The sequence below is a fragment of the Scardinius erythrophthalmus genome (assembly GCF_964197995.2).
Source record: "Scardinius erythrophthalmus genome assembly, chromosome: 1".
NCBI classification, from domain to species: Eukaryota; Metazoa; Chordata; class Actinopteri; order Cypriniformes; family Leuciscidae; genus Scardinius; species Scardinius erythrophthalmus.
The window spans coordinates 22,135,437-22,423,794 of record NC_138221.1 but is presented as its reverse complement, the minus strand read 5'-3'; the positions used below and the strand labels follow the sequence as shown (position 1 = coordinate 22,423,794).

Below are 288,358 nucleotides of genomic sequence, written 5' to 3'. Positions count from 1 at the left end.
TTTGTTTGTCTGCTGTTATTGATTTATAACAGTCAGATGAACAAAGAAAAATGTGATCGGATGGAGTTGGTTATGTTTTGACATAATCATGTTGTGATCCGTAAAACAAAACTTATTGAGATGGCTTAACTTGTCAATTACAGCAGCTCAGGGATTCTACAGCACATGATTATCAGTATTTTTCAAATAATACAAAAATACTTCGTAACATTGTTCTGATCAAAAAACGTTCAAATAAATTTATTTAAAACACAGACATCAATAATCAGCCTGTGAATCTCAACAATGGTGACAATAATAAAGCATGTTGCAGTGGCTGCCACCAATCACAACTCATTAATGGCTCCCATCATGCATTGCGGTATGAATAAATTATGATCTGAATTGTCTACACTGTTAGACCTTACCGGGGTTTTTTACAGTAAAATACTGGCAACACTGTTGCCAGTAATTTACTGTTAATTGTACAGTATGTTACTGTAAAAATGCACTAAAACTCGAGTTAACTAATTTCACTTGCAGAAACCGACTGTCATTTAAAAGTATTAACTAAAATTTATAATGCATTAATAAAGTGAGCAAAGTATTACTGTGAACTTATTTCATTTGAAACCACAAAAAAATTTTGGTAAATAAAGAGATTTCCACTGGACCAGCAACTACACAGTCACTGCCTTTTAAATAAAGCAACATGCAGCGTATCATCAATGTCTCTAGATCTTCTCCTGGACTGAAGCACAGGCTCTACTCTTCAGCACAATGGTGACCCAAAAAACTAGATTTTACAGTAAACTACTGGCAACAGTGTTGCCAGTATAAACCTGTTTCATAACTTACAGTTTATTACTGTTAAAATACATGTTGTGGGTGTGTCTTTTTATCTTACACTGTTAACCCTTTCAACCCCACAGGGAAATCCACACTACAAAGAGTAAAAAGTAACACTGACGCAGTGTTGCAGTGAGATAATTAAGTGAATATGTAAGTGATTGTTGAGCATTAGTGATGAACACCTGCTGTTAGAACAGAAAATAGAGAAACACAAGAACTTCAACTGACTTCCAGCCATTACACATTATTACACTTATTATTATGACTTTATTTCTGTCATACATCTACAGAAGTTGTTGTTGAGATGTTTAATTGAAAATGTTTGGTTTGAAGTTACCATTATAGAGATCAGTGCTTGCTTTAGTTGGGATGCTGATGCAAAAACATTAGTGTTTCTTTTGCTGCTTGAGCTGTTTTTGTGCAAGTCACACTTGTGCACACACACAGTTTATGAATGATTGTGGTTATGTTGATTATGGTGATAAAATCATCATAGCCTGTTCATTCACTAAGGAATTCATTCCTACTCATTCAGAGTTTAATCCTCAATCAAAAGTGTTACATTATCACCACTGTGAAACCACAGCAATACATTACAATGACTCATTTTTTTTTAACACATCATGCATAAACCAAAAAAAAAATAAAACCCCAAAAAACAGAGCTATGCTGTATTTTAGAAACACAGAGATATCACAATTTAGCACATGAATCTCAACAATGGTGGCAATATTTTTTTATTATTCATGCAGCAGTGCATGCTGGGAGTTTTATATTATCCTGGAACCCAGCATGCATTGCGACATGAAACTTTTGATTGTCACCATTGTTGAGATTCATGTGCTGATTGTTGGTGTCTGTGTGTGTCTGAGGCAAGCAGAAATTAAAAAATGTTTTAATGCACTCTATGATTAAAATATTGTTCAGAAGACATGATTACAGAGATATTGATTTCATGTTGTAGATTCACAGATAAATATGAAATACCCATAAATTCAAAGAATATATACAGGAAAGATCTGAAAATCAGACATGTCCAGGATGAATGTTAAATCATCACAACAGCCAAAAACAACTAATCATCTTCCTCTTGACTTTTTCTTGCCATATCAAATGTGCTTTATAAACTCACTGATACAGCAGTCAGAGAGAGATGAAAGGTAAGAAGTCCAGGGACAAGAGCCCAACTAAAGCAAATACTGATCTCCATCATGGTGACAACAAACTTTATTATTAACGCAATCTCTGTTAATTCTCAACAAGAACTTTTGTACATGTATGAAAGAAATAATCATAAACTGGTTTGTAAACTGGTTTCACACTCAGTGTTACTGGAAGTCAGTTGTAGTTTCTGTGTTTCTCTTTTTTCTGTTCTTGATTCTCTGTCCTTCAGTGATTCTGCTTATCAGTGTTCATCAGTTTCTCAATTCACTCACTTCTTTTCATTCAAGTGGACTATATTAGTGAACTAATGTAGGGAATAGTGAATGAGGGCATAGGGTGTGATTGTGAAAACAGCCTCTGAGTGTCGACTTTGAGCACTATTAATTCACAGTATATTCCTGTAGGCTAGTTTTATTTTCTACGGTATATTACTGTTTTAATGGAAAATGGTATGATATTGTCAGAATTTGGCCTTTTTTTACAGCAAGGGTTAACAGTGTATGTAATTTACTTTTCCTAATTGAATATTCTGCTCCTCACCATTGTTGAGATGCATAGACTGAATCTTGAGGTCTGTGTGTGCCGAAAAGAATGAATTTTTTTTTCAAAACAACGTTTAAGAAATCCTTTGTATTATATCAAACATTCTGGATATTTATGCAGATTCACAGTTATGCTGTAATCAACAACATACATCTAAGTCAGAAATAACGATCTTAATGAGTTCAGTGATCAAGTTCAAATGATGATTGTCATAATATAACCAACACCATCAGATCACTTTTTTTTCTTTGTTCATCTGGCATTTATAAGATACAACAGCCAAACAAAATCTAAAGTAAATATATAATGGTCTAGAGCCCAACTAAAGCAAACAGCCATCAGCATAGCGGTGGCTTACAATTTGTGATTTTCTCCTTCAGTGATTCTGCTTGTTAACATCAGGTGTCTTCAATAATGCTCAATCATCACTAAATTAATCACTTAATTATCTCATTAACTTTAACACTCTTGAGTGTTCATTTAACACTCATATTTTAACACTTTACACTTTCGAGAGTGGACTCATATACACTCCCAGGAGTGTTAATTTAACACTGGAGTTTTTGCTGTGTGATGCTGATAAACACACTCCTCTCCAGTATATAAAGATAAACCAGGGCTCCGCTCCACAACGCAATATCCAGACGTTGATATTGACCTACTGGACTGGTTCGTGTCACAAAAATACAAAACTTTGTAGGGATGGGCGATATATCGCATGCGATTGTTATGCGCATCTCATCAGTAAAGCCGGTTCCTTGATTAGTAGTAAATCGCCTTCACCTGCTTTCAGATGGAGCGGCATTTACTACAAAGAGCCGTAGTTAACTGACAAGCTGAGCCAAATCACATCAATATCGCGGACGTATCGGCAGCAATAATTAATGCGATATGGCTCAGCTTGTCAGTTAACTACGGCTCTTTGTACACAGCAAAAACTCCAGTAAATTAACACTGCTGGGAGTGTATGAGTCCACACTCAAGAGTGTTAAAGTTAATGAGATAATTAAGTGATTAATTTAGTGATGATTGAACATTATTGAAGACACCTGATGTTAACAAGCAGAATCACTGAAGGAGAAAATCTCAAATTGTAAGTTACCATTGTGGTGATTGGTGTTTGCTTTAGTTGGGCTCTAGACCATTATGTGTGTACTTTAGATTTTGTTTGGCTGTTGTATCTGAATTGTAACTGCCAGTTGAACAAAGAAAAAAGTGATCTGTTGTTGTTGGTTACATTATAACATTTATCATTTGAACTTGATCACTGAACTCATTAAGATCCTTCATTCTGACTTCGATTTATGTTGTTGGTTAGAGAATCTGCATAAATGGCCAGAATTTTTGATATAATATGAAGGATTTCTTAAAAGTTGTTTTTAAAAAAAATCTTTCTTTTAGGCACACACAGATGTCAAGATTCAGTCTATGCATCTCAACAATGGTGACGAGCAGAATATTCAATTAGGAAAAGTAAATTACATAGACAATTCAGATCATAATTTATTCATACCGCAATGCATGATGGGAGCCATTAATGAGTTGTGATTGGTGGCAGCCACTGCAACATGCTTTATTATTGTCACCATTGTTGAGATTCACAGGCTGATTATTGATGTCTGTGTTTTAAATGAATTTATCTAAATGTCTTTTGATCAGAACAATGTTTATTAAATATTTTGAATTATAAGTAAAGTACTGATAATCATAGGCTGAAGAATCACTAATTTGCTGCTAACAAGTTAAACCAAACTATCTCAATAAGTTCCTTTTTCAGATCACAGCATGATTATGTCAACACATAACCAACACTATAAGATAACATTTTACTTTGTTCATTTAACTGTTATAAATCAATAACAGCAGACAAACAACAGTAAATATTAAAGTAAACATATAATGGTCTAGAGCCCAACTAAAGCAAACACCCATCACCTTAATGGTAACTTACAATTTGTGATTTTCTCCTTCAGTGATTCTGCTTGTTAACAGGTGTCTTCAATAATGCTCAATAATCACTTAATTAATTACTTAATTATCTCATTAACTTTAACACTCTTGAGTGTGGACTCATATACACTCCCAGCCCCAGGAGTGTTAATTTAACACCGCTCCATCTGAAAGCAGGTGAAGGTGATTTACTACTAATCAAGGAACCGGCTTTACTGACGAGATGCGCATAACAATCGCATGCGATATATCGCCCATCCCTAAAACTTTGTAATAATTAATTCTGAATATTTCTGTTTCAGTATTCGTTGAGAAACAATGGCGGTCTGGACTGTCTACCTGTCTCTCTGTCTTCTCATGGCTTTGAGAGCTTCAGGTAAGAGCATTATTCAATGTTTCACATCATTACTGTTATTTTAACATGAATTGTAGCACACTTGGGACTCTGTAATAACTAATCAGAAGAATGATCTAATACAGTATGTGCACTAAAGTAAACCTGAGTTTTTTCTTAATTATTATGATAACATTTAGACAATAAAACAACGACAATTATATCAGCTAAGTTATTGATTCATATTAATGTATTGTATTATGTTTATTGTTGACAATAAAATACAACAACAAATATGCATGTTAAATCTGTAGTATATTATAAGTATTAATAGTATAGCAGTATATATTTTGGAATATATGCAAATATTTGAAATTGGCCCAATAAATATATTTCACACTTAACATCATATATTTTTGTTATATCTCAGAATATATTTCAATGTATTTGGAATACATGCCACATATATTTTGACACTTTTGGGGACCCATACAGAAAAAAATACATTATTACCATCATTAACTCTGTCAAGTCTCTGCGCAGAAATGGCAAGACTGCCTCGTCAGTCTGATATTTCTTCAAGAATGGACAAAAGGTTCTGGATAACGCCATGAAAAACTGAAGTTTGGCTGAGATCAGGGGATCTTTATTTGCTGCTTGTGTACCGTGTGCAGTCCACAGCTCGCACCCGAAATTAGCTGCCGACCTCCATGTAGTTCAACATGTTCTTGCTGGAGATTACTGAGGATCTTAAAGTTCACGTTGGTTGGGGCCATCAATACTAGTAGAAATTAGATGTTTCAGGTTTAGTAGCTGCACACATTTCTGAGAACAGAAATAAATAAATGAGACACCAACAAAAAATGCTGAAAAGATGTTACAGACACACTCAAAAAAAAATTGTGTCTAAAAATAAGATTTATGTATTTGAATTGCATAACAAATTCCCATGCATTTGGTTTACATAGTTTTAACATAAACCAATCAATACTCCTGAATGTGATTCATATGTTTAAGTCATACATAAATGAAACAGATAAGATTTATGTAATTGTATTAATAAACTGAATGTGATTTATATTTCTCAGTCATATGTAAATGAAACAGGTAAGATTTATGTAATAGTACACAGAAAAACACCCATGTTAAATTAACACTGCTCAGTGTTCATATGTGTGCACACTACCGAGTTAAAGCGGTGTTGAAGTTAATGAGATAATTAAGTGATGATTTAGCATTAATGATGAACACCTGCTGTTAACAAGCAGAATCACTGAAGGAAAGAGAAACACAAGAACTACAACTGACTTCAGACACAGCCTTAGATGAAATCAACTGAAGAGAAAAGAAGACATTAAATCTGTGAAGATCTCAGCAGAGGAGGATTAAGCAACTCCACAAACAGCATTACCAGCTTCACTTGTTACTAACCAGGGGTGCGTTTCCCGAAAGCATCGTTGGCCAACTATGGTCGCAAGTTCATCGCAATGTCCATTGAACTCTATTGGTAACGACGGAACTTGCGACCATAGTTGGCCAACGATGCTTTCGGGAAACGCACCCCAGACTGACTTTATTTCATTTCCGTTTGAATGAAATCAATAGTTGTATTTTAAAGTCACCATGATGGTGGTCAGCGTTTGCTTTAGTTGGGCTCTTGACCATTGACTCTTTAATATAAAATTTTCTCTCACTGCTATAATTATGTGTTTATAAAACACGTTTGTTGCAGCAAAAAAAGCCAAGAGAAAAAGAGATCAAGTGATATTGGCTGTTTATTGATGATGATGATGATGATGATGATGATGACAAAGTCATCATGTAATTGCCTGATTCACTGATCTTGTTCAGTGTCTAATGCCTTTTAATATTGTTTTATTCACAACAGAAGCCTTTTGATTTTACAGCATGAAATCTAACCGTGCTGTTTATCAAACAATATACTTTTTTTTTTTAATAGTTAGTGCACAAAAACCTTTCATCTATGGCACTAATTCGACTCACACAGACATCAAGAAACAGCATATGAATCTCAAGAATGGTGACAAAAGATACAAAAAATCCTGATGCATAATTTATTAATGCCGCAATGCATGCTGGGAGATATGGGTGAGTTTTGCTTGGTGGTACCCAGCATGCACTGCAGTATGAAGCATTTCATTGATTGTCACCATTGTTGAGAGTCATACACTGATTCTTGATGTCTAAGTAATAATGTAGAAGAGAAAGTTTAATGCACTAAATGTTTTTAAAATTCTTTATATTATTTGATTAACTGTTGGATCTAATGCTGTCAGGTCACACAGCTACTATAATAAATAAAACAAAATCACATAACCCCAATAATCAAAGCATTAGACACTGAAAAAGATAAGTGATTCAGGCCACAATATGATGATTACACTTTCATCAATAAACAGCCAATATCACTTGATCTCTTTTTTTCTTGGCTTTTTCGCTGCAACAAACGTGTTTTTTAAACACATAATTATAGCAGCCAAAGAAAATGTTATATTACAGAGTCAATGGTCAAGAGCCCAACTAAAGCAAACGCTAACCACCATCATGGTGACTTTAAAATACAACTATTGATTTCATTCAAACGGAAATGAAATAAAGTCAGTCTGGTTAGTAATAAGTGAAGCTGGTAATGCTGTTTGTGGAGTTGCTTAATCCTCCTCTGCTGAGATCTTCACAGATTTCATGTCTTCTTTTCTCTTCAGTTGATTTCATCTAAGGCTGTGTCTGAAGTCAGTTGTAGTTCTTGTGTTTCTCTTTCCTTCAGTGATTCTGCCTGTTAACAGCAGGTGTTCATCATTAATGCTAAATCATCACTTAATTATCTCATTAACTTCAACACCGCTTTACCTCTGTAGTGTGCACACATATGAACACTGAGCAGTGTTAATTTAACATGGGCGTTTTTCTGTGTACTATTACATAAATCTTACATGTTTCATTTACATATGACTGACAAATATAAATCACATTCAGTTTATTAATACAATTACATAAATCTTATCTGTTTCATTTAGATATGACTTAAAAATATGAATCACATTCAGATTATTGATTGGTTTATGTTAAAACTATGTAATCCAAATGCATGGGAATTTGTTATGCAATTCAAATACATAAATCTTATTTTTAGACACATTTTTTTTTTTTAGTCCATGTTTGGTAATTGCAAATTTGCTTTAATAAAATATATATATTTTAAAAACATCAACAAGAAATAGGAATTACTGAAGAATAGGGGTGCAATGGATGAGATAATACAGTTTGTGAGTCACGGATCAGATTCTTTTGGATCGCAAAAACAACAACTTAGCTTTCCATTTATTACTTGGACAACACTTAAAAAAAATACAACAAAAACAACTAGCCTGACTAATATAAATTTCAAACATAATTAGAGACAAGAAATAGTCAGTAATAATATAAGCAAAAATAAATGTAAAAAACTGAACAAAAATGCAAAAAAAGAAAATAAATAATAAATCTTCTAGGTCTTATAGGTTTGGAATGACAGGGTGAGTAACGACTCACTTTGGGTGAACTAACCCTAAACACTTTTTTACATATGGAGAACAAGTTATTCTGAGGAAACCTGCTAAATTTAAAGAATGTCTGATGCTCTGTGGCCTAACAGCAAATTATAAACCATCAGACAACTGACAAAATGAAGACTGCAATACTAAGGTTGTCCACTAGACGGAGGCTTAGGATAGGAAGCCTAATCTTTTTCCTTTTAATTTTCTAATCAGTTAAAATGACATAAATGCATGAACATGAGAACAACTATACTTACTTTGAAATGGTGCAGAAAGAGTGAGCATCTACTGCAGTGCAAAATCAAACATGGACATAATTGTTTATTTTTTGTTGAGTATTACCACATGGCCACTAACGGGCTGCAACCATGTCTTAAAATGTTCGTTTTCCAGCCACTTTGGCTGAAATTTGCACTTTCCCATTTTTCCTAGGTTCAGACCTGTCCACCGCTGTACAAAATGCCCGCTTCACCTCCACATCACGGCAATTTTGCTCCGGCTGGAAGCAATTACCAAACTGGTTCTGCGTGTTTATCACACACTAACATACATATTTTGCAACAACAAAAAAATATTATTAATTATGAAGGTTATAGCCTATTCAAATAAATTTATATAAAATTCTCTTCAAAACTATCAACATTTTTAATGCCTCCATAAAATTTACAGCATCAATTGTATTGCTTTGAAATGCCATTTAAGGCCTTAATTTTCAAAAAAAACCAATTAATGACTTTTAATGCGTTTTAATGCCCCACAGAAATTGGAGACATGGGGAACTTGATGAAAAGTGCTGTCTGTCGTGTCATTCGCAGTTTACTTGGCACTCAAGCAATCTTTAAGGTTTTTTGTGGCATTTCCAAGTCACTTAAGATCCAAGGTTGTAAAGCAGGTTTTTTTTGTTTGTTTTTTTGCCAACGCAGGTAATAGCCTATTATAATGTTTAATGAAGATCATGCAATCATGATCATGCCGATTATGACAGAGAGGCACCTTATATTTGGGTAAAGGTGGATTAAGATCCTCATCTTCTTCCCTTGTGAATGTCTTCTGGCTCCGTGTCCTGCAGTAGAAAATAAATCATCTTAAAATTAGGGATTCAAATTTTCTTTTATTTAATTACGTTAGGCCACAGATTGTTCCTAAAGATGTGCTCATGTAACTTCACTTGAAAAGTAAAGGTGGTCATGTTTTTAAGCTTGTTCAAATTCAGCCATAGAACTAAAACTGATAAATGGAAAACATTTCCCAAGCCCAAACAATGGCATATCAGGATTGACGTGATTGCCTTAATGCTTTTTATTTTAGTTGACCCAAAATCGTATAAAGGACTACTGGCACAAAAGAGCAAAGATGGACTTGGTAAGGGCTGTGAGCAGTTCTGTGCTGATGTGAAAGGCCTGTACAGTGCATGTCTGGAGTATCTGGAGAAGTGGATGACTCCCGTGGAAGAGTTCTCAACATGGATCCGAGTGAGCCACCAAACTGGAATGATGTGGATGTATCCTGCATCAAGTATCTTGGAGAGAAGGGGGTGGCAAGTTGATGATGTTAAGTGTTTCGACCACACTGTAAAATGTAATAAGTTGACTTAAAATTTCCAAGTAGTGTATTAATTTTTAGTTGGCACAACTTAATAACATTTGTATAGAAAACGTGTTAATCAAGTATACTCAAGTACTCTTGAATCAAAATCATTAGTTGTGTTAACTTCTCATTAGAGTTCACATTACTAGGAAAATATCAGGAAACCGATTGCCTTAAAAAAAGCAAGTAAAGTGAAATAGGAATAGTGGTACTGACAAATGCTTAGTTAGTATAGTTCACTTACACAAGAGTTCTAGTAGCTAGAGTACTTGATAATTTACTTTAAATTAAATGTAATTGTTACCGTTATATTTTGCAGGCTGAATGATGAAGTCTGTGTGACTCAAGCATGATCAGTTACAAGATTGTCACAAATATAGAGGGATTATATAAACCAAATTAACTGTTTCACAAGGTGTTTAGGACATAAGTGTTAGCAACAAAATTATAGAAGATCATTAATTGACACGAGTTATGTTATACATCATTCATTCTCTCTCTCTCTCTCTCTCACACACACACACACACATTATATATATATATATATATATATATATATATATATATATATATATATATATATATATATATATATATATATATATATACAGGGTGGGCCATTTATATGGATACACCGTAATAACATGGGAATGGTTGGTGATATTAAAGTCCTGTTTGTGGCACATTAGTATATGTGAGGGGGCAAACTCGTCAAGATGGGTGGTGACCATGGTGGCCATTTAGAAGTCGGCCATCTTGGATACAATATCACCAACCATTCCCATGTTATTACGGTGTATCCATATAAATGGCAATGTCGTGGGACTATTTTACATTCGTTGGATTATTGCTTGTATCTGCCTGCGTTCTCTGGAGGACCCTGGAGCCTTATCGCAGGAGTTTACCCTGTGGCCTTACTTTGAACTTTCGCTGCCTTGGGACTGTTGCGATCCTGGATCAACGAAGCATGGCTCTAAGGTACACTGCACACCAGTTGCTGAACTTAAAACAAAACTACTATTTACAAAAAGATGCTTCTGAACTCTGTCGTAACGCTGGCCTGCTGAAACAAAGAAGGTACATACATCGGAGTTTTGGCAGCAGATATGGCCTCTCTTCCTCTAACAACATCTGCGTGCCTATGTGTCAATGTTTAAAAAATCATTCATGCTATACCTGGTTCCTCTTCTGTACTTTGCTTGCCTAGTTTCTCTGGCACATCCTTTAATGCCTTTTCTGAAGTTGACTCTGAGCTGCTCACAAGCGTGGTATCATGTATGAAAGTTACCACTTGCTTACTTGATCCCCTCCCTACAAGCTTGTTTAAATCTTGTTTTGACTCACTGTGCCCAGCTGTTCTTGGCATTGTTAATGAATCTTTGCGTACTGGTGTTGTCCCAGCAGCATTGAAAACTGCTGCTGTAACGCCTGTTCCGAAGAAGCATGATGCAGATTTGGATAACTTAAATAATTATCGCCCTATATCAAATCTTCCATTTGTGGCAAAAATTTTGGAACGTGTTGTGGCTTTGCAGCTACACAGTCATCTCACAGTAAATAATCTTTTTGAGCCCCTTCAGTCTGGTTTTCGGAAATTTCATAGTACTGAGACAGCCTTGGTCAAGGTCACCAATGATCTTTTAATAGCCTCATATTCTGGTTCTCTTTCTATTCTTATCCTCCTTGATCTTAGTGCCGCTTTTGATACTGTCAATCACAATCTTCTACTCAACCATCTGGAAACTGTCTTTTGTGTTTCTGAGATTGTTTTAACCTGGTTTAGATCTTACCTCTCTGATCGTAAACAGTTTGTCTGTATGAGTGGTTTTCGGTCTGAGATCGGCTCTGTCCGTACGGGTGTTCCTCAAGGTTCAATTCTAGGCCTGTTACTTTTTAGCATTTACATATTTCCACTTGGACTGCTACTAAGATCACGTGGGCTTAATTATCACTTTTATGCAGATGACACTCAGATTTATATTCACTCTAAGCCTGGTCAAAATCTGAATGTGCCTTTTTTAACACATTATATTTCTGAGATAAAAACATTAATGTCCCAAAATTTCTTGTGTCTCAATAGTGATAAGACTGGGGTCTTGCTTATTGGCACCCCTCATCAGCTTCGTAAGGCTGGTTCACTTATTTTAAACACAGATGGCTCTGATTTGGAGGCACAGACTAAATTAAAAAAACTTGGGAGTTATATTTGATTCTAGTCTGTCTTTTGACTCTCATGTGCGGTACATTGTTAAGAACTCTTTTCATCTCAGAAACATTGCTAGACTCCACTCTATGTTATCCCTCTCGGTGACTGAAAGGCTTATTAATACCTTTGTTTTTTCTCGTATTGACTATTGCAATGCACTTCTTGTTGGGGTTCCTAAAACCACACTTAACAAATTACAATGTGTACAAAATTCTGCTGCTAGGATTTTGTCACCTCAGTATCTGTCTGCGCTTTTAACTTTATAAACACCCAAGCGTCATTTACACTCTTCACAAGCTGGTCTATTGGCAGTCCCACAGACTCGAGTGCGTACTGTGGGGGACAGGGCTTTCTCATCCTATGCTCCTAGGCTTTGGAATGCTCTCCCTCCAAATATCAGAGATGCACAGTCTCTAAGTAATTTCAAATCTCTTTTAAAAAAGCATTTTTTTAGGTTAGCTTTAACTTTTTTTTTTGAGAAGCTGCTTTAAAGGCGCTATATAAGAATAAAGTTATTATTATTATTATTATTATTGTTCCCCAATATCTCGCAATACATGGCCCCGGTCATCCTCTCCTTAATACAGTGCAGTCGCCCTGTCCCATGTGCAGAAAAACACCCCCAAAGCATGATGCTACCACCCCCATGCTTCACAGTAGGGATGGTGTTCTTAGGATGGTACTCATCATTCTTCTTCCTTCAAACACGTTTAGTGGAATTATGACCAAAAAGTTCTATTTTGGTCTCATCTGACCACATGACTTTCTCCCATGACTCCTCTGGATCATCCAAATGGTCATTGGCAAACTTAAGACGGCCCTTGACATGTGCTGGTTTAAGCAGGGGAACCTTCCGTGCCATGCATGATTTCAAACCATGATGTCTTAGTGTATTACCAACAGTAACCTTGGAAACGGTGGTCCCAGCTCTTTTCAGGTCATTGGCCAGCTCCTCCCGTGTAGTTTTGGGCTGATTTCTCACCTTTCTTAGGATCATTGAGATCCCACGAGGTGAGATTTTTCATGGAGCCCCAGTCCGAGGGAGATTGACAGTCATGTTTAGCTTCTTCCATTTTCTAATGATTGCTCAGTGGACCTTTTTCACCAAGCTGCTTGGCAATTTCCCCGTAGCCCTTTCCAGCCTTGTGGAGGTGTACAATTTTGTCTCTAGTGTCTTTGGACAGCTCTTTGGTCTTGGCCATGTTAGTAGTTGGATTCTTACTGATTGTATGGGGTGGACAGGTGTCTTTATGCAGCTAACGACCTCAAACAGGTGCATCTAATTTAGGATAATAAATGGAGTGGAGGTGGACATTTTAAAGGCAGACTAACAGGTCTTTGAGGGTCAGAATTCTAGCTGATAGACAGGTGTTCAAATACTTATTTGCAGCTGTATCATACAAATAAATAGTTAAAAAATCATATATTGTGATTTCTGGATTTTTTTTTTTAGATTATGGACATGCACCTACGATGACAATTTCAGACCCCTCCATGATTTCCAAGTGGGAGAACTTGCAAAATAGCAGGGTGTTCAAATACTTATTTCCCTCACTGTATATATACATACACACACACACACACACATACATACATAAATATATATATATATATATATATATATATATATATATATATATATATATATATATATATATATATATATATATATATATATATATATGCAATAAAATGCAAATTAATTATTTAAAAATCATACAATGTGATTTTCTGGATTTTTGTTTTAGATTCCGTCTCTCACATTTGAAGTGTACCAATGATAACAATTACAGACCTCTACATGCTTTGTAAGTAGGAAAACCTGCAAAATCGGCAGTGTATCAAATACTTGTTCTCCCCACGGTAGATATATATATATATATATATATATATATATATATATATATATATATATATATATATATATATATATATATATATATATATATATATATATATATATATATATATACAGGGTTTTTCCTGCATAGAGAATTATGAGGTGGCCGCATCCGTCAAATTTCGTGCCGCGTCCGGCTCTCGACAAAACTTGGACAATAAAAATAGATCCAAGTGAACAACAGCCTTTAAAATGACTTAAAATACAAATATAGGTAACACTTTACAATAAGGTTCATTAGTTAACATTAGTTAACTACCTTAGTTTACATGAACTAAGAATGAACAATAGACGATGGTGTTACTTTATTGTTATTTATCTGCCCTTAGACACAACACTGATTATATGTAATAATTTGACATAATAAATTATGCATAGGTTACACAAATAGGTAAGACAAAATTGCCCCTATAAAAGGTAAAAATGCAGATAAAAGGTAGAAAAAACTTTTTAATCTATTTGAAAACTTATGTCTGTCACTACTGTCAATCACTCCCATAATCAGTGGAGTTGCACATCTCTTGCTGATTGCAAGAATGTTCAAAGCAGTGTGTGAGATTACAATGAAAATACAGATAGCCCTTTATAAGTAAACAAAGTTTCAAACATATAGGCCTAACTAAAATTGAAAGTAAAGTGAATAATCTAACTTGTATTCATCAAAAATAATCGGCACTTCAAACATTTTCCAGTTTTAAGACCTTTGACTGATGCAATAAAATTACAGATAGCGCCTTATATGATATAAGTAAACAGAGTTTCAAACAAGCCTAACCAAAATTGAAAGTAAAGTGATTAATCTTTAACTGATATTCATAAAAAACAGCATTTTTCAGTTTTAAGATCTTTGACTGATGCAATAAACATACAGATAGCGCTTTATAGGATATAAGTAAACAGAGTTTCAAACATATAAGCCTAACTAAAATTGAAAGTAAAGTGAATTATCTTTAATTCATCAAAAATAATCGGCACTTCACACATTTTCCAGTTTTAAGACGTTTGACTGATGCAGTTAAACACTGATAGTGCTCTATAGGGCAAGGGTAGTTATAGTAGACTCAGCAATCCTGAAGACATTGATGAACGGGTTGATCAGGATTAAAGCTAATGTTGATAGGACATGGAGGTCATGTAGCCTGGTAATACCAAACTCTGCTACTTCACTTTGCTTCGTAGACAGAGTCTGGAATGGCATAATAGAGAAGTGCTTTCTCTCTCGCGGGGGGCTCTTGTCTGAAGTTTAAAATCATTGGTTACCCGTAAGCCAATCACATAACGTTTGGTTATGGCGTGTGTTATGCGCATGCGCAGCCGCATGTAACTTCCACTGTAAACACATGTATGATGCGAAAACAAAACCATCGTGCGAAATACTGGAGTAAACATGGCTGTGCGCGACTTTTGCAGATTATGTGAAGTAAAAATCTACACATCCACGGTACAATCAGTGTCTACGTCACGGCTCTCAGCCCGCCCTCTGTTCGTTGATTGGCCCGGCTGTTTTCAGGCCGGAGGAAAACGGAAAGCTATTACGCTGTCTCAGACTGACTACAGAAGCGAAATGAAATTGAACGGAAGTAAGAAGTCTGACGTAGTCAGGCTAGAGGTCATGTGTAGTTATAGTAAATATAGGGGTTAAGTGTTATTTTATGTGTTTTGTGCTCAGGCTGTGGGCACTCAGTGATCTAATATTGTTTGAACTGATACCTAATTGTTCTTACTTGTTCATTCTGGACATTGTGTGTAATAAGATCAAAACTGCTTGTTTGAACATAACAAAGTAAAGTAATCCAAAAGTTAATTTGTTCAAACCAACTAAATTGTGTTCAATCCAACTATACCGATTCATTTTGGATTTACTAAGGCCACATCCACATGAAGCCAGAGCTTTCCCTATCCAATGTTTTTTTCCCCCGTTCAAAAAAAAAAATAATTCTGTAAACACAGCGTCGTCTCAAGAAATATCTGCATACACACGAAACCATTAAAGGGTAACTAAACCCTAAACCAACTTTTTTTAGCTAATGCTCTGTAAGAATGGGGCTTTATTAGTGCTGTTCACTGATTCAAGTAATTTTTTTGACATTTGTGTTTAAAGAGTTTTAATTTTACAAAATATGGTGTAAAAACGTCTGAGTGCTGCCCTCTTCAGGTTGAACAGTGGCTACTGCAGTTGAATTTTCCTATTGGAAGTTGTGGTACACTCTGACGTCAGAGGGTACCAGCTAACCAAGCCCTGGCCTGCAGAGAGATACGTCTCAGATGCACGCCCCCTCTTCACTGGGCTCTGCCTACTTTTCCAGCATTTTTCAAATATTTCCAGTGGGTGGAGTCAAGCTCTGACCAGGGGTTTAGTTACCCTTTAAAACCGACTCAAAACAATGTAGTATACATGCCAGACCAGTATGTGTCGCTGTAATTCTGTCACAGAGATAGATAATTCTGTCACACTAAACCCAGAGAAGAAGACTTGGAGCATGCACATAACCATACGCGCTGTATACGAACAACTCGACAGAAGATAGAAGAAGAAGAAGAAGAAGAAGAAGAAGAAGATGGCGAATGCAACAACATCAAGAGCAAGAGTGGAGTCGTTCGTATGGACTGACGACGAAGTGGAACTTCTATTCAGAGTTACAATCGACACTCGACTCTAAATAAGTCCACTAAACTCAAGTTGACTGGGAGTCGTGTCACTCCAAATATTCTGACATAATGGACACATTTCATGCGCAGTATCTGAGGGAGCTAACCAAGAAGATTTCCCTCACAATGCTAGCATGGTCTCAAAATCCCAAGTCACTGCAAAGTTAAAAAATATATGCAGCAAATACAGGCATGCGGTGGACACAGGGCGTTGAAGAGGCTAAATACAGATAGTGCTCTGATTTTATGAGCTTTGCGAGGAGATCTGGGGTGGGTCGCCTGCTACACGGTCCATCGACGCCGGCATCGAGACTGGTGACCTGGAAGAGTCGTCTATATCAGGGGTTCCCAAACTTTTTAGCCCGCGACCCCCATGATAAATGCGCTGCTGCCCCGCGACCCCCATACCCCCCCCTACCCACACCCGCCCGACTGGTAGCCTACTGAAAAAAATCCACCAGCCAAGCATATTTTTTACCAGCCAAAATAATAAACAGCCTTTTTTTGTCACATATACATTCATTTCAGTACTTTTAATTGAGATAATAAGGTAGGCCTATTATGTTGAATACAAATAGCTTATAAAAAAAATGACCCCCAGGGGGTCGCGACCCCCACTTTGGGAACCACTGGTCTATATCGACATTGGATCTGTCTTCCGATTCTCCAAAATCCACTGAATTTCTCGACTGTCTTCCATCTGCAGTTGTAAAGCAGTGCCGGGATTTGCTCCAGGTTTATAATTTCAAGCTTAGCGAGTTAGACATATGGTACAGTACCGTTTGATGTGGGCATAGTTAGGACAGATGCATGTTCTTTGTGTAGGTGTGTTGATTTAGTGCATTATTCATAACATAGCTTTGGTCTTAACTTATTCTGGGTAATAATTATGGCTGAAGAGAAAGGTTCAGGCCGATCCGGCAGAGGAGGACCTAAAAATAAAGAGGAGGATGTTGGTGTTGATGGAGGACTCCGCTAGACGCAACTCTGACAACATGCTGTAGATCAATACAAACATTGTGAATGTAGTAGGTTGAAAAATGTAAGTATATATGTTAAAATAAAAGAGGGAAAAAAGGACACCCCTTTAAAATTTTGTATTGTTCATAAATGCATGTGCCTTCAACATTCGTCTATTGATGGGTAAATTCATCGTTACATTCTTTGTTGTGGGTAAAGAAAATGTTGCTGTTATTATTGTCTCCTGTAGAGGGCGTTTAGCGCTGTTGAACTAAGGTACTGCACTGGGTTCTTCAGAGTTAATTAAACTTTGCCGGAGCTTACAGCCAGTACTCCTGTCTCACAGCGTTTTATTTATTAGGGTGACCATACGTCCTGTTTAACCAGGACATGTCTGGCCAGGATTTCGAGATCAAGCAAAATGTCTGGGATTCGGCTTTTGCTTTCTACAGTCACCAATTATTATGTTTACATTATTACATTATTTGACACTTGACACGTACGTGCCAGCTTTGCAGGTCATGCATTCTGCTTCACATTGATCCCGATCGAGACGAAAACACAGGAATTTTCTTAGCAATGCTAAAACGCACATTAACCGATCACTTGTTTAGCGTTCATAAACACTACATTCAGATTCACCAATCGGAATTAATTCAGTCCTATTGAATCAAAAGGTGTGCATGTAAACAAAATGAATGGTGACAAGAAAGCAAAAGCCGAATCCCGGATATTTTGGGCGATCTCGAAATCCCTGCCGGACATGTCCTGGAAAAAGAGGACGTATGGTCACCCTATTCTACAGGTGAGAAAAAACGATTGAAAAACTGGTCGAAACTGATGTTAAAAACTGTGTTTCAAACATGTATATGTTGAAGTTACTGAGAAAGACTGTTAGTTTTGTTAATATGCATGCAGTAGTAATGAGTCAAATATCAGATTACACGACATGAGTGACAAATATGTGAATTTGAAGTGAAATGAGAGAAAATACTCATGTGAAAAGAGTTTAGGAATGTTTCTAAATTGTTTGATATGTTGATTGTAACTGGATGATAAAGTTTAAGCGAGTTAAATGTACATTTGCTACTGGAGTTATCTCGAGCCAAAATGGCAGTGCATGTATGTGTGAACTGGAGCCAAAATGGCGGCTTGCATGTAAAACATGAGGTTAGTGTGAAGCCAAATGCGAGATTCATTTATGTGACAGTGTGAAAATGGATTTAGTATTCATGAGGATGTGAAAACATGCGAAATCAGTAGCAGGTCAATGTACTGTGATTGATTATAATGTGTTGCAGAACAAGTCAAGTGTAGACAAAAGTAATTTCAGAAAAGCCTTTATTGAAAAGTTGCTTTCTTTAATGGAATGTGTTGTGTTACATTGTTGTTCTGTAAAGTGAAATATGTTAATGTTGTGAATACATTGAGAGCAAAGAAAAATGAGAGAGTTAATCAAGCTTTGCAGGAGCTTAGCCAGTACTCCTGTATCACAGCGTTTCATTTATCATTCTACAGAGTCGGGGAAAGTGGTTAATTCACCTCACCCATTTAGGCTTCCCAGCCCTGATGCGGGTAACACAAACATAACCAGTACCATTCAGGAGAGTTTTTCCTTCATGAGGGAATTGTTGTTCCAACGCCAATTTACACCCCCACACAGCAGCAGTGGACAATTCCAAGGGCACACACCATCATTCATGCACACAACACCACACTTCCTGCACACACCTCGGCCCAATGAACCAGCAAACCAACCTGGACAATACCGCCCCGAACGCTACACACCTACACCATCATGTCACCCCACATCAGCAAACGTAATTTTCATACAGACGTGCACTGCTGCAAGATGACACAAAGTGACTGCACTGTTGCACTAGATTATTTTACCTGTTGTATATGGTTTGTGTTTATGTTGCCTGCACTGTGCGTGCACTGTTGCACTTTATACAGTTTGACATTTTTTGTATAATTATTATTTTACCTGTTGTAGTTGACATGTTGTATAGTTATTGTGTATATGTCTGTTGCACTTTATACAATATTACCTGTTTTATAAAATGGATCTTTGACCTAAAGCTTTTTTTCCAATAAAATAAGTTCTGGAATTGTTTAGTCATTTGTTTATTTTCACTGGACACACATTCCACACAACACTTCCAAAATAAGCATTATACAATTTACCTTTGCAGATTTTACTAAATACTTAAAAAACCTGAACAAAGCAGAAAAAAAATTGTTGGCCCGTTAAGGGTCAAGGTACTTTGTGAGTAGGCCTCCTCACTCTCTTTCCCTCTCCCTCATTACAGTCTGTGAGGTAGTTGTTGCATTGTGTAGGGGGCTGTAAGTCTTTATCACATTGCATCGTTCTCAGCACAGAGTGTTCAGCCACAGTCTCCTTACTGCCCTCACAAATATTGTGGAGAACAAAGCAGGCATAAATGATATGGGGTAGGTCCAGCAAGTTGATGTCCATAGGCCTTTTCAGTGCAGCAAATCTGTCTTTGAGGCGACCAAAAGCACACTCAATGACTCAACATAGTCCAAAGTACTGTTCTTGAAGTGTGGAGCCACCGTTTGCATATTCCTTCATCAAGTAAGGCAGCAGAGGGTAGGTTGGGTCACCAAGAAGAAAAATTGGTATGGCCTCCTCGTTGGCAACAATCTGTTTTTTCAGAGCAGGGATCTTGCCAGTCTTAAAGTACAAATTGAGCTTTAAATGACCAAAAACCTGTGCATCGTGTACAATCCCAGGCCACCTTATCACAACATCAATAAATCTGTACTTATAATCGTGTCAATGACGTGACGGATATTTTTTTTGTCCTAAGGCCTTCATAATAATAAAAAACAAACAAATATATAACATCCAAAGTATGTAAGGTAGTACAACTTGATCTCTTTTACTGAATCCAAAAGGTTTTAATTATATTTTACTACATATAAAGGTATTTTAAAGATTTTGAAGTGTCAAAAAGTAATTCGGTAAAACCGATATAGTAAATATTTAAATGGAATAATATTGTTTTTAATAACTAAAGGAACTACAATAATACAAATATAAAGCAGATAAGGCTCTTTTTTTTACATTTCCCCTTTTCTCCTTTCCCTGTGCAATGTTTTACTTGAATATGTTGGAGTGTTTAGAGTAGTCCAATAAATGATTACATTTATGAGATCAGTGATAATTTTTTTTTTATATTTCTTCTGTGGTACACACTATATACTATCTCAACATCAATGTCAAATCAGTTTTTAACTTTCAAATCTGTGGTTAAACCGAATGACTTTTTTGGTGACATTTTTTCCATCTTGTAAAAAATGACAAAAAACAGTGTTAATTAATTGTACAAACCAAAAAATCTTATTGTTAACACCTAGGTAAACTAAAAAAAATGGTTTCAAATATAGTTATGTCTCCATTCTATTTTTTTACACTTTTAAAAACCTTATTCGCAACCTTTTTAAACGTCTCAATTGGTGCCCTCATGTTTGTTGTTTGCCCTTCGATATACAGACTAAGTTCTTCGCTCAGGGCGACGAGAGATGCTTTGGACATGTGAAAATTCTCCCTTCATTCGTCTTCCACAACAACGCCATTGACAAAGTTGTCCCACCAACTGCTGGTTCTACCAGGTCTTACCCAAAATATTTTCTCCTGGTTGTCCTCCGCGGTGGACTTAAGAGCATGTGGCGTATGGTGTCGTCCATAATCACTTGTTGCTCACCATAATAGCATAAGAGCAGAAGATTTTGCTTTAGTAAAGCTAATAGGCTCAGTAGGTTCTGCAGCACGAACACAAGCATATAGTCCGCCATTGTTGTTGCTGTTGCGTGTGACGTAGCGGTGTCACATGGTGTGATGACATCATCGTTTCACAAAATGTACGGATTGGCTGTACACACGAAAACGCAAGGGTGGCGTTTTCAGATTTATCCACCTTGGGACCCGGTTTCAAAAAATAGCGGTTTCAGTCTCCGAAACGCCGGATCCATCTGGACAAAACGCCAATACGATACAAAATTTGTACATATACAGCTAAACGCATCTCTGTGTGGACAGGGCCTAAATCAAATAGTGTGTAAAGACTTTAAGTTAAGGTTTAAAGAAATCATTTTAATCATTTAAAGAAATATCTTGGTCGCACATTTCAATAAAAGACTCACTTATATTTTTTTTATATTGTATTGTATTGTACACTTATATTGTCATCTTAAATAGAATCTAAGAATGACTGTGCATTACTCAATTTGTTATCATAAGAATACAATTTCTCATAAAATTCAGCCACATATCTTGATTTTTTTTTCGAATTTTCTGTTAACTGTCCATTAATATTCAGTTTGACCATAGATGTAAGTCCTTTTTTCCATGTTAAAAAAAGTATTTTGTATGTTTTTCTCCTTCCTCTAACCATTTCTTTCTTGATCTTATGAAGGCACCCTTTGCTTTATATTCATATATGTTATCTAATTCTAATTGTAGTTGTAGTAATTTCTTTTTCTTTTCTTGATCTATATTAAAATTCCCAGAAAGGCTTATAATTTCTTGTATAATTTTCTCCGTTTTCTCTTCTATATTTGGCTATTTCCTTTCCTCTCCTTACGGCTAAAGTTCTAATTTTATATTTCATTAATTCCCAATTTACCCGCCAAAAATTTGTTACATTTGCCTCCTTCCAGCAATCTATGATAACCTCTTTATCTCTGCTTTATCTCTAAACTGCACATCTGTCAATATATTCTGGTTCATTTTCCAGTATGTATTTTTTTTTATCATCTTTGGATTTAGTTGTATTTAATGAGAGAAAAATAGCTTTGTGATCTGTAAGAACAGACGGCTCTATAGAGACCTCACTAACACAATTCATTACATTCCTGGAAATTAACCAATAGTCTATACGTGACTGTTGAGAAAGGTTTCCTTTACACCATGTAAACAGTTTTTTTTTTTTTTTCTCTCGATATGTCTCCATATATCAATCAGGCCCAGAGTAGAACATAAATTATTCAATTCTGGAAGAACAGACCTGTTACTCAGACGAGGTGGAAAACAATCCTTTTCAGAATCCCATATTGTATTGAAATCCCCTCCAAGAACTAATTTGCACTGCTATATTGTTCCACTGTTTTTTCAATCTGGTCTTCAAAATTCCAAAATAAAGTTTTGTTTTGTGTGGTAAAATGAACACACCCCCCCCCCCCCCCCCCCCGTTAATATTTCGATTAACAAAGATCCATTCTGCCCGTAAACTGAAAGAAATATTCTGCTGTAAATGTCACAAAAAAATCTGATTATGACTGCACTTGTCACCGTCCTAGTATATAACTCATGCAGAATCATGTCCGTGTGCAGCTCTTTATCAAGAATTATACGCGTATAATCATATTCAATCTTTAGGGAGGTATTTCCTTTCCGTCAACGAAGGCTCGTACGCAGACAAAGTAAGCCTTCTTCCCTACATGCCGAGCAGCCTCCACCTTTGGCCACAGTTGCCTGCGTATGGCTTTGTTTTTTTGTTTTTTTATAACTAAAGTTATGATTACAAACGCCTTTGTTTGAATGTATTTTAATCCGCCGAGATGATAGAATTGACATCATTATGTGAGGATGTAAAAGAACTGGTGAACCATAATTTTGAACCAGTTCACGGAAAAGAACCGAACTTCCCATCACTATACTGAACTGACCGCCACTGTCACTAAAAGAGAAGAACGAGATACACTGGTACTGGATTTACTTAACTTTATTAAAACATTTATTTTTATTAATTATGAAGACTGAATTGCCCACAGCCTGAGCACAAGCGCTACTCTTCAACACAATGGTAACCACAACATTCATTAACAGAAACTCCTCTAAATATCCAACATATCTGTATATTTATCATTAACATAAACTACCAACATCTTTCCCCATAATGGAAAACACATAAAATAACACTTAATGCCTATATTTACTCTCAATATTTATTTATTTCTCTCAGTCCCTTGCAAAGCATGCTGGGAACTACACATGACCCGCATGTCCTGTCAACATTAGCTTTAATCCTGATCAACCCGTTCATCAATGTCTTCAGGATTGCTGACTTTACTAACGACAGGCAAGTGCGTGTGCTTGATCTAAACTCTGCAGGACCCTTGCCCTAGGGCACTATCAGTGTTTACAGTTTTTCTCCATTGGTTTGGCTCACTGCATCAGTCAAAGGTCTTAAAGGGGTCATATAATGGTACATGCACTTTTACAAGTTGATTGTACTGAAATGTGTGTTGGCAGTGCCTGTACACAACCATCATAAAATGATAAAAATCCATCCAGTGTTTTTTTTTTATCTCCTTATGTTTGACACTCTCTGAAATCACGATGAATGCGGGCTGTTTACACTCGGTGCATTACGGCATGTTTTCTATGTACGACGTTCTCAATATAATTCATAATCCCATGTTTATAATGAACACCGCGTTATGGTTATTGTGTTATTGTGTTAGAAACGGTGTACGCACAGAACAGAGGGGCGGGGGGAGCAAAGCTCATTATCATTTAAAGACACATGCACTGAAATGGCGTGCTGAAAACAGAGCTGTTTTTGACCAGGTAAAATGAGTGTTTTCTTACAATACTAATGAGAATTTTTAATTAAAGTATATTACAAACTTTTAATTTAGACTTAATTTAGAAATCCCGTAACTACTGAGCCCTGCTTTAAATTAACATCGCTCTGTGTTTATATGTGAACCACTAGCAAGGTGTTAAAAGTAACACTGAAGCAGTGTTAGAGTTAATGAGATAATTGAGTGATTAATTGAGTGATGATTGTTCAATTATTGAAGACACCTGATGTTAACAAGCAGAATCACTGAAGAAAAGGGAAACACAAGAACTACAACTGACTTCAAGACACAGCCTTAGATGAAATCAACTGAAAAGACATAAAATCGCTCTTATTAAAAACCAGTTTGACAGTTGTTGTCTTTGTAACAGTGTTTACCAAAACACATAATTTGTTGCAAATGAAACCATAAAAATAAATAAGGTGATATATTTTTCATCATAATTAAAAACGTTTGACAAATGTCACCACTGACCATTGTATAATTCATAATTCAGATTGTCTTTTCTGTGACAATAAATTATTATTAGTGAAAGATAATATATTAATAACAAATAACAATTTTTGATTAGTAAGATTAGATTATAATTATAATCATCATTGGAACATCTCTGCTAAGTTAACATTGCATACGTCTAAGCAAAATATTACTCCACCAGCCCTCTGCTCTGCACACATGCACAAGTCTGACTTCACAAAAAACATGTACAACCCATGTAGTTACCTTATTTTACCCAGTACTTTCATGTACTTTTTCATGTATACATTAACTTACCTAAGAAAATACTGGGTGCACAAAAAATGGTTTCATGGCACTGTTTTTTTTACTCAAATATTTTTTTTGTTAAAGTAACACACATATATTTATTTTACCTCCAAAACACTATTGTATTGCGTTTAATTAACTTAACCTGTATAATTTTCCACTATACTTAATTATCAACCGTTAAACTAATGTAAAGGGTTTAATTTCGCGATTAAAATAACCCTGATGTGACGATTTCTAATGTACTGGATGAAGACGGCGCGCAAAGAAGGTGGCTGCGCTAGAAGTATCAGCCAGGTAAGAAAATATAAAGTTAATCTAAAAGCAAAGTCTTTCATTTCTGTTAGTATTTCGGAAAGTCTGTTCTGGGATGCTTTTAATATAATAAACTAAAGCATTTTTACTAAACCGGTTTAAGTTACAGGGAAGCAATTCCATTGATTTGGTTGGACATTACAATTTCACTGTCACTATTTTTACTTTGTCACAACACAAGGAGCTTACATAGATTCAAAAAAATTCCATTAATGTTAATAAAGAATAATTTGCTTGTGTGGAACCACGGTCCATACATGAATTAATTTAGTTTAAAGAATTTTTTTTTTTTGAGTGCGCAACCAAAGTCCTAAAATTCAGTTCTCAATATTTGTTGGATGAACTTCAAAGTACTCGAGGAAGGAGGTTAATTGAGGGCATTTCTTTAAGTTTCTTTTCATTTTCACTTTCTTAAAGAGAACAATGAGAACGATTTTACTGTCTTGTGTAATAAAAGGTCATTTCTAATCATACAACACACACACACATTGTCCCAGAATATGCACACATACGTTAGTTGCCATATAAAAAGCCAACCTCCCCATGTATAGTTAGAAGAGTTGTATGGCTGACTTGCTCTTGAGCACCTGAGAAATAACAAAAAGAAAACGCAAAAAGAGACAACAATATTCTGAGGTAAGGTTATAAAAAGGTATGTATTTGTCACGTCCCTGTATTGTGTGTGTGTGTGTTTTTTTTTTCTCTCTCCCCGCTTCTCTTGTTTACTTTCATTTATTAGGCACCCGTGATTGGTCCGGAAATCTGTCAATCATCATCATCAGCGCTGACGTCATCAATCATCTCTGTCGCCAATGGGAAAAGACCACATCGGATAAAAGAGAACGCCAGACGTTTCTTTCCCACGCACGGCTTTCAGTTGATATCTTGCACAAATTACCTTGCTGTTATTTCTGTAACCCTTTTGTTTCTGTGTTGCTTGATTTTAGTGTATGCGTCAATTCTTCTTGTATTCGTTTCTTGGTTTTATGTAACTTGAGTATACAGTTCCCACTGTATGTTACTAGTCCTGAAAGAGGCGGACAGGTAAGAATGTCACGTGACATACACTGCAACACGTAGGGTTTTGAGTTGTCTAGTACACTAGGTTAAATTACTTTAACTCATTTTTTAAAAAAGATAAATTTAAACTTTTTTCTAAGTTAATATAATAAATATAATTTAAGTTGAAATGACTTGCACTGCAAAGTTGATTATAATTAAAAATTAGGCACCAGCTGAACTTTAGTTTTTAAGTTGAAATAGGTGGATTTGTACAGTGCATATTATTATTATTATTATTATTATTATTATTATTGTCTTTTTGTATTGTCCAACAAGGTGGAACATTGTCTTTGGCTCACCAGCACATAAAATAACTATCCAGGCAGTAGTTAAAAAACACAGACAAAAAACAGACAGATTCACATACAAAATACAGTGAACATCACATGGATTTTGTATGTGTGAAACCCGGTTGTTTCTTGTCTGCGCTTCACAATAGCTTCACTAGATCTACTGGATCATCTGAGGGATTCGACTGAATCAAGATGCTGTTGATCATTGAAGCTCTTCTTCTCATTTCAGCTGTTCTACAGGTGAGCTTGTGTTTGAGTATGAATATTACAGACATGAATACTGATGACTGATCATTATGATTCCTCTCACTGCAGGATCACAGACATGCTGCTGAAGGACTTCGACTGGATATGGCAGAGGATTCAGTTGATGACAAATTTGACAAGTGTACAAAGAAGATGGAGCATCGAGTGCAGACAGAATTTCTGAAGAAGGAAATGTCATCTAACTCTGAATTTAAAAAAGCTTGGACAGATGCTGAAAAGAATCCGAATCGCAAACCACCAGGAGATAATTTGTCAAAGAATCATTCAGTTGCCATTTATGCGTACACTAACTCAGATATCGATTTTAATCTATATCCGGAATTCAATAAAAATGTTAGTAATGGTAAACAAATATATAAAGCCGGGACATATTTATGGTATTCACTTCACTTTTGGTTAACAGAAGCGATACAGATTCTGAAGAAAACACAAACTAAATGCTACGATACTTACCGTGGTACTAAAGTTGAATTTGATAAGAATGTTAAGGGCAAAGAAGTTCGTTTTGGCCGGTTTGCTTCATCCTCTCTTGATCGTAGTATAGCAGCATCAGACAAGTTTGGAAAGATATCTTGTTTTGAAATCTACACTTGTTCAGGTGCTGAGCTGACAAAATATTCAGCGATTCCTAAACAGAAAGAGGTGCTGATTCCTCCATATGAGACATTTACAGTCATTGATGTGAAGCAGAATGATCCCTGGTGTGAAACTGTGTACATTTTGAAAAGCTATAAAAAAAGAAGCTTCCTGAACTGTGCAGCAAGCGGTGGAAACCAAGTTGCTTTTTTAAATGTTTTATTAATTTTAATAGTTTTTTGCTCTGTGTTTAGCTACTAATCAGATACACACTGCATGTTTCTTGTTATTAAACAACAACTTAATTGTCATGCTTTATTGAATCAAATATTCATGTGCTGGTCAGCAGTGGGAAAAGTCAAAGGAGCTGATTTAATATAGAAGAATCAATCAAAATCCTAATCAAAGTGTGTTGTGATAGTCATCTAAGAGAAAGTATTGGCATAATTGTCTATTTTAAATGTTTTGTATTGTATGTAATTGTATGTTGGTTGTTTTCTCTCTAATGGACCTTGAGTCTGGAAATAAAGTTGAATATGAAATATATTGGAACACTGAGATTTGAATATTTGCAAAATATGCAGATAATAAAACTTTAAAAATAAATTAATTATATTGTATCAACCAAATTTAAATCATTTATAATATGTGCAATAAACTTGTAATTTGTAAGGGTTACAGAGATAACCTGAACACAATGAGCACAAAACTCAAGATCAAGAAAGAGTGTGATGTTCATTGATCTATCCACAGCAATCATGTTTACAAGATTGACATCAGGTGTTAATAAGAGCAATGTGTTTTCTGTCAAATAAATATATCTGTTATTAATCAGAACATTTCTGTTTCTCTCATCATTCTCTTCGATAAAGAAAGCATTTTGTGATTGATTAATGAAACAAAAAATCACTCACAATAAAATTGCACGTGTTAATTGAACACTGCTCGGTGTTCATATGAAAACTACTCGAGAGTTAGAATTAACACTGCTACTGTCACGGGTGGTTGCAGGAAGACAGAAGAAGATGAAGGTATATTTTCAACATGAAGGTTTAATGATAATTATATACAGGACAGCAGATTTACACTATTTACAACGGAGATGAACAAAGACTGACTGAACAGACGGAAGTAAAAGATGGCAATGATTGACTAAACACAGGTGATACAGCTGAACTGATGACAGTGAGGATGACACGTGACGTGTATACAAGCAGACAAGTCCAAATGAAAACAAACTGACCCAAACACCACAGTGACAGCAGAAGTGTTGATCTACTCTTTGCGTACCGGTTTACAAACTTGTAGTGAGCCTTGACGCTTGAATCTTGGCCCTCCGACCCCCTTTAATCGTTGGGAAAAAAAGTAAACTCAGCCTAAAATCAGCCTAGCTTACAGTAAAGTATGACCATTTCATAATGACATAAGTGACAGTATGTGTTGTTTTTACAGTTTATTACTATAAAATAATTGTCTTGTGATATATCTGTAAAATGCTGGCAGCACAGTTGCACTAAATTAAAACTAAATTAAAGTTAATTCACTTTATTGAAAGAAACTGACTGCCATAAAATAGGGTGACCAAACGTCCTCTTTTGCCCGGACATGCCCACTTTTTACGTACTGTCCGGGGCGTCCGGGTTTTATTTATAAATTCATGAAAATGTTTTTTCTGGTTTTCACTGTTTTTCGTGGGACCATTAAGCGTGTACTTTAAATTGATCTGGCTTTCGAAGACTTTGGAGAGACAGGGCAAGATGGATATTGGTATAGAGTTGGGGTCCAGTGTGTCACCCCCTTTAAAGAGGGGGATGACTGATGCTGTTTTCCAATCTTTAGGGATCTCTGAGGATACGATGGAAAGGTTGAACAGACTACACAGCAAAAAGTCCAGTGTTAAATTAACTCTCCTGGGAGTTTATATGGCTCCAGAGTCAGTGTTAAAATATGAGTGTTAAATTAACACTCAAGAGTGTTAAAGTTAATGAGCTCATTAAGTGATTCATTGAGTGATGATTGAGCATTATTGAAGACACCTGATGTTAACAAGCAGAATCACTGAAGGAGGAAATTTAATTTTTTAAGACACCGTTATGGAGACCAGTGTTTGCTTGAGTTGGGCTCTTGGCCCTTAAACTGTTAACATTAGATTTTCTTTCGCTGTTGTATGTGAGTTATAACTGCCAGATGAACAAAGAGAAAGTTGATCAGGTTTTGTTGGTTATGTTTTGACATAATCATAATTTCACCTGAATCACTGAACTCATTTAGAGTCTAATCTCTGACTTAAATGTATATTGTTGATTACAGCATCACTGTGATTCTACAGCATAAGATCTTTTTTTCTAATTAGTGTAAAGGATTTCTTAATAGTTGTTCTGATAAAACAAAATCTTTCTTTTAGGCATACACAGACATCAAGAATCAGTGTATGAATCTCAACTATGGTGACAAACAGAATATTCAATTAGGAAAAGGGAATTAGTAAGACAATTCAGATCATAATTTATTCATACCGCAATGCATGATGGGAGCCATGAATGAGTTTTGATTGGTGGCACCCAGAATGCACTGCAACATGCTTTATTATTGTCACCATTGTTGAGATTCACAGGCTGATTATTGATGTCAGTGTGTCTAAATAAAGTAATTTTTTAAGTATTTTTATCAGAACAATTTTTAAGAAATATTTTGGACTATATTGGTAATGCTACAAATCATTTGCTGTAGAATCACAGGCTGCTGTAATCAACAAGGTAAATCTGACTCTCTAAATGATAGTTGATATTCAGGTCAAATTATGATTATCAAATCATAACCAACACCACCTGATCACCTTTTCTCTTTGTTCAGCTGAGAGTTATAATTCAGATACAACAGCCAAACAAAATTTAAAGTTAATGCTTTATGGGTCAAGAGCCCAACTAAAACAAACACTGATCACCATAACGGTGTCTTAAAAAATTCGATTTTCTCCTTTGGTGATTCTGCTTGCTAACATCAGGTGTCTTCAATATTGGTCAATTATCACTCAATGAATCACTTAATGAGCTCATTACCTTTAACACTCTTGAGTGTTAATTTAACACTCAAATTTTAACACTGACTCTGGAGCCATATAAACTCCCAGGAGAGTTAATTTAACACTGGACTTTTTGCTGTGTAGTATTAGGAGTTGCAGTGATTGCTGCTGAGAGTTTCAGGAAGGTTGGATCCAGTTTATCTATTCCAGCTGATTTATAAGGGTCAAGCATTTGCAAATCTTTCATGACATCTGCTGGTTGAATTTGTGTGAAGGAAAAATTAGAGGTACTAAGGCAAGATGATGCGCGGGGGGGGGGGGGGGGGGTGGTGGTGGTGAAGAGCTTATGGCCATATGGGTAGCGAAATTGAACACATGGCCAGCCATATGCAAAATGCTTATTGAGATGTTCATTTATAGCATTTTTGACAGTGGTGATGGTGTTGTCTAGCCGCAGTGCAATAGGCAGTTGGAAGGAGGTGTTCTTGGTATGGACTTGGTAAGGGTGTCTGGAGTATCTGAAGAAGTGGATGACTCCCTTGGAAGAGTTATCAACATTCATGTGGATGGATCTGAGTGAGCCACCAAACTGGAATGATGTGGATGTATCCTGCATCAAGTCTCTTGGAGAGAAGGGGGTGCAGTTGAAGATGTCAAGTGTTTTGACCAGGTCACCAATCTGAAGAAATTCTCAGAAAGGTGCAACAGTGACGAGAAGTTCAGTGGCCTGCTGGTGCATCAGAAGTGGACCAAATATTTTGAGAAGTTAAAAACCATTGCTTGCTCACAGCTACTGAAGATTGCACAGTTTGTCTTTGCACTTCCCTCTCACAGTGCAAATGTTGAGAGGGTTTTCTCACTGATGCAGAGCCAGTGGACCAAGGAGAGGAACCAGCTGTCTGTTGAGTCACTGAAGGGGATTCTATTAGTGCAATACAATTTCAAAGACACTTCTTGCAAAGACTTTTGTGCTTATTTCTTGAGCAACCGAAAACTGCTGGGAAAGATCAGCTCTACAGCAAAATATGAATGTAGAAGAAAAGCAGGATGAAGAAGACAACTAAAGATTAAAAGTTAAGATCATTTTTGTTTGTTTAGTTAGTATCTTTGTGAGACCTTTAAGTCTAGAAACTAATATAGTGTGCTAATAATGTGCATGAACTTATTTCATTTCAATTGTAAATTGTTCAATTGAAACAAAGAAAATTTGTGAACCAAATACAAAAAAAAAAAAAATCATTAAAAAGACTCCAATTTAACTAATTAAATAGCAAACAGCGTATCACTGCATCAGCAAATACACAGTTACTGCTTTTAAAGGGTCATGAAACCCCCCTATTTCAGCGCAAGTCTAGCTCACACTGTTTTTGAAAAATGCAACTGAAATGGGCGTGGATGGCTGTGAGAAGGGGAGGGGAGTGTGGGTGTGTTATTGCACGGCAGGGATAACTGTTATTGCATATCATTACAAATGTGTCGTAAAACGTAAGCAAAAAAAGCTTTTTAAAAGCTGGCAATACACTGACACTATTTCTGTCATTTCAAAAGTAACTGAACGCCCTGTCATCAAATTCTATCGAATAAAACATATTAAATGTAGCCTACATATTAATTATAATGTCATTATAAACAACTATATACTTTATATACACACTATAAATGAATATATTTGCAAATAATAGATTTCCGGTAAAAAAAAAATTCTGTGCATAGCCTAGATCGACGCGCCACCTGAACAACAATAGTAAAGATGGACAGCGACATAGAAATATACAGTGACGGCAGCGCGCAGGGTTCTGTGGAGGTGGAGGACTTCTCTCCTCCTGCATCACCAGGGCAAAATAGCGAGATAATCGATGGCGGTGCAGGTCCTCTGCCCTATTTATTTGAACCATTAGCCCCTCCCGTGACTGTGGAGGAAAACATGGGCGAACCGGAGGGTTAGAAAAGTCATCGGGACTTGGTACCGCATTGCTTGAAAGACGCAAGGTGGATTTGTCGTCAACAAGGCCGAAGTCCAACATTCTCCAGTTCGCGAAGCTCTCTCGAGAAAAATGTTTGCTGCATATATATAAATTAGATGTGTCCGTTGTGGATGGCCAACCAGCCGCACGGAGCCAGACTCTAGCCCTGGCAGCATCGCGGGGAAAGCTATGCAATGCACTTGAACTTTTGCACCACGCATACAAACACTTGCGTCCCATGATCGCCTCTCTCATCGACTATGCAATATCACAGTTTGTTTGACAGGTCTATCATTGGAAAGATCCACGTGGTATCATGATTAATTCAGTGAAATGTCTTCTCATTGGATATGAAGGCTCAGCCTCATTAATAATTATGAGAGAACGATGAGTCATCACTGTACGATCCGTACAGAAAAACGTCACATCCTGTGACGTGGACTTGATGAAGATTTCAAACCCGGAAGACGAAAATAGCCGATACAAACTCAAATTTAACCATTTATATCCTATTATTAAATTTTACAGATTATAACATTGTCTTCTATGGTGTTAAACACACCTACCTCTGTTAAAATCTCAGAAAATTTGGTTTAGGGTTTCATGACCCTTTAAATAAAGAAACATGCAGCATATTAATGTTTTGTGGTCTTCTGCTGGGCTGAAGCACATGCTCCTGTGTGTGTGTGTGTGTGTGTGTGTGTGTGTGTGTGTGTGTGTGTGTGTGTCTGTGTGTGTGTGCGTTTGGTTTATTACATTGTGGGAACCAAATGTCCCCACAAGGATATAAAACCTGAGATCAGCCAGCGGTCCCCATGAGGGAAATGGGTTAATAAACTAAATTATATTTTTTTGAAAATGTAAAAATGCAGAAAGTTTTCTGTGATGGGTAGGTTTAGGGGTAGGGTTAGTGTAAGGAGACAGAATAAACAGTTTGTACAGTATAAAAACCATTATGTCTATGGAGAGTCCCCACAAAGTGCACTAACAACATGAGAGGATGTTAGAAAAACACGAGAGGAATCAAGATCCCTTCACTCACTCATTCTGACCGAGGATCCGCTATCAGGTAAGAAACAGTCTCAACAGTGGCAGCTCCTGCAAAATCTCTTAGGGGGGTTGTTTGGATGATTGATAGGGATAAGGTCCACCCATGCAATGGATAAATTAACAGCTTAAGCATGTAAAGGCAACTTCACTACTTTAATATTAATGAAAAATAAACTCCTTTTGACTCTTACAATAAATCTCCTTGTTTGTTTCTATATGAGTATTAACAATTCAGCAGCAAGTCCAAATCAATTCAAACGAAGCCCAGCCAGGATGCGAATTTCCAAAAACGTTTACTCCAATTTCAATTTAATAAGAAACAACTGAAATCACATAACTCTATTTATGCTAACGTTACTTGCTCTGGCCAGCGTAGCGCAAATCGCTTTGAATCTGAAGGGCAACATTTTATTTCTCCATTTAATAAACGAACTATTCCGTCAGATAAATATTTGTTGTGACAGAAAGTTACATTTTCAAGCATTTTATCCAAAATTTAAGCACTTTTCAAACCTTAAACACATCCAAATTCAAGCACTTTCAAGGATTTCAAGCACCCGTATGAACCCTGCACATTACTCACTATTTACACTATTCACTATTTGATGTACCTTTAAAGACTGTGGCAGTTTTCAAGTGCTCCTCAAACACCTCGTCTAGCGATGCTGAACCAATTTATCGACGGCTTGAATGGTATTTCTTTTAATGACATGATAGAATTAACTGCGTTTGCCATGACGTTGTTCAAGTTCAACTGGCCTCAACTCGCGAGATGTCCAACAGTCTCTCTCGCTCTCGCTCTTTTTTCTTTTTCTTTTTTTAATCACATTTGATAAAGATATTAAAGTAGTGTTTAATTTTTTCTTGTTGTTAAAATTCAAAATTGTTTTCAAATATTATTTGTCACTTAATCGTAAAGATTTGTTTGTTCCCACCAATCGCTGCACAAGTTAAGGATACGTATGATGACATAAGCACGTTAGTGCGAGCCCTCCCGGAACTCATAGAGAATGCATTGCAGTGCCTGCAGTTCGAATGTAAGTCTATGGGAACACTCTGGGCGATTCAGTGAACATGCACTTTGATTCTCTAATCTAAACAGACGTAGTAGTTTTCATTTTTGCAAATCATACATTATTACAAGGAAAAATATTAACACACGAGGGAAATCATTGTGGTGTCCATGAAGATGTGAAAAAATAGGCATAAATCTAGCTTACACATTTACCCAAATTATTATACACCTGTTTAACCGAAGCTAATTTGGGTTTCTCCATCCCCATACAATTTAACTTCTCTGTCTTTTACGGCCCTGACGAGACCGTCGGTCTCCTCGGCTGTGAACCGCTTCTGGCGCGCGCCTGCAAACCCGCCGTTATAATAGCAATCCACCATGGAACAAGTGCACTTGCTCTGTTCGACTTATCTGAGATCCTTTACTCTTCCCTGCAGATGACATGTGACCTACTTTCTGTAAGATCTGAATTTTCTGCGGTTTGAATTTTAGAAAACTGAATTTGAAGTTCTGAATTTTTTCTTCATTTTGAAAACTTGAATCTGTATTTTTTTAACCCCTTAAGTGTCACCGTCCCGCTAGCAGGACATTTAAGTTTACTTCACTATAATACAATTAAATCCTAATTTAATCATGACAAACTATATACCGTTGGAAAGGTCTGAGACTCCTAAATAGATATTTTAGGACTGTTTTTTTGTTACAAATTATGTAGGAACAGAAATAGATGAATTTATGACAAGAGAGCACCTCAAAAAAGAGTTCTGACCTTTGTCACAAAAAGTGGCCATTTACAGTTACATTTACATTAAAACAAAATTTATATTAAAACATTTTTCAAAATGCATGAAGATAGATGTGTTTTTATAATTTCTTTGTATTTTTTTTTTTTTTTTTTTTGGTCCTTCGAATAGTTAGTTTAGCGTTCGTGGCTAGGGCTGGGCGATTTAAATCGCGATATTGTCATGCGCATCTCGTCAGTAAAGCCGGTTCCTTGATTAGTAGTAAATCACCATCACCTGCTTTCAGATGGAGCGGCATTTAGGGCTGAGGAGATAATTAAGTGATTAATTTAGTGATGATGATTGAGCATTATTGAAGACACCTGATGTTAACAAGCAGAATCACTGAAGAAGAAAATCACAAATTGTAAGTTACCATTAAGGTGATGGGTGTTTGCTTTAGTTGGGCTCTAGACCATTATAAGTTTACTTTACTATTTGCTGTTGTTCGTCTGCTGCTGTTATTGGTTTTATAACAGTTAACTGAACAAAGTAAAATGTTATCTCATAGTGTTGGTTATGTTTTGACATAATCATGCTGTGATCCGAAAAATGAAACATATTGAGATAGTTTGGTTTAACTTGTTAGCAGCAGTTTAGTGATTCTTCAGCCTACGATTATCAGTACTTTACTTATAATTCAAAATATTTAATAACCATTGTTCTGATATAAAAGACATTCAGACATATCCATTTAAAACACAGACATCAATAATCAGCCTGTGAATCTCAACAATGGTGACAATAATAAAGCATGTTGCAGTGGCTGCCACCAATCACAACTCATTAATGGCTCCCATCATGCATTGCGGTATGAATAAATTATGATCTGAATTGTCTATGTAATTTACTTTTCCTCATTGAATATTCTGCTCCTCACCATTGTTGAGATGCATAGACTGAATCTTGATATCAGTGTGTGCCTAAAATAATGGTTTTTTTTTTTGTAATCAACTTTAAAGAAATCCTTTATATTACATCAAAAATACTGGGCATGTATTCAGATTCACAGTTATGCTGTAAGCAACAACATAAATCGAAGTCCGAAAGAAGAATTTTAATGAGTTCAGTGATCAAGTTCAAATGATGATTGTCATAATATAACCAACACCATCAGATCACTTTTTAGTCTTTGTTCAACTGGCAGTTTTAACTCAGATACAACAGCCAAATAAAATCTAAAGTACACATAAACGGGTCAGAGCCCAACTAAGCAACTACCCATCACAATAATGGTAACTTACAATTCGCAATTTTCTCCTTCAGCGATTCTACTTGTTAACATCAGGTGTCTTCAATAATGTTCATCATCACTAAATTAATCACTTAGTTATCTCATTAACTTAAACACTCTAGGTTTTAACACTGGAGGTTTTGCTGTTTACAAAGAGCCGTAGTTAACTGACAAGCTGAGCCATATCGCATTAAATATCGCTGGCGATACATCCGCGATATTGATGTGATTTGGCTCAGCTTGTCAGTTAACTACGGCTCTTTGTAGTAAATGCCGCTCCATCTGAAAGCAGGTGATGGTGATTTACTACTAATCAAGGAACCGGCTTTACTGATGAGATACGCATAACAATATCGCGATTACAACTACAGTAGTTGAGACTGTTTTCCAAGATGACGCCTGCCTGTAAACACGTAATGTACTGTCTTAATAAAGTATCTTCTTATTAAACTGTCTGTACACTTATAAAGTTCTCCATGGTTCATTTTGCATGTCCCTCATTATGCTACCGTGTTAGTGTGAGGCTATTTTGAGCCTTGTTAGTGCACTGTTAGACCTTACCGGGTTTTTTTTACAGTAAAATACTGGAAACACTGTTGCCAGTAATTTACTGTTAATTGTGCAGTTCTTTACTGTAATCTACAGTATGTTACTGTAAAATGCACTAAAACTCAAGTTAACTAATTTCACTTGCAGAAACCTTAAATTGACCAACTGTAATTTAAATGTATTAAATTAAAAAGTATTTAAAGTATTACTGTGAACTTATTTCATTTGAAACCACAACAAAACTTTTGTAAATAAAGAGATTTCCACTGGACCAGCAACTACACAGTCACCGCCTGTTAAATAAAGCAACATGCAGTATATCATCAATGTATCTAGATCTTCTCCTGGACTGAAGCACAGGCTCTACTCTTCTGCACAATGGTGACCCAAAAAACAAGATTTTACAGTAAATTACTGGCAACAGTGTTGCCAGTATAAACCTGTTTTATAACTTACAGTTTATTACTGTTAAAATACATTTTGTGGGTGTGTCTTTTTATCTTACACTGTTAACCCTTTCAACCCTACAGGGAAATCCACACTACAAATAGCAAAAAGTAACATTGATGTGTCATATAATACAAAATAAGTAGAGCAGTGTGATTGATTGATATAGCAATTCTGTCTTTTTCATATTTGTTTGCTGTGGACTAATTTATTATATTGTTTGAGGTGGATTCACTTTTATATTGTTTGCTGTGGTTTTCCTTGTTTGCTGTGATTTTGCTGGACCATTGGTGGTACTGTTTTTCCTCCTTCACAAACTGCAACAACAACAAACACTAATTGACACACCTGTAGAACCCCAATCACATCAGCGATCTAATTTGCCAGCTGATCAGATCACTCCCAATAAAAAGGACGTTAGATCTCTTACCGGGGTGAGAACGCTCTGGACAGATTGAACGAGCTGTGTGCTGAAGTGGACTTTTTGCTGATCTTTTCCCTCGGTGTTGCTGCTGGCTGGATTTTCTGTGCCTGGTGGAGCCGAATCCCAGACTCTGCAGTGTCAACGCTCACAAAACACCGACTAAAGGGAAGTGGTTCTTTTTTTTCCCACGCTGATGCGCGTGTGTGTTTTTAACATCTGAGTTAGAAGGCGTTCTTAGATGTCCATTTCTTCTAAGTGACAGATCCAGGAGCTGACGGCGGAGCAGCAGACACGATAACATTCTTGATGAGCTCACTTGAAGTAGGAAAGGAAAGTTGTCTTTTTAGTCATCTAAGTTTTAAGTTGCCGGGCTACGTGCAAGCTGCCCATTGATTTCACGATCTCTCCACTGACAGACGCAGAGCGGCGCCGCGGAAATCCTGGTCCGGGATTTTTTTTTCGGGATTTGGAATCAGCTATTTGAGGTCTCGCTGAAACAGACATTCTTTGCCGGTGGCAGGGGAAACACGGAGCTAAAATCCGGATTTGACTGGATTTAACTGGATTTGGGTATTGTTTCTCCCTGGGACAGAATATTGGACCTGTTATAAACATATAAACATATTCATGTTTTTTTATTGTCTCCCCTGGTTATTGAGGATGAAATTGATTATGCTGCCCTTTTAAATCTAACTTTTAAAGAAATAATAAAATACTGTTTTGGTATTTCTTTTGTCTTTCTCTCTGTGTTGGTGTGGCTGGGAATTTAGATTTATTTAAATTTAACAGACTTCTAATCTGTTACAGAGACAGTGTTGCAGTGAGATAATTAAGAGAATATGTAAGTGATTGTTGAGCATTAGTGATGAACACCTGCTGTTAGCAAGCAGAATCACTGAAGAAAAGAGAAACACAAGAACAGAAAATAGAGAAACACAATAACTACGACTGACTTCCAGCCATTACACATTATTGCACTTATTATTTACCAGTATGACTTTATTTCTGTCATACAGAAGTTTTTAATTGAAAATGTTTGTTTGAAGTTACCATTATAGAGATCAGTGCTTGCTTTAGTTGGGATGCTGATGCTAAAACATTAGTTTTTCCGTTGCTGCTTGAGCTGTGTTTTTGCAAGTCACACTTGTGCGCACACACGGTTTATTAATGATTGCGGTTGTAATACTTATGACAAAATCATCATATTGCCTGTTCATTCACTTAGGAATTAATTCTTATTCATTCAGAGTTTTATCCTCGATCAAAAGTGTTACATTAGCACTACTGTGAAACTACAGCAATAAATTACTATGACTCATTTTTTATAACACATCATGCATAAACCAAAAAAAAAAAAAAAACAGAGCTACACTGTTTTAGAAACACAGAGATATCACAATTTAGCACATTAATCTCAACAATGGTGGCAATATTTCTTTTTATTATTATTATTCATGCAGCAGTGCATGCTGGGAGTTTTATATTATCCTGGAACCCAGCATGCATTGCGACATGAAACTTTTCACCATTGTTGAGGATCATATGCTGATTGTTGATATCTGTGTGTGTCTGAACCAAGCAGGAGTAAAGTAAAATTGAATGCACTATATGATTGTTATTTTTCAGAAGACCTGATTACAGAAATATATATTTCATTTTGTATACACAGATTTATGCTAAATATGACACACCCATAATTTCAATAACTATATACAGGAAAAATCTGAAAATCAGACATGTCCAGGATGATTGTGACATCATCACAAAAGAACAAAAACACCTGATCAACTTCCTCTTGACTCTTTCTTGCCATAACAAATGTGTCTTATAAATTCACTGTTACAGCAGTCAGAGAGAGATGAATGGTAAGAAGTCAAGGGACAAGAGCCCAACTAAAGCAAATACTTATCTCCATCATGGTGACAACAAATTTTATTATTAACTCAATCTCTGTTAATTCTCAACAAGAACTTTTGTACATGTATGAAATAAATAATCGTAATTTGTTGTAGTTCTTGTGTTTCTCTTTTTTCTGTTCTTGATTCTCTGTCCTTCAGTGATTCTGCTTATCAGGTGTTCATCAGTGTCTCTATTCACTCACTTCTTTTCATTCACTCTGTCAAGTGGACTATATTAGTGAACTAATGTAGGGAATAGTGAATGAATGAGGGTATAGGGTGTGATTGGGAAAACAGCCTCTGAGTGTCGATTTTGAGCACTGTTCATTTACAGTATATTCCTGTAGGCTAGTTTTATTTTCTACGGTATATTACTGTTTTAATGGAAAATGGTATGATACTGTCTGAATTATGCCTTTTTTTACAGCAAGGGCTAACAGTGTAGTAAATATTTAGAGGGCATGCAGAGGAAACGTGACCCTGGACCACAAAACCAGTCTTATGTGTAATTTTTTTTAAATTGAGATTTATACATCATCTGAAAGCTGAATACATAATCTTTCCATTGATGTATGGTTTGTTAGGATAGGACAATATTTGGCCAAGATACAACTATCTGAAAATCTGGAATCTGAGGGTACAGAAAAATCGAAACATTGAGAAAATCGCCTTTAAAGTTGTCATTTTCTATTGGCGATAGTGCTGCATCCATTCACAAAAATAAATGTTTTATATATTTAAGGTGGTAAATTTACAAAATATCTTCATGGAACATGATCTTTATTTAATATCCTAATGATTTTTGGCATAAAAGAAAAATCTGTAATTTTGACCCATACAATGTTTTGTTGGCTATTGCCACAATTATACCCGTGCAACATAAGACTGGTTTTGTGATCCAGGGTCACTATTTACTATAACTACACATGACCCCCATGTCCTATCAACATTAGCTTTAATCCTGATCAACCCGTTCATCAATGTCTTCAGGATTGCTGACTCTAACGACCCTTGCCCTATAGAGCACTATCAGTGTTTAACTGCATCAGTCAAACGTCTTAAAGGTGGAAAATGTGTGAAGTGCCGATTATTTTTGATGAATTAAAGATAATTCACTTTACTTTCAATTTTAGTTAGTAGTCAGGGGGCCAATTCTGAAAAGGGCTTCCGTTAAGACTTTTGCGGACATGTTTTGGTACAAGCTGTCACCCTATTTTTTTAGTTAGAAGACACCCATAGGTAAGATATTAGGATGGTTGTCAAGCTGAATTTTTTTTTTTTTTTTTTTGACTTGTACAAGCAATTTCAGGCTAATTTTTTGGTTTCCTGCTCAACACGACATGCCAACAGTAAATGTTGAATATCTCCACAACCAAAAGGCCCATATTCATAAAAATGGTATCAAATGAAAGCCAACACTCATGGGATGTCTGCTGACATAACATAACCTAGTATCCCAAAACCTCTAGTGTTGTTTATGTATTGAACATGAAAAGCACATTAAGGTCATTGATTTTGGCTGTCACAACAATATACTTTTCTTTCTTTAACTGAAACAGAAGCTAGACAGAAGTCTGAACAGATATTTTGTTATTTTCGCTGCCAAGCTAAACAACAACAACATAAAATAGCCTATCTTAGAGATGATTTTCATGTTTCTCTGAAATACGGACTGGATGATGCTTTGTTCAAGCTTTATGTATCTCGCAAATGAAAAACTACTGTTATATTAATCATTGGTGCTCATTTCACTCATTTTTTTTCAGTTAACTTGAATAATAAAAATAAAAAAAACCACCCTACCTATGTCATTCTTTATAGCTGACATTAGGTTTCAGATTTCAATACAACTTTAATGTGTAGATAAATGTGGGAAAATTAAATCAAGATGGGATGTTAAAGCAACATTTAGGTTGAGGTGGGGGTTCACCGCTTTTTTTTATTCCCCACTGAAAATGTTTGTTACAAATAAATTACCAAATGGTAAAATTGAATAATGTATATGAACAAAAATATACATTGCTTTTTACAATCCAAAGCAACTTCCTACTTCCCGTGCCGCTGAATTAACAAGGACAAGATTATGATGCTTTTGTCACATTCTTACTGTTCCTTCTGTTCTCCACCAGAGGACACTATTACAACACTAACACAACCACAAATTTCAGCTTTTGTGAATCCAACAGAATAGCCACATCATCCATTAACATGAACGTCAAAGTAGCCTAACCATTATTAACACACACTGTATTTTATAAAGTCATATTAATGCACCTTAAGTAAAAAAATTAATTAGTAGACATCTGTGCTGCACCGGCGACTCCTTTTTTCTGTCTATGAGTTGGTTACGTCCGTGGATTCTTATAGGTTACGTCCGTGGATCACGGCTGAACGCGTCTTCTCCGCACTCATTTACAAACAAACATTTTTTCGCCTATCGTGCGTCTACTCCACACCCGTACCACTAAAAAGACGGAATATATCCAAGACACTGGCACTGCCAACAGACATTTCAGTGAAATCAACTTGTAAAAGTGCATGTATATGACCCCTTTAAGAACTACGCCCACTGGAACGCGATATTGCATACTGTGAAAATGCTACAGCTTAGCTTACACTTAATATAATATAGAAAACTGACATTTGGATATTTGACTTACCAGTGACAAAATGTTTACTACACACATAGACACACTGGGTCTCATTCATGAAACATTCGTAAATATACGAGTAAATATGTGAGTGATTTGCGCGTAAAGAGACATTCCCGAAAACTCTTCTCCTGATTCACAAATACTTCGTAAACGTCAGATTTGATAGTGAAATGTGTGTGTGGGTTAATGAATTCCAATCAGTCGTAAATGGGACGCGCTGCACGCTAATTCGCAATTACCATAAATCCCGCCCATTAAAACCGACTGACAACTATATATGGGCATCATATTATGACACGAAACGAAGGATTTCAACATGTCTTCTCAAAAGCAAATGAAGAAGAGAAATTTCTCAGATGCAGAAATCGAAGTTTTATTATCAGAAGTTCATTCAAAAAGCCACATTTTATTTTCAAGCGTACACCCAGCTAACAATTTAACGTTCTGGGAACGTTCTGGGAACGTTAGTTTTTGGTTCCCAGAACGTTCCCAGAACGTTCCCAAGAACGTTCCCTATTGGTTAGCCAGGAAAGTTTTCTTTACGTTAATAGAACGTTCCCTATAGGTTAGGGGAACGTTCCCGGAACGTTCCCGAAAGGTTCCCAGAACGTTCCCGAAAGGTTCCCGCAAGGTTCTCGTAACGTTCCCGGAAGGTTAGGGGAACGTTCCCGGAACGTTGCCGAAAGGTTCCCAGAACGTTCCCGGAACGTTCTCCTAACGTCTACACATCCTGATATGCCTGTACACAAATTGTAGGTCTACAAACAACATATTCTACATTGTTTATTGTTCAAACACTTAAGAATCCTATGAATATATTATTACAATAAATTGAATTTACAGAAACTATCACTAATAAGTAAATCAATCAGTTTGTATTAAATAAATAAATCAGCACACAATCCATGTTTTTGTTTATTCATTGTTTAATTATCAACCTAAAATAAGTCATTAAAAACAGCGTTAGCAAAATGTATTCAGGAACAGTAATTTACATTTAATATTTCAAACATGAAAATATTTCAAATAAAACTGCACAAACATTTTAATTAAAACGATCTTTTTGCAAACTGTAGCCTATAACTTTGGCTATAAAGTTGAAAAAGTATTCATTTATATACAATATACATGAATGTGCCAATCTTCACTCCGCTCAAAACATTTAAACTCCCAACACCATCTGCAAATTTAACAAGAAAATAAAAAGACAACGCGTTACATGGACACACAATCCCATGCCAAAATTCAAGCCCTGTAATGGCATTAATATTCATCTGGAGCAAATGAAAAGAGTGAGGTGGGATTGTGGATCACAATTGGGATCACAAGCTGTAGGAGATATGAGCACGAGCGCTGCTGGTATCATGTATTTATTCAGATATTTCAGCATCAATGTGTATAGAAAAATTTATATATTTCAAAACAATACATTGCATTTATTTATATTGCACTATTTATTATTTCAGACTACAAATCAAAAAAGGAATGTTTTATATAGGGGTAAGGATACCCATATTAAGCCTCTCTCTCTGAAGTCAAATAAAAAACAGAGAAAATAATATTTAAGTCTAGTGAACTCTGACCTGCGAATTCGCTCTACCTTTTATGTATAAGTCTCACCTCCAATGAAGAATTTGAAAACCTGTAACTGCTGTGTTGTTTATGAGAAAGAAAGTGAAAAAAAGTTTGAAACTGCTATCAATTTTTTTTTTTTAATCTCTGTGACTTTACACCTACAAATTCCACTGTCACAGGTGCTCAGTTTTGCTATAATGAAACCCTCACAGAACATGGTAATAATCAGCCATCCATGCAAAAGCAAAGGTCGGTGTAGTTTACAGGTGCATCTGTCCAGGCCAACATCTGATGCCTTGATGCCTTCCGCTGGGATCCCAGAAAACCTGAAATAAAAAAATAGTACAGTTCAAAATCTATCATACATACATCTCATCTGGTATCACAAATTATCATTCCAGGTTCACTTTAAGATATGCTCAATATTAGTGCTGCACAATATTGAAAAATTTAGAGTTTATTTAGAGATATCAGCCGTATGGTTTAGTGCATGCGCTAACGGCTCCAGGTTTGTATCTGGTAAATTACCCCACTAATAATGCCCAGAATGGTACCAAACTACTACAGTAGTACAAATAGGTTCTGTACTCATTAAACGAGGCATTGGAAAGTTTGTAAGTACATCAGGAGTTTATTTAAATAACACTTGCCTGACGGCGAATGCTACTGCTGATGTTGACGTCACTTTATGAGTACAGAACCTATTTGTACTACTCATTTTCCCCGACATAGAGCAGACCGGCACACAACAAAAACTGCTGTTCGGATGTTCCCTTTTCTGATATTTTAGCCTTCGTGACATTTTAATTAAAACAGAAGTAAGAATTTTAGTGTAATAAGCAAAAATTAACAGTAAACTCAGAGATCACCTACCGCTGCAGATGTGTACGGAAGTGAAAAGCGGAAATGCTTAGACCTCTTTCCGGTTCAACCGCTGGGCGCTCCGCATAACCTCTATTGGGGGGATTTTGTAGAGGAGTGAACCTGCATAGAAAATTACAATAGATAACAAGCATAGATAAATACAATAGAAGAAAAACACAGTTGAAATAAGCAGTGCATTATGTTTTTCAGTTAAATCTAACTTATCAGGTACAGAAATTGATTTATCAAAATGTAAAATAAGTCTTCAGTGTAAAAATAAAATAACTATAAAATTAATGTATCTTTGCTAAAGCTACAAGTCATTCTCTCTTTTGATGTTTGATCACCATTGGCGACACAAGCAGCTGCGGGTACGTTAGGCTGCTGTCCCTTTAAGACGAATGCGCAGAACTAATATAAATGACACGCATCCGTTTTCTTTCTGTTTAAAACACAAGACAAGAGGAAACTCGCCATTTTGACTTCATTTTGCGTGCACGTGTCTGTTTAAGCTAAAAAAAAAAAGTGAAAGAGAACTGAATTCGGCTAAACTCACCTTCTTCATCTACTGACTGTGGATGGCATCAAGGTCTTGTCCTGAAGAATACAGGGCCAAACAATAGGGATTTTATCTCATCTGGTAACAAGAGCAAAGCCATAACTTTAAGAACTCTAATGATATATTTACCCCCTGATATTGCATTGGGGATATCAATTCAAACATTTTTAAAGGCTAAGAGTATGAGCCACAGCTGCCCAAGATATCTAGGGGTTGCAAATTAGTCATGGCTATAAACCTGTATGCATGGCATCTACTTTGTATTTTTTATAAAGCAATGTTCTATGCATTTGTCCCTGTCAAATAAACATTAAATAAATAAATCTGTGAAAAATAACTGCCTAAAGTTGTCGACCCCCTGAACCGCATTTAAAAGTACAAAGAATTTCAGTATTGATCAATAAAAAAAAATAAAAAAATACATAAATACCTTTGAGTTGGACAGTATGTTGTCAGTCTCATTGGCCAACATAATTCAAAACAGACATAAAGAAATAAAATAAAATATAGTAATCATCAGGATATCATGTTATCATAATAGTTAAATGAATTATTATAACTATGACCATTATAATATTGTATTAGTCGCCTATTATTTAGCTGATTATTTAGCTTACAGGCTTCTCAAGGACAATCTCACTGAAAAAACTTGGGGTTAATGATTTTAAAATGTGAGACTTATTTCAAAAGCATAAATCTTACAGACCCCAAACCTTTGGACAGCAGTGCACTGCATGTTTGAGGTGGTTTTGCTTACTAGTCATATGGTTCATAGAGATTTTCTTGGACAGGGAGTGCAGCAGGCCATCACAGCATGATGATCTAGGAACATAACATGCTGTTTGTCACAGAGCCAAAAATATTACATGTGATAGGTTTATTACAAGGAACCAAGCTAGAACAGAGGTGAAATGCATAAAAGATAAATATATACAAATCTTAAGATAATATATTGTGAAATAAATGCATATGGAATTATCATCATGATTAAACAATAACTCACCCCTTGTTGTAGAGTTTTATTTTTTCTCTCGCTATTCTGAAATCACATTTTAGCAATATTGGTAAGTAACGTCACTGATTAAGTTAACAATACAGTGCATTCTTTTTGGTTAGCCTAAATAAATTAGCTTACTTCCCATTGACAAATTACCAGCAAAACTATCAAAAACTGTTATCTACACTAAATATGTGTTTAAAAACCCAAACTTTCATAAATAAGACCTCAACTTAACGTAACTTAGGCCTAACGTTGTCTTTTGAAACCGGTTAGCTAGCGTAGATGCTAACGGACTTTTTCAAAGACATAAAATCATTTCTTTAAAATAAATATTTAACAGAAGCGTGTCAATTACACGTAAGAAATGTGTCAGGGGCGTTTGTGTGTATTATTTGTGAGATTTTGTTGTCTAAACTTACCTGAAAGCAGTGAAACCAACAGCGAGAGACGGGAGTTTTGTTGTTTGTCAGTTGTCGATGACGTTTCCATCTGCTCTCGAGCAGCGCACGTGCTCCAGTGTTTGATCACGCGCATGCGCATTAAAACACTTCAAAGTCATGCAGCATTTAAATAAACATATAGAATTAAAATATAACATAATTTAAAATATCATTAATAAAAAGTTATTGCGAATAGATCTGAACGTTGTTGGTTATCTTATAACCTTAGGGGACCGTACTGACGACGTTGTCAGTTGCCCAGACAGCAAACTGACTACGAAACGCATCCGCCGCGGAGGTACAGTGAACTCCGGAACGGATCCAGAAAGCGGATCCGAAACTGCGTCCACTTGCACACCGCGCCGGATCCGCCGCGGTGGCGGCTCGCGGATCCGGTCTGACACCGCTGCGGTCCCTTTGCGTATCCGTACATAAATGGGTACATCCGCCCCGGCTTCGCTTTGGATCCGCGAATGAGCCGCATATCCGCTCCGGGTCCGTTTTGGACCCAGTCATATGCCCGGCCCGGGTCCGTTTTGGACCCGTTCATAAAATTCCGTCTACAATGCCACTTTTTCCCCACACTTGATTATCTGGCCAAAACTATAGCTACAGATATATTTAAAATCTAATGGTGGACGAACATTAGATAGACTGGACTGCTCTATAAAAGCTTGAATAGTTATTAATGTATGTGCCTTTGAATAAAACATGAATCATTAAACATTAATAATTTTTAGCCAACTAACAATAACAAAATAGGTTATTACAGACTATAAATGTATTTACTAATTTTTTAAATAGTTTTATTCATGTATACATTGAATAGACATTACAGAAAAAAATGAAATCAACCATGAATTGTACCAAGAACATCATTTTATTTAGTGAAAAACATTACACTAAAATGATAAAGTATTTTTTTTCACTACTGTTGGGTCAAGGTTTGCTGACAGGGGCTCCGGCTCCTTGAGCTTCCCCTATCTGATGCCAGGTTGAACCACCGGATTACATGTTTTGTAATGTCGTCATCGGTGGCGGCACAGGAGACATGGCTCTTTCTCACAGCACCTGTAATACATAAGCAGATTTTCATTACATGTCATGAAATCACATTGAAGCTACCAGGTTGTTGTTTTTTAGAGGATAGACATAATTCCTTTTTTAACTTAAAATAATGTCAAGTCGTAACAGGGTGAAAGGCACTTCAGCCTCCGCTTTGCGGTCCTTTATCTGCTATAACCACGCTATGTAAGATTGCCAGATCGGGTCGCGTTTCTGTAGTTCTAATGAGACATAAGAAAACTACAGACTTTAATAGACTCCCTAAAGAATTTGGCACAAACACAAACAGAAGTTCAACTAAAATGACTAAGTGATTATAATTTTAACCATTATACAGCGTGACAAAAAAAAAAAAGTTTTCCTTGAATAAAACTTGAATGCCCATAAGTTTAGTTGACTAAAAAAAGAACTAAACAAAAACAGGATAAGGTTGACTAAATATGATAAAAGTTAAATAGTAAATTTGACACAGGACTAAGCATGCATAAAAATAAAAAAGCTGACAAAATATACTCTATTTGAGTCTTGTATCTAATGAGGTATTGCTCACCAGAGCAGGCAATACTGTCTGATCCACATCTTCCCCCCCGCCAGGTAGGTCTGTAGACCCTGCTTGCAGAAGGGGTTTGCTCTTCTGCTGGTCTCTGTGAACAGTGAGGTGGAGAAATGGGTGGAGGTGGAGCAGCTGTGCCGCTACTTAGGATAAAAGGTGGTGGTGCAAAAACAGGAGCTGATGGTTGTGTTAAAAGTTTGCCTCTTTTTATGAGCATCTTCCTCCTCGCTCTCATCAGAGTCTCCCAAGAAATGACTATAAATTAGGGTGGAAAAAAACAAGCAGTTAACATCTTATTAATTACTCTTATTAATAATAATAATAAATGTAAAGCCTTCCTGTAGTTCAAACAGTAGAGTGTTGGCGCTTGCAATGCTAAGGTCATGGGTTCAATTCCCAGGGGAAGCAAGAACTGATAAGAATGTAAATGTGTACCTTAAAATGCAATGTAAGTTGCTTTGGATAAAAACGTCTGCCAAATGCATAAATGTAAATGTAATTACATAAACATTTTCACTGGCCTAAGAACTTAAATTGTAAATCAATGTAATTGGTTGAGAATGGTTTCTCTGAGAAACCATTTATCTATATTTCAGCTGGCTTTACGTGTGGTGGTTGTCGGGTTCATCATATCCTAAACACTAAATTATGTTTTTGAGAAAATATAGAGGCCAAAAAGTTAATGTAAAATATAAAGGATAATATACGTATACTAACATCGGCTTTGGCCTTCTTTTTGGCCGAATCTCCTCCTCTTCCTCTTCAGACTGTAGATCTGATGTGTTGCAATTTAGAGCTTTCTTCAAGAGTTGTTGTGCCACAAAGTAGTCATCTATAAAATAAATAGCCTACATGTTAAACTTCAGTAGACCTTCAAATTAATAGAGTAGAACTATAGACAACAGAACAATATGAGAATGTAATTAAAAGGATTTTCTTCCCATATAACATATTGGCAAAATACTTTGATATTTGCTTACAAAAGCCATTTAGATTATTTAAAAAGAAAATAGCATACCACATGACTCTGGCATCATATTTTTTCCAGTCAGGTCCAGGTTCCTTAGAATTTTTCACTGCCCCGTTCACTCTCTCATCATTTTTGTAGTTTGGCCAATAGGTAACTCCATCACTGTACCAATTTTGTGGCACCAAACATCCTTAAACGAGAAGGAAGTAACAAACAGCACCAGATAAATTTAACTTCCTGTTTCAAGAACAGGTCAGTATGTCTACCTTGGGTTATTTCACCAAGTGTATGGTGTAATTGCATATGGGTCACTTTTAAATTAAAAAAGCTGGTCCAAAAATATAAAAGAAATTCAGATATGGTCAACAAATCAGAATTGGGCATCAAGACCTGCAGTATAAATGTGGCCTTACTGAACTCAATTGAATCAACAATGAACTGTCAACTTACAGTGAAGTTGCTGAAGAACTTACTGTCTTAAGGTGGAGCTGGAGACAGGTACAGTTTTTCTATTCATTTTATCTAAAAGAAACGTAACAGAAACACAAAATACACATTTCAACTAGTGAGTTGTGGAAAATAACCAAAATTTTGAGTGTTTTCAAAAATAATTATACAGCAGGGCTCGACAATAAGGACTGCCTGATGGCCCGGGGCCAGCGTGAAAGACACTTGGGCCAGTTGCAGGAACTTTCACCTGCCCCATTGGGCCAGTGCTGCATCTTCAAGTTGATAATTTGCAATTTTTTAAGCCTTGACAATTGAAATGCTGTAGTGTGGACCAGTGTCAGTATTTGACAACATATCTGGCTAAATCAAGTTAGAACAGTATTAAATCTTACTTTACTCTGATGTCAGGAAAAGATGAAACTCCAAAATAAGACTGGTGGCACTTGAACAAACTGTGAACTGTAAGCTGCAACAGAACACACACACACACACACACACACACACACACACACACACACACACACACACACACACACACACACACACAAACACACACACACAATCTTAATATGATATGAAATAATTATCTGAAACAACATTACATGGGGAGGTGGTGGAGAATATATTTGTCATGATGTAAACAAAAATGGACTCAAACTAACCAAACCAGTACAGTATTAAATGCTGTAGTGTGGACCAGTGTCAGTATTTGACAACAAATCCAGTTGGAACAGTATTAAATCTTACTTACTCTGATGTCAGGAAAAGATGAAACTCCAAAATAAGACTGGTGGCACTTGAACAAACTGTAAGCTGCAACAGAACACACACACACACACACACACACACACACACACACACACACACACACACACACACAGTATCATATAATATTAATTATTTTTTTGAAACAACATTACATGGGGAGGTGGAACTGTCAAAATGTAAACAAAAATGGACATGTTATACCAGAAATTCAGTGAAAAACGTAAGTTGGGTAACGTTAGGCCTAACATGATAATATTGCCTGACATTTTAACGTTACTGGAGGGGAGAAAATACGCGATCAGGGTGTGATAAAAATCCGGACAGCTAACGTTAATTAAATCACCTAACCTCCCAGACAGAAAGAATATACCATCCAAATAGCTTTTTACTCAAAGTTATTAATTATCAAATACATTTTTACTCAAATCTACGCTAATGACAATTTGCTAACTTCGTTTGCCACAATCATTTCAGAAATAAAATCATCGGTATGTTGAACGGTATGAACGGTAATGTTTTACAGCTAAGTAACTGTACAAATAAAGCATATTTGAACCATTCTTACCGTGTTCCGTGCTTGTCGACCTGCCGGTTAGCTTTTCCACAGAGCGGAGAATGATTCTGTGACGATGGCGACAGTTGAAATTAGGCGCGTTTGGTCAGCGGGTCCGCCCAGCGTCTGTAGCGAGTCCGCGAGGTGACAGTGCGTTAGGGGGCGGGGCACATGTTAAGGCGCGTCCGAAGTGCGGATCCGTATGTGATCCGTTCTGGGTCCGCCGATTAAAACCGCAGGCTGGGCCGATCCTGGAGGCGGGGCTGATCCTGTTAGCGCAGCGAAAACGAATCTGACAGTCAGGCGGATCTGGCGGCTTGAGGGCGGGTCCGCCACGGACTCCTTTGCTGTGTGGGTGGTAATCTGCCTGTTAATAGTAGGCTAAGTGATATTAAAATAATAACCTGCAGAGAACGTTCCCAGAACGTTCTCTTTAGGTTATACAAATAAAACCTAAAACCTGCAAGGAAACGTTCTGGGAAGGTTCTCTTTAGGTTATAAAAATTAAACCTAAAAATAACCTGCAGGGAACGTTCTGGAAAGGTTCTCTTTAGGTTATTAAATAACAACCTGCAGGGAACGTTCCCAGAACGTTCTCTTTAGGTTATAAATTTAAACCTAAAAATAACCTACAGGGAACGTTCTGGGAACGTTCCCTTAAAGTTATAAAAATAGATCCTAAAAATAACCTACAGGGAATGTTCCCAGAACGTTCTCTTTAGGTTATAAATTTAAACCTAAAAATAACCTACAGGGAACGTTCTGGGAACGTTCCCTTAAAGTTATAAAAATATATCCAAAAAATAACCTACAGGGAATGTTCCCAGAACGTTCTCTTTAGGTTATAAATTTAAACCTAAAAATAACCTACAGGGAACGTTCTGGGAACGTTCCCTTAATGTTATAAACAAAGATCCTAAAAATAACCTACAGGGAACGTTCCCAGAACGTTCTTGTTTGGTTCCCAAAAAAATAACCAAATGGGAACCAAACGGGAACGTTAGGGGAACGTTCTGTGTTTGCTGGGCATAGTGGAGTATCAGGCCCTAAAAAAAAATTTTTTTTTAGTAATTCCTAAATGCTTTAGGTAAAAATGCTTGGCAGCATATTACAGATGCAGTTAATACTAATCTAAACTAATCTGCATATAAACTAATCTGTTAATCGAACAGTCCCAGAAGTGAAAAGAAAATGTTTCGACATGAAGCTTGACTGCAACACTTGTGACTTGCGGACTTGTGTTCCGTTTGCAGATGCTATTACTGGCTCTCGTAATAAAAGTAAAAAGAAAAACCGTATGTAATTAATATATAATTTTTTTTCAAAACGCTGTGTAAATATGTACCCGATTACGGTGAATTAAAAGGCAGCCTTATTAATGAGCAAAACGTTCGGATGTTCAACGCACTTTTTACGCGTGGCTGGGAGCAGGTGTAGATTTCTTTCGTACCAACTAACATTTGGAAAATACGAACATTTTAATGAATCCGAAAATTTACGCCAGAACCACTTTACACACGATTTACACAAAAATTCGTTCTGCTCGTGTTTCATGAATGAGACCCACTGAGTGTCAGGATCCCACAATTTACCCATTCTTCCTGCTGATGCTTCACGTCTTATTGCCCGTATCCAATTTTGTCTCCTAAAAGGCTGGCTTTTACGGTTCAGGTGCAATATAAAAGTTTATTTCTGGGTAGGGCTGGGCGATATGGCCAAAAAAAAAATCACGATAATTTTTTTTTATATCAGTCGATATAGATAATTATCACGATAAAAGTCAAATCTTTGTTTCTTTCAAGTTTAAAGGCATATTTTTGCTCCTAAGTGAAAGTTGTAGAAACCAGAGCGTTAACTGTGGTTTTAAACTACTCTTTATTGTCAGAACATATCATGACAAACACTTGCCAAACAGGTGAACATTTCACAAATCTGAGGTTGAACATTCAAACATTTGTCATTTTTTCTTAACAAAATAAATATCTTTATTGGACAATTTCTTAATTTCTGCATGTGCAAATTTTTATTTTTTGGTAAAATGTAATATTCTGACTGTTTGAGATTTATTAAACTTAACTATTGGTCATCCAGTATCATGCATTTAGATCATGACAACCACAGATGAAACCAGGCATAGCCTACGGCACCTCACTATCATGGCAAAATGTAACTTTATGGTTTCTATGGTATTTGTATGAAAAACAGTAGCCTAAATACACTATTAAATACTGTAATTATATTCCATTAGTCCATTAATACTTTGTCTACATTAATAATATAATACAAATCAATATGTATATCCCAGATTTCATGGTGCAGTTAATATTACTAGGCTAACATTACAGTAAATCCATGGTAAATGATGGGGATTAGCGGAAAAGCCTTCTGACTGTATCGCTGCGCACAGAGTTTCTCCTGTTTGTCAGCGCTGTTTCATCTGCCTTTAAACTGGTATAAATCACGCAGACATTTGTGTTCTTCGCTGAATTGAAGCGCTTCTAACTGGGTCTTGTGACCGAGACCGATCAGTAAACGCGTGTGCTCTAGTCTCAGCCTCAGACGTCACGCCCACGGAACGTTGGCTAAACGTCTGATGCATATGGCACACTTTTCTGGAAACACTTCAGGAGTTTCGAAGTCGCGACCTGATTGGTTGAATTCTACAGGATGTCCGCGAGACGTGTGTGTCGTTTTCTTTAACGGTCCGTCTGGAAACAAATGCCGTGACGCCAAAACCCCTCGTGGAAGAACAAAGCCGTTGTGTTTACAACTGAGACAAATGAGCGCTTACCAGGATCAACTAAACGCTGGATTTTCAAAAGTATGTGAAGTTTGCGGCTCCATTGTTGCAGTAAACTTGCACAACGTTCTTGAATGAATAATTTATTAAATGCACGCCGGTCTGTTGTTATTGTAGGGACATCGACATTATACTGGCACGCCCCTAAACATGACGCGGAACAAAACGAATTGTGATTGGTTGCGTTATATGTCAAACGTCCTCTTGGCCAAGAAAAGCTGCGATAGAGTCCAGACCTTCTGCCGTCAGTCTGAAGGTCTGGCTACGCGAGACTACGGCTGAGTCCCAATTCGCCTACTTATACTACGACCTAAAAGTATGTACTTTTTTTGTGATGAAAAAGTACATACTTTTGAGTGTGTAGCAAAAAGTATGCACGTTCTGGGACATACTTCGATGACATCATGCAACGTGAACTTGAACGTGGTTGCCTAGTTACGCACACCGCGACTGTTAACAAAACATTTAACATTTCATTCATTCTTATATATCCAATATAATTTTATTTGCTATTCCCATCTTTTTTTCCACAATACATTTACAATGTGTTTACCAAATTGAGGAGTGAAGCAGGGCGTCGTCGTAGATCAACCAAACGCAGGTCGTTTGTGAGGCGGCTCTGACGTTTATGTGCAAATGTGTGTAACGAAAGCTAGCGCTACTTATTTTCTGAGTTAAAATATTTAAAGTTTATAGTGTAACTATTGTTTAACGTATTTTATACTTCATCTTATACTTATGTATAATACTTAAAAATACCCCGATGAAAATGAACCATGCTTTTACTATAGTAAAAGTGTAGTAACCATGTTTCTTTGGTTGGACTGATAAAGTTAACATATGTACAGCCACAGTATTACTACAAATAAGTCAGACAGAAACATCAAAAGAAATACATAAACAAAGACACTTGCATGACACTACTAGAGCCTTTTTATTTATTGTTTTGTAGACTGCAATGAGGCGCTCGGTATCTTCATCGGACCCTACAAGATAAACACGGTACTTTTTTGGCACAACATAAACCCATTAATATTACGAGACAATAAAATATAACTTTAATTAGGGTTAAACATTTGAATTCTTACACTTAAAAACTGAGGGCGCATCTCCGTTGCTGCATCCGACTGCCAGGATTACATCACCACCATCACCGCAAAGCTCCTCCCTCCCGAACGCAATGGGTTGTGGGCAATATTAGCCGTTAGAGTGTGCATTGATCTGCACTTCGAATTCTAACCGGAAATAGTAAACCATCCGGGTATCTTTGGAATACTTATTTCAACATGCTATGATTTGGGACGTACTAATTCTAGTTTCGCATACTATTTAGGACGGATAGTATGCGAATTGGGACTCAGCATACGTGTGCTCTAGTGAACTCGCGCTGCGCTGCGGTTTGGACTTTGAGCCGAGCGGATAAACGGTCCGTGTGGCGCGCGGTTCAAATGTGTTTCGTTCCGCTTTTGGCGCATAAACATTATCGGACATTTATCGACCTCTTGATATCGTTTTATCGAGAAGAATTATATCGTGATAATTATAGTTAGCGTTTTATCGCCCAGCCCTATTCTGTTTTTTTTGTTGTTTTTTTTAGCTTGTTTGCTGTACACCTTGTCACACAGCAGCTTTTAGTCATTTTTTCTCTTTTGTTATAAGTCATAAAAGACAAGGAGGCAACCTCTCGCAATGCCAAGTCAATGGAGACAGTTGGAATGAACACAATGGCCGGGCTCAAGTCATGTCTTTGTTTTAAAGTTTTAAATAGCGATGTAAACGAGGATTTATGTAGCGTAAATACAATACATAGCTACACACTCATATTACATCTCGTTAAATATGATTATGACCATTCATAATTGATAGACACCGATAAACACTGCATGCTGACAAACAGCAAATCAATTAACATTAGGCTATTTAAAGGTGGTATCAGCGATTTCAGGCCCAAACATAAATGTTCACATTCATCTAATCTTTCCTAACGATCCGCTAGCTGCCGTCCCATAAGCATGCCGTCAAAAAAACGCGTCTCTGTAGGCAGCCTAGGCTCTGAGATCTGCACACAAAAAAATATTTGACTGAAATATTAACTTTTGTTTCTTTTTCTCCCCTTTCCATGCGTGTAATCAGATAATTGGTACAGCTCTGTGTACTGTTGTATTATAGAAGTATTCTGTTGGAATCGCTGTCTGACACATTCTCAGTTTTTACATTGTAGATTTGTCATAGACATTTACAAAAACTTTCTCTGCACCATATAAATGTGTATATTCATAAACATTTAACTTGTGTTATGTTAATATTTTGGGGATACATTTTTTTTTTAAATGAGATGTTCCTCACCCCCTGAACAAATACTGTATTTGAAATGTTTGTCCTCTCTCTTTTCAGTATTTCTTGCCATCTAATCCTGATTGCAGAATTGAGCTCCAACCCCAGTTAAGCAGACCTGAACCAGTTGATCGAGGTCTTCAGGATCCGCAGACAGTACTGACAGGCTGAGCTAAACTCCTCCATGACCAGGACTGGACACCACTGCTGTAAGTGATCGATCTAGTCATGTTCAAATCATTTTGCAGTGGATCTCAGCTCTGGCCATTGAGGACCACTGTCCTGCAGACTTTAGCACCAACCCAGGCCCAGCACACCAGAACAAGCTAATCGAGCTCTTTTGGTTAAAAGAGCAAGTGAGATTGATCAGGTCTGGACATAAACTGCAAGACACTTTGAGGACCAGAGTTGAGAACTCCTGACATATTAATTAGTCAATAATCCATACCTGTCAAGTATCCCGTTTTGGCCGGGAAAGTCCCGTATTTTACCCTTCTTTCCCGCCATCCTCCCGTATTAGTATTTTCCCGTAAATCTCCCGTATTTTAACCTGCGTTATTAAAAAATAATAATACCCCGGGCGGAGTAAAAAAAACAAAACAAAATCCCAATCTGAGCTCTGTAACTAGCCTCGCGCGACAACTGCCACCTGCAGTAGCCTACTACAGGTACTGTCGGTGGTAGTTGTCGCGAGGTTAGTGTGCGAGGTCAGATGATGAGTGACAACACGGGAAAAAACAAAACAGACGGATGATGGACGCTACGAAAGAGACGGAAGGCACTCCTGCCAAAAAAACAAAACCCTCATGTAAATACCGCGAATGCAAAGTCTGCAACAAATTTGTACAATAACTCACTAAAAGAGTAAAGTTATGTGAAATGAAAAGAAAAACTGTAAAAGAAAAGCAATATGAAATGAAAAGAATGTGTGGAATGAAAATAATATGTAAATGTAAAGACAAGCGATGTTAAATGAACAGAAAATATGCAAATAAGCCTTTAAATAAATGCTCTTCATACCCTTTTGTGTTTTCATTTAGGCTAAAATGAATGTTTACAGCATGTCAATGTCAACAAAGGTAGGCCTATCATTGGCTTTATGCACAGCTGCACTAGGCTACTTCCTGAACTTCAGTCCATTATTGGACAAACTGATTAATCCAGGTGACCTCAGTAGTCACAACCATAGATATCATATAAAGGCTAGATGTCTTAAGGCGGAGTCACTTCCGGCATCACCGGCGGCCATCTTACCACAGGGAAGCTGTGCATTAAGGTGAGTGATCAGCACGCACACAAATCCTCTTATCTCGCTGAAATCTTGACGGATTTACAAACGGTTTGGTTTCTTACAAACGTCATTAATGTGGCTATAATTCTTTCATATTGACGTCCATTTGTATAATTATTCATATGTATGCAGTTTCATAGCTACATCTCTGACGTTTATAACAAACCAAACCGTTTGAAAATCGGTAGAAAATTGAGCAAGTTACAGTTATTTAAAAGTACATGCCCTAAAACAAATACAGAGAATGTGTCTGAGAGTCAAAAATGTACTTGCACAGAAAAAGTGTGACCTGTGCCTGAGTGGCTCTTTTGGGATTATTTGGCTGTTTGACACACATCACAATTAAGGAAAAAGAGAGAAGACAACTGAATATTAGTCAAATATTACATAAATCTATACAAATAAAAATTAGTCTTTTTTCATCAGTGATTATTGCATACCTGTCAAATTTTGGATTTGAAAATAAGGGAAATTTTCCGGCACCCACCGCGAGCAGTCCCACCACCAACCAAGCAAGCTCCAGTATCCCTTACATTTTAAGACAGGTGTACAAGAAAGCTAAAATCACCATTGTCAACCACTTATAAACTACAATTGGCTTTATGCACAGCTGCACTACTTCCTGAACTTCAGCCAGCTCCTTTGTTTCCTGTCTGCCATTATTGGACAAACTGATTAATCCAGGTGTGTCTGATTATTGTTGTTGTGACCATAGATATCATATAAAGGCTAGATGTCTCGTGCGCGCTGCTGGCCAATGGAGGTCGACGTCCGCACACAGCGGCCATCTTACCACAGGGTGCTCGCTCACTCGTAACATGGTGCATGTACTTTTAAATAACCATAACTTGCTCAATTTTCTACCGATTTTCCTTCGCAGGTCTTAATCTTCCTCTCAACATCAGCACTCATCTTTGGCCAATAAAAGCGAGAACAGACAAGGTCGAGGGTGCGATCTACTCCCATGTGCATAGCTGTCAACCCTCCGTTTTTTCCGGGTTTCTCACGTATTTTAGCTCTTTTCCCGCTGTCTTCCCGTTTTAGTATTTTCCCGTAAAATATCCCGTATTTTTACGCTCTGATAGTGTTAACTCAGAACCGAACACGCAACTATCTGTGTCTGTGAAGTGGCTTGCACTTGGGATGCCAAACCTCCAGTAAAGCAGGTGGCAGTATACAGACAGTAGCTTAGGCTACTATCGAAGAAGAAGAAGACAGTTGCAGCGGCGCCGGCGGGAGGAGGGAAAAAGTAGCGGGAAGTGAACTTCAAGGAGAGTAGAGTAGATGAGTGTGATGTGCAATGATGGATCAGGACGCCGACGGCCAAAATCACCGAATTAACCACCAACCAAAACCGAGGACATTATGCCGATATTTGAGTAGCCTAAATGGGAGACCACCTTCCACTACCTTAGCCATGTCCAAATTATGCCTACTGCAAAAGTTGTCGTTGTTGGGGAGCGCGGGGCACAACGTAACACAGGGCTAGTTGTAACACACTTTAAATACTTCCACACATGCTAGGATGATGAAACTTGGTGTGTTTACTAGTTGCCATATCAACACTATATAGAGAAGATATTTTTTGGAAGATATCCATAGACATTTATTAAACCATAGCAAAAGTACATTTCTTAAGTTAATGTTTAATGTTTCATCTTTTTTGTGTTTATTTAAAATTAGACAAATCTGATATTATTTTAATCTCCAAATATGTTATTTAACAGTTGAGATAGTTCTTTAATGCTTCGCTAACTAGCAGAAGACACTAGCAGGGTTTAAATCCCAGTTGTATAGGTGGAGCATGTTGTCACACTGCGTTACAATGTGCCCCTATTAGAAATATGCTATTATATTCTATAGTTTTATTAATTTTATTGAGAAAACGTGAGAAAAAGGTGAATAAAGACTGAGAGTCAATGTTCAGAAATTACTAATTATTTATTTGTTTTGAACTATGTTGTATAGCTGTGTTTTCCTGTGTTCGTAGTCAAAACTCAAAAATTGAGTCAATTTAATTATTAAAAATTGCCATTATTTTATATGAAAACGTTTTTTTAATTGTATTTTATTTAGAACATATTTTAGTTAATGCATATAGTCTTGTATATTTTTTTTATTAGATCAGATAACATTTTAAGCTGTCATATGACATGTTACAATGTAGGCTACCCCACCTATGGGGCATGTTGTCACATTTCACTTCCATTCTTTCGGGGTATATCAAGAAAAAAGTATATACTGTATTAATAAAAAAAAAAAAAAAACATGATATGTGGGAAATTAATGTAGGGAAAAATAAATACTCTGAACCATGAGTAGATTTACACAAACTGAGAAAGTAAAAAAGCGTTACTTTGTGCCCCACTCTCCCCAAATTTCAGTGTTATACATATCCATTGGTCTGTCATTCTTTAATATATATTGTGTAGTTATAAATTCTTTAGACTGTTAATGTTTAGTGCTTTTTAAAAAAAAGTTTGTGGGTAAGAATCGTGTAAAAAAAAATCCCTTATTTTGGGGATGGATTCCGGGGAATCTCCCTTATCTTCAATGTTCAATGTTGACAGCTATGCATGTGGCCCATCTGATCGTGCAGGCTTTCCAGCACCATAGCACAAAACTTGACAGGTAACACCAATGTACTTGTGTTATGTACATGTAATGTACTACTCAAATGTTGACAATTGTAAAATTGGACAGTTCACTAAATCACATTCAAAAATAACTCATTGGAATTGAACCAAATGCATAAACAAACAGTTCAGAAGAAAACAGTTCAAGAAATCAGTTCAAAAGACTCATTGAACTGTTCAGTCCAAAAAGTTCAGTTCAAGTTCGTTTGAAATATTTGATTCAAAAGATTCAATTCAAAAGATTTGATTCAAACGATTCATTTTAGAGAATCCAAAGTTCCTTAGAATCGTGGAAACGAGCGGTTTTTGTGAGAAAACGAACAGTATTTATATCGTTGTTATCTCTTGAAAACAGCACACGTCTAAATGATCTGACGGCGAGGGTGGGTATAGATGTATCCTACATAGATGTCGCCTTGGCTACGGTTTCGTTCCAATGAACTGCAGTAGCGAAGGCGACATCTAGTGTATACATCTATACCCGCCCGCGCCGTCAGATCATTTGGACGTGTGCTGTTTCCAAGAGATAACAACGATATAAATACTGTTCGTTTTCTCACACAAACCGCTCGTTTCGTGTCTTAGGCCATAAATGTGTACTTATGATGGGAATTGTTTCATTTGGACGATGGGGAATTGTTTTAATTTGGACTCTGTGCTTGTGTTTTGAAACAGTGACCATCGACCTGCATTATATGACTGACAGACAAGAACGGTTTGACCTAAAAATATCAAAATTTAAACTACTGCGGAAACAAAGACACCTACATCTTGGATGCCCTTGAGGTAAGCTAAAACATATCAAAAAATTATTTCAAAGTGAACTATCCCTTTAAGTGTTGTGAAATATCAAAACTGATTTCTACTTAAAAAATGTCAGTTAATTACAATAACTAGCCGAAATATCTATTGCTAAAAATAGAAAAAAGGCTTGGGACTTGACTTGGCCTTTAGGGACTTGTGAACATGTCGGCTGCATATCAAGGGTGAAACTGTTAATAATGTAGACAGACAGCAATCTCATTCAGTGTCAGTCATGTGTGTGGTAAAATATAAATTAGGCATTTAAAAGCTATATTGGTAAAAATGTAAATTAACAATGAGCCATTGATGAAATGAGTAATACGTTTAATCAATCATTTTTTGAAGCAAATACAAACACTGAGTAAAAGTGAATGAGACATATCTCTCTCTTTACTGACTGATAGGAGCCAAACATCTTAAGAGAAGAAGAGAAGAGAAGTGTCCAGTTTCAAAGGTACATGAGAGTATATCTTGCATTTGCTTGGAAGAGTAGAAGTGGGAGACAAACTGAGTGATACAAATTCATTTAGAATACAAATCTGTTTCTCTCCTTTCATGCATTTCTGACAGACTGAATCTCTTGTTGCAGGGTTGTAATATTATGAATTAATCTTCTCCATTGCTATTTCAGAGCGAAAGCCTGAGCCGCTTCTTCCCAGTGTGAACTCTCATGTGAATCTTCAGACTTGATTTTCATGTGAAGAGTTTTTTACACCAAGTGCAGGAGACCTGAAGCGGTGATAGATTTTTTGGCTTCTGTTTTCCTTTCTTGTTCTCGTCCATCAGGTCTAAAAGAAACATTAAATCAAGTGAGATTTCAAATGAGAAACAAATGTGAAATGAAATGTGAAGCCCAAAGTCAAGATCACTGATGAGTTCAATAGTCATTTTAATCCCATCAAATCTGGTCATCAACTGCTGTGCACAATTATGATCTATTTTAATATCATTAAAATAATTTGTGTTATAAATCACTAGTATGGTCATGAAACTCTAGATGGTGCATGCTTGACATGTAAACTGTTAGCAATCACATCATTTCCAACAGCTTTCTAACATTAACAGGAATAATCTGGAAGCTTCTCGTCTCTGTATTCTTGATAAGCACCAGAGCAAATACAGTAACATGAACTGCTGTTAGAAAACATAAAAAAAAATACTATTTTACCTTTTATCTTCACCATAATAAGTAATGTCAGAAAGAGAAAGTTGCACAGTGCTGCTTATATTGCTTTGTTGCTGCTTGTTTTGACATGAGCGCCACCTACTGTCAGAGAGTGATTTTGCATTGCTCTGAACGTTCCGGGTTACTTGACTGTAACCCTGTTCTCTGAAAAAAGCACAACAAGATGCTGCACTGCTTAGCGCATTGGGAACGTCTTTAATCGTGATCAGCTGTGAATATTGTGTGTAACACGTCAATAGAATTGACCCGGAGGTAATATAGTCGCGGTCAATGACGTCATTGGCGCACACCCGCAACGCGAGCTATAAATAGATGAGCTGCAGGTGCATCGTCAGGATATTTTGTCTGAAGAGCAGTCCCGGGACATCTTCAGCACGGCAATGCAGCGCAGCTTCTCATTCCGCTTTTTCAGGGAACAGGGTTACAGTCAAGTAACCCGGTACGTTCCCTTTCAAAAGCTACAATCGATGCTGCGCTGCTTAGGGCATTGGGGACGAGAATACCCACGCAGCCGTGCTTGAAAGTGTCTGGACCCCTTGTGTAGGTGTGCTCACAAGAACGCAAGAAGGCCTCAGACATTAGCTTGTGACGTTGACTCAAGGACATGAGAGCCCGGAGTGGCATGAACATCCAAACTATAAAATCTTATGAATGTGTGCGGAGAGGACCAGCCTGCCGCATTACAAACAAATTGTAAGGGGGCACCCCTTGCCAGAGCATTAGAGGAAGCGACCCCTCTGGTGGAGTGAGCCCTTATACCCGTTGGCGAAGCTTAAAGGGTTAGTTCACTCAAAAATGAAAATTGTGTCATCACTTACTCAACCTCGTGTTGTTCTAAACCTGTATGGGTTTCTCTGTTCTGCTGAACACAAAAGATGATGTTTTGAAGAATGTCGGTAACCAAACAGTTGACGTGTCCATTGACTTCCATAGTAGGAAAAAAAAATACTATGGAAGTCAATGGACACATCAACTGTTTGGTTACCGACATTCTTCAAAACATCATCTTTTGTGTTCAACAGAACAGAGAAACCCATACAGGTTTAGAAAAACACGAGGTTGAGTAAGTGATGACACAATTTTCATTTTTGAGTGAACTAACCCTTTAACCGCATGCCTCATAGGCAAGAGCAATAACATCCCTGACCCAATGTGACAAGGTCTGCTTGGTGGTGGCCGCTTTGTTACGGCCCCCATAACAGACGAACAGTTGCTCTGACTTACTGGACGTAGGTCTGAAGAGCACGGACTGGACACAGTCTGTGAGATCTCTCCTGCTCCGGCTTTGTGAATGGCGGAGGGCAGAAGGTCTCAAGAGTGACCGGATGTACAGTCGAGAAAGGAACCTTAGGCAGGAAGTCAGGATGGGGATGCAAAATCACTTTCACCATTCCTGGTACAAAGTCTAAGCAGGATGGCGAGACCAACAGAGCCTGCATACCCGATTCTTTTTAAAGAAGTTATAGCCATGAGAAAAAACATCTTTAGGGTCAGTGCCCGGTTGCATAAAGCACCTTAAGTGTAATTTTCCCTTAAGTTCGCCCTTATGTTTCCCTTAAACCTAAGGGTGTTGCAGAAAAAAACCCTTAAGTGTTACTTAAGGGTTTTTTTAAGTGAAACGTCATAAACACTTAGAATTTCCCTTAAATGCTGTTTTTTCACTTAAAAAGTGAAATCCCTTAAAAAGCGTCAAGTGTTGCATAAAACCCCTTAACGGCCATTTCCCTAAGTATAACTTAAGGTTTGGAAATCGTAACCTTAAGAGTAACGCGGACAAAAATAAGACGACATGGCTGAATTTATGGAACCAGCTGAAGATCATTATGTGGCAAGAAGAATTTTTAGGGATAGGGAGAACCCTTTGGACCATTTTAGCGATGAAAAATTGTTGCAAGAATACCGATTTGATCGACGCGCAATATTTGCGCAATACATCGCTAACAAACTAGAGAGCGACCTTGACCATGTCACACATCGCAACCACTCTTTACCTGCGGTGTTACAACTGCTTATAGCACTGCGTTTTTTTGCAACTGGGAGTTTTCAGTAGTGGGATATGTTTTACACGCAGCATAAATCAGCTACTATTCAATAAATGTAGGCTACAATTAGTGTGTATCGGATTTTCAGGTGATATTCTCAATTCATTCAGTAAACGGACGCTCTGAGGTAAAGTGTTCAGACTGCAGACTTATAGCAACGATTATATTTAATTGTACAGTACAGTCATAACATAACGGACAGACATTATCTTAAATCCATAATGTCCTTAAACATAACAATATTGCTGGTCATAAACTGAGAAAGTGCGCGTCTGGTGTGTGATACAGTTGTCCTAGACGCGACGCGGCGTGTTAGTGTTTTGCGTATCTATGGCAACAACAGACTTTTATAACGTGAATCCAGGATCGCTGTCGTGAAACACTTAAATGTTTCCCCTACCTAAGAGAACCGTTTAAAGGGATACTTCACCTCTGGGAAGATGAATGTGTATTTAAAATAGGTCATTTAAGTAGAAGAAATGTGAAGAAATTTTTGAATTTGGAGCTTTCTAGACTGAGAAAAGCCAGAAAATGTATTTTTGGCTTATGTGGATGAAAGACAACAACTCCCAGAATGCACTTGCTTCGCTGCCTTAGGAGGCCACGCCTACCGGTAAGAGTGCGCAGTTTAAAACAACAAAGCTAGCCTACGTGATGAGTTTGCGAGGGATTAGAGATCGTCCAAAATGTCCGGGATTCGGCTTTTGCGTTCTACAGTGGCCATTCATCATGTTTACTGTGGCGAGCAGGACGAGGCTGACGGCCGCGGGAGAACAGCGTGAGGCCGGTGGCATGATTACTGAGACGCGCCGGGTCTCCCATCTCTCACGGAGGAGCGGGAATTTTTCTTAGCAATGGTAAAACGCACATCAACCGATCACTTGTTTAGCGTTCATGTAAACACTACATTCAAATTCACCAATCGGAATGAATTCAGTTAGATTGAAAGGTGTGCATGTAAAGTTAAACAATGAATGGCGACCGCAGAAAGCAAAAGCTGAATCCCGGACATTTTGAACGATCTATCCCGTCGGACAAGTCCGGGAAAAGGAGGATGGTTACTTACTCAGCTTTCTCCTACTATTCAGCTTTCTCCACAGAACAAGAGCCTGCTAGCTTAGCTTCCAAAGAAAGACGGCTGACACTGTGTACATTCTGTGAGTGAGATCCCACCCTCTATGGGCGGGCTGAAAACATGCGGAACAACGCCATCTACTGGCTGTAGTCTTTAGCCTCTGTCCAGAAAATCCTCCGATGACGCAAAATGACGATTTTTGCGTCATCGGAGGATTTTTTTCAAGACAAAAAATACATAAATCTCTTGTCTCAGGGGGATATGAGGGTGGAAAGCATGGTAATTCGAAAATACTACAGGTTTTCTACTAATACAAAGCTTAATGCTAAATCCTGAAGTAACCCTTTAAGAGATTATATGCAACACCCTTAAGTTATTCTCTTAGGTAAGGGGAAATCGCCCCTTAAGTATCATACTTAAGGGAAAAACTTAAGGTGCTTTATGCAACCGGGCACAGAAGTTTGTCAGACGCTAATTCTAGAGCTTCAAAGGGGGGTCTTCAACCAGACCCTCTAGGACTATAGCTAAACCCCATGAAGGGATCTTGGTTCTTGCAGGAGGCCTCAGTCGTCTGGCCCCATCGAATGAAATGAGCGAGCAGAGGATGTCTCCCGAGTGGCACCCCATCAATCAAGGTGTGGCAAGCTGAAAGCGGAGCCACATAAATCCTGAGACTGGCGGGACATGTGCCTGTTGATAATATTTCCTGCAGACAGTCCAGAACTGAAGCAATCTAGCAGTTGACCGGATCTAAATTATGTACAACACATCACCTTTCAAAGACACCCCATTTGTTGGCATAACTCTTTCTAGTGGAAGGGAGCCCTAGCACTTAGATTGGTCTCAATAACATCAGGCGAAAGCCCAGTGTTCCTCAGTTGGTACCCATCAGGGGCCAAATATGAAGGTTCCACATGTTGGGCCTGGAATGTAATACCGTGCCCTCCAACTGAGACAGAAGGCCCCTCCTCTCCGGAATCGCCCATGGCGAGCCGTCGAGGAGAGATATTATCTCCAAGAACCATTATTCTGTTTGGCCAATGCGGCGAGAGCACACAATATTCACAGCTGGTCACGATTAAAGACATCCCCAATGCGCTAAGCAGCGCAACATCCTTTGTAGCTTTTTAAAGGGAACAGACAAATCACATGTCAAAAACAGACTTTTTTTTTTTATATCACACATTTATGGTGGGTTGAACAAGTTAATAGAGACCAATCAAACCAAAAAATGTCAGTTTCTCATTGTGGCTGTTAAAAAATAATTAATGATTGAGGCATTTATATAGCGCTACTATTTATTACTATACACACCAATTTACTTTACAATCACATCAGGTGTCGGCCTCATTCACAACCTGGACGATTCAACAGCAGCCACTCAATCATAGGTGGAGATAATTTGACTGCGACTAACTTAGAAGAGATTTTGTTACCGTGATCTCAGACTGTGGTGATGTGGTTTCTCCACTGCATGGATCTTCATGTGTATCTTCAGGCGACTTTTAAAAGAGAAACTCGTTCCACACTGATCACACGTGTGCAGCTTCTCTCCAGTGTGGATCCTCTCATGTGTTTTCAAAGATGATGAATCACTGAATCTCTTGTCACAGTGTGAGCACTTGTAAGGTTTTTCTCCAGTGTGGATCCTCTCATGTAATTTCAGATTTGATGACTGACTGAATCTCTTGTCACAGTGTGAACACTTGTAAGGTTTTTCTCCAGTGTGGATCCTCTCATGTAATTTCAGATTTGATGACTGACTGAATCTCTTGTCACAGTGTGAACACTTGTAAGGTTTTTCTCCAGTGTGGATCCTCTCATGTAATTTCAGACGTGTTGACTGACTGAATCTTTTGCCACAGTGTGAACACGTGTAAGGTTTTTCTCCAGAGTGGATCCTCTCATGTGTTTTCAGACTTGTTAAATAACTGAATCTCTTGTCACAGTGTGAGCACTTGTAAGGTTTTTCTCCAGTGTGGATCATCTCATGTGTTTTCAGAGATGATGAATAACTGAATCTCTTGTCGCAGTGTGAACACTTGTAAGGTTTTTCTCCAGTGTGAATTCTCTGGTGCAGTTTTAAATATATCGCTGTAGTAAAAGTCTTCTGACACTCAAAGCACATGTACTCTCTTACCAGAGTACCAGTATTATGAGTTTTCTGATGTCCTTGTATCGATTTCAGCAGTGAAAAACTCTTTCCACATTGATTACATGAGTATGGCTTCTCTCCGGTGTGAACTCTCATGTGTATCTCCCGATTTTGTTTGCATGTGAAACTCTTTCCACACTGATCACATGTGAACGGCTTCTCTCCAGTGTGAACTCTCATGTGTATCTCCCGATTTTGTTTGGTTGTGAAACTCTTTCCACATTGATTACATGAGAATGGCTTATCTCCAGTGTGAACTCTCATATGACGCTCAAGATTTCGTTTTTTTGAGAAACTCTTTCCACACTGATTACATGAGAACAGCTTCTCTCCGGTGTGGATCCTCATGTGAATCTCAAGACTAGGTTTGGCTGTGAAACTCTTTCCACACTGATTACATGAGAACAGCTTCTCTCCGGTGTGGATCCTCTTGTGCATCTCAAGACTATATTTGGCTGTGAAACTCTTTCCACACTGATCACATGTGAACGGCTTCTCTCCAGTGTGAACTCTCATGTGTATCTCCCGATTTTGTTTGCATGTGAAACTCTTTCCACACTGATCACATGTGAACGGCTTCTCTCCAGTGTGAACTCTCATGTGTATCTCCCGATTTTGTTTGGTTGTGAAACTCTTTCCACATTGATTACATGAGAATGGCTTCTCTCCAGTGTGAACTCTCATATGACGCTCAAGATTTTGTTTTTTTGAGAAACTCTTTCCACACTGATTACATGAGAACAGCTTCTCTCCGGTGTGGATCCTCATGTGAATCTCAAGACTAGGTTTGGCTGTGAAACTCTTTCCACACTGATCACATGTGAACGGCTTCTCTCCAGTGTGAACTCTCATGTGTATCTCCCGATTTTGTTTGCATGTGAAACTCTTTCCACACTGATCACACGAGAACAGCTTCTCTCCAGTGTGAACTCTCATGTGAATCTCTCCATTTTGTTTGGTTGTGAAACTCTTTCCACATTGATTACATGCGAATGGCTTCTCTCCGGTGTGAACTCTCATATGACGCTCAAGATTTAGTTTTTTTGAGAAACTCTTTCCACATTGATGACATGAGAACAGCTTCTCTCCGGTGTGGATCCTCATGTGAATCTCAAGACTAGGTTTGGCTGTGAAACTCTTTCCACACTGATCACATGTGAACGGCTTCTCTCCAGTGTGAACTCTCATGTGAATCTCCCGATTTTTTCTGGTTGTGTAACTCTTTCCACATTGATCACAAGTGAATGGCTTCTCTCCGGTGTGAACTCTCATGTGACACTCAAGACCTTGTTTGGTTGTGAAACTCTTTCCACACTGAGTGCAGGTGAAAGATTTCTTGGCTCCGGTTTTCTTTAAAAATGTATTTTTAGTCTTAGAGCGACTCAAAGGTTTTTCTCCAGGTTTGATATGATGATCCTCCTTCAGTTCACTCAGTTCTTCACTCTCCTCCTTCAGTTCACTCAGTTCTTCACTCTCCTCCTTCACTTCAATCAGGTCTGAAATGAAAGAAAAAAGTTTAATTGCATTTTCAGTACATCAAAATTCAAAGAGAAATATGATTATAAAGTGAAAGGACATAAAGTGAGCCCTAAAATATTCCCATCATTTTGATGCGTTTTTATAAATGAATTATGCATGTCCTAGAAATTCTTCATGAATGAGGAACATAGATCTTCCAATTATTACTTTTAAAACATTATAGGCACAATCCCATGATTCTGTCAAGAGAACTATTTAATTATTTGATCAATGACACACTTATCTAATGTACAACCCCAAATCAGAAAAAGTTGGGACACTGTACAAATTGTGAGTAAAAAAGGAATGGAATAATTTACAAATCTCATAAACTTATATTTTATTCACAGTAGAATATAGATAACCTATCAAATGTTGAAAGTGAGACATTTTGAAATGTCATTTTGGATTTCATGAGAGCTACACATTAAAAAAAAAGTTGGGACAGGTAGCAATAAGAGGCCGGAAAAGTTAAATATAAGGAACAGCTGGAGGACAGATTTGCAACTTATTAGGTCAATTGACAACATGATTGGGTATAAAAAGAGCCTCTCAGAGTGGCAGTGTCTCTCAGAAGTCAAGATGGGCAGAGGATCACCAATTCCCCCAATTCTGCGGCGAAAAATAGGTGGAGCAATATCAGAAAGGAGTTTCTCAGAGAAAAATTGCAAAGAGTTTGAAGTTATCATCATCTACAGTGCATAATATCATCCAAAGATTCAGAGAATCTGGAACAATCTCTGTGCGTAAGGGTCAAGGCCGGAGAACCATACTGGATGCCTGTGATCTTCGGGTCCTTAGACGGCACTGCATCACATACAGGAATGCTACTGTAATGGAAATCACAACATGGGCTCTGGAATACTTCCAGAAAACATTGTCGGTGAACACAATCCACCGTGCCATTCGCCGTTGCCGGCTAAAACTCTATAGGTCAAAAAAGAAGCCGTATCTAAACAGGATCTAGAAGCGCATCTAGAAGTTTTCTCTGGGCCAAGTCTCATTAAAAATGGACTGTGGCAAAGTAGAAAACTGTTCTGTGGTCAGTTGAATCAAAATTTGAAGTTCTTTTTGGAAAACTGGGACGCCATGTCATCCAGACTAAAGAGGACAAGGACAACCCAAGCTGTTATCAGCGCTCAGTTCAGAAGCCTGCATCTCTGATGGTATGGGGTTGCATGAGTGTGTGTGGCATGGGCAGCTTACACATCTGGAAAGGCACCATCAATGCTGAAAGGTATATCCAAGTTCTAGAACAACATATGCTCCCATCCAGACGTCGTCTCTTTCAGGGAAGACCTTGCATTTTCCAACATGACAATGCCAGACCATATACTGCATCAATTACAATATCATGGCTGTGTAGAAGAAGGATCCGGGTACTGAAATGGCCAGCCTGCAGTCCAGATCTTTCACCCATAGAAACATTTGTTGCATCATAGTTGAGCAACTATAAGCCTTTATTAGACAAGAATGGGACAATATTCCTATTCCTGAACTTGAGCAACTTGTCTCCTCAGTCCCCAGACGTTTGCGGACTGTTATAAAAAGAAGAGGGGATGCCACACAGAGGTAAACATGGCCTTGTCCCAACTTTTCTGGAATGTGTAGCTCTCATGAAATCCAAAATGAGCTAATATTTGGCATGACATTTCAAAATGTCTCACTTTCAACATTTGATATGTTATCTATATTCTATTGTGAATAAAATTGAATTTTTATGAGATTTGTAAATTATTCCATTCCTTTTTTACTCACAATTTGTACAGTGTCCCAACTTTTTCTGATTTGGGGTTGTAATAAACACATTAAACATATATACAACAGTGCCATAACATTTTCAATTCAAGAACTGTAGCCTATTTCTTTTTCATCTTAACTGTTGTTTATTATAAAAGATGGCATCATAAACAGCATGAGATTTAATAGGCTACATACAAAATAATCTATTTTGAAATGAACAATGATTTGTACTGTATGTACAAAAAAAAAGTAAAAAAAATAAGAGAATGAAAAAGTTGTTAAAAATTGTGTTTATTGTTATGAAAACTGCACATAAATAAAAAAAATGAAATATTTTTTGGATGAAATATGGGTAACACAAGTATAGGGTGGCCATACGTCCGGATTTAGGCCGGACAGTCCGGATTTTAATGCTGCGTTCACACCAAACGCGAAAATGCGTCTGGCGCGAGTGATTTCAATGTTAAGTCAATGGTAAGACGCGTTTACGCGCGTCTGGAGGTCTTGCGGCGCGAATGAGGCGTTTAGCGCGGCGCGGTAGATGCGAATTCGCCTCATTCGCGCGTCTAGCGAATTGAGCGTCTGGCGCGTTTCGCACGTCTAGCGCGAATTGTGCTTTTTGTGCATCACGCGTCTGACGCGAATTCGCGTCTGCCGCCCGAGTTGAAAAATCTGAACTTCTGCGTCAATTCGCGCCGCGTTAACCAATCAGGAGCCTGCCTGCTTGCTACTGTCACGTGGTGAACTGACAATTTATAATGTTATTTTATGTTTGGCCTCAATACATTATTTAGTAATATGACTAAAATGCACAACAAAGCAAATCTTTCACATAAAAACTCGATTTCAATATGAGAGATAGCCTACTCATTTGTATTGAATGCTATTTATTCTATATCTATTCTAGATTAGCCTATATTAAACTTTATTAATCTAATGTAAAGACACCAAACACAATTAAGTGTATAAAAACTTTTCAAAAAAATCACAGGACAGGTTTCACTTTTGGAGGCTGGCTCTATTTATTATCAAAACAAAAATAAATGACAGATTAGGTGTAGGAGAGGGTGAACCTCACGCCGGGCTGTACAGCGCGGGCTCGTCATGCAGAGACCACTCGAGGCCGAGGCTTTATACGGCCTACGCTGTCCTCGTCAGCGTCCTCACCGTTAGGTCCACCAAACCTACCTCCTGAAGCAAATTGTGAAACTCCTGAAACCCTCCGGAGGGTTTGGTGGACCCGAGTACTGCGACGATGTCCCCTACGCTGCTGTTTCTGCTCTCCAGAGCATATACGAGCGGTGACTCTCTCGATTAATGCTATTGCTAATACTCGATAAACATCTAAAAAAGATGGCCGCCAACAGGTTTCAAAACTTTTGCCCCCGGACTTCGCCTTTGACGTGCGTGACGCGCGTTAATTTCGCTACAAACTTTAGATTTTACGCACGTCAATTTCGCTCTTGACGCGCGAATGCACACAAAGTGGTCACGCGTATAACTAGACGCGGCAGGCGCGAATTTTGACGCATTTTCGCGTTTGGTGTGAACGCAGCATAAGCCCCCTGTCCGGCATCTGGCGCAGCCTCAAGTCGGACACTCATTTGTCCTCCTTTTTTGAGTTGCGCTGTATCGCTCTAGAATCTTTATTGGGACACAGCAGTATAGCGTCTAATGCTGGTCAAACAAATGATTGGCTGAAAGCAGTGTCAAATAAATATCTGATAAATCATTGGTTAAAAAAGTAAACAAGCCTCCATGACGTGTCCACGTGCTGGCTATGTCATATCATAACGTTAACATGCCGATGCCTCATTTAATCCGGAATGGACAAAAGAGCACAAATTTGGCCATGATGACACTAGAGGAGCTGGTGTCGCCCGAACTGCTGCAGAGGGTGCACTTCTTTGTTAAGAACTGAAATGTGTATTTATTTATTTTTCGCGTTCATTATTTGTTTATTTATGCATTTCCATAGGCGTAATTTGCGGGTGGGACATGTCCCCACCACTTTTTGCTAAGGTTGATATTATCCCCACCACTTTTGAAACATCTCATGGCTTGACAAATAAATAAAACATCTCCAGTTAACTAGCAGAGCATTCATTTAGTTTGTTTATTTAATAAGAGGCATTCTATCGCTGAAATGTGTTGTGCTCATTGCCACTGTGCCACTCGTTGCTCGTTGCCGCGGATAAGGTGTTCTCTTGTGGCTCGCACACAGTCTTCACTCAGTTGTGGAGACGCGTGCTTCAATCCGTTGTGGAGACTCTATATTTGTTCCGATGAAATTACAAAACAAAATGCACACAAACGTGTCCCTGCTGATATACTGTTTTAATGAGAAAAAAATAAACTATACGATTGCGGATTAGAACCCAGAACCCCTGACACACTTAGCAAAAGTTTTACCACTGGATCATTTAAATATACGCTTAAAATTGGGGATCGACCGACTTGAATTTTTTTGTGCCGATGCCGATTTTTTTTCCCATCAGCCTTAGCCGATGACCGAGATGGGCTGCCAATTTTCTTGGGCCGATATTTGAAGCCGATACTGCTTTATTTCTGAGACTGAATTAATTCGTTTTAAACGTGTTTGAATTAATGATTACAATTTTTTTTTTTTTTTATTCACATAAAAAAATAAAATGTGATGAAAATGTTAATTCTCATGTTTTTTATTCAACATGTTATTTGGTGTAGGCTAGTTGTCTGATATATGTAATCGTGATCTCCATTTTAAACAAAATAAAAAAGGATTTTAAACCAAATAGATTCTCAGTTTATTATGACTGTTCACATATCGCGTCTAAAAACGTGTGAAAAGCACGGCCACGCCGCTTTGTCCTTTCTACAAGCGCTTGTGCTCCCGTGGCGTCTGTCATTGCTATGCAATCATGAACTGCGCTCTCCTTGATGACGAGCAAGTAAGGATTAATTTATATCTAGCCCTTTATGACTACATATTTATGGAGATGAGAAATAAAAGCCCGCCCTGTCCAGCTATGATCAGCTGTTCAGCCGAGCTTTCAATGTTGTCAGGCAAAGGTCAGTTGTTTTTTGTCACATGACCTGCGTGCGCTTGCAGCATTCTGAAAAGTTTAACGTCAAATGTTTTCATCTCACCACAGCATAGAAGCGCCTGGAACGAGCGCACTGCATCGCATGCATGTCACAACCGTGTCGCTTCTTTTTGATGAGCACACGTCCAAACCTCAGCCAGGTGGTCGCTGAATAAAACTCCCACAAATATCACGGTATACCGACAGCATTTTTTAATCCTATGACCAGTGTAAGTGTTCGTAACAGCTGCCGTAAGCATCTGGATAGTCTCAAACTTAGCTATTTGCAGCTCCCTAAATACAATGAAAAGCAGTTTTATAGATGAGGCATTAGCGTTTTCCATTTGGACCACAAACTTGCTTAGCTATAGTTGCACGCACATAGAGCAACGTGTTTCCACTTTCAAAGTGTATGGCAATATTTCTCAGCTAAGTCCAACAGTTTAAAGAATCTTTGAAAGTTTAAACTTGCCGTTGTCTTGAAGAGGCTTCCAGCACTCTGCTAGTGTGGGAGCGGCAGTACATGGGCTGCATGTGAACTGCAGCGTCTCAAGCAACACAGAGCTGTCTGCGGACGCCTGTCTGTAAATAATGCAGGGAAAAAAAATATATATCGGGGAACGCAGCAGCCGCAACCCGCAAATATATCGGCCCGATTTATCGGCCATATAATGACAAATTAAACCCAATGTATGTACGATTTAAATCGATTGCTGGACATCGTAATGCTATAGTACATACTAGTCCCGAGGTAAATACAGATTGTCAGCTCCAGTTTGTATCCAGCCTCCCATGGAAACTACAGATGCCCCAACACCCGTGCAGAGACGACTCGAAGCCTGTGAAGAGACGACTCGACGCTGGCGATATGTTTATGCCCTAAATTATTGCATGTTGAACTAACTGTATTTTTCTATGTACATTTCTATGTCTTTTTCTATGTACAATTATGCCCTAAATTAATGCATGTTTAACTAACTATTTTTTTTTTTTATATGTACATTTCTGAAATGCACTTTCTGTAAAGCTGCTTTGAAACAATATGTATTGTGAAAAGCGCTATACAAATAAATTTGAATTGAATTGAATTGAATTACATACATCTGATTTATGATTTAGCATAGGCCATCAAGCTTTCTTTCAAAATATTCAGCCGGTTTGCCTTGTGCGTCCTCACTAGAAATCTCTCCATTTTTGTTTGGTTTTGAAATAATTTGAATGTGGATTAGTTGTGTTTTCAATCAAGTTTAGGCTATGATGCAACGATGTGTGTGGCTATGTTGAGAGACTAGTATCGGGGGCTAATCAGTCGGAGCTTAGGCACTATCTTTAATACAACGAACAAAATGACGATTTTGCAGGCAATGCAGATTTTATTTTAAGACTTAACGATTGTAGTCCTTTGTTAGTGAGTGAATGAGAGAGTGTGTGTGTGTCACGGCAGCCCCCGCTGCTCATTGAGCACAGTAACTGCAGAGTGATACGTGCTTTCGAGTCTCCAAACACCACAAAAGTCTCCAATAAAAGTTGCTAGATTTGTCACTAGTCGCTTTTGACAAAAAAATTCGCCAGGAGGATGATTTGTTTGTCTGTTATAATAGTCCAACCACTTGCATTTCAACATGGAGGGAATTTAGGTGGATTGAAGACGCCTTGTATTTCATCAAACTTGAAAAAAAAATAGACTTTCTCTTCACCAGCCCAGTGCATGATTCTCTACAATTTGGAAGCACATTTTAGCATACGTACAGACTCTGCCATCTTTAATATGTCTGATTAACCCTTTCCATTCCAGCTAGTACTATGTAATTTTACATTGATGTTTAGAATTGAGTTTTAAGTGCACTTAAAGGGCACCTATTATGGAATTTTGAAAATTACCTTTTCATGTAGTGTGTAACATAGATCTAAGTGAACAAAAACATCCTGCAAAGTTTTATATATGAAAGTTCCCCGTAAAAAAAGTTATTGTCTCTCAAAAGTAGGAGTCGACTCTGAATCTATTTAATGAGTCATTTTCCTTTTTGTTGTGACGTCAAGACGAAAATGATCAAATTGGCCGCGCCCACTCATTGCGTGCGCATTGAAAACAAACATTGTCGAAAACAAGATGCTTATGTTCTGAAGTGCGAATCAAAAGCAACCTTTTTTTCACTGCCCAGGGACGAGCATGTGGAGAATCAGTGGCTAGAGTTTATATTTACAACTATACCACACAAGTAAAGCCCGAACCTTGTGCTGTGTTCGCGTCATTTTAATGACGATTGCTTTACAAACATAAATGCTTACAAGTGTGGATTTGCGAGCCGGCTGCTACTGAAGGAAGGTTCAGTACCAAGTTTATTTGGATCAGCTTCCTCCTCCGAATCACAACCTGCAAATATTATTAATAATTGTTGCTTTTATGTGTTCTGTAGCATGCTCAATAAGTATTTTTGTGTGGTGTGTACGATCAGCGCAGCTTCTTGGTCTCCAATGTCAATTTTTTAAAAATGTTTGTCATTGTTATTGGAGTTGTCATAAAGAATAGAGCAATACCTTGTAGTACTGCAGTGCTTTATCAATATGTTTATGCGTTGGGCTAGTGCAAACAATAACTGGGTTCAGATGGGTCATCTGACCAATCACGGCAGATTAGCGTCACGCAAAGGAGGGGTTTGGAAAAATGAGTCGTTGAACGAATCATTTGGGAGTCGGTGAGCAAATCAGGTAAAAATAAATGCATATTATAAGACAACAAAAGTGTTTTTTGTCATTGCATGCATGTAAAACTGTTGTTGGGGACTCCCAAAGCAATATTAGGAACATGTTAAATGCCATAATAGGTGCCATTTAATACTTTGTAGGTCTGTCTTAGTATTTCTCAGTTTTCCATTGTTATCTGATGATGAGAATGTATTTATATTTATTTTACTACTTTCTTTTTTTTTTCTTTACCTTTTTTGTTATTATTATAACTTATTTATACCGGTTTATTTATTTGTTTGGTTGTTTACTTATTTTCTTTAAACACTGTATCATTAAAAAATGTACCATATTCAGTGACCATAACTTAGTTAGCTATAAAGTGAATTTTAGAGAGGAGCATTTTGATAAATATATGCACCACATTCCATATGCATTAAAAAATATATATGTTCAATATTTAATGCATGTTTGAATAAATCAGTAAAGTTTTTATGACAGTCACAATTTAAATGTGTATATTTAAAGGTAGAAAAATATGATTATGTAATTGCAAGTTAGTATAACTTTATTATTATAAAAAACATCCTTGAATCTAATGCATCCTTGAATTTTATACAAATCAGTAAATTGTAATCTTCAATATTATAGTAATGTAGTACCAACTGATTCCTATGTGTAGTTTACAGCATTATTTGGGAGATTTTCTTTCCTTGAGAACATTTGCCATGTAATTGATCTGATAAACAGTATATCCAACACCATCAATATCGAATCACAAGCTTGTGCATAGAAATCTAATCGAAAATTGAGAAATGTCAAAACAACATGGTTGCAAAAATATGTGAGCCAGTTATAATTGTAGAATAAAACAGCTAAAATATTTAGTTGGACTTGATATTGACAATCAATATAACAGTTTATCAAACCTCCCTTTACTGACCATTTGTTGTTGTAAACAAACAAGAACACTTTGAACCATTTCATAGTTTAACTGTTTATCTAAATGTAAGAAGTGCTTGAATGTTTCTAACATGAATGTTCTTCAGCATCATGAATGAATGAAGAATAAACACCAACCTCTTTGTTCTTCAGGATCTTCAGTGTGTTTCATTCTGCAGGGTTCTGGATCACTCATGTTCTCACTTTCCTCTTTAATAAACTCAGTCTTTACAGATTTCAGCTCTTCCTGATGCATTGTGCTCGTCTTCACTTGTAGCTGATGGAAATATTCCAGCATTTATTGGAGAATTACAGTGGGAGGAGCTTCACTGATGATGTGATTGATGTGGGAGGAGCTTCACTGATGATGTGCTTGCTGTGGGAGGAGCTGATCTGCAGAAACCAAAGTTTTTAGTTACTGAGTTTGTTTTAATACTAAATTACACATCTAAGCATTTATCTTTATCTCTATATTGAAACCAACAATTACTCTCTATTAACACCAATGAAATGAGCTTTAAGTGTCGATGTACAGGAGATCTGAAGACATCAGCATAATAAATGAGGTGAAAACAGGAACTATTGTCATGAAATAAAGAGTGTTTTCAGCAGATCTGTTAATATTGATGAGCCTCAGACTATCAACACTCATTCAACAAGCCATTCAAGATCATCAGCAGATCATCTCACTTTATTCTGAGTGTTTGCTGTTAGAAACACATTAGGCTATTTGATAAGTCTATAAAACTGCTCTATTGAAAGATGATACTGTTATTTCTCTCAATATGACATGGATAAAACATCAATAATACAAAGACAAACACTAATGGCACTCATCTTCACTACAGCAACTATAAACTGAAACATGGTTTGATTTTATGATAACTACATCTCTAACATGTAGGCCTAACAGTTTTTAAGTGCAGAAACTGACAATCATCATGATTTATCAAGTGGCGAGAAAACTTTTTTGTACCCAAAAAAATAAGCAGCGCTTCTGTGTTGTACGTCACGCAATGACCAGCGTCGGCCAATAGTGAGCTCACGTTCTGACATACAACTCAGAAGCGCTGTGCTGTTACACCACGTGAACTCACTCAGAGAAACACAGAAGAAAATCAATAATTGAATGAAGTCGTTTTTTTCACACAAAAAGTATTCTCATTGCTTGATTAACTTAAGGTTGAGCCACTGTAGTCACTTGTCTTGGACTATTTTAAACATTGTGGGACGGCAAATTTCAATTACAAAGAAGCCTATGGAGGAGTGACACAGCTCTCAGATTTATTTAAAAATAACAACACAAGGGTGAGTAATAATACTGACAGAATTTTCATTTTTGGGTGAACTAACCTTTTAATTGTTCAGTTGAGGTTTATTTGTGTACTCTATTACTCAAATCTCTTATTTCACTACACTGTGGCTATAGAGCTTTAAAGGACTACTTAGATTGAGTATAAGTTACTTTTGTACTTTTCGGCTAAATAATATAATATTACTGTGAAATGTATGTCAGATAATTTTATCAATGGATAAGTCTGAAACACGACATAAAATATTTATATCATGGCTACAGGTAACGTAACGTTACATTAAACATGGTTCTGTGTAAACATTTTCTTTACTGTGCTAAACCATGGTTAATCTCGTAATGTGCTCATAGTTCTGGACAGATATTTGGCTACATTTGTTTTGTAGAGTGTGTGTGTGCGTGCGTGAGTGAGTGAGTGAGTGAGTGAGTGAGTGAGTGAGAGAGAGAGAGAGAGAGAGAGAGAGAGAGAGAGAGAGAGAGAGAGAGAGAGAGAGAGAGTTGATTTAAAAAAAAAACTCAATATACTGTTAAAAGTCAAAATATTATAGATTATACTACAAAGAACCCCTTTTATAAACCATCTTGGTTCAAACATCATTAGATTATTTGTTGCATTATAATAGCAAAAATCTATTTGGATTCTTGATTTCAACAACTTTGACAAGAGCAACACTACATCTGCATCAGAATCTGTTTCAATTTTGCTTCTTCTGCTTACATAAATTGCCATTTTTGCTGATACTTAAAACCACAGATAAAAAATCTCCAAAGAGAATACTTCAAACAGTTTAAATAGATCTTGTAAAAAAGTAAACAAGGGCTCTAATCTTATACAATGCATTAAAGGTATGAAACACAGATTCCCTTTGTGAACAGAAAGGACATTCCTGAGTAACTTCATGATTTATCACAGAAACAAACGCATTAACGGCTATAGCCCTATGCAGAGCCATAGAGAGAAAGAGTTGCGACACTCTTTGATGTCGCCGCTATGGCTGTCACGTGGTTCATGTAAGCCCCAATAGTTCTAAAACATACGCTGGCTGTCATGTTCTTCTATGGGACAGACAGCAGCGATTGCATTATTGAACGGTAAATATAAAATAAAACACACCTCAAGTACTTTTGCTGTTATTGCATTTTGTTAATGTCAGTTTTGCATTTGGAGACAAGTTTTAGGCTATATTTTTGGAGGGAAAAGCTCAGTGTTCATGTTCGCATGGGTAGTAGCACTGGCTTTAGCGGCTCTAACTTAACTTTTCCATACCATTCATCTGATGATGGACGTCTCATGATATTCATTTTAGCACAACTGGGCTGTATTAGGCTATTGATTCCCGTGATTTTGCTTATAAATTTTGATTCAGCCATTAGCCTACCTTCGTGATCACGCAAAGAGGTCTGCCGTGGCGGTCCGTTCAGAGTTCGCTTAAGCTAGCTCACTTCTTCTGATGAAAGTGGCCACCCCAGGACCACAACGTGAAACATTATCATGTTAAGACTAAGAATATTATTTTAATATTAAGCCATACACATTATCAAAACTATAACAGATTAAAAACGAATTTAAGCATTGCTAATACAAATGAAGGTTTTCAAATAAACAATTTTTATTAAACAATGACAGACAACAAAAATGTGTGCTTGTGTGAACAAGAAAAGCAAAAATCAGGGGCAGGTGATCCATGATACAGACAGGACTGATGATGGCCATAACAATCCTAGAGGTCCAGCATTGTTCTCACAAGCCGCTTCACTCAAGACAATAAAACATAATGAAAAGTTAGTATATCCCAAAAAATTAAATAAAATAAAAGTTGCTATAAAGGTCGCAGCGATTCATTACCGAACTCTTAACTGACGAAGTCGCGCTAGCTAACTAGCTAAGTTAGCAGGCAGTGCTTGAAAATTGGTTGAAACAACTAACATAAAATATAAATAATTACGCTGTGCATGTACAAATGAAGACCAGTATAAGCATCGCAAAGGGCCTCTGATACAAAATAGACAGTTGACAATTCAAAAGAGGTCGATATTTCAACAACTTAACTCTGGAACAACTCGACGCGCAGCAATGTAAGTGAATGGGGTCCAACGCCAAAATGACAGTGTTTAGAACTATCCCGCTCTTCAAATCCCGGAAGTGGGCGGTTAAAAGCGCCGCCATTATTTACAACGGAGGTCTATGGGAGTGTCGCAACTCTTTCTCTTTATGGCTCTGGCCCTATGCAAAACTCTAAAATGCAAATCCCCCGTTTTCTTAGGCAATGGTGACTTATAAAGTGCCCCCCAATTCGGTCTTGTATTCTCGCTTAAATGTAAAACATTGCGCCATGGTGCATCAAGACTCTTCTTGTTGAACGCTTTAACACAACACTCATACATAACTTTGCTAGATGCTTTCTCTTTCCTCAACAAACTTAAATTATTAGACTTTATAAAAAAACCGTCACACATTTCAAAAACAGCAGCTAAAGACAAATTCGGAAAAGGATCGTCATCCCTTGGCTGAATCCACCCTTCTTCAAAGTCCTTTATCGTTATTAACTCTTCTTTGGTGATGACTTCTTTCCACTTAGACAATAGCCGAGTTACCACCTGTGTCGACCTGATTTCTGAAGGACCATAAGACACCAAAGACTGGAGTAATGATGCTGAAAATTCAGCTTTGCATCACAAAAATAAATTACATTTTAAAATATATTAAAAAAGAGAACCATTATTTTAAATTGTAATAATATTTCATAATATTATTACTGTTTTTTTTTTCATTAAACACACGCCACAGTGCCACCCAGTGCATTTAATTATAACTGCGAGTTAGTGCTTGGGATTTATCAGGGATTCACTGCATTTACGACCCGCAAAGAATTTACGGCTTCATAAATTCGATAAAATTCGAAGAGTATTTTATTTTTCGAATAATAATTACATATCAAATATTCGAAAATTCGAATGTTCGTGCACATCCCTACTTTAAATGATAATAAGCTTTGCTCACCCCGCCCCTCTGTTCTGCGCGTACACCATTTGTAACACAATAACAAAATAACTATAACGCCTTTATTATAAACATTGGGATTATGAATTATATTGAGAACGTCATACATAGAAAACATGCCATAATGTACCTGAGTGTAAAAATAGCCGCATTCATCGTGAAGCGTGCAAGCGATTTGCAAAGATTAATATAAAGATTAAAGGTTAATAAAACGTTACACTCAAGTTTCAGTTCTTCTGGAGGTGCAGCAGGAACACGAATAGTTGGTACCAATCCTTTTTTCTGGAGCAGCTTCTTAGCAAAACCAGCTCTATACTGACCCTCGTTTGTAAAGCAGTCTGGTGAAATGATTCGCGCAAACATGAAAGCATTGACGTTGATCGCGGGGAATTCCCTTCGAAAACAAACTCAGCCACTGCGTCTTCAGCGGTTCGGATTTAGGAACATCAAAATGACTGCTGTGTTCCTTATTACACCCAAGAACACCACAATCGAGACCATTCTACTCAGTGCTCCAGCTATCAGCAATGAACGCACCGGTTGCGCGGGCTATGATTGACAGCTCGCTCACTAGGGCGCGAGGGCGGGTCTGTGGTGAAACGCTGCTGTCAATCAACCATTGTGGGAGGGGCGTCGATTTTGTGACGGCTTGATTCAGGAGAGGGGGAAACATATAAGAAGATTAAAAAAAACACTGGATGGATTTACAATCAACTTGTAAAAGTGCATGTACCATTATATGACCCCTTTAAATCTGCTCTAAATTTCCGTAACAAGGGTTCAATTGTTAAGCTATATAGCACACCGGAAAGAGCACAACCTTGCCTGATACCTCTAAAAACATTAAAGGGGGCACATAAGCCACCATTTACCTTCAACAGACTTTCAACATCACAATATAAAACTTTCAACTTATCAATAAAATTTGTACTAAAACCAAAAGCTTCTAAAACCTCCCATAAATGACTATGTTCGATCCTGTCGAACGCTTTCTCTTGGTCTAATGAAACCAAACCAAAATCCACATCAAAGAGCTTACTGATGTCAAACATATCTTTAACAAGAGAAATATTATCAAAAATTTGCCTTCCTGGCACACAATAGGTCTGATCAGTGTGAATGACTTCCTCTAAGACCACACTCAATCGATTTGCTAATGCTTTGGATAGAATTTTATATTCGCTGCACAACAATGACACAGGCCTCCAATTTTTTATTTCACTCAGGTCTCTCTTTTTAGGCAGTAAAGTCAACACTGCTTTACGGCATTCCTGATTGTCGAGCGTACTGCGCCGACTCAAACTGAGCTTGACGATGTAGATGTGACATGAGCAACCGGTCTGTCTTCTAGTAGCTGTGCCAAGAGAAATCTGAATCAGCTCAGTGGTAACCTTCCACTGTTTAGACTTTCTTTGATGACTGCATGCAGATCAGCACCAATCTCAGGCCAAAACGACTTATTGATACTTTGCAGTCACGTGACTACCACGGATACCTGGCGGGCAACAAACGGGTATTTTCAACGTAGAGTCCAGTAGTTCCAGGACTTTCTAGTAGCTATCAAGTCTGTTAGCGAGCTAGCTGCATAACTATAGACTAGGATTAACTCCAAGGTAGCTAAATTGTGTAAAGCAGACTATTTTTTTTTTAAGATTATCGAGCAGTAATAATTCCTCTGTAAATAATCTAGCTCTACTGTTGGGTCATCTCTGGTTCTCATTGAAAATCATAGATATCGCAAACCTCAAAACAACCTATCACACACTTCTGTTTTTGTTAGCAAAAGACGACAGCTGTTACTGTGCGTTCACACCGCCACCGGCGAGAGCGTCAAAGTGCCCGGAAATCATTCATTTTCAATGAATTTTGCCGCTCTCGCCGGCGGTGGTGTGAACGTACAGTTAGCCTAGCTTAGACTCATAACACAAACAACTGACCATCGCCGAACCAGCTGGTGATGAATACTGGTGGTGTTGATTGACAAAACTACAGTAACTTAAAGACACAATTAATTAGGCTACATGATCATACACCCATTGTATTCAAACAAATGTTGAAATTACCTTTGATGGTAATATGCAATAGGGCTTGCATAGACTAGTCGAGTAGTCGATAGATCGACTACTTCAACCACTAGTCGACGCTGTCGGAAACAATCGAATACTCGAGCGTCCGTTAACCATAAATGAATTAAAAATGGCGAACGTCACCAACAGACACCACACGTCAGATGTGTGGAAGTATTTCATCAAGGATGACAAAAATATTGTATTTGGCCAACTCTGCAAGAGGCCGTTCACATATTGCGTCTAAAAACGTGTGGAAAGCGCGGCCGGGCGCCGCTGTCTCCTACAAGTGCGTGCGCTCCCATGGCGTCTGTCATTGCTATGCAACCGTGAACTGCGCTCTCCATGATGACTACGACGAAGAAGTATCAGCAAAGGATTAATTGATTTCTAGCCCTTGCATTAGCTTTACTACTAGATATATTTCTGGAGATGAGAAGGAAAAACCCGCCTGGAAAAAATAGCGCACCACGTTGCTTCCATTATGAGCGCGCTCGCTGCGCGCCTACGACCTTGAGCGCGAAAAAGACGCGATATGTGAACGGCCCCTAGAAGCAGACGTCTGAAATGAAAGGCAAGAACGGCTATTTATTTGGCTTTAGACTGTTACATGAAAATTTAAAAATGAAACGTCATAATTATAATGTTTTGAGAGTTTACTCATGTAATTGTTGCATTAGGCTATGAATTAATAATGTTTATTGATAAGATCTAGCTAGGCTATTTCATGTCTTTTCATTTACAGTAGCATGAACCACGAGTAGTCGAGTAACTCGAGTATTGTTTTGATAAGAAATCGACTAGCAGAAATCAGTAGTCGTGCAACCCCTAATATGCACAGACGTGTGTATACTGTGAAGGTTGCTCATCTCATCTGCGGTTAGTGCATCCAATTGCACAACTACTATCTGGCATGTCGTTTACACCTCAAAACACCAACTTTTGTATAGTAAAACTGGCGACCCTTGATTAGTTTACTGGGTTTCGTTGCTGGAGAAGACGTTCTTGCCCGCCAGCCAGTATTTGTGACGTCACGTGCAAAGTATCAATTGAAGTCTACAGATAGGCCATCTACTCCCGGTGCTCTGCCACATTCCATGCCTTGAAGAGCTTTCCTCAACTCTTCCAGTGTTATCTCTCTACAGAGATCGACATTTGCCTCTTCAGTCACCTGAGGAAGATCCTCAATAAACACTAGTGGTCGACCGATATATCGGTGAAGTGAGTGAATGCGAACAGAAGATCAGCTTCACAGGAGACGCGATCGAAAAACTTTAAATCCTTCATTTTTTAAAATATGCTGATATAACCAGTTGCCAACTGTGTCATATTCATATCGTTTTCTCTGTGTGCTGTATGTAATATTAGCGTTACCCTGTCTTTATTTGAAAAAATATGATTACCAGCACGAAATTACCAGATTACTGAGTGCCCTGTTAGTGTTTAGCCTACATTATTTTTATTCACATATTCATATATTTCTAAACAATTACTTTGTGAAAAATACTGTAATAGGATTGCAGATTCAAGGAGTATAAAAGCATGTTTATTTTAAAGACTAGTTTTCTAATTTATTTATAATTTATTAAATATTGATAAAATAAATATATATAAAAATATCGGCCATCGGCCACCCTGCTCTCTAAGATATCGGCATCGGCCATCAAAAAAACAATATCGGTCGACCACTAATAAACACATTAGTGTTTGGCCTGTGTATAAGTTCACTGCTATACAGTTCTTTATAAAATTCTACCGCTCTCTTATGGATATCTGCATGATCCGACAAGAGCGCACCCTCCTTGGAACGCAAAACATGTATACATCTCTTTTGGCCATTTTTTTTTTTCCAAATCAAAAAAAGAAAAACCTGGGAAGATACATCCATCCACTCTATGTTCACTCTATGTTTTATGGAACCTAAAGTAAAAAAAAACTGTACTAAACTATGATCCGAAAAGCTAACTGGAATGATAGAACAATCTCTAAAAAGATTGAGTTGATGACTTAAACCATAAAATCTGTCCAATCGTGCGAAAGACAACCTATTATTATAAGAATGAACCCATGTTGTCTCTGTCTTGTGAAAATTACGCCAAATATCTACAAGATCATGTGTTTCTAGAAATTGAATCAACCTTTTTCGAGAAGCCATATGAGGCTCAACATGATTTCTATCTGAAGCAACTTCCGTGCAATTAAAATCTCCTCTGATTAAGAACAAATCTTCAGTATTCCAATCACTTACTGCTTTACATAATGTAATTAGAAAAAACATTCTTTCAACTGCATTGGTGGGAGCATAAACACAACCAAAACAAATTGAGCCCTTACTTTTAAAAATCTGCCTTTTACAACAACTTCTACTTCATAAGAAATTGTAATGGAGTTTTTAGAGAATAAGATAGCAACACCACCACTTAAAGATGAACTATGACTCAAAATGCTTAACCCATCAAATTCCCTTGCCCAATCATCCTCATTGGTAATATCACTATGAGTTTCTTTTGCAAACAAAATGTCTATTTTCTTTATTCTCATTAACTCATACAATTCAAACCTTTTCTTCCCTTCTCGTGCCCCGTTTAAATTCAGGGAAGCAAAATGAAAATCTTTCATAAAAGAGAAGAAAAGGATAAACAAGACACAAAAAAATTTCATCTCATAAATATAATTTTAAACCTTCTCAACATTAATTGCTAATTGAAAATGTACTTTTGTGAGAATTTTCCTCAGTCTGTATACCTCTTGATCAGAAAAAAGACCCTCACAGTAACAAAGAATGTAGACTTTGCTTTCTCTACAAATTGCTCCAAATCAGGAAAGTACTCAGTAATGCGCACATTTCTTGCATTCTTTGTTACTCTCAAAAAGAGCTTCACGTCATCTACACTGTAAGACCGCTCTGAAGGCTCATCATGTGTATGATCAAAAGTAACACTACATTCTGAAATGTCTGAGTCACTTTCGGTATCAGTTTGACAATTCCCTGGCTTTCTAGATTTACTAGAGTGGCTCTGTATCATTCTCCTCTTTTGTGGGGTTTTAAAAACACATTCATCCTCTCCCCCAGAAACCTGACTCCCATCCATCTCCATAACTTGACTACTTCCTGAACTCTGCATATCTAAACCACCAGTTAACTGACACCTTTCATCAGAGACAGAAGCTCCTTCTATAACTGCCACTGCCTCGATCCCCTTTTGCTCCAAAACTGCAGCATCACCTGATGAACCCGCTAAGCCTGCATCTACAACAGAATGCTGTACATTGTTTAACCAACCAAAACCAATGGAATTTCACTATTTGATTTAGCATCCTTTTTTTGGGCGGTGTAGGCAACGGTAACACTGGAACAAAAACATTGTCAATAACAACTCCAGTTTCAACCAACATGTTCGCTAACTCAATGGTTTTCAAAAACACAACAACCGCGTTGTTCATCCTTGATGCCGACAGAATGTTTTCACAGCCAACCACCTCCCCAACAGCTAAACTGCACTCTTCCACAGTAGCATTCAGACTAATTTTCACAGCGTGACACCGTGTGAGGAAATCTAACGTCCTCGCGGCCGAAGTCATCCTGCCAGTTATATGAAGGTAAAACAGTAGCAAAACTCGAAAGCTTGCTAATTTGAATGTGAGAACTTGTAAAATTAATATTTGTATTTGTAAGTTGAAATTTATACTTGCAGCTCTGATGTGAAAAGCTGCATCTATCGATTTGCACACACAGACAATACTCAGAACACCTGTGTTTTGAATTCGAAGTTGCAGATTAATAGTTACAAATGTGTAAAGTGTCATTTACATAAACAAAATGACAGGCACAATTGTGTACTACACATTTATCTTTGTGCTTTAGTTCAGTTTCGTTGTACAACCACAAGTCGGCACTCACAACCTCTCATATCTGGCAGTACAGCTTCAAATCCTAGCGCTTTGACTTTTGCTACTCTTTTTGCGATATGCCTGTAGCAAAACTCACTCGTGCACTTGTAAATGCAGACTTGAGAGAGCAGAGTCGGGGGCGGGGCTGGGGTCGGAATGAAGTCATTTTATTGGTCGATGCCTCACCAATGAACAACGCCAGCCACAATGAAAACATTTATGCTTATGTATCAGCTATTTTTTAAAACGCTTGGAAAATATTTTTATGAAATATCATTAGTTTTACTGGAATAGTTTTATAGAATATGAACGCAACGCGTTTAATTGAGACAGTGGTATTAAAAGACCAAACTCAGGAAACACCATAAAGCATACAGAAAAAAAATGAGCACAGAATATGAACGCAACGCGTTTAATTGTACGTTTTCCTCGAACCCAAGAAAACACTTAATGAGGCTTAATGGACCAACAGTTATAAAATAAAAATTAAAAACAATAAAAAAACACATAATTTGTTCCTTTATTAATAAAACACAGGCAGCGAGTTTATTTGCACTGAACACACATTTGCTTATATATATGCCAATTCCAATGAAAATGCACCTAAATTATCTGATAAGAATGTAAAATGTATACCTTGAAATGCAATGCAAGTCGCTTTGGAAAAATGTATTGTAAATGTTTTAAATATTCACCCTAGCCTAACTGTTGGACACACAAAAACAAACAAAACATAAATAAATTATATATATACGTACGTACGTGTGTGTGTCTTTTAGCCTACAGTCTATGGTATATATATATACCAGATATGGCAAATATATATGGCATACGTCATATGTTTTACGTCATATTCTGTGCTCATCTGCTTTTCTGTAGTATGCATTATAAGCATTGTGTCTACTGAGTTTGATAATATCGTTTATTTATTTTAATATCAGTCTAATGCATTAAGCCATGTTAGTGTTTCAGTGCACGCGGGTTTCGTGACATCATCGAACTCCCATTTCATTGGCTAGGTGCCAACCAATAAAACGTCTCCTTTGACCCCCCCTCCTCCCGCCCCCCTTTCTCTCTCACCGCCTCTGAGTTTCAAGTGCACAAGTTAGTTTTGCACCTGATATATCGCGAAAAGAGTAGCAAAAGTCAAGGCGCGAAATTTGAAATTGCAGTGACAGATTTGAGAAGTTGCAAGTGCCTAATTGAGGTAGTACCGCGAATGTGAACGTAAGATTAAACGCAAAATATATATTACAAGTTTGTGCCTGTCGTTGTATTTCTGTGAATGGCATTTTACACATTTGTGTCTACTCGTCTGCAGCTTCAGATTCAGAATACAGGTTTGTGACTATTATCTGCGAGTGCAAATTTCAAAATTCAACTTCAGATTTTTATTTTACAGGTTTTCACATTGGGGCTGTGAGTGTAAATGTTCATGTACAAGTACGAATATTTATTGTACAAGTTCTCAAATTCACATTTACATGCTCTCGAGTTTTGCTACTGTTTTACCTTCATACAGTTATAAAGAACTGGCAGAGAGACAACAAACCACTATCTTAATACTTTTAAACCAGTATACCACAAGTAAAAAAAAAAGTCAAAGATAGAGGCCTCAAAGAAAGAGTCCACTCACCACGCGTCTCACTCGCTCTCACAACAAAACGCTCGCGCTTGCGCACAGAGAGAGAGAGAGAGAGAGAGAGAGAGAGAGAGAGATCCCAAGTACACCTGGCTGCAGCCTGCAGATTTGGGCGGGGGTGCACCTGGGGCGGGGCTGCACGGGCATCTCCGCCCACAATGCTTCTCATTGGTTACTGGCAAGTGAAGACGTCGATCGAGGCGGGGCCGCACCTGGGGCGGGGCTGCACGTCTCTTCTTGCCAACATCTCTTCTCATTGGTTAGTGGCGTGAAGTAACGACGTAGATTCTAGCATGTTTTCATTTCTGATGATCATCGCTGCATGGTGAGTACACTACAGCCAGGCAAGCTACTCTTTTTTTTGTTCTAATTTTATTTACATTTTATTTTACCATTTTTAATTCTGAAGTGATGTTTAGTGTGATGTTAAAATTAAGTGGTGTAAAAATGAGATCGTGTAGCTTTACTCATCATATCACACAAATAACTAGGACAGCGTAGGTCTAGTGTGTGTGTGTAGTGTGTGTGTAGTGTGTAGTGTGTGTGTGTGTGTGTGTGTGTGTGGTTTTGGTGGAATTAGGATAAAGTTTTAAAACCATAGGATAAAAAAAACCATAGACTGTAAAAAAGGTTAAAGGGGTGGTAAAACACGATTTCACTTTTCTAACTTTAGTTAGTGTGTGATGTTGCTGTTTGAGCATAAACAACATCTGCAAAGTTACAACGTTCAAAGTTTAAAGCAAAGGGAGATATTTGCTTTTAAAGAAATCAATTTCTAAGAACTACAGAAACGGCTGAGAAGGACTACACGACATTCCTGTGGGCTTGCTGACATCACTAAGCCCAACATTTACATAAACCCCTCCTCTGGGAACACAATACATAGAGGGGGCGAGGCCATTTTATGTTGCTTTGGAGAAGAGTTGTTGTGGTAGTAGAGAGTCTTTGCCGCTATGCCGTCGAAACGCTGTTATTTTCACCCAGATTGCAGGTCCACTTTGTTCAGTCTTCCTAAGGACGGTTACAATTTATTTTTAACTCGGTCCCTCATAATTATAATCCAAATGTCGCTCTCTGTGCTGCACATTTTCCGGAGGAAAGCTTCCTCAATCTACGAGTTACAATGCAGGATTCACACAACGGCTTGTCCTGAAAGATCGAGCAGTTCCAACTTTAAAAACAGAAGCTGTTGTTTACGAGCCACAACATGTAAGTATTATTTTTTCGTTGATGAGTTTTCCTGTAATAGTTCGTATTGTTAATTGTACATTGTAGTGAGGAAGTAAACGAAGGACAACGCTGTTTGTCTCCACAAACCAGTTTGTTAAATGCTAACGTTAATTCATACTTATCCGACAAACACATAGCCTACAAACTTGTGTTTAATATCACCAGCGCAGCGAACTTTGAATGTTCGTGGTTGTTGTCGTTTATGTGATCACTGTAAATTATTCTTTGATTATAGCTTTTATGTATTGTTTATCTACAGGCATGCTAAACATGGTTTGTGTTTGATTTGGCTACTGTTGTAAAGCCGATGTTTAGTGTTCGTATTGGGTTAATAGTTCTGCGACAGATATTTAGCTACAATCGTTTTAAATATACAAAAGTAACAGCTTCATATAGCGATCACAATAGATCTGCAGTCTTAAAAAAAAAACATACCTTTCTGAAACGTCCTTTAACAGCCGTTCTTGAACAGGTTCTGCTCGATCCTCTCCACTAACATTCTCTGGGTCTGATTCGGGCTCAAACTGGTATAGGAATATTAACGCCGTTGTTTACTGAAGCACAAACTACCGGTGAGGGTAAGGGGCGTTTCCGAAACAACGTGAACTTGGCGGTTAGCGAATCACAACACACTGGGCCAGCTAACCAATCTGAGCCCATTACGTATTTTTGAGGGCGGGGCTTCTTAGAACCAGGAAATCATCCGACCGTTTTTACAAGGAGGGACAGAGCAGTGTGGAATAATGGTTAAATATGTGAAAAATAATGCGAATTTTAAAAAACGAAGCATGAACACATGTTACAGTGCACCCCACAAACACAATCAAGCCTTCGAAAAAAGGTGTTTTACCACCCCTTTAAAACAAGACCCTTAAAAAGAAATACAGTGGCAAAACTGAACCAGGAGAAGAAATATAGGATTTAAGAGTTAATAGTCAGTGGCGGATTTAGCAAATTGGGGGCCCAAGGCGAAGGTATATATGGGGCCCCCCATTCGATCTTTAAAATAGAACGAAAAAAATATTGTACCGACTGAATGGTAGGTAAAGAATAGGCAGGTAAAGCTAATCTACGGGGAAGTAAAGGTTGGAGAGGTGAAAAAAAACCTTCCCCTTTAAACCCTGCATACACTTATTTATACCAAAATGAAGATGGAAAGCAGAGAACACACAGACAGTAGCACTACACAAACTAATAGTTACGATGGAACCCAACAGAGAATAAGGTTTCAGATATCACCTGAAAAATCTTGCATCACAATAAGTTTTGTGATTGTCAAAACATTTTAGTAACTAAACAGAAACATGTTACAATGTTCACATGGTACAATTTCTGCTAAGCTAAATTTTTTTATTATTATTGCTTGACACAAATTTCACGATTTCAATTCAATTCTTGTGATTTGATTCAATATTGACTCATTTGGATAAATATTAGGTACACAAGATAGGCGTTAATTTCTCTCAAGAAAAAAAAACTCACATAATGCTGTAAACATACAGAGAGCCCTATCAGCTGGTAGTATTATTATTTAAGGTTAAAAATATCTCAAATTAAACATATCATTAAAGTTTTTATTGTAATAAAAATGCATTATAAGTAAAAATATATTAAATATGTATAGTACACATATTTAGCAAAATACTCTATATAGCTCTTTTTTTCTAGCCAACAAACCTGCTATAGCCTATATTATGGTCATTAATTGGCTTTCCTGAGGTAAATGTTATGTGACAATTGTTCTCCAGCTGTTTTATTGACCCCTTTCCGCTGTTGAAAAACACTGATTGATCAATATTATGTATGAGGAATTTCGCTAAGTTGAACTGTATCTTTCAACATTGTTCATTCGTTTTTATTTACTATTAGCTAGTTGAGATGATCGGGTCACGTCACATTTACAAGCGCCAAAACAGTATTTATAGTAACTTAAGTGAGTGAGAGGGGGTAAGAGGGACGAACTGGGGAGAAGTGCACTGCATTTGGATCTAAGCAAATCCACGTATATCCATGTGAGTGTGTTAACGTTATCCTCACCTAGAGCCACTTCACAGCTAGCAGCATGTTCATCGCTTTGGACATTGTTCTTCCTGTCTGTATCCCCAACAGTAGCCGTAAAAAAGTTTGTAATCTTTAGGCAGCGTTGCCAAATACTTATCAGTGTCTTTTCGCTTTTTTTTTTATTTGAGCCGCTTGGGAAACTTTTCATTTTCACGTTTAGACCTATGGTTTAGACTCATCTTGCTTCGTCTCTGTTTTTGTACTTCCCAGTCCTCCTGTCACACTGCGTGTTTATCTTTCGCGCCGCGCACAATTACGGGCTAGTCCATTTCATTGTGAAAGTAGGGGGTGTATGTGTAGGTACAGATGACCATTAACTGGAAATTTTAACAACTACTTCAACGTTTCAACGTATTTCTTAAGAATATTAATAAAATGTACCATGCTTTTGAAGCGTTCATGATGATAAGGGGCTTTTTCTTTTCTTTTTTTCTTTTCTTTTTTTGAGGTTGGTTGGGGGCCCCCCTACTACGACCGCTGGTAGGGGGCCCCAAGCAGCCGCCTACCTATGCCTCTATGTTAAGACCGCCACTGTTAATAGTAATATACAAAGTTATATTTTAGGATATTTTTTTCTATGAATAAATTGATTAAATGTATTTTGATATTATTGTTATATATATATATATATAAAAGAAGAGTCAAAGGAGGGCATTTAAAGGGATAGTGCGTTAAAAATGAAAGTTGGCTATTCACTCGCCCTCAAGTTGTTCCAAACCTTTATGAATTTATTTGTTCTGCTGAACACAAAAGAAGATATTTTGAAGAATGTCGGTAATCAAACAGTGGGGCACCATTGACTTCCATAGTATATATATATATATATATATATATATATATATATATATATATATATATATATATATATATATATATATATATATATAAGCACGTGGTATTAAAGTGAACTCGCACAATGGGTTCAAGGAAAGTAATTTACATTTAATTTAGTTCGATGCAGCTCGGTATACGCAACAACTGAGGATATTAGAAGACATGTTTGTCGTAAGTTTTATTGTAAAAATATAGGATATAAACATAATTATGTAGTTGTTTGTATTTTTAGCTTCATTGCAAGTGTATGACATTTGATATAAACAATGGTAATTAAGTGCTTTTCCTAAAAATGAGAAAGAAAATACAGGGTATTAAAACAGTATGAACTACAGATAAAGTCAGTATGTGAGGCTAAATAGATGTGTTTTAGTCTGAATTAGGTAAGATGTGTGCTTCCATTTCAGTTTCAGCAATCCCTTCACTCGATTGAGATGTTCTCTTTTGTTCTGGGCGGCAAGTGCAGTAACTGTAACATCGGGCATATTTTGTAGTATTAAACACATATTTATACCGACTTCATCAGGCTCAGAAAATTCTTTACAAAGAACACAAAGAATGGCCTTCTCAGCTGCCATAGTTGCAACTCTTGCGTCATCAGAACAGTGTGTTCAACGCATCACCGTTTCTGTTTAAAAAACGTTGTGCAACGTTTTGTCGGGGCTGAACGCAGCCCTGGCGTGAACTAGGCGGTTAGCGAATCACAACACACTGGGCCAAGCTGACCAATCAGAGTCCATCGTGTATTTCTGAGGGAGAGGCTTCTTGTAACCAGGAAATCATCATTCATTTTGAACCAATAATAGGATCAAAAAGCAGTTGAAGGAGAATGATCATTTAGTTATCTGACTCCAATATAAGTAATCTGACCCCTTTAAAGTATTGTTTTGTTTTTTTTAACCTCAAGGTAATTAAGGCTTTCTTGGATCTGAGAGTAAAACATAAAATGTAACCAGAATTAAGCAAGTTAAAATCACTTTAACATTATCCTTATATAGTAATAAGGGTGGATATTCAATGCCTTTAATTAAAGCAGGCAAAGTTGTTTATTACGTCATGTTTAAATAGACAGACAGCACAATGGAACAAAATACTAAATAGAAAAACTGACTTTTCTTCTTATACCCTGAGCAAGGCGTTGTTAAACATGAGTGGAACAACAACACCAAAACCAACTGGTAGGGAACCAGAAGACCATAAACCTGAAGACAAATAGCTGGTGATTAAGCGAGCGAGAAATACTTTAACATATGTTTCAGTATCAAGATTGTACATTAGGATTAATATCTCAATTAAGTTCAGCACAATTATGTTCAGTTTATAAGCTGTCAGATGAGACAAAGCATGTTAGAACACACTAGTATATCAGTAGCATGTAGTGGGAATAAGTGTGTGTGTGTAGCAAATGGCACAGATGTGTGTTAGAGGTGGAAGAGACTCACTCGTCAGTCCTCAATCTGCATAATGACGATTCCCTGCATACATTAGCATACTGAGATGATGAGGCCATTGTCCCACATTTAATTCACATGAATACTTCTAAACTGATAACTGTTGAACTAGAGCAGTAAATAGTTCTACCCATTTCACATCAATAGTTCCTGTTTTCACCTCATTTATTATGCTGATGTCTTCAGATCTCCTGTACATTGACACTTAAAGCTCATTTCACTGCTCTAAAGCCTGGAACACACCAAGCTGACGCCGACGAACTAGCGCTGATGAAAGCCGACTGTGTTGTCGCCTCTCGTCGGGGTAAAAAGTGCACTTGAACACACCGAGAGAACTCCTGCCGACTGTCAGCTAGAAAGCGGGTTCTGCGCCTGCGTGTAAGTGAGACAACTGTCTATTTTTGCAGATATATTTGTCTTTATTCGTTATTCAAAAAGGGAAACGGACGCTGCCGGCTGCAAAAACACAAACGTAAACAAAGCAGTGCGTGCTTACCGTTTTGAATATCACACCTGCTAAACACTTTCTTTATTCCACTCCGCTCGTGTTAATATTGAAATAATCGCCAAGGAACACTCAGGTAAGATGCGTAACATTAGAACAGCCTTCTATCTGTACCATTTTGACTTTGCTTGCTGTTTTGCTATTATTCTCGTGCACTGCCTCCTTCACTAAGCTGATCAGCCAATCAGAGTTCCCTCTTTCACCGACGGCCCGACGCCGATTCAACATGTCGAATCGGCCGTTACAAAGCCGACGAGGACCAATTTCAGCCGACGGAGGGGAACACACCGAGAAGATTTAGTCGGCCGACGCACAGAAACTACCCGACGGCCGACCGTCGGCTTGGTGTGTTCCAGGCTTAAGACTAAGGGTATCTGTTGGTGACAAATATGTGGCTACGTTTTTCTGTGCAAAATCCTGTGCAATCAAGCCCGCAAATGTCCTTGTAATTTGCTTCAACCTTTCCAACCTTCATGAAAGATTATTTTATGGAAGGTTCGAGTGGTGTGTGTTTGTGTGTGTGTGAGTGAGTGAGTTTGTGGTTAAAAACTAAGTTCATAATCGATCCAGAATAGTTGGAGAGAAAATCGCGATGCATCCGAGTATCAATTTTTTCCCCACCCTTAATTTTAATGAGGAAGCAGGATAATGTTCAGGTTAGTAATAAAATAAGTTGTGAATTAGCATCAGTTACTTTACAATAGACAGACAAACCGGCATAAATGCTTAGATGTGATATTTTGTACAAAAACAAACTCAGTCAGATCAGCTCCTCTGACATTGGATTTCATCATCAGTGAAGCTCCTCCCACTGTAATTCTCCAATAAATGCTGGAATATTCCCATCAGCTACAAGTGAAGACGAGCACAGAGCATCAGGAAGAGCTGAAATCTGCAAAGACTGAGTTTATTAAAGAGGACAGTGAGAACATAAGTGATCCAGAACCCTGCAGAATGAAACACACTGAAGATCCTGAAGAACAAAGAGGTTGGTGTTTATTCTTCATTTATTCATGATGCTGAAGAACATTCATGTTAGAAACATTCAAGCCCTTCTTCACATTTAGACAAACAGGTAAACTATGAAATGGTACCAAATGTTTATTAGCCATAGATTTCATTAGTCATCTTTCATGTCATCTTTCGTATTCATGTCCGTATGGTTTTATTCATTTTGATTATCATCTGCTTTAAGAGTGTTACTACTAGGTTGAATGAAGGAAAATTATTTAGATGTAAAATAACTAATGGGGTGATAACTTGATGATATACGCAATAATTCAAAAAAAAAAAAAAAATAATAATAATAATATAAAGAATTTCTTTTTTGCCACCCTAGGCAGCTGTAGTTTGCCTATAGGCATGCGCCAGAAAAATGTACAACCTACTCAACTGCACTTTTAATTTAGCTGAAATATCTGGGCGATTCCACAGTTTGGGGCCAACTGCAAGGACAACAGCCTGCAAAAATCAATCTTCATGGAGAAAGCCATTGTCCTCAGGTTAACATCCTGAGAAAACCTGGGGTACATCTGTGTGAAAGGCAGGATAAATTTGGCAATGGTAAACTAGTAAACTTTGATCAAAGTTGAGCTTATTTCAAATTTAACGTATGTAACGTGGACGGAAAAACAATGTAAGTTCAAGCAAAAAGTGTACTTAATCTAATTCAGTTTAATAAAATTCTGGTTGAATCCCAGTTCATGTTTTACTTTGTTCCTAATTTGGTATAGTTATGAGTCATGCATTGTGTATGGTTCACAAAACTGGTAATAGGAATTCCATGCAGGCAGGGTGGCCATCTAATATTATCTGTTCTATAAACTTAAAGGTGCATTTTTGAGTCTGGTATGTTCATAAACTGAAAGCCAGCAAAATACTAACTAATACCACAGGTATATTTGTCAAATTTATTTGCCAAATGTAGAAGACAAAGGAATTCCTACAAGTGTGTTAAGTTATAACGTGTGTAACGTGGACGGAAAAAAATAAACAATCCTGCAAGATTGCCTCTGTAACACAAAATAATACCATTTCATGAAAACTGGCAAAGAACAGAACAAGTTAATAACACATTAAAATAACCTGTCATCATACTGTCAAATTTAAAGATCTTACCGATTGTGTTAACGCACTATTAACGTGTTAACTTCGTCAGCCTAAGCTATATTCTTACGAACATTGGACAGAAAAAAAAAAAAAAAAAAAAAAAATGTCATTGACGATGTTGACTTTCATGAACAGCTTATTGAGTCAAAAATACGCAGAAAACAACGTTGGAAGTTGGACAGACTGAAAATTTTCGTCTAATTTACGAACAAGATGGGCAAAATCCGTCAAAATGTATAAAACCACCATTCATGCATGCACTTTCACGATGAACGACGCTCTCGGTCCGAAACCACTCGCAATCATCCGACTTGCACACTCTTTTATCCTTTCTCACCACAATAATCCTATTTAATGTTTACTTAACCAAAGTTTACCACGTTCGTATCATTTTAACGTTCGTAACCTTTTGGACAGAATCCACAAACTTACCCACAGTCGTCGAAATCCGTGAAATCCTTTTAACTCTTCCTCCCGCGCAGAGCGACCGTGACCTAGACAATCTTATTTCTTTGATGAGAACCGTTGAGACATTAGGAGATGGGAATTCAGCGTCAGAATAAAATGTTCGAGCGTTATGACTTTTGGACAGAAAATCTCTGCCCCTGTTTATCCCGATTTATTAACTATTTATCATGTGGCAGAGAATATGAGAATTTAACCCACACAAGATGGTTTTATCGTTATGCTACTGATAGAATTACATGGAAAAATTATATCTCCGCTTCCTTTAGAATCATAGTTTAACGTGCGTAACTGCTTGGACAGAAAGTGTAACGAACGTTAGTAAATGTTTCCATTGCATCGTGGTGGATTAAGGGAATTCTACTTTCAGTTTTAGTAGTAGTATTTTGTAGAAGACACACCAAAATAAATGTTATGCGCCAAAATTCAGGATTTTATTAAAGGAAATGAAAGAAATGACTTAGGAAAAACCAGATGCACTGAATGTCCTACCCTGACACCCGCAATTTCTGGGGACGGAAATAAAATAAAGTCTCATTACACGATAATGCCAAGGCTTAGTGGGATAAAAGTAACTTTATTATTTCTTACATCTATCTTTAACAAAATAGTGAACTAAAAATAAAAAAATTACAACAACTGGGTATTATTCAATCTATATTGTTCATTACACCCCTTGTGGACCGAAACTGTGGAATCGCCCATCTATGTTCTGTTGGTCAAATGTGATGTGAATTCGACAAATTTCCCAAAATTCACTCAGGCTTGTGTTTCCAGTGTCCCACATTCACATGCTTATGAATGAAGTGAGAAGTCTGGTGTGACTGGCCTTTAATAATGAAAGTTTTTAGTAAAATAAATGAAATATCAGTGTAAAAGTTGGTGTCAGAATTATGGCACTATTGTATATCAGGGTAGCCGCGGGGTCTTAAAAGTCTTAAAAAAGTCTTAAATGTCATGTTCCTAAATTAAGGCCTTAAAAAGTCTTAAATTCCGTTGTCCAAGTCTTAATTTTTTAAACGAAGGTCTTAAATTTCATAATACTAGCCTATTTATTCAAAAGTCAACCAGACTGCAACGCAAGGTGAAATGGGGGAAAAAACAACAATGTAAAATTCAACAGTGTTTAGCGTAACGTCAGAGAACTTCTAATTTCTAGTATGCGCAAACAATAGTTTGGGTTTTCGCGCCGGCGGCAATGGATCAACATTCTAATCCATCAGTTGAGAGGAGACTGAGACATCGGGAAGTGTCGTTCGGTTCGGTGTACGCATTTTGGACCATTTTTCCTGACGACCAAAATTTAATTATTTCAAATGTAGGCGCGTGGCAAGCGCGCTCATAATGTAAGAGACGCCGGCGCGACCACAACATTGTCCAACATCAAATGTGCAAACGTAACTGGGCTACTCATTATTGTGTGGTTGAAGGACCGTTTATCAGTTTGGACCAGTGCAGCGCGAGCCGATCTTGATCAAGCGACACTGTTACACAGCGGTAATAAGAGATCCAGTAAATACATCATTTGAATTAGCCACAGAAGTAATATCATCGCTGTGAGATCTAGTGAGAAACATTCACATTTCTCTGTTATTAACGGATCAAACAGCGCTGACGTGGAAGCCAGGAAGAAACATTGTGCCATGAATGAACTATTAAACATTCACCATGGATTTACTGTAGTAACACTAACTGCAACCATGGAAGTTTGGCAGGGATAGTAGGCTATAATGCTTTCAAGTAACATTACATTGGTTTTGTTTTGACATTATGAATACAATTGCTGCCCTCAAATGTTAATCTGAAATAAAAATAGACCTTTGTTTATAACTACTACAATAGGCTATTTAATTTTTTCCAAGGAGCTGTATTGTTTATGCTCCTATAGCTCCATCATTGGTCAAAGTAAAAAAAAAAAAATATATATATATATATATCATAGCCTACTTTATTATGTTAGTTTTAATTAAAAAAAATAAAATAATTCTCTGGCATTTCTTTCTTTTTGCTGTATCGAAAACGTACCGGACCGTGACACAAGTGTATCGTATTGAACCGAACCGTGAATTTTGTGAACTTTTACACCCCTACTATCTATATCTCTCTTACCTATCTGTCTACCCCTCTGAAGCAATGGTTGAAGCAATTTGAATGCTGAGAAACTTTACTTTGACGATTTGAAAAGTTAGTTTATCTGTTTATTGTTATGAATGTTTGATATTTACCAAAAACATCACTTTGCAGTGTGTTGTTGAATGAGTTTTTTTTTTATAATAATGTATTTTTAATTAAAACATTTGTTAGTAATAGTCATTATTGGGACTTGATCTGGTGTTTTACGACTGCATAATGGGTGCGATGTAGGTCTTAATTTTCATTAAAGTGGTCTTAAAAAGGTCTTAAAAAAGTCTTAAATTTGGGGTGATCAAACCTGGGGAAACCCTGTATATTTTTATGGTAAAATTAGGTTAGACAATAGTAATAGTTATAATATGTAATAGTTCTCACTACAGTAACATGGTATTTGTGCGTATAATGCTTTCAAAAATAATAATTGGAATATCATTGAACCACAATCGAAAAGTTTCAGGGATGTATAATTGATTTATAAAAAGGCAAAAAAAAATGGTTGTAATATTTTATAGCAGTTGTTTACTTTCTGCTATTAAACCAGGGCTCACTTTAATTTCCTTTCACTTGATTTTTCTCTCTTTGAATTATTGTGTCCTAAAAAATAAATGAATTATTTTTTATATATTTCAGCGCTGATGGAAGTGAAGGAGGAGAGAGAAGAACTGAGTGAAGTGAAGGAGGAGAGTGAAGAACTGAGTGAAGTGAAGGAGGAGATTGAAGAACTGAGTGAAGTGAAGGAGGAGAGTGAAGAACTGAGTGAAGTGAAGGAGGAGATTGAAGAACTGAGTGAAGTGAAGGAGGAGTGTGAAGAACTGAGTGAAGTGAAGGAGGAGAGTGAAGAACTGAGTGAAGTGAAGGAGGAGTGTGAAGAACTGAGTGAAGTGAAGGAGGAGAGTGAAGAACTGAGTAAAGTGAAGGAGGAGAGTGAAGAACTGAGTGAAGTGGAGGAGGAACATCATGTCAAACCTGGAGAAAAACCTTTGAGTCGCTCAAAGACTAAAAATACATTTTTAAAGAAAAGAAGAGCCAATAAATATTTCACCTGCACTCAGTGTGGAAAGAGTTTTACAAAGAAAAGTATCCTTGAGTGTCACATGAGGATCCACACCGGAGAGAAGCCGCATGCATGTGATCAATGTGGGAAAAGCTTCAGACGAAAAACAAATCTTAAGGAACACATGAAGATCCACACCGGACAGAAGCCGTATGCGTGCCAACAGTGTGGAAAGACTTTAATAACCAAACGTAATCTTGAGCTTCACATGATGATCCACACTGGAGAGAAGCCGTTCATATGTGATCAGTGTGGAAAAAGATTTCTCAGGGCATCAAACCTGAAGGCACACCTGACAGTTCATACAAAGGAGAAGCCACATTCATGTTCTGTGTGTGGAAAGAGTTTTTCAGTGCGGCAATCTTTACATACCCATCAGAAAACTCATACTGGTGTGAGAGAGTACATGTGCTTTGAGTGTGGGAAGACTTTTATTACAGCGAAATGTTTAAAACTGCACCAGATAATTCACACTGGAGAAAAACCTTACAAGTGTTCACACTGTGACAAGCGATTCAGTCAGTCACAACATCTGAAAAGACATGAGAGGATCCACACTGGAGAAAAACCTTACAAGTGTTCACACTGTGACAAGAGATTCAGTGATTCATCATCTTTGAAATCACATGAGAGGATCCACACTGGAGAAAAACCTTACAAGTGTTCACACTGTGACAAGAGATTCAGTCAGTTATCATCTCTGAAAACACATGAGAGGATCCACACTGGAGAGAAGCCGCACACGTGTGATCAGTGTGGAAAGAGTTTCTCTTTTAAAAGTCAGCTGAAGAGACACATGAAGATCCATACAGTGGAGAAACTACATCACCACAGTCTGATATCATGATAAGTAGTTAATCTTTATATGCTTAATTATGCTGTTTAATTAATATTAAAGAGGTGTGTGAACTTGCAAGTACGATGTCAAGGACTGTCATTTGCTCTGACCCCCTTCCTGTTCGCAGGAGTCATGAGATAGTTAGAAGATTATGTTCGCTTAACGGTTGGCTGTCTCGGTGGTGTCCGCTTAATAATATAGAATTCATAGACAATTGGAAAAGTTTTTGGGTTTTTCGCTTTAAGAAGATTAAAAAAAATAGTCCAATGCCGTGGTACAACGAGCACACTCGGGCCCTTAAGAGAGCAGCCAGAAAAATGGAGTACAACTGGAAGAAAACAAAACTAGAGGTATTTCGCATTTCATGGAAAGAGAGCTCAATTACTTACAGAGAGGCTTTAAAAGCTGCTAGATCTGCTTATTTTTCAACCCTATTAGAAGAAAATAAACATAATCCTAGGTATTTATTTGAAACGGTGGCTAAACTAACGAAAAATAAAGCTTCAAGCACCGAAGTTTCCAAGCAACACAGCAGTAATGACTTTATGAACTTCTTCACTTATAAGATTGATAATATCAGGGACAAAATTATAACTATGCAACCGTCTACTACAGTATCACATCAGGCAGTGCATTGTAGTCTCCCTGAGGAAAAATTTGATTCATTCGTTGCTATAAGAGAGGAAGAATTTACTAAACTCATTAAATCATCTAAATCTACAACATGTATGTTAGACCCTATACCGACTAAGCTACTGAAAGAAATACTTCCAGAGGTCATAGATCCTCTTCTGAATATCATTAATTCGTCTTTGTCTCTAGGATACGTACCAAAAAACTTTAAGCTGGCTATGATTAAACCACTTGTTAAAAAAACGCAACTTGATCCTTCAGAATTAGTCAATTACAGGCCGATCTCGAATCTACCTTTTCTGTCAAAGATATTAGAAAAGGCAGTATCCTCACAACTGTGTTCCTTTCTTGAAAGAAATGATATCTGCGAGGATTTCCAGTCAGGATTTAGACCGTACCATAGTACCGAAACAGCTCTCGTTAGAGTCACAAATGATTTGCTCTTATCATCCGATCGTGGTTGTATCTCTCTATTAGTGTTACTCGATCTTAGTGCTGCATTTGACACCATCGACCACAACATTCTTTTAAATAGATTAGAACATTATGTTGGCATTACGGGAAATGCACTAGCATGGTTTAAATCATACTTATCTGACCGTTATCAGTTTGTAGCAGTAAATGAAGAGATGTCTCATCGATCACAATTTCAGTATGGCGTACCACAAGGCTCAGTACTAGGACCGCTGCTGTTCACTCTGTACATGCTACCCTTTGGAGATATCATTAGGAAACATGGCATTAGCTTTCACTGTTATGCCGATGATACTCAGCTCTATATTTCTTCAAAACCTAACGAAACTTATCAATTCACAAAATTAACGGAATGCATAGCGGATATAAAAAATTGGATGACTTGTAATTTCCTACTTCTAAATTCTGAAAAAACAGAGTTTCTAATTATTGGACAAAAAACTTCCTCACGTAATAATCAAGAATACTGTCTAACACTCGATGGCTGCTCTGTTAAGTCTTCGTCGTCGGTTAGGAACCTGGGTGTGCTCTTTGATACCAATCTTTCATTTGAAAGTCACGTGTCTAGTATCTGTAAAACTGCATTTTTCCATCTTAAAAATATATCTAAATTACGCCATATGCTCTCATTGACAAATGCGGAACAATTAGTTCATGCGTTCATGACCTCAAGGCTAGATTATTGTAATGCTCTACTGGGTGGTTGCCCTGCACGCTTAATAAACAAACTACAGCTGGTTCAAAACGCAGCAGCTCGAGTTCTTACCAGAACCAGGAAGTATGACCATATTAGCCCAGTTCTGTCAAAACTGCATTGGCTCCCTATTAAACATCGCATCAATTTTAAAATATTGCTGATTACTTACAAAGCACTAAATGGTTTAGCTCCGCAGTACTTGAGCGAGCTCTTAACGCATTATAGTCCGTCACGTCTATTACGATCTCAAAATTCCGGCCAGTTGATAATACCTAGAATATCAAAATCGACTGCTGGCGGTAGATCCTTCTCCTATTTAGCACCAAAACTCTGGAACAGTCTTCCTAACATTGTCCGGGAAGCAGACACACTCTGTCAGTTCAAAGCCAGATTAAAGACACATCTCTTTGACCTAGCTTTCACATAATACATTATAGACTTCTATAATTTAATGTTAGGCTGCATATAGTAGGTCAGCCGGAACCGGGAACACTTCCCAAAAATCCTGATGTACTCGTTACATCATGAGAAGAATGGCATCTACGCTAATTTTAGTGTCTGTGTTTATCCCGAGGTTTTTCCTGCAGCCTGCCGGATCCAGGCCGTATCCAGATCTGACGAAGGACCTTCACCTGGACCGATGACAACGCAGTGCTGAAGTGCCAACTAGTCTCTCCCTATGGAGGATCCCACTACCACTCTACAGATAAGGCGTTGTCGGGAAAATTCGTCTCGCGGTCCTTCCCCAAAGCAACAAATAAAATAAAATTCCTTATCAAAATTAATAAGGAAAGACAAGTATTTTGTTTAGGCTTGGCTTGTAGGGAATTCCAAACCTGTGTATATTCAAACGCACATAACTATAGAACCCATTCTAAATGCGCATGTGAACGCCATCAGCGTTTCTCACAGGTTCGCGTTTAAAGTCTGTGTAGAGGGAATGGTGTCGTCTTAGCGGCCCCTAATTTAATAACAAATGGAAATAACTTAACTCTGCTGTAAAGCCGAAACAATCTCTGTTACCTTAAATTCTACGCTTATCTCTGTAAAGCTGCTTTGAGACAATCTACATTGTTAAAAGCGCTATATAAATGAAGATGACTTGACTTTGACTTGCTGAGAAACAAAAGCTGTGTCCCAATTCAGGGGCTGCATCGATGGCCGCATTTGACGCATTCAGTCTGTGAAGGGACCAGTTCAGGACACGCAGGTCCAAGATGGGTCATAACCCACCGCCTTTCTTGGGTACAATGAAGTACGGGTTGTAGAAGCCGGTCTTCATATCGGCAGGAGGGACCGGCTCATCGCGTCCTTCACCAGTAGGTCTGCAATCTTTGTTTCTTTTCGGACATATTTTCACCTATATTTTGACAGGTAAACTATGAAATAGAATAACATTTTTGCGAAGGTTGTCTTTGATCTTTATCCTGTGTGAATCGACAATGTCTGTAATTTGTAATGTAAAAATTCCCCCGCAAATGACCTACCATGTTTCGCCGGACACCGATGTCTTGTGATAATTTTAGTACCGTGTGAATCGGCATCTCTGTGATTTTGTTTCCTGTGTGCCTTTTTATAACTCTTTCACGAAGAATGGAGGCTGCGTTGGAGTGATAGTAGCAAAAACAAAACGAATGCTGCATGCGATTGTCACTAGCCGCGTTTCCATTAAAGATTCGCGCAAAACTTTTGCGATTTTTTTTTTTTCAAAATATCGATAAAAAACTATTGCGAAATGACGGCGTTTCCATTAACCGATGTTATGCGACTAAAACGTCATTTTTTCCTCTCGCGATAAGTCATTCCAAAAATCATGGCAACGGACATTGGTAAGTTTATATATAAATCACAGCCATGTACCGCACTAGACGTTATTATTATTAATGGAAGGAAACGTAGGCGTGTTATCCAAGCATTAATGGCAAGGAAAGACCTTATACTGTGTCTGTGAGCGGCACATATGAAGTGTTTCTGGGTTTTTCTCACTCATTTCTGGCATTTCTTTGATGTTTAGAATCCAGTATTTCTGTCATTATTTTGTCTTTTATGAATTAAATAAAGAACTCCGTCTCGTATTCTGTCCAAACACACCGCGCCTTCTAAGTCAGGTGACCTGTAAATGCGCAAAAACTGTTTCCATTGCAGTTTTGCGAAATATTTCTTTTTCGAATTGCCTGAAAAACCACCTCATGCGAGCGCAAAAACTTTTTTGCGATAAAAGCGAGTTTTTGCGAAATTGACGTGTTTCCATTGAGCGCATTTTCAATTCGCAATTTCAATTTGCGCAATTTGAAGGGTAATGGAAACGCGGCTACTGTTGCATTCCTCACATGTGTTTCCCTGTCTGTGTTTCCCACCACTGATCTGTCACCATGGACACTAATCACTTTCATTACAGCTGCTAGTCATTTGTTAATCATCACTGTGTATTTAAGTTCCTGCCTGTGTTCTGTCTGGTGTCCGTTATTGTTTGTGTTACCTGGTGTGTGCGTGATCCTTCATCGTCTGGACTCTGGAAAAAACCTTTATTTGTTTGGATCTCTTCGTCTCAGTGAACTCTTTTGTATTTGCCTTACGCATCGCCGTGGCAGCGGTAAAGAACATTATTATGTGTATGATATATCATACAGCTAAACATATAACAACAAGACATTACTAAGCAATAGCCTTTTGACATCGTATCCGGGAGATAAGTCAGTAAATTAGAGTAAAATCACAGGCTTCGCTTATCCCATGTGAATGCGCCACATGAAATTCAGATGTGGGGGGGTAATTCAGGGTTGCCAACCCTCACGCGTCTGGCATGACACTCGCGCTTTCAGCATCATTCTCATGCTCTCATGCACACGCAAGAAACGTCACGCCAAAATCCATTTTTCTCCCCTCTCAATTTTCTGTTGATGGCTAGACTAGACCACAGCGTATTAATGACAGGAGAGGCAGAGCCGGTTCTAGACATTAGGAGGCCCTAGGCAAAATTCATGTTGGAGGCCCCCCACCCCCAATAAAAAAACACTTGAAACAAATATGATTCCTAACCTTTTTATTTATACAACATTTAATTTTAAAAGCAGTATATTTTTACTTACACAGTACATAAGTTTGGACACATTACTATTTTTAATGTTTTTGAAAGAAGTCTCTTATGCTCATCAAGCCTGGATTTATTTGATCAAAAAAACAGAAAAATAATAAAGTGAAATATTATTAAAATTTAAAATAATGGTTTTCTATTTTACTATACTTTATATTTCTGTGATGCAAAGCTGAATTTAGTGCCACGTGATCATTCTGATTTATTATCAAATGTTAGAAATGGTGCTTAATATTTATTTTATAACCTGTGATACTTTTTTTCAGGATTTTTGATTATTAAAGAGTTGTTTTAAAAAAGTCTTCACTATCACTTTTTATATATTTAACACATATATTTTTTTTTCTGTATTTTTGATCAAATAAATGCAGGCTTGTAGAGCATAATAATAAACTTCTTTCAAAAACATTAAAAATAGTAATGGGTCCAGACTTTTACCGGTACTGTACATATTAATCAAACTTTATCTACGGTAATCTCTTTTTTGTTTAATGAAGATGTTATTGTTGTTGTTGTTATTTTGCTGTTTTATTCAATTTATTCACAGTTCCAGAATCCCACTTCAGTAGATGAGCATAAGTGCTTTTATATTGCATTGCTACCTTAAATATGCTATACACAAATCAAGTGGAAGAGAAAGACACGATCGCTACTGAGCAGAAAAAAATATATAAAGTGAAATTATTGGCGTAATGTCAGGAATCTAATCATCAGCAGAATTTAGAAGATAGACCCATATATATGAGATCCTTTAGACTATTTGAAACATTTAAAAATGTTGTAGTGTGTTGGCTTTTTAACTTAGAATACAGACGTCTTGTCTTTTAATTTTGTAGCTTTTTTACTAGTCAGCTCCCGACGCGATGTTATTCATTGTACGCGCAAATTCAAAGCGTCGCGTCTGGGCACGTTAATGACGCTCGCGCTCTTTTAAACTCGTAATAAAGCGGTGAATGATTTTTCTAGAAATGACGCTGATCTACAGTACAAGTTTATATTTAGAATACATTGCAATCACTCCAAAATAGATGACGACAACTCTCACACCTGCATTATGAGCTGTGCTTCTTTGTGTGCTTATTAGGCTTTAGCCTCGCAGCATCTGATGGATGCGTTCGTTACACATACTTTCAGATGCCGGCACACATTAATTGGTTTAACTGCAGTAATGTAACAGTCTATGGTTAAGATAAACATCGTCACTATTTATAGTGAATTAATAAATATTGAAATAAATTGTAGATAGGACATTTGTACTTTTTTTTTTTTTTTTTTGTCCCTCTGTCTGGGCCCCATCCCGCCAATCGGGCCCTAGGCACGTGCCTAGTTTGCCTTTGCGTTAATCCGGCTCTGAGGAGAGGAGCCCACAGCTGTAACATCTGCCTACAACGTTCTCACTGCAGTATTCTCTGATCGTTGATTCGCTGAAACCCTTGCACCTGATACGTCAGTTGCGTGTGAGAATTTCAGAGAGAGTTCAGAGTCTGAGCTCACCGATGCACGTTTTTAAAGTTTGAATGACAATCAAGGTAAGCAGATAATAAAATGGTGTGCGTTGTCAGTTGTCACTAAAAAGGTAGCCTTGCCCAGAGCCATAGAGAGAAAGAGTTGCGACACTCTTTGATGTCGCCGCTATGGCTGTCACGTGGTTGACGTAAGCCCCAATAGTTCCGAAACATACGCTGGCTGTCATGTTCTTCTATGGGACAGACAGCAATAATTGCATAATTGAACGGTAAATATAAAATAAAACACACACCCAAGTACTTTTTCAGCTGTTATTGCATTTTGTTAATGTCAGTTTTGCATTTGGAGAGGCAGGATGACAACGAAAAACTGTATATTAGGCTACTTAGATAAGTTTTAGGCTACATTTTTGGAGGGGAAAGCTTAGTGTTCATATTCGCATGGGTAGTAGCACTGGCTTTAGCTGCTTTAACTTAACTTTTCCATATCATTCATCTGATGATGGACGTCTCATGATATTCATTTTAGCACAACTGGGCTGTATTAGGCTATTGATTCCCGTGATTTTGCTTATAAATTCCGATTCAGCCATTAGCCTACCTTCGTGATCACGCAAAGAGGTCTGCTGTGGCGGTCCGTTCAGAAAAGTGAGCTAGCTTCTAGGCGAATTCTGAACGGACCGCCACAGCAGACCTCTTTGCGTTATCACGAAGGTAGGCTAATCTGATGATTCTTCTGATGAAAGTGGCCACCCCCAGGACCACAACGTGAAACATGATCATGTTAAGACTAAGAATATAATTTTAAGATTAAGCCATGCACATATTATCAAAACTATAACAAATAAAAAACGAATTTACGCTTCTATAGATAAGCCCAGGTGAAAAAAAAAGTTCACTAAAATACATTTTATTTTAAGTGCACTTAGTACACTTCCATAATGTACTTAAAGTGCTCTATTTTCGCACATTTTGTGTGTAGTTGCTGATGCAGTGACGTATAGTCACAGCAAATCATGCATGTAGTTAACTGCATATGTTGTAGTAAAAAAATTCAGAAAATAAATCTGAAATAACTGTGTGTTTGTTAAAAACGATTAATGAAGATTTCGGTAAAAGTGTTTTGCACTTATTTAAATTAGGATATTTGACATTAATTTTATGGTTGCTGACAGTCATTGACCGTTTTCTTTTATGGGATTTTTTTTTTACAGTGAAGGTGTTTGATCGTAATAATTCAGGAAATATTTGTAAAATATTTTTTTTATAACTGTTTTTCTGTAAAACATTTAAGGAAAATTTCTGTAAAAGTTTTTTGCCTTCAGGACTTGGTCATGGCGCCACCAGTAGCGACCCTCGCCCAGGGCCTTCAAACCCCTCTTCAGGCAGAGGTTGCAGGCTGGTGACTCCACCAATCCCCAGCTGAACAGGTTGCATGTGCTCGGTAGTACATCGTAGACAGCCTGGATCAGGAACCGTATTCGATGAGGGTCTGCTTTCCACAGCTCTGCCCATGAGACTCTGCGGTCCACTGCATGCTCCCATTTTGCCCAGGCTCCCTGCTGACACATTCCAACCATCCTGCTGGTCCCTTGAACAATGACCCCATTTTGTTTTGAAGTTTTTGATATGTTTAGAGAATTTATAACAATAAAATGTTCATTGTGATCTTGTAGTTTTGCTTTCTTTCTAGAGCAAATTTTGATGTGTAGGGAGACAGGCACGGGTTATAGACATCTAGTAGAAATCAGGAAAATGTTTGCAATACTGCAGATGTTTGCAGTATGTCAATTATATGAAAAATGGTACCAACTGGTGGAAAACAGTAAAAAGTAAATATTTTACCCCAATGCTTTGTAATGACACAGTATTTGAATAGAAATTATGATTTTATGATATTATGACAGTGGGTTCAAAAATGGATATTTTAATGGGTTTAAACTGGAACAAATTTCTCCTTAACACGCTACGTGTGATTTTTTTATTTTTTTAAATGGTCACTTCACCCATTTGCATTAAGCTTTGTATAGTTAGAAACACAGTCATATTTTTGAATGGTCATGCATTATTCCCTAATATTTCCCTGTGATGGGAGAAATAAGGATTTCAGTTTTGCAGTTCCTGCTTACAATGATGTAAAAATCGTCATTTTGCGTCATTGTAAGCTGGAAGTCAAATATCTGAATAGGGGTTGAGACTACAAACACTCGTCCTCATTATTCCAGGGGGTGGGACCCACTCACCCTAAAGACTATTACAGATCAGTGGGTGGGACTTCACTTGCAGAAACTAAAAGCAATATCCACCATCTTGTTTGGAAGCTAAGCTAACAGGCGCTGTTGAGACAGATGTAAAGTTATGACAATGGCGGAAGGTACTCAATATGATATGAAAGAAGAGGATTTTGAAAGTCTGATGCTTGACTCGGATGTGTGTGGCTACTTTTATGAGCCGCAATATAGCAAAGAGCAGCTGAACAGGAGGCGGCTGCTGCGGCTTCTTTAGGCTAGGGTCGCGGACGAGGAGCTCGCGGCTCGAGCTAGGGGGGACTGCTGGTGCCTGTGCGCCTACGGCCACAGAGATAGAGTCCGTCTGCTCAAAGAATTTCATCGATGCCAATTTCTCCTGGACGAAATCTCTGAATCAGACGAGGACACGGACATTTGTTTTGTGAACCATTTCTCCCCGCATATGATGGAGAAAGCGGCGCGGGCGCACGCATATGGTGGTATTCTGGATTAGTGGGAGTTGTTGTCTTTTATACAAATGCGCACTAAAGTTACTTTCTGTGTTTTCTCGGTCCAGGAGGCACCAAATTCGAAATTTTTGTTACATTTCGACTACACATATGTAGTCCACTTTCAATAAAGATTAATGTTCCCACGGGTGAAATGCCCCTTTAAATCTGACGTAGCACAAAACAATGCACCAAAAATAATGTTGCTGCTAATCTTTGACATATTCAAGACTGTGATAATCCAAAGCCAAGGTTTTCACTTTGCATTTAGTACATGGATAATAATTAAATTTTTGTGTTTTTTCCTCTTATACAAATTGATGGTATCTTCACCAAAACTGGAATTTAGAGGGTTAAAATCCTGAAATTAAATAATCATTTGGTAGTTATGATGAGGACTGATGCTGGTTAAAAGATTTAACTCAGTGAAAGTGGAAAAAAATATTAATATAAAATAGTTTTATGCCAGTGTTTAGAGTGGACATTTTTGTCCCTTAATGCACTCAACGTCATAAAATATATAATGCAGCACAAGGGTTAAAACTTCATGAACTTATTCGCTCATGGCACAATGTTTCTCCTGGCTTCCAAGTCAGTGCTGTTTGATCTGATATACAGTATATGGTTAATAACAGATAATTCTGTGTTGTGTTGTTAAAACTGCACTGAATTCAAATGCTTTCTCACTAGATCTCGCTGTAATGTTTTTAAAACTGAATTAAAGGTATATTTTACCCCAAAATTTAAATTAGCCCATGATTTACTCTGAAGTCATCTGACGTGTATTTTACATTCTTCTCAAAAGGCCTGTATTAACCCCCCGGAGACGTGTGGAGCACTTTTATCATGGATAAATGCACTTTTATGGATTTCAAAACAGAAACTGCAATTCACTGCATTATAAAGCTTGGAAGAGCCAGTACATTTTTTTTTTTAAAGGAGTCATAACCTGCAATTTTCACTTTTCCACGAGAATCAATGTATGTTATGATTGCATAATGATTATACACTGGCCGGGAAGCCGATATTTAAAAGTGAAGCGTTTGTTTACCTCAGGGTTTGTAAAATAGCCCACGTCTTGACGTCAAGACGGGGCAGGATATACCATATATGGACACCGCAGCAGGAAGCCCGCCCTTCCCCTCTCCCCCTCATATTCAGTCGCGAAAGATGCAGAAACTAGTGCACACGTGAGTTGCTCTGTCAGAATCAACATTTAAAGGAGAACTTGGTAACTTTTTTAACTTAATAAAACTGTCTAGAAATAATTTGGATGGTTAAACAACCTGTTCTGGTGATATTGGTGACTTTCCCCGCTCCCCCCAGCGTTCCCAGGCGGAAAACCAACCTTGCAACTTGGGGACTACCGTCCCGGCAAGATAGAAATTGGAAGTCTCGTGAGAAGCGAGAACTAGAACGAGAACGAGCGCGAAACACAAATTGCTTTACGGCAATTCGACATAAACACACACACGCATGTATGATGCATTACCAGATTACCCACCTCGGTAGACATAGCTCCACACGATACAGTTGGCTTGCTCCGATCAAAACAAATGCACATGAGCAGCGGTAGAGAGGGGGAGGAGGCCGCCGCAAGTGAGTTTTTTACGACTGTGTTGTGAAATATACACCCTCCCACAGCTGTAGGGGGAGCTCGTGGGGAAAACATGCGACAACTAAAGGGAAAATCAGCGAAGAAGTGACTAGAGTTCGCTAGAGTTACCGAGTTCTCCTTTAAATGTGTTTTCTCTACCAAGAACGGACCTAGCTATCAGGGACCAGTGGATTAAATTCATTTTTAATGACGCGGTTCCTTCAACCCTTCCCACTGGCTTATCGTTAGGTGTTTGTGCTGTGCTAAACATTGTACGCCGGAATCCTTCACAAATTTGGGGCAATATCAGGTGAAGTTTTCATCGAAGCTCGGGAAAAGCGCCATTCCAACAAAATTGCCTGCAATTGAAACGGTAAGACTGTTTTTATTGCTCTACTGTGTGTTACAAACTGCAGCTAACTGCTAATGCGGCTATTGTATGCTATTGCGTCTGTCACTAGACAAATAAACGAAAGACTCGAGGTGAAGTAATTATTTATGTTCCCTGTAAACGATTTTTGACTGCATTATAATGATTTCTTAATTCAGAATATGATCAAGATTGCGTAGGTTGATGTGTTCGGGGAATTTGCCAGTTAATAGTAACATTTAAAGCCCCTTAAATGAACGAAATGACTCGAAAAAAGATTTGTTCATTTTGATGAACGAGATCACAAGAGAGTCAATGGACACTGGTGGCTGGTGTTGCCAGATTGGGTGTTTTTCCGGTACATATTAAGGCCGGTTTACGGTGTGTTTTAGGTGGGTTTTCGCCTGGAAGGCTTTATAGAAATCCGGCATCCTACTGAACGAAGTTAAACTGAGAGAGCGTGTCGTTCAGACACCAGAATGAATGAGTTCACAGTAACGTTCATCAGGCAGTAATGCGTTCAGTTCACGTTCGCCCAAAATATGAACGTGTTCAGGCACAACACTGGCGGGAGTATTAGCTTCGAGGTAAACATGTTGAATGGCTGCTAATATACTTTGCAAAAAACAAATGACTGAGATCATCATGTACTCGGCTATTGATTGCCTTACGCTTATGCACTGGCCGGGAAGCCGGTCGCGGCCAGGTCAGGTTCATTCACAACTTGCGCCATGATGTAATTATGGAATGATATGCTAAAGCATTACCTGCGGTGTCAACCCCCCTCCTTCCTGCAACCAATCAACGCGCCCCTCATTTGCATTATTAAAATGACCGTCCACGACAGCCAAAACATCGCATCAGATCTCGCGAGACAATAATGCCTTCAGAAATAAGGGTCTGAGGAGCTCTGTGTTTATTTTTTTTCCACTTTTCTTTTTTAGAAGGGCCTGAAAGACTATAATACAGCAGTAGGTATCCAAGGTAATACTAGGTTATGACTCCTTTAATATAACTTTTGATTGTATTCATCTGATAGAAGAATGCCATATACACCTAGGATGATGTCACAAACTGCTCAGACTGATCTCATGAAATGGCGTATACATGACACGCCAATTCGTATTTCCATTTATCAACACGCATAATCGCTTTTCAGCGTGTTTATCAACGCCGTTGATTTACGTTACATTACTGTATATAAATATATATGACCTACCCCAACCGCGTCCCTAAACCTACCCATCACTCGGGTTAATACCATTTATGAGTGTTCCCCTACCATCCTAGGAAAAAAAAATATTGCTCCCCAGATGTAGATATACATTTTCCTCCGTTTCGCTCGGACATTTAACGGCGTACACATACACACGGAATCACTCTGACGTTTAACGGCGTGGACATACACGTGGAAAGCTCAAAATGCATATAATAACACGCCACTTGACTTGAAAGTTGCGTGTTATTTATACGCAAAGTCATGATGTCATGTTGAACTGCTCCAAGACACGAAGGTGGAGAATCCAAACACAGCTTTATTATGGGCAATCCAAAGTACAGGCAATGGGTCAAAACACAGGCAGGCAGTCCGTACAAACAAACAAACAAACAAACACAGGAAGGGGGCAGAGGCAAAAGAGTAATCCAGGGAACAGGGCAAGAAATCCAAAACCAAGAGACAAGAAAACCAGGAGAATGCTCGGAATTGCAGTGAGTGAATGAGTGAACATGGTATAAATAGGCTGAGACTAACAGGGTGATGAGACACAGGTGAATGCAATCAGTGATGATGAGTCCAGGCAGTGAGTTATGGGAAATGTAGTTTGTGAGGGATTGATAATAGTCTGATGTGGAGTGTCCTCTGGTGGCTCTCAAGGGCACTCCAGCTGGTGACCGTTACAGATGACTTGAGGGTGGGTAAATCATGTGCTATTTTTCCTTTTTAGGTGAAATGCTTTTTCAATGGATCTGCCAGCGCTGTGTAGTAACGTTGTTTTGTGATCGAGATTGGCCCACGAGTAAACCTCTGTCTAGAATTGCTTCGAGCTGATATAATTGTTTGCAATGCGCAGCTCAAACGAGTAGCGCGGTTCTATTCTGCTTTTGTTTGCCGTGTGATGTTTCTCATATGCAGCAGAAATGGCTGCTCTCGCACCGGCAGAAAAAAAAAGTCGCAAAATATGACCATTTAGTTGCAGTCTAGAGCCCAGTATAGGCTTTTACATGAGCGCCACCTACTGTCAGAGAGCGAATTTGTTTTGTTTTTTTGCATAGATCTGAACTGACAAATAACAGATTCCTGTTGGTTGAACACAAGTTAATAGATATCAATCAATCAACAAAGTGTCCTGTGCTCACCACACACCGGCTATAGGTGGAGAGGAGAGATTTGGCTATAGGGTGATGTGTGACTAACTTGAACAGAAGAGACTTCATGTTGCTCAGCACATGAAAATAAACGACTGTGGTCATGTGGTTTCTCCACTGTATGGATCTTCATGTGTATCTTCAGGTGACTTTTAACAGCGAAACTTGTTCCACACTAATCACACATGTGCGGCTTCTCTCTGCTGTGAATCCTCTCGTGTCTTTTATGATCTGCCGATCGACTGAATCTCTTGTCACAATGTGAACACTTGTAAGGTTTCTCTCCACTGTGGATCATCTCATGTGTTTTCAGATTTGTTGACCGACTGAATCTCTTGTCACAGTGTGAACACTTGTAAGGTTTTTCTCCAGTGTGGATCCTCTCATGTTTTTTCAGATTTGTTGACACACTGAATCTCTTGTCACAGTGTGAACACTTGTAAGGTTTTTCTCCAGTGTGAATTCTCTGGTGCTGTTTTAAACAGTTTGCTTTAGTAAAAGTCTTCCCACACTCAAAGCACATGTACTCTCTCACACCAGTGTGTATTTTTTGGTGTACTTGTAAACTAAACAACAGTGAAAAACTCTTTCCACACACAAAACATGAATGTGGCTTCTCCTTCGTATGAACTGTCAGGTGTCTCTTCAGTGCTGATACACAGATAAATGTTTTGCCGCATTGATCACATGTAAATGGCTTCTCTCCGGTGTGGATCTTCATGTGTTCTTTAAGGTGTGAAGAATGACTGAAACTTTTCCCACATTGATCACATGTGAATGGCTTCTCTCCGGTGTGAACTCTCATGTGACAGTCAAGAGTATGTTTGTATGTGAAATTGTTTCCACATTGATGGCATTCATGCGGCTTCTCTCCAGTGTGGATCATCTCATGTGTTTTCAGATATGATGACTGACTGAATCTCTTGTCACAGTGTGAACACTTGTAAGGTTTTTCTCCAGTGTGGATCATCTCATGTGTTTTCAGAGATGATGAATGACTGAATCTCTTGTCACAGTGTGAACACTTGTAAGGTTTTTCTCCAGTGTGAATTCTCTCATGTGTTTTCAGATTGGCCAACTGACTGAATCTCTTGTCACAGTGTGAACACTTGTAGGGTTTTTCTCCACTGTGGATCTTCTCATGTGTTTTCAGAGAAGATGAATCACTGAATCTCTTGTCACAGTGTGAACACTTGTAAGGTTTTTCTCCAGTGTGGATCCTCTCATGTGTTTTCAGATATGATGACTGACTGAATCTCTTGTCACAGTGTGAACACTTGTAAGGTTTTTCTCCAGTGTGAATCCTCTGGTGCAGTTTTAAACATTTCGCTGTCATAAAAGTCTTCTCACACTCAAAGCACATGTACTCTCTCACACCAGTGTGAATTTTTTGATGTACTTTTAAATGTTGCCGCAGTGAAAAACTCTTTCCACACACAGAACATGAATGTGGCTTCTCCTTCGTATGAACTGTCAGGTGTGTCTTCAGGTCTGATGCCCTAATAAATGTTTTGCTGCATTGATCACATGAGAACGGCTTCTCTCCGGTGTGGATCATCATGTGACAAGCAAGATTTCGTTTGTTTGTGAAACTCTTTCCACATTGATCACATGAGAACGGCTTCTCTCCTGTGTGGATTCTCATGTGTAATTTAAGCTTTTCTGATCGTATGAAACTCTTCCCACATTGATGGCATACATGCGGCTTCTCTCCAGTGTGGATCATCATGTGAAGCGCAAGATTTCGTTTGCATGAGAATCTCTTTCCACACTGATCACATGAGAACGGCTTCTCTCCAGTGTGAACTCTCATGTGACGCTCAAGACTACATTTTCTTGTGAAACTCTTTCCACACTGAGTGCAGGTGAAAGATTTCTTGGCTCTTCTTTTCTTTAAAAATGTTTTTTTAGTCTTTGTGCGACTCAAAGGTTTTTCTCCAGGTTTGACATGATGTTCCTCCTCCACTTCACTCAGTTCTTCACTCTCATCGCTCTCTTCCATCAGGTCTGACATGAAAGAAAAAATTAATAAATAAAATTTTCAGTACATCAAAATAAATCAATGAGAGATATATAAAGTTAAAATGACATGAAATTGAGCCCTGATGTAATAGTAGAAAGTAGACAAATGTTATAAAATATTATGATAATTTGATGCCTTTTTCAAATTGATTGAGGTAAATGAATGAGGTAAAATTATCTTCCAATTATTTTAAAAACATTATAGGTCCGAATCCCATGTTTCTTTAGCAAGAACTATTACATATATTTGATCAATGACACAATTATCTAACATGATATTAAAGGGGTGATGAACTGAGAAATAAAATTTTCCTTGAGCTTTTGACATATAAGAGGTCATCGTATTATAAGAATATCCTATAAGTTTCAGAACTGACAACTTCCTTGTTAGTCCAATAAAAGCTTTTATTGACACCAGGCAAACCGACGACAGGTATTTAAAAGTGGGGATCTATGACGTCAAAGGGTGTCAAACACCGCCTCCGCAGAAGATTATCAACGCCTACTTCAACACTGCCTGTTTAGCCCCACCCACCGATTCACGCATTACATGAAACTTATTATAATATGCAAAACTGTTATCCAATCATAGCAGTGGGCGTTTACTTCCAAGTCTTTAATGCGGCACGCCCATAAAAACCGAGCGTTCAGGAGCTAGGCTCAAAACCAGGGTAGGAAATAGACTATGACTAATATTTTGATGTTGTTGAATGTAAAAACTAAGCGAACGTCATAAGTTGACCTCAGTCAACAATATAAAAACATTTAAAAAGTCAGCATTAAAATATACAATATTGCCATATTTTGACACCAACTTTGAGATTAATATTTATTTTACTAAAAATGTTTGAATTACAGGTATTAATGGCCGTTCACATTAGACTTTTCCTTCATTGACTTCTATTCATATACCTGTTAAAGTGGGACACCAGAAACACAAGCTCAAGTGAATAACCCTGTGAGAAATAACACAAGCGTTTAGCATTCAAGTGGAGTGGATTATTAGTTATTTGTAGAATTTATGTTTGTAAAAAAGCTGCCGCAGAATGTGATGTCATTTCACGACCACTGCAGTTGTCTGTAGAAATTGTAGAGCGGCCGTGGCTTTAACTAGTTTTAAATTGAAAAATTGTATTAGCTTTATCTGTGTCCTACTTGTTTCACTCAACCCTGTAACTCCTGACATGATTTTCCTTCTTTTGAAAACAGAGCATTTCTTAAAATTGTGACACTCAGGAAGAGCCATCATCTGGGCTCGTTCTACTGCATGATTGGTGGACAAGAAAATAATCTAAATCCATTGTCTCTGTTTTACACAAACTGTACAGTGTTGATTAATCAACCCTGTTACCAAAGTTATGTAAGAAGAATCTCTATAACTATGAATAACTTGTATGATATTTGACAAATACAACTTTATCAGTAACTTGGTGTTTACTGATTATTCCTAAAAAAATATGTAATTTTGTAAACAATGTTGAAAATGACTAAAATTCATGTAACTTTGTTGCAAATTGGGAACCAGATATAAAAGAGTTGTAATATAAAAGTTAAAATAGTATTTAGCTTGATCTGATGTTGACAATCAATATAAAAATGTCTCAAACCTCCCATTACTGACCATTTGTTGAAAAAAAACCAAGAACATTCTGTACCATTTCATAGTTTAACTGTTTATCTAAATGTGAAGAAGTGCTTGAATGTCTCTAACATGAATGTTCTTCAGCATCATGAATGAATGAAGAATAAACACCAACCTCTTTGTTCTTTAGGATCTTCAGTGTGTTTCATTCTGCAGGGTTCTGGATCACTCATGTTCTCACTGTCCTCTTTAATAAACTCAGTCTTTGCAGATTTCAGCTCTTCCTGATGCTCTGATGCTCGTCTTCACTTGTAGCTGATGGGAATTTACAGCATTTATTGCCGAACTGCTGTGGGAGGAGCTTAATTGATGATGTAATTGGTGTAGGAGGAGCAGATCTGCCCAAAATCAAAAACATATCAATTAGCCTACTGAGAGTGTTATTATTAATGACACTTCTATGCAACATATAAATATCACTTCTAAAATATTATGATCATTTGCAGAATGCCTTTTTATAAATTGATTATATGTCCTTGAAACTTTCAATGAGGTAAATCTATCTTCCAATTATTATTATTTTTAAACATTATGCACAAATCCCATGTTTCTTAAGCAAACACTTTTAAATATATTTGATTTGATAAATTACTCAATTATCTAACATGATATTAAAATTAAAATGTACAATACTGCCATATGTTGACACCAACTTTGAGATTTATATTTATTTTACTAAAACGTTTAAATGATTAATGGGCATTCACACTAGACTTTTCCTTCATTGACTTCTATTCATGCGAATGTGAAAGTGGGACACCAGAAACACAAGCTCAAATGAATAACCCTGTGATAAATAACACAAGTGTTTAGCATTCAAGTGGAGTGGGTTGTTTATTTTATTATTATTTATTATATGTTGAACTTATGTTTGTATATATGCCTTTATGTCTGTCTATATATTCATCCTACAGTAACTGATGCCAATCCATTCATTGTTTGTATGGCTAATCCTAACATTATTCTGTTTCATCATTAAAAGACAGGTATCTAGAATTAAAGAAAATAATCTAAATAATTTAAATTCTTCCAAATATAAAAATAATGGTAAAAACAGTTAAAATCATAAACACAGAAATAAAGGTACAGTATAGTTACCAACAATTACCCTCAGTCTATTGACACCAATGAAATGAGCTTTAAGTGTCCATTTACAGGAGATCTGAAGACATCAGCATAATACATGAGGTGAAAACAGGAACTATTGTCATGAAATAAAGAGTGTTTTCAGCAGATCTGTTAATATTGATGAGCCTCAGACTATCAACACTCATTCAACAAGCCATTCAAGATCATCAGCAGATCATCTCACTTTATTCTGAGTGTTTGCTGTTAGAAACACATTATTTGAGTCAGATAGATGACAAAAGACTATAAAACTGCTCAATTGAAAGATTACTGTTATTTCTCACACTATGGCATGGATAAAACATCACCATGACACTTATCTTCTTCAACCACTACAGAAAAATAATTACAGCAACATAATATGTCCAAATTAATTATATTTGATCTTATGATAACTACATTCGCAATATAGTAGTTAGATCATTTGTTCCAAATATTCCAAGAATAAAACGCTATTCATATTTATTAGTATTAATTCAATGCCTCACGTGGCTTATAGGCTCAATGTAAAGCATTTAGCAGTCTATGTTCCAGTATGACCCTTGATTTTTGATTGATTTGATTATCACTTAATTTATTTGAGATCGATTCCCATCAATTCCCCTCACTGATCTCAAACTTTGACTTTTGATTTGACGAGACAATCACACAAACGAGCACAAAATCGCTCAGGTCTGAATGAACTCGACATATTCTCCTCATGCTCGCTGCTGCTGCACTAAATGTTTATTTCAGTAGGAAGGAAGGAAGACGCCAGAAAAGACGCACAAGTATCGCGCTGATCGATGCAAACAATACAGAAATGAGCTCGTCGCTTAATCAAACTGTATTTAATTGTGTTTGATGGTTTTGTAAATGTGAGAAATACCGTGAACTGCTCTTACCTCAGAAAACTTCGACATTTGAGTAAAGTTGGCAGTAAATTCACAGATTCGAACTTCCCGGGTCAATAACTCGTGAGCTAAACGTTGTTACTGCACAAATAACACCTCTTTTTATTCGTAGTAATGTAGACAAGCAGCTACAACTTAATTTTCCTCCAAACGAGCTTTCCCTCGCAGTGGACAAAATACATTGATCTCTATGCGCAGGCGGCACAGAGACAGATCCGAAGGGACCGTCTGCAAAGTGCTAAACCCGAAAAGCGTTACTACGAAAACAGTCTATAACTTCACTGTCACACACTAGTGTCAGTGTCACTGTCATCAAATTCAGTTCACACATCACTGCCGTCCTGATGGTTATACTACTGTAACACTTATTTTTAGAAATACCAGTAGCCTACATCTGTCCTTGAATTGCTACAGTGAATAAAGTAATTTCTTCCAAAAATTTCTAAAACTGGCTCATAGTCGATTTCTGTGAGTTGTTCTGTAAAGGAATATGTCATTCATTATAGGTTCTCAGATATTTTTTTCTTTAGTCACCCAGAGAAAAGAAAATGGCTTCCTCCATACAGCAACTATGTGGTGGGGGGCGGGACTTCGACATAAACTTCACGTAATTGGGCAATAAAATGTCAGTCATCTCACTGACATGCACTTCTTTTTGGTTTTATAATTCCTTACACTCTTTACTAATTTCTGGTTATTTTATTATTTTAACAACTCTTTAATTAATTCCTTTTTGTAATTCCTTTTTATTTTAAAGGAGTCATGACCTGTAATTTTCACTTTTCCACTAGAAAAAATGTATGTTATGATTGCCTAACGATTATACACTGGCCGGGAAGCCGATATTTAAAACTGCGTTTGTTTACCCCTGGGTTCATCAACCAGCCCACGTGCACGCGCACTCAAATACGTGATGTTAATTGTCAAGTCGGCGCAGGATATACCATATATGGACACCGCAGACCTATGCTGCAGGAAGCCCGCCCTGCCCCTCTCCCCCTCATATTCAGTCGAGCGCCGCCATTACTGAATTCCGATTCGAAGTACGCACTCGACCGTGAAAGATGCAGAAACGTGGTGCACATGTGAGTTGCTCTGTTGTTGACTGCCAGAATCAACATGGAAATGTTTTTGTCTCTCCCAAGATGGTCGCAGCCAGGTCGGGTTCATTCACAACTTGCGCCATGATGTCATTCGGGGCGGCGGTGGCTCAGTGGTTCATGTAGATTGTCTACAAACCGGAAGATTGGTGGTTCAATCCCTGGTTCCACCTGACCAAGTGCCCAGCAAACACATTTACGTTGTGGCAACGTCTCTGGCACGTTGCATTTCTTATATGGCAACGTCGCTGTCTACGTGCTCGCAACATTGTAACAACGTAGAATTGTAAGACGTGACAGGGCTGTAGCAACGTTGTTGCGCGACATTCAGCAACTGAGAGACGACGTTCTGACAATATTTTTATATGGTGCATTTTGTTAGATAATTATATACTTTTATCGTTTATTGTTTATCTATATTTTAATTTAATAGGGCTATCAACACCTGCAAGTGTAGCCTACACTTTGAAGAGTAAAAATGACAGAAGGTTTCGTTAATTCAACTTTATTAAAACTGCATTTAATCAAATTGCACTTCCAAAAGTCATACATTTGTAAAAAAAAAAAAAAAAAAAATACAAATTAAGTATAATAAATAAAACATAAAAAGCAAAGGCAGATCAGAACATCTAATGAACAAAACCGGGTCTGTATGGCGGACAGTAGCCGAAAGCAGGTGTCACCGGGGAAACATCCACAAATCCAGAGGAGCAAAGAAACGAATGAGACTAAATAGAGGAAAAATCAAATGACAAACTAAACAGTGCGAGCGATGCTACATTAATCACATTAGAAATTAAAGTTGTAGGTTGTGTTTGATAGCTGAGGTAGGATAAATTAAACGCAATACTCACGTATCCTTGCTCGGTGATGAATGAGAACACAATGAGCCCAGCAACAGGTGGTTGGAATTAAAAAGTCTGATTTTCGCGCTTCAGGGCAGTGACGAGTACATTATGTAGTCCAGTGGTTGTCCTGACACCCTAGGCACAACCTTAAGCAATGGCCCTGAATGATGGTTTAATGTCAACATTGTGACAACGCTGTAACAACCTTCACTACACAACATAGTTATAGCAACCTTTTGGCCATGTCGTTAAAACGTTGTTAGAAGGTTGGCTACGTTGCGCCAACATTCTGTGTTTGCTGGGTGTTGAGGTGTCCTTGAGCAAGACACCTAACCCCAGCTGCTCATCGCCTTGCATGGCTGACACCGCCGTTGGTGTATGAATGAGTGAGTGAATGGGTGAATGTAAGGCAATATTGTAAAGTGCTTTGGTGGCCATTGGGTCTGTGAAAGCGCTATATAAATGCAGTCCATTTACCATTTTTGGAATGATATGCTGAAGCGTTACCTGCGGTGTCAACCCCCCTCCTTCCTGCCACCAATCAATGCGCCCCTCATTTGCATTATTGCAATGATCGTCCACAACAGCCAAAATATCGCATCAGATCTCACGAGACAATAATGCCTTTAGAAATAAGGGACAGAGGAGCTCTGTTTATTTATTTTTTTACTTTTTTTCAACTTTGCGAGATATAAAGTCAGAATTGCGTGAAATAAAGTCACAATTGCGTGTTTTAAAGTCAGAATTGCGAGATATAAAGTCACAATTGTGTGTTATAAAGTCATAATTCTGAGATATAAAGTCAGAATTGCGAGATATAAAGTCAGAATTGTGAGATATAAACTATTCTGTAAAAAAAAAAAAAAAAAAAGTCCGTCTTTTTTTTCCCCTTAGAATTGGACTTTATCTCACAATTCCGAGAAAAGATGACAGGATTGCGAGATATAAACTCGCAATTATGTGTTATAAAGTCAGAATTGCGTGATATAAAGTCAGAATTCTGAGATATAAAGTCAGAATTGCGTGATATATAGTCGCAATTGCGAGAAAAAAAGTCAGAATTCTGACTTTATATCTCAGAATTCTGACTTTATATCTCAGAATTCTGACTTTATTTCACGCAATTCTGAGAAATAAAGTCAGAATTGTGAGATGTAAACTCGCAATTGTGAGATAAAAAGGTCGCAATTATCTTTTAAAATGTTTTATTCAGTGGCGGAAACAAGCTTCCATAGTTTTAGTGCCTACACAACTGAATAAAGTTATTTTGTACTTAATTGTAATTGAGATAGTAGTGAATTAGGAATCATGGAATACATTAGTGATTTTTTTATTTTTATTATTACCCACCACCTCATGTTAAAATTAATTAAATAGTAATAAAAGGGCACACACTATAGCTAAAGTTCAGCTTGCTCAGTTAGCTTGGTTCTGGTTCTCAAAATCTCTAATACTTGTTCTACATTGTTGCATCTTCATGGATGAGATAACATGCAGATAACTACTGTAGTCCAAATATTATTCAACCTTCAATACGTTTTATATAATCAATGAACTCTTCAAACAATTCTGAGTTTGTCAAAAAAAAGTTTAACTTTCTATATTAGTTGTCAAAATAAATAATTGCAACAGTTCTATCATACCTAAATTAAAAAGGAAAACAAAAGTTCTCTTTTGAATCCCCATGTGCAAGAATGTGAACAAGGCGGAAGTCAACAGCACATAATGTAAAATGTTATGTTTTTCATAATGTAATGTTGCCAGAATGTAAAATTACGTTTTTTTATGGATTTAAAAATTATCCATTTTTGTTTGTCCTTTACAAATTAACGCAAAATGAATGCCTATCGCACAGTGCTCACATTTATTTGGACATTAAAACATTACATATCTGTGCCATATATTGTGATCTCACATAGCAGAATATTTTAATCCAGACAAATGTGACACATGCATAACAAATACATGCAGTTTTGACCGCTTTAATCGCCGTTTTGATTCTTACATGAGTTAATTGACGACAGAACTACGGCTACAGCGCGCCACATTTGGCAACATATGTTCACATTCATGGCACAATTCAAACGGGACCAGAAAATAATTATTTTCTCCCATTCACCTGCATTGACGATTTTTCAACTTTGAGGTCCAGCGGGGTTTTACGGAAGGGGCGGGACTTACCAGCTCTATAGCGGCGGTCATAATAATTATATCAATTCAATCACTCAGGGCTAGTACTATACAGCTGTATTACAGACACACACCCAAGTTGAGAAGAGGAAGAGTTGCATTAGAGTCACAACGTGGATCTAATGCCTCGTTTCCACTGAGCGGTACGGTACGGTACGGAACGGTACGCATTTATTTGCGTTTCCACTATCAAAAGTTGTGAATGGTACCAAAATGCCGAACCGTACCGTACCACTTTTTAGGTACCCTTCCATTGGGGTACCTAGCACAGTGGAACGGTACTAAAAGGTGGAGCTAGACTCACTGCAGGACGTTGATTGGTTGACAGAGAATCGTCACTTGCGCGTGCTAAAAGGGGAATGACAACATAAGAAGCGCCATTTTTTAATATAAAGTTTAATATAATACCAGGGCCGGAGTGGGGCCACTTTTCAGCCCTGGAGTTCATGCCCAAGACCGGCCCACTTTTTCCACGGTGGAATTCCAAATTAGCACTTTTTCCAATTTGGATAAATGAAGCAACAGTTCAGTTGTTACTATTGTGTAGTTGGTATTAATACCATAGTTCAACAAATAATGTAAAGGTTAAATAATAATTCACTTAGACTTTCTAAGAAGCAATTGCGATTTTATATCACACAATTCAGACTATATCTCGCAATTCTGTATTTCTGACTTTAAAAAGAAGCAATTGCAACTTTATTTCACGCAGTTCTGACTTTATATCTTGCAATTTCTGACTATAAGAAGCAATCGACTTTAATTCACACAATACTGACTTTATAACACGCAATTGCGACTTTATATCTCACAATTTTGACCATCTCGCAATGCTGACTTTATAACACGCAATTGCAACTTTATTTCAGGCAATTCTGACAGTTATATCTCGCAATTCTGACAATTGAGACTTAATATCACGCAATTCTGACCATCTCGCAATGCTGACTTTAACATGCAATTGCAACTTTATTTCAGGCAATTCTGACTTTATAACACGCAATTGAGACTTTATTTCACGCAATTCTGATGTATTCCGAAATGTAAACTCGCAAGTGTGAGATAAAAAGTCGCAATTATCTTTTAAAACGTTTTATTCTGTGACGCAAACAAGCTTCCATACCTCCTGGCCTCTTCCTCCCAGCCATCCTCCCTGACGCGTACCGTTACGGTAGGGCCGGCCAGGCACGGTAGGCGCCGGCGATGCCGCGGACCCGCGGCCGCAGTTGCCTACCTAAAACGTTTTGGAAAAGACTGGCTGTGGACCCAACCAACTCTATAGTAGGGGAGGGGAGAACTCCCTCACATGGTACAACCCATGCAGAGGCTGCGCGCTGCAGTGTCAAAAGGCGGAACGTGTAATGTTACTAACGTGACATTGAAATGTAAAAAAAAAAAAAAAAAAAAATCCTCGACCGGCCCAAAAGTGAAGCGGCCCACCGGGAATTCTCCCGATTCTCCCGATTACCCAATCCGGGCCTGTATAATACTACTGTTACTGTATCACGAAATGTAATTTTAAGAGTTTTTCAGGCGAGAATGTAGTTGTTTAAAGCTCAAATCTGTGGTTTATTTATAAAGATGATTATTTTTTTCCCCGGTTGTGAGATCCATGCGTTCAGCGGGCGCTCGGCGCTCATGTTTCCCGGCTGGATGAGCCTTTCCTCGGCTAGTCCTCGGCGTTCGTCGCTGACTCCGACGGTAGTGGTTAAACATAAGATATAATTCGTTTTGTGTAGACCTAACGGGCGATCTTTGGTCCCGTGAATATATAATGAGTTCCCTGTCAATCGTTTTGGCTGAGGGCTAAGTTTAGTTAACGTTATTTGTGTTTAACTTTACTTGTAATGTAGACTATAGAGCGCTGCATTTGGATATTTGACTGAATTGTTTGCTTTATTTCTTATTGTATAGCTTCTTGTACTTTACTTAAACTTTTATATAGGCTATTATTGATAAAACTGAAATTTTACAAAAATAAATATGGTTTCTTGTCATTTTTATTACAAGATTATCACTGACATTTATTGCAACATTTGTACAAATGCATATATTGCCTGGAATATGTGTAATTTTTTTTTTATTTAAACGAAAAGAGGTAACGTTAGGGTTGTGTTTTAAATTTCGTTTTGTTATAAATAGAATAACGTATAACGTGCAGTGAATAATCAATATGCGTTGCGCATGAACCACATGTGTCCCTATAATGTTTAATTTATTTAAATGAAAACGAAAAGAGGCAGAGTGGTGTTTTATAACATATTTCGTTTTATTGTTGCTTAAAATGTACATACAGAGTAAGTTAACAGAGATAACCGGAGTAGCGAGCTGAGTGACGCTTTTAAGAACGCGCTGTACCATGTAGGAGTCGCACATGGCAAGTACAAACTTTGCGTACTTGATATTGAGAAAAGCCTAATGTCGGCGCTTGTCTTCTTGTGACAAACATGTTGAGAAGCAAGAACAAGATCTGCTGTATGTCATCCATTGTAGTTTACTATGTTCTTCTTCGCGCGAAAATGACGTCGATCGAAACACCACGCCTATCAAGTAAGGGTACTGTTGGCAGTGGAAACGCTAGCCAGATCATGGTTAACAGACCCGAACCGTATACCGTACCGTAGCCTACTGCTCAGTGGAAACGAGGCATAAGCGAGTTCACACCGGATTCACAAAAAAAGTTTGTCCTGAAAGATGGAGCAGTTCCCACTTTAAAAGAAGATGATGTATGAACCACAACAGTCATGCAAGTACGTTTTATGCTTTACCTTTGTTGATGTGTTTTCCATCGCTAGTTTCTGTCGGTTTATTTATGTTGTAGCAACGCTGTTTCAAACACATACAATCTTTATTTTAATACCACCAGCGAACTTTGAATGTTGGTGTTTATTAGAGCTTTTATGTAGAGTTTACTCACATGCTTGCTTGACTACAGGAACGTTATAATGTAAACGTTTTCTTTACTGTGGTAGAACCATGCTAGACTCATGCTCTCATAGTTCTGGACAAGATAACGTTATTTGTCTACAGTTTTGTAGAGAGAGAGAGAAAGAGAGAGAGAGTGAGTGTGTGTGTGTGTGTGTGTGTGTGTGTGTGTGTGTGTTAGTGCTGATCAAATAATCCCTTCGAGGATTGTAATATTATGAGGTAGAACGATTGTATGAAATGCATGGACTTTTTTGCGTGTTTTAACATAGCATTTACAAATAACCGCGCATAGAAAAAGTATGAGACATCTTCCAAAAAAAAAAAACCATACCTTTCTGAAACGTCCTGTAACAGCCGTTCGTGCACAAGTTCTGCTCGATTCCTCTCCACTAATATTCTCTGAGTCTGATTCGGGCTCAAATTGGTAAGGCAATATTGACGCCTATGTTTATAATACCGGAGCACGTGCAACTAGTAGTAACCAGACCGCCTCCCCTCCGCTTCCGGTGTCGTGCCGAATTTCTACCCCCGCCAAATTATTACCCCCCTAGTATTGGTAGGTTTAGATTAGTTGTGGGGGAGGGGTTAGGATTAGGCAATCGGGTACTGACTTCAACGAGGGGGGTAATAATTTGGCAGGGAGTCGAAATTCGGCACAACAGGTGCTTATGGACCTTATTTTGGAAAAAAAATATGTATGGTAGTCAATGGCGAGAGACAACTTATCTTTTTATTCCGTCTGACCTGTGCCCTGAATTACACATATGATGTTTGTCAGTTTAAAAGATAATTATGAAAGTCAAGAAAGTCACAGTTTGTCATAAAACAGAAGAGTAACATTTAGTTAAATGTGAAAATCGCTCAATGAACTAGGCTACATCTCTCATCTCGCACTAGGCCTACGTCACCGTCCGTACACTACACAAAAAGTATTCTCGTCGCTTTATAAAGTTAAGATTGAGCCACTGTAGTCACTTCTTGGACTATATAAACGATGTCTTTAAAACAGTTTCTGGGCCAGCAAGTTAATAATGCCCGAGTGATCCAGCACTCAGATTTAATCAAAAATATCTTAAGTTGTGCCCCGAAGATGAACGAAGGTCTTACAGGGTTGGAACAACATGAGGGTGAGTAATTACTGACAGAATTTTCATTTTTGGGTGAACTAACCCTTTAATTATGTTTATGTACATCTCAGGTTAAACTTCATGATGTTCACTTGTAAGAAGGCCTGTTTTTTCAGTGGTCTGAATAGGCTATCTTTATTTCTAGAAGAATTTAGCAGTTTTCTGAAAAATAAAATAAAGTTGAAATTAAACTGCATGTTCTCTGTAAAAAACAAACAAAAAAAACAACATGTATTATTTTTTTGTAATAGACATATCAGGTTAAAATTATATTTTTGCAAATGAAAATCATGAAAATTGCCTTTGAAGGATTTTTTTCCCTTTAACACACATGCCATCAGCTAACTGGAAAATGTAAATTTTGTGTAAATGCATACATTTGTATTCTGGTAAAAAAAATAAATCAATTTTGCGTAATTATACTGCCTTTACTCTGTAAAATATAAATAAATAAATAAATAAATAAGTGTTCATCAAGCCTTCCATCAACATAATAGACAAAGGGGGAGAACAGAAAGCAGGAGACAATTTCATCACAAAAAAAAATATATATAGCAGAGTTTAATGAATAAATGTTTATTGAATTAAAATTGTAATTATTGTCTCACAATATCATCGTATGCCACTGAAAACATTAATATGGAGACATTGACTGGTCTCTAACTTATTTGTGAAGACACATAACAAGTTAATGTTCCATTAAGTAAAAGTGAAGTTAAATCTATTATTAAGGAAAATATTATTAAAGAGTGGCAGGAAAAATGGAATACAGATAATAAGGGGCGACTATTATATAATATTAAAAAATGGTAGATACTAAGAAAAGTATAAACGGTAGAAATAGGAAAGAAGAGGTCATAATGACTAGGATGAGACTTGGACACTCAGGACTGAACGCATCGCTCTTTATAATTGGAGTTCACGAGACTGGTTTATGTGAGAATTGTGGGAAGAAAGAAACAGTGGAGCATGTGATATATGATTGTAAAAGGTATGATGAGGAACAAAAGGAATTGATATCATTTAAACGAAAGAAGGAAGGTTAATAAGGATTTGGCATAGGCTATTTGTTAGGTTATGATTTTAACAGAGAAAGAGTAGGATACAGAATACTAATAGAATACATATATAATACTGGATTAACCCTTTCACACGTACGATCACACCGGTGTGATCAGTTTAGGCTGGTCCCTGGAGCGTACGATCACACCGGTGTGATTAGAACGGTCAGTGCATCACGTGATCAACTGCTAAATTCAAATGTGCTTTCGCGCGTTGGCTGGCGCTGAGCCAGAGACAGGCGTGCTCAGAGCTGTCATAAATCACAACTTTTCAGTGTTTTCAACCACATAATGTTTATTTTAGATTTCAGACATATATTACTAAAAAAACAGTACATTAGAGTTTGTAAAATACACACTGATGTCCAGGGCCGGCGCTCCACACACGCACATGACGCACTGCGCGTAGGGCACCAAGTGCTTGGGGGGGCACCAAAAAATCTGGGTCGTGAGCCAGAAACAAACATAGTATCCGCGCCACTGATCGCTCGGCAACGAGCACTTTGATCAGTTGATTTAAAAAAACAACACATTTCAGTGCTAAATCGACTCTTATTTAAAAAACGAATGAAATGAATGCTCTGCTGGTTAACTGGAGATGTTTTGTTTGTTTGTATTGGTACATTCGTGCCGCGAGATGTTTCAAAAGTGGTGGGGACATGTCCTACCCGCAAATTACGCCTATGCGTATGCATGTCCAGGGGCGTCGCTATAGTAGTGCAAAATATCCGGGGCTTTAGCCCTGCATGGCTAAAATCTTTTTTTTTTTTTTTTTTACTTTGAAACTGCAATTAGAATAAAAAAAACCCCACAATCTCAGTGTTTGTATATTTTCATATTCACAGAGTTGTCAAATTATGTACAGAATTATTATATTGTGCCTGACCTTTGCACTTTTAACTTTCTGTGTTTACATTGCTCAGTTCCAAATCTGTGTTTTTAGTAATTGTGGTGGTATTTGGTATTTATAATTTTAACCTTTATATTATTTATTTCTTTTCATGTTTGGTGCCATTGTTAATGTAAAATTATTTATTTGCAGCAGTTATTTTCAGTAGCACCTCAATGCAGTACATAAGATCCGGGGGGAGGAGTCGGATCTTATATAAGGGGTGGAGATGGGTAGGTTTAGGGGTGGGTTTAGGGATCAGGGGGTGGAGATTGGTAGGTTTAGGTATGTAAGGTGGGAGGAGTTGGATCTAGATCCGACTCCTCCCCCCGGATTTTATGCTCTGCATTGAGGACCATCTCGTTATTTTGGAAGTAAAGAGAACCTAACTAAGAAATTCTGAATGGTTGTTATTCCCTTGGTGGGGGGGGGGGGGGGGGGAATCATTCATCAGACATGTTTTATTCAGATACACATTGTGAAAGTAACTTTAAAGTTTACTCTGTTCTTCTCCCAGTTCACAAGCCACTTACTTTTATGTATTTCGGGAGAAGTGGATGAATTCACGTGTTGTAAATCCAACAGATCCGATTCTCTGCGTCTGCAGCACAAACTAAAATGGCGGCGCCCATCGCGCATACAGCTCAACTAACGCGATCGTTATAAAGGTGTTTAAACAACAAAACACTTCCACTTGCATATATTTGACAATCGGAAGATCAGATATTTCATGCCATATCCAACAAATGTGAATATTTTGAATAAAAAAGGAAAAATGACATAAAAGCAGATCATCATTCATTCAGCTCTGTTGTTGCTGCGGTGTGTCACGTGACAAGCAATGACGCGTCACCATGGCAACCATAAAGCGACACGTTCTAAATAACGGTCGCCTTGAAAAACTCACGCTGGGAGGTCAGCCAGAATATTTTAAACTTACGTTTGAAAGGGTTAAGTGAAAGGATTTAATATAAAATAAGGATGCTTTGGACTATTCCAGATTTTAGGTTCCAGTCTGGAGGAGCTGAACACACAGCACCAGGTGGGGCTTTAGGAGATGGAATGGGATGGAGCATCAAATAATTATATATATATTATATATATATGGATATGTGAGAAAGAGGTAAGAGAGAAAAAAAAAAGGTGGTGGGGAGAGTGGGGTGATTTGTGCCAGGGGGGAAGTAGTTCCACCCTTGTTTCTGGAAAACCGTAGAAGAAATTGGTCATGTGACCACATCATTTTGAAAAGCAATCACTTTTACTCGTCCTCCAAAGAAGAGAGACACATGGCATGAGAGTTAAGCACATTTTAGTGCAAAAAACTGTTTTTTCCCTTTCAAAGTAAATTTTCTATGATTAAGGTTTTTTGATTGTAGTGTCTGAAAAATTATAGACAAGTTTGAAAACTTTTCACACATGTTTTAGTGCTTTAGTAGGCTACACAATGAGTCTTAGCATGATGTTAGCTCTTAACTGCTGGATCATGCTAGTTTTTCAAACTTGTGGGTCCGGGGTGATTTGTGCCAAAGGGCCTGGGGTAAGTTGTGCCAGATCCAGACCACCTAGAGACCTACATACTCACAGGGGATAATCTTGAGAAGTAAGGAGATGGGCATGCCTCATCAGTGTTTGACTTAGGCCTGCCTGCTATTTGTTTAATTTAGCTAACACTGATTTCAGTTTGAGTTTGCACTATGTTATTAAAGAGAAGTTTTATTCCGTTTTTAAGTGGCCTATGTCACAATAGGATGTTTAGAAATTAGCCTAGTACTTTATTCTACTTTATTCTTATGTTACATAATTGACAGACAGCGCTATGTCAACAGGCATCTATTGCCAAAGCCTTTTTGCCTGAAATGAGTCACAAATATCATATATTGTGTTGCTATGGTGCTCTAAATGGTTGCTAGGGCATAGCTTGATAGCTTCACAATGATCCTGAGAGACTGATTGGTCGTCTGAATAAAATGAGCCCGTCCCCTTGTCTCTGTGACACTGTGATCCAGAGTTATGTTCAATACAAAAACCAAATGCAATTGACCATAGTAGGAAAAACGCATGCTATGGTATTCCAGGGTGACAATATCTAAATGAACCTTAAATTAGTCATTTTGTATTGAATTTATCTTGCTTTCATATAGCATTATGGTTCATAACATTAAAATGTTCTGTTTTACTTCAGAAATCACTGGCACAATTTACCCCCAATGTATTCCCCCAAAGGCACAACTTCCCCCGCACCAGGGGCAAGTTGTTAGCCTGGCTCCGCCCTCCTTCGTACTTCCGCTCAATTTCATTTTCCTTCAGTACTACGTCTGGGACTGCTGTATATTCTTAGGTTTCCAGAAATCAATTTTTTGTAGGACCAATCAGCGAACAGAGGGAGTGGCTGAGAACGATGACGTTGATGTAGTGCGTCAGTTTGAGTTGGAGTAATGGCAGCGGAGAAAGATGTGAGAAAAGCTATTCGGTCCGTTGTTGCAAAACTGCCGAATATACAGAGGTTAAAGCCGGAGCAAGAACAATGTTTGCTAAGTTTTGTTGGTGGCCATGATGTTGTGGCCCTCCTCCCCACGGGGTTCGGGAAAAGTTTGATTTTCCAGCTCACTCAGCACTAGAAGTGCCAGAATTCCATAACTACTAGAACTGCCACAAGCGGTCATTTTGATCGCTATTCAAAACTCTGTATCTTTAATGATAAATCCCCAATTGAGAGATTAATGCATTTATTGTATTAGGATGTCTTTTAAAAACAAAACAACACCAAACTGTACATTTAAACAAGTTTAATTATAATTTATAAATAAATAATATTCGTAGATGCCCTGAACAAAATGACGGAGATGTTTTCATGTTTCCACTGTTCGATCGCGCCCGCCGACACACACACACACACACACACACACACACACACACACACACACACACACACACACACGCACACACACACACACACACACACACGCACACACACACACACACACACACACACCATATTCCAGCATTGCAGCCTGTTCATTATAGCCATAATAAAATATAATAATAAAATAGTCAACCTAACATATAAAAATTCCACTGCTCTGTTTCTCAGTAGGCTACTGGTAGGCTACAATTCGTACCATTTTATGCGTGTGAAGAGGATGATTTTTTCCGTCGATATTGGAACGTGAGTGAAGTTCAAAGCCTATGATAAAGAATAGTTTAGCATCCAAATACATCGCAAATGTTGAAACATTTTGATTCTAATTAGAGAGTTACGTGAGCCCAACGCCGCTTACTTTCACTTTCGCTTATAAAGCATTTCATTTTGGCTTTAGTTATTTTTTCATTCTTGTTCTGTTCTGAATATCATTACATTTAAATGATTTGTTGTTGAATATGTTTAGTGTATTTTTTACCACATTTTATTGTTGCGTATATTGGTATAATAATACCGCGAAATTCAGTGCGGTCAATATGACCGTTAATGGCCGAAATAGGTAAATATGTTCATTTGTTTTGTTTTTTTGCCTTATGTGTAATTTACATAGGTAATTTATATGAAAAACATTTTAAATGAAAATACAGACACTTTTAGGAAAAGTCAGGTACCAGCAGGATTGTATTTATTTTTTCAACAAAGTTATTGCAGATATAAAATTCAAAACGGTCAAAATGACCGCCATGGCAGTTCTAGTGGTGAATGAGTTAGCTAAGGGAAACGATAGGGATGCAAATCAATAGTTGTTGTCGTCTCCCCTCTTGTTGCACTAATGGAGGACCAGGAGGAGGCAGAAAAGTTGTTTCCGTATCGCGCAGTAGCCGGTGATCACTGTACAGCATTTGCGGCAGATCCGAAACGACCGCAGCGGCATATTGTTAATGATTAGACCCAGCTTCGACAGTTGACTGAATACATCACTGTCCTTATACATTTTGAATTTTTAAATGTTTCCGGCCGGTTTCGGCGCATGACATACGTCACGACCACACGTTAGCGATTGGCTATGGCAGATCCTGAGTGACTCTGGGCAGATCCAATAGTTTTGAACTTTAACAGAGAACCCGCCTACAAGGAAGTAAACGTTTCTCAATGGAGAGATTCCAGACTCTCTGTACAAATGAAATGTACGAGAGTCTGGTAGAACCAGGCTAGCAAGTTGTGCCATGAGACCACTTTTTTTCCAAGAGCTATATTTCTGAAACAATTTATTTCAGATCCAAAGTTATTGTTCTCAGGGATGCACCACATCCTGAAATATATGTACATCATTAAGTTGAAGGCATTACTGCCATGGCCTCACTTTTTAAAGTCACTTTGAGTAAAAACTGGCACAACTCACCCCACTCTCCCCTATGCACTAAGAATATCAGCAGTGCAAGTAGAGATGGGTGTAATGCCTCAAGTAATTTGTAGGCTCAAGTTAAAGATGAGGTATTTCATAAGCATATAGGGACACTCGAACACTCACTCACACAGTTAAACTGGTGTTGGAGGACTGTTGGGAATATGGACATAAAAAGTTATCAAGTTTTGGATGGAAGGCCAGTGAGGAAGCCCTGAGAATGGGATTAAGTGATTTCAATGTTGCCCCTACTGTGGCTAGGTCAGCAATTCCTCCTTGGATTTTCCCAATGCCTTTGATTGATATCCAATTGCTTAAAGAAAAGCACAACGATACAAATGGATTAGAAAATTTAGGTATACAGCAATACATTGATCAAACTTATTATAGTGCAGTGCAAATATACACTGATGGTTCAAAAGACCCAGAATTTGGGAAAACAGCAGTAGCGGTATATATATATTCCACTTTTTAACATTAGAATGTCAAAAAGAATATTAGATCATTTTTCGGTATTCACTGCAGAAATAATAGCAATATGTCTAGCACTTCAGTGGATAGAAGAAATACAACCAACTAGGGCAGTGATTTGTACAGATTCTCTATCAGCTCTAGGAAAGTGGAACATCATCAGCAAGACATGTCAAGTCAAGTCATCTTCATTTATATAGCGCTTTTAACAATGTAGATTGTCTCAAAGCAGCTTTACAGAGATAAGCGTATAATTTAAGGTAACAGAGATTGTTTCGGCTTTACAGCAGAGTTAAGTTATTTCCATCTAAAGTTAGTTTTAATTGATTTTGTTCCGTCGCAATGATCATTTGTTATTAAATTAGGGGCCGCTAAGACGACACCATTCTCTCTACACAGACTTTAAACGCGAACCTGTGAGAAACGCTGATGGCGGTCACATGCGCATTTAGAATGGGTTCTATAGTTATGTGCGTTAGAATATACGCAGGTTTGGAATTCCCTACAAGCCAAGCCTAAACAAAATACTTGTCTTTCCTTATAAATTTTGATAAGGAATTTTATTTTATTTGTTGCTTTGGGGTAGGACCGCGAGACGAATTTTCCCGACAACGCCTTATCTGTAGAGTGGTAGTGGGATCCTCCATAGGGAGAGACTAGTTGGCACTTCAGCACTGCGTTGTCATCGGTCCAGGCGCAGGTCCTTCGTCAGATCTGGATACGGCCTGGATCCGGCAGGCTGCAGGAAAAACCTTGGGATAAACACAGACACTAAAATTAGCGTAGATGCCATTCTTCTCATGATGTAACGAGTACATCAGGATTTTTGGGAAGTGTTCCCGGTTCCGGCTGACCTAATCTATGCAGCATAACATTAAATTATAGAAGTCTATAATGTATTATGTGAAAGCTAGGTCAAAGAGATGTGTCTTTAATCTGGCTTTGAACTGACAGAGTGTGTCTGTTTCCCGGACAATGGTAGGAAGACTGTTCCAGAGTTTTGGTGCTAAATAGGAAAAGGATCTACCGCCAGCAGTGGATTTTGATATTCTAGGTATAATCAACTGGCCGGAATTTTGAGATCGTAATAGACGTGACGGACTATAATGCGTTAAGAGCTCGCTCAAGTACTGCGGAGCTAAACCATTCAGTGCTTTGTAAGTAATCAGCAATATTTTAAAATTTATGCGATGTTTAATAGGGAGCCAGTGCAGTTTTGACAGAACTGGGCTAATATGGTCATACTTCCTGGTTCTGGTAAGAACTCGAGCTGCTGCGTTTTGGACCAGCTGTAGTTTGTTTATTAAGCGTGCAGGGCAACCACCCAGTAGAGCATTACAATAATCTAGCCTTGAGGTCATGAACGCATGAACTAATTGTTCCGCATTTGTCAATGAGAGCATATGACGTAATTTAGATATATTTTTAAGATGGAAAAATGCAGTTTTACAGATACTAGACACGTGACTTTCAAATGAAAGATTGGTATCAAAGAGCACACCCAGGTTCCTAACCAACGACGAAGACTTAACAGAACAGCCATCAAGTGTTAGACAGTATTCTAGATTATTACGTGAGGAAGTTTTTTGTCCAATAATTAGAAACTCTGTTTTTTCAGAATTTAGAAGTAGGAAATTACAAGTCATCCAATTTTTTATATCCGCTATGCATTCCGTTAATTTTGTGAATTGATAAGTTTCGTTAGGTTTTGAAGAAATATAGAGCTGAGTATCGTCAGCATAACAGTGAAAGCTAATTCCATGTTTCCTAATGATATCTCCTAATGGTAGCATGTACAGAGTGAACAGCAGCGGTCCTAATACTGAGCCTTGTGGTACGCCATACTTAACCTGTGATCGATGAGACATCTCATCATTTACTGCTACAAACTGATAACGGTCAGATAAGTATGATTTAAACCATGCTAGTGCATTTCCTGTAATGCCAACATAATGTTCTAATCTATTTAAAAGAACGTTGTGGTCGATGGTGTCAAATGCAGCGCTAAGATCGAGTAACACTAATAGAGAGATACAACCACGATCGGATGATAAGAGCAAATCATTTGTGACTCTAACGAGAGCTGTTTCGGTACTATGGTACGGTCTAAATCCGGACTGGAAATCCTCGCAGATATCATTTCTTTCAAGAAAGGAACACAGTTGTGAGGATACTGCCTTTTCTAATATCTTTGACAGAAAAGGTAGATTCGAGATCGGCCTGTAATTGACTAATTCTGAAGGATCAAGTTGCGTTTTTTTAACAAGCGGTTTAATCAAAGCCAGCTTAAAGTTTTTTGGTACGTATCCTAGAGACAAAGACGAATTAATGATATTAAGAAGAGGATCTATGACCTCTGGAAGTATTTCTTTCAGTAGCTTAGTCGGTATAGGGTCTAACATACATGTTGTAGATTTAGATGATTTAATGAGTTTAGTAAATTCTTCCTCTCCTATAGCAACGAATGAATAAAATTTTTCCTCAGGGAGACTACAATGCACTGCCTGATGCGATACTGTAGTAGACGGTTGCATAGTTATAATTTTGTCCCTGATATTATCAATCTTATAAGTGAAGAAGTTCATAAAGTCATTACTGCTGTGTTGCTTGGAAACTTCGGTGCTTGAAGCTTTATTTTTCGTTAGTTTAGCCACCGTTTCAAATAAATACCTAGGATTATGTTTATTTTCTTCTAATAGGGTTGAAAAATAAGCAGATCTAGCAGCTTTTAAAGCCTCTCTGTAAGTAATTGAGCTCTCTTTCCATGAAATGCGAAATACCTCTAGTTTTGTTTTCTTCCAGTTGCGCTCCATTTTTCTGGCTGCTCTCTTAAGGGCCCGAGTGTGCTCGTTGTACCACGGCGTTGGACTATTTTCTTTAATCTTCTTTAAGCGCAACGGAGCAACTGTGTCTAAAGTGCTGGAAAAGAGAGAGTTAAACGTTTCTGTTGTAATATCTAGTTCTTCTAAGCTATCTGAGATGCTGAGATGATGAAACTGATTAGGAAGATTATTAATAAAGCAATCTTTAGTAGCAGAAGTGATAGGGTAAACGTACCTATTAAGCTCAAGTACCCATTAAGCACACTACCATCTTGGAGCTCAGATTATAAAAAGAAACAGCAATGTATTATCCTATTTGATGTATTAACCAATTGATGTGTTTGTTACTATATACCTCCTGTAATTTTAAACCAATCAGACCATTGCACACTGAGATATGTGTGTCCATGTGTTCACACTGTCTGGCGGCTATTTTCAAAGCTGTCTGAAAACTTTCACCAGAAGAGGAGCCCCTCAGATGTGCATTTTTTATACGTTTAAGCCTTTATTTTGAAGAAGTACATCTTCTTATTGCAAAATTAAGAGATTAATGTTTAGACTTTTGAATATTATAACCTGGAACCTGGATGTGGGAAATAATTACAGTTAGATCTAAAAGATAGTTTTAGCAACATAGCCCAGATGCTACGAACATAGCTAGCTTACTAGCTGTATAAGATTGTGTGCTACATTAATATATTACTTCACAGGAATTAATGGCTTGTACTTTTAAATCCATAATATTATAATTTTACATTTTATTGATAGTCTGTGGTTTTAAACTGCTGTAATTTTTAAAGAATTCATATTATTGTTAGGTGAGCTTAAAGGGTGCACTACTATGACAATCACACAGCTTCAGTGTGACATCAATTAGAAAAAGCATAATTTCATAGATATTGTCTATAATAGTTGTTCATATTAAAATTGGTATAAACTTAATACATTACCTAGATTATTAATTTAGCTAAATATTTTCCTTTAAATTTTTATTTAATATTTATTAATTAAAAAATGTTTTTGCTCCAATTAAGCACAGTGTGTGCTCCCTTTAAGCTCACCCACATTAAACGTCTATGTAAATACTTAATAATCAGAATTTAAATATTAACTGATGGTTGTCACTGTTAATCTTCAAAAAAATGATTAATAAACTTATTTTCACAGTCTTAAGACGACAAAAGCTAGACGAAACTATAGTGTATGCCCAAAGATGAAAGAGGCATGTCATACAAAGAAGGAGCCATCAGAAACCTGTCGTATCTGTCCAAGAAGTTTGGAGTAGACAGGAAAGCTCTGACCCAGAGAGTTAAAGGGATACTCCACTTTTTTTGGAAATAAGCTCATTTTACAACTCCCCCAGAGTTAAACAGTTGAGTTTTACCGTTTTCGAATCCATTCAGCCGATCTCCGGGTCTGGCGGTACCACTTTTAGCATAGCTTAGCATAATGAATTGAACCGGACAAGACCATTAGCATCTCTCTCAAAAAAATTACCAAAGAGTTTCGATATTTTTCCTATTTAAAACTTGACTCTTCTGTAGTTACATCGTGTACTAAGACGGACGGAAAATGAAAAGGTGCGATTTTGAGAGTATAGTTCCTAGCCATATCAGCCTAGAAAATTTAAACTTTACATTTTCCGTCGGTCTTATTACACGATGTAACTACAGAAGAGTCGAGTTTTAAATAGGAAAAATATCGAAACTCTTTGGTCATTTTTTTGAGAGAGATGCTAATGGTCTTGTCCGGTTCAATTCATTATGCTAAGCTATGCTAAAAGTGGTACCGCCAGACCCGGAGATCGGCTGAATGGATTCGAAAACGGTAAAACTCAACTGTTTAACTCTGGGGGAGTTGTAAAATGAGCCAATTTCCAAAAAAAGTGGAGTATCCCTTTAAGGAGCACATTGGTTTGTTTTGTTATTTGATTTTTCAATATGGGTTACATAGCTGAACGTGGACTAGTCTAGATGTTGCAATGAGTTTGAATGACACATCACTATGAATAGGATAGGCTACCTGATCAAATTGAATGCCTTGTTGCTTGATTTTAGTGTTCTGTTTTTTTGTGATTGACTCTGTACCTTCAAATAAAACTTTTTTCAATTATTCCTTAAAAAGGTTGTTTAAAATAAACAAGATTTTTTAATAAAACTTGTTGTGAGCTTATTGGGAACAGGGGTGTGCTTAAAGGGTACAAAATGTACCCATTAAGCACAGCCAGACTTTTTATATTTAATGATGTACATCTTAATTGAAATACTTTTGTCATTTAAAATAAAATGAAATATTATAGTGTGAGAGATTAATATTTTATTTTAAAATAACTTCTTGTACTAAAACCAATATCTTGTGCACTAAAAATGTCTCAATGTAGATTTTGGTGAGCTTAATAGGTACGTTTACCCTAGGTCTCACATATTTGAAACACGGAGTCGGCTTTGCAGCCTTGGCTAAATGCAAATTACACGAGACTAGATAATGATCTGAGATGTCATCGCTCTGCTGCAGAATTTCAACGGCATCAACATCTATTCCGCGTGATAATATTAGATCTAGAGTATGATTACGACGATGAGTAGGTCCTGACACGTGTTGTCTAACTCCAATTGAATTTACAATGTCTTTAAATGCCAATCCCAATGCATCTTTTTCATTATCGATGTGTATATTAAAATCACCAACAATTAGTACTTTATCTGCAGTCAATATTAATTCTGATAGAAAGTCCGCAAATTCTTTGATAAAGTCTGTATGGTGCCCTGGTGGCCTGTATACAGTAGCCAGCACAAATCTCAAACGTGATTTATCGTTTACACTATATATTTTTACATTAAGCACCAATGCTTCAAAAGAATTATATTTAAAACTTGATTTCTTAGTGGTTTTGAAACTATTACTATAGATTACAGCAACACCACCCCCTTTGCGTTTCAGACGAGGCTCATGTTTATAACAGTAATCTTGCGGGGTTGATTCATTTAAAGTAATGTAATCGTTTGGTTTTAGCCAGGTTTCTGTCAAACACAGCACATCTAGGTTATTATCTGAAATCATATCATTAACAATGAGTGCTTTTGAAGTAAGCGATCGAATATTCAGCAACCCAAGCTTTAGCATTTGCTCATCTGTATTATAGCTGTTTTTTATTTGTTGAACATCAATTAAATTTTTAACCTTAGTTGGGTTTAAACGTTTTTTGGATTTCCAAATTCGGGGAACAGACACAGTCTCTATATGATGATAGCTAGGTGAAAGAGGCTCTATGTGATGGGATTTATCTGACCTTGGTGACGCGAGGCCGCTAGCAGACGGTCGGTTTAGCCAGTCTGTCTGCTTCCTGACCTGAGCCCCAGATTGTCATGTTTGAGCTCTAAGACTATGAGCCATATTACTAGAGAGAAGAGCAGCACCATCCCAGGAGGGATGAATACCATCTCTTTTCAACAGGTCAGGTTTCAAAAGTTGGTTCAAGACATGATAAACAAAGTAATACAGAGTCTTTACAGAACAAGACAGGACTTCTGGTAAATCTTGTATGGGTTCCATCGCATATGAGTGTGAAAGGAAATGAGGAGGCTGATAATCTGGCAAAACAGGCATTAAATCATTCACAAACTGACATTGAAGTGGCATTAAGTAAAACAGAAATTAAAGTGATAATAGCAAAACAAATACAGGAAATTTGGCAAAAGGAATGGAATGAAGGAACAAAAGGTAGACATTTTTATTGCATTCAAGAAAAAGTTGGTTCAGAGAGAAGAAGATTCGGAAACAGGAAAGAGGACGTTTTAATAACGAGAATGCGTATTGGACATTGTTTATTAAATCAATGCTTACAAAGAATTGGTAAACATGAGAATGGAAATTGTGATAAATGTGGGTTAGCTGAAACTGTAGAAACATGTGCTTATAGATCGAAGCTTATGAAAGAGAGCGGTCCCAGCTAAGACACGCTTTAAGAAATATAGAAATCAATGAGCTGACACTTCAGGTTCTCCTAGGAGAAGGTACCAAACAAACAAGAATTTATCATGAGTTATTTATATTTTTAAAGGAAACAGGATTATTTAATAGGATGTAAAACTGTTCTGTGTAGACTTTTATATATTATATGTATTATGTATACATTCCAGTAGGTGGCGGGAATGCACCTTTTAAGTTGGTTTGCCAACCGCCATTAAATCCTAGAAGAAGAAGATAATGCACTCATGCTGCGTTCCAGTCCAAAATTGTCATGCCCTTACTCGCTAACTTCCCTCCGTCTCGTTCACTCGGATGTACGTCATTGCGAGTGCCCACTACTGGCAGAAACTGCAATGGGCTGAATTGGAACGTCCTAAGCCCTTGATCACTTGGAATCAGCTGTGGAGTTGATTTATTATTTACATTTTTTTCCCTTTAAGAATTTGTTTAATGCAGCATCCAAATGTATAGGCGTGTTTGGGTTGTTTTAAATATAAATATATATATAACTAATATCATAAAGTTGTCTGTTGTGGTTGTGATTAGACGAGATATGTGTTGACGTCACAATCATACTGCATTGTGGGACATATAGGTGCCTGAAGTGTACATTTGAAGCAGACTCGCTCCCTCGGTCAAAATCGAGGGAGCGAGGGTCTGTCCATATAAACTTCCCTCGTCCACTTCACGAAGTGGAACGCACTTCAAAATGGTGGCAGAGATTCCCCCGAGGGGAAGTGCTTAGGGAAGTTCGCAAGTGCGTGTCTAAAAGTGGACTGGAACTAGTGATGTGTCATGCGCAAAAGATGCGGCTCTGAGAGCCGATGCTTTGTAGTGAATCAGAAGAGCCGGCTCGCATCGAGTGAGAGCCGGCTCCCAGTTTTTTTCCTTGATCTGCTTTCCTCAAGGCAGAACTTTGTTTTGATTGGTCAGCAATCGCATCGCGGCCAATCAGATGTGAGGATATGGGATCATACCATTATGTAAAAACAGAGAGGTGGGTGAAGCGAAGCAGCACTCCACTGCAAGTTAACGAGTCGTAACAACGTTAAAGGGTTAGTTCACCCCAAAATGAAAATTCTGTCAGTAATTACTCTCCCTCATGTTGTTTCAACCCCGTAAGACCTTCGTTCATCTTCTGAACACAAATGACGATATTTTTGATTAAATTTGAGAGCTGGATCACTTCTCCATAGGCTTATAAGGGATTGAAACTTGCTGGCCCAGAAAAGTTATTAAAGAGATCGTTAATATAGTCTAAGTGACTACAGTGGCTCAATTTTAAGTATATCAAGCGACGAGAATACTTTTTGTGCGCAAAAACTAACAAAAAATAACGACTTTATTCCACTATTCATTTCCTTCTCTCTGGGCCTCGAGTTAGTTCACGTAGTGTGTTTGCGCAGCGTGTCTGTGTTACACGTCACCACGTAGGCTCACTATTGGCCGACGCTGGTCATGTGTGTGATGCGTGTGTTGTACAACACTGACGCGCTGCGCAAACACACTACGTGAAAAGACTCGAGGCCCAGAGAGAAGGAAATGAATAGTGGAATAAAGTCGTTATTTTTGTTTGTTTTTGCGCACAAAAAGTATTCTCGTCGCTTTATATAGGATCCCTAGGTTTAAAAAACTTGCATTCAATGACAACAGAGCTGTTTATTTGCTGTTTTGTTGTTAATTTGTGCAATAAATGCATAAAAACACTGCACATGAAAGGGTTTTCAACACACAAACCATTCATTTTTGCAAAGTTATGGTAAAATAAAGGCCTACAAAAAAATCCTAAATTAAGAGCCTTTCGGGAGTCGAAAGAGCCGGCTCTTCTTTGGGAGCTGAGCCAAAAGAGCCGGCTCTCTGAAAAGAGCCGAACTTCCCATCACTAACTGGAACGCAGCATAAGAATGCAACGGGTTCCAAAGATCCTGATACAGGGCGTGCAGGTGCAGCAGTTTACATCCCAGCAAGTGAGTCATATATTAAGAAAAGAATATCGGATCATGTGTCAGTATATACCACAGAATTGATTGCAATATTATTGGCCCTGCAGTGGATAGAAGAGAGGGAAACAAATAATACTGTTATTGCATCTGATAGTTTGTCTGCACTTATGAGTATTAAATCTGGCAAATCATTATTTAGATCCAATATCATCAATGACATATTCCTTATGTTATACAGGATGGAGTTAAAGGGTCTATCCACATGCTTTCTTTGGGTTCCTGCTCATGTCGGTGTGGAGGGGAATGAGCAGGTGGATATGCTGGCCAAAGGATCACTCAAAACTAAACATGTAGACTTAAAAACCCCATTAAATAAAGAAGAAGCCAAGTCAATTATCAGGAAGTATGCACAGTCCGTTTGGCAGGGGTATTGGGATAACAGTGAAACTGGAAGGCATTTATATAATGTACAGAGACAGGTTGGTGTTGGGAGGATGGTGGGCTGGAAACGGAGGGAAGAAAGTTTAATAACTCGTCTGAGAATAGGTCATACAGGTCTAAACCTTTCATTGTATAAAATAGGTAAGCACCCAACTGGGAAATGTACTTATTGTAATCAACCAGAAACAGTGGAACATGTTCTTCTTCAGTGTAGGAAATACAATATTAATAGGGAGCACCTCTTTCAGTCATTACGGAAGGCAAAACATCATGACGTCTCATTGTCAGGTCTCTTGGGGAAAACAGCAGGTCAGATATACTGTTATATAATTAGGTTTCTTAAAGAAACTGAATTAATTAAAAGAATTTGAGTCTAAGTATTATTAAAAAAAATAAAAATTCCTGCTTAAAGGGATACTCCACTTTTTTCGGAAATATGCTCATTTTACATCTCCCCCAGAGTTAAACAGTTGAGTTTTACCGTTTTAGAATCCATTCAGCCGATCTCCGGGTCTGACGGTACCACTTTTAGCATAGCTTAGCATAGATAATTGATTCTGATGAGTCCAGTAGCATTTCTTTCAAAATGACCAAAGAGTTTCAATATTTTTCCTATTTAAAACTTGACTCTTCTGTAGTTAAACCGTGTACTAAGATCGACGGAAAATGAAAAGTTGCGATTTTCTAAGCCTATATGACTAGGAACTACTCTCATTCCGGCGTAATAATCAAGGAACTGTGCGGCTGTACCATGAGCAGGCGTAATGATATGACGCAGCGCCTGAAAATAGGTCTAATTCACCTTATTCCGCCCCGCCCACTTTTAATACTTCGCGCTTCCGCATTTTGTCATCCGACTTCCGTTAAACTGACACGGCACATCCGGTAGCTATTTCAGTCGTTAGAAGATTGTTTATAGTTAGCCAAAACTTTATCAAAATGACAAATAACGTTAATACCGTAAATGTTTTAAATTGGGAGCACGGAGAAAACTTCGTACTACTATCAGTTCGTCACACATTGTCTCATCCATCGTCATTGTTAACGTGGCCAGAGGTAACGTTAACCTATGGGAATATTTAACTACGTCCTGTCAGAAGGAGTTGACGGAGCAGCAATAAAAAAATATTTGTAAATAATAAGGAATTAGAATATTTAGGGTTAAGGATCGGAGATTAGGTAATTGGTTAAATGAACGATTAAATAAGTTGTATAAAATCAGTTGTAAGAAGTGTTTGATGTTTTCAGGAAGCTAGAGACACCTTCTACTGACCTTCATGTAGACACATTTCACCATTTAAATTTCATAAGTAATAAACCAAGATGGTATTCATTTGCTAACTTGACGTGACTTATTCCTTCTAACTAGAAGACTTAATTCATTTAAGTTTTAAGGGGAATCTACAGAGCTCACATTATATTGTTTTATAATAAATAACTGACAGGTAACATCTGGTCACATTGTAAAGGTTTATAAAAAAAAACTTCATAACAGGTAACATCTGGTCACATTGTAAAGGTTTATAAAAAAAACTTCATAACAGGTAACATCTGGTCACATTGTAAAGGTTTGTAAAAAAAACTTCATAACAGGTAACATCTGGTCACATTGTAAAGGTTTATAAAAATAACTATATTCACAACAGGTAACATCTGTTTTACAAGATTCACAAGGAGGACAAGTTTCACCTTCCTTTCATAGAGGAGATCAGTAATGGTGAAGCCTCTGTCTGCCATTATTTCATTGCCTGGACGAAGTTATTAAGTCATTGAAGAAAAATGCGATATGCGATAACTCATTAAACAATGCTATATTCGATATGCGATGCGATAATGCTTAAAGTATATAAAATTAACTTAAATTAGATTTAAAATTATATAACCTACATATGTGTTTCACATTCTTTTTGTAACAAGAAAACATCCCTTCAACTTGTGAAAGTGAACATCAGTGTTTTACTGTATATAAGATGTGTTATTTTTACATCAGTGTAAACCACGGGGTTCAGGTTATCCTACATTAGGTCTATTTAACAACAGAAACTGAATAATCAAATGTAAAAGTAAAACACTGCATAGTTTTTCACTGTATGAATTATATAAACTGATTAAAGCTTATTAAAGCAAAAAAAAATTATGCATATTGCAATATATACATTTGCGATATTTTGATATATTGTGCTCTACATGTTGTGTTTGGAAACTGCTCTCTGAAACACTTCTCCTCCATGATGTCACGCAAACACGAAAATCACCTTGCTTACAATGGACTGAGAAACACCAAACCTTTCAGCAAGATCACCCTGCAATTAAAGGGTTAGTTCACCCAAAAATGAAAATTCTGTCAGTAATTACTCACCCTCATGTTGTTCCAACCCCGTAAGACCTTCGTTCATCTTCGGAACACAAATTAAGAAAAAAAAAATGGAGGAGTGAGACAGCTCTGTTTAATCAAAAATATCTTAATTTGTGTTTCGAAGATGAACGAAGGTCTTACGGGGTTGGAACAACATGAGGGTGAGTAATTACTGACAGAATTTTCATTTTTGGGTGAACTAACCCTTTAAGACGCAGCTTCATCAGAGTCATCAGGAAAAAGTGGAATGCATCAATGTCGACCCTGTGTAGAGCTGACAAAGGTGGTCGTTTCTCAGCAGAGTTATGTACTATGGCACTGGCTCAACGCATTGTGTTCCCATTTCAGATGTAGGTGGCTTCAGGTTGAGTTGAGATTTTGAAGTGTAGTTGTGGTCAGAGACGGATGGATCCTCCCATTGTGTTTCTGCATCACAGGTCTGGGGCATGTGGCTGTTATCATCCTCACAGTTGTCCACTGCAACACTGACTCTCATCGATGAAATAATAGAACAATAAACATTTTTACATTAGTACTTAAAAAAGAATCATGAGAATTAATTAATTTATGATGGCACTCATACTTAGAACAGTGTGAAAAAGAGAGATGCGTTAAAAAAGAGACAGTATACACACAATCTCCTAACTCGCCGTAGGTCAATATCAATATCTGAGTGAGAGATGTAGCTAGCTGGCCTCCTTACAGGAATAATGTGAGCTATTGTAAGACTGTAATGTACCATAATATAGTGTACTATCGTGAATAATCATTCATTCTTTATTTTAGACCCTTAGGTCCATATAACAAAGTAAACGAAATATAAGAAATATGACATATAGGTGGCCAATGGTAATCATGCCAGATTCGTTGTATTTTGTGAACAGCTCGTTACTAATCTTAAATGTATTCATAGAACGGACTTCATCTAACGTAAGGCTAACAAGCACATAGATAGGTAAGTTAGGTAACAACAGTTAGGTAGCTTACCTGAATCTGACAACCTGTTCAGCACCCGGCGGGACTTCTTTACCAGAACATCGTAGCCGAGCCTTTACTCGGGGTAAGGGTGTTCGTTCGTCAGTCTGCTCCCCGTCCATAAAGTGGTACGAACACACATGGTACGAACACAAAGCGCTTGGGTGAGCACTTCAAGTTTAGCGCCTTCCGCCATTGCCTTAGGTGCTCCACGTGTAAATCGTAAAGCACACCACAACACTCCGATCGCTTTAGCCTACATTGTGTTCGTAACACCGTTGGTTAAATCGTTCTATCATCTTAATCCAATTGTTATGTCAGCCCCTAACTGAGCATATAATACTTAACATATTTTACCGTTACAACTATAGAATTATGCTAGAAACTAGCGTAGGTCCTTTCAGCCGGAAGTTGAAGTCCCGCTCAGCCGGAAGTAAGATGACAAAATGAGCGTAATGGCGCCGCCCTTGTTGTCATGGAAAATAAGGTGAATAGGGCGATAGAAGGTCCGTTAAATAGACTGGAGCTAAGCCGTTTAGGGCTTTATAAGTCAGTAGCAATACCTTGTAATTAATACGGAACTTTATAGGTAACCAATGTAGTGATGATAAAATTGGTGTTATATGGTCAAATTTTCTTGATCTAGTAAGAACTCTAGCGGCGGCATTTTGGACTAGCTGTAGCTTGTTTATTGAGGATGCAGGACAACCAGCTAATAAAGCATTACAGTAATCTAGTCTCGAGGTCATGAATGCATGAACTAACGTTTCTGCATCAGAAACAGATAGCATATTACATAGCTTAGCAATGTTTCTAAGGTGGAAAAAGGCTGTTTTTGTAACATATGAAATATGATTTTCAAAAGACAGGTTGCAGTCTAGTATAACACCCAGGTCTTTTACTGGAGAGGATAAAGTAACAGGACATCCTACTATGTTAAAGTTGTATTGTAAGAGGTTTTGTGGGCGGTTTTTTTAACCGATAAGTATTACCTCTGTCTTATCTGGATTTAATAAAAGAAAATTGTGCGTCATCCAATCTTTTATATCTTTAACACACTCTGTCAGTTTGGATAATTTAGCGTTTTCATCTGGCCGTGATGAAATATATAGTTGAGTGTCATCAGCATAACAATGGAAACTAATTCCATGTTTCCTTATAATATTTCCAAGTGGCAGCATATATATTGAGAATAATAGAGGGCCTAACACAGATCCTTGCGTCACTCCATAGTTTACTGGAGTTATGATCGATTTTTCTCCATTTGAATAGACAAAATGGTAGCGGTCTGATAAGTATGATCTGAACCAGCTTAATGCTTGTCCTTGAACACCGGTATAGTTTTGTAGTCGATCTAAGAGTATTATGTGATCTATAGTATCGAACGCAGCACTAAGATCAAGTAAAACTAGTATTGAGATACAGCCTTGGTCAGAAGCTAAGAGTAAATCATTTGTGATTTTAACGAGCGCAGTTTCAGTGTTATGGTGCGGCCTGAATCCAGACTGAAACTTTTCATAGGTGTCATTTTCTTGCAAGAAAGAGCCCAGTTGGGCAGACACAACTTTTTCTAATATTTTGGACATAAAAGGTAGATTTGAAATGGGTCTATAATTTGCTAGGTTATTTGGGTCTAATTGTGGTTTCTTAATGAGAGGTTTTATAACTGCCAATTTAAATGTTCTTGGAACATGACCTAAAGTTAAAGGAGAACTTGGTAGCTTTTTTAACTTAATAAAACTGTCTAGAAATTATTTGTATGGTTAAACAACCTGTTCTGGTGATATTGGTGACTTTCCCCACTCCCCCCAGCGTTCCCAGGCGGAAAAAACAACCTTGCAACTTGTTCACTACCGTCCCGGCAAGATAGAAATTGGAAGTCTCGTGAGAAGCAAAAGCGAGAACGAGAACGAGCGCGAAACACAAATTGCTTTACGGCAATTCGACATAAACACACACGCATGTATGATGTATTACCAGATTACCCACCTCGATAGACATAGCTCCACGCGATACAGTTGGCTTGCTCCGATCAAAACAAACACACATGAGCAGTGGTAGAGAAGGGGAGGAGGCCACCGCAAGTGAGTTTTTTACGACTGTGTTGTGAAATATACGCCCCACCACAGCTGTAGGGGGAGCTCGTGGGGAAAACATGCAACAACAAAAGGGAAAATCAGCGAAGAAGTGACTAAAGTTCGCTAGAGTTGCCGAGTTCGGCTTTAAAGATGAGTTAATAATATTGAGGAGAGGCTCTTCCACTATAGGTAACACTTCTTTCAATAGTTTAGTTGGTATGGGATCTAATAAACATGTTGATGAAATCTAATAAACATGAAATGATAAGTTTATTTAACTCTTTTTGTTCTATAGTTGTAAAGCACTGTAATTGTTCTTGCGGGGTGATAATCGAGGCTGATTTATAAGGCGCGATTGAGGATTGAACGTTTACAATTGTGGATCTGATGTTTTCTATTTTCTCAGTGAAAAAATTCATGAAATCATTACTACTAAACTGTAACGGGATATTTTGTTCAGGAGACATCTGTTTATTTGTTAGTCTAGCCACGGTGTTAAATAAGAACCTAGGATTGTTATGGTTGTTTTCTATTAGTTTGCGGAGGTGCTCAGCCCTGGCCGCTTTTAGGGCCTTTTTATAGCGTGACATACTGTCTTTCCACGCGATTCTAAAGACCTCTAAATTAGTTTGTTTCCATTTATGCTCTAAATTACGGGTTTCTCTCTTTAGAACACGCGTAGTATTGTTGTACCATGGTGCTTTAATTTTCTCTCTGACCTTTTTTAGTCTCATAGGTGCAACAATATCCAATTTTCCAGAGAGAATGGTGCTCATAGTGCTGGTTAGTTCGTCTAGTTCATCTGTTTGTTTGGGTTCAGGCAGCAGCTGAGACAGATCCGATAAGCAATTTGAAAAATTATCTATGGTGGATGGAAGGATTGTTCTGCCTAATCGATAACGCAGCGCAGCATGATATATTACCGGGGTATGTAATATGCAAGTTACCATGTAATGGTCAGTTACATCATCACTTTGCGGAATGATTTCTATATCGGTTGGATCGGTTCCATGTGATATAATTAAATCGAGTGTATGATTAAGACGATGAGTTGGTCCGGTAACGTTTTGCTTAACCCCATAGGAGTTTAATAAATCTGTAAACGCAGCCCCTAACGTATCATTTTGATTATCTACGTGTATGTTAAAATCTCCAACAATTAATACTTTATCGACATTGACCAATAGATCTGAGAGAAAATTTGCAAATTCTTTTAGGAAATCAGCGTAAGGCCCAGGCGGTCTATATACAGTAGCCAAGGCTAGAGATAATAGGGATGTTTTTCTATCATCTAAGAGCGTAACATTTAGTACAAGTACTTCAAATGAAATAAACTTATAACCCGTTTTCTGAGTAACACTAAGAAAATCTCTATAGATAGTTGCAACACCGCCGCCACGACCAATCAGACGGGGCTCGTGCTTATAGGAGTATCCTGATGGAGTTAGACTCATTTAGACCGAAATAATCATTTGGTTTAAGCCAGGTTTCAGTAAGGCAAAGTACATCGATACTATTATCTGGGACTATTTCATTTACAATAACTGCCTTAGGTGTGAGTGATCTAATGTTTAAAAGACCTAGCTTTAGAAATTGTTTTTGTTTACTAATAGCAACATTTTCTGTTTTAATAACAATTAGATTTTTCCTAGATCCTGCAGTAGATTTATTATTTGATCGCACTAAACGAGGAATAGACACAGTTTTTATGCAATGTTCTACACTAGTATTTATATCAGTTAATTTGGTGCAGCAGAGACTATGATTTGGACTTTTGGTTACTAGTCAAAAGGTATTTAACATTTTGGAGATGTTATCTGACAGAAGATCCGATCCGAATCTGTTTGGGTGTAAGCCATCAGCACGGAAAAGCCTAGGACGCTCCCAAAACAGATTCCAATTATTTACAAAGAGCAGTTTCTGTTCATTGCACCATGACGTTAACCATTCATTTAGTGCGAATAATCTACTAAACTTGTCATGTCCTAGACGGTACGTGGGAAGCGGTCCTGACACAATGATCGTTGTTTCAGGCGATGTGCAGCGTACCGTCTCGATCAGATTCCTGAAGTCTTTCTTCAGAACTTCCGTCTGGCGCAGCCTGATGTCGTTCACTCCCGCTTGCAATACCAAAGTTCCGACGCGCTCGTTATCGTTCAGAATATCGGGAACGCGAGCAGCGATTTCAGAAACACGAGCACCAGGAAAGCAGTGACTGTGCACCTTATTTTTACCTGATGTAGCATGGACGTGCCGAACAATGGAATCACCGATGATCACAGCATCGCGTTCTGTTTCGCGAAGAGGGGAGAAGCGGTTTTGTGTGGATAACTCGAAAACCGGGAGGGTCGGAGAGGGTCTTGGTCTAGACCTGACTCGCGTCTTCCGCTGCGGAAATATCCAGGCTTCGTGGTGGCGTGTTGGAGCCGGAGTGAACGAGACCATGGCTGATCGCGACCTTGGCGCCCGGGACCGATGCTGAGTGACGCACGGAGTAGACGAGGTCGGAGTCAGCGGGTTAGTAACATTAATCTCTGATTTGTGAGCATCGGCGCGTGATGTTTCAAGAGCCAAACGCCGGTCTATCAGCTCGGCCTGTCTCACTAAAAGGTTGTGGATCTGTTTCTCAACAGCTTCCGGCTCAGACTGCACCGCGTGCAGCTCAAATGTGTCTTCACCTGCACCAAAAGGTAGACTACATACATCTGATATATTCGCCATTTTAACAGATGGACAGTAAGTTAGCAACGACACTACCAGTGATGCTATCAATTAATACTAATTTCTGACAAACGTCTTAGATATAATCCGTCTTTTTAGTGGTACGGGTGTAGAGTAGACGCACGATAGGTGAAAAATGTTTGTAAGTGAGTGTTGAGAAGACGCGTTCAGCCGTGATCCCCGGGAGTAACCTATAAGAGTATCCAGCGTTGGATCACTAACAGGCTTGAGACACGTCTGCTCAACAGTCCGCGTTGTAACTATGAGGTTTGAGCAGTAGTGCTTCTCAGTGAGGAAAAGTAGAAAATGTTTGTTGTAAGTAAGTTTAAAGAGTAAAATCAAGAATTATAAATCAAATCGATGGAGCTCCAAAGACAACAACGCGTTCAGACGCGACGCATGCGCATTCAACAACAGGAAGTCGCAACAGGAAGTTGCATCTCTCGCTCATAGCAGACTGACGGTTTGAGGAGTGGTTAAATGGATTAATTGTTCACCACAAGACTAGTAATATGCGCTAACAAAGTAAATAGGGTCAATTTTGATTTCATGTAGCCTTTAAAGTCCCCTTGAAATCAAAATTGACTCTATTTACTTTGTTAGCGCATATTACTAGTTTTGTGGTGAACAATTAATCTGTGCCAGTTAATACACAGAAAAAATTTTTGTTTGTCGTGGTTATCTTTAATCAAAGTCTGAAAAGTTACTTCCGGTCTGGAATGGCGTAAGTTTGACGGCTTGGGTTGAAAATGCTTAACCTCTGTTCAATATTCCCTTTCACTTGGAAATACGTCATAACACTGGAGAAAAGTCGTTTGCAACTTCCGGTTCACGGGGACTTTAAGAGATTGTAGAGTCTGTATGCATGCTCTTTCTTAAGAGTTGATAAAATATATACACACACTTATAACTTGTCATAATTAATTATATATATTTCCCTTTTTAAGCTAATTTACTGGCGTTGTGTGTGTACTCATTCATTACATTCATAAAGTTCAAAAGGTTGAATCACAGGCTTCATTGCACAGGATATGCGATGTGAGAAACACACTTTGCTTGATGATGCGCTTGCAGTATGTGTCCCCTGATGGTATTTTCCTTAAAAATGCTCTACGAAGGCATCATTTATGTTGTTGGGAATGCAGTGGGATTATACTATAAAAATATGAAACTCAATGACAGATAGCTGCTTTCGATTTCAAATGAACTCATAACGACTAATTAACGAATCAGGTGATGACTTAAATCAAAGAAACACCTGGGGAAACTGGGTGTCACAGGCAAACATAACAGACAAACACTAAATGTGACAGATGCTGGAAATGTAATTCAAAAAACTCTTTTTCTTTCATTTCAGAGCTAATGGAAGAGAGTGAGGAGAGTGAAGAACTGAGTGAAGTGGAGGAGGAACATCATGTCAAACCTCAAAGTCACACAAAGACTAAGAAGATTAAGAAAAGAAAAGACAAGAAATCTTTCACCTGCACTAAGTGTGGAAAGAGTTTCACAGCCAAACAAAGTCTTGAGATTCACATGAGAGTTCACACTGGAGAGAAGCCGTTCACATGTGATCAATGTGGGAAGAGTTTCACAGCCAAACATCATCTTGAGATTCACATGAGAGTTCACACTGGAGAGAAGCCGTTCACATGTGATCAGTGTGGGACGAGTTTCAGTCAATCATCATCCCTTAATGTTCACATGAGGATCCACACCGGAGAGAAGCCGTTCATGTGTGAACAGTGTGAAAAGAGATTCACAGACAAAACATCTCTTAAGATTCACATGAGAGTTCACACAGGAGAGAAGCTGTTCACATGTGATCAGTGCGGGAAAACATTTATTGAGTCATCAAACCTGAAGAAACACCTTACAGTTCATACGAAGGTGAAGCCACATTCATGTTCTGTGTGTGGAAAGAGTTTTTCACTGCTGGAATATTTACATAGACATCAGAAAATTCACACTGGTGTGAGAGAGTACATGTGCTTTGAGTGTGAGAAGACTTTTATTACAGTGACCTGTTTAAAACAGCATGAGAGAATTCACCTTGGAGAAAAACCTTACAAGTGTTCACACTGTGACAAGAGATACAGTGTGTCAGCATCTCTGAAAAGACATGAGATGATCCACACTGGAGAAAAACCGCACACATGTGATCAATGTGGATCGAGTTTCACATACAAACAAAGTCTTGAGATTCACATGAGAGTTCACACTGGAGAGAAGCCGTTCACATGCAATCAATGTGGGAAGATATTCAGCCGATCAGCACACCTTAAAAGTCACATGAGAGTTCACACTGGAGAGAAGCCGTTCACATGTGATGAGTGTGGAAAAACATTTATTGAGTCATCAAGCCTGAAGAGACACCTTACAGTTCATACGAAGGTGAAGCCACATTCATGTTCTGAATGTGGAAAGAGTTTTTCACTGCAGAATTCTTTACATAGACATCAGAAAACTCATACCGGTGTGAGAGAGTACATGTGCTTTGTGTGTGAGAAGACTTTTATTACAACTCAATGTTTAAAACAGCACGAGATAATTCACACTGGAGAAAAACCTTACAAGTGTTCACACTGTGACAAGAGATTCATTCGACCATCATCTCTGAAATCACAGGAGAGGATCCACAGCAGAGAGTGTGATCAGTGTGGAAAGATTTTCTCTTTTAAAAGTCACCTGAAGATACACATGAAGATTCATGCAGTGGAGAAACCACATCACTGTAGTCTGAGATCACGGTAAGTAGTTCATCTTTATGTGCTGAGAAACAAAATCTCTTCTGTGTAAGTTAGTCACAGTCAAATATCTCTTCTCCACCTATAGTTGGCGCTGTTTCACTGTGGCTGCTGTTGTATCATCCAGGTTGTGAATGAGGCCGACACCTGATGTGATTGTAAAGCGCTTGGTGTGTACAGTAGTAAATAGTAGCGCCATATAAATGCCTCATTCATTCATTAGTTTCTTAACAGCCACAATGAGCAACAGACATTTTGTTGTTTGATTGGTTTCTGTTAACTCATGTTCAACCCAACATGAATGTGTTGAAAAAAAGTTTGATTTTGACATGTGATTTGTCTGTTCAGTGAATGCAAAATCACTCTCTGACAGTAGGTGGCGCTCATGTCAAAACAAGCAGAAATAAAGCAATATACATAGCAGCACTGTGCAACTTTCTCTTTCTGACATTACTGATTATGGTGAAGATAAAACGTCAAACAGTATTTTCATGTTTTCTAACAGCAGTTCATGTTTTTGTATTTGCTCTGGTGCTTATTAAGAACACAGAGACGAGAAGCTTCCAGATTCTTCCTCTGTTAATGTTAGAAAGGTGTTGGAAATGATGTGATTGCTAACAGTTTACATGTCAAGCATGCACCATCTAGAGTTTCATGACGAACCTCACAGCAATTGGCTGCCGACTGCGTTTTTCGCTTGATATGTGCATAAAGTCAAGAACTGACCAACCTTTTGACGCCCTCAGTCGCTCTCAATGCTTTCTCTGGTCTGCTGTCAATCCCAAAATGCATTGCGCGAGCGTGAAGCTCGACTTCCATAGGAATGAATTGAAAACGCTCACTCCGCTCCGCTCGCACCATGCCAGTGGACACGCACCGTAACGTTTACATACTGACCTGTAACGTTAAAGGGTTAGTTCACCCAAACTAACCCTCATGTTGTTCCAACCATGTAAGTCTTTCGTTCATCTTCGGATCACAAATTAAGATATTTTTGATGAAATCTTACAGCTTTGAAGAATTCATCTTCCAGAATACGTTTTAATACGTTTTGGGAGTTTATTTTTAGTCCATCTCCTACCCTGAAGTCCGTTTTGCAGAGATGGACTAAAAATGAACTCCCAAAACGTATTAAAACGTAGGGGAGCGCGGGGCACAACCTAACGCGGGGTTAGTTGTAACACGCTTGTTTTAAATACTTCCGCACATGCTTGGATGACGGAACTTTGTGTATTTACTAGTTGCCATATCAACACTACATAGAAAAAAAAAAAAATCCGCCAAAATTATTTCTATTTTGGAAGATATTCATAGACATTTATTAAACCATAGCAAAAGTAAATTTCTTACTTAAGTTAATTTTTCATCTCTATTTTTTGTGTTTATTTAAAATAAGACAAATCTGATATTATTTTAATCTCCAAGATGTTATTTAACAGTTGAGATAGTTATTTAATGCTCCGCTAACTAGCAGAAGACACTAGCAGGGTTTAAATCCCAGTTGTGCAGGCAGGGGCATGTTGTAACACTGCGTTACAATGTGCCCCTATTAGAAATATGCTATTATATTCTATACTTTTATTAATTTTATTGAGAAAACGTGAGAAAAATGTGAATAAAGACTGAGTCAATGTTCAGAAATTACTAATTATTTATTTGTTTTGAACTATGTTGTATAGCTGTGTTTTCATGTGTTCGTAGTCAAAACTCAAAAATGAGTTTATATTTAATTATTAAAAATTTCCATTATTTTATATGAATACGTTTTTTAATTGTATTTTATTTAGAAAATATTTTAGATTGTTTTGTATATTTTTTTATTGCTCACACACACACACACACACACACTCTAAACTCATTTAAACTTATAAACTCAAAACTCAAAAACTTGTAAACTACTTTAAACTTCAAACCACTTTAAACTTATTAAGTTTAAAGCTCCCAGCTCCCAAGCAACTCCATAGCAACCAAACTTGAGTACCCTAGCAACCGTTTTGCAAGACCTATATCTCTGTATCAGAACATCGTATAGAGATGAGGTTTGGCTCTTTTGACTCATGCTAGCAAACAGCACTTCCAACATGCTACACATGCTAGCAGTGAATAGCTACATGCTAATAGCGATTAGTTAAGTGCTATATCATGCCAAGATCATGCTAAGAACTCTATAAAGACTCCATAGTAACCATCTGTGACAACTACCAACCACCTAGCAACACCATAGCAACCACCCAGAACACCCTAGCAACCGCCTAGCAATACCATAGCAACCACCCAGAACACCCTAGCAACTGCCTAGCAACCACCCAGAATACCCTAGCAACCACCTAGCAACACCATAGTAACCACCCAGAACACCCTAGCAACCGCCTAGCAACCACCCATAACACCCTAGCAACCGCCTAGCAACCACCCAGAATACCTTAGCAACCGCCTAGCAACACCATAACAACCACCCAGAACACCCTAGCAACCGCCTAGCAACACCATAGCAACCACCCAGAATACCCTAGCAACCACCTAGCAACACCATAGCAACCACCCAGAACACCCTAGCAACCGCCTAGCAACCACCCAGAACACCCTAGCAAACAACCAGAATACCCTAGCAACCACCTAGTAACACCATAGCAACCACCCAAAACACCCTAGCAACCAACCAGAATACCCTAGCAACCGCCTAGCAACCACCCAAAACACCCTAGCAACCACCTAGCAACCACCCAGAACACCCTTGCAACCGCCTAGCAACACCCTAGCAACCACCCAGAACACCCTAGCAACCGCCTAGCAACCACCCAGAACACCTTAGCAACCGCCTAGCAACCACCCAGAATACCCTAGCAACCGCCTAGAAACACCATAGCAACCACCCAGAACACCCTAGCAACCGCCTAGCAACCACCCAGAACACCCTAGCAACCGCCTAGCAACACCATAGCAACCACCCAGAACACCCTAGCAACCGCCTAGCAACCACCCAGAACACCTTAGCAACCACCCAAAACACCCTAGCAACCAAACAGAATACCCTAGCAACCGCCTAGCAACCACTCAAAACACCCTAGCAACCACCTAGCAACCACCCAGAACACCCTAGCAACCGCCTAGCAACACCATAGCAACCACCCAGAACACCCTAGCAACCGCCTAGCAACCACCCAAAATACCTTAGCAACCGCCTAGCAACACCATAGCAACCACCCAGAACACCCTAGCAACCGCCTAGCAAAAAAAAAACGTTCTGGTCCAAAATTTCTCAAGCCAACTTAAAGTTTGTCTCGACGAACTTTTGCATTCAATAAGGTGAATAGGTTAGACAAACTTAGTCCCGGTCACATTGGAAGAAGTTACCGAGCTGGGGACTATTTTCAGGCGCTGCGTCATATCACTACGCCTGCTGCACCCATGGTACAGCCGCACAGTTCCTTGATTATTACGCTGGAATGAGAGTAGTTCCTAGCCATATAGGCTTAGAAAATAGCAACTTTTCATTTTCCGTCGATCTTAGTACACGGTTTAACTACAGAAGAGTCAAGTTTTAAATAGGAAAAATATTGAAACTCTTTGGTCATTTTGAAAGAAATGCTACTGGACTCATCAGAATCAATGATCTGTGCTAAGCTATGCTAAAAGTGGTACCGTCAGACCCGGAGTTCGGCTGAATGGATTCTAAAACGGTAAAACTCAACTGTTTAACTCTGGGGGAGATGTAAAATGAGCTTATTTCCGAAAAAAGTGGAGTATCCCTTTAATCTCTCGTTCCACACTCCAGTCCAGTTGGTGGCGGTAATGCACCGTTAAATGGTTTGCCAACCGCCATTAAACACAAGAAGAAGAAGAAGAATGCAACGCGCCAAAAACGGAAGAAGGAGAAGAAGTCTTCTGAGGCGAGGAGAGCAGTTCACGGTATTTCTCATCTTTACACAACCATCAAACACACTTTATACAGTTTGATTAAGCGACAGACTCATTTCTGTGTTGTTTTCATCGATCACAGCGATACTTGTGCGTCTTTTCTGGCGTCTTCCTACTGAAGTAGCCTAAACATTTAGTGCAGCAGCAGCGAGCATGAGGAGAATATGTGGAGTTCATTCAGACCTGAGCGATTTTGTGTTCGTTTGTGTGATTGTCTCGATGTTTGTGTGAGAACTGTTACTGAATGTCAAGGAAAAAGTTTGAGATCTGTGAGGGGAATTGATGGGAAGTTTTGCAATTGCCGTTTTATTTTATCTTTAGCAAATCAAATTGATCCCAAATTTGTTACTTCACATTGTTAAAATAAGCTGGAATAGATATTGCTATAACGTTACTAGCCTATATATTTCACTTTGAGCTTCTAATGATTTTTTTTAGGATCATTGTAAGTTTTGATCTAATAGCATTATTGCAATGAATGTAGTTAAACAAATCTAAATATATTGTAGATATTGTAGTTATGCTGCTGTAGTTATTTAGATGAGGTGGTTAATTAAGATGAATGCAATAGTGTTTGTTTTTGTATTTTTTAAAAATGTTTTATCCATGTCATGTTGTGAGAAACAACAGTATTTTCTTTCATTAGAGCAGTTTTCAGGCTTTTATCATATATCCTGAGTCAAATAATGTGTTTCTAACAGCAAACACTCAGAATAAAGTGAGATGATCTGCTGATGATCCTGAATGGCTTGTTGAATGAGTGTTGATAGTCTGAGGCTCATCAATTAACAGATCTGCTGAAAACACTCTTTATTTCATGACAATAGTTCCTTTTTTCACCTCATTTATTCTGCTGATGTCTTCAGATCTCCTGTAAATGGCCACTTAAAGCTCATTTCTACAGAGCACCTAAAGGGAGATGTTGGAAAAAATGTGGGATGGGAGGGAAAAAATTCAAATCTTCTGCGTTCCCCCGAGAAACGCGTCCTGTTTAATGTCCCGCTGGCAGTGTTTCGGAGATCCATCCGTATGTTAACAATGCGCACGGTTCATGGAGTTCAGTAAAGTTGGCAATATATTCACAGACCTGACATCCCAGATCAATAACTCTTGAGCTAAACTTTGTTCAAACACAAATGCCAGCTATTTCCAAATTATCTCTATGATCTCTAGTAGGGATGGGCGATATATCGCATGCGATTGTTATGCGCATCTCATCAGTAAAGCCGGTTCCTTGATTAGTAGTAAATCGCCATCACCTGCTTTCAGATGGAGCGGTGTTAAATTAACACTCCTGGGGCTGGGAGTGTATATGAGTCCACACTCAAGAGTGTTAAAGTTAATGAGATAATTAAGTGATTAATTAAGTGACTATTGAGCATTATTGAAGACACCTGATGTTAACAAGCAGAATCACTGAAGGAGAAAATCACAAATTGTAAGTTACCATTAAGGTGATGGGTGTTTGCTTTAGTTGTGCTCTAGACCATTATATGTTTACTTTAATATTTACTGTTGTTTGTCTGCTGTTATTGATTTATAACAGTTAAATGAACAAAGTAAAATGTTATCTTATAGTGTTGGTTATGTGTTGACATAATCATGCTGTGATCTGAATAAGGAAACTTATTGAGATAGTTTGGTTTAACTTGTTAGCAGCAGTTTAGTGATTTTTCAGCCTATGATTATCAGTACTTTACTTATAATTCAAAATATTTAATAAACATTGTTCTGATCAAAAGACATTTAGATAAATTCATTTAAAACACAGACATCAATAATCAGCCTGTGAATCTCAACAATGGTGACAATAATAAAGCATGTTGCAGTGGCTGCCACCAATCACAACTCATTAATGGCTCCCATCATGCATTGCGGTATGAATAAATTATGATCTGAATTGTCTATGTAATTTACTTTTCCTAATTGAATATTCTGCTCGTCACCATTGTTGAGATGCATAGACTGAATCTTGACATCTGTGTGTCTAAACGAACGATTTTTAAAAAAACAACTTTTAAGAAATCCTTTAAATTATATAAAAAATTCTGGCCATTTATGCAGATTCTCTAACCAACAACATAAATCGAAGTCAGAATGAAGGATCTTAATGAGTTCAGTGATCAAGGTCAAATGATGAATGTTATAATGTAACCAACAGCAACAGATCACTTTTTTCTTTGTTCAACTGGCAGTTACAATTCAGATACAACAGCCAAACAAAATCTAAAGTACACACATAATGGTCTAGAGCCCAACTAAAGCAAACACCCATCACCACAATGGTAACTTACAATTTGAGATTTTCTCCTTCAGCGATTCTACTTGTTAACATCAGGTGTCTTCAATAATGCTCAATCATCACTAAATTAATCACTTAATTATCTCATTAACTTTAACACTCTTGAGTGTGGACTCATACACTCCCAGCAGTGTTAATTTACTGGAGTTTTTGCTGTGTACAAAGAGCCGTAGTTAACTAACAAGCTGAGCCATATCGCATTAATTATTGCTGCCGATACGTCCGCGATATTGATGTGATTTGGCTCAGCTTGTCAGTTAACTACGGCTCTTTGTAGTAAATGCCGCTCCATCTGAAAGCAGGTGAAGGCGATTTACTACTAATCAAGGAACCGGCTTTACTGATGAGATGCGCATAACAATCGCATGCGATATATCGCCCATTCCTAATCTCTAGGCAGCGGAGAGACACGTCCTAAGGGAAAACCCAAAAAAGTGTTACTGGGTCAATGATGTGACGGGTCATTTTTTTGTCCTAAGGCCTTAATAATAATAATAATAATAAAAAAACAAATATATAACATCCAAAGTATGTAAGGTAGTACAACTTGATCTCTTTTACTGAATCCAAAAGGTTTTAATTATATTTTACTACATATAAAGGTATTTTAAAGATTTTGAAGTGTCAAAGGGTCATTCAGTTTAACCGTCCGAAGGCCAATACAGCAATTTCATTTGTGATTAAAATATCTTAAAATTTAATAAATCTATATATATTTTTTTATTCTGGCATGATTTTATAACATTATATATCAACAGTGCAAAATGGTATTAAAACTATGTGTAGAAGTCGTTGCTTTGTTATGAGAAAGAATGTCTGGAAAAATTATTTTCATTGATGTCATTTAGAGTAACCAATATAAAGGGCTCCATTTTGGATCGTCATGTGGTCAATATTATGCGACAGGATGTGACATCATTCAGACACCTGCAAAGGACCGAATGGTTGTGAAGCAAAGTAATTAACTCTCTCTTAACTATTAGAAAAATTCATGTTTTCACTTGCTCATACACATGTCCCCAAATATCAGGTCATTCGGTACAACCGCTATAAAACATGGATAATGTTGTAATATTTAAAAAACTTTTACTAAATATAAAATGTTTGATTGTCCTTTTGGTAGCTAGCTAGCTAACTAACAAGCTAGGCAGCTAGATATCAGCCTGTTAGCATTGAATGAAGATTTTGTCATTCATTATAACTAGGGCTGGGCGATAAAACGATAACGATAATTATCGCGATATAATTTTTCTCGATAAAACGATATCAAGAGTTCGATAAATGTTCGATAATGTTTATGCGCCAAAAGCAGAACGAAACTCATTTGAACAGCGCGCCACACTGACCATTTATCCGCTCGGCTCAAAGTCCAAACAGCAGCGTGAGCTCACACAGATGAGTTTACTCTGATCGGTCTCGACACGAGATCCAGTGAGAAGCGCTTGAATTCAGCGAAGAACAAAAATGTCTCAGTGATTTAAACCAGTTTAAAGGCAGATGAAACAGCGCTGACTAACAGGGGAAACGCTGCGTGCAACGATGCAGTCAGAAGACTTTTCTGTCTACAAATTCCCATCATTTACCCTGGATATACTGTAATGTTGGCCTAGTAATATTAACTGCACCATGAAATGTGGGTTAAACATATTGAATTGTATTATATTATTAATGTAGACCATGTATTAAAGGACTAATGGAATATAATTACAGTATTATTTAATAATGTATATTTATGCTACTGTTTTTCATACAAATACCATAGAAACCATAAAGTTAAATTTTGCCATGAGTGAGGTTGTCATGATCTAAATGCATGATACTGGATGACCAATGGTTAAGTTTAATAAAACTCAAACAGTCAGAATATTACATTTTGCCAAATAAAAATGAGCACATGCAGAAACTAAGAAATTAATTGTCCAATAAATATATTTATTTTGTTAAGAAAGAATGACAAATGTTTGAATGTTCTACCTCGGACTTGTGAAATGTTCACCAGTTTGGCAAGTGTTTGTCCTGATATGTTCTGACAATAAAGAGTAGTTTAAAACCACAATGTTCTGGTTTCTACAACTTTCACTTAGGAGCAAAAATCTGCCTTTAAACTTGAAAGAAATAAAGATTTGACTTTTATCGTGATAATTATCGATATCGACTGATATATAAAAAAAAATCTTGATTTTTTTTTTAAATTTTTTTATTTTTTTGGCCATATCGCCCAGCCCTAATTATTAGGGGTGTGACGAGATCTCGTGTTACGAGATCTCGCGAGATTAAAACGCGACGAGATTTCTCGTCGAGGTGAAACTTTGTCTCGTGAGTTGTTGTGATGTCAGTGATGGAGCGTGAGGGTGAAATTAGTATTGAAGATGCCCCTGCCACTTTTAAATCATTTGTGTGCCTGGCCAATCACACACACACACACACACACACACACACACACTCACTGTCCCTTGCTCACTCACTCACTCGCGCACACACGCGCTCACTCGCGCACGAACACTCACTGTGGCTCGCACTCTCACTCACTCGCCACACTCACTCTCGCTCGCACTCAACCCGTCGTGGAGGACCGTTAAAATTAAACATGCTAGTCTTTCTGTCGTGATGTCCTGAAGCATCGCAGACGCGTAGGTTGTCGCCCACTATGACACACTATACGAAATGAAACGATCGAATCTTGCGTCCCGACGCCCGTTGTCCGAATCTCCACGAAACGGATCGTGCCAAAATCGTGCTTAAATAGTGTAATCTGAACCAGGCAGGTAATAAACATTTGACCTATCACGCAAAGAACCTATTAAAGCACTAAGACATGGGAACAGTATAGCTAACATTCACATATCACATGTCATATCGTTGCATTTAAAGTGTTATTTCAGTTATTTATACTGTTTTATTTTTTTATGTTCGATTTGTGGAAAGGAGTTAGATTTCTCATGTGAAATCGTACAGGGGAGAAGCCAGACGGTAGAGTTTATAGCAAAACATTTTGCAGTGTTTGCATGTCCTTTACTGCATAGAATTCATTAAAATAGAAGTAAAATAACATTCATTACAAGTTGATTTCAAAATGCACCTAAATTGTTTTGCATTTTGTGATTTTCAGTTGAATAAAAGACTATTTTCCATTCATATATTTCATCATTGAGGATTTCTTAAAAATTGTGTAAAAATCTCGTCTTGTCTCGTTCTCGTGAACCCAATCTCGTGTCTCGTCTCGTGGAGTAAGCGTCTCGTCACACCCCTACTAATTATAAGAGTCATTCGGTTAAACAGAAATTTTGGTTATAACGAATGACTTTGTCATATTTGTACATATCTGGAATAAATAAATACAACATTTTATAGAAAATGCTCGCCAAAAGAAGGGAAAGGTATCATTTGTTTTTATTATTTATATTATTATTTTCAATAATATAGGTGCCTGAAATAGATACCCCATAGACATACTATGGTGAAGGGAATGGCCAAAAAACCTGGATTGTGCATGTTTATCCTACTATGGTAGATTGCATAGGGATTTTGTATTGAACATGATTTTGCAGCACAGTGTCATAGAGACAAGGGGGTGGGCTCATTTTACTCAGGCAATCAATCAGTCTTTCAAGATCATCATGAAGCCATATGATTAAGCCACACCCTAGCGACCATTAAGAGCACCCTAGCAACTGTTTACATAGACTGCCATTATAAAAGGCCCAGAAGGATATCTTTGCAGCACATTGTCATAGAGACAGGGACAAGGAGGTGGGCTCATTTTACTCAGGCAACCAATCAGTCTCTCAGGATCATTGTGAAGCTATCAAGCCACGCCCTAGCAACCATTAAGAGCACCCTAGCAACCCAAACAGAGAGGGATATCTTCAAATCCGAACATTTTTCATGAATCTATAGCCTAGCAGCTCATTGTTTAACAATTTAAACACTTGTTCTAAGACCAATTAAATGCTTTAATGTTTTAGGGCCCTATCTTGCACCCAGCGCAATTGACTTTGTACACCGATGCATGTATAATTCCTATTTTGCACACGCGCACAGCAGACTTTTCCCTCCACAGACGCACGCCGGTAAATTTGGAAATACACTTGCGCTCCCGGGGCGGTTCAGCGAAAAGAGATGGCGTGTTCCGGCGCAAACGTTCCCTGGAGCTATTTTGCAGGTTTAGAAAACAATTCCGCCACTGACCAGGAAAAACCTAGTCTAAAGTCAGTGGCGCGTTGCGTATGTTATTCACATGCTATTTTAAGGGCGCATGCTTGGCCATAATCAATGTAGCGTGTGCACAACGCGCGTACACTTTGATTGTCTCATCTACACAGAAGCAGCAATTTTCATTTTTTGCAAATCATACATTATTACAAGGAAAGATATTAACACGAGAGAAATCATTGTTGTGTCCATGAAGATGTGAAAAAAATAGGCATAAATCTAGCTTACACATTTACTCAAATTATCATACGCCTGTTTAACCGAAGCTAATTTGGGTGGGTTTCTCTCATCACCATACAATGTCACTTCTCTGTGTTTTACGGCCCTGACAAGAACATCGGTCTCCTCGGCTGTGAACCGCTCCTGGCAAATCCGCCGTTATAATAGCAAACCGCCATGGAACAAGCGCGCCTGCTCTTAAAGGGAATGCGAGATGTGGCTCTGATTGGTTTATTTCACGTTACGCCCAAAACACACCTATGTGTAATGTAGCTACTTCAGACCAATCCCTTTTTATGGCGCTTTTCCACTACACAGTACCAGCTCGCCTCGACTCGGCTCGGCTCGCTTTTCGCTCCGTTTTCCATTGCAGATAGTACCTCCACAATAGTACCTGGTCGTCATAGCGACGCCGCAGGAAACTGCCGTGACTTAATCTTTTACGCGAGACGTGCCCGCTACCCACACACACAGGACAATGGAGGAAATCGAGTGTATGCTGTTTTTGGATGTTTTTGTTTTTGCTGTTTTTTATTTAGGATACTCCGTCTGGCGCGTGCAATGATGACGCAGTGAATAGTGACGATTCTCTCTGACCAATCAGCAGTCTGCTGTGTTTCCACGTCACATTTTAGTATCGCCTCAGCTCGCTTTAGAACCTCGCTGGAGGTGGTACGAAAAAAAGTACCTGGAAGCAGGTACAGGTACAACTTTTACACAGTGGAAAACCAAACAGAGCCGAGCCGAGGCGAGCTGGTACTGTGTAGTGGAAAAGCGCCATTAGATTTGCATCGAGCGCAAGAGTCATGTATCCAGCCGGTATAATAGCAACATCGCCCGAGATTCGCCCACAAAGTTACTTGCGTTTCGCGCTTGATACCTGCGTTTCAGATAGTTAAAATAGGGCCCCTAATGTTTTAATTAATATAATTTGCGATATAAGTTATATATTCATTCCAATATCAAAATGTTGGATATCAAAATGTTTTAATGTTTTTAAGTACTCTTTACATTAATAGCCTATTATATTAACAATATTGTTAATAGCCTATATATTAACAATAAAATCTGCTTTTGAATCTATTTGTGTCTGTTTATTGTCTTAAATATTCATAATGTCAAAGGCAGCAGACATGGTCATTCGGTATAACCGGCCTTGGTCATTCGGTAAAACCGATATAGTAAATATTTAAATGGAATAATATTGTTTTTAATAACTAAAGGAACTACAATAATACAAATATAAAGCAGATAAGGCGTTTTTTTTTTTTTTTTTTACATTTCCCCTTTTCTCCTTTCCCTGTGCAATGTTTTACTTGAATATGTTGGAGTGTTTAGAGTAGTCCAATAAATGATTACATTTATGAGATCAGTGATAATTTTATTTAATATTTCTTTCTATCTCAACATCAATGTCAAATCAGTTTTTTTCATGAATAATTATCTGCAAATTAATAATTTTAGATATATTCATGTCATCTTGTAAAAAATGACAAAAAAAAAGTTTTTATTGATTGTACAAACCACAAAATCTTATTGTTAACACTAAGGGTGTCACGATTCTCCAAATCCTCGATTCGATTACATTTTCGATTCTAAAGTCACGGTTCGATTCGATTCTCGATTTAAAAATAAATAAATTGAAAGCACAAGCTATGCCATTTTAAGACTTTTATGCAATATAATAATATCTGACCTTTGTTCGCAATACCACACACTACATTGTCAAATTTAAAACGTTTATTAACAACATAATGTAACAATAACTTATATCTTCAGTCAAATGGAAACTTAAACAATATAACCTATTACCTGGCTTTTATAGTCCCGGGGCTCCCTGGACTCCTCAGAGCAGTCACAGGCGAATAGCACGGCGTTTTAAATTGGGTTCCCACAGCGTTTGCAACGCAGTACGAGAGAACGTTCTCGTAAGGGAACGTACTTGGTTACTTGCGTAACCTCGGTTCCCTTAGAGATAAGGGAACGAGTACTGCTTTGCCTTGCCTTGCTATTTCGCTCATATCAGGTACTTTTCGCTTCAGTCGATTTAAACCTAAAATCCTTTGGCGAGTTTTTTGTGAATTACACTCTCCAGTCGCGTCCAAATTGGCGCGCTCGAGGTTGGCAGGGCGCCATGCGCTCCCATTGGACCGTACGCCACTGCTAACTTGCCATAGGTTCCTGCAGTTGCCACAGCACAGACAATCAGCTCGCTCAGACGAGATATGATGCTCTCGCTGTGCAGCTGCAATGTGTTTTAAAATAAAGGCTTCAATATTCTCGAGAAAAGGAGTTTTACCTATTACAGGCAAGCCGAGCTGCCGTGACATGGGGGCGTGGCAGCATCGACGATTCCATTTTTTGATTCAATAATCGAGATTGAGCATTATTTTCGATCGATTTCGATTTAAAATCGAAATCGTGACACCCTTAGTTAACACCTAGGTAAACTAAAAAATGGTTTCAAATATAGTTATATCTCCATTCTATTTTTTTACACTTTTAAAAACCTTATTCGTCAATGACCCTACTACAATAAAACTCATTAACTTCAATGTTAAACACTGTAGTGTGACCAAATTCAGTTCACACATAAATGGTCTCCTACTGGTCATACTACAACACTTAGTGTGATACAACATGCTTTTGCATATTTTATACTATGAAACTTACAGCTGCTTATTTCAGGCCGGGATGGAAATGCTCAAATATGGTGAAGCCCTTGGTCTCATGTTCATTGTTTAAAACACATGTATGTGTATTGATTACATTTGAGGTGTAGGCTATACTGTATGTTCGAGACTGGACTCTGGATTTGCGTTTGCAAAAGCGATTGGCTTTGTTACTTGAAGAATAAAGTTTATTTTCTGGCATCAAAACCCCAAGACTTCAAGAGGGATTTTTAGTGACAGACTCCACAACAATATTTGAATGAATAAGGAGACTAATTTTAGGGTTATGAGTTGAATGAGCATCAGTTACTTAATGATAGATAGAAATGCTTAGAAGTGTCATTTAGTATAAAAACAAACTCACTAACTGATATATTCTTGATTTTGGCAGATAAGCTCCTCCCATAGCAATTCATCATCAGTGAAGCTCCTCCCACAGCAATTCATCACCAGTGAAGCTCCTCCCACTGTAATTCTCCAATAAATGCTGTAAATTCCCATCATCTACAAGTGAAGACGAGCATCAGGAAGAGCTGAAATCTGCAAAGACTGAGTTTATTAAAGAGGACAGTGAGAACATGAGTGATCCAGAACCCTGCAGAATGAAACGCACTGAAGATCCTGGAGAACAAAGAGGTTGGTGTTTATTCATTCATGATGCTGAAGAACATTCATGTTAGAAACATTCAAGCACTTCTTCACATTTAGTTAAACAGGTCAACTATGAAATTGGTACAAAAGTTTCATTTTTGGTTTTAAAAAAAAAGGTCAGTAACGCGAGGTTTGAGAATTTATTGTCAACATCAGGTCAAACTAAATATTATTTTAGCTCTTTTACTTTTAATGTATATCTGGTTCACATTTTTTCTTCTATGTTAAAATTTTTGGACTTTTCATAGTTTACAACAATTGTTTCGTTTTTTTGTGGCCCTTTTTTTTTTTAACCCTCTGGGGACCAAGCTGTTTTTGGGGCCCTTGAGATGTTCTGACATGCTCTGACATTTGTGCTTTTTTCAGTTATTTATAAACACGTTAATGGCAAAGGTGTAAATTCACTCTATATAGCACAAACAGGCCTACCATAATATGCGAGCAACATGTATGTAGATGTTTGTATTTTTAAGAGAATAATGTTTATGCGTGGTTATTTAAAAAAATAAAAATGAAAGTTGCTGAAATAAGACCACAAAACTCATACAAAATATGTGCCCACAAGACTTTTGACTAATGGATGTTTTCTCTTCGAGTTCTAGCTTCAAAATTATGTGAAAATAGTCTTGCTTTATCGTTCACAAAAAAAAAAACATTGATTTAAATGGTGTAAAACAGGTTTTGCTTGGAAAGCCAATATGCGAGGGGGAGGAGTAGTTTACACCTTAGATTACCCAGTCCCACCCACTCTGCATAATGACTCTGCATAATTAGCCATTCATTCAGGTGTGACACTGACTGAGCCACAATGCAAGGACAAAATAGCCTATATATTTAGAAGAAGACTTATATTGACCATTTAAGATTTTGCTTACATCTATCTTGTAAATATGTTTTGCTATTTTATTAAAAAGGTTACAATTACAACAATAATTACAATTTCAGCAATATTTCTGCAAAAAAAGTACTTTCTTTGTAAAAAAAAAAAAAAAGATTATAGACCCATATTTTATCATATGTATTCATTAGTTTGAATATAGCCAACATTGGAACATCTTAGTCTATGACTTTATTTTTGACAAAATAGTATTTTATATATATGAGCAGAAAAGCTTATTTGATGTGACAGTATATTCTACAGTAAAAACTGTACCCAAATCTAGTCAACAAAATATTGTCTTTCATACTTCGCCTGACTGTAACGTTGTTTTTATGAAATATTAGGGCATAGCCTATAAATGTTAATTTGCAGTTTAATACGTTGCTTATACAAATACATTTTATTTTAACATATTTCAGTCGATTTTTACTCATCTCAGTAGGCTGTAGCAAAGCAGTTTATTCAAACACAGACGCGCGATTCATATTTAGGCTAAACAGTCTTTACAAATATGTACCCTTCATTCATCTCACAGAAACGCGATTCATATTTAGGCTAAACAGTCTTTACAAATATGTACCCTTCATTCATCTCACAGAAACGCGATTCATATTATAGAAACGCGATTCATCTTTTTGTTTACATAGGCCTACACTAACGTTATTCCATAACGTTATTCCACATTAACACTTGAGAAAGGATAACTTAGCCTACCTCACTCCTCAGCGGGATCTGCTGCTCATATCAGCACGGAAAATTTTCTCCATAAGGTAGGCTATATTATGCCTCTTTGTTTACAGTTGATGTGGTCGTTTCACAGACTGAAATGGTTCTCAGAATTTGCGTTTGAATAGTGGTCAAATTACTGTGAATCATCTCGTAATGAGCTCGACTGGAGTCGCTCTCTTTGTATACAGATTACAGAAACTAAGAATATTTGTTTTTTATATAAATGATTTCTTTTAAAAGATGCGATCTCAAGCTTTATGCCCATGGGTCTGTTTGCCTGTTTGACTGAATTTTCGCGGAGTTATAGATCATTTTCGAACGCGTTTCAAATGGGAGTTTACTGACAGAGAGAAGGCAGAAATAGCATCATGTTAGTTTTTCTTTATTTGTCAAAAAGCAAAACACTTTATTTTTATTGTGAGTATACAGAAAAAAAATAGAAACTGAACAGGATCGATTGATGTATTACACGAAAATGAAAGATCAAAATTAACAGAGCATTTTGTGTTTATTTTTCATTGCTAAAAAAAAAAAAACGAGCAAAACGCGCGGGCGCGTTTTTGGTCCCCAGAGGGTTAAGTATCAGTTCAGGCTAGGGCTGTCAACGAATATTCTAAATTCGAATATATATTCGAATAGTTTTAAAAAACAGAAATTCGAACGTTAAAATTAATATTCGAATGTGAATTTCGAATATGGAAAAACACGCCCGCGGAAGCAGAGGCGCGGCTGTCTGCTTTGCGAGTGGGCGCGCGCGCTGCCTGAGGGACAGGTCACACGAGTCGCACTGTCTAGCACAGCGTCACTGCTGAAAGTTGACAGTGCACTAAAAGACAATGGAATAAATTGCAGTCAGTTTTTCCTTTTTTAATACAAGCACCAATAATGTAAGTAGCCTTTTTCTTTTTTAAGGGACAATATTTTTTTTATATTTTTTTTAATTTAACAATGTTCAATAAATATGCAATGATGGTATTTTTATGAACGGGTCATTGAATCTCACGATTCGTTCAAAGCCACAGATTCGTTCACGATGCAAAATAGAGCAATAAGCCTACTGACAATACTGTTTTAAATGTAGTACATCACTTAATGCTACCCTTCTGTTTGTTGAACTGTTGTATAAAATCAATGTCACATTTGAAATCGTGTGGATATTCAGGAAGCATTGCATTCTTGCTCGTATAATATGATCAACATTAAAAACAACTGCTGGATATCAGTCTATATTTTGATTGCAGATTTAGTAGCACAGATAGCGCAAACGGCTCGTGGCAGAACACAGACCGACTGAACGACACTTTAAGTAGAAAATCTCAAATGAAGATCGCTAAACTCCAGCTCGTCTGTGTTTTCAGATCATCCGCGGTTCTTCAGCAGTGTAGAGAGCGCGCGCGCATGGTTGCCAGATACTATTGAAAAGACCAGGTAGAAAATGTGTTCTTTTAACAGAAAAGCTCTGACTGGGGGTTTAATTATTAAAATCTGGCAACCGTAAGCATGAACGCTCGTAAAAACAGTCAATGTGTTGTCGTCTCCTTTATTTGACACAAACAAGTGGTTTTGGTTAAGTTTAAAAAATGTTTTAACACATTTCAGTCTCGTCTTTTTTCGTCAACGATATTGCATGTGTTGATATAGTCACAGTTAGGGTTGGGAATCGTAATACATTTTCCGGTTCCGCCAAACGATTCCGGTTCCGGTTCCGGTTCTGGTTCCCATTCAATACAAATTATTAAAACAACTAATAAAAAATAGTAGTAAGGGGAAAATGCACAATCCTTTTTGTGTTTATTTCTTATACTTGTCAAATGAGTTTAACAGACTGGTAATGTCAACAAATTCAACATATTATTTAGCAATTTTTGCAAAAATAATAAATTTTTCTGAAGGAAAATAAATATTTCTGCATTTTCTAGGATAATTTGGGACCTCTCCTATAGCTTATTGTATCTCCAGCAGTGGAGAATACCCTCTCAGAAGGGCTAGAATATGCTTGAACACATGTAAGATCCAGACAGATGAAACATAATATTTCTTATACATAGGGTTGGGTATTGGTTGGGTTTTATCCGATACCAGTACCTACTCGGTATTTTTCAAATGGTTCCGGTGCTTAAACGGTTCTTAAACCGGTACTTAAGAAAACGAAAACGCACACACTTTATCAAAAAAAAAAATACCTGTGTGTGTTTTCTGAAAAAAGATTTTCTGATTTCTGATAAAATAAAAAATTGTGCTGATGTAGCCGAAAACACTTAAGTTAAGATCAAAATTTTGTCTTCTCATATTATATATATATATATATATATACAGTGTTTCCTTTAGGATTTTTTTTAGCAGTGGGGGCAGGTCTGTCCGAACAACTGCGCGATTATCCGACATGCACTTTAACAATCACTGCTGATAGACGGCTTTCGTACAGCCCGGGCTTTATGGAAACTTGTTTTATTAGGAGCACTTGTGCTCCTAATTAAAAAAATTTAGGAGCACAGTCCAAAAATTTTTTTCCTTTAACGACACAATATTACTGTGCCACATTGTGTGACAAAAGTTTACCTTATGAACATTAAATATTTTCAGTTTTAGAAAAACAATTACACTGGCTGTCATAAATAAATTGCATAAAAAAAACCCTAAATTCATACATTTCGTGCCTCACTAGCGATTCTTGCTTGAAGTGTGAATGTCCGCACACAAACATGGTTGGCCCTGCAGGGTTTTACCTGGGTCAAAAATGGTCTTCGGTGGCCAACACTTTAAAAAAAAAAAAAAAAAGCTGTGATTTTACCTCTGGATTTCATAGCTTTGTAAGATAAAATCCTTCTTTAACAGATTATTTTGGTATGTAATTATATCAATATAAAAAAGCAGGGAAAAAAAAGTAGCATTAAAAATTTTATTTTAACTAAGTCTTATTTTCTACCATCTACAATTGAATAGGCTACCATTCAGTTGTAAATGCTGTAGTTTATTAAGGCTAAATCTTGCTAACCATATAGGCTGTACTAAAGGGGGTAAGCACACCTTAGGTTCTTATTTGTTCTGTAAATTATTTTTTTGAAACACTTTACAATATGGTTTAACATTAGTTTATTACTAACATGAACCATGAGCAATACATGTTACTGAATGTATTCATCTTTATTAATCTTAATAAAAAATACAGCTGTTTGAGTGCATTAACTAAATGTTAACAAATACAACTTTTGATGTCAATAATGTAGGCTATTAAATGTTGAAATGAACATTAGCAAAGATTAATACATTCTGTAGAAGTGCAGTTTATTAAAAGTTCATGTTAACTAATGTAGTTATAACTAGAGTTTAATAAATGGAACCTTATTGTAAAGTGTTACCGATCTGTTATACACCGATTCAGACGTCTCGTGAGTTCAGTGTTGGAAAGATCAGTCGTTAAACCATTCATTAAAACGTTGAAGTGGAACCTTGCTTCGCAAAGAGAGTGCTCGCGCGCACGCGACCAGAGGGCGCGCGCTCTCGCTCTCGCTCTCTCGTTCTTTTAAACATGCGCCCAGCTGTCACAAGCGCAGCAGTTTATCTACATTACACACCGGTCAAATAAGACTTTGGCGGGACGAAAAAAACGCTTTGGCGGCCGCCAAAAAAAAAAAAATCTTCGATCGGGTCAGTCGCAAAAGTGCGCCTAAATATCTTTTCATGATCGCACACAGACATATTTAGGCGCAAATGCGAGTGAAATGGTCGCACTGTAGAGCCCTAACGTTACCGCCATTAACTAATCTACATAGAGGAAACACTGTATATATATATATATTACATATTACATATTATAGACTTTTACAAAACAGAGAAATATCTGACACTGAGCAGAAATATTTAACACACATAGTATAGCCTCATATAAATATACTTGATATACTTCATACTTGATATGCAAGATTTGCAGTTGGCATTAAAATACTAGACTTACCCGAAGAGGAACACTGCAGCTGAACTTGAACTTTAGTCAAGAGTGTCAGAGGTTTTGGGTTCTAATCCGCATTCGTAGTTTTTTTTTTGTTTGTTTGTTTTTTAAACCGATTATGCTCATCAGTGGTTGTATATCAAGCAGGGACACTTTGTGTGCATTATATGTTTATAGGGGGCGGTGAAAAAAGTCAGGCACCGAAATCAGGCACCGAAAGTTGCGTTCTTATTCGGTCTCGATACTACCGTTTACATCGGAACCGGTTCCCTATTGGAACCGGGTTTCGGTACCCAACCCTACTTATACATAATATTTCGATTTGAATAATTGATTCATAAAGACTTCACTTCATTACTGGATGAATCAGCACTCTAGCAGTTAAATAAACAGAACTGCATGCGTCTTGCGGAAGAACATTGTAGCCGGAGCTACTTCTCTGTTTATTTCTATGACGCGGGTGAGTCACTCAGGCACTGTGCTACTCCGCAGCGGTGCCGGTGCAAAGTAGTCAGAGTATAAACGCTTATTACAGGCTTACCGTAGTGATTCAGGATAAGACAAAAACACGGTTTGAAAAAAGGCATTCTTGATGTACTCGCTCATTATATACATGTAGTAAATTCTGAAGCAAATTTTCGTTATTTGAAGCGACTTTCAAAAGGTGATTTACTCAGTTTTGGTTGCTACCGTAGACATCAGTGTTTATTCTCGAACTATAAACTTTTATTTCAGTACTTCTGTGATCATTTGAATATTTGTAACACCGAAATACCGATACTGTGTTGTTGAAAAGATTGTGAAAGTAAAGCGGTTTCATATTGACAACTGCTCTCTCAGCGATCGCATGGGTGTTTGAATCGAGATCCTCTCTCTCTCTCTCTCTCTCTCTCTCTCTCTCTCTCTCTCTCTCTCTCTCTCTCTCTCTCTCTCTCTCTCTCTCTCTCTCTCTCTCTCTCTCTCTCTCTCTCTCTCTCTCTCTCTCTCTCTCTCAAAACGTATATGAGTAGCGCGAGTGCTTTCATTACTATTTTAATATTCATGAGGTGAGTGCGAGACGTCGCTATTAAAGGATAAGCTCCCAGCACTTCGCCCACACATCGGCCCAGAATCGTTTTTGGAACCGAAACTTAGGAATTTCGCACGGTTCCGGTATTTAAAAAAAAAAAACTACCGGTTCGGCATAGGAACCGGTTTTCGGGTTCCCAACCCTAGTCACAGTTATCGTTTAATGACGTGGGTGTCGTATCTCATCGTCTTGTCTTAGTCAGGGGAAAAAAGGTCGTCAACGAACATTTTTCGTCATAGTTTTCGTTAACGAAAATAGTTTTCGTTTCGTTTTCTAGAAATTTCAATCGATGTAAATCGAGCTTTTGCTATCTTTCTCTGCCTTTGAGAAAATGGAGGCTCATACGCGCTGATCATGAATCTCCTCCTTATGACGTCATAAGGAGGAAATGTTACCTCCCCTGTCTCTGCTTTGCCCGCCCAGAGAATATATTTTCCGCCCATGAGAAAATGCGCGCGCGCGATTTTAGTTTGTCCACGAGAGATACCATGGCTTTTGAGCGAGCGAAGCATAAGAATTGCTCAATAATTGGATGTACAAATGAACACCGAAGGGTCAATACAGAGCTGGGCTTGCTGAATGTCTGAAACTAAAGTCTGGATCACTCTCTTTGGCTCAGCTACACACCTCGGACAAGTAAGTCAACTAATGATATATAAGTGTGTTGCTTTACTGTTTATGGTTACCTAGATTGTTACACGTAGAATGTGGCTGTAACATTAGCTATGCAGTTTATGTGTGTGAATACACCATTGTAACGCGAGTGTTGTACACTTCTTTGTTATTTGGATAACCGTTTTCCTGTTGGTTATATGGCGCGCGCGATATCCGCATTTCAAGATCGCAGAGCTTGATGTAATTGTAATAAGATAAATACAGACGTTACAGATCTCTCATGAAAAGGCAACAGTACGTTCGCGTTAGCTACATGATAATAACTGTAAACCATCCGAATAAAGTACCGTATCCAGACATAATTTTTTAAACTAACCATTCGGAAACGTCCTGCTGGAGCCGCTGAGTTGCAACTTCTTCATCCGTTGCTTCTCCATCTGGATCAGATTCTGGGTCAAACTGAAATGCTTGAAAGACTGCGTGTCTTCGTGCCATTGCTATATCCAACGTAAACATGCACGCCACGGTACCGTTGCGCAAGATGGTCAAGGCCACACCCACCCTCCACCTTGCGCCACCTTTCTCCTCCTCATTATCATTTAAGGCTACAGACACCGAAACGGCCTGTCTGAAGGAAGCTCATTCTGGGACTGGCTTGAAGTGGCTATAATTCTGCACCGAGGCTGAATTTTTGGAAAGAGATTTCAGATACAGTACTAGGGACCACTAAGGCCTATATTAAAGCCTACAAAAAGTAGCATGTCATGGGACCTTTAAGATAAATTCAATGTATAGCAAATAATGGCCAACAGCCATATCACCCTGTAGCCCAAGACTGTTTGCCCACTGAAACTAAGCAGGGTTGCTGAGCCGGGTTAGTACCTGTATGGGAGACCTCCTGAGAAAACCAGGTTGCTGCTGGAAGAGGTGTTAGTGAGGCCAGCAGGGGGTGCTCACCCTGTGGTCTGTGTGGGTCCTAACGCCCCAGTGTAGTGATGGGGACACTATACTGTCAAAGAGCACCGTCCTTCGGATGAGACGTTAAACAGAGGTCCTGACTCTCTGTGGTCATTAAAAATCCCAGGATGTCCTTCGAAAAAGAGTAGGGGTTTAACCCTGACATCCTGGCCAAATTTGCCCAGTGGCCTCTGTCCATCATGGCCTCCTAATCATCCCCATAAAAAAATATATTGGCTTCATCACTCTGTCTCCTCTCCACCAGTAAGCTGGTGTGTGGTGGGTGTTCTGGCGCAATATGGCTGCCGTCTATGGATAATCCGGCCCTGCCCCTTCTGTGTAAAGTGCTTTGAGTGCTGAGAAAAGCGCTATATAAATGTAATGAATTATTATTATTATTATTAACAATAAATCCAAAATATAATAATATACAATCTTTTGCACTTGACTGCATAAAGTTTGTGTTCTTGTAATTCAACTAATGCCTAGTTCACACTACACAACTTTAAACGTCGGCAGATCGCTGTGCTGTTTAGACTACATGACTTGCTCTGGAGTCTTGAAATCGTTGTGGTGTTCACACTATGTGACACTACGTAAATGTTCTGCAACAGGGGGTTACACACTACACGAGTTGACAACAACTCTGGCACCCAACGACTCTATCCGGTCCTAAAACCACATTTTGTCACGAAAACAAGCGCAAGAAGTGGAATGGGAAATGGCGCATTGTCTATTTGAAAATGGATGGCGGGACAAAATTGGCAATAAAAAAAAAAACAATATATATATGTATATACAGTGAGGAAAATAAGTATTTTAAACACCCTGCTATTTTGCAAGTTCTCCCACTTGGAAATCATGGAGGGGTCTGAAATTGTCATCGTAGGTGCATGTCCACTGTGAGAGACATAATCAAAAAAAAAAAAAATCCAGAAATCACAATATATGATTTTTTAAACTATTTATTTGTATGATACAGCTGCAAATAAGTATTTGAACACCTGTCTATCAGCTAGAATTCTGACCCTCAAAGACCTGTTAGTCTCCCTTTAATACCCCTTTTCCACCAACAAGAACCGGGTGCTGGTTCAGAGCCAGAGCCAGAGCTGGTTCAGAGTTGGTTCGACTGACGAGCTTACTAAGAACCGGTTTGCCTTTCCACCGGCTAGAGAGCCACAACAGAGCCGGATCTTACGTCACTGTATACGTCTCATGTTGCCCAGCAACCGCTAGTGCGGTAGCGCCAAACACAAACACGCCAGGCTTGTTCGAGATGCATCGGCTTCTCACAGATCAATCGCCGCATGACATCAAAGCACTGCGATAGCGATCTAAAAGCACAAGGAGTCGTATGCTCTCCAAACACTCCCGCAGCTCCGATCGGTCCTCGCCGCTCCGATGCATCTCGAACAAGCCATCAACAATAACGGACGTTGCAATACTATGGATGCTCATGGGTTTGCAAAAATACATCGGAATCCAATGCGTTCGTGCAGCTCGCCGTAAGTTACATAGACGGATATTATAATCGAGCTGCTATTAGCTCGACTAGCTGCTATTTAAAAATGGCGGTCACAAGTTTCTATTCGTCTTGTTGGTCACGGTAACCCCGCCCCCAGCCTCTGACGCAAGCGGTTCTTTCTTGGCTCCGTTTAGACCCTGCAATGATTTGGTGCTACTTAAGAACCAGTTTTACTGGTTCGGAGCTGGTGCTTTGGCGGTGGAAAAACAAAGAACCGATTTGAAACTAGGCTCTGGCTCCGAACCAGCACCAGCTCTGCCTTGGTGGAAAAGGGGTATTAAAGGTCCACCTCCACTCCATTTATTATCCTAAATTAGATGCACCTGTTTGAGGTCGTTAGCTGCATAAAGACACCTGTCCACCCCATACAATCAGTAAGAATACAATTACTAACATGGCCAAGACCAGAGAGCTGTCCAAAGACACTAGAGAAAAAATTGTACACCTCCACAAGGCTGGAAAGGGCTACGGGGAAATTGCCAAGCAGCTTGGTGAAAAAAGGTCCACTGTTGGAGCAATCATTAGAAAATGGAAGAAGCTAAACATGTAGAGCTGGGCGATTTTTCCCCCTAAAAAAATCTGCGATTTTTTTAATAAAAAACTCGATTTACGATTCGATTCGATTTTTCCCCCCATTTAAAACAAAATAACTGCGAACTGTAAATATATTTTAAAAATATATATTTATTGTATTTAAAAGTGCATCAACATAAACAAAAATTGCAAAGGCAAACCCTTTCTCTAACTGAAAAGTCACGTGCAACAAAGATTGTTAAACATCTAAATTATTTATTCTGTATTTGGATTGAGCTAATAAATCAACAAAAAATCCTCAGGTAACTCTTATGCCTGGTTCAGATTACACGATTTTTTTGTCTGTTACGATAGTCACTGTGTCAGATTACATGATTTTGACTCCTAAAAATCTTGTCATGTCGTGGACAAGAAACATGTCAGACTACACGTTGTTTTCCGACCAGTCATCGCGAGCCGTCTCACACACTCATTCACTCGTACATATAGCCTACACACACACACACTCGCACATATACACACACACACACACACACACACACACACACACACTCACTCGCACATACACACTCACTCACTCTCGCGCACACACACTCGCTCACTTACTCGCGAACACACACAGTCTCTACCTCGCGCGCCGTCGCCGTGGAGGACCGTTAAAAAATTAAATATGCTAGTCTTTTTGTCGTGATGTCGTGAAGCATCGAGGGCTGCGCCAGGGAGCATGTTAGGGAAACCCTGAAGGAAGATTTGACGAATGCAAAATGTATGTATTGTACGTAGGGGTGGGCGATATGGCAAAAATATCATATCACGATTTTTTTCAGGAAAATCACGATTAACGATTTTATCACGATTCTTTTTATGTTGGTTTTACTATTTTGTGACTGAGAATTACAGCCAAACTAATATCCATATTTTAAAAACAAAGCTTTAGGTAACAAAATAAAAAAAATGGCAGACAGGGGCAAAGATAAAAATATTTGTCATTATTTTCTTTGTTATTAAATATTAAGATTAAAGATACACATTACATATACACAACTTAATATACAAATTAAATAGGCTAAACAGTGCTTTATGTTTTCAGCTACAGTAGGTGTATTTAACAGTAGCATTGAAGTAATTAAATGAACAAATATGAAAATAAAACAAAACAGACTTCACTGTATAAATTATACATTGATACTTATTAAAGCTACTATTAAAGTTATCAGTCAAGTGATTTGAGTGATTTTCTCTTTGCATTTTGTTGTTTTATTAACATTAAAGGGATAGTTCTCCTAAAAATTCAAATTATCATAATTTACTCTCTCAAGTTGTTTTAAACTTGAATAAGTTTCTTTCTTTTGTTGAAAATAAAAGTTATTTGGAAGAATGACCAACAGTGGATGTACCTCGGTGAATACCATAGTATATTTTTCTCATATGGAAGTCAATGGGGACCAGCTACAGCTGGATAGCCACATTCTTCAAAATATTAATATTAGAAAAATATTAGAAAATATTAGAAGGAAATTAATACAGGTTTGAAACAACATTAGAGTGCGTAAATGATGAGATTTTTTTTTATTTTTGGGTGAACTATCTCTTTAAGGACAAGCGGCAGCGTGTTTACTATTGCGACTGTCTCTTTAAGAGCTGCGCGCGACGCGTCTAATATACATACACGCATTTGACAAGCAGATTTTCTCTCAATTTTCTCAAGTTTGCTTTCACTTTAGACATAACCGACTTTGTTTATGTAAACCTTGTGTGTATTTAACAGTATAAGCACAATAAGACTCGAAAGATAACTTAACTTAGTCCAGTATCCAGGCGCTGGTAGACAGGCTTTTAGTGCATGTGAGTTTCACATGTCTACGCGTTGAGAAACGCATACGTTAGAACAGCGCATCAGCACGCGAATTAAATGTTTAACCGACAAGGCATTAACGCACATGCAAATTATGAACTTTTGTGAACTGCAGTCTCCTGTTCCGCTGCGTTAACATTTTATGTGAATATACGTCGCGTTGTTCAGTATGTTGGGACAGAGGCGCCAGAACAGATATAATGCACGATTCTACGATATTTCTTCAAAAGCAGATCGTGGAGACATTTTAATCGTCCACGATCAAAAATCGTCATATCGCACACCCCTAATTGTACGCTATACTGAAGAGGGGGAGGAAAAAAATCTAAAAAATCGATTTTTTGAAAATATGAATCGATTTGACCTACCAACTCGATTTTTAAATCAAATCGATTTTTTTCCCAGCCCTATAAACATGACTGTCGATCTCCCTCGGACTGGGGCTCCATGCAAGATCTCACCTCATGGGGTCTCAATGATCCTAAGAAAGGTTAGAAATCAGCCCAGAACTACACGGGAGGAGCTGGTCAATGACCTGAAAAGAGCTGGGACCACCGTTTCCAAGGTTACTGTTGGTAATACACTAAGACGTCATGGTTTGAAATCATGCATGGCACGGAAGGTTCCCCTGCTTAAACCAGCACATGTCAAGGCCCGTCTTAAGTTTGCCAATGACCATTTGGATGATTCAGAGGAGTCATGGGAGAAAGTCATGTGGTCAGATGAGACCAAAATAGAACTTTTTGGTCATAATTCCACTAACCGTGTTTGGAGGAAGAAGAATGATGAGTACCATCCCAAGAACACCATCCCTACTGTGAAGCATGGGGGTGGTAGCATCATGCTTTGGGGGTGTTTTTCTGCACATGGGACAGGGCGACTGCACTGTATTAAGGAGAGGATGACCGGGGCCATGTATTGCGAGATTTTGGGGAACAACCTCCTTCCCTCAGTTAGAGCATTGAAGATGGGTCGAGGCTGGTTCTTCCAACATGACAATGACCCGAAGCACACAGCCAGGATAACCAAGGAGTGGCTCTGTAAGAAGCATATCAAGGTTCTGGCGTGGCCTAGCCAGTTTCCAGACCTAAACCCAATAGAGAATCTTTGGAGGGAGCTCAAACTCCATGTTTCTCAGCGACAGCCCAGAAACCTGACTGATCTAGAGAAGATCTGTGTGGAGGAGTGGGCCAAAATCCCTCCTGCAGTGTGTGCAAACCTGGTGAAAAACTACAGGAAACGTTTGACCTCTGTAATTGCAAACAAAGGCTACTGTACCAAATATTAACATTGATTTTTTCAGGTGTTCAAATACTTATTTGCAGCTGTATCACACAAATAAATAGTTAAAAAATCATACATTGTGATTTCTGGTTTTTTTTTTTTTTTGATTATGTCTCTCACAGTGGACATGCACCTACGATGACAATTTCAGACCCCTCCATGATTTCTAAGTGGGAGAACTTGCAAAATAGCAGGGTGTTCAAATACTTATTTTCTTCACTGTATGTATATATATAATATATAGGGCTGGGTATCGTTAAAAAAATTTCGATACCGATACCTTGATTTCGATACCGGTTCTTAACGATACTTTTTTCGATACCAATTTTATGAAATCCATTTGAACAAGATTACATAACACATTACCCCAAAACTTTGGTTTTATTTTTTCAGTTTGACTCATGCTCCTTAGCCAGTGCACAAAGGAACTCATGCTCACCAAAGCTGAATTTGTTTGATCAAAAACACAGTAAAACTTGTAACATTGTGAAATAGTATTACAATTTAATCTTATTTGAATATATTTCAAAATGTAATTTATTCCTGTGATGTCAAAGCTGAATTATCAAAATCATTACTTCAGTGTCACATGATCCTTCAGAAATATGAAAACAGTTTGCTGCTTAATATTTTGGAAACTGATACATTTTTTCATGATTCTTTGATGAATAAAAATTTCAAAAGAACAGCATTTTTTTTAAACATAAATCTTTTGTAACATTACACATGTTTTAAGGTCATTTTTGATCACTTTAATGCATCCTTACTGAAAAACTGACTAACTAACACCTTTGAACGGCAGTGTACATTCAGTAGGTCATTATTGCAATATAAACACTGTCAGAGTGATCAACAGGTATCTCTTCATTTACCAGTCGAAGACGGAGCAACTTTCTGCTCTTATGTTTACTCCGTGCACTGTCAAGGGCTTCATCATATCTGTCGTGGTACCGGTCTTTGCAGCAATTATTTTACCGCAAATACTGCATTGCGCGCTGTTGGCATCGAGCCTGGAGAAATGTAGCCACACTTTTGATCGACTTATCCACATCTTTACGGTATTGTGTGTGTGTGTGTGTGTGTGCTCGCGTCTCATATGACTATGTGCGTGGAGAGTTTGTGTATGCGTGCGCGCGTCTCATATGAGTTGCCTAAGTGCGCAGAGAGTTCTGCGCGTCTTGCGTGTGTAGAATTTGCGTGTATATGCGTGAGCGACTTTAGGTGTGTCGTTGTGCATTTCATATGTATTTGTTTGAGCACTGACGTTGACGAGTTAACCCCTTAGGTATCGAAATCTGGTACCGAACAAGTCATTTTTCGATACTCGATAGTATCTCGGCAATTCGGTCGGTACCTTAAAAGTATCGAACTAGAGAGAGAGAGAGAGAATGGGTGAAAGGATGGATAAGCACACGCGGGCAGCAGGGTTTGTCTGTCAGAGAGAGTTGGAGGTGAGTAAAACATTATAATAAAAAAGCAGCTGCCTGTTGTGGTTTGGTAATGATGGTTACAAATACAAAAGGCTTTTGTAATGTCATAACAAGCTGATCATTGGCTGTTGCTCGTCACGACACGTGACACCACAGGCTATCGAGTCGGCCGACAGCTCCAGATATTTGGCATGCTAGATATTTGTCTGGCGTCAGCGACGCGTCAGCGAGCGTTTTTGATGCGTCGTTAAGTATTTCACACTTAAAGATTGGCGAGCGCGGATCACCAGCAGATTTGCACGCGATTACAGCCCGACCTGTCGGCGAGCTCGTTAACTTGCGAATCGGGCTTAAATCTGGCTTAAAATCCTGTAGTGTGAACTAGCCATAAGATGCCACAGTGTGACATTTCTGAGGCAAGCAGAGCAGGAATTGGATTTGCCAAACTCAAACTGGAACACATGGAAACTTGTTTATTTAACTTTAATTAATATAAAAAAACAAAGAGGAAAATGGTAATGTTTTATAGCAGTTGTCTACTTTTATGTCCTTTCACCTAATTTTTTTTCTCTTTGTATGATTTTTATGAAAAAAAATGTTCCACTTCAGATCTGATGGAAGAGAACGAGGAGAGTGAAGAACACTTGCGTCGCTCAAAGAATAAACAGACATTTTTAAAGAAAAGAAGAGCCAAGAAATTTACAACCTGCACTCAGTGTGGAAAGAGTTTCACAACCAAACATCTTAAGCTTCACATGAGAGTTCACACTGGAGAGAGACTGTTCACGTGTGATCAGTGTGGAAAGAGTTTCACTTTACAAAGTCACCTGAAGATACACATGAAGATCCACACTGGAGAGAAGTCCCATGTATGCCATCAATGTGGAAAGAGTTTCACACAATCATCAAATCTTAATATTCACATGAGGATCCACACCGGAGAGAGGCCGTTCTCATGTGATCAATGCGGGAAAACATTTCTTAGTGCATCACACCTGAAGTCACACCTGACAGTTCATACGAAGGAGAAGCCACATTCATGTTCTGTGTGTGGAAAGAGTTTTTCACTGCGGCAACGTTTAAAAGTACATCAAAAAACTCATACTGGTGTGAGAGAGTACATGTGCTTTGAGTGTGAGAAGACTTTTACTACAGCGCAATGTTTAAAACTGCACGAGAGGATACACACTGGAGAAAAACCTTACAAGTGTTCACACTGTGACAAAACAGTCAGTGTGTTATCATCTCTGAAAGCACATGAGATGATCCACACTGGAGAAAAACCTTACAAGTGTTCACACTGTGACAAGAGATTCAGCCAGTCAGCACATCTGAAATCACATGAGAGGATCCACACTGGAGAAAAACCTTTCAAGTGTTCACATTGTGACAAGAGATTCAGCCAGTCATCACATCTGAAAACACATGAGAGGATCCACACTGGAGAAAACCCTTACAAGTGTTCACATTGTGACAAGAGATTCAATGTGTCAGAAAATCTGAAAACACATGAGAGGATCCACACTGGAGAAAAACCTTACAAGTGTTCACACTGTGACAAGAGATTCAGTCAGCCATCATCTCTGAAATCACATGAGAGGATCCACACTGGAGAGAAGCCGCACACGTGTGATCAGTGTGGAAAGAGTTTCACTATTAAAGGTCACCTGAAGATACACATGAAGATCCACACTGGAGAGAAGTCGCATGCATGCCATCAGTGTAGGAAGAGTTTCACCCAATCAGAAAACCTTAAAAGACACATGAGAGTTCACACCGGAGAGAAGCCGTTCTCATGTGATCAATGCGGGAAAACATTTAATTGGTCATCAAACCTGAAGTCACACCTGACAGTTCATACGAAGGAGAAGCCACATTCATGTTCTGTGTGTGGAAAGAGTTTTAAAGAGCGGCAAAATTTAAAAGTACATCAAAAAATTCACACTGGTGTGAGAGAGTACATGTGCTTTGAGTGTGAGAAGACTTTTACTACAGCGCAATGTTTAAAACTGCACCAGAGGATCCACACTGGAGAAAAACCTTATAAGTGTTCACACTGTGACAAGAGATTCAGTCGATCACAGCATCTGAAAAGACATGAGAGGATCCACACTGGAGAGAAGCCGCACACGTGTGATCAGTGTGGAAAGAGTTTCTCTATTAAAAGTCAGCTGAAGATACACATGAAGATTCATGCAGTGGAGAAACCACATCACCACAGTCTGAGATCACGGTAAGAAGTTCATCTTTATGTGCTGAGCAACAAAATCTCTTCTGTGTGAGTTAGTTTCCTAACAGCCATGATGAGCAACAGGACATCTTGGTGGTTGCTTGCTATCCGCTTCACGTTATTACACATTATTATGAGATATTGAGTTATAATTATAGGAAAGTATCTCATTATTATGAGAACATTTATCATTATGAGATGTTAAGTCGTTATGAGAAAGCATCTCATTAAAATGCAATGTTAAGTTATTACAAGAAAGCTTCTAATTATTATAAGATACTAAGTCATAATTATGACAACATTTCTCATTATTGTGACTTACATATTTATATTATTTGCGCAACTGTGATGGAAACAGATTAAATCAAATCAGCTTTCTGTTTCTAATATATCTGCTTGTTATTATTAATTTCATTAATTAGTTGAAGCCCTAGTTCACTTAAGTTGGTTTTGATCATTAAAAATTATTGAAGAATAATTGTTTGTTGCTGTGGCTTCGACAAAACCTGATTATCCATGTTATACTGCGCGATTTGAAGACACAGTCACAGTTCTGTTAGTTTCATTTTCATGGATTTTAGTTTGTTTTCTCAGTCACATGTTCTCCTTTGTCTTAGTTTTCCCGCCACATTATGCTTTAGCAAATTCTCAAATCAGGTCTCGAAGAAATCTCCAGGAAAGTTCCAGGTTTCAGAAGAAGTAACTTAATTGACAAGCAACAAAATGAGATGCAGCTATTCATCTGACTTGCAATGGTCGGAACCTCAGGTTTTATACCTTTTCTTATCACTAGGTAGCCAATCAGCTATCTTTCTCTTCTTGCTCCACCAAGATCTCGCTGCCGTTAGCATCATCTTTCCCGGAGACATTTTTCTATTGGTGGAAAAATCTTTGGCCATTCCCATTTTTAAGGAACATCTCGGGTCACATGATTCTCTGCACCTGCAGTGTTGTAATGCCATCCATCATTTTTAATTAACATTTTTAGTACCATCTTATCAACTACCTATACACACCTTCTCTCTGAGCTTGTTAGGTACTCTTTCATCCTTACAGACCCCTTGACCTGATTTATCCTGATTTAACCTGGGTTCTGACTGAGACACAGAAATGCAGACTTTTACATGAGGCAAAGGAAAATCTCCAACATTATCTGTTGTCATCGCCATTGATTTGATCTGTACAGGTGTTTGTTATTATACCCTCATTTGCCTTATATTTAAGTGGCAGTCTTTTCAGTTCTCTTTTGTCTGGTCATTTTTCCGCAGAGCGGTTGGTTTCATTTGCCTATCTTGTTTGTATTACCTTCTGTGTGGATAAAGACTGTATACCTGATCTTCATCGTGTGCGTCTTGCAACCGTCAATGGACAAGGATCAATGTCACTTATTATTATTATTATTATTATTATTTTTATTTATTTATTTATTTAAAATATGTGATTATTCTTAGTACTTATTGTAGAATCTGAAATATTTATTGATCATCTCTCATCATGCCTATAATAATTTTTGGCAGATCTACCAGAAAGCATCTGGAAGCAGAGGACAGAGAGAACACCAGTGATCCAGAACCTGCAGAATGAAACATCATGATACTGAAGAACAAAGAGGTTGGTGTTTATTCTTGATTCCTCATTCATACATCATGATGAAGAACATGCTGATGCTCACCAGATTTACATTGTTTCATGACCAAACTAGTGATTTATAACACAAATCATCTTCATGATATTAAAATAGATCATAATCGTGCACAGCAGTTGTTGACCAGATATGATGGGATTAAAATGACTATTGAACTCATCAGTGATCTTGACTTTGGGCTTCACTTTTCATTTCACATTTGTCTCTCATTTGAAATCTCACTTGATTTAATGTTTCTTTTAGACCTGATGGACGTGAACAAGAAAGGAAAAACAGAAGCCAAAAAAATCTGTCTCCTGCCCTCAGTGTAAAAAACGCTTCACATGAAAATCATGTCTGAAGATTTACATGAGAGTTCTGGAGACACTGGGAAGAAGCGGCTCATTCTGAAGAAAGACCATTTAACTGATCAGTGCGGTAATCAGTTTCATTGAGCATCAGTCCTGAAGAAACACTTGAAGATTCACACAAAGGAGAATATTAATTCGTAATATTACAGCAGAAAAGACCTGGCGGTGTGTGTTTCAGTGCAGGAAGTCCTTCACTACAGAAGATGAACTAAAGAAGTCAACAGTTGGATGTGTCAAAACTGTGGATGTGTCAAAACTTTCTTCACTTAAACAAAGACAAAACTGAAGTCATTGCTTTTGGAAACAAAGATGAAGTTCTCAAGGTGAACGCATACCTTCACTCTAGGGGTCAAACAACTAAAAATCAAGTCAGGAATCTTGGTGTGACACTAGAGTCAGACCTTAGTTTCAGTATGCACAAGTTTCTCTAAGTCTTGTCTGGAAACAAAGCATCTAATTCTTGCAATATTTTTCAGATGATAGTATGCTGATTTAGTTATTGCTTTGACATGACTGCTTTCATCACCAGCAGGGTGGATTATTGTAATGGACTCCTCACTGGCCTTCCCAAAAAGACCATAAGACCGTTGCAGCTCGTACAGAACGCTGCCGCCAGGATTCTGAGCAGAACCAGAAAATATGAACATATCACACCAGTACTCAGGTCTTTACACTGGCTCCCAGTTAAATTTAGGATTGATTTTAAAGTATTATTACTGGTATATAAATCATTCAATGGTCTAGGACCTCAATACATTGCAGATATGCTCACTGAATATAAACCCAACAGATCACTCAGATCATTAGGATCATATCAGCTAGAAATACCAAGGGTTCACTCTAAGCATGGCGAATCTGCTTTTAGCTATTATGCCAGCCGCAGCTGGAACCAGCTTCCAGAGGAGATCAGATGTGCTCCTACAGTATTCACTTTCAAATCCAGACTCAAAACACACCTGTTTAGCTATGCATTTAATGAATGAGCACTGTGCCACTGTTCGTCCGACTGTTTGTACTGTACATTTACATTTTTACATTTATTCATTTAGCTGACGCTTTTATCCAAAGCGACTTACAATTGCTATATATGTCAGAGGTCGCACGCCTCTGGAGCAACTAGGGGTTAAGTGTCTTGCTCAGGGACACATTGGTGTCTCACAGTGGATTCGAACCTGGGTCTCTCACACCAAAGGCATGTGTCTTATCCATTGTGCCACACCACCCACTGTACTGTATTGTATTTTTTATTTTTCTACTGTTTTAATTATTCTTATTTCTTTTTATTATTTTAATTTCTTCTATGTAAAGCACTTTGAATTCCCATTGTGTATGAAATGTGCTATATAAATAAACTTGCCTTGCCTTGCCTTGCCTAAAGTGCCAGAAAGTCACACTGGAGAAGAAGGCCATAACACTTTAAGAGAGACCTGAATCTGATATAAATTTTTGACTTGTTTTTCATTAGAACATCTACTTTCTCCTCTTCCATGCAAACGCAAGATATACTTTCATTTGTCTTTGAAACTGGACACTTCTCTTCTTCTCTTGAGATGCTTTGGCTATTATTGGTCAGTAAAGAGAGAGATCTGTCTCATTCGCTTTCACTTTTAACAATGTACAATAATGTTTGTATTTGCTTAAAGTAATGATTGATTAAACTCATTACTCAATTTTTATCAACATCTCATTGTTATTGTCTGTTTTTATTTTCTGCTGATTCTGCTTGAATCAGGAATAATTTTAGTTCTGAAAGCCATGAAGAATCCTGATATAATTGCTTTTTGAGCTTTCCATGTTTTAATTTTCTCAAAATAGCTTTTAAATGGCTAATAAATTATATTTCACTGCACACATGACTGACGTTGAATGAGATTGCTATCTGTCTACATTATTAACAGTTTCACCCTTGATATCCAGTATCATATATACATTTCAGAGAGTTTGTTCTAGTCAGTTTGATGTTCATTCACACCATGAGGCTTCATGAAGTCAGAACAATTACTATGAACTTAAATTAAACAGGTTTTACAAAATAAACACATGATTACTGTCTCTCTCACCACAGCTTTACACAACCAGCAGAAAGAGAGCAGCGTGAATAAAGGCGTGTAATCCTTTGTTATTTCTTATACGTGTTTTGATAATCTACCATTTACTGCCGATTACGTCATCACTAGCAATGTTTTATCCATGTCATATTGTGAGAAATAACAGGATTGTCTTTCAATTCCCTAGTGAAAAAAAGTATACTTTATTGTATTTGAAATGTATTCCTTTTTTCAATAGTACATTGCAAATATACTAACAAAAACATGAACTATGTTTAAATAGATTAAAAGTGTTATAAACTGCTCCGAGACACAAAGGTTGAGGATCCAAATGCAGTGGAATAGCGTACAAGACTTTGCAGTGAATGATGAAGTGAACCAGGCTTATATGAGGTGAACTAAACAATATAATGAGACACAGGTGAATGTGATAATCAGGGATGATGAGTAAGGGCAGTGAATTATGGGAAATGTAGTTGTGAGTGAATAATGATAGTCTGATGTGGAGTGCTCTCCAGCTGATGACTGTTACATAGCCCCCACCTCAAAGGAGCAGCTTTCAGATTCTCCTAAAATTCTCCAGGAGGGAGGTGGAGCGGAGGCTTGGGGGTGGGATGGAGGGCCAGGCCCATGGAGCGGAAGAGGTCCTGGAGACTGTGGCAGGACGGGAGGCCAGGGCGGAGCAGGTTCTTCAGGCGGCAAGGGTGAAGACGACCTTTCGGGCGGCCAGGGCGAAGCAAGCAGTTCAGGTGGCCAGGGTGGACCAGGCAGTTTGGGGGACTATGGCGGCGCGGCCTCCATGGTCCTATCAAGGGACCCACCACCCTATCTGTGTCCTGTGGCTGAGCTGCAAGCGCAGAAATTGGATCCAGACCTCGACTGCTCTCCTACAAGGCGACAAGCGCAAGCCCAAGGAGGCGACCCAAGATTACAGCCATGTTTCCCCAAGAGCCTCATCACCGGAAGCGAACGACGAAGAAGCAGCAGAGGGGACTGTTACCTCGTTTCCACAAAAAGGAACTGGTGCTGGTTCAAAGTTTCTTTTAAAGTTGGTTTATGAAGCGACTAGAATACTGTAACAAATTAGCTCAAAGGGGAAATATTAATAATAACTCATAATTACCAATTATGATTAACTATTAATATTTTGGTCAGTTAATTGGATTAACTTGAGGTAGCTAAATTAATATTACAATCAATCAGTTCCAACGAACTCTTTTGATTATTCATTTATTCTAAGAAAAGTGTATCTTTCATGGCCACTGAAAGATAATTATTTCTTAGCATGTACAGCACTTAGAGCATGTAACAAGATCAAGATCGTAAAGTAGACTTTGTTGCAAGCAGAGAATCAGAAACCAAATACATATTGTGCACAAGTTTTATTAACTAACTCACAAACATAACTAAACAAACATACATACATTCACACATACATACATGCATAGGTAAAATGGTGAGTGATATGGAACCGGAAACAGGAAATGGAACTATGGAAAAGGTCTATTTAACTTATGAAAAGAACCATCAGCTTATCATTTTAAGAGCACCTCATTAAATTGATACTTGCATGGTCTGTGCAGAAGACAATTCTTGCAGTGGTTGAAAATTGAGTTGATGGGTCCGTGAGTGTCAAATGTCACGGTACAAGTTGAAGTCGTTTTCTTCTCTGCTGGGTGGAGAAGAGATGATGAACTTGCATGGAGGTTTCGACGCTGTTGTGGTTGAGAGAGAGAGTCCTCTCTCCTGAGGGAGCACATGGCTGTTGTGAGTCGAAGCCTGCTGCCCTGGCCTGCTGAGGGCACGGCATCCTGAAGTGCTGAGAAGGCCAGGAGTTGATCGTTGCCCATTCAGTGATGGTAAAGTTAGCAGTTTCCTGGATTGAAGACAAGGCAGTCTGACTCCCTTTGGGGCGGTTCTCAGGCCTGCTGGGTCCTTGGGCCCCCCTGGTTTCTGGTATGCATGCTCATTTATAGATCAGTTAGTCTATGATTATTGCAGAAAAGTCTGTATAAAAGATTGTTTCTGTCTTCCCATTGTCTCTCTCTCGAGCATGTGGTCACATTCTCTTAACACCCATAAAACCTTATCTGATCGTGGTCATGACAACTAGGACCATCTTGCCCTGTTTGGGGGGATGGGACCAAAGATCCCAGAGTGAAGTTTGAAGATTTTTATGGTACATATACCAAATAATTGTGTCTGATTTGGTCTCAGTCGTTACAATACCTTCTGTGTGCAAAAACAAAACAAAGTTTAAAGCTGCAAACAGCCTTCCTGGGCCAAGCCCTTATGGCTGTTTGGCTTGTTTGGATACATGATTATTTATTTTTTACTAGGAATCTTTTGAACATTGCACAATTCACATGGTTTATCGACTTAAGTTGTTGAAGGTAGAACTGCAACTATTGGCTGTAAGTGACAAACAGGAATCAAACACATTACCTTTAGGTCAGATGCTTGTTGTTCAATGTCATTCAGCACTAGACAGACCAATAGACAGCCAGCTGCTGAGTTTCAGTAGTTAAAAAGAGAATGAACTCAAAACAAAGATTTTGTATATAAACGAAACGCATGTCATATTTAAAAAAAGAATAAAGAATAGTACAATGCTTAAGTATGATAAAGGAACTGAAATTACACACAATTTTGTAAAGTTGACCAAGACGGGATTCGAACCCACAATCTTTGGGTCTGGTGCCTGCAGATTTCTTGTTGCGACACTGGAAATATGTTTTTTTACACATGTGTCCAACTTCCATATTTCAAGTAAGAATCAACTCAAAATGAAGAATTTTTAAATAAATTTGCTGCATGTTGTATTTATTGAGTTCCTTCACACATAGACACCATGTCTGGAACAGAAACAACTTTTCCAGCACTTAAGGCCACAGTACCTCTTGCGGTCTGGGCATGTGCCACACATGATTCACACCCATGACCGGAATGAATTTGTACTTAAAAGAAATGCATGTTGTATGTGACAGCTTCAGATGAGATTATTCTTAGGCACAATTCCTGGAACAGATGCAACTTCTGCATCTTCTCCTGCCACAGTACTTCATGTGGTCTAGGCATAGTCACGCTGAGTGGTGAACCCACGACGCTAAGCATCGGGATACGTGGTGTAACACGTTGAACTAATCACTCATGCATGTTCACCAACCTGCTCAGGACAGGTTTCAGTGTGAGAATGAGTTCACAAAAAAGTTCCATGACATGTTAACCAGATTAGCATGCTATGCTAATGTAGCTTATGGTTAACTTGATAGCTGAAGTCCCACATTAAAAATAATGGCATCTGGTTAGCATGCTAACCAATTATTATGCTAAGCTAATTTAAGCTAACTTAACCTTTGTAGACCTAGCCTACAAATACAGGGTAGGTCAACTTTTGAGAAGAATATCTCGGGAACGGTAGCGATCAAATTTTGGACAAAATTAAGCGAGATTTGAAGGAGGAGTAGCGAAAAAACTGTTTTTCACTTGCTTCAATATGGTGAACAGTCACATTGTTGGAAAATGACAAATGAGATATCGTCAGAATTGGAATAAACCAAGGAACATAATGTCATAAAGCAATCAAATTTCAAGCAATGTTTGAAAAGTACATGAGAAGTACATGCCCTGTACTTGAAAGTACATGAGAAAGTACATTTTCATGTACTTTCAGGACATGCTGTTAATGATCCCTACCAAATTTTGTAAAAAAATGTCAAATAATTTAAAAGTTATTGCAATTTATGACTAAATTCAAAATGGCGGACACGTGGTACATCCAATTCTAGCAAAATTGATATCCACGGATTCGGCATGAACCAAGGAATCGATAGACCCGATAGACACCTTCGGTGCTTGACCGACTCAGTATTGGCCGACGCTGGTCATGTGAGCTGCACAACGCATGCGATCCTGACGCAGGAGCTGGCCAATAACGAGGCAGCGTTCTGACGTAGATCCTGGCAGCACTGCACTGTGTACAACAACGTGTGTTGGAGAAGCGTATGCAGATCAGAGGAGCAGTAAATGAAGACTTGGCATTTAGAACCGGAAATTGTGGAATTATTTCTGAAGCAAGAAGAATCAGCAGAAAATAAAATTTGACAATAACAACAAGCTGTTGATAAAATTAGAATGATTTAATGAGTTTAATCAATCATTACTTAAAGTACAAAAATGAATAAAAATTAAAACTAATGAGACAGATCTCTGAAAAACAATGAACGAGTTAAAATTAATATCAGTTTCATGTCTCTGTTAAAAGTGTTACGACCTCTTCTTCAGCTCCCTGAACATGAAAGGTTTTTTTTTCCAGTGTAATTTTTGGTGCTCTTCTTCAGAATGAGAATGCAGATGTGAGTTCAGAACGAAGGCCCGAGTGAAACTCTTCCCGCATTAATCACATGTGTAAAGTTTCTCTCCGCTGTGGATCCTCATGTGAATCTTCAGACTTGATTTACATGCGAAGAGTATTTTAGGCTTCTGTTTTTCCTTTCTCGTTCGCGTCCATCAGATCTAAAAGAAACATTAAATCATGTGAGATTTCAAATAAGTGACAAATGTGAAATGAAAAGTGAAGCTCAAAGTCAAGATCACTGATGAGTTGAAGCCACAACAAACAAAACAAAATTAAAATTACCACGGGCTGCAACAACTAATTAATTAAATTGCTGCAGGAAAAGTATACAAATCATGTTTTCCTAAACATGAAAAATGCTTCATATTAAACGCTTTACAGTTTAACACGTCGAACAGATGCATGTGTTGTTTACTCTAATGTGGTGTTCCCTTTGTGTGACTTATTAACCTTTATTTAACCAGGCAAGTCACTTAAGAACAAGTTCTTATTTTCACCAACAGCTTGACAAGAGAAATACAAACCTACATTACAAAACACACACATGCACATTAATTTAAAACATTTACAAGCTGTGATAAAAACATTCACTAGTAGTTTATATAATGCAGAGACTGAAATAAATGATTGCAATTGTAATTACTTTTGTGGCACATTCTTTTTTTTAATGGTTATATCCTTATCAGTAAATGTTAGAATGTTCCACTTTCCTTAAATGCTTGTCACGAGAGCGAGTGAGTCTCTGTTCAACTTTACAGAACGAGCTCCAGCACCTCAAGTTGATGAAGAGCAATAATTCTGACTAAAATATACATTTGTTGTTAGACGTTAAATGTAGGTTTTAAATCCTTCATGTTATAGTTTTATGAAAACAGAAATTGTAACTAATGTGTCACATTTTTTTTAAAACAGAGAGGTGTTCTAAAACGTTATCAGTAATTCTAATAACATGCCAGATGAGATGGACTTGGTAATTGCGATGATGTATTTGTTGTTTTGTTTTTTGTTTTTTTCTGACAATGTATATATATTCCAGCGAATTCCATTCTCTTTACTCTTTAGTATAACACGTACATCTTTCAAAATTGTAGTTTAAAATTAATGATTATTTATGCAAAGTTGACAGACTCTCCAGGCATTTATCCTCACCATTTGAAAACATTAAAATTTGTAAATTAATTTTCCCAGTTGTTAATATTACTGTTGTTATAATAAATACAAATATGCAACTGTCTCTTTCAAGGGAACTTGAGCTGCGTCGAAATCACTTGTGGTGATTGCATCATAAAGCACTTATGGAATCAGTCCAAGGTCTGTGGCAGGACCATCATCTCTCATGGCATATAAATTGTCTGGAAATGTTGGCGGAGTTTCAGGCCCTGAAACACTTCCTCCCAGACCTGAGGGTCCATCATGTGCTTGTTCGGTCAGACAACACATCGGTGGTCTCGTACATAAACCATCAAGTGGGTCTGTGTCCCTTATACAAGCTGGTTCACCAGATCCTCCTGTGAGCCCAGGGGAAGCTACTTTCATTGAGGGTGATTTATGTCCCAGGGTATCTAAATCAGGGGCAGACATCCTGTCGAGGTAGGGGCCGAGGCCTGGGGAATGGAGACTCCACCCCGAGGTGGTGGAGCTCCTATGGAAGAATTGTGGTCGTGCTGAGGTAGACCTGTTCGCATCCAAGGAGACATCAAGGCTCAAGACTAAACACAGTTCAATGAAAACTGCCAACTGAAATAGGGCAAAATACAGGTGGAACACAATCATAATCATGATTAGCAATCATAACTAAAGAGTTCACAGCAGGTGGGGCCACCTAATGGCTGGGAGAGTAATTGCAGGAAGGAGCAGACAGCTCTCCCTAGTGGCTTGGAGCGTCATTGCAAGAGGGATCAGAAAGTGCTCCCTAGGTGGCTTGGAGAGTGGTTACAGGATGAGTCTTACACTATCTCACTTGCTTACTAGTCGGCTGGTCAGCTTTCACCTTTAGCTGTACGAGCTCACTCTACTAGGAGTATGACTGCTTCTAAAGCTTTATCAGGCTTTCTGTCCTCCTTTTCTGACTTCAGACCAAGAGAAACTAAATCTGATCTGCCTGGTAAGGGCCCTAGATGCTTATGTCCACAGAGCTGCCCTGTCGAAGTAATCTGAACAGCTGTTTGTTTGTTTGTTTTGGGTCACCCCGGAAGGGGTGTCCGGCATCTAAGCAGAGGATGAGCAAGTGGGTGGTTGAGGCTATCTCACTTGCTTAAGAGTCGGCTGTTCAGCCTTCATCTTTGGCTGTACGAGCTCACTCCACTAGGAGTATGACTACTTTTAAAGCTTTATTGGCAGGAGTTTCCCTACGTATGTGATGCGGCAGGCTGGTCCTCACCGCACACATTCGTAAGGTTCTATGATCTTGACTTCGGCTCCACTCCAGGGGTGCAAGTGCTTTCGTCTGAATGTGTACTTTGACTTCACATGGACGGACATTTGCTCTTATGGCGACATGGGTATTAGCGTTCCCCCAGCGTTTCGACGCAGCTCGAGTTCCCTTGAAAGGGAACTTCTCGGTTACGTATGTAACCCTAGTTCCCTGAAAAGGGAACGAGATGCTGCGTCGCCCTTCCATACTCACAGCATGTCCGTGATTGACTTGCTTCAGCCTATCAGAAGCTGACGCGGTTGTGATGATAGACAGTATATAAACTGGACACAGCGACCCCATTGGATTCAACGGAGACAAGTGAAGCCAAATAGAAGCACTAACTTCCTGATGGTCGAGCGTACTGCGCAGACTCAAACTGAGCTTGACGACGTAGATGTGACGTGAGCAAACCGTCTGTCTTCTAGTAGATGTGCCAAGAGAAATCTGAATCATTCCCTTCCGAATCTTGCAGAGACGGAGAGTGTGAGTAGGAGGTGTGCATGAGCTAGGAGCAGGAGAAACTTTTGCTAGGTATTCTGATTAATTATTTTGCCATTTTGCCTCCACGTCCCCCCGATTGTGTGCGTGCTTCTCCTCCTGTCCATACGGTAATCTCTCTACTGTGCGACAGAGAGTCGCGTGGGTATGACGCATTCGTTAGCCTACTTTTACAAAAATTGCTTCTACAGGGCCATAACGTAAGATACAAGGTAATGGAGCATTTTATAAATTTTCGTGTTTCTTTAGAAATAAATAATGGACAAATGGAGTCTTTAAACGCATCAGATGTAAAGTTATTCACTGTCAAAGTGACGCCAAAATGAATGGGAGTCAATGGGATGCTAACAGCAGGTGATGGTCCGCTAGCCAATGGCGGCGCCCGGGGGTACCTTCAAAATAATATGGAATGCTGCCCCCCTGGTTGTGATTCAGGAGTGCTTTATAGTTTCCTGGTTGATGACGTCACCCGCCTATGACGTTCCGTCTCGCCAGAGACAGATTCCATTCGTGCTTCATGACGCACCCACGCAATGGAGGGACAGAAAGCTCTCAGATTTCATCAAAAAAGATCTTAATTTGTGTTCCAAAGATAAACTGGTTTTGATCTTATGGGTTTTGTAATTAGGGTGACATAAGGGTGAGTAATTCATTTTTGAGTGAACTAGGCCTAACCCTTTTTAATTCACTTTACTTTGTGTTTGGAAGATGCATGCTACACAGGTGAGGAAGCTCTTCAGCTCCTGGATAGTAAAAAAGAGATTACATTTTTCTCAGAATAAGAGCGACGACGATGAACATTTGCATCTTGAATAGCGACTTAATTCCGCTGTGGACACAATTTCGGATGAGTAAGTTCTTATTTATATTCGTTGGAGTATTTCCAGATTTATATATATATATTTGGATATATTTTTTAAATGAAATTTATTCCTGTGATGTAAATTATTACTCCAGTCTTCAGTTTCACATGATCCTTAAAATCATTTTAATATGCTCATTTGATGCTCAAGAAACATTTCTTATTATTATGAATGGGGAAAACTTGTGTACAATTTTCTTTCAGGATTCTTTGATGAATAGAAAGTTGAAAAGAACAGCATTTATCTCAAATAGAATTCTATTGTAACATTATTCACTACCGCTCAAAAGTTTGGGCTCAGTAAGAGTTTAGTTTTTTTGTTGCTGTTGTTGTTGTTGCTGTTTTTTTTTAAATAAATTAATACTTTTATTCAACAAGGATGCCTTATGTTGATCAAAAGTAACTGGAAAGAAGACATTTGTATTGTTAAAAAATCTTTCTATTTCAGATAAATGTACTACTCAAGGAATCCTGAATATTTTGTACACAAAATACAACACACAACACACAGTTTTCAACATTGATAATAATCAAAAATGTTTCTTGAGCAGCAAATCATATAAGAATTATTTCTGAAGGATCATGTGACACAGTAGACTGGAGTAATAATGCTGAAAATTTTGATCACAGGAATAAATTGCATTTTAAAATATATTTAAATAGAATAGAATGTATTTAGAATTTTAAAAATAAACAGTTTTTGAGTTATTTTGGATCAAATAAATGTAGCCTCGGTAACCATAAGAAGAGACTTCGTTAAAAAAAAAAAATCAAATCTAAAAGTGAAAAAGATCTTTTGAAAGGCAGTGTAGGTCTAAAATTTTAAGTAAAGTCTTTGTGTAAAGAAAATGTACAGTCAGATTACTTATTTTAACTTAAACTTGATTTTGTGAATAAGCTACAAACAATACATTCAATCATTAAGTCTCCTCACATTCATTCTCTATAGTTCCCTCATTCTTCATTGATATTCAGGTTAGGGTCTTTGTCTCCTCAGGTGTGAATCACAGCATTATTCATGATGTTTCACGCCTCCCCGCATACAGCCATTCTGACATTAGGTGTCTTACAAAAGTTAAATGACTACATTGTTTTGTATGAGTGATCAGGATGGTTTTCACATTGTTTTGAAGAAAAATAAATAAAGCCTTTTAAAAAGCATTGTGAACAAATGTTTACTGTGTTATATGGCCTTATTTCAGTGACTTAAATTTTAGTTTAAAAAAAAAAACATACATAAACGTGATTTTCTCAATACTACAAACTTTTATGTACATGTTGTTCACATATTACTGTAGCCCAGTTTGGGTTGACCACAGTGAAATCAGACTTTAGCTATTATTATGTGTTTAAGCAACTGAAAAAAAGCTGTCAGGGCATATCAAAACTTCTTCAGGCCCCAGAATACCCTTAGGCCCAGAGGGTTAATCATAAAATGACTATTGTTTTGCATTAAGTGCAGTTACTAATAATATTACATGTTTATTTCTTGACAATATTTGTCAGTGTGTTTGCCATTTCACAAGATTTGTAACGTAACTCAATTGTAAATCTACGCCAACACAGGAGAATACATTTAAATGTTTCTAAATAGCCTATGTGAATTGTTATCATCGCGATTTCAAAATAAAAGTTTAACCCCTCGCTCTGAGTTTGCATGTTTTGATGTGCACATTCTTTTTTAAGAGATTACAGCGGCTGTTGCATGTCTATCGTACAAAAGTGATAAAATATTAAAGATGAAGTGGACATTGAATTAAATGTTGTTTGGTCAATATTAAACAAGGATTTGGTCATGCCGTAGTGTTACAACAACAATCACCAGGCCATTGACACACTTCTGTTATACATTGTATCAGAAGTTATGTTTATATTAGTTTATATAATTTTTACATGGTGTATTTTAACAGTGTTGTTCATTAAAACCCAAATGATTACTTACTTTGATACTTTATTTGAACCAATTATATAAACGATTTTCATTACTCAATGCCAGACCCTTAATCTTTTGGATTTGGGTCTGGATTCCCAGGCTACTTTCTTACCACTTTTTGTTCGATTACTCGATTTATCGATGGAAAAATCGGTAAAATACTCAATTACTAAAATAATCGATAACTGCAGCCCTACTTGGAGTTTCACTACTGAAGTCCTCTGTTTATTTATTTCATCTAGCATTAATGAACAGAAGCCCAGAACATGTGGATATATTGACATTCAGAACATGCCGACATTCTCAGACGTATTATTGTTATTATTAATATTATGATTTACTGTTATTATTATTATATGCGTATACAAATTTTTACTAAATTAGTCAGTAGATTAATCGATACAAAAATAGTCGTTAGTGGCAGCCCTGAAAAAAAAAAAAACTATTATGGAGTGGAAATGGCTTATAAGTCAATAAGCGCTCCTCTGCCGTCATCTACTGGTTATAGTGCTAATTTAAAATTTTTAAATAAATATGTTGGTTTGCCACACTTTGAAACGTTTAGTTTTACAAATGGGGACAATCTTTGAAGGATGAACAAATCATGGTTTTGGTCATCACATTAAAAATAACATTAAAACGGGATAATATTAAAAAAACTGAAGAGAAGTGTTTCTTGTATGCAGCAGAAGTGGCAGCTCTCTCGCACCGGCAGCAAAATGTGACCATTTACTCGCAGTCTAGAGCCCTGTAAAGTGGTTTATTTCTGCTTTTACATGAGCGCCATCTACTGTCAGAGAGCGATTTTGTGGTATTTTTGCATTGATCTGAACTGACTGACAAATTACACATTCCTGTTGGTTGAACACAAGTTAATAGATATCAATCAGTCAACAAAGTGGCACACCAGCTATAGGTGGAGAGGAGAGATTTGGCTATAGGGTGATGGGTGTCTAATTTACACAGAAGAGACTTTGTTGCTCAGCACATGAAAATAAACTACTTACCGTGATTTCAGACTGCAGTGATGTGGTTTCTCCACTGCATGGATCTTCATGTGTATCTTCAGGTGACTTTTAACAGCGAAACTCTTCCCGAACTGATCACACGTGTGCGGCTTCTCTCTGCTGTGGATCTTCTCATGTGTTTTCTGATATGATGATCGACTGAATCTCTTGTCGCAGTGTGAACACTTGTAAGGTTTTTCTCCAGTGTGGATCCTCTCATGTAATTTCAGAGTTGATGATCGACTGAATCTCTTGTCACAGTGTGAACACTTGTAAGGTTTTTCTCCAGTGTGGATCCTCTCATGTGTTTTCAGATGTGATGAATCAAGGAATCTCTTGTCACAGTGTGAACACTTGAAAGGTTTTTCTCCAGTGTGGATCCTCTTATGTCTTTTCAGAGAAGATGAACCACTGAATCTCTTTTCACAGTGTGAACACTTGTAAGGTTTTTCTCCAGTGTGAATTCCCTGGTGCAGTTTTAAATTGTTTGCTGTAGTAAAAGTCTTTTCACACTCAAAGCACATGTACTCTCTCACACCAGTGTGAGTTTTCTCATGTGCATGTAAATGTTGCCGCTGTGAAAAACTCTTTCCACACACAGAACATGAATATGGCTTCTCCTTTGTATGAACTGTCAGGTGTTTCTTCAGGTTTCCTGCCCAAAGAAATGTTTTGCCACATTGATCACATGTGAACGGCTTTTCTCCGGAGTGGATCCTCATGTGTTCATTAAGGTTTGAAGATCGAATGAAACTTTTACCACACTGATCACACTTAAACGGCTTCTCTCCGGTGTGAACTCTCATGTGAACATCAAGAGTATATTTGTTTGTGAAATTGTTTCCACATTGATGGCATACATACGGCTTCTCTCCAGTGTGGATCATCTCGTGTGATTTCAGATGTCCCGACTGACTGAATGTCTTGTCACAGTGTGAACACTTGTAAGGTTTTTCTCCAGTGTGGATCCTCTGGTGCAGTTTTAAACTGTTTGCTGTAGTAAAAGTCTTCTCACACTCAAAGCACATGTACTCTCTCACACCAGTATGAGTTTTCTGATGTACTTTTAAAGATGGCAGCAGTGAAAAACTCTTTCCACATTCAGAACATGAATGTGGCTTCTCCTTCGTATGAACTGTCAGGTGTGTCTTCAGGTCAAATGCCCTAGGGAATTTTTTTTCACATTGATCACATGTGAACGGCTTCTCTCCGGTGTGGATCCTCATGTGAACATTAAGGGATGATGATTGACTGAAATTCTTCCCGCACTGATCACATGTGAACGGCTTCTCTCCGGTGTGAACTCTCATGTGGATCTCAAAATGATGTTTGTTTGTGTAACTCTTTCCACACTGAGTGCAGGTGAAAGATTTCTTGGCTCTTCTTTTCTTTAAAAATGTCATTTTAGTCTTTGAGCGACTCAAAAGTTTTTCTCCAGGTTTGACATGATGTTCCTCCTCCACTTCACTCAGTTCTTCACTCTCATCGCTCTCTTCCATCAGGTCTGACATGAAAGAAAAAAATATTAAATTTCTTAAAACTTTCCATGAATGAGGTAAATTTATCTTCCAATTATTATTTTTAAAACATTATAGGCACGAATCCCATGTTTCTTTAGCAAGAACTATTAAATATATTTGATCAATGACACAATTATCTAACATGATATGAACATTAAAACACACAATACTGCCATATTTTACAATACTTTTAGATTGATATTTTTGATTGATATTTAATTATGTTAAAACTACTAAAACATTTTAATTATTAAGGGCCGTTCACACTAAAATTCTCCTTCCGTTGACTTCACAAGCATGAAACACAAGATCAAGTGAATTTCACTGTGAGAAAGAGAAATGTTTGCAGTAAAGCGGAGTAGATTGTAGATTTTATTTACAAAGCGTAGATTTGTACATTTTGAAATGATTATTATTTGTTATTCATGTTTGTAAAAATATGCACAAAATTCAGGTCAAATTTTTGTAAAATTGTTACAAATTGTAAACCATATATAAATGTAAAATAAAACAGTTAAAATATTTAAATTGAGTTTGACCTGATGTTGACAATCAATTCAAATCCCTTTACTGACCATTTGTTTAAAAACAAGCAGAAACTTTTGCAGACATTTCTTAGTTTAACTGTTTATCTAAAAGAAGTGCTTGCATCTTTCTAACATGAATGTTCTTCAGCATCATGAATGAATGAAGAATAAACACCAACCTCTTTGTTCTTCAGGATCTTCGGTGTGTTTCATTCTGCAGGGTTCTGGATCACTCATGTTCTCACTGTCCTCTTTAATAAACTCAGTCTTTGCAGATTTCAGCTCTTCCTGATGCATTGTGCTTGTCTTCACTTGTAGCTGATGGAAATTTACAGCATTTATTGGAGAATTGCAGTGGGAGGAGCTTCACTGACCATGTGACTCCAGTGGGAGGAGCTTCACTGATCATGTGACTGCAGTGTGGGAGGAGCTGATCTGCCCAAAATCAAAAATATATAAATTACTGAGTTTGTTGTTATAATAAATGACACTTCTAAGCATTTATGTCTGTCTATCTATTCATCGTATCACTGAAACTGAATGCCATTTCATTCATTATTTTTAATGCTAATCCTCACATTATTATGCTTCTTCATTAAAATGCAGGTATATAGAAATAAAGAAAATAATATAAATAATTTAAATTCTTCCAAATATAATGGTAAGAAAAACAGTTAAAATCATAAACACAGAAATAAAGGTACAGTATAGTAGCCAACAAATACTCTCAGTCTGTTGACACCAATGAAATGAGCTTTAAGTGTCAATGTACAGGAGATCTGAAGACATCAGCATAATAAATGAGGTGAAAACAGGAACTATTGTCATGAAATAAAGAGTGTTTTCAGCAGATCTGTTAATATTGATGAGCCTCAGACTATCAACACTCATTCAACAAGCCATTCAGGATCATCAGCAGATCATCTCACTTTCCTCTGAGTGTTTGCTGTTAGAAACACATTATTTGTGTCAGGATACATGATAAAAGCCTGTAAAACTGCTCTAATGAAAGACAATACTGTTATTTCTCACACTATGACATGGATAAACATCAATAACTCAAGAACAATGACACTCATCTTCATCAGCCACTACAGATAAATAATTCCAGCAGCATAATGTCCAAATTAATCTAAATATAGCTAGTTTGATCTTATGATAACTACATTAATCACTACACAGTAAATTTGAAATATGGAAATCAACACCATTATAGTTCATTTCAACACTTTAAAAGTGTAAATATGGGAACCACCCACAAAGTGTTAGTTCAACACTTTCAAAAGTGTTGCCTCTCGCAACACCGACACAGAGTTACAATATGAACACTAAGAGAGTAAAATATGAACACAAAAATGCAGACAACAAAAGCAGTTTTTTACACCTGTAAATGTCTGTGTTGTAGATGATGAACTTCATTCGCAAGCTGTGCGCCAAGTTCATGGTGCCTACAGCGCTGCAGGAAGACAAACAGCTGATGCTTTTTAAAGAAAAGGCAAGCCATTTGCCAGGTCAGTGTTTGATCAATAACTATTATTATTTTTAATACTTCTAATTTTACAAGTGATGAGATAAGACTACAGGGGAAAACCATGTCATGCTTTGCCTTGTACCTAGCCTGGTAAGGTTGTCTTAGTTTTTTGGGCTAACCAGAAGCTCAGCGTTAAACGTACACTACGTAATGTTTTTTCGCCGCTAGGGGTCGCTAACCTCATACAATAACCAGGGGGGCAGGGTTTCATATTATTGTGAAGCTTCCCCGGGCACCACCATTGATTAGCAGACCCCCACCTGCTGTTTATTTATTTATTTATTTAATGTTTATTTCACAGGGACAAATGCATAGAACATTGCTTTATAAAAATACAAAGTAGATGCCATGCATACAGGTTTATAGCCACGACTAATTTGCAACCCCTGTCCATGGTTAGACTTGTACAATTAAAACAGAAATTACAGAGTATTGAATTAAAAAATTATAACTATTAAAATACATACAATAAATACATCCCATACATGAAATAAGATATGGGCTTAAATGGATGTAGAAATCACTATAAAACAGAGTCTAGACACATTTAACAATACAAAAACACAAAAGTATGCATATGTCTGTGCATGCTAACATATGCAACTTTATGTTTGTATGCATTGTGTTGTATCCTGTACAGTCAGTGTTCACAGAGTTGTTTCAGTTTCAGCCATTGCTTTAAATTAAAAACCTTGATTTATGTCAGTGTTTTAATTTCTGATGGGAAGGCGTTCCACAATTTTATGCCTCTTACTGAAAATGATGTCTGACCAAATGTTGTTGTACGTTTTGCGGCTATACAGTTTCCACTTACTGTGCCTCTAGTTCTTATTCCACTCTTTTGTTTCGCTACTAGTTGACAGAATATTTCTGGTGCAAGGTTGTTCACACACTTAAAAGCTAGTTTTAGAAATGAATAATTTACAAAGCTGTCAAAACTCAAAACATTATGCTTCCTTAGAATGAGGCAATGGTGCCATCTTACAGGTTTCTGGTCCATTACTTTTAATGCCTGTTTATATAATGACCTAACGGGTGTAATTGTTGTTTGATTGGCCTGACCCCAAACAGTAATGCAATACGATAGATGAGAAAATATCATAGAATGCATAAACTGCTGTGCTGCCTTAATGGATATATATTGTCTTATTAATCGGAAGCAGTTTAAATTTGTCTTGACAGTTCTGCACAGTCTCTTTACATGACTATCAAACTTAAGATGAGAATCTAAAGTAACCCCTAGAAATTTTAATTCATGTACCTCATCTATCTCCTCATCAACCTTTATTCTAAAATTTTCATTGACCTTTCTTTTTATTGAAAAGCACATAGTTCAGGGTCAGATGATTGTTTCGGAGCCACTGTGATACACCATTCAGTTCTTTTGAAAGCATCTCAGCTGCAATCGGAGGGGTTTTTGCTGAGACATGTCATGATTCTGCCTTGGTGTCCTAGAATTTTCTTGTTTTGAGGCAGAATCATGACAGACCCATGTTTTATGTGTAAGCACATGGCCATTTGTTTGGCCATGTGCTTGCGTTGTCTCGTCATGTAACCCCGCCCCCTTGTTACCCTTGTTTAGTCATTATTGCCTTTCCCATTATCACCTGTGTTCCTGATTAGTCTCCTATTTAATCCCCTTGTGTTTGCTGTCTTGTGTCGGTTCATTGCCATACTTTGTGTGATCTCTTTGTGAGTATTCCTGTCTAGTAAAGTTCTGATCTTGTATTTGCTGTTTGTTTATAGTCTAGTTAATTGTCAGTGTCATAGTCTAGTTAGTCACTCGTAGTCCTGTCTTGTTTTGCCCCCTCGTGGGCTTGGTTTTCCCTGTTATTTGTACAATAAACTGTGTTGCTGTGACCACTGTCTGCAATTGGGTTCATCTCCACACATCCACATAACAGAGGCTTTCAACCCTTTTGCAACTGTCTGGAAGATCATTTATATATAAACTAAAAAGTAAAGGGCCTAAAATTGAACCTTGTGGAATTCCGATTCGACAAGTTTGAATAGATGACTGGATGGAATTTATTTTAACACAATGCTGCCTGTGTTCTAGATATGATCTAAACCAAGTCATTGCATCATGTGACAAGTGACAATTTTCTAATTTATTTAAAAGAATTTCGTGGTTCACAGTATCAAAGGCTTTTTTCAAGTCCAGAAATACTGCTCCCACTACATTACCTTCATCTAATGACGAATGCATTGATTGGACTGTTTTTGAAGCTGCAGCCACCGATCTGGATGAGCTCACAGATACTGTAACATCATATATCAGTTTCTGTGAGGATACATGCATTCCTACCAGGACATTCTTATCATTCACTAATGATAAACCATGGTTTACTGGGAAACTCAAACAGCTTCGTCATACCAAAGAGGATGCTTACAGAAGTGGGGATAAAATCTTGTATAACCAGGCCAGAAACAAACTGACAAAGGAGATCAGAGTTGCTAAAAGAAGCTACTCTGAAAAGCTGAAAAAACAGTTTTCAGCCAACGACCCGGCATCAGTCTGGAGAGGCCTGAGGAACATCACCAACTACAAATCACCATCCCCCCCATCTGTGGAGATTCAACAACTGGCTGGCACTCTCAATGCATTCTATTGCAGGTTTGAGAAGCCCAGACTCACACCTCACACCCGCCCTGATGTGCACTTCACACATCCACCATCACCTCCTGCAACCCCTCTCCTCCCCCCTTCTGCCATCCAACCTGAGCTTAAGGTCTGTGTGGAGGACGTGAGCAGAGTCTTCAAAAAACAGAAGACTAGGAAAGCTTCAGGCCCAGACGGCATCTCATCTGCTTGTCTAAAAGCCTGTGCTGACCAACTGGCCCCAGTCTTCACGCAGATCTTCAACAGATCATTGGAGCAGTGTGAAGTTCCTGCTGCTTCAAACGCTCCACTATCATTCCGGTTCCCAAAAAAACTAAAATCACTGGACTTAATGACTACAGACCTGTCGCTCTCACGTCTGTGGTCATGAAGTCGTTTGAAAGACTGGTGTTGGCCTATCTGAAGGACATCACCGGACCCCTGATGGATCCCCTTCAGTTTGCTTACAGAGCAAACAGGTCTGTGGATGATGCAGTCAACATGGGACTGCACTATATCCTGCAACATCTTGACAGACCTTGGACTTATGCACGGATCCTATTTGTGGACTTCAGTTCGGCCTTCAATACCATCATCCCTGATCTTCTCACAGCCAAACTGACTCAGCTCTCCATGCCATCCACAATCTGTCAGTGGATCTCCAGCTTCCTGACGGACCGGCAGCAGCTAGTGAGACTGGGGAAACTCACATCCAGGACCCTCACCATCAGCACTGGCGCCCCCCAAGGGTGCGTTCTCTCCCCTCTGCTCTTCTCCCTGTACACTAATGACTGCACTTCTAAAGACCCCTCTGTCAAGCTCCTGAAATTTGCAGACGACACCACTGTCATCGGTCTCATCCAAAATGGTGACGAGTCTGCTTACAGACTGGGGGTTGAACAGCTGGCTGTCTGGTGCAGTTATAACAACCTTGAGCTGAACACGCTCAAAACAGTGGAGATGATCGTGGACTTTAGGAGAAACACCCCAGCACTCCCCCCTCTCACCATCATGAACAGCACTGTGGAAGCAGTGGAGTCATTCAGGTTCCTGGGCTCTACCATCTCCCAGGACCTGAAGTGGGCAAATCACATTGACTCCATTGTGAAAAAGGCCCAGCAGAGACTGTACTTCCTTCGCCAGCTGAAGAAGTTCAATCTGCCACAGGAGCTGCTGATCCAGTTCTACTCAGCCGTCATTGAGTCTGTCTTAAGCACTTCCATCACTGTCTGGTTTGGTTCAGCTACCAAATCGGACATCAGAAGACTACAACGGACAGTCCGGACTGCAGAGAGGATTATTGGTGCCCCCCTGCCAACCCTCTAGGACCTGTACTCTTCCAGAGTGAGGAAGAGAGCAGGTAAAATCATCACAGACTCCACTCACCCTGGACACCCCCTGTTTGAACTGTTACCGTCAGGACGGCGACACAGATCACTGGCCACAAGAACTTCCAGGCACAGGAACAGTTTCTTTCCACAGGCCATTTCCCTTCTGAACACTTAACATGCCCCCCAAAGCATATGCCTGTAAGTGCAATACTCCCAATGTCTAGTGCAATAAACTCAGGTGATATTTATATCTATATTATTCATACTACTCAAAATACTGTAAATATGTTTATAATCTGTAACATGTGCTAGACTCCCACTGTCTAGTGTAATATTCTCTAATTCAGGTGATATTTATATTATTCATACTACTCAAAATACTGTAAATATGTTCATAATCTGTAAATGTTTATTCAGACTAAACCCAACTGTGACCCTACTTTTTTTACTTTTATACTATTTTTATTTATTTTTATATATTTTCATTCTTAGAATTTGTATTACTATGTTCTTGTTGTATTTGTATTTGTATATGTGCACTGGAAGCTTCAGTACCAAGAAAAATTCCTTGTGGGTGCAAGCACACTTGGCAATAAAGCTCTTTCTGATTCTGATTCTGATTCTGACTGTTTTATCATTTCAGTGAGGTAACAGTTTGCCAGCTCTGTTGAGTACCGTGGTCTGTTAGCATTCCATTGACTCCCATTCATTTTGGCATCAGTTTGACAGCGAATAACTTTACATCAACTCTATATTTACAGTAGGCATAATTGTCATTGCGTATGTGTATGCAGCATGAGTCAAATACAATCTTCTGTTCGTGAACAGTTGTATTTCATTCATTAATCTGACTATGCGTCCGTGCATTTAATTGCCATTGGCTCGTGTGATAGTAATATGGATCTTAGTAATATTTTAAGTGATAATTGATTCTATAAACAACTATAAAAGATAAATTCCGTCTTTCTCCGGCTCCCTGCACCGGGCGTAATGCGAAACCGGAAGTGTCTTAGCGTACCCTCACTCATCCGAAATCCAAAATGGCGGCCACGTGCAACTAGCGAATTGGACTTTCAGAACAAGCAGTGGGATGGTTCAACAGTTACCTATTAGGGGGAACACAATGTGTGCAAGTAGATGGCCTCACTTCTGCCTCCCTAAATATTTCAAAAGGGGTGCCTCAAGGCTCAATCCTTGGGCCTCTTCTTTATATAATCAATACAAACAACCTCTGCAATAATATAGATAATACAAACTATCATTACTATGCTGATGATACTGTTCTCTATTGTTCTGGGTCCACATTAGATCAAGCAATCACAAATTTACAATCTGCTTTTAACATCTTGCAACATATTCTGGCTACTTTTAAACTCTAAAAAAGACTAAAGTCATGACTTTCACTCGGGGAAAATCTACTAAAAACAATGTCCCAACCATTTGTACACTTTCTGGTACAGCATTACCATTGATCAGTCAATGTCTTTTACATTGCATGTCCAAGATTTGGTTAAAAAACTAAAGTTGAAGTTAGGTTTTTTCTTTAGAATCAAGTCTTGTTTATCTTTTGAAGCAAAAAAACAACTTGTTAATGCAACATTCTTGTCTGTCTTGGACTATGGTGATATTTTACAGTATATATGCATTCAACCTCCCAGTGTCTTCATGCTTTGGACACAATGTTTCATGGAGCCTTAAGATTCATCACAAACTTAAAATCTCTCACTCATCACTGTTTGCTGTATTCTCGGGTAGAGTGGTTCTCCCTCTCCGTTCGGCGTTGGATGCACTGGCATCTTTTTATTTATCAAGCAGTATTAGGACTTCTTCCTCCTTATCTGAACACTTATATCCTTCCGAGGTCAGCAGGGACATATCACTTGCGTTCACAGGATCTGTTCATATTGACAGTCCCTAAAGCCCGCACTGACTTTGGCAAAAAGACTTTTCATTTTGCAGCACCATCTGCATGGAATCAGCTTCAAAATGAACTAGAGTTGAAGGAGTTGTTCTCACTTTATTCTTTTAAAGGTTTTTTAAAGGACCTTGCAGAAAGGCAGTCTGTCTGTCACTGTTTTTAAAATGATTTAGGACTCAGGTTTTTTATGATGATATTGTTGTTTGAATATGATGAGTGAATGTATGTCTATGTATTTACCTGTAAGTGTCTCTATGTCTATTTGAAACCGCGCTGCTGCCACTTGCCTGGACACTCTTGTAAAAGAGATGTTTAATCTCAAGGAGTGTTTTTATCCTGGTTAAATAAAGGTTTGAATGAATGAAAAAACTTGAAAGCATTTTACTATTCCTGCCAAACTTCCATGGTGACAGTCAGTTAGTGTTTAGCCTACTACATTAAATCCATTGTGAATGTTTCTGATTTGTGGACTTATTCATGGCACAATGTTTCTCCTTGTTTCCACGGCAGCACTGTTTGATCTAATAGAGATCTACGGGTAATAACGGAGACATTTGAATGCTTCTCACTAGATCTTGCAGCGATGTTATTATTTCTGTGGCGAATTCAAATGCTTTCTTTAGGTATAGAACTACCTTTAAAGATAACACTTGCTGCAGCATCTGGATCAGTTGCAGAGGTTTGACTGATGCTGGAAGAGCTGCCAAGATAGCATTACAATAGTCCAGTCTGGATAAAACAAGAGCTTAGACAAGGAGTTGTGCAGCTCTAATAGGAAGGGCCTGATCCTCCTAATGATGTATAAGGCAAATCAGAAGGATCACACAGCAAAGGTTTAGCTGAAGCCATAAGCAGTTATGTCTTGGCAAGGTTGAGTTGAAGGTGAAGGTCATTCATCCAGCAAGAATCTCCATCAGGTAGGCTGAGATGCGAGCAGCAACCGTCAGATCATCTGGCTGGAATGAAAGGTAGATAATATATGTGTCATTAAGAAAGTAGTGATAGGAAAAGCCATGTGTCTAAATGACAGAGCCTAGTTACAAAAAAAAAAAACAATAGATGTGTGGAATCTAACACAATCGTGGTCTTAGTGTAGCAAATCCAAACCTTGTGCACACTTTTAGTGCAATCATGGAATCAGAAGACTCGGCCATTATGATTTTTTAAAAGTTAATTCTTCCCATATCTTGTTTGCCATGATCATCTGCTTTCCACATGACCTGAAATCACACAAAAGAATAAGTTATTTTAAAACTCAGTATTACCATTTACACATGTCAGAATATGTTCCATTGGGCCAATGCAAAACCTAAACTGACTATGATCTGGAAGCTGAGCTGGAAAGGCTAACATTAATGTTTTGAGCTGCCATGTGATTTTAGCTAAGTTACATTTATAGAAAGTAAATTAATATGATTTACTGTGACCTAGCTGCATCAGTTACACCTAGGGGTTCATCGTTTTGTATATATATAATCTAGTCTTCCTGTTTTAGGCTTTCCTGTATCATTATCAACAAGTACAGTATTTCGTTTTCTTAATGGTCTTGATAGTTATCAAAGAAACAAACAAAAACACGGTAGGCCTATTTTTAGTAAAACTGTGGCTATTATAATGGCAATAAATCCGCCAAAAACGTGGTTACTACAATTTTACTATAATAAAATCAAGGATGTTTTTTTAAGAGAAGAGTTTTCAGCTTCCAGACAGTGTTTCAAAATGTCCCGCCGTTTAACATATTGATTTACTGACTATCATAACGACGATTTTATACACAATAATTGGACGGACTTTAATATGAATAACAAGTCTACTAAAGCTTGTTTTAGGTCTTTAGAGATGTTGGTTTAACTGATCTTTATTAAAACAGATGGAAAATTGCAAGACGCATGCTGCATTTTCAGTGTTTTGCCCTCCAGCTCTCGCCAGTTATGACTGAACATCATTTAAGAATGCTAACGTTTGCTTGGAAACTGTCAACTTAACACAAATGTAATATAAAATATCGTTCACATGTAGTATGAGACTCTTACCTCAGCCGGTGATCGGTTGGCATGATGTCCGCTGTGACGATCCAGGCTCACTGAAAAAGGGCGCGTTATTTCCGAAAGGAAACTTATGTGTTCAGCGCTCCTGCTCACGGCTGCTCCTGATGAATACGATTATAGCTTTGACCCACTGTGATCACAATCCACTTCACGAGCGTAGACTGAATTCAAATCTCCTGCTTGCCCTTGACACAGATCCAAACAGTCCAACAAATAGTTGTTTTACGTTTCTTGCGAAAGGGCCGTCTGTCAACAAATTCTCTAATTTTTGCATATCTTAGAGGCCAATCAGCTTGTCGTGTAGAGAACTATGAGATTTTTTTTTTTTACAGATCATATGTCAAGCCTGCATCATCTAGAGTTTCATGACTTAACTAGTGACTTATAACACAAATCATCTTCATGATATTAAAATAGATCATAATCGTGCACAGCAGTTGTTGACCAGATATGATGTGATTTAAAATGACTATTGAACTCATCAGTGATCTTGACTTTGAGCTTCACTTTTCATTTCACGTTTGTCTCTCATTTGAAATTTCACTTGATTTAATGTTTCTTTTAGACCTGATGAACGTGAACAAGAAAGGAAAAACATCTAAAAATTCAGTAAATCAAGTCTGAAGATTCACATGAGAGTTCACACTGGGAAAAAGCGGCTCAGGCTTTCTCTCTGAAATCATATCTTCTCATTCTGAAGAAAGACCATTTAACTGTGATCAGTGCGGTAAACAGTTTCATTGGGCATCAGTCCTGAAGAAACACCTGAAGATTCACACAAAGGAGAAGATTAATTAGTAATATTACAGCAGAAAAGACACAGCGGTGTGTTTCAGTGCTTGAAGTCCTTTACTACAGATGATGAACTGAAAGAGCACCAGAAAATTCACACTTAATATAACACTTTAAGAGAGAAGGGCGGCAGTGGCTCAGTGGTTCATGTGGATTGTCTACAAACCGGAAGGTTGGTGGTTCAATCCTCGGTTCCACCTGACCAAGTGTCGAGGTGTCCTTGAGCAAGACACCTAACCCCAGCTGCTCCCGACGAGCTGGATCGCCTTGCATGGCTGACACCGCCGTCGGTGTATGAATGAGTGAGTGAATGGGTGAATGTGAGGCAATATTGTAAAGCGCTTTGGTGGCCATTGGGTCTGTGAAAGCGCTATATAAATGCAGTCCATTTACCATTTACCATTTACATTAATCTTATATAAAATTTTAACTCATTTGTCATTATTTTTTATTAGAAATGTTATCTAGTTTCTCTGCCACTTCTACTCTTCCATGCAAACACAAGATATACTTTCATGTATCTTTGAAACTGGACTCTTTTCTTTTCTTCTTCTCTTGAGATGCTTTGACTCTTCAAGAGAGAGAGATCTGTCTAATTCACTTTTACTTTCTTAATGTTTGTATTTGCTTCATATAATGATTGATTAAACTGATGATAACTGATGATCAAACAAATTTTATTTGTTTGATCATCAGTGCTTTTTTCGATTATTGTCTTATGTTGTACATATTGTACACTTTTTCATTGTATGCTTGAAATAAAATAATTAAATAAAAATAAAATAAATTAAACTCTTTACTCATTTTATCAACAACTCATTGTTATTGTCCGTTTTTATTTTATGCTCATTTTGCTTGAATCAGGAATAATTTGTTCTAAAAGCCATGAAATATTATTAGCTTTTTGATTTCTTCATGTTGTTAATTTCTCAGAGATTTTAAATACCTAATAAATTATATTTCACCCACACACGATTGACATTGAATGAGATTGCTGTCTGTCTACATTATAAACTGTTTCATCCTTGATATCCAGTATCATATACATTTCAAAGAGTTTGTTGTAGTCAGTTTGATGTTTTATTCACATCATGAGGCTTCATGAACTCCGAGACACTAATCATTTCAGTTTATTTAGTAAAAACTGTGTTGTTTAACGTTCATAGTAATTCTTCTATCTCACCACAGCTTTGCACAACTAGCAGAACGAGAGCAGCTGGAATAATGAGAAGCCGCGTGTAATCCTTATTGTTTTTTTTTGTGTGTGATTATGTTGATGTTTATAGATGTTTTGTCGTTGTGAACAGTGTTTGGTGAATTTGATCATCTACCGTTGACACACACCTATGAGACAGGGCCCCTCCCACCAGCAGTGATGTCATATACGAAAATTTGTTGTGCACCTGCTGCAACAAACTATTAATACCAACTCTTACCGGATACCTGGCCAGTAAAGAAAATAAGATGAACTTGGCCGAAAACCGAAAACGAACATGACTTTAAAATGGACCTACTCACTTGCAGGTAAACAAAAATGGGAGAACTTAAAAAATATATAGATTTTTTTGCCTTAGGATTGCAAGTGTCCTGGGACGGGTGAGGGAGTGAGTGGAAAACCCACTGCTGAAATTTGGCCCTGCTGTGTTCTCATGGATGAGGTGTTGGAACAGAGGCACATTAACACCCCCTGTCCTCATTGCCTCCATCCCTGAGGACACAGCAGGGCCGAGCTCATGATGAGGAGGAGACGGAGCCAGTACCAGCAAGGAGAAAACGAGACCGATATAGGATGAGCTGATCGATAAGCTGATCGAGTTAATTAGGGAGGACATGAAGTTTCAGAGAGGAGATGAGATCACAGGAGAGCACGGAGAGAATGGACAGACCGTTTTCTCTTCTTGAGAGATTGGTAGAGAAATAAAATAGTTCACACTGCTCAGGTGTTATGAGAGCCCAGGTGGCTCTGATAGTGGCCTTCAGCTCTTCTGCATTGTTGGGTCTGGCGTATCGCATCTTCCTCTTCACAATACCCCATAGATTTTCTATAGGGTTAAGGTCAGGTGAGTTTGCTGGCCAATTAAGAACAGGGATACCGTGGTCCTTAAACCAGGTACTGGTAGCTTTGGCACTGTGTGCAGGTGCCAAGTCCTGTTGGAAAATGAAATCTGCATCTCCATAAAGTTGGTCAGCAGCAGGAAGCATGAAGTGCTCTAAAACTTCCTGGTAGACGGCTGCGTTGACCTTGGACCTCAGAAAACACAGTGGACCAACACCAGCAGATGACATGGCACCCCAAACCATCACTGACTGTGGAAACTTCACACTGGACTTCAAGCAATGTGGATTCTGTGCCTCTCCTCTCTTCCTCCAGACTCTGGGACCTTGAATTCCAAAGGAAATGCTAAATTTACTTTCATCAGAGAACATAACTTTGGACCACTCAGCAGCAGTCCAGTCCTTTTTGTCTTAAGACGCTTCTGACGCTGTGTCTTCAAGAGTGGCTTGACACAAGGAATGCGACATGGTGGTTCTTGAAGCACTGACTCCAGCTGCAGTCCACTCATTGTGAATCTCCCCCACATTTTTGAATGGGTTTTGTTTCACTATCCTCTCCAGGGTGCGGTTATCCCTATTGCTTGTACACTTTTTTCTACCACATCTTTTCCTTCCCTTCGCCTCTCTATTAATGTGCTTGGACACAGAGCTCTGTGAACAGCCAGCCTCTTTAGCAATGACCTTTTGTGTCTTGCCCTCCTTGTGCAAGGTGTCAATGGTCGTCTTTTGGACAACTGTCAAGTCAGCAGTCTTCCCCATGATTGTGTAGCCTACAGAACTAGACTGAGAGACCATTTAAAGGCCTTTGCAGGTGTTTTGAGTTAATTAGCTGATTCGAATGTGGTACCAGGTGTCTTCAATATTGAACCTTTTCACAATATTCTAATTTTCTGAGATACTGAATTTGGGGTTTTCATTAGTTGTCAGTTATAATCATCAAAATTAAAAGAAATAAACACTTGAAATATATCAGTCTGTGTGTAATGAATGTATACATTATACAAGTTTCACTTTTTGAATGGAGTTACTGAAATGAATAAACTTTTTCATGATATTCTAATTATATGACCAGCACCATATGACCAGAGTCCAAAAGTATAGCCGGAAATGTGTCTTTTTAAAAGAGTGCCTGATCCTCACTGTTTTCCTCTGGGATTGGGTCAGGAATTGACTGAATAATCTCATCAACCCTCTGCTGGTAGATGCTGGAACAACACCATCATGGCAGTAACATCATTTATTCATTGACAGATAAAGCCAATGCTTCATGTTAAATGTTAGTGTTTATGTGTGTTTAAAATCTGCAAAATAAAGAGAAATAGGACTATCACATATGCAAAACCTCAAATGATCTCTTATAGATCCTTTAACTGAGAGTTACTCAGGAGAATAGAGAAAGCTCAGATATGCAAGACTCTGAAATGGACTTCAAGTGCAGCATTCAGTGTGATTTCCAGATGATAGAGATTTTGCAGGATGCATTTGAACACGTTCAGAGAATAGCTCTGTTCTCAGAATAGGTTAAAGCACTGATAAAGCTGTGAGGCAGATTTGAGGAAGTGTCTAGAGACTGTGAAACATAGTGTCCAAATGTTCAGCGGTTCCTTGTAGCTCAGAGGGTGGTAATGGACTCTCTTGTCTAGTGTTTAGAGCTGTTATCATCCTAGGTCCCCCCTATTTTTTATTTTATTTTTTAAAAATTGAAAATCAGTAATATATTTTTCCTCAAATAGCTTTGTAGTTCCTGCCAAACGTACTTCTGTTTTCCAGTGGCGGCTGGTGGGTTTTAAAATAGAGGGTTTTAAAAGGAGCAAGTTTAGTTACGTCTGTTTTTACAGGAATAGAAGAGACAAAATCTTTTCTTTTAACTCATGATATTTCATGCTCTTTATTGTCACATGTGAAAAAAAGAAAGAAATAGGACATTCAACAAATATCTGCTCGTTCACACACACATATATAATTCCTCCAAACCCCAGAGAGATGAAATCTTCCCGTCTGCTCCTGATATGATGAGCTCATGATCATTAATGTTTATTTGTGAAGGTCTTGTTCTTGTTCACAGAGGCGTAAAGTTGATCCTGCGGTTGATCTTCTCTTCCTCTGACGGCAGCATAAGTCACTGTATCATCATGACCCTGAAAGAACAGATTCTGTCCATCAATGTGTGAACCACAGAAATTATTATTATTATTATTATTAGAGCATGAGCTTCATTTATCTGAGAGTCAAACTCATGTGCTGGTATCTACTCACATTGAGTGATTTCACTGGCTTTGTATTGGAATAAGTGACCTCAGAATAAGTCACATCATCTGTCTGCTCCTAAACATCAATGTAAACGTGCAGAGAGTCAAGTTTAACACACAGAACAGACATATCTCTCACTATAATATGTAGAATAACACAAAAGCTTTTAAATCACATTATTGAACAGACAGTGAACGTAATGTTTGATGATTTAGTGGACTCACATCGGCTCTTGCAGCGGGAGGAATGGACATGTTGATCGTCTCATTCGTCCCGTTATGATCATTCTCATCTTTGACCTTCAGAACAAACAGTTAAACTGCATGAATGACACTTTATTGAGCTTTAAAGACAGTAATCAAATCTAAATCACTGCATTACTGAACTCACCGCAGAGTCGCCAGTCCCTCTTTTATTATCTGAAAACAAGAGCCTCATCAAATATGAGTATTTATGGAAAACACAATGTTAAGTATTAAGCTTTTCAACAATCAGATTTTGTTGAAGCATTAAAATGAATAATAAAAATGATCGTTGACTTGATAACTCTGTGATATTGACATTACAGGATTTCTCAGCAGGAATAAACTTCTGTTTGAGAATTTCATATAATCCACATGTTTCTATGATACTTACAGTCTGAACATGAAGTGTTTGTTTGCTCATCTTAACTGTTTTTAATTGTTGTAAAGGAGTAAATCTGAAAACTCACCAGCTCTTTTTCTGCAGATCAGCCAGAGAAGAGCAAGAAGGAGAACAGCGACTGCAGCGACAGAAATCACTATGACTGAAGAAGAGATCGAGCACAGAGTCAGAGACGGACAGATTGGGGACAACTATAGACAAAGACAAAACACTGTGATTATGTACCTGGTGTGTTTTCATCCCAATGATCCTGAGAGTCTGTGAAAAGGATGAATGGGGACAATTATATACAAAGACAAAATCCATTGGCAATAGTGACATGCTTCATGGTATAGTATAAAACTCATGGCTCCCAGCATGCTTTGCGGTATGAAGCACATCACACCACACAACTCTATATAGTATGATATTAGACTTATTTAGATTGTTTTTTAACTATATTTTCTCCAACAGCCCAAGCATACATACAGGCCTATAGTGCTATGTAAAACAAATGTATAATTTATAATCAACTCCACATTGGATTACATGTGATGAAGGGTTTATAGCATTTCATTCAAACTCATTTCAAGAGTTCTCCAGTAGTGGACACTCGTGCAACATTAGCGAGGGATGAGCATAAAAAGTGGACGTAAACACAGCCTCGCCCTGCGTCTCAATGTCCATACTATCCTTCCTAAACAGTGTGTGAGATTTAAATAAGTGTCCCAAAGCATAGTATGTTGAAGAGTGTGCCAGAAGTCTCCAGATGTTCTACTATTTCCGGTGGATTTTCGAAGAGTGGATCCGTGCTCACTATAAAGGTTAATATTACCCACAACCCATTGCGCTTTGGAGGAGGAACTACAAACATGAGTAAAAAGTGTTTTTAAAAAAACTACAAAACATGACGAATATGCACGACCGATGGTGAGAAGTTTAGATAAAGGTTTGAGTGACTAATCAAAGTTTAACCTGATAGAAAAATATTTATTCTAGTTATCTGTGTAATATTTCATCTGCAATAACCATGTGGACTTTTATGAAGATCCGTTTGGCCAATTACTTTTAAATGCATAATTTTTCATTAATATGAGGAGAGTCTTGTCATGAAAGACCCGCGACTGCAGATCAACGTGCTTCTGCATTTCTCTCCAATACGGTAGGAAATTAAATGAAATTAAATGTGGAGGATTTTATCTTTGACAATATGATTGACAGGTCAGTTTGAGTGACAGGATGTGCGTAACTAAGCGACAGAGAGCAACTGTTAAAGACGCAGTTGTATGACGTGATAGTTTGTCCCAAAGCTTGTCTACGCTTCTGCTACACACTCAAAAGTATGCACCTTTTACAGAGTACAAACTTGTGTTCAGTCACAACATCGGTTTCATCACTTGCCCACCGCGGCACCGCAAAAAAACAAAAACAAAAAAATCCAAAACAAATCCCCGCACCCATATAGCTTGACTTGTGTCTCTCTCTTCATTCCGAACCGAAAACTGGAACATGGGCAGTCCTCCCCGAACTGTCTCTGCACTGTCTAGTCCACCAAACCCATCCTCGTCCCCTTCTCCACACACACACACACACACACACACACACACACACACACACACACACACACACACACACACACACACACAACAAAAGACGCGCGTCAATATCGGTACAGCAGTCAGTAAATGCAGTTATTGAGTGCATTTATTCAATCCCACATTGCACTGCATTAACGCGTGTATATTCACTCCTTCAAGTGAACGACGTTAGTGGACTAACGCAGGGAATAGGCCTAACTTAGTGAACAAGGGTTTAGGGGGCGATTTCGGATTCAACCCATGTTCTCAAGCAGTGAAAAAAAGAGGACACTGACAACGCGCTGACAGACAGGACAGAGCAGGTAATATTTAATATGAAACAAAGTCTCAATTTTCAAATTTGTTCAGTCAAAGAAAATTAAACAATAGGCCTACCGTTTTGTGGCTCTGTAATGTGTCGTGACAGATTGCCTCAGTTAAAGCCAAGTTCAAATCCACCAACATTAATCTACTAACTCTCCTGACTGCTTTGTCTGACAAAAATGGTGGATTTTGATTGGTCAGACTCAGATCGCATGTCAATCAAACTCCCTGCGAAGGATGAATTGACGCTAATTTAAAAGTGAAAGTGAGGTGCACACTTCCGCACCAGCTTTTTATAAGCGATGTAAAAAAAGTTGATTAATCGGTGGGAGAATATTATCACTGTCACATCTCTAATATATCGTCCCCTTGGAATTATAAGGTTCTATCTGCGTTCTGAGCAGTTTTGAGATATTGAGCTTTAAAGTTTTTGCATTCCATTTGACTGTGTAGAAAGAACCTTTTTATTTTCTAGATAAAAAGTTCCAAAATGTACACAACTTAAAAAACAACATCACATAATGTAAAGAAGTGGTCACAGAATAAGAATATGTGAATAACTAAATTTTGACAAAAATGTCAGATAGAACCTCATAATTCCAAGGGGGCGATATATATTTAAAAAGATATTTAAAACATTTTATTTCATATTGGGGTCATAAGACACCCAGACTTGATGAATAATTGAAGTTTTATATGTTAAACTTGTTGCCGAGCATTACGAGTGTACGGCTTATTTTGTGTTTCTCTCTTTTTTTTATATATATATTTGTTTAGTTTACTTTTGCACTTATGTTTTTTGATAATTTTGTGACTGATGAGCAGTATTTTATGTCTGTTTGGTGTTTTTCAAGGATCTACAGTGAATGCGCTGCATGGATGAGCTCAACATATCGTCTTCATGTGACGCTTTCTGGGAGAATCGAGTGAAAGAACCAGAGTGTTATATGAACACACTACTCTCACTGTTTATACTAAACATGTCATAGAATATGCATAAGTACGCTAATTGGGACACACCATAAAAGTCCATGAAATGAAACTAAAACAACAACTCAATGTGACAATCATACTGTAGAATATGACAGTCATATTTTGATGAGTTAACACTGAAGATAACTCTAGCATTATGATCTGAAAAGCACTGATGTGAGAAAGACAGTGATGATGTACCTTTAGAAACGTGTGTGTTTATAGTTGAGGGATCCTGAGAGTGTGTGATGTGGACTGGATTCACTGCTGTCGTTAAATCTGCTTGAGCTGTGAAGATGAATATTATTTCAGATTATTAATACTGTACAATATGACATTCATATTTTAACTTTGATCATCACATTACATAAAAAGTTAATATTTTTGCTGTCAAGTTTCAATTCCTTTATTATTTCCAGCATCACGTTTTGGACTGTTACTTCACTGCAGTTCATTAGTTTGAAGCAATGCTTTGAGTTACTCTGCTGTGAGAGTCAAAGAAGCTTTTGTTCCCTCAGTTTGTTCTGGTTCAGTGATACTGATAGACCTTAGTGTTCCTGACATTATGAGGGTCTTCTAACACTGTTTTCTCACCTGAATACTTGACAGTGTATCTGACTGAGGTCTTGAGTTGCTTTCTGTGAGTAAGCCGACATCTCCACTCTCTGTTGTCATCTTCATTCAGGAGTGTTGTAGTCAGAGTGATGATGATACAGCGATCTTGATCTGATGATGATAATATCTGATATCTGGAGTCTGTCTTCAGATCAACACCAGCCTGATTCACCCACAACAGCTCAAGACCCTCAGATCTGACCAAATAATCACAGGGGTATTCAGTATATAAATACAACTGACAGGAGAGAGTCACAGAGCGGCCTGGACTGATCTCAGTATGTGAGGATGAAGATGATGATGATGATGATGATGATGATGAAGACACTGAAACTGAACACAAGACACAAATCACAGACTCTTCAATCATCATCTGAGTTTAAAGGGAGACTTTTAAATTGACCACATAATCATAAACTTACCATGAAGAACATGCAGATAAACATCAGCATCAGGTCCTTGTTGGTGGTATCTTCCATTCTCATTTATCCATTGTCGGCAGGTGTATAATCCATAATCTTCTTCTGTGACGTTCTTGATGTTCAGAGAGCAGTCAGACTCCAGACTCAGTCTCTCATGTCTCTCTTTGTCTTTATTTTTTTTCCCTAAAGTAATCAGTAAAACTTTCTCTGAATGTCTGTTTCTGTTATAGTAGATCCATGTAGTTGATTTGCAGTCAGGAAGAGCATTATTACAGGACAGACGCACATTTTCACCAGAACTGATGAACACATTCTCCACAGTCACTCCACTAGTTCCTGAAAAACAGTATATATCAGTCGTCATTATGTTATATATTAATAAATGAAAATATAAAACATAACAGCATAAAAAGCAGAAAACTAAAATACACACTGTAAAAAAACTGCGCTGATAAAATGCATTAAACAGCTTTTCTTTCGGCTTTTTTGCAATAGCAAATGTGTTTAAAGACAAAGCTATCGCAGCCAAAGAAAAACTAATGTTCAAAAGTCAAGGGTCCAGAGCCCAACTAAAGCAAACACTGATCACCATCATGGTGACATCAAATGAAAATACAATGACATCTAAACCTCTGTCACCTTTAAATAAGAGCTTCTGTAGACGTCTGACAGAAATAAAGTCAGTCTGGTTAGTAATAAGTGAAGCTGGTAATGCTGTTTGTAGCGACTATGGCTCGATGGGTAAAAATGGACTTTTAATTTATATACTAATTAAAAGTGAAGACACTTTCTAATTCCCACAGACTTGGCAAAGTCTGTATCTCAAACTTTTTTTTTTTTATGACTCACTTCCCCCTCTCCACAGCGTCAAAGACATTCCTGACATTCCGATCCCAATAGAAAACCCGCTCTGAATCACGCACACACACCAAACCACTCTGAAACTCCTAAAACACAAGTTACACACACGCATGAACCATTATCAAAATGTTTTTATGTAGTTTTCTTGTCTATGGGATGTGATGGGATAAATTGAGATATTTATGCCCTTCTGCAGATGGAATGGACACGTGTGTTGATACATTTGAGATGTATCTGTTTCATTAACTGATATTAATATCGGGTTTGATATCCTACAGACCGCAATGAGGTTCTTTGTACAGAAATATAAACTATATTCCGCACAAATGTTTATTTCTTAGACATAATGTGGTATTAAAGTTTGAATGCATTTTTCTGTGTAAAGATCAGAAGAGGCGTTCCTTCACAAACAATGAAACGCTCCCGCCTCAGAACCGAAAGATTTCATTGGGTACCGTAATCAAACAGGGCGTTACCCCGCGCTGCTTTAAAAACCACAACACAAGCAGACGTCTCTCTCTCTCGGCTTTCATACTCGCTCATCCTCGTGACTCCGAACTCTGAACTCTCACCCCTCCCTGCACCAAGAGCAGCGGAGCGGGGGAAGGCACCACCGGGCCTTCATCCAACTAACCGCGGATGTAGAAATCCAGTCTCGTCTTGTAACCAAGTTGTCTCGCCCTTTCCGCACCGGAAAGAGACTTCCGTACCTCTCGGTAATGTTACATTCAGTAAGCTTTTAAGAACTTCACGCGAAACGCCAGCACAAATCGGTGAGACACGATCCAGAAGAAGGAAGCACGTGGTCCCTAAGCCCAGCTTCACACAGACAAAGGAACAGAATCGCAAGTACAAAATTGATCTCTCTCGAAGCTGCTTTCACAGTTGTCTCTTAAAAGGTTCTGTTTGTAAATTACCATACCTTTTCCCTCACTTTCTTCCTATTTTCATTCTGATCAAGTCATGTTTTATGTTTGTTTGTTTAAACGTTCGTGGGTCTTGTGTAATGTCACGTACGTAGATTAGCCTATATTACTGCCTATATGCATATAATCCTTTGTGTGTTAAATTTTGATTAAATAAATCTTTTATACTTTGACTGACTCTGTGTTACAATCCCACCAATGTAATAGTCAATGAAATTGCGAATAAGATCTGGCTACCAAGTTAGCTCTTTATTTTAATTCATAAACCCAGCAATCTGTCTCCACGGCCAGGAGAGGATTTGTTTGAGGTTTGATAATATAAATATTCGTTCTTAACTGGTATAATCAAAGCATTCGCTGGCCGAATGACTGATGAGAGACCAGTTATAGAACGAAATATTTTTGATAAGTAGCAGGTAATGTGATAGCATATGTGAAATTTATGAATTATGACTACGAGTTATGATTTTAATATTTCCCCAAATTTCCTTACTGTTCGAGCTAATATTTCATATATGACCTAATTACGATTGTTACCGTATAATTGTTACATGTTTGTGGAGTTGTTTAATCCTCCTCTGCTGAGATCTTCACAGATTTAATGTCTTCTTTTCTCTTCAGTTGATTTCATCTAAGGCTGTGTCTGAAGTCAGTTGTAGTTCTTGTGTTTCTGTTCGTCTCTTTTTCTGTTCTCTTCTTTCCTTCAGTGATTGTTAACAGGCTTATTAAAGGGGTGGTAAAACACCTTTTTTCGAAGGCTTGATTGTGTTTGTGGGGTGCACTGTAACATGTGTTCATGCTTCGTTTTTAAAAATTCAGATTATTTTTCACATATTTAACCATTATTGTACACTGCTCTGTCCCTCCTTGTAAAAACGCCCTCAAAATACGCAATGGGCTCAGATTGGTTAGCTGGCCCAGTGTGTTGTGATTCGCTAACCGCCAAGTACACGTTGTTCGGAAACGTCACGCCCCTTACCCTTACCGGTAGTTTGTGCTTCAGTAAACAACGGCGTCAATATTGCCATACCAATTTGAGCCCGAATCAGACCTGGAGAATGTTAGTGGAGAGGATCGAGCAGAACCTGTTCAAGAACGGCTGTTAAAGGACGTTTCAGAATGGTATGTTTTTTAAGACTGCAGATCGCTATATGACACTGTTACTTTTGTATTAGAACGATTGTAGCTAAATATCTGTCGCCTGAACTATTAATCCAATACGAACACTAAACATTGGCTTTACAACAGTAGCCAAATCAAACACAAAATCATGTTTAGCATGCCTGTAGATAAACAAGCATGTAGATAAACAATACATAAAAGCTATAATCAAAGAATAATTTACACTGATCACATAAACGACAACAAAACAACCACGAACATTCCAAGTTCGCTGCGCTGGTGATATTAAACAGAAGTGTGTATGTGTTTGTCGGATAAGTATGAATTAACGTTAGCATTTAACAAACTGGTTTGTGGAGCCAAACAGCGTTGTCCTTCGTTTACTTCCTAGCTACAACGTACAATTAACAATACAAAATAATACAGGAAAACACAACGACGAAAAATAAATCATACTTACAGGTTGTGGCCCGTAAACAGTTTCTGTTTTTAAAGTTGGAACTGCTCCATCTTTCAGGACTAGCCGTTGTGCGATTCCTTCATCGGAGGAGGGGTTTATGTAAATATTGGGCTTAGTGATGTCAGCAAGCCCACAGGAATGTCGTGTAGTCCCTACTGTCCGCTTTTTGTAGTTCTTAGAAATTGATTTCTTTAAAAGCAAATATCTCCCTTTGCTTTAAACTTTGAAAGTTGTTACTTTGCAGATGTTGTTTATGCTCAAACAGCAACATTACACACTGACTAAAGTTAGAAAAGTTAGAAAAATGGAGCGCAACTGGAAGAAAACAAAACTAGAGGTATTTCGCATTTCATGGAAAGAGAGCTCAATTACTTATAGAGAGGCTTTAAAAGCTGCTAGATCTGCTTATTTTTCAACCCTATTAGAAGAAAATAAACATAATCCTAGGTATTTATTTGAAACGGTGGCTAAACTAACGAAAAATAAAGCTTCAAGCACCGAAGTTTCCAAGCAACACAGCAGTAATGACTTTATGAACTTCTTCACTTATAAGATTGATAATATCAGGGACAAAATTATAACTATGCAACCGTCTACTACAGTATCGCATCAGGCAGTGCATTGTAGTCTCCCTGAGGAAAAATTTGATTCATTCATTGCTATAGGAGAGGAAGAATTTACTAAACTCATTAAATCATCTAAATCTACAACATGTATGTTAGACCCTATACCGACTAAGCTACTGAAAGAAATACTTCCAGAGGTCATAGATCCTCTTCTTAATATCATTAATTCGTCTTTGTCTCTAGGATACGTACCAAAAAACTTTAAGCTGGCTTTGATTAAACCGCTTGTTAAAAAAACGCAACTTGATCCTTCAGAATTAGTCAATTACAGGCCGATCTCGAATCTACCTTTTCTGTCAAAGATATTAGAAAAGGCAGTATCCTCACAACTGTGTTCCTTTCTTGAAAGAAATGATATCTGCGAGGATTTCCAGTCCGGATTTAGACCGTACCATAGTACCGAAACAGCTCTCGTTAGAGTCACAAATGATTTGCTCTTATCATCCGATCGTGGTTGTATCTCTCTATTAGTGTTACTCGATCTTAGCGCTGCATTTGACACCATCGACCACAACGTTCTTTTAAATAGATTAGAACATTATGTTGGCATTACGGGAAATGCACTAGCATGGTTTAAATCATACTTATCTGACCGTTATCAGTTTGTAGCAGTAAATGATGAGATGTCTCATCGATCACAAGTTCAGTATGGCGTACCACAAGGCTCAGTACTAGGACCGCTGCTGTTCACTCTGTACATGCTACCCTTAGGAGATATCATTAGGAAACATGGCATTAGCTTTCACTGTTATGCCGATGATACTCAGCTCTATATTTCTTCAAAACCTAACGAAACTTATCAATTCACAAAATTAACGGAATGCATAGCGGATATAAAAAATTGGATGACTTGTAATTTCCTACTTCTAAATGCTGAAAAAACAGAGTTTCTAATTATTGGACAAAAAACTTCCTCACGTAATAATCTAGAATACTGTCTAACACTCGATGGCTGCTCTGTTAAGTCTTCGTCGTCGGTTAGGAACCTGGGTGTGCTCTTTGATACCAATCTTTCATTTGAAAGTCACGTGTCTAGTATCTGTAAAATTGCATTTTTCCATCTTAAAAATATATCTAAATTACGTCATATGCTCTCATTGACAAATGCGGAACAATTAGTTCATGCGTTCATGACCTCAAGGCTAGATTATTGTAATGCTCTACTAGGTGGTTGCCCTGCACGCTTAATAAACAAACTACAGCTGGTTCAAAACGATTGTCTCCACCATTGTCCGGGAAGCAGACACACTCTGTCAGTTCAAAGCCAGATTAAAGACACATCTCTTTGACCTAGCTTTCACATAATACATTATAGACTTCTATAATTTAATGTTATGCTGCATAGACTAGGTCAGCCGGAACCGGGAACACTTCCCAAAAATCCTGATGTACTCGTTACATCATGAGAAGAATGGCATCTACGCTAATTTTAGTGTCTGTGTTTATCCCAAGGTTTTTCCTGCAGCCTGCCGGATCCAGGCCGTATCCAGATCTGACGAAGGACCTTCACCTGGACCGATGACAACGCAGTGCTGAAGTGCCAACTAGTCTCTCCCTATGGAGGATCCCACTACCACTCTACAGATAAGGCGTTGTTGGGAAAATTCGTCTCGCGGTCCTACCCCAAAGCAACAAATAAAATTCCTTATCAAAATTTATAAGGAAAAACAAGTATTTTGTTTAGGCTTGGCTTGTAGGGATTTCCAAACCTGCGTATATTCAAACGCACATAACTATAGAACCCATTCTAAATGCGCATGTGACCGCCATCAGCGTTTCTCACAGGTTCGCGTTTAAAGTCTGTGTAGAGAGAATGGTGTCGTCTTAGCGGCCCCTAATTTAATAACAAATGATCATTGCGACGGAACCAAATCAATTAAAACTAACTTTAGATGGAAATAACTTAACTCTGCTGTAAAGCCGAAACAATCTCTGTTACCTTAAATTATACGCTTATCTCTGTAAAGCTGCTTTGAGACAATCTACATTGTTAAAAGCATAAAGTATATAAATGAAGATGACTTGACTTGACTTGACTTGAGAAAAGTGAAATCGTGTTTTACCACCCCTTTAAGGATGAAATGACTCCATATTTAATATTCACAGACTTTGTGGCTCAGATAAGTACCAGCTCTGGTTTATTTCCTTGCTCTTGGCTGACATGTGGCATTGCTATGGCCTGCCTGTGGCCCAGATCTGGCAAACAGTAGCGGTCCGTCCAAGTGCCATCATTCCCCACTGCATGTGGGCCAGATCTGCATTCCACAAGTGCCATATGTGGGCCGGATCTAGGCCGAAACAATGTTGCTATCTGGGCTGAGACAAGAGATTTATGTATTTTTTGTTTGGAAAAAATCCTCCGATGACGCAAAAATCGTCATTTTGCGTCATCGGAGGATTTTCTGGCCAGAGGCTGAAGACTACAGCCAGTAAATCATGGCGTTGTTCCGCATGTTTACAACCCGCCCATAGAGGGTGGGATCTCACTCACAGAATGTACACACAGTCAGCCGTCTTTCTTTGGAAGCTAAGCTAGCAGGCTCTTGTTCTGTGGAGAAAGCTGAGTGGTAGGAGAAAGCTGAGTAGGGGTTGCCATCCTCTTTTTCAGCTTTTTCACTATTCAGCTTTTGCTTTTCGCGGTTGCCATTCATTGTTTACATGCACACCTTTTGTTTCAATCTAGCTGAAATCATTCCGAGTGGTGAATCTGAATGTAGTGTTTACATGAACGCTAAACAAGTGATCGGTTGATGTGCGTTTTAACATTGCTAAGAAAATTCCTGCTCCTCTGTGAGAGATACGAGACCGGTGCGTCGGAGTAAGAACCCCTTTAAGCTGTTGAGAGCATGCCTTTAGCTCCCTTCCTTGGAGGCCATCAGGCCCAGGGGCTTTGTTTGGTCTAATTTTAGAGAGACACATGGCTACTTCTTCTTCAGAAAGCTGTATATGTTCATAGCTACCAATTTGATCACAGGTATTACTTAATACTACAGCCTATTTTTGGGTCTCTCACATCGTATCTTCCATACAAGATGTTTAAATCATCATCAAGATGTTCTGTATTGCCTGTACAGAATCTTTGCTCAACCTTATTCTTAAAATCTATTTTTGCTGTAAAAACTTTACGCTTAAAATCCTTCTCTTTCTCCTTTACTACATCATTTTCTCCTCTCAAAAAATGCAGCCCTTTTCTTATTCAGAAACATTTTTTCATTCAAATGGTCATTGTGGTAGAAAGAGGGGGTGGAAAACAGTAAAGCAAACGTCTTTGTTCATTTCAAATATCTTGGATTATTTTCAATCCTACAATGTCTTTAGAGAAAATACAGATTTCTTTACCTGTGAGAAGTGAAGAGAGAATGATCAGTCCCAGCAGACACAGATCACACTTATCAGCCATTTTGTGTTTCTGTCAGTCTTTCTCTTTGTTATATATAGTTACAGCTCTTCCTTAAACATCATCATCTCCTGTGGTTGTGTAACTTCCTCTGATCTGATCAAATGAGTGAATCACACTGTCTCAACACACATCTGCTCTGAACAGTTTATTGGCTACTTTTGCACACGAGATAATTACTGCTAGTAATAGTACATATTACTACTGTTAGTACTGTTTTCCTCTGGGATTGGGTCAGGAATTGACTGAATAATCTCATCAACCCTCTGCTGGTAGATGCTGGAACAACACCATCATGGCAGTAACATGATTTCTTCATTGACAGATAAAGCCAATGCTTCATGTTAAATGTTAGTGTTTATGTGTGTTTAAAATCTGCAAAATAAAGAGAAATAGGACTATCACATATGCAAAACCTCAAATGATCTCTTATAGATCATTTAACCCTCCTGTTACCCTCAAATCTACCAACATCTTTTACCCACTGGGGTCAATTTGACCCCAGCTATTTAAACCCCCACAATTAGATTTTTTCCCCAAAGTTTTAAGTCAGGTACTTTATGTTTCTTTGTTTACTACTTAAATAGCCCTTTAAATAAAACACCACCAACCCCCCACCCCCACCCCCACCCCTTATACATCCAGAATACCTACTGCACGGCTATGGACAAATTAGCAAATCACTATAAAATGTCACTGATTGATCTAAAATTAATTAATGATATATATATTTCGTGTTTTAATAGCTTTTTATTTATTATATAATACAATATATTTTATCAAGGATAGGTTTGGGGTCAATATGACACTCCCATTGATAGTCTCAGGATGCCTCGCTGTTCGCACGACACAGGACTCATGGTAGCGTTCACCTTTTCTTCTCTGGACAATCAATTTTCTAGATATTCTAATCAGATACATTAACTTTGCACCAGTCTTCTGCTGTCCAATTCTTGTACTTCCTGCAGAATTTCAGCCAATCTTTGATGTTTTTATTGGAGAGAAGTGTCTTCTTTGCTGCCCTTCTTGACACCAGGTCGTTGTCCAAAAGTCTTGGCCTTGCTGTGTGTGCAGATGCTCTCACACCCACCTGCTGCCAATATTGAGCAGTTCTGCACTGGTGGTGACATGATTCCCTAGCTGATTCCTCAGGAGGAGAAGTTCCTGGTACTTGCTGGACACTCTGGGACATCCTAAAGCCTTCTTCACTGCAGCCGAACCTCTATTCTTGAAGCTCTTGATGATCTGGTAAATGGTTCTTTCAGGTGCAAAATTCTTTGCAGCTCTTTCCTTACATGTGAGGCCATTTTGATGCAAAGATGATCCTCCATCTTTCTTTGGAGGAAACCATTTCTAACAGAAGAACATAATGATTGGAAGCACTTATTCCTTTCTTTTATAGCGGTCATGTGCTGATGATATGATTAGTAAAATGATGTTAGCTGGTAATTTGGTGCCAAGGACATAAACAGTGAAATTTGGGGTTTTGTGATAAAGTTTTTTGAAATGATGTAAAATGCCTCTGATCACTCTGCACAACAATCTATGTGTGTCTAATGTATCTATGTAAAAATGTGAATCAACATCATAACAACTGAAATTTGGCCACAGCTGTACCCTGTCATTCAAGTGGGAAGTATTGATTGGCCAATAATTGCTCAGCTGTTCGCGGTCACCCTTCTTGTACAACAGCACTGTCTTGGCCATCTTCCTCGATTCCGTCCAGCCCTGGCACCCATTCTTTCTGGATGTTCTGAATCGCATGCCTGACCTCACTGGTCAACACTGACGGGATGGCTGGTATGGCGTTGTCCTGCATTTCGGGCAGGTCGACTGGTGTCTTGCTGGCGAACAGGTCCATATAGAAACCCCCCCCCCCCCCCAAAAAAAAAAAAAAACTTTGCTAAGAGGTAATTTTCAATTGAGAAAGAGCATAAAGAGAGAGCTCACAAAGCACAAAGAGAAATAGTTTATAAGGCTTCTGTGGAAGCTTTCATACATTTGCTCCTCCCCTATATTATGTTTTCCCCTCCCCCACGGCACACAATATCAAAGTTCTTGCAAGAATTATGTTTTCTCTTCCCTGGAAATATATAATTGGCACTGGAAATATCTAATTTCTTGTGAGAATTATGATTCCCCCCTCCACAATATCATGTGAACAATCAGTGGTTCTCGCAATACCTCAAGTAGGCCTATACGGTAATGTCAGGTTAGGGCCCTAAAGCAGAGGGAAGGTTTTGAAGATCATAAAATCTCAACTTATAATGACCTCAATATCATCCAAAATAAATGTGGGATTTGTGCCTAATCACCAATGTGTGAACAACAAAAAACATTATATTTCTTATATGTTTTATACAGCAAAATGAGCCTGGGGTCAAATTGACCCCAAAGAACACTGATGCTACAAAAGTACGTACAGAACATTGAAAACCTATCATCATGTTAATTTTATGTTTATCCAGTTGTCCCCATTAAATTAGGAAAAGTCTTTAAATATGAAGCAAAAAATTTGTTTTAAAGTATGTATTTAGAGACGTTAAACACCGAATGGGGTCAAATTGACCCCAAAGGTAATAGGAGGGTTAACTGAGAAAGGTACTCAGGAGAATAGAGAAAGCTCAGATATGCAAGACTCTGAAATGGACTTGTAAGGACATTAGCTCTAAGGGGAAATATTAATAATAATCCATAATTACCAATTATGATTAATTATTAATATTTGGGTCAGTTAATCAGATTAACTTTGAGGTAAGCCAAAGTAATATTACAATCAATTAATCAGTTCCAAAGAACTCTTTGATTATTCATTTATTCTAAGGAAAATGTATTGTTCATGGTCGCTGAAAAATAATTATTCCTTATGTGTACAGCAATTAGCATGTAGCAAGATCAAAATCGTAAAAGGGACTTTGTATGCAAACAGAGGATCAGAAACCAAATTCATAATCGTGCACAAATTTTATTAACTAAATCACAAACATAACTAACACTAAACAAACATAAATACATTCATACATCCATACATACATGCATAGGTGAAAGGGGTGAGTGGTGTGGAACAGGAAATAGAACTATGGAATAAGATCTCAGTATGAGAAGAAGAACCATCAGCTTATTTCATAGCAATCTCATCAAAGAATACTTGCATGGCAGTTGCAATCGTGGAAAATTCTTGGATTGGATTGGATTCGTTGATTGGGTCTATGGCCTTGAAGAAAAACATGGTGGCTTCGAGCACATGGCTGTTGTGAGTCGAAGCCTGCTGTCCTGGCTTGAAGACCAGGAGTGGATCGTTGAGTCAGTGATGGTAAAGTTGCAGTTGTTTTCTAGATTGAAGAAAAGTCTGACTCCCTTTTTGGAGTATGAAAGCATGGCAGGCATTGCTCAGGCCTGTTTGGGCCCAGGGAGCTGGGCCCAATCTGTAGCAACTGAGACAAATCAGACACAATTATTTGCCATATGCACACACCAATCTTTAAAACTTCCATCCGAGAGCAGGGTCCCAACCCCCAGGCGGGGTGAAAGGGGCCTGGTTGCCATGGCCGCGATCAGATAGGATGTTTTATGACTCTCAGGAATGCTAACAAGTAACTAACTCTGCCACAGATATCAGAACAAACTATCCTGCATTCATTTATTGATGAACTGACTGACATGAAATGAACAGGCATTCCAGAACATTTTGAGAATGATTTACTGTTGTGTGTTTTGTCTTTTAATAATTCTGTTGATACTATGATCTCTTTGATACTATGTAGTTATTACAAGACCAACTGTCTATGTAACCATGTTTGGTCTCGATAAATTGGTGCTTTGAAGATCGAAATGATTGTGTACATGATATGCCAATAGCTGTGGAACACATTAGAATTACTAAGAATCTTCCTTAGTAGTGTCATTAAACACCAATCCAGCATGCCAGTCCGAGTAAGCACGCTTAAGACAAAGGCTTGTAAATCCTGGTGACAGAAGAAACTCCCGCCAGACAGTCCACCCTTCTCATTGGTACAGCAAACCCAGAGAGGGGTGGCCATTCTCAGGCTTTATTAGAGACTGACCACAGTGACCGTTCTCTCTTCTCAACGCTTCTCATCCGACAACAAGGCAGCTTCTGCTGTTACTGGGGGAGGGGCTGGACCCCTTCCCCCCCACTTGGGCCCAGCTCCCTGGGCCCAAACAGGCCTGAGCAATGCCTGCCATGTTTTCATACTCCAAAAAGGGAGTCAGACTTTTCTTCAATCTAGAAAACAACTGCAACTTTACCATCACTGACTCAACGATCCACTCCTGGTCTTCAAGCCAGGACAGCAGGCTTCGACTCACAACAGCCATGTGCTCGAAGCCACCATGTTTTTCTTCAAGGCCATAGACCCAATCAACGAATCCAATCCAATCCAAGAATTTTCCACGATTGCAACTGCCATGCAAGTATTCTTTGATGAGATTGCTATGAAATAAGCTGATGGTTCTTCTTCTCATACTGAGATCTTATTCCATAGTTCTATTTCCTGTTCCACACCACTCACCCCTTTCACCTATGCATGTATGTATGGATGTATGAATGTATTTATGTTTGTTTAGTGTTAGTAATGTTTGTGATTTAGTTAATAAAATTTGTGCACGATTATGAATTTGGTTTCTGATCCTCTGTTTGCATACAAAGTCCCTTTTACGATTTTGATCTTGCTACATGCTAATTGCTGTACACATAAGGAATAATTATTTTTCAGCGACCATGAACAATACATTTTCCTTAGAATAAATGAATAATCAAAGAGTTCTTTGGAACTGATTAATTGATTGTAATATTACTTTGGCTTACCTCAAAGTTAATCTGATTAACTGACCCAAATATTAATAATTAATCATAATTGGTAATTATGGATTATTATTAATATTTCCCCTTAGAGCTAATGTCCTTACAGACTTCAAGTGTAGCATTCAGTGTGATTTCCAGATGATGGAGATTTTGCAGGATGCAAAAACTGTTCTTTTAACTCATGATATTTCATGCTCTTTATTGTGTGAAAAAAAGAAAGAAAGAACTGACATTTAATTGCGTGACATATACACACTGCAAAGTCAAATTTGTGAGCAGACACTGGTGTAATTCTCAGACGGACGTCTCTCTGTAGAAGAAACAGCTGATATACAAGCTGAAGCAAGAGGATCATTTCAGCATGAGCTTCTGCATGAAGATGAAGGTTTTCAGACAGAAATCCAGCGGATGAACAGACTCCAGTCATGGAAGAGGCTTGTGAGACACTAGATTGAGTCTGGCCTGTATGAAAACACATCAGGGCTTCAATCTCTAACTTTACTGTAGCTATGATGATATAGATGAGATTCTGTGCTCTGACCAGATGATGATTCACAATAAATCTCATTCATATTCACAGGACATTCAACAAATATCTGCTCGTTCACACACACACATATATAATTCCTCCAAACCCCAGAGAGATGAAATCTTCCCGTCTGCTCCTGATATGATGAGCTCATGATCTGTATCATTAATGTTTATTTGTGAAGGTCTTGTTCTTGTTCACAGAGGCGTAAAGTTGATCCTGCGGTTGATCTTCTCTTCCTCTGACGGCAGCATAAGTCACTGTATCATCATGATCCTGAAAGAACAGATTCTGTTCATCAATGTTTGAACCACAGCGATTATTATTATTATTATTATTATTATTATTATTATAGTATGAGCTTCATTTATCTGAGAGTCAAACTCATGTGCTGGTATCTACTCACATTGAGTGATTTTACTGGCTTTGTATTGGAATAAGTGACCTCAGAATAAGTCACATCATCTGTCTGCTCCTAAACATCAATGTAAACGTGCAGAGAGTCAAGTTTAACACACAGAACAGACATATCTCTCACTATAATATGTAGAATAACACAAAAGCTTTTAAATCACATTATTGAACAGACAGTGAACGTAATGTTTGATGATTTAGTGGACTCACATCGGCTCTTGCAGCGGGAGGAATGGACATGTTGATCGTCTCATTCGTCCCGTTATGATCATTCTCATCTTTGACCTTCAGAACAAACAGTTAAACTGCATGAATGACACTTTATTGAGCTTTAAAGACAGTAATCAAATCTAAATCACTGCATTACTGAACTCACCGCAGAGTCACCAGTCCCTCTTTTATTATCTGAAAACAAGAGCCTCATCAAATATGAGTATTTATGGAAAACACAATGTTAAGCATTAAGATTTTTCAACAATCAGATTTTGTTGAAGCATTAAAATGAATAATAAAAATGATTGTTGACTTGATAACTCGTTGATATTGACATTACAGGATTTCTCAGCAGGAATAAACTTCTGTTTGAGAATTTCATATAATCCACATGTTTCTATGATACTTACAATCTGAACAAGATGTGTTTGTTTGCTCATCTGAACTGTTTTTAATTGTTGTAAAGGAGTAAATCTGAAAACTCACCAGCTCTTTTTCTGCAGATCAGCCAGAGAAGAGCAAGAAGGAGAACAGCGACTGCAGCGACAGAAATCACTATGACTGAAGAAGAGATCGAGCACAGAGTCAGAGACGGACAGATTGGGGACAACTATAGACAAAGACAAAACACTGTGATTATGTACCTGGTGTGTTTTTATCCCAATGATCCTGAGACTCTGTGAAAAGGATGAATGGGGACAATTATATACAAAGACAAAATCCATTGACAATAGTGACATGCTTTATGGCATAGTATAAAACTCATGGCTCCCAGCATGCATTGCGGTATGAAGCATGTCACACCACACAACTCTATATAGTATGATATTAGACTTATTTAGATTGTTTTTTAACTATATTTTCTCCAACAGCCCAAGCATACATACAGGCCTATAGTGCTGTGTAAAACAAATGTATAATTTATAATCAACTCCATATTGGATTACATGTGATGAAGGGTTTATAGCATTTCATTCAAACTCATTTCAAGAGTTCTCCAGTAGTGGACACTCGTGCAACATTAGCGAGGGATGAGCGTAAAAAGTGGACGTAAACACAGCCTTGCCCTGCGTCTCAATGTCCATACTATCCTTCCTAAACAGTGTGTGAGATTAATATAAGTGTCCCAAAGCATAGTATGTTGAAAAGAGTGTGCCAGAAGTCTCCGGATGTGGATTTTCAAAGTGTGGATCCGTGCTCACTATAACAGCTAATATTACCCACAACCCACTGCGCTTTGGAGGAGGAACTACAAAGACGAGTAAAAAGTGTTTTTAAAAAAACTACAAAACATGGCGGATATGCGCGACCGACGGTGAGAGGTTTAGATAAAGGTTTGAGTGACTAATCAAAGTTTAACCTGATAGAAAAATATTTATTCAATGTTATCTGTGTTATATTTCTTCTGCAATAACCATGTGGACTTTTATAAAGATCCATTTGGCCATTTACTTTTAAATGCATCATTATTCATTAATATGAGTAGAGTCTTGTCATGAAAAACCCGCGACTACAGATCAACGTGCTTCTGCATTTCTCTCCGATACAGGAAATGAAATGAAATTAAATGTGGAGGATTTTATCTTTGACAAGATGATTGACAGGTCAGTTTGAGTGACAGGATGTGCGTGACTAAGCGACAGAGAGCAACCATTGTTTGTTGTTTGACGTGGTAGTTTGTCCTAAAGCTTGTCTACTCTTCTGCTACACACTCAAAAGTATGCATCTTTTCTTCCCAAAAAGAATACTTGTGTTCAGTCGCAACACCGGTTTCATCACTTGCCCACCGCTGCACACTGCAAATATATATATATATATATATATATATATATATATATATATATATATATATATATATATATATTTTACGCAATTATTCGCAGAATAAGTTTTTTCTGTAACCCGTTGACTAGCATTGTATGATCACGCTCTTATTAATGTGAATGCCGCTGAGTTGCAACTTCTTCACCCGTTGCTTCTCCATCTGGATCAGATTCTGGGTCAAACTGAAATGCTTGAAAGACTGCGTTTCTTCGCGCCATTGCTATATCCAACGTAAACATGCACGCCACGGTACCGTTGCGCAAGATGGTCAAGGCCACACCCACCCTCCACCTTGCCAGAGCCGGATTATCCATAAGGGCACTTGGGCCAGTGCCCAGGGGCACCAACCATTCACAACCACTAGGGGGGCACCACATGACACAAGCTTTAAAAATATTTTTCGGAAATTGTTATAGTATTAACTTGAAATTCTTGAAAGACCACACATAAGTCGTTTATGAACACTAATTTAACAAAAATAATAATAATAAATTATAAATAAAGATTACATGACCACTATCACTCCCCCCCTCCCTCCCCAATCTGTCAGACTTGAGTTGGTCCACAACAAGTATGCGCAAATGTGTCTCTTTTTTTTTTTAACTGCTACAGAAAATTAAATTATGTTTTATTAACAAAGTTCGGGAGGAGCACGTTCAAATAATCAAGCAATCAATCAATCAATCAATCAACTCATCAAACAATTACCATGTCTACCCTATCAGCATGAGAGGAAGCATATATATATTCACTCTGTCAACTCACCTAACTTCCTTGACAGTTTTCAGCATCCCTCCATCACCCCGACTCCTCACTCTTGGCTTGTTCTTTCACAGCCAGGAATACGGGGGGAGTACTCTGGGTTCGGGCCAAATACAGAGCCCGGAGCCCTCTCCTCGGACAGCACGCCAAATACGCATTTATTCTATCTGACTTATTTGTAAGTGTGAACTCGTGAATCTAAATCCAAAATGGACAGATGTCAATTGAGTGGTGTGATGGCCGAACCTGTGGCCACACATTGATAAGGGTAACAGACACGCATTCATTTGCGATACATACATTCATTCACATACTGATAGTTATTTTCTTCCTCTTTATCATTCATTTATATTTGAGTTTAGTATAGTATAGGATTTAAGGTTCATGTATAATAAAATCACTACACAGATTTGGTTTGACAAATTTGCAAAGCTTTATTTATACATGTTAGTACTTCGTTCGTTGGTTTGGAGTGCACACTTACTGGCTTGCGTTGTACTATGTCTGTTTCCTTATCCTTGTTTCTATTTGAGTTTAAGTTACCGTGGCATGGAGGTTGGATGAATGATGTTGGCTGCAGGTGTGCGTCTTTCCGTCATCGTGGTCTGGACTGACAAAAGGCTGAGGTGCGTGTGTTGAAGATTTTATTATTTAGAAAATAAGTAATTTAACTGTTTTTTGTACACTATTATTTCCTTGTCTGTGGGTGACTTTGGCTGACTTTGGAACCTGAGAGCACAAGGTGTTGTTACAGCAGAAAATTCTATTTCAGTAATGTCACATGGTACAAAACTATTTCTCAAAATACCTATAGAATGTATTACCATGTTTGGGACAAGGAGAGGGTATATACGTTTGCTGGGCAATTTTTCTGGAGGGTCTTGTCTGCAGAGGGACACTCGGCTTTGTTTGTTAATAAAGTCTAATTTTTTCTGATGTCAAATATCTTTGAAGTCATTCCCCTGAAAATAATTAAACCACAACAAATGGCGACCCCGGCAGGACGTGGCTTAGGAGCTGAAGGAGCCACGAAGGGATCGCTGGTGACTCACACAGACAACAGTGGCCGCTGTACTTTGAGGTGAGCAGTTTTTGCTTTTGAATAAGGTGTATGTGTTAGTCACCAGTGGCCCGGATGTGGTAAGACAAGCTTCTCCAAATTTAAAGAACTTAAAAAGTGAAAGTGGGATGTTTGATGTCAGAAAAAATTACATGTATTGTCTTTGTATGTCAAGTAGTTGGTAAAGGAGCTCCCGATAGTGTTTGCTAGTGCTTGTTTAATCCTGAGTGGATTCTATAACTACTGGTGATGCTGATTTAGCGCAAAGAGTTTTGACGTACGTACGTACGTAAGGTTCTGTGTTTGTTCATCAAGTGGGCCTTGAAGGATGATGAGCAAAAAGCATGCACACAGAGGGTTTGAATTCACTGATAAGGATATCAGTTAAGTTTTGTGTTACTTGTCAAGAGGGCCTCGATGGATGACAAGCGTACTGATATAAGGATATCAGTTATTGATGTGTTATACCTGTAAGTGGGCATTGATTGATACAGGTGTAGTTTAGCTTATAGCCTATAGATGGTTGATCTGCAGACATTTGTAAGAGGGCCTTGAAGGATACAAATGAGCATGATTGCAGATAAAGTCAATTTCCGGGTACCTTATTAATCTAATAAGAGTCTGCTCAGGGGAATTAAGGTCTTATTTCACTCTGTTGTGTTGAGGAAGTGAATCACAGAGGTTTATGGAATAGGATAGTTAAAAGTGTCATTGTGTTGATTAGTGAATATTTTAATGTATTGTTCAGATCTGACAGAGAAGGGAAAAAAATAAGTGTGTTAGATCATGTTGGTGTGCCTGTAGGATCCTGTGACTGTGCCTGTGGTTGAAAATAAGTGACCTCTGACCCTGGTTGCTTGAAGGGACAGAGAATGTGTGACTGACCTGTGAATGAAGGGACTGAAATGGTGGGTATTAGAAAAAGGAAAAAAGAAAAGTAAGGGAAAACAATTGTTTCAAGATATTAGCTTAGCAGAATATTGTAGTATAAAATAAGTTAAAATAATAAGATATATAGTTAATCAATAAATGTAATGATAAATATTAATAGGTGAATACAAATATGATTGCACGTGCTTAATATATTATATATTATATCTGAAGACGTCTAAAATTTGTATCTCATTATCCCTGAAGACAGTGTGGAAAAAGTATTCCATTGCAGATTAATAAGTTTGTGTTAAGAGAAAAATAACTGGTGCAGTGTGCAGAAGGCAAGATTGAGTGACCAAGTTTCAAAAGTCAAAAATACTTTACAGAAGTTGATGAGAGTAAAAAAATAAGAGGAATTCCTTGATGATTGTTGAGAAACATACTAGATTATTGTGAACACAGCATGCAAATATAGAAGAAAGATTGAAGCCTGATTTTATGATAGGGAAAATTATTTAATTGAATTATTCTCAGATAATCAAAGTTAGAATTATTGCTGATATTGCTTTTTCCTGCAATGAAGAACTGCTTACTAATAGAATAAGGGAACTGCTATGGTCAACCAGTGAGATTTTTATATAAAAGAACCAGTGAAAAGATGCAGGTTAAAAAAGTAGAATGTAGATAAAGAGCTAATAGCTTATATGTAAAAGTTCAATTTGATTCATGCAGATCTCTGAGTGTTCAAATTGCAGATGGAAACAGTGTCCTGTGGAAGCAACAAGAGGGCAAAGGGCAAAGACATGAATGCAGAGACACTGACGCAGAGAAGAAGAGAGAAGTGGGTGAGGGGTTCTCAGCTCCCCTCCTGAAGTTCAAAAAGACTCAGAAAGACTGAATTAAGACTGGAAAAGGTGAATCTTTCACTTGAGACTTTTCCTAAAAAAAAAGACTAATCCTGAGATGCAAAACTGTTACAGGATTGATCAAAATCCCAAACTGAGAAGAGACAGAGAAGCAGCAGAGCCTATATTCCACTCTGCAATGGCCATTGAGTCACAGCAAGGCTGAAAAACATGTCAACGAACACTGATCTAAAAACAGAAGAACTGACCCTTACGGGGCACACAGGTGTGACAAACCTAATGAACACTCTAGAGACTGCTTCAAATTTAGTTCATTATTATATTAACTTAATTCATTCTGATTATTCACTGGTCTCATGGCAATTCTTTATATTCTCTGCTAAACTAACCCTCTTTGCTCTTTCAATAGGTACAAGTCCAGCTCTATAAGAAAAATAATACAGAGAAGTGGGTGCTCAACTCACAAAATAGTTAAAACTAAGGCTGGATTTGGTATAGTGAGGGCTATTATATTAGACAACTATAGGGCTAAAAGCATGATAGAATTATTCTCTGGCAAAGAAAAAAAAACACAAAATGTCAGAGAATGATTATTTTTGTTTGCAAAACAATGGTACTGGTCACTCCATCTTGTTTTAATATTTTTATAGAGATAAATTGGAGAAGGATAAATAACTCCAAAAGTCCAAAAATTATGAAATTAAAAATGCTGTCAAAACTGGGATAATGAGATGGAAATGTTATTGGCCATGGATCCAAGATTAGGCAGAGATCTCCAATTTTATTCTTAAAGAAGCTCATGTGCAAAAACAAAAAGAATGTGAAAAAGTAGACCAAACAAATGACAAAATGCATTTGAGAAATTACAATTGGCTGTCTTACTCTCAACTGCACCATACTAAGGCCTATTATTCTGAAATATTTAATCTATTAGAGTTTGGGAAAAAACAAGAAAAAAGGGATTATAACAACAGTAGTAAACTAAGCATTAAGATAACTGACAATTCTGAATAGTGTTTGAATAGCTGTTGTGATGTTGTCTGTCAGACCTTTGGAATTCCACAGCTAAATTTGTAAGTTCCGCATTTAGAGCACAACCTGCGGAAGAAGAATGTGTGATGGCCATGAGTGACTGATTATGAATGAATGAGTGTACACTAAGGCAAATCAATTATTTTGCCTACAGCTGTATCTAAATTTCATATGTGGGCCCACAGGGCATATTCTGCCCAATAATGACCATGGATGGATTTGGTTAAAATCCTGGTCGAAACTGTAGTAACAATAGAAAAAAGAAAATGGGGAAAAAAAAAATTGTAAAAGAAAACAAAACAGTACTATATTCTGCGCAGCGCCTAACAAATCTGACTTTCCTTTCCGAATATCATGATGGAGAATAACACATCTGACTTGCTTTTCAGCATATCACGAAGGAGCTGACGTTTTGTCAAAAGTATGAAATATTGTTTGTCTTTTAGTAAAGTGGGTTGAGTGTTGTCAAAGATGCCTGATAACTAGTATGCTGATAGTGGGACTCAAATCAATGAGATAACTGAGCTGAATTGACTAATTGTAAAAAATAATATAGGGGTAAAGCCCTACTGCTAATGAGCAGAAAACACACAAAAGAGGCCAGAACACCACTCAGCCCACATGATCATTTTACAGGTGACACCAAGAAGGACAATGGAGCAGATGATTTAAAATGTTGTTGTCACTAACAAAACTAAAAAGAAATAATGAAGGTTGCATTCGCAGATGAGAGCAATTCAATTCCAGGAAGGTTTCTGGGACGATTCAAACAACAACAACAAAAGAAGAGACTTGAACATTGATCAGCAAAGTGACATTGAGTCCATGCCTCTCACACCAACAAGCCTCTACTCGCCACAACAGGAAGTGAGGGATCAAGAGGGCTTGTGCTAGTAACAGCCCCCTCACCTCCGAGGGAAGTCCATGCAACGGCTCGTAAAGAGTCACCCTGGTGAAACATGTAATGACTGTTAAGACGGCTAACAAAATGATCAACATGAATGGAAAAAGAAGCAAATGACAAGAAGAACTTTAAATGAAAAGTTGCAGAATAAGAAACTTTCAAGGAGTTGTGCAAAGAAGAGAGAATCAACAGAGATGAGTACAAGTTCAAACAATAGTCAACGTCAACCAAACTGTCTTTAAATGTAATGTTAAAGCCATTGAATACACTAGTAGCAACTTAATAATAACCCCAGAAAGAAATATATTGAATTAAAGAATATATCAAAAACAATGTAAACGATAATGAAAAATCAGAAAACAAATGAAAATAATGAATGATAAGCGATTAATTCAAGTAACTGTCATAGCACAGTGAGAATTAAGACAAGTCATGAAGGAAAATACAAATCGACCTAAATGACATTTTAAAATAGATCATAATGGGTACTCGAATGTAATTTGTCAATAAAACGGGTATACATAATTAATTTAAGGCTACAGTTGAAAATTAAAGAAAAGATTAACACTGACTATTAACAAATATTTGATTTCATTTATGATTTGAATTATGATTTGATTCAATATGCTATTTGACTAATTAAATGTATTTTAAATGGTGCTAATAGAATGACCACCTCAGATGGAAATTGTTCAAATTCAATAACAAACAAATTGTTATAGCATATAGACTGTTCAATACCATGTAGATTATTGCCTTATGAACAATCTATATGGTGGTACCAGAGGGGGATAAGAATGACAGGTTATTGCACAAAAACATACTTTTTGAATATTCTCAAACCATGCGCAAGGTATTCCCTTGCGCAAGGGGGGAGGGATTAAAAGAATAAGGAAGGACAATAATTAAAAGGCTAAATTAAAAGGCTAAATTAAGAATAAGGAAAAAGAATAAGGAAAATTAAATAAAAGGCATTTTTTTGCAATTGTTGACTGTATACCAGAGAAATTTGCGACAAAAATAAAGGTAGGAAAGGAACAGTGACAAAAATAGGCCATATATCAGTACCAGAAGGACTAATAAAACTCTTGGTAATGGATTATATGAACAAGATAGAGATGGGTAAAGGCAATGAGATCAACAGAGGAGGGTCAAGAGAAGTAATTAAATTTAAGACCAAAGAATTATTCCTTAGATTTGAAATTCTATCAGAAATAAGTTTAGATAATGGTTTAGCAGTCATTCTAGAAAAATTGAAATTAAAAATATTTGTATGCAAAAACGTAAATTACAGAAAGGAAGTTTTAACAATAATTAAGTTATAATGCTTTATGTTTGAAAAGGTTAAGGAAAAAACTTAGTTATACAGAAAAAGAAATGACCATACAATGAATATGTAAGATAGTATAAAAAGTTATTTTCGAGAGTTATTTTTTCTAATTGTCTAATGAGTTCATTGAATGACTTTTATGAAGTAAATGTAACATTGCTCTTGAAGCTTTTTTAGTTTGAGTGATTACATGTGACATAATTAAGTTTATTCATGATAGTTCATTTAGAAATTAGTAGAAAGGAAGAAAAGGTATTCAGTTAAGGAATGCTTGAACTGAGGAGCTATAATGAGAAAAAGCTGCAACACGTGAGATATTTATTGTTTAAATTTGATAATGAAGTAGACAGACTTTGAAATGTAAAACGCTATAACAAAGAAAATTGTGATTTAATGTAGCTGCACTACAGTGTTATGGTTGTTCATCAACTAAAACATGACTGACTAAAAGATTGATTCTTCTAATTTAAGAATTGATATTCTTTCATAGAAATAAGAAGCGAATAAAAAATGAGGAAAAGTTATTTTTACCCAGCCCTATTTTAAATCAAAATTCATATGGATTATGCGAAATAAACATGCAAACTAAATCATTTATTCTTCTATAATCAGCAGAGATTTATTATAATGATTTGCCTTTATAATAATGAAAACAATTACATGGAAAAAGTAGAATGACTTTACAATTGAATAAAAAAAGTTAAGGAAAGCTTGATTTAAAAGATTAGAAATGTTTGTTGGAGTTGCAATATTAAAAGAGGGTTATTATTCTGTTGTGTACTTCCCATATTAAGAAGACAATGAAAACTAATTTTAGAGGGCAAATAAATCATATATTATTAAGATTGGGCTTATAACCCAAATTGAGATTTACAATCATTGGACATTGATTGAAGTACCTCGGATAAGGATGAAGAAGAAAAAAAATAAGCCAGATCGGTGTCTGGGTCGAAGAGGATATCTACACCGCAAGAGAACTCTTAACTGTATAAGGGATTTTTGTGTTTGACATGTTCTACATAACTGTGACAATAAGACAATGCTGAACCAATTTCATCCATACACAAGTAACAATGTTTGATTTTTGATTAGGGAGGATTCGAGTCTTTTACTTTCTCCATTGAAAAAGAAAAAACAACTGAAAGAAAGAAAATGTATGGAGAAAGATGTTTGGCTCGATTGCTCCTCCGGAGTATGGTGGCATAATTTCAGTCATTGAAAAAAAGAATGAGTGACTTAATTTAGTCACTAAGGTAGTATAACTGAGGGGACTGGATTTTGAAACTACACTCTGGAAAAGGATAGCGAATGTGGGGCTTAAATAAGCCCCAGAGGAGGGAATGTTGAAGATTTTATTATTTAGAAAATAAGTAATTTAACTGTTTTTTGTACACTATTATTTCCTTGTCTGTGGGTGACTTTGGCTGACTTTGGAACCTGAGAGCACAAGGTGTTGTTACAGCAGAAAATTCTATTTCAGTAATGTCACATGGTACAAAACTATTTCTCAAAATACCTATAGAATGTATTACCATGTTTGGGACAAGGAGAGGGTATATACGTTTGCTGGGCAATTTTTCTGGAGGGTCTTGTCTGCAGAGGGACACTCGGCTTTGTTTGTTAATAAAGTCTAATTTTTTCTGATGTCAAATATCTTTGAAGTCATTCCCCTGAAAATAATTAAACCACAACACGTGCGGCAGTAAATATTTATGGTCTGAACGTTCCGCTTGGCGATACCAACTGGATGCTACGTCATGGGGGGGTGAAGAATATGAAATTATATTTTTGATTGGTTCCAATTTATTTCGATTATTAACATTTGTTGTTTTGTATTCTTATATTTGTTTGTTTGTTTGTTACTCTATTTACTTCGATTGGGTAACTTGTAACTAATTTGTTGATTTATAAATTGTTGATTGTATGCTTCCCCTGTCTTAAGTGAGCTCACCGTCTGTGATAAATACCTGTTTGTTGCCTCATTTGGGGGGTAATTTTGTTCTGTTCAGTTCTCCTTAGTTTTCGTTATATTGAGTTAAAACTTGTTTTATTTACTTTTGTTTATTTAAGTCTAGCTAGATGTTTGCTAGAACAATTTGATTTATTTTGTATCCCTTAATTGGGACCTTTTCTTATTTTTGGGTAAATAAACCCCATTTTTGTTGGAAATCCTGTGTCCTTTGTAGGATTGAGGGCGAAACAAACACAAATGAATCTTCCAGGTGAATTGTTCAAACATAATTTCTCACAGAACTGAACATTCCAGACACCAAATCACCAACCCCAGAGCCATAAAAGAAGGCTCCAGCCAGCCAGTCTCCGCTGACCAACGAAAACCCCCAGCTAAGAACTTTATGGCCATGCAAGCTTCAAAGAAGATGAGCCCAACTAAAGGAAGAACTGGTCAATGTAAGATAGCTTGGAAAAGAATGATTGGCTCAGAGATAGCACAATTCAGCCCGATCAAGATAACAGCAGAAGCTGCTCGAGCCCACAACATTCCAGACTCCCCCCTCCTTAACCCCCTGAGGTCGGCTATCGCGCCGGCGCGATAGGCTCGTTTTTTTCCGTATGAGTGCAAAAAAATAATAAAATAAAAATATTAATTTTTATCTTATATGCTTGTGTTATACATCAATCTATCCTGTTAAGTGTGTATTATTTTTTTGTACACTCACAATAAAAACAAAGTGTTGTGCTTTTCGCCAAATAAAGAAAAATAAACACGAAGCGAGTTCTGCCTTCTCTCTCTCCGTGTAGTCCATTCTGAAACGCGTCCGAAAATGAATCATAACTCAGCGAATACTTCTCACACAGGCACGTGAGATATGTCTTTATGAAGCTTGAAATCTCCTCTTTTAAATGAAGTAATTTATATAAAAAACAAATGTTTTCAACTCATGTAATCCGTTTGAAAGCAAGGAGAGGTACCGTTTTTCCTTTCTGCCTCATTATCTCTATAATCAGCTGCGGCCGCCCCGCCCCCGGCGCGATTCACATGTAAATCGTTAGATGATCTAGTATGCAGCGCACCCGCCCCCTGATCAATGCCATAAAAAGTTTCTTCATCAGACTTACTGATAGTTCATCGCGTTTTGAGTATGACACGCTTCTCCGGTAATAAAGACTCCCTTCAGATGATTCTGGACGGCGAGGAAGAATGCACCTTTTCCTCAGAGGAAGATTGTAACTCAGACGACGAACGGCAGCATATTGAAGAGCGAAGTAAGTTTTACTTAAAAGTCTTTTGTCTTTTATTTTTCGTGTTCGCATTTATGAGGAAAAAACAATATTACGTGACAGTTCTCCATTATGGACGCGAGCGCTCTAAAAAAAGCACTAAAAGACTTTCAAACTTTCACAGAGACCTCAAAACAGAAAGTACAAATCCTTTCTTTAAAACGAATTTCGTTTTGTATCAATTGTATCTTACTTTTAATATTTTTTTCATTAACAAATTTCCTGGATTTAAACTGCAAATTAACATTTATATTTCTTATAATAAAAATGAAAGACCTATGTTACAGACATATGAAAGACAACATTTCGTTGATTAGTTTTGGATAAATTATACATTTTTAATGTAAAATATCTGCCACCTCAAATAAGCTTTTGTTTGCCAATATTTGCTTATGTTAAATATAATATGTTTTGTCAAAAATAAAGTTATCAAATAATCAATCAAATCCTTAACTTTGAAATATGTATGATAAAATGTATACTTTAGTTTTTACAAAGAAAGATTACACTTGAATTGTTGTTGTAATTGTAACCTTTTTAATAAAAAAATATATTTACAAGGTAGATGTAAACAAACTATTAAAAGGTAAATATAAGCCTTTTCTTTAAATAACTTTTATTGTGTTTTATTATTGACAAATTTGGGGAGCACATAAATATTCCAAAACTGAAAATACAGTATGAGAATTAACTGCACAATTACTAGACATGTTTTCCTTGGATATTATAGGCCAAATTGCAAGCACAATATGAGGAAAAATAAAAAAGAATTGAGATGCTTCCAACTGTTGCGCTTGCATTCTTGTGGCTCAGTGACTCACCTGAATGAATGGCTAATTAAGTATGCAGGCCCCATTGTCTCCTCAGGTGTGAACCACTACATATACATGACCGTTGACGCCCACTCCGCATATGGCCTTTCCAAACAGAAAGTGCTTTGCAAAATTCAAATCAATGTATTGTGTTATGTGAATGATAAGACAGGGTGATTTTCACTTCATTTTGAAGAAAAAACACTAGGCGATGACATCTTTTAGACAAAAGTCTTATTGGCACATATTTAGAATGTGTTTTATGGCCTTATTTCAGAAACTTTAGTTTTTAGTTTTTTCAATAACCACGCATAAACATTATTCTCTCAAAAATGCAGACATGTACATTCTTGTTGCTCACATTTCATGGTAGCCCTGTTTGTGCTAAATAGTGTGTAATTTTTTTTTGCCATTAATATGTTTATAAGCAACTGAAAAAAGCAAAAATGTCAGGGCATGTCAGAACATCTCAAGGACCCCAAAAACACCTTAGACCCCAGAGGGTTAAGGACCTCTGATAGACCTCAGGGTGTAAAGTCGTTTCAAACCACAGAGCTGAGATTTTACCTATAACATAAATAAAATCATTCAAGAACAATTTTCAATGGACTTATAGATCAAGCATCATGCAACGACATGAATCTATATTGTTCCTACAATAGATGGGTGTATCTGATATGCTTAGATGCCATACAATTCATGTAATTGTTATAATTGTTAGATGTTTGAATGAAAATGTGTTGTGTTTCATATCAATATGATTGTATGTTCTTAATTCAAAGGATGGCTTGATTGAAATCTGTGGAAAATGTTTCGGATTCTTATAATAGTAATAATGTCTTAGCTGTGGCCTCTGTACTCTTTGCTAGAGCTTAGAGAGTAAGGAGAGCACATATAAGCTTGATTTATGATAAGAAGTGAAGAGAACGCCACCTCCTAAACAAAGACAGTGTCTAATTGGTTAGAACTGATCCAGGAGGCTGGGCGGACATTTGAGTTTAAAATCTTAACACCAGAACAAAGTTTAGAGTTTCAGTGCAGAACCAAAAATGCAGCGGGAGATGAAGATCTAAGACAGACCAGTAACCATGTAAAACGCGCAGACGAAATAACCCAAATCAAGATCTGAAGAACATGGGTTAAACAGCTTCATTCAAGCCATCATCTACTCTTCTCAATTTCCTTTCTTTTCTTAGTTTCCTTTCTTTTCCGTTGTGAGTCTCGGTTCTAAGTTAAGTTTTGCGACAAGATTTCGAGCCACGTTTCTTCTGCAAAGCCAGCTTCAAACAAAGACTTTCATTCCGCCAGCACGCCACGTGACTGACCACGTGACCCAGACATCAGGCACGGAGACCAGCCAAAGAACGGACCGGGAAAACCCTTTACACGCAACAAAAGGGAATCCCCAAAAGCAAAGACAAGCAAGTACTGCCTCCAGACTCTTAAACTGAACTGGTGTATTTGATACTGATTTAATAACCTAGGAAACGATAAAAGGGTTAAACTAATGATTGATGGTTCATTCAGGTTGTGTTTTATAAGTGCATAGAAACTTGGGATTACATCATCTCACTCTTAAACTCACTCTTAAAACTTAATCTTTCCTTACTCTCTTTCTTTCTGCAACGCGTATGCATGTGTGTGTCTGTGTTAGATATTAGTTGTAAGTGTTAGAATAATCAATAAAGTCTTGTTTGTATTTTAAAGAGAAATATTACTTGTGTTATTGTGCTTACAAATTTAATGTCTTAAACTTCTGATCTAAGTTACCTTGCTAACTATATAGTGTTTCACTATAGTTCGGATATTTATATCCGTTGCAGAGTTGATAATTGCAGCCAGTTCAAATGAACCGCGAACGAGTCATTTGCTCGGTTGTAATAAGTGACTCTTTTGAATTCCCTATAAATTAATTAATAATTCCTTTGAGCTAAATTGTAATCACTACAAATTACAAATATCTTACATATTGGTGGAGACAAATGCGGGAAGTTTAACCTAAAATTGTAAGCATATACGAAGTAATTATATTTTCATAGTAGCCTATGCGGAGAGATCCGAACCTCCGAGTCTGTGTGTATGACGTATGCAGCGCGCGCCGCGCGCTCTGTTTGAATGAATGACCTGCTGCTTGAGCTGTTACTCTAGTCTAGTCTGCCTCCCCATTTTATTCTTTTTATTTGTTATTTTATTCAAACTGCAGTAAAATAACCCAAGATATAAGATCCCACGCAACGATAAGGTAACAATTGAGCGTGTCCCTCGATTCTGAAATACTTTAATTATAGCTTAAGACATCTGCGTGTTCCAGAGTCTTTCAAATAGCTATAACGTTATGTGTGTTTGTATCAGTCAGAGAGATGAATGAAATTAAAACTGCAGTAATTAAAATAACCATGTAAAGGACGGACGAGCGTGTCCCTCGTCTAACGTGAACGTTAGTCCTTATTTATCTGATCGTCACTCGGTGCGTGTTCCACTGGGACGAATATTCTCCTCACAGATTAGTCTTTGTTTCTCAGGTTGTCTGTGCGTGTCCCACGGCAATCCCAGTGATAAACTATAAGCTTATCTGTGTCTGTTCAATTAATTCTCGTGTAAACACTGCGTATGTCCGAGTATAGTTGAATAGGAATTATTTAAAGTTGTGTTCAAGTAAAGCTTGACGTTGAAACTCAACCAACAGTTAAAAAACCCTGTTGTTTTTGTGTGCTCAGATAACATTGCACAGAGACGATCCACTGAGATCGTTATTCCATCTATTATACAGCGAAAAGCTGCTGTTGCTTCCTTTAAAGTTAAAACTCACTCTAAAAAAAAAAAAAGGAAAAACTGAGTGAAGCCCCACGTCGTAAAACAGCTACGAGTGGCGTCCCATTTGTACAGGTTGAAATGCGCCGACATTTCACATAATATTATCAACTGTACGTGCATATTTCTTTGAACATTGTTGAAATGCGCCGACATTTCATGTAACATGCATTACTGTTACAAACTGTAATTCACATGTTTGCCACTAGAGTTTGTTTTGTCGCCATAGTTACAATCGTGACACGGAAGTCTTAACCAACGCTTCCGGAAGAACTCTGAACCCAACAAACTTCTTTGGTGGCTAGGCTAGCTAAGCTAAAGCTAAGCTAAGTAGCTGTTTACCATTGAGGCCTAAACTATGCTAAAGCCTCAAGCATTATTTACGGTTATCATTAATATTAAAATCTGTGGTTAATGTGTCTGTTTGAACAACGTTAAAGTGATTTAACCATTTAAACACCTCGACTGTTACACCTGTTGGTCTTCTCTTCTTTCCTATTTTACCTGTCTCATACTTTACCCATATTTTTTTTCTGTGAAAAGGAAATTTCGGTTCACAATTATTAATTTCATTTACCTGCATTTTACTTGAAAAGAAAATACTGGTTTATGATTATTAATTGCCAAATTCTAATTTGATTTAAAAAAGGAAATATTAAATCAAGATTGAAGTTTTATTTTTCTAAACAGGTAATTTCTAACGATTTCTAGATTTATTTTTAATAAATCTAATTTCATAATTCTCATAATTTCTAAATTTCTCTTTTAGATTTAATCACTTCAGGTGAATAAGTCTTAAACTTTGAAAGTTAAGTAAACTTATTCAACCAACATTTCCCTATTACAAATATTGTTAGACTCATGCTTGCTCATTTATTATTGCGTTATATCCTCCTTTTCAAGTTGTGGCTATAACCTTAACCATTCTATTTTACTTATTTACCTCTGTATTTAATTTCCCTTTTTCTTATTTTGTCCATCACATTATTACTTTCTTTCATCTTTAGTATCTTCTCCTTTCTTTTGATTCCTAGCTTGGGAGTGAAACACCTGAGCCTCAATAGGAGACATTGGCATCTCACTACAAGTTTCAAATAAATCAGAGATAAACCTCTCTTACAAAGTTTTATTTTTTTAATGTTTAGTCGTTGGCAACTATCAATTCTATACTCGTAGTTCAACAAAGGCTCCAGAGCCATTTGTGGATCCAATCTCCTTCCCTCCTTTCCTTCTTACATCCTTCCTGTTCTGTCCTGCGTTCCCATCCTTCACATTTGTGGGAAACAAACCTGGAAGAACCATCAATCGAGTCTAAAGAAAGAGAAAGATATTTTTTCCAAAGAAAACAATTATTAGGTATTTGATTGGTAATCAAACCCTCTCTTGTTCTCCATACTCTCTCTCTCTTTGTAAACACAATTTACAATTTAACATCTTATCCAAGATTAATTAACAGAGACAAGTGTTGAGCAATCGTCGCCTTCATAGCATCCCGGCTGTAAGCGGTCCAACTGACGGTGTGTGGTGTCAATCCTGTAAAACTCGGAAAAAGGTATCCGCATTATTATTGTATTATTTTTCCTTGTAAACATAAACAATAATATTGTTTACCTTTCTGGAAATAGATTCTCACCGATAGGAAGCATTTACGAGAAAAATAATATTTCTCCTACTTAAGAATTTTCTTTCTTGTTTTATGGAAATTGGTTTTAACCTCTCTCTCTTTTCCCCTTTTCTCAGTGACACATCACAAGTTTAAACCAGCTTTTCATTGATAGAAAATATTTATAAAAATATTTCTCCCATTGAAAAAAAAAATCCTTTTAATTGAGATTTGTTTTAACCTTTTTCTCTCTTTTTCCCTCACTCAGTGAGTGACGAAGTTTCCACATCACTAACCTACCTGTCTACACTGAGACCAACACTTAGACATTACAACACTTCACTATTTGTTGTACAGTCACTTAAACGACACTTAGCTGTTCAACCACATAGGCTTACACCCCACACAGATCTGTGTCAGTCTCTTCACCCCAGCGTGCCAACATGTCGCGGACAACAAACCCCACTGACGTGGACGCCATGCTCAGAGGCATTACAGACTGCCTCACACCAAAGACAATTGAACTGTTATTATTTTTAATAATAATCATAATTCTGAGAAGACTCCTGACACATGATTCAAGCCAGAATCAGAACCACAACCACGTGGAACTAACCAAGATCATCTGTTCCCTAAGCAATGCCTTCACAGCCCAGCTGACACTAAGCGACAAGCACATCACCCACCTTCAGGAGGAGCTGACATGTGCCCAGAGCCGCATGGACAAGCTGGAAGTGAATGTCCAGGACGACTTCAAGCGTCAGACCACTGAGTTCCTGAGAGAGCTGATGCACACTCTACGCTGCACAGACCAGCTCAAAACGAAAGCTCAAGACAAACTCATGCCTGATGTAGTGGAGCAAGAAACAAAGAAGCAAGTTGACAGGCTCCAAGAAGCCCTTGCAGTCACTGAATGTGACAAACAAGAATTAAAGACTTTCCAGATGCACCTGGTAAAACAACTCCAGTCTGCTGAACATCAGCTAGAGAAAGCTAAAGCTGACATTAAAGACAAGAACTCTAAAATTAATGCTCTGAAAGACCACCTGGAAAGGTGCAGTGCTGACATTGATCGTATGACCCAACAGCGAGATGACGCCAACGACGAGCTCTACGCGGTCAGAGATGAACTCCAGCACATTTTCCAACAGAAACCAGAGCCAAGAAGGGAGAGACCTCCCTCAGCATCACCACTGCTGAGCAGAACAGAGTCCTCCATCCAAGAACTGCCATACAACAGAAAAGGTGAATGGCCGCAACCCAAAACATCACCAGCCTTCACCACAGAACTGTTCGCTGCCAACAAACAAAGGGAGCTCATCCAGGCAGACTCCAAAGCTGCACAGGGGATGACCTTTAAAGATCTCAACCAGCTGGTTAAGAATATCACTCAGTTCAACCCGAACTCCACGGAGGGCCAAGACATTGAAGCCTATATCAACTTCCATCTAGAGGTGAGACCACATGTGACTGACAGAGACAGGTTATACCTCCTCCGATCCACATCCGGTCCAGAGGTACGAAGCTTCCTAGACCGACAACCTGCTCATGTAAAGTCAAACTTCCAGCTACTATGTGAGACACTGATAAAAGAATTCACAGGCCCAGAGTCGGAACACGGTGTGTTAATCGCCTTGGAAACCAAACAAGGTCGACACGAGACTCCCCAAGCCTACTACCAGCGTTTTCGACAAGCCTTCTTTGGTGCACATAACTCAACTGAACATGAAGAGGATGTGAATTTCAAAACCCTTTTTCTGAGGAACCTGCATCGCGGATTGAGTCAACATCTTCATGTCATGGCCAGCGCAGACACAATGACAATTCAACAGCTACGTGACCTGACGCACAAAGCCTACATCAAACAAAAGATGTCCTCAAAGAAAGGTTTGAAAACATCCACAGTGTCAAACTCCTTCAGCCAATACACAAGCTATGCACTGGAAGACACCCAGTGGCATGACAACACCACAGTCCTTCGCAAGGTGCACAGAGAACGTGACCCCCAGGCCAATGACGGCTACCACACCAACCGCATGGAAAAGCCATGGGACCAGCCACGCTTCTCAATGAACCCACAAGAAGGAAACAACTGGAATCCTAACTGGATATCCAAAGGCTGTCAACCAACGCATCCAAAAGCATTCAATGTGAGTAATCGACGACGAAACTCACCTCGGCACCACTCAGTCAAACACAACACTGAGTGTGCCCAAGAACAAGACAGTTTACCCTCAGAAGACATGGAGCAACTAATGAGGCAAATGAAAGTGTTCATAGAAAACAAGCTGAACACGAATGACCAACAAGATGAGTCAAATTCACTATGACTAGCGATGGAACGGAAGACCAATGATCATCTGGTACACCTTCATAATGAAGATGGCGACCACCTGTTCTACAACAACACAGAACAGAGGGGTCTCTCACAGCCAACCACTGACAAACACCCAGAGGTACCAGAAAACACCACACTGGCTTCCCATCACTCACAAAGAAACCATCACACAAGCTCCAAACTCAAGAACCACGTGTGTGCTACAGTAACCACAGTAAGCACAGAAGGTCAGAAAGTCTGTCACAACCAGAAGGCATCACAAGAGGAGTGCAACAACGGAGACAAAGTTTTGCACCACAGCTTCACGCATCCATGCCAAACTGCCTCCCAATGTCCGCCAGAGAACTTCCTGCCTTACTGGACTGACCCCCAGCAGATCATAGAAGATCCCTTTCCTAAGGCAAAGATGCAACAAGCCAATCTTCATCTAAGCTCATCAAAGCTAAGCCAAGAAGCACGTGGGCAAGCCTTCAAGAAAAGGGGGGAGCCAAACAGACTGAGACAGATCTGACCATACATACATACATACATACATGCATTACCCTACGCCACTAACATGCTCACTAACACGTAGAGGTTAACCACATCTACCATGGAAAACATTCAACAAACATGTTTTCCCCACAGGTAGAAAACTAACTTCAGAAACTAGCTTAACGACTTAGCTACACTTACCATAGGAAACATACTAGCTATCCATCCAACAAGTAGAACACCTCTCATTACCCTGTGATACCTGACACCTTAGCTGCACAACAGTAGTTATAAGCCATACTAGGAACACTCAATTGTTTTGTTTTACCTCTTCCTTAACTTTACTTCTTCTTGTATTAGGTAAAATGCATGTCTACCCCCCTAAGGGTCAAGGTCATGGTAGTAGGATTGACGCACCACGCCTGACACTTGTAAGCCGCCTTAAAACGAATGTGAGCCAGAGAGCTCCATGCATGATGGGTCACATAATTGTTACCACAAATTATGTCACCAGAAAATAAAAGGTAAAACGTCTTAACGTAAAACAACTTAGAAGAGAAGATAACAAACAAACGTAATCACAGAATTTGATCAAAGAATCACCGTACCGAAACAAATTAGAATAACAATCCCAAAATTTAAACTCTATTCAATATAATAGACCATATTGAGAGAATGAACTTGAACTTTTAATACTTAAGTAATCTAAAGCCCTGCACCAGTACAGTGACCAGTCATGGAGGTGTTGTCTTGTTGTTTGCTGTGTATGTGTCTGTTTCTTCTACCCGTGTTTCTCCAGCATTCACCGATGTCTTCATCTTAACACATCGCCGAACGAAGAGGGGATATGTAGGATTGAGTGTGAAACAAACACAAATGAATCTTCCAGGTGAATTGTTCAAACATAATTTCTCACAGAACTGAACATTCCAGACACCAAATCACCAACCCCAGAGCCATAAAAGAAGGCTCCAGCCAGCCAGTCTCCGCTGACCAACGAAAACCCCCAGCTAAGAACTTTATGGCCATGCAAGCTTCAAAGAAGATGAGCCCAACTAAAGGAAGAACTGGTCAATGTAAGATAGCTTGGAAAAGAATGATGGCTCAGAGATAGCACAATTCAGCCCGATCAAGATAACAGCAGAAGCTGCTCGAGCCCACAACATTCCAGACTCCTTAAGGACCTCTGATAGACCTCAGGGTGTAAAATCGTTTCAAACCACAGAGCTGAGATTTTACCTATAACATAAATAAAATCATTCAAGAACAATTTTCAATGGACTTATAGATCAAGCATCATGCAACGACATGATTCTATATTGTTCCTACAATAGATGGGTGTATCTGATATGCTTAGATGCCATACAATTCATGTAATTGTTATAATTGTTAGATGTTTGAATGAAAATGTGTTGTGTTTCATATCAATATGATCGTATGTTCTTAATTCAAAGGATGGCTTGATTGAAATCTGTGGAAAATGTTTCGGATTCTTATAATAGTAATAATGTCTTAGCTGTGGCCTCTGTACTCTTTGCTAGAGCTTAGAGAGTAAGGAGAGCACAGATAAGCTTGATTTATGATAAGAAGTGAAGAGAACGCCACCTCCTAAACAAAGACAGTGTCTAATTGGTTAGAACTGATCCAGGAGGCTGGGCGGACATTTGAGTTTAAAATCTTAACACCAGAACAAAGTTTAGAGTTTTCAGTGCAGAACCAAAAATGCAGCGGGAGATGAAGATCTAAGACAGACCAGTAACCATGTAAAACGCGCAGACGAAATAACCCAAATCAAGATCTGAAGAACATGGGTTAAACAGCTTCATTCAAGCCATCATCTACTCTTCTCAATTTCCTTTCTTTTCTTAGTTTCCTTTCTTTTCCGTTGTGAGTCTCGGTTCTAAGTTAAGTTTTGCGACAAGATTTCGAGCCACGTTTCTTCTGCAAAGCCAGCTTCAAACAAAGACTTTCATTCCTGGAGACCAGCCAACGAACGGACCGGGAAAACCCTTTACACGCAACAAAAGGGAATCCCCAAAAGCAAAGACAAGCAAGTACTGCCTCCAGACTCTTAAACTGAACTGGTGTATTTGATACTGATTTAATAACCTAGGAAACGATAAAAGGGTTAAACTAATGATTGATGGTTCATTCAGGTTGTGTTTTATAAGTGCATAGAAACTTGTGATTACATCATCTCACTCTTAAACTCACTCTTAAAACTTAATCTTTCCTTACTCTCTTTCTTTCTGCAACGCGTATGAATGTGTGTGTCTGTGTTAGATATTAGTTGTATGTGTTAGAATAATCAATAAAGTCTTGTTTGTATTTTAAAGAGAAATATTACTTGTGTTATTGTGCTTACAAATTTAATGTCTTAAACTTCTGATCTAAGTTACCTTGCTAACTATATAGTGTTTCACTATAGTTCGGATATTTATATCTGTTGCAGAGTTGATAATTGCAGCCAGTTCAAATGAACCGCGAACGAGTCATTTGCTCGGTTGTAATAAGTGACTCTTTTGAATTCCCTATAAATTAATTAATAATTCCTTTGAGCTAAATTGTAATCACTACAAATTACAAATATCTTACACCTTGTGCCTTACTACTGGGCTGTATCTGACAAGTGGTTTTGCAGTTGTTATATATATGTTAAAGATTTTATTTTGGATGTGTTCATTGTGATTATATTGGCTGGTTTTATGAAAGTTTATAAAATTGAAAGGATCTTTGCTTGGTGCATTTGGAAACAAATCAAATTTTGAGGTATAGTGCCCAAGGGCACCACACTGTCTTAATACGGCCCTGCACCTTGCGCCGCCTTTCTCCTCCTCATTATCATTTAAAGCTACAGACACCGAAACGGCCCGTCTGAAGGAAGCTCATTCTGGGACTGGCTTGTAGTGGCTATAATTCTAGCTTGGCTCCGCCCTCCTATGTACTTCCGCTCAATTTCATTTTCCTTCAGTACTACGTCTGGGACTGCTGTATATTCTTAGGTTTCCAGAAATCAATTTTTTGTAGGACCAATCAGCGAACAGAGGGAGTCGCTGAGAACGATGACGTTGATGTAGTGCGTCAGTTTGAGTTGGAGTAATGGCAGCGGAGAAAGATGTGAGAAAAGCTATTCGGTCCGTTGTTGCAAAACTGCCGAATATACAGAAGTTAAAGCCGGAGCAAGAACAATGTTTGCTAAGTTTTGTTGGTGGCCATGAAGTTGTGGCCCTCCTCCCCACGGGGTTCGGGAAAAGTTTGATTTTCCAGCTCACTCCGCTAGCACTAGAAGTGCCAGAATTCCATAACTACTAGAACTGCCGCAAGCGGTCATTTTGATCGCTATTCAAAACTCTATATCTTTAATGATAAATCCCCAATTGAGAGATTAATGCATTTATTGTATTAGGATGTCTTTTAAAAACAACACCAAACTGTACATTTAAACAAGTTTAATTATAATTTATAAATAAATAATATTCGTAGATGCCCTGAACAAAATATAGCCTGTTTTCATGTTTCCACTGTTCGATCGCGCCCGCCGACACACACACACACACACACACACACACACACACACACACACACACACACACACGCACACACGCACACACACACACGCACACACGCACACACACACACACACACACACACCATATTCCAGCATTGCAGCCTGTTCATTATAGCCATAATAAAATATAATAATAATAGTCAACCTAACATAAAAATTCCACTGCTCTGTTTCAGTACTAGTAGGCTAATTCGTACCATTTTATGCGTGTGAAGTGGATGATTTTTTCTGTCGATATTGGAACGTGAGTGAGGTTCAAAGCCTATGATAAAGAATTGTTTAGCATCCAAATACATCGAAAATGTTGAAACATTTTGATTCTAATTAGAGAGTTACGTGAGCCCAACGCCGCTTACTTTCACTTTCGCTTATAAAGCATTTCATTTTGGCTTTAGTTATTTTTTCATTCTTGTTCTGTTCTGAATATCAGTACATTTAAATGATTTGTTGTTGAATATGTTTAGTGTATTTTTTTACCACATTTTATTGTTGCGTATATTGGTATAATAGCCTAATACCGCGAAATTCAGTAGCCTACGGTCAATATGACCGTTTATGGCCGAAATAGGTAAATATGTTCATTTGTTTGTTTTTTTGCCTTATGTGTAATTTACATAGGTAATTTATATGAAAAACATTTTAAATGAAAATACAGACACTTTTAGGAAAAGTCAGGTACCAGCAGGATTGTATTTATTTTTTCAACAAAGTTATTGCAGATATAAAATTCAAAACGGTCAAAATGACTGCCATGGCAGTTCTAGTGGTGAATGAGTTAGCTAAGGCGAACGATAGGGATGCAAAGCCGATAGTTGTTGTCGTCTCCCCTCTTGTTGCACTAATGGAGGACCAAGTGAAGGAGGCAGAAAAGTTGTTTCCGTATCGCGCAGTAACTTGGTGATGATCACTGTACAGCATTTGCGGCAGATCCGAAACGACCGCAGCGGCATATTGTTAATGATTAAACCCAGCTTCGACAGTTGACTGAATACATCACTGTCCTTAGTGTCAAATATACATTTAGAATTTGTAAATGTTTCCGGCCGGTTTCGGCGCATGACATACGTCACGACCACACGTTAGCGATTGGCTATGGCAGATCCTGAGTGACTCTGGGCTTATCCATTAGTTTTGAACTTTAACAGAGAACCCGCCTACAAGGAAGTAAACGTTTCTCAATGGAGAGAGGCCAGACTCTCTGTACAAATGAAATGTACGAGAGTCTGGTAGAACCAGGCTACTATAATTCTGCACCGAGGCTGAATTTTTGGAAAGAGATTTCAGATACAGTACTAGGGACCACTAAGGCCTATATTAAAGCCTACAAAAAGTAGGATGTCATGGGACCTTTAAATGATTTAAATAAAGTCTTAAATGATCGTAGAGATTTGTGAGAAAATGGGACGCGTGTCAGATCGCGTTTCTGTCAGCAGCGGATGGTCTTAAAGTGTCATTAATGTTAATCAAAAAACAAAGGTAAGAGAGTAAATGACTCACTCAGACCCGGCGCCAGGAGGATTATTATACCGGTAGCCTAATAATCATGAATGCACTCCGCTATCTGTTAGCACATCTCCGGCAAAGGCTTCTTCACGCAAAAGAAAAACTCTTCATGAAGCGCAGTGAAATTCAGCGACCTATGTAGCGTTTCCTGATGGATCGAGGTTGTTCGTTAACTTCATTTTATACGTGCAATTCACACGAGCTCTAAGCGCATGCAAATAGGGCGTTATTTGAGGAGATTTTTTGTCTTTTTAGCCATTTTTAGTGGTGTCCGAAACCATAGTGGACGTTATTGAGTGCACTTATTCAATCCCACATTGCGCTGCATTTAACGAGTGTACAGCTGATGTACGCTCAACGGCTGTCTGAATTCGCTCACTCGTTTTCATTCACTCCTTCAAGTGAACGGCGTTAGTGGACTACACACAAAACAAATGACCCTCAATACATCTAATATAAAAAAATAGTCAATTTTATAGAGCTAATCAATATAAATATTGATTTAATAATGATACAAATATTTTTTTACAGCCATAATTATTAATAACCGTCATTTTGCAGGAATAACGTTTACATTAAAGTATTAAAATATTGGTAATTCTAGCTTAACGCTCATAGTTTTTCACATCCGGTCGATCGGTCACATACGGTCTAGCCGAAGAAGTTCAGATATTTCAGCGCATCCAAAGCTCAAATCGGATCCGAGATTTCCGCATATGATCGGAACTCCCCGCAGCTCCAGTGCGACTCTCCATTGGAAATGAATGACTTCCGGTCCGACGGCTGTCGTTTGTTGTGTGCAGTGGAAAGGCGGCTTAAAGGGGTGATGAACTGAGAAATCAAAATTTCCTTGAGCTTTTGACATATAAGAGATCATCATACTATAATAATATCCTGTAAGTTTCAGAACTGAAAACTACCTTGTTAGTCCAATAAAAGCTTTTATAGACATCAGGCTCAGCAAACGACTCGTTTTTCAAAGTGGGGAACTAGTCAAAGAGGATAAACACCGCCTCCACAAAAGAAGATCAACGCCTACTTCAACACGGCCTGTTTAGCCCCGCCCACCGATTCGCCCAAATATGCTAAATAACATAGGACGACATGATGATTGCTAAACCGGATCAAGCTACTTCCAAGCAATAAACATGCTGTTTACTAAATATTGTGCAGCGCCTGTTTGTGGAAGAAGACAGTCTGCATAAGCTTCCTTCGGATTCCAGCATGGTTAAACTTTATTAAATCAGTCAATCACAATTTCCCGACACGGATCTGCCAGCAACATGTAAGTAACCATGTGTATTCTAATGCCTGATCTGCGATCAGTGATTTCTGTGTAATTATTCAAATTCAGATATTTCTCTTAAAATCGTTCAATACTGTTTATGCATCAGTGACTAAACGACCAACTTCACATAATTTCTCGTAGTATTATGAAAATAATCTTTTTTTTAAACTGTTATTAAATTATATACAGAAAGCGATCAAAGAACGATCCCTTTCCAATCACCCAAGCAGTCAATCAAACAGCACAGCGCGAGCCGCGAGAGCTTATCTGGACACTTACCAAACTCGTGATGAAATAATGACACTGTTACACTACACAACGAAGCTCTTACTGTGTATTCACATCGTGTTTGCATTGTGATTTGGTGTAAGCATTTGTGAGAGTGCAAAAATTGCGTTGCAATGATAAGATCTTTATTCACGTGATCAACAGACTGTCTGTCATCTGCTCAGTCAGTGCTCATCATGCTGCAACCTTTCATGTGATGGAATGGATTTAAATATAATGCTTTAAACGATACTTTTCACGATTTGTTAATCTCGATAGCTGTAATAGTAAAAACGTAGTAAAAGTTTTCGAGAGAGTTCATGTAATACTAGCTATTTCATATGCAAGCATGTCAGCCAATCACAGCAGTGGGCGTTTGCACTGCAGTCTCACAGCAGACACGCCCCTTAAAACAGAGCGTTCAAATCTGAGGCTGAAATCAGGCTTAGAAAAATGGCTTTTATTTATAAATTATGACAATTTTTGATGTAAAAATCATACTAACAATATAAGGGCACCCCAGGCAACATTATAAAATAATAAAACAATCCAGTTCATGACCCCTTTAACTCTCCTGACTGCTTTGTCGGACAAAAATGGTGGATTTTGACTCAGATCGCATGTCAATCAAACTTCCTGCGAAAGATGACGCTAATTTAAAAGTGAAAGTGAAGTGCACACTGCCGCACCAGCTTTTTGTAAGCGATGTAAACAATTTTTTTAAAGAACCGGAGTGTTATATGAACACACTACTCTCACTTTTTATACTGAAAAAGTCCTAGTTTATATATAAATACGCTAATTGGGACACACCATAAAAGTCCATGAAATTAAACTAAAACAACAACTTAATATGACAATAATACTGTAGAATATGACAGTCATATTTTGATGAGTTAACACTGAGGATAACCATATTTTAACTTTGATCATCATATTACATAAAAAGTTAATATTTTTGCTGTCAAGTTTCAATTCCTTTATTATTTCCAGCATCACGTTTTGGACTGTTACTTCACTGCAGTTCATTAGTTTGAAGCAATGCTTTGAGTTACTCTGCTGTGAGAGTCAAGCTTTTGTTCCCTCAGTTTGTTCTGGTTCAGTGATACTGATAGACCTTAGTGTTACTGACATTATGAGGGTCTTCTAACACTGTTTTCTCACCTGAATACTTGACAGTGTATCTGACTGAGGTCTTGAGTTGCTTTCTGTGAGTAAGCCGACATCTCCACTCTCTATTGTCATCTTCATTCAGGAGTGTTGTAGTCAGAGTGATGTTACAGTGATATTGATCTGATGATGGTAATATCTGATATCTGGAGTCTGTCTTCAGATCAACACCAGTCTGATTCACCCACAACAGCTCAAGACCCTCAGAACGAACCCGATCATCACAGGAGACTCCAGTATCTGAATACAACTGACAGGAGAGAGTCACAGAGCGGCCTGGACTGATCTCAGTCTGTGAGGATGAAGATGATGATGATGATGATGATGATGATGACACTGAAACTGAACACAAGACACAAATCACAGACTCTTCAATCATCATCTGAGTTTAAAGGGAGAATCTGCCCTTTTTAAATTGACCACATAACCATAAACTTACCATGAAGAACATGCAGAAAAACATGTGCATCAGATCCTTGTCTGTCATTCTGTCCGTTATTCACATATTGTCGGCAGGTGTAATATCCATAATCTTCTACTGTGACGTTCTTGATGTTCAGAGAGCAGTCAGACTCCAGACTCAGTCTCTCATGTCTCTCTGTGTCTTTATTTTTTTTCCCTAAAGTAATCAGTACTACTAACTCTGAACGTCTGAAACTGTTATAGTAGATCCATTTAGTTGAGTTGCAGTCAGAATGAGTATTATTACAGGGCAGACGCACATTTCCACCAAAACTGATGAACACATCATCCACTCCACTGGTTCCTGAAACACAGTATATCTCAGTGATCATTATTATATATATTAATAAATTAACACAATAAAACATACCAGCATAAAAAGCAGAAGTTTTTAATCATTGTATTTTTCCTCACTTAAAGCAAACAACACATTCTCAGAATAAACTATTAGTCTTTATCAGAGAGCTGTTCAAATCACTGACACACTCTTAATATGAAGATAATTCTTCATCATCAGATGTTTGAGTGACACTATGTCCAGTATCTGGAATAATACAGTATGATCTGTGTGTATCAATACACAACTCTGAGATCACAACGTGAATGTGTTCGAGAATAAACTGAGCATGTTCAGTGCAAGAGAAAATACAGATTTCTTTACCTGTGAGAAGTGAAGAGAGAATGATCAGTCCCAGCAGACACAGATCACACTTATTAGCCATTTTCTGTTTCTGTCAGTCTTTCTCTTCATTATGTATAACAGCTCTTCCTTTAAACATCATCATCTCCTCCTGTGGTTTTTAACTTCCTCTCATCTGATCAAATGAGTGTTTAAATTCTACTAGAGTTGCTGTTTAGTGACACGACGCCACAGAGAAGTGTTGCTTTAAGTGTGTGTGAAACGTGTGAGAAGTGCACATACTGTGAACACACTGTCTCACACATCTGCTCTGAACAGTTTATTGGCTACTTTTGCACACGAGAGAATTACTGTTAGTCTCACTTCTTTCTTTTAGCAGTTTCCCCACATGCAGTTAAAATCTAGAAATAAAATAATGACATTATTAGTAATAAAATGAGTTTGGTACTGAAAAGGTTTCCACTATCCATGACAAACTTGTAGAAAATGAATTCTAAAACAGTTTTTAAGGTATTTTGAAATGATTAACGTCAGCTCCAGTTTGGTGAAACAGAAAGTATTTGCACACACTTCATGAGCGTCTGTAAAGCAGATATTAAATGTCTTCAGGAAGAGTTTCTACACATGGATTATAATGTTCTGCTTTACTCTTATGACTCGTCTTTCACGGTATTCGAACCCAAGGTCTTCCAGCTGAGCTACTGAGCAAGCTCAATAAGTTATCATAAATATGTGTGAAAACGATTAAAAGTGCTTGCTGTTTTTCATGCTCTGAAGATACTCAAGATATTTCTTCCTTGTAAAAATATAATGAATAAAAAAAAAAGATAATCTTTTATTTTTTCCTTTTGTAATGAAACGGGTCTTGACAGATTTCTTGAGTCACACCGAGAACAATGATACCAATCATGCCGTAGTCGGACCGAACTTGCTGTCCACAGTAATGGTTGTCTTTTGTGTCGGTCACAGTCAGGTTTGTTTGGACTCATCGTCTGCCTTAATCACTCTTTTGTTGTCATGGACACTAATGATTTTCAGCTTTACACTCATTAATTCAGAACATCACTGAAAAAAATCACAACAAAACAACAGCAAAAAATAAAAGCAAATATTTAGAAGTAAACAAAATAATAGGACAATTCAGCTGCATAATTTATTCATGTTGCAATGCATGCTCGGAGTTTTGTACTATGCTGGTACCCAGCATGCATTGCAGTAAGGTACTTTTGATTGTCACCATTGTTGAGATTCATACGCTGATTGTTGATGTCTGTGTGTGTCATATTAAACTGACTTTTTTGTGCTCATGTTTGATAAAATCTTCTAACTGATTGTTATAATATTTCTGGATCTCATGCTGCAGGAACACAGGGTTTGCGATGTGAAAATATTAATGGATCAACACAATTGTTAAATTCCAAAGACAGCAGTCAAACAGGTTACTTCATGACAATTATAAAACCATCAACAGATAATCATCATCACCTGATCTCGTTTCACTTTAGCTTTCTTTGCTGCTGCAAATGTGTTTGATAAACACACTGCCACAGCAGCCAAAAAAAAGACAATAGATATAACAAGAGATAAGAGCCCAACTAATGGAAACACTAACCACTGTTATGGTGACTTCAAATGAAACTATTCAATTCAAATGAGTTAATCCTCTGTTAATTCTCAATAAAACTTGTGTAGACGTCTGACATAAATAAAGTCAGTCTGGTTAGTAATAAGTGAAGCTGGTAATGCTGTTTGTGGAGTTGTTTAATCCTCCTCGGCTGAGATCTTCACAGATTTAATGTCTTCTTTTCTCTTCAGTTGATTTCATCTAAGGCTTTGTCTGAAGTCATTTGTAGTTCTTGTGTTTCTGCTCGTCTCTTTTTCTGTTCTCTTCTTTCCTTCAGTGATTCTGCTTGTTAACAGACTTATTAAGGCTGAAATGACTCCATATGTGACCCTGGACCACAAAACCAGTCTTATGTGTATTTTTTTTTTAATTGAGATTTATACATCTTCTGAAAGCTGAATTCATAATCTTTCCATTGATGTATGGTTTGTTAGGATAGGACAATATTTGGCCGAGATACAGCTATTGAAAATCTGGAATCTGAGGGTGCAGAAAAATCGAAATATTGAGAAAATCGCCTTTAAAGTTGTCCATTTCTATTGGCAATAGTGCTGCATCCATTCACAAAAATAAATGTTTTAGATATTTAAGGGTAGGAAATTTACAAAATATCTTCATGGAACATGATCTTTACTTAATATCCTAATGATTTTTGGCATAAAAGAAAAATCTATAATTTTGACCCATACAATGTTTTGTTGGCTATTGCCACAAATATACCCGTGCAACATAAGACTGGTTTTGTGATCCAGGGTCACATATTTAATATACACAGACTTTGTGGCTCAGATAAGGTCCAGTTCTGGTTTATTTCTTTGCTCTTGGCTGACATGTGGCATTGCTATGGCCTGCTTGTGGCCCAGATCTGGCAAACAGGAGTTCTCTGCTGCATGTGGGCCAGATCCGCATTCCACAAGTGCCAGATGTGGGCCAGATCTGGGCCGGCACAATGTTGCTATGTGGGGTGTCGTCTTTAGTGGATGTGTTGTATGTTACTCTGTTCCTGTTTGGATTACCTGTTGGTTTAAATAAATATTCATCTTCCTCTTCGTGTTCGTGTGTGTTTCTACACCTGCGTGACAGTCTCTTTGTGTTGTGGCTTTGAGCTCTAGTGTTTCAGAAGCATGTTGCAGCTGGCGTTGAGAACTCAGTTAGTTTGACCGCACTGGTTTAACCCACACACAACTGTGATCATCTCTGAACACAGTTTAGGCGGACCGGTGTGAATTCTCTCACATTCAGAAAACAGTTCCTCTTCTTTCTCAAAGTGGGTTTCTGAAGAAAAGAGAAACACAAGAACTACAACTGACTTCAGACACAGCCGTAGATGAAATCAACAAGACACTCTCAGTTCCTGCCAAAGATGAAGCCCACCAGTTGGAGGATTCCCTGTATGAAGAACCTAAGATATTTAGGCAAAGAAAATAGATTATATTATTGAAAAATACAGACATTGACATAGGTGTAATTATCTTTAAACAGAGCTAACCGTTAGGCCGTTGCCTAGAGTGTTGTGAGTAATGCCAAGTAAGAGGAGAGGACCGCTTGAGTTAGTGAGTTATTAGTGAGTTAGCCTCGATAGGCCGAATGGAAAAAGCTGGGTTGGCTAGTGTGACCTGATGTATCTTTGACCAGATCTAGATTTAAAGGTTCTTGACTACGCCACCTGGTGCCTCTCACACCAGGATATACTTTGCACCTTAGCTGCTAATTATCTAATCGAAGGCAAGCAGGTTCGTAGAAATACACCAAAGATGAACTGGACAGAGACGTGCTTTCAATAGAAAAATAATAACAAAACTTTATTGTACAATAGTATAATACAAGAGTCACACCGTCATACTGGAGGCACAGTATTAAAACGAGAGACCAGACCTGGTATTGGCTGTTGCAAGAGACAATACGATTAACAATTTACTAGAAAATACTGATTCACTGTCAAGGCAGGTTACCTGTCCGGGATACGTGTGACGTTCACCGCCCGTGCTCTGGATACTGGAGCCCACGATCACGTGCACACACACACACACAAGTCAAGTCAAGTCAAGTCACACACACACACACCCACACACACACAGGCAGGCACAACCACTACAAGCCAATGATTCAATCAATATTGTGAAGTGCAGATTACCACTACAATACGTGGTGCAGTGCGCGAGGACGGAACCAGGAACCTCTCTTATGAGCAGCTACTCTAGTACTCTAGAAAAAGGAAGAAAATGACAAGAAAGTTATCACTACCAGAGTGGATAGAGAATGTAAAACTATACACCACTAGTACAGCCAATACCACATCAGTCGGACAGATATGTAGACGGAGGCTACGGCAAAATAACCACAATAAAGAAAAGAAAAGAAAAGAAAAGAAAAGAAAAGAAAATATATATATAAAACTTAATTTGGGCAAGGCAAAGCAGCAGGAGCAATCTGTCTACAGACACAAAATCATTAAAATTAGTGCTTGATATACACAATGCACAAATAGTCCTGTAGCATCGCAAACATTTCATAAAAACATTATTTTCTTTTACCTCAATGTAGACATACGAACTGACACAGTGGAAAAACAGCCCTTTGCGCCAGTCTTCACAATCCTACATAACAGTTGTTACACACAGCATATTCATTAAATACATTTATATTAAGAGTTGACAATAAAACACAGCCATGCATTATGTCAGGGCAACACTATCAGACTCCTTTTACATGTGTTCAATGCGTTCAATGCTTTTAGTCCTAACACACTGGATCTACTCGTAACACAATAAACAAACATTTACCTTCTTAATGTTGCTGCTTAGTTGCGGTACAGCTACCTGGCAGGTGCTTTGCCCAAGACCTGTGCGCAAATGTGCTCATTAAAATGCATGTCCCAGCAATGACACCCACGTTATAATTATCAGTAAAATGCACAAATAATACCTTCAGTAATACACAGCACGATTACCCGGAAGCATCTGGCAATCAGTCAAACACCTATTTTCCAATAGCCCAGTATTAGATACAATATAAATGCTTAGCTTGCTACATCATATAAACATTTACCATACCTTTGTTGCACAGGAAAACCACATACCCAAGCAGTAACAAAATGTATCTGAACACCAGAGAATCTCTCTAAGCCCAACAGTGCAGACTGTTTTATAGAAACTGACCTAGACGCAAATGAGTTGTTTAGCCACTCACGGCTAGCTGGGTGACGTCAGAGGACTACCGTAGCTGCAGAGGGACAAACTTCAACAGGACAGCGAATACTCTGACGGTTACACTCTACCCCCCCCCCCGATTTGTTATCGGCGTCCCGCCGATAAGCTCAATAGGTCATAACTCTGCCTTTCTTTAATAAAAAGAACACAAGATAAACAAAATGCAAGGGGGTAACCTAATACCAAGGACGGAAAACCGTTGTCACTTTACCACTAGACCCAAGTACTTGAGAGTTAGTAGCCCCATCTGCCCTACTCACCACTTACACTGGGAGGTGGTGTAGGTTGGCGTGTCTTCCTGCAGTAGTCCGAGCTGTTCTCCGGGGTGCCACTGAGCCAGCTAGTGTCTCGTCCGTGATGGGGGCGACATGCGGGGAATCGGGCAAAGCCAGCCTGGGGGCATCCACTGGAAGAGTGGTGGCAGGCTGGATAGGTGGAACCTCTTCCCGAGAGCGGACAAGAACCCATCGGCCAGGGGTGTCACCATCTGCTGATTGGCTTGTTTCCCCCTGCAGTTCCACCGGCCTGTTGGGTGTTTGTGGGTCCTGATCCAAGTGGGCAGGCTTTAGCATGGTTCGATGTACTTGTCGTACTTTGCTTAGGTCCTGTGTTGGGGCCACGGAATATACCACCCCACCAAGTGGGGGTGCACGGATGACCTGATGTATTGTGGCGCCCCAGGCATCTTGGATCTTCGAACGGCCCCTCGTTGTATGGTCTCTGATGTAGACGTGCTGTCCTTCTACCAGTGGCTCACTCCGGATTTTCTGGTCATGCCGTTCTTTTCTCTTGGAAGCAGCAGCTTGCATACGCTCCTTGGCATTCTGGAAGGCCACATTAAGGCGCCGCTGGTGCTCTTGGACCCATTCACACACATGCCCGTGTCCAGGCTCTTGTACCCTGCCAAGCAGGAAGTCCACCGGTAACTGGGGGTCTTGCCCGAACATAAGGTAATACGGTGAGTCGCCAGTTGTCTGATGAACAGCAGTGTTGTAACTAAACACTAATTGGGGTAGGTGCTCTGGCCAGCGGCGCTTCAAATCCATGGGCAGAGTACGGAGCAGATCGTGCATCGTGCGGTTGAAACGCTCACACTGGCTGTTGCCCTGAGGGTGGTAAGGGGTGGTCCGGGTCTTCTGGATACCGTACAGGGCACACAACTGGTAGATGATGGCATTCTCAAAGCTGCGTCCCTGATCAGAATGTAGGCGAGCTGGGACCCCAAAACGAAAGAACCACTCCCGGATGAGCACATTGGCCACAGTTGTTGCCTTCTGGTCCCTAGTGGGCACGGCCTGTGTGAATTTAGTAAAAACATCCGTCATGATCAACACTTGCTCTCTACCATCCATTGCAGGCTCCAGGAAGGTGAAATCCACAGCCAATATCTGGTTTGGACGAGATGCCAGGAGGTGCCCCATGGGTGCATGGGGTCGGAGTTGCGAAGACTTCGCAAGGGTACACCGCTCGCAGTTCTGACACCACTGCTTTATATCTTCCCCCATTCCTGGCCAATAGCACCGCAATCTTATCAGCTCTGTGGTACGTTCAACTCCCTGGTGGCCATGGTCGTTGTGGAGCTGCTGTAGGACTTCCTCCTTTAGGCATGCAGGCAACAAGAGCTGACGCACCTCTTCACCCCCATCTGGACGGAATGTTCGGCGGTAGAGCAGTCCATCGGCTCCCACAACACGGTCCCATTGTTGCAGCAGCACACGGATAGGGCCCCGGCAATTTCCTACGCACTGTCGGGTCGGGCAGTCCCTGTGCCAACCAAAATGGCAGAAAGGCCCCGATAGTGGGGTCTGCTGCTTGTAACCTTCTTAACTCCTCGAGGGTGCGGGAGGGGAAGGCCGAGACAGCCATCTGGATTGCCAGTGGTGGATCTTGACATCTGGTCGTTTGTTGTACAAGAACTGGTATAGCTGTCCCTAGTGTGGAGGACTCTGTGGTCTGTCCCAGTGGTGCTGCAGGTTGTCGGGAGAGGGCATCTGCATTCCTGTTAGTACGACCAGGCCTATAACGGATGATGTAATTGAAAGCAGCAAGCTCGGCCTCCCACCGCTGTTCAGTCGCTCCCAGCTTGGCAGTCCCCAGATGGCTCAGGGGATTATTGTCCGTCCAAACAGTGCATTGTTGGCCCCACAGATATTCCCGAAACTTGTCGGTCATGGCCCACTTCATTCCAAGGAACTCCAGCTTCATCGAACTGTAGTTCTTTTGTAATGGACTGAGACTACGACTAGCATAGGCGATTGGCCGGATCTTTCCTTGCTGCTCCTGCGAGAGAACTGCTCCGAGACCAATGTGGCTAGCATCCACCTCCAGAATAAAAGGTAAGTTAAAATCAGCGAACGCCAAAGTGGGGGCACTCACCAACCTCTGCTTCAAGGCCTGGAAGCTGTTCTCACAGACATCTGTCCACACTCCATCAAGCCGTGGCCCTTGGCCCTTCCGGGTCTTAGTACCGCCAAGCTCTGCCCCCAGGCGGTTTAAAGGAGCTGCCAGCTTGGAAAAGCCCTCCACAAATCGCCTGTAATAACCCGCAAAACCAAGGAAAGACCTCAAGTCGGACACGGTGGTGGGACGGGGCCACTTAGCCACTGCGGACACCTTGGCTGGGTCAGTGGATACACCTTCGCGGGAGACAAGGTGGCCCAGATACTGGACTTCCTTCTGGAAAAAACAGCATTTCTCCAGCTTTGCTTTCAGACCTTCTTTCCGTAGACGGCTCAACACTAGATCCAGACGGTGTATATGATCTTCGACACTAGAAGAAAAAACAATTATATCGTCCAGATATAGTAAAAGTGACTGGCAATGCTGTGCTCCAAACATTTTCTCCATCAGTCTTTGAAAAGTGCTTGGAGCGTTACACAGTCCAAAGGCCATGCGGTTAAATTCAAATAACCCAAAAGGCGTACAAAAGGCAGTCTTTGGATGGTCTTGTTCGGTCACAGGTACCTGGTTATACCCGCTAGCCAGGTCCAGCGTGGAGAACCACTGAGCCCCCGATAGTGCATCCAAAGACTCCTCGATGCGGGGGAGGGGGAAGGCATCCTTTCTGGTCCTGCTGTTGAGCTGTCTGTAATCAACACACATACGCAGGCCACCACATTTCTTCCGCACAATCACAATGGGAGAGGCATAGGGGCTACTACTTTCTCGTATGACCTGGCTGTCTAGTAACTGTCGCAGGTGGGCCTTAACAGCATCATAATCAGAAGGGGGGAGACGCCTGTAACGTTGCCTAACTGGTTGGTCATCTAGCAGAGGTATATCATGAGAGATAAGATTAGTACAGCCAAGGTCACCCTCAAAAGCAGAGAACACTGACTCATGTTTTAACAAGAATGCCCTTATCTGTTCTTGCTCAGCCTCCACTAGCACTGACAAATCAAGGGCCTGTATCTGCTCCCTCACTGACTTAAGCCTGACTTCCCCATTAGGAACCTGCATGCTAGCCACAACAGCCTCTATTTCCGGTTGGTCTTCAGAAATGCCCACAGGAATGCCCTCAACAGTAGCGTGAACCAGCAACCCTAGTGACTGGCGGGGGTATAATATAGCACGTGTAAACCCCACATTGACTACAGGGATAAAAGCTGTACCTTGTTCTACGCGCACTAGCGCAGGCGAAACTAGGAGACCACTAGGTAAAGAGCCGCTAGTCGGTTCCAACAGGACAGCAGGAGCATCACAAAAGTGAGGGGAGCAGGTGGCTGCCACCAATTTTACAGTGCCTCCTGGTATATGAATGGGCCTTCTACCTCTAACTTTAGCTACACCCGTTTTGGGTGGAAGAGAGCTGAGCTGGACCCGATGACAATGCTGCAAGGCGTGCCGCCATGGGAGTGAAGCATGAACTACCGGTGGGAGATCAAACAAAGAAGAACCATGTTGGCCAAACAGTTCAGCATAACATTCTTGAATAACATTCATTCCAAGCACACCCGGCACAAGTGGAGGGGCTGGCTGACCTGGGGGATCTTTAACCACTAGCCAACCTCTTTGGGGGATTACCTTCCCTAATACTTCAACTGTTAGCTCAGCATACCCGATATAGGGTATGTCTAGACCATTTGCAGCCCGAAGCTGCAACCAATTACACTGTTGAAGTTTATCCTTGAAATGTTGCACAAAGAAACTCTCCACCAAGGTAGATACCATAGACCCTGTGTCTAAAAGACAACTGACAACTACTCCCCCTACTCTCACAGCTACCTTCGGACACTGAGCGACAAGGGAGGTTACAGGGTGACTAAAAGTGTCCTGATTCTGAGAGCCGCTACCATCCCCTCTCAGCGTGTGGCTCTGCACGCTGAAGGGAGCTAGTTTTCCGACTGAGAAACTGAGACAACATTAGCCTGAGCTTGGGCCTGGGGGATGCGATTAGGAGCTACTACTCTCTCATTGTTACACTCTCGAGCGTAGTTACCAGGCTTTAAGCATCGCCTACAAATGACAGTTGACGGCCGACTAACTAGAGGGGGGTGACTGGGGTAGGCTGGGCGAGCTACTCCCTGTAAAGTAGTTAAGGCACTAGTTAAGTGGTTGATCTGTTCTTGTTGCTTCAGCAACATGGACCGCAGCTCTGCCATTTCTGAACTTGCCATACTAACGGGCGATGAGGCTCTGCCTGGCTGAGTTTTGGAGTACTGCAGAGCACAAAGAGAGGGAACTGAATGACTCCTACCCCTATTGAAGTCACTGGGCCTGCCCTCACACTCCCACCGGATGGCAGCAGCACGCACTTCCAGCATGGACATCCCTGGGGTCTGACGGACAAGTCTCTTCAATTCCCTGCGGAGGTCCGAGTCAATAACGTGCTCTGCAAACTGGTCACGGAGCAGCATGTCAAACTGGGGTACTGAGTCAGGGGAGACCTGTTTAACTTTATCCATCAAAGAAAAGAGAGCATGTGAGTATTCTTGTAAAGATTCACCGTCTAATTGTTTTCTAGAAAAAAAACTTTCTTGTAAGGCAACATAAGACTGGGAACACCCATAAAGTTCTTTGAGAATATTTGCAATCCTTTCCGGGTTTTCCCGATCTGCCCTTGGCCTATAGCGAATCTCATCTTTAGCCTCCCCATCCAGATGATCAAACATAAAGTAAGCTTTGTCAAGTGCACCCAAATGTCTAGTACGCGCACAAACCTCCACCTCTTCCACCCACTCAACAATGTCAATACCCACCCTACCCCGAAATACAGGACACTTCCGTTCCCTAGGGAGATAAATCAACCGTTCGTGGGAAGCAGGGTTGGCAGAATTGTCCGGCTGAGGCGGCGGTGGTTGCTGCTGCTGCAGGCGGCCATTGTCTGCCTGCAGCTGACGGATCTGTTCTCTCAGCTGTTCAACTTCATCCATTACTGCAGCAGAGTAATGCCCACGTTACAGGAGAGGCGGGGGGTAGTCAGTGGCCTTCCCACTGCTCCTCTAAGTCCCACGCCGTGCTCACTGCTGCTTTGCCCTTAACCTATTACTATGCCTTGAAAATCAAAGTATACATAGACAAAAAAAAAAAAAAAAGGAAAAAAGACAAAAAAGACAAAAAAAGACACGTCTCTGTGTGCAAGGATCCTGCCGACTGTGCCACTTTGTGACCTGATGTATCTTTGACCAGATCTAGATTTAAAGGTTCTTGACTACGCCACCTGGTGCCTCTCACACCAGGATATACTTTGCACCTTAGCTGCTAATTATCTAATCGAAGGCAAGCAGGTTCGTAGAAATACACCAAAGATGAACTGGACAGAGACGTGCTTTCAATAGAAAAATAATAACAAAACTTTATTGTACAATAGTATAATACAAGAGTCACACCGTCATACTGGAGGCACAGTATTAAAACGAGAGACCAGACCTGGTATTGGCTGTTACAAGAGACAATACGATTAACAATTTACTAGAAAATACTGATTCACTGTCAAGGCAGGTTACCTGTCCGGGATACGTGTGACGTTCACCGCCCGTGCTCTGGATACTGGAGCCCACGATCACGTGCACACACACACACACACACACACCCACACACACACAGGCAGGCACAACCACTACAAGCCAATGATTCAATCAATATTGTGAAGTGCAGATTACCACTACAATACGTGGTGCAGTGCGCGAGGACGGAACCAGGAACCTCTCTTATGAGCAGCTACTCTAGTACTCTAGAAAAAGGAAGAAAATGACAAGAAAGTTATCACTACCAGAGTGGATAGAGAATGTAAAACTATACACCACTAGTACAGCCAATACCACATCAGTCGGACAGATATGTAGACGGAGGCTACGGCAAAATAACCACAATAAAGAAAAGAAAAGAAAATATATATATAAAACTTAATTTGGGCAAGGCAAAGCAGCAGGAGCAATCTGTCTACAGACACAAAATCATTAAAATTAGTGCTTGATATACACAATGCACAAATAGTCCTGTAGCATCGCAAACATTTCATAAAAACATTATTTTCTTTTACCTCAATGTAGACATACGAACTGACACAGTGGAAAAACAGCCCTTTGCGCCAGTCTTCACAATCCTACATAACAGTTGTTACACACAGCATATTCATTAAATACATTTATATTAAGAGTTGACAATAAAACACAGCCATGCATTATGTCAGGGCAACACAATCAGACTCCTTTTACATGTGTTCAATGCGTTCAATGCTTTTAGTCCTAACACACTGGATCTACTCGTAACACAATAAACAAACATTTACCTTCTTAATGTTGCTGCTTAGTTGCGGTACTGCTACCTGGCAGGTGCTTTGCCCAAGACCTGTGCGCAAATGTGCTCATTAAAATGCATGTCCCAGCAATGACACCCACGTTATGATTATCAGTAAAATGCACAAATAATACCTTCAGTAATACACAGCACGATTACCCGGAAGCATCTGGCAATCAGTCAAACACCTATTTTCCAATAGCCCAGTATTAGATACAATATAAATGCTTAGCTTGCTACATCATATAAACATTTACCATACCTTCGTTGCACAGGAAAACCACATACCCAAGCAGTAACAAAATGTATCTGAACACCAGAGAATCTCTCTAAGCCCAACAGTGCAGACTGTTTTATAGAAACTGACCTAGACGCAAATGAGTTGTTTAGCCACTCACGGCTAGCTGGGTGACGTCAGAGGACTACCGTGGCTGCAGAGGGACAAACTTCAACAGGACAGCGAATACTCTGACGGTTACACTAGGAAATAAGTAAGTGAAACTGCCGCCACAACCAGAAGTTTGTATAGCTAGTATGCTTACCTCAGGAGATTTAATATGCAAGGATATGCTGTAGCAGGGTTTCTGCAGGGTTTGGTCAGTCAAATTTAAGACCTTTTAAGACCTTTTTATGACCATTATGATTGAAATTTATGACCTACACGAATTACGAAAAATTCATTAAAATTCCTTTCAAAAGATTTTTTTAATTGACTTTCATTGAAAGTAACAAGATGTATTATTTAAATGCCTAGCTCCAACGCCTTCTTACCCAGTGTGCAATATGCTTGATACTGATTATTTGCAAACTAAACACACCATCTTTGAGCCATGGCTCGTTAAATGTACACTTTCCCATTGTGATAGACCGGGAGATTTCAGTTAGGGCTGGGCAATATGGCCAAAAACAATCATCACGGTAATTGTTTTATATTAGTCAATATCGATAATTATCACGATAAATGTCAAATCTTTATTTCTTTCAAGTTTAAAGGCAGACTGTTGCTTCTAAGTGAAAGTTGTAGAGACCAGAGCGTTAATTGTGGTTTTAAACTAACTTTTCTCTTTATTGTCAGAAAATATAATGACAAACACTTGCTAAAACAGGTGAACATTTCACAAATCTGAGGTAGGACATTCAAACATTTGTCATTCGTCCATAACAAAATAAATATCTTTATTGGGAATATAATTACTTAGTTTCTGCATGTGCTTATAGGGGTCAAGTCTTGAAACAGGTTTGTGTTGCCTAACTTTGATGGCACGTATCTTCAGGAAATGTATGAAAAACAGTAGCCTAAATACATTATTAAATACTGTAAATATTCCATTAGTCATTTAATACATTATCAGCACTAATAATATAATAAAATGCAATATGTATATCCCACATGGTGCAGTTAATATCACTAGGCTAACGTTACAGTAAATCCATGGTAAATGATGGGAGATTGTAGACGGAAAAGCCTTCTGACTGTATCGTTGTGCAGAGTTTCTCCTGTTGGTCAGCGCTGTTTCTTCTGCCTTTAAACTGGTTTAAATCACTGAGACAGTGTGTTCTTCGCTGAATTCAAGCGCTTCTCACTGGATCTTGTGACCGAGACCGATCAGAGTAAACGCATCAGTTCTATTGAGCTCGCGCCGCGCTGCCGTTTGGACTTTGAGCCGAGCGGGTAAATGGTCCGTGTGGCGCGCATTTCAAATGAGCGTTCCGCTTTTGGAGCATTTAACCTGTGCATTTAACAATATGCCGCCAGCGCATTTTCAGGGGGAAAAGGAAATGGTAGAACCAACGAATGGACGAGTATATCAATTTAAGACATGGCTAAATGAAATTTATGACCTTGTATGGAAAATCCGGACGTTTTTATGACTTTTTGTGGCCTAAAATTCTTATTATTAAATTTAAGACGTTTTATGACTTTTTATGACTCCGCGGAAACCCTGTGTAGCTTTCCTGACGTTTGTTAGTAACAAAGTTATCTTTAGTGTTAGCAAAAAAGGATGTGAGTAATGTGTAATGTGGTTAAGTTTTAAGGTTTGAAGAGAGTCACGTAAGTCTGATGTGCATTACCGTACGTGATGACCCTTAACTCATGGAGTTAGAAGGCTTATTTAGGTACAGAATGGGGTAGAATTGGGAATTAAAGTGATTGATTTTTAGAAGCGTAAACACCTTCATGTCGTAAAACACCACCACCAGTAGTTTGAATTAAGAACGTACTTTTGAAGTTACCTAAAAAGCTAGGGTAGGTAATCCTGTTCAGAAACACTTTTTTTTATACTGGGTGAAATGGTCCTTCCATCCTGAGAGTAGTCAATACATTATGTGTTCAGAAAAAGGAATGAAAACAATCAGACCTCTGTAGCAGCTGCAGGACAGTAAAAACTCTGACCAATCACTGCCACTCGGTCCGAGTGTAAAGAACCAATCAGATGCCTTCATGTCTCGTGCCCACGCCCCACTGCGTGCGCTGCCCTGCGTACACTCATCACATGTCACCGTTCCCGGAAATATTCAGCTCACTACACTGAGTAAGCAGGAGTTTGCGGCACAATGGCTGAGAAAATGCAGCAAAAAGTACCAATGCCAGCTTTGCTACTTTGCTAAACTACTTCCTCGGACCCTGCCCGCACTCTTGAACGACCTCCTCTGCTTCGCCCTCGACCCTGGAGTGGACCTGTCCTCGAACCGACGATGCGGTACTTGTCACCGGAGTGTAACGTTAGTCCTCAGTCAACAATGTTTTCATCATGGAAACACTTACATGCAAAACACCGTATATGTTATGACTCTTACACGAAATTCACCTTCATCACAGTGTAACTGATGGTAATGGAAAAACATGTATCAATGCAACCTAGCTTTGCCTTATAAATATAGCTTGTTACCTATTAGCCTAAATATAGCTCGTTACCGAATCAAACAAAATATATTTTAAACTTTACCAGTATCGATATGCTAGCTTGATAGTGACCCAGTCAACACGTTGATCTCACAGTGATCTCTCCATATGACTACAATGTGAGTTCACAGTGAGCTAAAAGTGTAACCGCACTGTGCACTCACTGTGTGCTCATATTATGGACACTAGGGCTGGGCGATTTAAATCGCGATATTGTTTTGCGCACCTCGTCAGTAAAGCCGGTTCCGGATTATATGTTTACTTTAATGTTTACTGTTGTTTGTCTGCTGTTATTGATTTATAATAGTTACATGAACAAAGTAAAATGTTGTGTTATAGTGTTGGTTATGTTTTGACATAATCATGCTGTGATCTGAAAAAGGAAACTTATTGAGATAGTTTGGTGATTCTTCAGCCTATGATTATCAATACTTTACTTATAATTCAAAATATTTAATAAACATTTTTCTGATCAATAGATATTCAGATAAATTCATTTAAAACACAGACATCAATAATCAGCCTGTGAATCTCAACAATGGTGACAATAATAAAGCATGTTGCAGTGGCTGCCACCAATCACAACTCATTAATGGCTCCCATCATGCATTGCGGTATGAATAAATTATGATCTGAATTGTCTATGTAATTTACTTTTCCTAATTGAATATTCTGCTCCTCACCATTGTTGAGATGCATAGACTGAATCTTGACATCTGTGTGTGCCTAAAAGAATGATTTTTTATTTTATTTTTTTTAACAACTTTTAAGAAATCCTTAATATAATATAAAAAAATTCTGGCCATTTATGCAGATTCACTAACCAACAACATAAATCGAAGTCAGAAAGAAGGATTTTAATGAGTTCAGTGATCAAGTTCAAATGATGATTGTCATAACATAACCAACACCATCAGATCACTTGTTTCTTTGTTCAACTGGTGATTATAATTCAGAAACAACAGCCAAACAAAATCTAAAGTTAATAATATATGGGCCTAGAGCCCAACTAAAGCAACCATTGATCGTCATAACGGTAACTTACAATTTGTGATTTTCTTCTTCAGTGATTCTGCTTGTTAACATCAGGTGTCTTCAATAATGTTCAATCATTACAAAATTAATCACTTAATTATCTCATTAACTTAAACACTCTTGAGTGTGGACTCATACACTCCCAGGAGTGTTAATTTAACACTGGAGTTTTTGCTGTGTACAAAGAGCCGTAGTTAACTGACAAGCTGAGCCATATCGCATTAATTATCGCTGGCGATACATCCGTGACATTAATGCTATATGGCTCAGCTTGTCAGTTAACTACGGCTCTTTGTAGTAAATGCCGCTTCATCTGAAAGCAGGAGAAGGCGATTTACTACTAATCAAGGAACCGGCTTTACTGACGAGATGCGCATAACAATATCGCGATTTAAAGCGCCCAGCCCTAAGACCAAAGAGCCCAACTACAGCAAACACTGACCTCTACAATGACCAAACTCTTCAAAAAAACTTCAACATGTAAACCTCTTAAACATAATTTCTAAACATCGAAACTTCCCGCTATAACTGTCTAAGAATGTTAGGGGGGATAATGTTCTATCAATGTCATCACTAAACATGTTTGAAATGTTTATAGAGAGTGTTATCCTACCTTTTAGCAGAACATTCTGGTTACAAAAATAAAATTAGCTACAGAAAATATTAAAAATTAAAAATAGAAAAACATAACATAATGCTCTCAAAACATTCACAGAACAATAACATTTCTAGCTGGGATGAGCTCATATTGTGGTCATAGTTTGAGCACACAGTGAGAGTGCTGTGAGGTTACACTTTTAGAACACTGTGAACTCAGATTGCAGACGTTGTGACCACATGGTGACATCACTGTGAGATCATAGTGTTGACTGGGGAGTACTAAAAGCCATCATATTTGTTTATATTCATAGTGATAAAGTTAGGTATTTTATTACATGTAATTCTGACATGATGTCACTGCATGCACTGCGCTCCTTCCTCTCCACTCGTCTCAGGTAAATAATAAATGTGTCTTCCAGCTGAGCCGGAGCATTTGGCGTCACGCGTTCATGTGTTTTGGGGGCGTGGCTTTGGAAGGAGCCCAGAAGGGAGGGGGTGGAGTGAATGGAAATAATGAGCTGTGTTTACAACAGTCGTGAGAGGTCTACAGACACTCGATTTTTATACTTTCTTTTTCAGAGTACTTACATTTTAATTATGTATTGGTATATAAAGACAGTTTAAACAAATTTGGAATTTTTTTTTTTTAGAAAAATCTTACCTACCCTAGCTTTAATGAAAACTTGCTGAGCATTCCTGACGATTTGCTAGATGGGAATGGAGAAATATGATATGCAAAACTAAACTGAAAGGGATAGTTCACCCAAAAATAAAAATTATCCCATGATTTACTCACCCTGAAGCCATCCTAGGTTTATATGACATTCTTCTTTCAGACGAACACAATCAGAGTTATATTAAAAAATGTCCTAGCTCTTCCAAGCTTGATAATGGCAGTGAATGGCCGTTTGTTTTTGGAAATCCATCAAAGTGCATCCATCCATCATTAAAGTGCTCCACACATCTCCGGGGGTTAATAAAGGCCTTCTGAAGTGAAGCTATGCGTTTGTGTAAGAAAAATATCAATATTTAAAACCTTATTGACTAAAATAACTAGTTTCCGAGTTATAAGTGTACAAAAGAGTAACACTTGAACTTGACGCACAACATAATGATGGCAATTGACGCCTCTCATGGTTCAATCAAACAGGGCTGGGCAACCGCGTTCTTCATTAACCTGTTAAGCTGCAACCCCACTTTTGAAAAATCCCCAGAAATGACATACCCAAACTGAAACAGATACAGTTCATGAACCCTTTGCACTAAAAGCACAAGTATGGTCTCATTTGAAAGCTGACACCTGGTAGTTTATTGTAAATGTAGAATTAATTATTGTCATAATGATTTTTTTTTTTAAAATAGCTTCAAAATTTTGTAAAGTTATTAGAATTTTTTTTTATGAAACATATTAATGAAAATAAAATTGAAGTTGGCACTGGAGCAATCTAGAAATGCACTACAGCTAAAGCCACATGTCTGACCATGTTATATTTAAAATATGAAGATAATAAGTCTAAAACTCTGTATTTAGTTAAATGTTTTTCAAGATCATGTCATGACTTTATTTTGATTAGGCTACTCTAAAAATGCTACTGATGTTTAGTCGTCTTCTAAGCATCCATTCAGACTTTTGTCTCTATTGTTTTGTGGTGCAAACGAGCCCCATTCAGTCTCAGTCTCCCCCTGCACACATTCACACCTCTCCAGACTGGTTATGGCTCAAAATATGCATTTCTTTTGTCTGCATTATAGTTACTAACGACTGGCTATTCACAGCCTATTCATAGGGTTCCAATCCCTAATTTCTTTTATCAAAGTTCTCACTTCACATTTGAAGTGCACTAAATAGTGGTCAAATGCACTAAAACATATCAGTAAGCATTCTTATTTAAAACAAAATTCATAAAAGAATAACCCCTGGTGGCAGGTGCACCTGGGCTAGCTAGCATGTTAGCTTAGCACACCATCAATACACGACCATTTATGAGATTAAAACCATGTTTGTGCTCCAAACTTACTTCATAATGCAATCGAGTGTTTTAAATAATCTTCTGTGATATAATTTGGCTTCAGATAAAAAAAAAATCAGACAGAAAACATTATTTATAGTTTTATGCACGATGATAAAGTCTATATCGATTAGCATTACATTATAAATATAATCTATTATTATAAAAATACCTGGCATGGCTTGAAGAACACAGGCAAATCAAATATCATAGCAAACATGTTTATTGTCTTCAAAACATGCATATTACAGCGGGATCTCTGTAGCTTTGTGTGTAGCAGTGACGTCCTGGAATGTCACATGATTATGGCTCTTCTTCATGTCCCATATATGGATTATTTTTTGTGCATATAGCGCCCTCAGGCTATTGGTATGAATCGAAAACACTGCACATCTCAGTAAGAAGCGATCATAATGATTACATCGACACATTTGGGTATAAATTCAATAAATATTATTCCTGTCTTTAGAAATATGACGTGAATCTATGAGAATATATCAATATTTCTCCAAGTTTGCACATTTTTGAGCTAAAAGCCCTGAAGGACGCTGTTTTGTGTATCGCTGTCATGACGACAGCACAGGAGTTTTTTATGAATGAAAGCGGCTGACGTGCATAATTCATATTAAAGGTATCGACTCATTTTTTCATTTCATAACTCCTGACACAAATTAAGACATAACTGTCACTATAAGTTTCTCAGAATACAATAGTGGTCAAATACTGAAACTTGAGTATTATATCTTTTTAATGATGTATAGTTTGTCAAGGTATAACATTAAATCTGATAGTAACTTTGAACTATATAAATAAAAAAACGCTTCAGTGCGCTTAAGTTGTGTGTGAATAGTCCCTGAACATCGAGGGCCTGGTTACCGGGCCCATACAGGGCTTTGCAGGGTGGCTGGAGTTTGCCATGAATGGCTGCTGAAAAGCTTTCTGGGATTGCAGTAACTGATGCGCCAGTGTCCAGCTTGAGCTCTCTTTGAACTCACCTCTCCCAGGAAAGCAAAGTCTTTCATGCTCTGCTCTTCTCGATCCTGAGTCGATTAACCATTCCAGCTGACCAACACTGCTTTGCAAAATGTCCCTTTTTCTGGCATTTACGGCATTCCCCTTCACGTGCAGGACACTCTCTCCAATTGTGTCTCTTTATATTTCCGCATTATATTCCCACACCCAGCCGATCTACTGTCTTTATGCACTTTACTAGGCCTCTTTTGTTTTGGCCAGTTCACTTTCTTTTTTGACTGTTTTGGTTTTGAACTTAAAGCTGCCGTCTGCAAGATTTTTTGATCATATTCACTGAAACCGACACTATGCTCCGACAGAAAAACATAAATCAGCCGGTTTTAGAAAAAAACTCGCCTTCTACCTCCACCTGGAGCCTGTTATTTGTTCCACCGCTCCCAGTTCTTCTGGTCCAATCAGCGCAGGGCTGTATGAGATCTGACTGTCAATCACAGTTCGTGCACATGCCACAGATCACCCTCCCCCTTTGCGCACATTACAATATCACATGCACATGCCTGAAGTTCGCAGGTGTGTTGGATTGTACGAAGCATGATGGGGGAGAGAAAATCTACTAACAAGCTTCTAATTCCTTGGTTAACAACCAGAGCTAGGAGGTCCAAAACAACCAAGGAAAAGAAAATGATGCCTCGATGCTGAAGAGACGGATACGTTCACAGAAAATCTGGTGCACACACACTGACAAGCACAAACTCGATGGTAGGGTGCTTGGTGGTAGTGGAGGAGGGGCATGAGCAGGGCCTGAAAACACCCGACCACACGCCAAATGCGGGTGAATTCTGCAATTGGCGGGTAACACTGTCAATCTACCTGCCACATTGGCAGGCAGCCAATGAGAATCGACCCTTCGCGGGGAGTTTGATTGACAGGCGATCTGGCCAATCATAATCCGCCGAATCCGCCTTTTTTTGTCCGACAAAGCAGTCAGGAGAGTTCAACGTTGGAGGATTTGAACTTGAAAAAGTGTACTGAGTAAGCCTACTGACATCTTTCCGCAGTTAAAACTACATTCCTTCTTATGTTCACTCATGTTTATTTGATGCTATAAATTAACTAGAAGGAAGAGATGATCGGTTCACGAGCAGCTTTAACTTGAGGCACCACAGCGATCTGTCAAGATACATTACAGAGCCACAAAACGGTATTGTCTAAATTTCTTTAAAAATGACCAAATTATAACGTTGAGACTTTGTTTAATCAAAAGTAACCACTGTCTTGTCTGTCAACGTGTTGTCAGTGTGCTCTCTGCTGCGCGATGTGTTTTTCATTGCGTGAGAACATGGTTTGGCGTGAGCGCGGTGTAGCTTGTCGGACATAGCAACAGTAACTAAAGGGGCGAAGGTTTTTTTTGTGGTTTTTTTTTTGCAACTGTTGTTCTTTGACATTCAAACGAAGTTGTATGTTTCGTTGGATTTTAGCTAAAAATGTGGCGGCACATTACTGGAGTAAAGAAAGCATCTGAGAAAGCATCTGAGAAAGCAGCGCAGTTTGAGTGTTTCGGAACGTATGTGATTGGAGAGAAAGATGCGTCTTCTCTGACTACGTTTGAATGTGTGAGTTGTATTAAACTGTTGGTGAGATGAGATGAGATAATGCAACGCTGACATAGGCTACAGTACAATGACAGTTGCACAGATGTTGTGTCCAAATATCCGGTAGCCTACCCGGTTACTTTACCAGTAATAACAATATTAATTTAGTTCTGCTTAACGGTTCCTGAACGCTGTAACTAACAGCTGCCCAGCCATCATCACAGCCGCGTGTGATTTGTTTACATACGAGCTGCACTAGGTCTATATCTGTATTCTACCCAGTCAACACTATGATCTCACAGTGATGTCACCATGTGGTCACAACGTCTGCAATCTGAGTTCACAGTGTTCTAAAAGTGTAACCTCACAGCGCTCTCACTGTGTGCTCAAACTATGACCACAATATGAGCTCATCCCAGCTAGAAATGTTATTGTTCTATGAATGTTTTGAGAGCATTATGTTATGTTCTTGTAATATTTTCTGTAGCTAATTTTATTTTTGTAACCAGAATGTTCTCCTAAAAGGTAGGATAACACTCTCTATAAACATTTCAAACATGTTTAGTGATGACATTGATAGAACATTATTCCCCCCTAACATTCTTAGACAGTTATAGCGGGAAGTTTCGATGTTTAGAAATTATGTTTAAGAGGTTTACATGTTGAAGTTTGTTTGAAGAGTTTGGTTTGGTCACCATTGTAGAGGTCAGTGTTTGCTGTAGTTGGGCTCTTTGGACTTGACTAGGGCTGGGTGATTTAAATTGCGATATTGTTATGCGCATCTCGTCAGTAAAGCCGGTTCCTTGATTAGTAGTAAATCACCATCACCTGCTTTCAGATGGAGCGGCATTTACTACAAAGAACCGTAGTTAACTGACAAGCTGAGCCATATCGCATTAATATCACAGACGTATCACCAGTGATAATTAATGCGATATGGCTCAGCTTGTCAGTTAACTACGGCTCTTTGTACACAGCAAAAACTCCAGTGTTAAATTAACACTCCTGGGAGTGTATGAGTCCACACTCAAGAGTGTTTAAGTTAATGATATAATTAAGTGATTAATTTAGTGATGATTGAACATTATTGAAGACACCTGTTGTTAACAAGAAGAATCACTGAAGGAGAAAATCACAAATTGTAAGTTACCATTATGACGATCAATGGTTGCTTTAGTTGGACTCTAGACCCATATATTATTCACTTTAGATTTTGTTTGTCTGTTGTTTCTGAATTATAATCACCAGTTGAACAAATAAAAGAGTGATCTGATGGTGTTGGTTATGTTATGACAATCATCATTTGAACTTGATCACTGAACTCATTAAAATCCTTCTTTCTGACTTCGATTTATGTTGTTGGTTAGTGAATCTGCATAAATGCCCAGAATTTTAGATATAATATAAAGGAAAAATTTTAAAAGTTGTTAAAAAAATAAGCAAATTTGGCTAAGTTTTGCCAGACTTGCCGACTGCAGCTTTAAAGCATGAACGTCCCCTGCTATTTGGACCTCACATGAACTCCACCCAGGATAGGCTGCTGTCTCTTCACGGCCTCACTTTGCCTCACTTTAATCACAGCTTTTTCCAGTTTGAGCTCAGGATCAAGTTGCAAACTTTCAGACAGTCTTGCATCTTGAATACTTACAAGTTTGTCCCTTATCAGTTCGTCTCAAAGCTACAAACTCACAATGTTGTGTGAGAGCATGTACAGCAGTGATGAAAGCTTCGATACGCTCTCCTGCCTCTTGATTACGTCTGCACTGTAAAAAATGATCTGATCAAAAAGTTATGATAACTTATATATGTTATTAACTCTGACATAAAATAATGTGT

General features: G+C 38.3%; 6 protein-coding genes and 2 long non-coding RNA genes across 9 annotated transcripts; 2 read left to right on the top strand and 6 right to left on the bottom strand.

Annotated features, from left to right (window-relative positions):
• Window positions 1-43,530: 43,530 nt before the first annotated feature.
• Window positions 43,531-46,091, bottom strand: LOC308686921. The gene is made up of 4 exons (XR_014029656.1): window positions 46,039-46,091; window positions 45,606-45,646; window positions 45,059-45,169; window positions 43,531-44,511 (listed from the first exon to the last, which is right to left on the bottom strand). It is a non-coding gene; the product is annotated as an uncharacterized lncRNA (long non-coding RNA).
• A 3,621-nt stretch (window positions 46,092-49,712) lies between these two features.
• LOC308706223 lies at window positions 49,713-51,519 on the bottom strand. Its single transcript, XR_014032010.1, has 5 exons — window positions 51,420-51,519; window positions 50,838-50,899; window positions 50,479-50,552; window positions 50,110-50,158; window positions 49,713-49,826 (listed from the first exon to the last, which is right to left on the bottom strand). It is a non-coding gene; the product is annotated as an uncharacterized lncRNA (long non-coding RNA).
• A 45,097-nt stretch (window positions 51,520-96,616) lies between these two features.
• Window positions 96,617-191,087, top strand: LOC308697049 (uncharacterized protein). 2 transcript variants are annotated; one of them, XM_081376103.1, is made up of 5 exons: window positions 160,202-160,292; window positions 170,098-170,342; window positions 185,794-187,417; window positions 188,932-189,025; window positions 189,303-191,087. In XM_081376103.1, exons 2-4 carry the CDS (start codon window positions 170,285-170,287, stop codon window positions 188,996-188,998), a joined length of 1,749 nt encoding a protein of 582 aa, XP_081232229.1. In that variant the 5' UTR covers window positions 160,202-160,292; window positions 170,098-170,284; the 3' UTR covers window positions 188,999-189,025; window positions 189,303-191,087. The 2 variants fall into 2 exon arrangements, with proteins under 2 accessions (XP_081232230.1, XP_081232229.1); XM_081376104.1 differs by lacking the exons at window positions 160,202-160,292; window positions 170,098-170,342 and adding an exon at window positions 96,617-96,664.
• On the bottom strand, window positions 114,859-121,927 carry LOC308697039 (uncharacterized protein). The gene is made up of 3 exons (XM_081376091.1): window positions 121,387-121,927; window positions 119,490-119,712; window positions 114,859-117,717 (listed from the first exon to the last, which is right to left on the bottom strand). The coding sequence occupies exons 2-3, from the start codon at window positions 119,545-119,547 to the stop codon at window positions 115,886-115,888; spliced, it is 1,890 nt and encodes a 629-aa protein (XP_081232217.1). The 5' UTR covers window positions 119,548-119,712; window positions 121,387-121,927; the 3' UTR covers window positions 114,859-115,885.
• LOC308691783 (uncharacterized protein) lies at window positions 154,910-156,805 on the top strand. Its single transcript, XM_081367339.1, has 2 exons — window positions 154,910-156,386; window positions 156,472-156,805. The coding sequence occupies exons 1-2, from the start codon at window positions 155,002-155,004 to the stop codon at window positions 156,515-156,517; spliced, it is 1,431 nt and encodes a 476-aa protein (XP_081223465.1). The 5' UTR covers window positions 154,910-155,001; the 3' UTR covers window positions 156,518-156,805.
• A 4,492-nt stretch (window positions 191,088-195,579) lies between the features above and the next one.
• LOC308694796 (uncharacterized protein) lies at window positions 195,580-205,012 on the bottom strand. The gene is made up of 3 exons (XM_081372551.1): window positions 204,757-205,012; window positions 202,531-204,034; window positions 195,580-195,972 (listed from the first exon to the last, which is right to left on the bottom strand). Exons 1-3 carry the CDS (start codon window positions 204,872-204,874, stop codon window positions 195,903-195,905), a joined length of 1,692 nt encoding a protein of 563 aa, XP_081228677.1. The 5' UTR covers window positions 204,875-205,012; the 3' UTR covers window positions 195,580-195,902.
• A 13,869-nt stretch (window positions 205,013-218,881) lies between these two features.
• On the bottom strand, window positions 218,882-231,033 carry LOC308695293 (uncharacterized protein; the record flags this gene model as incomplete). The annotated part of the gene is made up of 10 exons (XM_081373400.1): window positions 218,882-218,992; window positions 219,111-219,179; window positions 219,329-219,403; window positions 219,495-219,523; window positions 219,817-219,891; window positions 219,975-220,007; window positions 222,803-222,889; window positions 223,196-223,549; window positions 223,639-223,974; window positions 230,973-231,033. The coding sequence occupies 10 exons, from the start codon at window positions 231,031-231,033 to the stop codon at window positions 218,882-218,884; spliced, it is 1,230 nt and encodes a 409-aa protein (XP_081229526.1).
• A 5,003-nt stretch (window positions 231,034-236,036) lies between these two features.
• On the bottom strand, window positions 236,037-266,150 carry LOC308686998 (uncharacterized protein). The gene is made up of 9 exons (XM_081359175.1): window positions 265,860-266,150; window positions 265,176-265,502; window positions 264,731-265,078; window positions 237,656-237,688; window positions 237,498-237,572; window positions 237,175-237,203; window positions 237,009-237,083; window positions 236,791-236,859; window positions 236,037-236,660 (listed from the first exon to the last, which is right to left on the bottom strand). The coding sequence occupies exons 1-9, from the start codon at window positions 265,918-265,920 to the stop codon at window positions 236,550-236,552; spliced, it is 1,128 nt and encodes a 375-aa protein (XP_081215301.1). The 5' UTR covers window positions 265,921-266,150; the 3' UTR covers window positions 236,037-236,549.
• Window positions 266,151-288,358: the final 22,208 nt, after the last annotated feature.

Bases quoted from the DNA above. Each gene is read 5' to 3' on its own strand.
- LOC308691783 (XM_081367339.1), top strand. From the start codon at position 155,002: ATGGAAGAGAGTGAGGAGAGTGAAGAACTGAGTGAAGTGGAGGAGGAA. The intron at 156,387-156,471 runs GTAAGTAGTTCA...CTCCACCTATAG, and splicing joins CACTGTAGTCTGAGATCACG to TTGGCGCTGTTTCACTGTGG.
- LOC308686998 (XM_081359175.1), bottom strand. From the start codon at position 265,920: ATGGCTAATAAGTGTGATCTGTGTCTGCTGGGACTGATCATTCTCTCT. The intron at 265,079-265,175 runs GTAAGTTTATGG...TCTTGTGTTCAG, and splicing joins TTTTCTGCATGTTCTTCATG to TTTCAGTGTCATCATCATCA. The intron at 237,573-237,655 runs GTACATAATCAC...TCTCTTCTTCAG, and splicing joins TTGGGATAAAAACACACCAG to TCATAGTGATTTCTGTCGCT.
- LOC308697039 (XM_081376091.1), bottom strand. From the start codon at position 119,547: ATGAGTGATCCAGAACCCTGCAGAATGAAACACACTGAAGATCCTAAA. The intron at 117,718-119,489 runs GTTGGTGTTTAT...CTTTCATGTCAG, and splicing joins AGATCCTAAAGAACAAAGAG to ACCTGATGGAAGAGAGCGAT.
- LOC308694796 (XM_081372551.1), bottom strand. From the start codon at position 204,874: ATGCATCAGGAAGAGCTGAAATCTGCAAAGACTGAGTTTATTAAAGAG. The intron at 204,035-204,756 runs GTTGGTGTTTAT...CTTTCATGTCAG, and splicing joins AGATCCTGAAGAACAAAGAG to ACCTGATGGAAGAGAGCGAT. The intron at 195,973-202,530 runs GTAAGTAGTTTA...TGTTTCTTTTAG, and splicing joins CACTGCAGTCTGAAATCACG to ATCTGATGGACGCGAACGAG.
- LOC308697049 (XM_081376103.1), top strand. From the start codon at position 170,285: ATGAGTGATCCAGAACCCTGCAGAATGAAACGCACTGAAGATCCTGGA. The intron at 170,343-185,793 runs GTTGGTGTTTAT...GTTCCACTTCAG, and splicing joins AGATCCTGGAGAACAAAGAG to ATCTGATGGAAGAGAACGAG. The intron at 187,418-188,931 runs GTAAGAAGTTCA...AATTTTTGGCAG, and splicing joins CACCACAGTCTGAGATCACG to ATCTACCAGAAAGCATCTGG.